Genomic DNA, 267,852 nt, shown 5'->3' with positions numbered 1-267,852 from the left:
GTCGAGTCTTAGAGAGCTCTTTCAGCCGCACTTTCAGTGACACAGAGAGGGAGCAGGGGCACACAGGGAATGCCCACCGAAAATAACAAACCGAGTGCAAATGACCAGGTTTCTGATCTCAGCACCTGCCAAGCTCAGAACTGGACGGGCTTTTAATGCAGGCAGAGCAAGCTTTGCTCATTACGCCTAGCAGGGGCATCGTGGGCTCCTCCTGAGCTCTCAGGGGGACAGCCCAGCACTGGCAGCCCTTGTAATCTAGGTTGCCCTTGCTGGAGACAAACGTGTTGTATTGAAACGGGCAGCCCTCATGGCCCTTCAGGTCTTTCTGGTGAGAGAGAGAGAGAGAGAGGTGTGGCCAGAGGAGGATGCTGCTGCTGTGCTGCCGTTTCCGAGGGGCTTTGCAAGGGTCGCTCACGCTCTCCCGCTGGGAGGCGGGGCTCCGTCTCCAGCCCGGTGGCTTCCCCGTTCCCCATGGCCCGTGCTGCCATGCAGTGGGCACAGCTGTAGCACTGGGGCTGGCTCAGGTCCTCGAGGGGGCTGCCCAAGGGAGCCTTTTGGGGGCAGATCCCCAAGGGCTCCCTGCTGCCTGCCCCTGGGCTGGGCTGGACACTCCCCACGGGAAACACCGACTCAGTCCAAACCACAGCGTGTCCACCTGACAGCCAGCTCTCAAAACTCAGGTCCTGCACTCAGAAGCCACAACGTGAATCGGCTCTCAAACTCCATCAACTCGGCTTGGTTATCAGGTGGGTCATTGCTCCTCCACCGTTTTTCTTCTCACTTCACATGAGGAATGGGGAAGCAGGAAGAAACATGTGAATTAAGTGGGTTCCAGCAAGGCACTGTCTGTAAAGCGGTTTTAGTATAGTACAGTTGTGATCGTGAAATTAGCCTCAGTGACCAAAGAGGCTCTGCGTAAGAAGCAGCTATTTGGCCATAGACAGAGCAGAAGCCAAGCAGCCCTGCCCGTACCATGCTTTTAGGATTCCTGTTGGGATGACCCAGAGCAGAGTTTCTGTCTCTCCACCGTCCTTCGCAGCACGTTTGTGCAGCAGCAGTCTTGCCCTGAAATTGCCACTGCTCGGAGCAGAGGCAAAGTGGAGGAAAACTCCAGAAATAGTAATAAGAAACAGTAATAATAATAACAATAACTGTTGTTCAACCACACAGCTGTGTTTGAACAGGGGAAGCAAGTACCCACAAGCAGAGGGTGCTGGAAAGCTGCGCCCTGTGCCCTGGTCTAGGAGTCAAACACAGGGAAGGCAGATGTGAACACAGTCTGTTTATTTTAAGCGGGGGGATGGGGAGTGAGGTGGAGGAGGGTGGGAATTGCATCTTGACAGTAAAGAAATATTAAAATGATAGTAAATTTAGGGTAAAAACACTGGTTTGCTATTGTTCTAAAAACCAAAACAAGAGTATAACAACAACAATTCTACAAGAAAACAACAAAACAACTACAGTGTGAGACCAAAACAACTACAGGATAACAAGAATGTTAAAACAAGTGCAGAACAAACATAGGACAATAAAAATCCTCAACAGCTATCGTAGCCGCTGATGTTTTGCCACTGGTGGTGCAAGAGGCCACTTGGCCTCAACGTCCCTGGAAGCAAGGCAGTACAACATTCGCACCCAAGTGCCTTCCCAAGAAGTGTTCACAGTCACATCCTCCTTCCTGTCTTTAAACAAACTGGGATTTAGCCCTGGCCAGTGTTCCCAAGTGTCTTTCCACAGCCGTGTGCACCTCAGCTCTTAGATGAATTGCATGTCTCTAGGAGGCACGGTGACCCGGTGCCCTGGACAAGCTGAGCCCTGTAAAGAAACAGCGGTACCCACATTCCCAGGGCTCCAGGGACAAAGGCCGTGGCAGTCAGACCCAGCGAGGACCAGACAAAACTCCAGCTGAAAGGCAAAGAAGGAAACGAGAGATATTAGACATAACAGGGTGTGAGGAACAGCGACAGCCTACCTCATTTAGAATTCTTATCATCAAAATGCACTCCCTTGAAGATACGAACTTTGATGAGGCTTTATCTATGAACAGAGAAATCCTAATTAGAGTGAAGAAGAGTGTGACCCACTGATTTCATGTTAAATCCCAGTGCTGGTCGCCTGCAGATTTCATTGCCGACTTTTGCTAAAGGAATTGCTGGGAAATTTCGGGTAGTAGAACTGCAACAGCTGAGAGCCGGCAAGAACGTTCAGTAGCTGAATTCAAGTGTTACTTTTAAGCTGCAGTCTGCCCTCAGCTTTGGCTGCCTGCTTTAATAAAGAGTATGTGTCCAAGGCACAGGAAACCCCTTCTCCTCTTCATCAGACACTGTCAATTTAACGGAAAAGGGGAGAGGGGAAGTTACTGAGGGAGGATTTCATGGGGGGCTCTTAACAATTTGTCAAGTCAACAAATATCTGAAAGCTTTTCTATTCCAAAAGCCAGAAATAAGTGACCTACCCCCAGGCACACTTTTCTTTCAGAGTTGATTCAATAGTTTATTCAAAGCCCACAGGTTCTCAGAGCTCAGATTCTTTCGAAAACATGGGGGGGAGGGGGGAGGGGTGGTGGTAAAAAAGCTGATTTTTCTGCAAGGTAAACACAGAAATAAGCCTAACCAGCTGTATTGCAACATGCTAAGCAAGGGACAAATCCTTTTGCAAGAGCCAATGCAGATATACATCAAAACAGATCTAAGCAAGGCTCAGGGCATATTGAATGCCTAGTGTGGTCAGACAGAATTTCCAAAGGCAGGTCAGTTCGTAACAAGAAAACCAACCTTGGCTGTTTGAGTGGGCTGCTCCCGGGTTGGAGCATTTAGAACTGTAGAGCTGGGGATGGAGAGATTGCAGCTATTTTCATGTGAGATGATGTGATCCCCGAGTTCAGACTCATCCCTTTCTAAGCCACAGAGAGTGTTGTACTCCATGGTTTCTGTCCCCTTCAGCGTTACTTTCTTTGCATATTTCAGTGGGGTACTTGTTTTGAGGACAGTTCCCTGAGGTACGTGAAGGATGCCAGCAGAGCAGCCAGAGTGTTGGTGATACGGTATGTTTTTATTTAATATCCCACTGTATTAGAATCATGTCTGTTTTCACAAAAATACGTTTTCCTTAAAAAAGCAAAAGATGCAGTGATGCTTATTGAGGGGGGAGCGACAAAGAGGGAAAAATGATAGCAGTCACCTGCACCTTGAGGATGCTCCACAGCACTTCATTTTCCTGTGCTCCTGGGGGGAGCTGCCTTTTCTGGGAGTCCCAGAAGTTGGCTCTTGTTTCCCCAGTGAGGCCAAAGCCCCTGTGAGTGTGCCCGTGCCAGGCGGCTGGGGGTCCCTGCTGCTGTGGAGCCATCCCCAGCACCTATGGGCAGCTGGCAGCATGCTGCAGGCAGCAGCGGAGACCGGGAGGAGCCTGGCTGGGAAGGGAGAGGGGCTGCGGCCCCCTCAGGAGCAGCAAGGGCCAAATCCTTTTGCAAGAACCAATGCAGATATACATCCGCTGGCAGTGTTCAAGCAAGGCTGGGCAGGTCTAATGCCTAGTGTGGTGGGAACAGAATTTCCAAAAGCAGACATATATAAATATTCTGAAATAAATATTATATAAATAATATATTTATATAATATAAATAATATTATATAAATATTCTTATTCTTCTTCACACCTTCCAAGGGAAGGCCCTGTGTTGAAGCAGCCTCAGGAAGGATGAAGTGTGTGTGAAGGGGGGGGCTGTAGGGTAGGATGTTTACATCCCACCTTCTCAGACCTATTTCTCCTCCTATTTCTGCTCACCCAGAGCGCTTCCCTCTTCCAGCCAGGTGCTCTCGGAAATGACAGAGCCTTTGCCATGCTCTGCCCCCAGTTTGGCACAGGGCTAGCCCACAGGACACACGCACCCCTCTTTGGTGTAAACAGCAGCTGCCCCAGGCTCAGTGCTCACAAGAAGGTGAAGGTCATGGCTCTCACGGGCCTGGAGATGTCTTTTTTTCCCCGGACTTAGTGCCTGGGCTCTCCTTCAGAGATAGGGTCATGTTAGCACCGAGCTGAGCACACGGAGAGGCTGGGAGTGCAGCAGTTAGCACAGAAAGTGCCAGCGAGGGAAAGCCAGGCTGATGGCACGCTGCTCTGCCTGCAGGGCCCTCGCCTCCCTGCTAAGTCTAGGAGCCAGGCCCAGGGTACTTGGGACACCAGCTCTGAGCTCCTGTGCTTGCCCTGTCCTCACTGCAGCTCCCTGGAGCTGAGCCCAGCTTGCCCTAGGTTGCAGCTGAGCAGGTGCTCAAGGCACAGAGGCAGGGCTGTGCCCTTGGCCACTCCTGGATCTTTCCTTTGGGACGAGCAGCAACTTTGTCTGACAATTCCCAAAGATCCTTTTTCTCTCTCCCAGCCTCCTGCTGGGCTCGCTCAGCTGATGGGGAGCCCATGGGCCTGGAGCCAGAGGGTTGGGTGCCCCACGGGGGTGCAGGGGTCTCTGGGAGTGCCAAGACACCTCGATGCCTCCTCCTCAGTGTCCCCTCGCAGCCGATGTGAGCTGTGCTTCCAAATGTGCTGCAGGTAGGGAGCAGCAGCAGGAGTCCTGCAAGGGAGGAGCAGTGCTTGGTGGGGTCTGAGGAGCAGTCATGTCCCAGGCAGAAGAGGTGCACGTCGAAAACGGGTGAGGGAAATGCCTGTGAAAAGCTGAGGCTGGGTGACCAAGGATGGTGAGGCCACGATGTTCTCCAGGGGTAGTGTATGGGCTCCTGAAGTTTCAGGCAGGTCCCAGTGCATAAAGGAAGAGTTTCCATGGGACTTGACTGAGTTCCCACTCCTCAGACACCTGCAGCAGCTGATGGAGGTGGATTACAAACTGCTCGTCCCAGTACATGCGCAATTTTGGGTTATTGTTAGCATTAGGGTTAGGGGTTAAGTTTAGGGTTAGTGTTAGAGTTAAGGTTAGGGGGTTTAGAGTTAGGTTTAGGCTTAGGGTTTGGGTTAGGGGGTAGGGCTACGGTTCGGGGTAGCTTTAGCGTTAGGGGTAATGTTTAGAGTTCGGGTTAAGGGCAGGGATTGGGTTAGTGTTAGGTTTAGGCTTAGGGGTGTCCTGGGTTTAGCAGTAGCAGTCATTTTTCTCCTTCTTGGTAGCTGGTGCAGTGCTGCGTTTTGACTCTCAGCCTGGGAACAGAGCTGATAAAAATGATGTTTTGGTTTGGCCAAGGACTTTGTGAGCCTCATGCTGTGCCAGGGAGGAGGGGAAGCCGGTAGGAAGCAGAGACAGGACACCTGACCCAAACTGACCAAAGAGGTATTCCATAGCACAGCACGTCATGCCCAGGAGGTAACTGGGAGCTACCTGGAAGGGCTGGGACTGCAGGGTTGGAGGAGGTATCGGTGGCTGCTTGGTCGGGCTGGGGGGATGAGTTACCGGTTGGCTGGTGCTGAGGTGTTGTATTCTCTTCCCTTGTTGCTTCCTTTGTCATTACTATTATTGGTGGTAGCAGCAGTGATTTGTGTTGTACCTTAGTTACTAAACTGTTCCTATCTCAACCCGGGGGAGTCGCATTCTTTTGCATTCTCCTCTTCGTCCCTCCGGGAGTACGGGGAGATAAGAAGGGGGGAGTGAGTGAGCAAGCTGTCTGGCTGGGTTAAACCACGAGTTAGGGTTATGTTTAGTGTTCTGGTTAGGATGCACAGTTTAGGAGTTAGGGGCAGCTTTAGGGTTTTGGGTTAAGGTTAGACTTAGGGATTAGGTTTTCGTTTAGGCTGAGTTTTAGGGTTAGGGGTAAAGTTAGTTTTAGGATTACAGTTTTGGGTTAGGTTTAGTGGTGAGGTTTAAAAGTTTGTCTCTCCATCATACCCAGTTTTCACCCCCATGGTGGCACGTGGTTCTGGCAGGTTCAAGCCATTCCCCTTGGCCTGTCCCTACAGGCCCTTGTCCCAAGCCCTTCTCCAGGTTCCCTGCAGCCCCTTTAGGCACTGGAGCTGCTCTAAGGTCTCCCCTTCAGGGGCCTTCTCTTCTCCAGGTTGAGCAAGACCAATAATCATACATAAAGTTATGTCTGCTCTGTTTTAATTGCTGGTGCTTAATGGGTTTTGTAACTGGAATAAAATAGTGCATCCAAAGAGTGAAGGTGGTAAAACCTCCTGGAGAGGTACAGAGTAGGTGGACTTTTATCTAGAAGACAAGCTCTTTCTTGTCAGTTTGCTCTTTCGGGTACTGGTGGGTTTGTGACCTTTGTTCTGATAGCACAGGTTGAATTAGTTGAACAAGCCTTCAGTGGATTTTATCTGGAGAGAAAGAAATTAGCAGAAATACATCTCAGCAAGCCACATACCACTGAACTAATTTGTGAGAATTTTACTAACTGAATTAAAGATGAAGCAAGGCTGTAGTGAACTTGAGGTCATGCCTAAGACCAAATCAGTACTTCAGGAGGTTGAAGTATTCAAATCTCCAAATCAAGAGCAGCTGATCTCAGAATGATGGGCTGAAGTTGAGAGGAGTGCGGTGTAGGAGAACTTGAGGGGTTGCATCCACTGACCAGGGATCACTGCAGGGCATGGAGGTGGTTGATGCTACTGACCAAGAAGACCTCAGCTTCTCTTGCAAGTAAATGACTGAAATCATCACTGCTCACCTCTTGGCTTCATGTACAGCATGGCAGGAACACTTTTCCTGCTCCAACTGGCTCTCCTTTGGTCCATTTGCTGTATCAGTTGCTTGGGAAGGGGCCTGAAGCAAAAACCCAGTATCTCTGCTGACTTAATGCAGTTCAGTCTGAGATGAAAGTGTCTTTTGAGAAATGCCACTACTAAATAGTGACTAGTTCTGAGTGTGCTTCCAGGAAGCCATCAGAAAAGCTGTTTCCCTGAAGCCTCATGTTCCTGCCTGTTCATACTAGTGATCCGCAGATCTTGGCTGACCAGTGTGCGATGGGAAGCTTCTCCCTGTGCTTTATCCAAGGGATGCTTGTGGTGCTCATCCAATCCACCTGTGTGTGCTGGGTACTTCTCACCCCATGGACTAGCTGTCTTTAGGTACGGATAGAACATGCCAGCTCTGCCAACCCAGGGGAAATGATGAGCACTGGGGGCTTTGGGGCACATTGAGCAATGGTGCCTTTCATTGGGTGTCCACAATCAGTGCAAATCAATCATATAACAAACCCTCTCAATGTTCCCTGTGGTCGTTGGTGATTCCTGCAGCTATCAGTGTTTCACAGGCTCTTTGTGGAGTGGTGGGGTTGTAGAAATTCCTCAGCTGTTCTGGTGGCCTTTGACCAAAACGACCCAAGATGCTTTTTAATGTCAGTTCTATTCAGCACTAAAGAATAAGAGATTCTCTAGAGCACCATCCTATGCCTGGATTTCCAGCCTCCCTGTGCGTGTCCAGGAGGTGCAGGCACCCATGGACTTTTTTTCCAAGCAGTTCTCAGTATTGATGGAATTAATTTAAGCAAAAGATGGTAAGACTGAAGTGAGCTGGAGGGAGTTTTTCAAAGTGCCTTTTTGGGTGTTTGCTCATATACTCAGCCCTGAAAAATAATCTGTGTGTTTACTGACTGTGTTTGCACTGTCTCTACTGTGCCAGTATTTTCTTTGTACCTGGGCCATGGCCCTCGATAGCCAGGGGTGTTATTGAGCAGTTTGGATGAGTGCCCCCAGTCTCTATTTATTTGTGTTTTAACAAGGGTCTGCAATGCTGAACTCTGAGCAGTCACCGTAGCATCACCTTATGTGAGACCTGGGGCAGGGAGCAGAGAGGAGCACGCTCAATATCATCCTTAAAATGTTGCTACCCCCACGCAGGCATTTGGTGAGCAGCCTGCAGACCCCCATGTGAACAGAGCTGCTGATGCCAAGGCAGAGAATTAAAGACTACTCTTGGAGACTTTGCCCCGTTCCTGCCAGTGCTCAGGGGTCCAACCTGGCCTTGAACACTGCCAGGGATGGGGCAGCCACAGCTTCTCTGGGCACCCTGTGCCAGTGCCTCACCACCCTCATAGTGAAGATGCATCATAGTGACTTGTTGCATTGGTTGTTCATGAGACTTTCTTCCAGGCATCTCATGTTTTAAAATCAAGGGATCTTCTTGAAGATCCTTTGGTAGCTCAGGAGCACGAGCATCCTCCGTTTGAATACATTCCAATGCATTATCCTGCTTTTGCAGGATAAAGACTGACCTGTGTTTTGCTGCTGGGGAAGACTGGGCACACATGGTTTGGTGATGTGTCACTCAGGGGGAGACCAAGTTTTGATGCCATCTCCAAATTTCTACCTTTCCATAGATACAGAGTGAAGGGGGGACAAGCCAGGTTGTCCTCAGGGTTTGTTGCTGCTGATGTGGCTGCACTGCCCTGAGCTTGTGAAAGGTCAAGCTGATGACGACGGTGTCCATGTTTCTTCTCAGGGTGTGACTTACTGCGGTAAAAGCTCGGCCAGCAATCTCACCATGGCCAATGTCCCCTGGCACGAGGAGGTGGTGCACTTCGTCCAGGAGCTCGCCAACCTTATCCCCGACTATGAAATTGCCTGTGAGCATGAGCACTCGAACTGTCTCCTCATCGCTCACAAAAAGGTGAGGCTGTGCCAGGGTGTGATGCCAGGCACCGTGCATCTCCTTGGAAATGCTGGACAAGTGCCTTGTTCTAACACACTTATCTCTAGAGTTAGCTTGGTGCTATTCTGGGGGGGGAAGCATACTGCATATATTTCAGAAAAAGCTGAAGATGCACCATGTTGCTGCTGGTCATAACAGCTCAGTGCTACCACAGCAATGCAGGCAGGAGGCATGTAACAGGTCCAGGAGAAGCTCAGTACAGTATAGAATCACAGAATGGTGTGGGTTGGAAGGAACCTTAAAGCTCATCTAGTTCCAACCCCCTGGCATGGACAGGGACAGCTTCCACTGGAGCAGCTTGCTCCAAGCCCCTGTGTCCAACCTGCCCTTGAGCACTGGCAGGGATGGGGCAGCCCCAGCTTCTCTGGGCACCCTGTGCCAGCGCCTCAGCGCCCTCCCAGGGAAGAGCTTCTGCCTAAGAGCTCAGCTCAGTCTCCCCTCTGGCAGGTTCAAGCCATTCCCCCTTGGCCTGTCCCTGCAGGCCCTTGTCCCAAGCCCCTCTCCAGGTTTCCTGCAGCCCCTTTAGGCACTGGAGCTGCTCTAAGGTCTCCCCTTCAGGAGCCTTCTCTTCTCCAGGCTGGCCCAGCCGAGCTCTCTCAGCCTGGCTCCAGAGCAGAGCTGCTCCAGCCCTCGCAGCATTATCGTTGGTGCCATGCTCTCTGAGCAGGGGCTTCAGTTGACTTGAAAGGGTTGCTTCATCCAGGGGTACCTGGGCATCATCTCAAGCTTACACATTTCCTTCAGGGCTCTTCCCCAGACCAGAGTCTTTCAGGTATAAGTGACAGCTGGCAAGGGCAGAGAGACTTGGGAAGGCTTTGTGATGCACTGTGAAAGTGGGGCTGTAGTGGTGGGACTGTGAAGGGTTCAGGAAAGCACCCAACAGTCAGCCCTTCATGGACATTATCTGCTGGTAGACAGTACTAAATGACTAAAGCTGTAAGAAAAACAGCCCCCCTGTATCTGTGTGTTTTCAAACCCTGTGGATGAATGTAGCTGAGAAACAGTAAGTTCTGGGTGGTTTTCACCTGAATTTTTGTTTTTTTCCCATCAAAGCAGTTACCCTGCAGTAGCTTCTGGATGGCTTCACTCTGGGCATGGTGGTGGCTTAAAAATTAAAAACTACTACATCTGGTAAACCAGTTTAACATTCACCCAGCTTGTCTTAGCACACGTGTGGTGTTTGGTATGTCTCATTGCTCCCTGGCTCAGGACTGTGCTTCTTTTCCTTCCAGTTCAAGATCAATGGCGAGTGGTGCACATGGATCGACTACGACCGCTTCCAGGAGCTGGTGCGAGCACAGGAGCAAAGTGGCGGCTCCCAGACTTTCACAGCAGCTGATTATGCAGCCAGAACTCCTCACTGGGCACTCTTTGGGTCCAGAGAGAGGGGATTCGATCCCTTGGATGTGAGATACCACATGCCACTGCGGTCCCTTCCATTCTTCTCTAGGCATGCTCAGGATCCCTCTGTTCCTTTCTGTGGTCTCTCAGTTACTCTCTGTTCCCTTGTGAGTGCTCTTTACCGGAGGGCATTTTGTCTTTGGCCTTCCTTTTCTGGCTGACATTACCTGTGAAAAGCCCTTATTATTCTTCTGCCCCTCTCCCACTGAACGGCCCCAGGGGAAACAGCACCGCAGCTCCTGGGAGCTGGTAAACCCCAAACGGGTGGGGATGGGCCACAGATGGAAAACAATTGGGATCTGGGGAGGATCCCCATCCTCTCTGGACTCCCCAGCTGGCTCCAGAGCACCCAAACATGGGGAGGGGCACCAGCAGAGAGGGGAAGAGAAGGGAGCAGAGGGACTGCCAGGGCTGGAGCAAAGGTTTGCACCTTAGGAAACACGGCAAAATAAAGCCAGGGAGGAAAGGCTGCAGAGCTGCAGAGACGTTCATCCAGCCTTGGTGGGGAAATCTTCCAGTAGGAAGAGCTTGGTTCACCCCACGCCACCCTGGGAGCTGCCACCCAGCACGGTTTCTTGCTGGCAGTAGAGAATGGGCCTGGCCCCATCTCTCCTGTCCCATCTCAGGGCTGCTCTGGACCAGAGCCCCACAGGTGGGGGGCCAGCAGCACTGGCCATTACTTATTATGGGAATGATGGATCCGTGCCTTTAGCCGCTTGTGAGTTCCCTGGCTCCTGGATCTTGTCTGCGTTGAAGAGGCAGGGGTGGATGAACCTGGAAGCACAAAGTTTAGCTCAGGTCTCTGCAGCCGCACTCCGAGCTGGCACCGGGGCTACCACAATCCCTACCCCCGGGGGAATGGAAGGTTTTACATCCCCAGAGCCCAGCAGCCACCACCCGAGCCGGCTCCTACAGCACAGCCTGGCCCTTCCGCCATCCCCCAGCCCAAGGGGACAACACTTGTCCAAGGGGACATCAGCTCCTCGAGGCTGAAGCACCAACTCCCTCACTACCAGGGGAAGCGATGCCTTCTCCAAGGCCTGAGGGGCGCTGGCCAAAGAAAGGTGCAGGAGTTCCTGGAAGGCAACACACCACTGTGAGCCGGGGTCAGCAAAGGAGGAAGAGCCTGGCTTTAGGGAGCTGGCAGCACCCGCAGGAGCCGATGCATCCGGTGCATCCAGAGGGGCAAGGAGCGACATTTCGGATTCCCCTCCAACCCCCAGGCCTAGGGCTGGGGCTGGGGCAGTGAGTGAGGGAAGCACCTTCCCTTCGCATGGCAAGGCTCTGCACAGCCCCAGTCCCAGCCCCAGTCCCTCAGGGCTGCCCAGCCAGGTCAGGCAGGAAAGCTGCTGCCTAAATCTAACCCTGCCCTTCAGCCCCGCAGAAGCCCCGTCCACCCCAACTCACCTGGCAACACGGGCGCGCTGCCGCTTCTGGGCTGGCTGGTGTCAGTAAGGCCGGCGGTGGTGGAAACGTCTTGCCCAGAAGCGACCGATGCTGTGGTCCTCTTTGCTGCCTGTGTGCGGCTGGTGCCTGAGCAGCGCTGGGGGATGGCTGACGGGAGGGAGCAAGAAATCAGGACCCGCAACTTGCCGCATGGGACTAGCCCTTAGCATCGCCTCCCAGCGTGAGCAGCTCACAGCTCCAGCGCTGGGCAACCTCGCCCACCAGCCCGGGGACTGCAGGACACGAGTCTTCACAAGTCTCTGAGAGCATCGGAGCCGATGCAGCACTGGCCCAGGAGCTTCCTCAGCCTGTGCTACACAGGCGCCCACTGCCCTGCCAGCCCGGGCCATGGCTTTCTCCCCCTTGCCGTGCCCTTGGCATTCCCCCTCTGCCCTTACCAGCCTTAGCTCCCAAGAGCCGTCGAGAGCGCTGCCATGCTGCCTCCCCCTCCTCCTCCAGGATCATGTCGGCGGTGGGGTACTCTGGGTTAAGCTCAGGGAACTGCCAAGAGAGAGCAGTAGCTTAGTTCCTTCTCAGGGCAGCCAGCAGAGCCGCTCTCAAGGAGGTGTGGAAGCAGGCCTGTGCCAGACCCATAAAACCGTGGCTCTGCCACAGCCACCGCAGAGCTCTGGACCCCATTCATTTTGGCACTGGCTTGGGGCTGAGGCCACGGCAGCCTTGCCCAGGCCGGTACCTGCTCCAGCAGCGGGCAGCAGTCAAGCACAGCTAGCACACACTGGGGCAGGGGAGAGCCTCACTTCCCACCCAGCCAAGGATGAGAGCTCCTGCCCCAAGGCAGGCAGCTCAGCCTGCCCCCAGCCCTGCAGGGACTGCACTGAGCACATTCTATCCCCAGAGGAGGGCAAAAGAGGCTGTGAGACAGCAACGTACCAGCACCAGTGGGTGGATGTCGCCAGGCACCAGCAGGCAGATGCTCCTCCTGCGTGGCCTTCCTTTCCCCAGCGATGGTGGTGGGCTCGGGGACTGCCGCCGCTCCTCCTCAGGCCTCTCGACAGCTACAGGAGGAGACAAGTCAGGAGCAGCTCCCAGCAGGGGCGCTTGGCCTCTACCGAGGGGGTTGTCCCTTCTCACTCCTCTCTGGATGCCCGTCTTGGAGGGCAGAGCCAGGGGCACGGCCTTAAGCCGCGGACAAGGCTGCGATGCCCTGGGGCAGCAGCTGGCCACAAGAGATCCAGGGGGAAGCTCTCACAAGAGCCCGCTGGGGCTCCATGGGCCAGCGGCCCCTTCCCACCTCCACAGACGCTCCTTGCACGCTGCCCACCCGAACCACAAAGCACACAAGCTGCCACACGTGGTGGCCACATCTCGCACTGTGCCACGGGACCCTCTCCGCGATGGGCACACGGGGTTTCCTCTCTCTTTCAGCTGAGGAACTGTTGGAATGAGCTGCGCCTGGCATTGGAGCACACCTGCACCAGTGGCCCATCCGAGCCCGGCACAGAGCTGGGCCCCACCTACACTCACCTTCCTCGGTCTGCACAGCCTTGCTCGCTCTTCCCGGAGTGCTGTCTTCCCGTGGCAGCGATTCCCATGCTCTGTGCAAGTGGGAGAGAGCCAGTTAGGGTCAGCGCCAGGCTGGGACAGGACATGCCAGCGCCACACGGCAAAGTCACCGCTACAGCCGTCTGAGCCCTTCAAGCTCCAACCCAGCCTGGGCACAGGGCAGGGATGGTGCCGGTCAGCGCTGCCGCCAGCACCGCTGTGGAACAAGGCAGCGGGGATGCTGACGGACCCAACAAGGGGGCTTCCCCACCACTGGCTGACCCAGCAGCCATGTCTCGCGGGCCTGGAATATCCCAGCTCCGGTGGAGAGCAGGCCTTGGGCACCAGGTGAGCTGGGAAGGCGGCTGCTTTCTTCCTGTCTGGCACTGACAAGCAGGCACTGGCTGGATGAGCAGTACGTTACCTTCCCATCCAACGTGGCACTTGGCAGCAGGATCCTTTGCCGGACTGCGGGCACTCCCTCACGCACATCCTCTTCTATCGGAATGTGGAAAGAGACCAGGAGTAACTAATTTGGCTCAGGGGAGCACAGCCTCCCTTTCTCCTGCTCACCACAGAGTAAATCCCATCCCCCAGGTGCTGGCTGCCGAGCCCAGAGCCTCTCTTACTTCAACGCTGCTCAGCTCCCCCTTGCAATGTCCATGGAAGGCAAAGTCTGAGCATCCTAAACTGAATCCACGCTGGGAGCAAGCAGCCTCCAGGCTCTTTACCGGCCTAGGCGACGGGGAGGGAGGATGCTGCTGGCCCAGCCAGAGCAAATCCTTCCTTACTGATCCGCCCCCGGTGAAACCTTTCCCTGCACAGCTGCAGAGCTCCATCAGCCAGGACTACATGCCACTCTCCCGTCTGCAAGCCCGGCCCAGGATGTGAGCAGTGGTTTATTACAGCTCAGCAGGTGCTGAGTGGGAACACAGGGCTCCCACACGTGCTGCTGCCTCCAGCTGAAAAGGCGGCAGCACAGCAAAGAGATTTTGTCCTTTCCTTTCCCCTGGATGTGTCCCCCCCTGCAGACTGGCCAGGGCAGAGTGGCGACAGGAAAAGAGCTCTGTGCTGGGCTGTGGGCTGCGGAGCTGTGCTGGCTGTTGGGCCCCTGGGGCGCCCCGGGCATCTGACTGTCCCAGCGTACCGGGGCAAAGATGTCCTCAGGGCTCCGGTCCTGTGGCAGCGGGTGCCGGTGACGCATGGTCTGCGGTGGAGCTCTGCTGGGGCACAATGGTCACAGCACTGTTAGTGGCAGGAAGAGCCGATCCCATCCTCCTCCCAAGCTCACCAGAGGCAGTAGCAGCAGGACGGGTTCTCTCAGCACGGCTGAATTCCTGCGGTTGGGCCACTGTAGAGGCCATTTTGCCGTGCGGGCCACACAAAGACAGGAGCGATGTGGGCTGGCAGGGTCGCATCGCACACTAGGACCCCGTGCTCCCAGCAGCGATCCCTGCAGCACCACGCAGGGCAGCACCAAGGGCAGCAGTATGGGCCCGGCACTGCCATGGCTAGGCCACCCGAGTCCTTATCTCACCCGTGCCCTGTGCCACCTGCAGCCCTCACAACCTATGTCCCTGTGCCACCTGCCTCTGTATCCCACCCGTGTCCCTCTGCCACCTTCATCCCTGACAACCAGGGTCCCTGTGCCCCCCGTGCCCCTGACAAGGAGTGTCCTACTGCCACCCGTGTCCTTATCCCACCCGCATCCTACTCCCTCGCTCACCCAAGGCAGTTGCCGCGGGTCGAGGCGCTCACCCCTCGCCCGATCACAGTGGCCGATCTGCTGTTACTGGCCATTTTCCTCTTCAGGTGCCACAGCTGCACCTCCCAAGGGGTTGGAAAGTGGGCTATCAGGCTGTGGCTGGGCCTGTACGGGGGCGGCCGCAGTAGGGGATAGTGCCTGGGGGGCAGGCACCGTGGTGGAGAGCGCAGGGGCCGAAGGCGCTTGGCGGACCTGCGGGACCGCAGCACCCACCAGGTGCTGGCAGCCCCCGCGCCCAGCGCCGCTCCCAGCAGCGGTCCCTGCAGCAGGCAGGTGCCCGTCACCAACAGCGCCACTGCCAGCGCCGACGCCCAGCGCCAAGGGCAGCGCCAGGGGCCCGGCAGCGCCATCGCTCTCCCTCTCTTCTGCAAACCGGCCCGGAACGCACTGCGGGAGCCGCGCCCCGGCACCTCGATAGTCGCCGCGTTCTGGAGCTCGTGGCCCTGTTCCACCGGCCCCGCCCATCCACCCGCCTTCTATTGACAGCCCTGGGCCACCCGCGTCCCTGGCAACCACTGTCCCTGGGCCACCCCTGTCCTGAGCCCACCCTCGCCTCTGTGCCTGCAGCTCCCAGAGCCCTGCTGTGTCCTGCCGGGCAGGCACCACGGCACGGACCATGCCAGGGACCGCACAGAACACGGTTCCCCTGAGCATCTCCCGTGCCGTGGCCCTGCCGTGCGGAGCCTGCAGCCCAGCTGAGGAGGGCAGGGCTGTCTGCATGGCCTCACCTCGCCAGAGAGGGAGAGGGCGGCTGGGGCAGCCAAAGCCCGCCCTGCTCCTCAGGACTGAGCAGGGGCCACGTCCTGGTCGCCCCCACAACACTCAGCAGCGCTGGTGTGCAGGGTGGCCCCTTGCACCCAGCGCTGCGGTAAAGAATGCCCGCTTGCTAAAACTCCCCGTCGAGTCTTAGAGAGCTCTTTCAGCCGCACTTTCAGTGACACAGAGAGGGAGCAGGGGCACACAGGGAATGCCCACCGAAAATAACAAACCGAGTGCAAATGACCAGGTTTCTGATCTCAGCACCTGCCAAGCTCAGAACTGGACGGGCTTTTAATGCAGGCAGAGCAAGCTTTGCTCATTACGCCTAGCAGGGGCATCGTGGGCTCCTCCTGAGCTCTCAGGGGGACAGCCCAGCACTGGCAGCCCTTGTAATCTAGGTCGCCCTTGCTGGAGACAAACGTGTTGTATTGAAACGGGCAGCCCTCATGGCCCTTCAGGTCTTTCTGGTGAGAGAGAGAGAGAGAGGTGTGGCCAGAGAAGTGTTGCTGCTGTGCTGCAGTTTCCGAGGGGCTTTGCAAGGGTCGCTCGCTCTCCCGCTGGGAGGCGGGGCTCCGTCTCCACCCGGGTGGCTTCCCCGTTCCCCCATGGCCCGTGCTGCCATGCAGTGGGCACAGCTGTAGGCGCTGAGACCACAGGGTCCTGGGGGCTGCCCAAGGGAGCCTTTTTGGGGGGCACTCCCCAAGGGCTCCCTGCTGCCTGCCCCTGGGCTGGGCTGGACACTCCCCACGGGAAACACCGACTCAGTCCAAACCACAGCGTGTCCACCTGACAGCCAGCTCTCAAAACTGAGGTCCTGCACTCAGAAGCCACAACGTGAATCGGCTCTCAAACTCCATCAACTCGGCTTGGTTATCAGGTGGGTCATTGCTCCTCCACCGTTTTTCTTCTCACTTCACATGAGGAATGGGGAAGCAGGAAGAAACATGTGAATTAAGTGGGTTCCAGCAAGGCACTGTCTGTAAAGCGGTTTTAGTATAGTACAGTTGTGATCGTGAAATTAGCCTCAGTGACCAAAGAGGCTCTGCGTAAGAAGCAGCTATTTGGCCATAGACAGAGCAGAAGCCAAGCAGCCCTGCCCGTACCATGCTTTTAGGATTCCTGTTGGGATGACCCAGAGCAGAGTTTCTGTCTCTCCACCGTCCTTCGCAGCACGTTTGTGCAGCAGCAGTCTTGCCCTGAAATTGCCACTGCTCGGAGCAGAGGCAAAGTGGAGGAAAACTCCAGAAATAGTAATAAGAAACAGTAATAATAATAACAATAACTGTTGTTCAACCACACAGCTGTGTTTGAACAGGGGAAGCAAGTACCCACAAGCAGAGGGTGCTGGAAAGCTGCGCCCTGTGCCCTGGTCTAGGAGTCAAACACAGGGAAGGCAGATGTGAACACAGTCTGTTTATTTTAAGCGGGGGGATGGGGAGTGAGGTGGAGGAGGGTGGGAATTGCATCTTGACAGTAAAGAAATATTAAAATGATAGTAAATTTAGGGTAAAAACACTGGTTTGCTATTGTTCTAAAAACCAAAACAAGAGTATAACAACAACAATTCTACAAGAAAACAACAAAACAACTACAGTGTGAGACCAAAACAACTACAGGATAACAAGATTAAAACAGAACTGCCAACAAAACATAGGAGGCAAATAAAAATCCTCAACGGCTCTGCGTAGCCGCTGATGTCACTGGTGGTGCAGAGGCCACTTGGCCTCAACGTCCCTGGAAGCAAGGCAGTACAACATTCGCACCCAAGTGCCTTCCCAAGAAGTGTTCACAGTCACATCCTCCTTCCTGTCTTTAAACAAACTGGGATTTAGCCCTGGCCAGTGTTCCCAAGTGTCTTTCCACAGCCGTGTGCACCTCAGCTCTTAGATGAATTGCATGTCTCTAGGAGGCACGGTGAGCCGGTGCCCTGGACAAGCTGAGCCCTGTAAAGAAACAGCGGTACCCACATTCCCAGGGCTCCAGGGACAAAGGCCGTGGCAGTCAGACCCAGCGAGGACCAGACAAAACTCCAGCTGAAAGGCAAAGAAGGAAACGAGAGATATTAGACATAACAGGGTGTGAGGAACAGCGACAGCCTACCTCGTTTAGAATTCTTATCATCAAAATGCACTCCCTTGAAGATACGAACTTTGATGAGGCTTTATCTATGAACAGAGAAATCCTAATTAGAGTGAAGAAGAGTGTGACCCACTGATTTCATGTTAAATCCCAGTGCTGGTCGCCTGCAGATTTCATTGCCGACTTTTGCTAAAGGAATTGCTGGGAAATTTCGGGTAGTAGAACTGCAACAGCTGAGAGCCGGCAAGAACGTTCAGTAGCTGAATTCAAGTGTTACTTTTAAGCTGCAGTCTGCCCTCAGCTTTGGCTGCCTGCTTTAATAAAGAGTATGTGTCCAAGGCACAGGAAACCCCTTCTCCTCTTCATCAGACACTGTCAATTTAACAGAAAGGGGAGAGGGAAGGGCCAGTTCTTCCTCGGGAGGATTTCATGGGGGGCTCTTGACAAATTTGTCAAGTCAACAAATATCTGAAAGCTTTTCTATTCCAAAAGCCAGAAATAAGTGACCTACCCCCAGGCACACTTTTCTTTCAGAGTTGATTCAATAGTTTATTCAAAGCCCACAGGTTCTCAGAGCTCAGATTCTTTCTAAGAAATGGGGGGGAGGGGGGAGGGGTGGTGGTAAAAAAGCTGATTTTTCTGCAAGGTAAACACAGAAATAAGCCTAACCAGCTGTATTGCAACATGCTAAGCAAGGGACAAATCCTTTTGCAAGAGCCAATGCAGATATACATCAAAACAGATCTAAGCAAGGCTCAGGGCATATTGAATGCCTAGTGTGGTCAGACAGAATTTCCAAAAGCAGACATATATAAATATTCTGAAATAAATATTATATAAATAATATATTTATATAATATAAATAATATTATATAAATATTCTTCTTCACACCTTCCAAGGGAAGGCCCTGTGTTGAAGCAGCCTCAGGAAGGATGAAGTGTGTGTGAAGGGGGGGGCTGTAGGGTAGGATGTTTACATCCCACCTTCTCAGACCTATTTCTCCTCCTATTTCTGCTGACCAGAGCGCTTCCCTCTTCCCAACCAGGTGCTCTCGGAAATAGCAGAGCCTTTGCCATGCTCTGCCCCCAGTTTGGCACAGGGCTAGCCCACAGGACACACGCACCCCCTCTTTGGTGTAAACAGCAGCTGCCCCAGGCTCAGTGCTCACAAGAAGGTGAAGGTGGTAGAAGGCTCTCACGGGCCTGGAGATGTCTTTTTTTCCCCCGGACTTAGTGCCTGGGCTCTCCTTCAGAGATGGGTCATGTTAGCACCGAGCTGAGCACACAGGAGAGGCTGGGAGTGCAGCAGTTAGCACAGAAAGTGCCAGCGAGGGAAAGCCAGGCTGATGGCACGCTGCTCTGCCTGCAGGGCCCTCGCTCCTGCTGGTCACAGGCCCAGGGTACTTTTGGGACACAGCTCTGAGCTCCTGTGCTTGCCCTGTCCTCACTGCAGCTCCCTGGAGCTGAGCCCAGCTTGCCCTAGGTTGCAGCTGAGCAGGTGCTCAAGGCACAGAGGCAGGGCTGTGCCCTTGGCCACTCCTGGATCTTTCCTTTGGGACGAGCAGCAACTTTGTCTGACGATTCCCAAAGATCCTTTTTCTCTCTCCCAGCCTCCTGCTGGGCTCGCTCAGCTGATGGGGAGCCCATGGGCCTGGAGCCAGAGGGTTGGGTGCCCCACGGGGGTGCAGGGGTCTCTGGGAGTGCCAAGACACCTCGATGCCTCCTCCTCAGTGTCCCCTCGCAGCCGATGTGAGCTGTGCTTCCAAATGTGCTGCAGGTAGGGAGCAGCAGCAGGAGTCCTGCAAGGGAGGAGCAGTGCTTGGTGGGGTCTGAGGAGCAGTCATGTCCCAGGCAGAAGAGGTGCACGTCGAAAACGGGTGAGGGAAATGCCTGTGAAAAGCTGAGGCTGGGTGACCAAGGATGGTGAGGCCACGATGTTCTCCAGGGGTAGTGTATGGGCTCCTGACGTTTCACAGGGCCCTGGTCGGACCCACCCTGTCCTGCTGTTCCACAGCACCGCAGGGGAGCAAGGCTGCAGGGACGCTGATCAGCACAACACCAGGGCTTCCCCACAGCTGGGTGACCCAGCAGCCAGGTCTCAGGGGCCTGGAGCATCCCGGTGCCGGTGGAGAGCAGCTCTTGGGTACTGGGATGGCTGGGAAGGGGAACGCTTTCTTCCCGGCTGGCACTGACAAGCGGGCGCTCGCCAGATGAGCAGTACATTACCTTCCTGTCTGCTCTGGCACTGCACAGCAGACTCCTCTGCAGCACTTTGGGGACACCCCCACACATATCCACTTCTCCTGGAAGGCAGGAAGAGACCAGCAGTAGCTAACTTGGTGCTGGGGAGCACAGCCTCCCGTTCTCCTCATCGCTGTAGAGTAAATCCCATCTCCCAGGCACTGGCTACCAAGACCAGAGCCTCTCTTGCTTCAGTGCTGCTCAGCTCCCCTCCAGAACGTCCATGGAGGGCAAAGCCGGAGCACCCCAAACTGGATCCACTCTGGGAGCAAGCAGCCTCCGGGCTGTTTCTAAGCAAGGCGATGGGGAGGGAGGATGCTGCTGGCCCAGACACTGCAAACCCCCCCCTGCTGGCCCACCCTGGAGAAAACCCTTCCCTGCACAGCTGCAGACTACATCCCCCTCTCACATCTGCGAGCCCAGCCCAGGATGCGAGCAGGGTTTTATTACAGCTCAGCAGGCGCTGGGGAGACCCGTGTCAAAGTGGGCACACAGGGCTCCCAGGCGTGCTGCTGCCTCCGGCTGAAAAGCTTTCAGCACAGCAAAGAGATTTTGTCTTCCCCTTCTCCCTGGATGTGTCCCCCCTGCAGAGTGGTCAGGGCAGAGTGGGGAGAAGCCAAGAGCTGCACGGAGTGGGGCTGGGCGTCGGGCCCATGGCGAGCCCCTGGGCATCTGGCTGTCCCAGCGTACCGGCGGGAAAACAGTCCTAGGGCTCCAGTGTGGCGGCAGCGGGAACCGGCGGCGCACGGTCGGTGCTGGGGCTCTGTGGGGACACAACACATGCAGCCCCACAGGCAGAGCTATGGGCCCAGCACCGCCACAGCTGTGCCACCCATGTCCTTATCCTGCCCGTATCCCTGTGCCACCTGCCTCCCTGACAGCCCGTGTCCCTGTGCCACCTGCAGCCCTGATAACCAGTGTCTCTGTGCCATGTGTATCTCTGTGCCACCTGCGTCTCTGTGCCACCTGCAGCCGACTACCAGTGCTCCTGTGCCACCAGTATCCCAGACAAGGAGAGTCCCTCTGCCACCTGCATCCATATCCCACCCTTGTCCCTGTGCCACCCATGTCCCTGTGCCACTTGCAGCCCTGACAACCAGTGCCCCTGTGCCACCCGTATCCTTGTGTCACCAGTGTTCCTGTTCCACCTGCATTCCTGACAACCTGTGCCCCTGTGCCACTCATGTCCCAGACAGCCAGTATCCCTGTGCCACCCGTGTTCTTATCCCACCTGTGTCCCTCTGCCACCCACGCCCCTCTGCAAGCTGCATTCCTGACAACCAGTGTCCCTGTGCCACCTGTATCCCTGTGCCAAAGATGTCCATGTTCTACCTGCATTGCGAGCAGTGTCCCTGTTCCACCCGTGTCCTTATCCCACCTGTGTCCCTGTTCCACCCGTGCCCTTATCCCACCCACATCCTACCCCGCGCTCACCCCAGGCAGTTGCCGTGGGTCAGGGCGCTGTCCCTGCGGCCGACTCCTGTGGCGGGGCGGCCGATCCCGGCCCTGCTGAAGGTCGGGCGCCGGTAGGCCTGGGCCCATGGAGGTGGGAAGCGGGCAATGAGGCTCGGCCTGTAGGGGGGAAGGAGAAGTCGGGGAGGGCGCTGGGGGGGCACGAACCGTGCGGGAGGGCGCCTGGCGGGCGTGCGGGACCGCAGCGCAAACCAGGCCCCCCCGCGCCCAGCGCCGCTCCCAGCAGCGATCCCTGCGCCAGGCAGGTCAGCATCACTGCCAGCGCCAGGGGCAGCGCCAAAGGCCAGCGCCAGGGGCAGCGCCACCGACTCGGCAGCGCCATCGCTTCCGACCGCAGCAGCAACGGCCACCGGCCCGGAACGCGCTGCGGGAGCCGCGCGGCCGCACCTCGGCAACCGCCGCCTTCTACAGCTCGTGGCCCTGTTCCACCGGCACCCCCGTTCCACCCGCCTGCTACTGACAGCCCTGGGCCAGCCGCGCCCCTCACAGCCACTGTCCCTGGGCCACCCCTGCCCTTAGCCCACCCTCGCCTCTGTGCCTGCAGCTTCCACAGCCCTGCTGTGCCCCACCAGGCAGGCACCACGGCAGGGACGATGACACGGACCACACACAACACGATTCCCCTGAGCATCTCCCTGGCCATGACCCCCACGGGCCAGCTCAGGGGCACCCGACTTCCCGGGAGGGAGCGGGGCACACGGGGAATCCCCATGGAAAACAACAAACCCGAGGCAAATGACCGGGGTTCCGATCTCACCAGCTGCCAAGCGCCACGGTTGGGATTCAGGGGAAAGCTGTGCTTAAACTGGGCTGGGTTTTAATGCAGCCACAGCAAGCTTTGGTCTTTACAGCTAATGAGGGCTTTGCAGGCTCCTCCTGAGCTCTCAGGGGACAGCCCAGCACTGGCATGCGCTGTAACCTAGGGTATCCGTGCTGGGGACAAATGTGGTCTATTGAGACGTGCAGCCCTCATGCTCCTTCAGGTCTTTCTGCTCAGAGCTGGGCACAGAGGAGGGTGCTGCTGCTGTGCTGCCATTTCAAAGGGGCCTTGCAAGGAATGCTCACACTCTGCCCACGGGAGGCAGGGCTCCATCTCCAGCCCTCTGGTTTCCCCTGTTCCCATGCCCAGTGCTCCCATGCAGTGGGCACAGCTGTAGCACTGGGGCTGGCTCAGGTCCTCGGGGGGCTGCACAAGGGAGCCTTTTGGTGGCAGATGCCAGGGGAGCTGTAGGTGACCAAAAGGAAATGGTGATGCAAGGGCAGGAGCTCTTGCATGTGCAGCCTGTGGCTGCCCCATCCTGCTTGAGCCTTGCCCCCACCTTCCCTGCCTGCCCTCTCCCAGCCATACAGAGGATGCTGCGGCTGTTTGTCCATTGGCCGGGGCCCCAGCGCTGTTTGTCCATTGGCCGGGGCCCCAGCGCTGTGCTGTCATTGGCTGAATCCGCCCGGCCGTGGCTCCTCTGTGGCCGTCCCTACGCTTTCCCCGCCTCCCTGCCGCTCTGCAAGCTGCCTCCGGAGGGAAGGAGTTCCAAATCGATGTCAGACTCGTCTGTCGCGTAACATGGGCGAGTTTCCTGAGGACGAGAGTTGGGGCCCCTTGGTGTGGGTGCAGGGGGGGCCGGAGGGGTCTCCCTTTCCCCCACCTGTGAGGGTTTCTGCAGAACTTTATCAGTTTCCTTGGCCACTTCTTCAGGTGTGTCCTTAATAGGGATATTAACACCCTTGGCTGTATCAGCCAATAGACGGTCAAAAACAAGTGTATCAGGCGGGGGGGGGGGGCCCTTCTGATCCCAACAGCTTAGTAGCTGCCATAGCCATCCTCTTCTCTGCCACCATCTGCTGCAGCTCATTTATGACCTCCCTCCAGGTGACCCCCAGGTCTTTAGCAGACTTATTCCCCTCTATGGTAGCATCCCACAAAGAGTCCCCAGTTTCCCTCCATTCAGCAATGATGAACATTAGCTGTGGGTCCTTAAGGTGCCCTTTCTCCTTTGCCCACCGACATAGCTCTCTGAGCTTTTTCATGCTCACACCAGCCTCTTGCTTAGCAAGTAATTGTTCTAACAGTGTGAGTGCCGCCTCTCGATCCATGGTGGATTTGAGAGCGCGGTCTTACCCGTGCAGGTGTGGCTGCGCAGGCCACATCAGCTGTCCCTCCTAGCCGAGCTTCACTGCTTTTGCCAGTAGCCGAGCTGCGCCGCTTTTGCGAGTAGACGCTTCCTGCACCGCCGGCTCCTCGCTTCCCCCGTCTGTGCCTTTGCTGCAACGGCCGGGCACAGTTTGGAGAAGTCCGAGTCCAACCTCGAGTCCCCGTTCGGGCGCCAAATGTCGGAGGAGCGACCCGAATCAAGAAGAGAATCCCAATATGAGTTACGCTTCTTGTTCCATTTATTGCACAGGCTCACCTAATTTATACCATTGGTGATAGTTTACGTGACAGCTGTACATCTTTCATTGGCTACATAAACCTGTCCACACGCCTGTCTATACATTGCTATTGGCTAAGCTAAGTCTTACACACATATCTCTGCAGCAGCAGGGTGCGTGCCTTGCGATAAGCGGTGCATTCCTTGTGGCCAGCAAGCTCCTGTTGCAGCGTTCTGCTTACATTTCTTCGACTCCAGGCCTCCCCAGCTCAGCTGAGTCAGAGAGAGTTCAAGGCTGTCTCACTCGGCTCTAACCCTGGGTTGTGCAGGCCCTCCTGAGAATAACCATTGCTCCACATCCAAGATAATCCAGATTTTTAGGCCTCTGTGTTTCTGGGTTTAGACTGTTCCAGTTTGCACACGCCAGCCCAGTGCAAGGAGAGCAAGTGCAGACTTTGGTCCTCAGGGGGGTATCCGTGTGCCAAGCTCCCCTAGGGTGACTCCAGATATACAGAAGCCCCTGGGGGACCCTGTTGTCCAGGTCTGTGGGATGCCTGGTGGTCACTGGCTTTGGGGGGGCTCCAGCATCGATGGGCACACCTGGAAAGCGGAAGGAAGAATGGAGAAAGGAGGGGGGAGAATATTCCCATCGGGGGGGGGGGGAGAGTATCAGGGAGCATCTGGGGGGGGCCCAAGGGGAAAGTGGGGGGTCCTGGGAGTGAAGGGTGATGGTATGGGTCACCCCAGTTGGGTCAACTGCCTGTAACTGGGGCCCCCAAAGGGACATTGGAGGTTATAGGGAAAATGGGGGAAAGTGGCAGGGTCTGAAGGGCAAGTGGGGAATCAGGGGGAAACAAGGCAGCCCGGTGCTGAGTGCAAAGGAGCGGTCCTGGAATGGGCCAGAAGACAATGGGAGTCCTGGGGGAAACGGGGCCCTGTGAGTTTAGGAGTCCTGGCAGGCTATGGTCCCCCCTGTGTGTCGTGTCCCATCCCGTGTCTTCCCCCCCCCAGTATCTATTTGTAGGGAATTGCAAGGGACCGAGGGTCCAACAGGGTTTGGCATTCCCATGGTGGTCTGTGGACAGCCTCAAAAGCAGGGGTATTTGCAGAGTGAGGTTTACCAGGTCAGGACTTGCAGCAGCAGCAGCACAAGCACCATGGAACCAAGCGCCAGCCCCAGTGTCAGGAATACCATGTGGATCCCAGAGGTCCTGCCATGGGGCCAGTGCAGCACAGCCCTGAACTGAGCCTGGAGTCCTTGCTCTGCCTCCACGCTTCCCTCTGATACTGCAGGGACCACGTACCTTGGGTCATGGGGCACTGCCCCCCAGGGCCCACGTGTCCCCACAGCCACAGACCTCAGTGCCCCACAGACCCAGGCATCAGGGGTATCCGCTCCAGCCCACATGTCCCACTGCCCCAGAGGAGCCGGGCATCAGGGAACACCCACTCCACCGTGGATCCACCCTGCTCATGCTCCCCACGCACTCCCCCCCATGGGATCCGGCTCTGCAGGGCCCCACTCCACCCCACACCGCTCCCTGTGCCCAGGGCACTCAGGTGTCTGGGCGCACCGTTGAGGTAGAAGTACTTGCGGGCCAAGGGCTCAGAAGGGACTCCCAGGTGACAGGCGACGGTTCCTGGAGCGGGGTCCTGCACGGTCAGGTTGAAAAGTCCCTCCACAGCCACCTGCAGCTCCTCAAACAGTGCCAGGTCCTGTGTGTGCGCCTGAGGCATGGGGGAACACGTCAGCACAGCCTGCTCCAGCAGGTACATGAAACGGCAGAAACGTGCATGCAAAGGCACTCATGTCCCGCTTGTCATGTCCCCTTCGCACTTGCGGTACTCTTGGCTTGTGAGTGTGCATGCAACTCCTGTTCCGCATGTGCCTGCCGTGCCCTGTGTGTCTTCACACACGGATGCACAGGCAGAGCACGTCAGCACACGGAAGCCAGTGGTCACATTGCTGAGAAGCCCCCCATGTCCTTGCCACGCGCACTTGAGCCCAGAACCCACCTATCTCCTGTTTAGCAATACCTGTAGCTATTGCTACTCCTCACACCAAAGAGAACAAGGGTGTGCATGCCCAGTCCCCTCATGAATGTCTGTGTACGTGCACGGGCAACTCACATCCTTGGCAAACATCCAGGTAACGGACAGGTTGGGGGGGGTGGCAAAGGGTACATCGCAGAGCAGCGTGATGGCTTCATCTGTGTGCACCTGCACGTCCTGCACTGGAAGGAAGCATTGACAGGCACGTGAGGCACATCTGCTCATGCACATACAGAAGGTGCTGCTCTGCAACTGCACATGCTTGAGTGCTTGCAGCAGGGCTAGGCAGGCAAGCAGCTTGGCACGCTCCTGTGCAGTCATGGGCCCAAGCAGGCACGGCCACATGTCAGAAAGGAGGCACCCAGATGTGTGCGGGGGGCTCTGCCTGGGTGCCTGGGTCCTCTGCCCCATACCTGGGCAGTCCAGGGGGAGCTGGCACTCCTTGAGGCGGCAGGTAGCACACTGGAAGACGTGGGCATCAGGCTGATATCCTGGGACAGAGACTTGGTGGTCGCGGAGGGAAGGGAGATGTACTTGGAAGAGGGGGTGGCAAGACAGAGGGACGCACACTCACCACAGGGGGGGATGCAGGCTGGAGCTGGTGGGGAGGAAGCAGCATTAGACTGGGGCTCACTGGGGATCCACATCCCTGTGATGAGCTGTCAGGGCTCAGCCCTTGTCCAGCCCTGATGGGATCCCTGGGGGTTTCTCCACCAGTGTGGGTCCAGGACAGTCCCTTTCCTGGGGTCCCGAGGGCTCCCCCGGTGCAATTCTCAGGGGGGTGTCCCCACTGGCCCCATACCTTCCTCCAGCTGGCTCAGCTTCACCCAGATTGTGTTGACGGCTTCCTGCAGAGACACCTCAAAAGACTCTGGGATATGTCCCAGATAACCAGGTCAGACACTTGCCCGCCACCACTTTTGATGCCCACAAACCTTCTCCAGCCCTCAGCACATCCCCTGTACAGCTCAAGTCAAGTCTGTACATCCATCCCAGAGACCCATATATCCCCAGGTACTCCTCTCAGAAACCCACAGAAGCTGTATACCTGGAAGCCCGTACACTCTCAGGGTTCCCTGAATATCCCCTTACAGCCCACAGACCTCCATGTACACTGGATTTCACCACAGCCCCCCTTCAAGGCCTCCATGTTCCATCCCCCATGCCCCAGCCCTAACCCCTCACCCATCCCATGCCCCAAGCTCACTCTTGCCCTTCTCCTTCTCCAGAAAATGCAGGGCATCCATTACGATCTCCTGAAGTGCCTTGCGCTGCCCCGACCCTGGGACCAGTACAGGGGTGTTGGGACCAGTAGAGGGACACTGGCACCAGCACATGATTGGGGTTGCAAGTTCAGGGATGGCAGGGTCCAGTAAGGGCTGGGGGTTCCTGGGCCTTGTGGAGTCCTGATCAGGGTTTAGGGATAGTGACCTTATTAGTGTATATAAATATATAAAGGGGGAGTGTCACGAGGATGGAGCCAGGCTCTTCTCAGTGGCGAACAATGAAAGGACAAGGGGTAATGGGTACAAATTGGAGCACAAGAGGTTCCACTTAAACCTGAGAAGAAACTTCTTCTCAGTGAGGGTGACGGAACACTGGAACAGGCTGCCCAGGGAGGCTGTGGAATCTCCTTCTTTGGAGACATTCAAGACCCGCCTGGACACGTTCCTGTGTAACCTTATCTAGGTGTTCCTGCTCCGGCAGGGGGATTGGACTAGATGATCTTTTGAGGTCCCTTCCAATCTCTAACCTACTGTGAAGATAGTGGCGAGGGTCAGATACCCTCAGGGTAGGGCCAGGAGTCCCCACTGTGTTCCCGATTCTCAGGGTCTCAGGCAGGGTTGGGGTTCCCAGGGGTCCCTGGGGTCCAGATCAGGACTGGGGAGACATTGGCATGGCTGGGAGTTCCGAGGGTGCTCGTCTGGGGAGGGTCCCTCGGGGTCCTGTTTAGGAAAGAGGTCCCCAGGTGCCCTGGGTCCTGGCGGTGTCAGTGGGAATGCCTTGGCTGAGGCAGGGAAAGCCAGAGGGCTCTGGGCTCCTGGCCAGGGTGGGGGTCCCTGGCAGGACGGAGGTGGCAGTCAGGAGGGGGGGGTGTCCTTGGGGTCTTGTCACGCACCCACAGTGACGGAGGCGAGCGACGCAGCAGCCTGGTCAATATCCTCAAGGCAGTGGCGGTGCCGGGGATCCCTCACAGGGGCCCCAGTAATGTCCTGGCAGAGGCGTACCTGCCGAACGTTGGGCCAGAAGCAGAGCAGACAGGGGTGCACCCCGGGGAGCCAGAACACCAGGGCCACCCACTGCCACAAGCCAGGTCCCCTTGCCTGCGTGCCTGGGCTTCCAGGGAGCCAGGGGGCCATCACCAGCATCAGGGGCAGCTGCCACCACCCCATGGCTCCAGAGCATAGCACCCAGATGCCTGGGTCCCCAGGGAACAGCAGGGTTCCAAGGCAGAACCTGGGTGCCTAGGTCCCCATGTAACAATAGGGTTGCTAGGTGGAACCTGGGTGCCTAGGTCCCCATGTAACAATAGGGTTGCTAGGTGGAACCTGGGTGCCTAGGTCCCCATGTAACAATAGGGTTGCTAGGTGGAACCTGGGTGCCTAGGTCCCCATGTAACAATAGGGTTGCTAGGCAGGTCCAGACACCTCGGTGCCCTTTTGAGAGTAGTGGGGATACAGGGGTTCCTTTGAGTGTGTGCGCTGGGGAAGGAGCTCCAGTCCTTGCGTTTGGTTCCCCCAAATCTTCATTACTTGGTGTCCCCAGCCTGGAGAAGCGCCCTCCTGTTCAGGAGGCAGTGAGGTGGGGGCAGCTCCCTGCAGACCCTGCTCACTGCAGAGCCTCCCCTGGCAGGGTCTGTGTGCATCCCCTCTGTGAAACAGGCTGGGGGTACAGTGGGCAGCCCCACACCGCAGAGGTGACCAGCCCGTACCTGCACTGTGACGAGCATCTGCCACACAAAGCCTGGTGAGGGCGCGGGCCTCCTGCTGAGGGCTGCGCTTGAGAACGCTCTGCCCCAGAGGAGCTGCGCTGCAGTGGGCAGAAGACAAGAAGAGGGAGCAACACAGCAGTGGGAGCCGTGAAAGGCAGAAGAGGAGGAAGAGAAGGAAAAGGAGGGGAAGAACAGAGAGGAGGAGGCTTTTTGCAGGAGGAAAGCAAGCTGCTGGCCAGCCTACTGATGCAGCTGTCGACCTGGAACAAGGGCGCAACTCCAATGGCAGAAGAGCTCTTGCCGCCTCACTTGTCTCCAACAATTGAGAAGCTCAGGAGCTCTGGTGGGCCTTCAGTGCCAATTCCATGAGTGTGTCGGGTCAAGGCCATCTCTGAAAAGAGGCATGGCAACCCTGAGGGCTTTGCGGTGGCTGCTCAGGACTGGTGACTGCAAGGAGGAACCTGCTTGACCATCCCTTAGGGCTGAGGGGCTGATTTGGTAGCCAGGACTCCGGGTTCTCTTCCTGACATGGCCCCTGCCTCCTGGCGCACCCCAGGCAGAAGCCCCTGGCCCCAGAGGGCTGCTCCTTGCCTGCTGGTGGCCATTGCCCACCCTGAGCTCATGTCTGAGGGGAAGAGCTGAAGGTGCTCGTGGGCCGTGCAGCGCGTGTGCATTCAGAGATGCAACCCAGGGAAACTGGGCCTGCTGGGAGACACCAGGGCTCAGCCTGAGCCTCTGAGGCTTCCATGGAGCACAGCATTGTGCCCGCTCTGGCGGGGCCATCAACTGCCGGTTTCCTGTGGGGCTGCGTCAGGCTGAGGTGTCCTTTGGCTCCTCATGGGCTTTAGTGAGACCACCCGGAAAATGTGTGTTAGAAACGCGTGGGTCCTCGGGCAGGGGAGGGCTGAAGGGCTCTGTGCGCTGCCCCGAGGATGACATGTCTTCCCCTTCTTTTCCCAGAGTTCAGTAGGATCTGGGCCAGTGCATCAAGTTACCTCAGCCAACGGCTGGCTCTGCACCAGGTGGGACAGACCTCCTTCTCCTCCTGCCCTCACTTCCTGAGGAAGGTTGATGAAGTTCTTTGCTATGGAGCACGATTGTTCTCCCCTTGCTTTGAAAGCAGGAATGCCCCAGCTCGACGCTGCAAGGCACAGATGTGTGCAGACTACCTCCTGTGTCCATTCAGGTCTACAGTAAGGTCCAGGAGTAGCGTTAGAAAAAGGGCTGGGCTTTTTCTGGGACTTCTGGAGTCCGCACAGGCAGAGGTGCATGACAAAGCTTGGAAGACTGAGGCACGTTAGGCTTTATTCCAAGTGTGGGACAACCAAAGGATGGTTTCAGCTTGTCAACACTTCCTCTCGGTTTCTTCATGGATGAAGGGGAGCGAGAGGGAAAAGCACAGGCCCTGTTTCTCTTCTCCCAGGGTTTCCAAAGAGCCACTCTTGCTGCTTTGTACCACAGGCCTGGGCAGGACCCTAAGTACCATCACCATTCCCTTAAGAGTCTTCCCTCCATCCCTCAAAGTCGTCTTCTGATCGACCATCTCCTCTGTTTCAGGATGTTTACATTCCTGGCCTTGGGACGTTTGCGGTTGTCAGACAGCAAGTAGTTAGCAAGAAGAACCTGGTGTCAGTGGTGAGACCTGTGTTTCGTCTTGCAAAGGCTATTGTGCAAGACCATGGCCTCCGATACAGCCACACCGACATTCCTGGTAAGCAGACAGACTGGGAGCAGTGCTCGTCCTTGGGCAGAGTGGGGAGGTGTGCTCTGATGTCCAGAGCAGAGCGCCAGCCTCCTGCTGCAGTCTGAAAACAGCTCCAGCTCCACAAAACCAGCCTGCTAAGGAAAGGAGCCTGCCTACTGGTATGGCTTAAACAGTCACCAGAAGACAACACAGCATAACAGCACGTGCTCTTTGGCCTGCTTCCTCCAGTGGTTTCCTTCCCGTTCTATTGGTGCCGTGTCTTCTTGCCACGTGGTGTTTCAACCCTTGCTCCCCCTTTCTGCTTTACTAGGCCTCAAACAGGCAAATGCCAGGGCTCTTCCTCACGGCCCGAAAGCCAGGGGGGAAAGATGATTCATTCCAAATCCCAGTGACCACAGTGCCTGTTGCTATCTGGTTGCTGCAGCCATTGCAGCAGGGCCCTGTTAGCACCAAGAGCTTGGATCTGTGTTTGGGCTGGGTTTCTCTCTAATGACAAAGGGAGCAGAGAGTCTGGGCAGGGCTCTGATGGCCTGGCCGCCTGCAGCTTGCTGTGGCACCTGGGGCCTTTCTCCCCTCCTTGTCCTGCAGTCGTGGTGCTCCTTCCTACCAAGCACCAAAGACTCTTTGCCTTTCTGTATCAGACAGCCATAGGTGTCCCCTGTGCACCTCACTTCCCACTTCTGACAGAGAGGGACAGCCCAAGCTTCTCCTGGACAACTCGGTAGCAGTCTATTGCCTGAAGGCCTGGAAGCTGCAGACCTTGGACTGCAACCTGGTCAGCCGCTCTCCAAGTTTGTGGGTTCCCCTTCTCTTGCTTTGCAGGTCATCGACATGTCGAGCAACTGCCGTGTGCTCAGATAGCCTCAGACAATGCCGTCTCTGAAAGCACAGTGCGGCATTACATCGAAAGGACCATACGTCAGTTCCAAGTCTGCCTGGAGAACAAGCAGAACGTTACCCTCGTTTGGAGGGATGTGGCCATGGTGATCATCCAGGGCAAAGACGTGCACACGAAGTTTCACATGGGCTTCTTGCAACGGCTGAACGGCACTGCCAAGGTGCTGGAAGCTCTCCTGGAGGTACGATGCTCATTTCCACAGCACCACTCCTGCTGCTTCTGAAATGCGTTCTGGGGCTGGGGGGCTGCTTCCTCCTGGCCTGCCATGTCCTCTGCAGCCACTTGGGCTCCTCATGGTCCACAGAACAGCAGCTCTCTGCAGAGCGTTTCACTTGTCGGCAGTGCTCTGGCTTTGGAAGAGGTAACCCCAGAGGGGCCTCACGTTGTGACAAAAAGCTGGCATTGGTGGTGGGGAGCACTGCTTGCCCCGCTCTCAGGGCAGGGAGCAGAGGAACAGGCAGAGCAAGGCTTGCTGAGGCCAGAGCCTTTTGGCTGCTCTGGCTTTTGGCTTGTGTTGGTGTCAGGTGGACTGAGCAGCCAGCCTTTCCCAGTGTCCCCATGCCCCATCATCTGTCTCCATCCTCATTGCAGATGCCAGAGATGAGGGACTCGGTCACCTTGTGCCGTGACGCTGCTGCCTCCCAGCTCTCTTTGGGACATGTTATTGTTCTACCACGGTATGTTTGCAGCTGCAGCACTTGGCTGAGGCAGTGAGCAGCTTCTCAGCTCCTGCTGGGAGGACTGCTTTGCCAGGGGCCGAGAACTGCACTCGTGATGGTATTGAGGACGGAGCGTTTCAGAGCGTTGGCAAGGACTTCCCTGCTTGCTCTTGTTCAGGTTGACTTTGCTTGGAGGAACAGGGGACAGTGACAATACTTTATGCATCTGTCCTACTACGGACCTAGAGAGGCATTTAGGCAATATTTTCCATCAGGTTTCTCCTGCTCTTTTTCCTTCCTGTGCATGAGACTGCCGTCTGCTTGGGGGCAAGGGGTAGAGGGGTGATTTCTGGTCCAAAGAGGAGCTTGCACCTGGTGCAGTTCTGCAGAGCTCTGCCTTGCGGCCACATCACTGGGCAGTGCCATCGACAGCTGAGGGGAAGGAGGTGACTCCTTGCTGCTCATAAAGGCATTAATCTGAGAGGCTCTACAAGCAACTCTGGAGGACAAGATCAGAACTCGGAAGGGTGTTGGATAATCAGAGCACTAGGGATTAGACTCCTCTCCATGTGCCCTCTGCACTGTGAGGAAGAGAGGAATCACTTTCCCCAGAAGCAGCAAGGGGGGTTTGTGGGAGGATGCCTGTTCTCACAGAAAGGATGGAAAACCACTGGCACAGGGAGGCGGGGCCTTGCCTGCCGCTGCGGACACTGCAGTCCCTACTGTGATCCTCTGGGATGGGCTGCCCTGGGCAACAATAGAGCAAGTTTCTTCAGCCTGGTGCCTTCTTCCTTTGTCCAGGTACAAGCTTGAGACCGTGCCTAAAATGCCAAGAGGGAAAGCTGGCCTGAGAGGACATGTGAATGCCACCCCAGAAGGCAGGGGAAAAGGTTACAGTAGTGGAAAAAAAGGTGAGAGACCAGAGGGTTGCTAGCAGGGGGCTGTAGGGTTTCCTTCCTCCACATCTGGAGGAGATTAGAGCTGAGGTAACCCCAGGATGCCTGGAAGAGGGAGAGGCACCTCCTTTGGCTCTCTGCACCCATCGTGGGAAAGCTCCAGTGACACATTGCGCAACAAGGGCTGAAGACAGCCCTGCCCCACGAATAGCCACTGGGGCTGCTGAAGGGCATCTTCCCAGTGGCTTCCACTCCCCAGCCTGTGCTGCAAACAGTGTAAAGTTCTTACCCTGCTTCTTTCCATCGTATTCTCAGATGTTTTGGCAGTAATGCCTTTTGTGTGAACCTGCACCAGCAGCAAACCTGTGTGCATGGGACCAATCCAGAAATCCAAGAGCTGGCAGCTCTTGTGCTAAATGATTCCCCTCTCCAGAATGACTCCTGGAGACCACCAGCATCTCCCAGGGAGACCCCCCACCTCAGCACATGGATGAGAGAAAGCCATCAAAATAGGGTTTCCCCAGGGAATAATGGTGCACTGTAGGCAGGAGGAGCTGGATGGAAAGACAATGTTGGAAGGGGCCTAAGACCTCCTAGGAAACAGGACTTTCATCCAACGGGATGGAAAGGAGCACCTTCATCAGTGTTACCAGGGGCTTGGTAAACCTGCATGTCACCCGTGTTGGAACTGGGACATAACAGGCACGCCGGTCCCAGAACAGCACCAAGAGAACTGTCTCCTTTCCTGTTTTCTAGAGGACCTTGCCGAGAAGCACCTCCTCCATCGAGCAAAGCTTGCTCCAGATCGGTTACCTGCAATAACTGCAAAGCCAGAGCAGGCTCAGAAAGCTGAGGGGAGTGAGCCCCCTGCCAGGTGAGGCACTTGCATCCATGGCTGAGGGGACCCTGTGCTGGGAGTGAGGTGTTTCTCCTGGACACAGAGGTTAAAGAAACTCAAGAGTGGGGTTTATGCCACGTCCCACTAACTAATGCTTTCTTGGTCTATGGCAAGTGCCTTGTAGCTTCTTGGGACACTGCTGGCAACATGATGTCTTTCTTTGCTTCTGCTGTGCAGATGTGCTGAGTAACTGGCTGCAAATGCCCATTCCAGGAGCAGAAGGTCTTTCTGTCTTTCCCTTCAGAGTGGAAGGACCCTGACTTTTCTGTTTCCTGACAACACTGTTCTGTAGTGAGTTACTGCAGAGAATTCCTCTGATTAACCAGAAGCCTGTTCTATGCTAATGCCTGCCTTATGGCTGGCAAAAGAGAAGGTCCAAAGAGAGCTCAATGGCAGGATGGCTTTTCTCATGGGGTCTTGTCCTCTGTCTTTTGAGACTGTGTCTCCAGTGCCCAATCTGCCCCCACAGCCTGTGAGCACTCTGTAGTTCAGAGCACTGAGCAGACTCCAGCGCGCTGACCTGAGGGTATCTCTGGACATAGGACCCTGTTCCTCATTGCTCTGGCATGAAAAGGCCTAGACCTTGGCATCCTGAGATTTAGTGGGGCTGTTGGGCACATTGGAGCCTGAGAGCTTGGGGTCTTCTCTGTCCCTGAGGACTTGATCCCAAGAAGGCAAGTAGAGTGCATTCCGCTGCAGAAGCACAAGATGCCAGAACCAGCTCCTCCTGCACCCCTGCCTGTACACCCTGTTGTATCTTTGCAGGCAGCTGCCGGAAACCCAGGGAACCGTCTTGAAGGAAGAGAAGGAGAAAGTGTTTCCTGAGGGCCCAGTCAGAACAGTGCACTTCATTCCCAGAGCTAGGGAGAAGAGAGAACAGGTACGTGACACGGGCTGCTGCAGTGGCTGTGCTGTACCGGGCTGTAGAGAAGCATCGCTCTGGGCATATCAACTCTCACAAGATGCCTCACAGCGTGTTCTCAACTGACTAGTTGCTTTGAGGCTTGCATGAAGAGAGGCGGGTTACTGTGTCATTTGAGAATATCCTTTTCATTTTTTCACTTCCGTTAGCCTCACGAAGCATCCCAAAGACCTTCCTTGTGGATGTTTCTGTTGGCAGTGTTGCAAGGCTTGGCTGGGATAGCCAGCTGCCAGGTGGTTTCTAGCCTGCTGGTCACTTAGCTCCCTGGTCATTACAGACGGGGTCTTAGGTGGAGCCTGCAGGAACCTGGGAGAAAACCAGTGTGGACAGAAAGACAGAAGAGAAGGGGCAGAGTGGGTAGGAATGAAACCAGCTCAGATCTCTAGAGGGCAGACTAATGCTGCCCGCTGTTGCATTTTGGTCACCCTTCAGGATCAACAGTTAAAGAGGAAGCAGGAGCGTTTAAAACACATCCAGAAATACTTGTCTGAGAAGGAAAAGGGGAAAAAAGAGACGATGGAAGAGACAAACAGGAAATATCTAACCGTGCCAGCAACCGAAGGGAAGCCTGAAGGAGAAAAGGAGACACTGAAAAGCAAGGTACTTTGAATTCCTGCAGAAAAAGAGCATGTTCTCCTTCAGGGAGACTGAGATTGCACTGTACCTCTAGCACCCAAGCCATCACAGTAGCGATGCTGCAGCAGAGCTGAGCAGGTGACTGCTGCCTTTCTTGAGCAAGAGGGGTGACAGTAGTCAGTGAAACCCTGGTGACCTTCAGGCGTCACCCCAAGGGTGTGCTGAGGTTGTTCTCCTGGTGTTTCCTGTCCCACTAGTGACCTGAAGTGATCTGGGGGTCTGCATGATGGGAAGCGATACCCTGGGGCTGTGGGGCTGTTGTATGAGCGTCTTTTCCTGTGCAGGAGTTCAGTACCCCTGAGCAGTACTCAGAGAGAGTACTCCCATCAATCTCTCTGACTGCCTGGGAGATGGCGGAGTCGAGCACCGACTTCAAAGAGAAGATTATGAAGATTTGGGAAGATGCCAGGGAAGAGCCACCCACAGTCCCTGAGGAAGACCCTGTTCCTCCTAAGCGGAAGTGTACCAGGTCCAGCCGAGGCCTGGGGCAGTGGGGTGGTTGTGTGCCATAGGTGGCTGGTCAAGGAAGCCAAGCGCTGGGGCATGGGGCCGCATGGAGGGCCTGGGAATTTCTCCAGCCATGGGAATGAGCTGGGTTAAAGCCTGACGGCAGGGGCCAAAGCAGGTGCCTACGAGTCCTCGTGCCTCAAATGGGACTGTGTATGTGCGGGGCTGGGTGAAGGAAGAGGCAGGAGGCTCAGTGCTGAACGACCAGAGTGACTTTGTCCTTGCTGCTGCAGAAGCCTTTCCCCACGGACACAGCGGGCCCTGCAGGAGGTGGCAACGTGCATTCTGAGGCACGTGGCCCGCAAGCGCAGGGGGCAGAGGGATGAGCAGGCAGATCTGCAGGACAAGCTCAAATGGTAAATCTCTCCAGGCACGGGCAGTGCTTCCTCTCCTGCAGTGCCCGTCCTCCCCGTGCCCGCAGCAGCGGGGGACAGGGCACTGCTCTGGGCCTCTTGGCAGAGCCGCCTTCTGCAGCTGCGGCAGGCGCCAGCCTGGGAGCCCCGGCTGGAGCGCAGCTCCGTGTGATCACACCTCCTCCTGCCCTCCCATCCACAGCGAGCTGGCGGTGCTGCAGTGGGAGCGTTTGGGGAGAGAGGCACACAGCAGCAAACTGGGGGAAGATGGACCCCGACCTGCACCCCCTGCTTGGCCAGGGAAGAGGAGGGCAGGACCGGTACGTGCCATGGGCTTGCGCAGGGACTCTGGCGTATGCATCTCGTGTCTAACAAGGGCACTCACCATATGCTTAGCTGAAAGCTGAAGCAGTCCTCCTCACAAGTTTTCAGGTTGTTCTGCCCGTTCAGAAGACAGCCTTCACTCTTGCCACCTCCAGAAACACCCAAAGACTTGATCTGGAGGTGTCGTAACGGCAGTGGCCCTGCCAGGCTTGGCCAGGATAGCAAGCAGCTACGTTGCTTTCAGCCCCATGGTCACTTGCCTCGGGGATCATTGCAGAAAGGCTGCACTCAGGCCTCTGTGGACTAGACCTATTAGACAGCAGTGCTGCTGCTGAGAGGGACCTGGGAGTATTGGTGGATGACAAGTTGACCGTGAGCCACAGTGTGCCCTTGCAGCCAGAAGGGCCAATAGTATCCTGGGGTCTACTGGGAGCAATGTGGCCAGCAGATCGAGGGAGGAGATTGCGGGAGCTGGGCCTGTTTAGTCTGGGGAAAAGAAGGCTGAGGGTGGATCTCGTTAATTCATATCAATAGCTCAAAGGCGGATGTGCCAAGAGGATGGTGCCAGGCTCTTTTCAGTGGTGCCCAGCAACAGGACAAGGAGTGATGGCCATAAACTAAAACACAACAAGTTTCACCTCAACGCGAGGAAGAACTTCTTTCATTTGAGGGTGGCAGAGCCCTGGAACAGGCTCCCCAGGAGGGGCTGGAGTCTCCCTCTCCCGAGACATTCAAACCCCACCTGGATCTGTTCCTGTGTGACCTGCTCTGGGTGGCCCTGCCCTGGCAGGGGGGTAGGACCGGATGATCTCCAGAGCTCCCTTCCTACTCTGATGATTCTGTGCTTTTGTGACTGCAAGCAAACCAGGGCTGATGGAGAGGCTGGAAAGAAGGGGTGGGAGGGAGGGGGAGAGCTACAGTTGCCCCAGCCCTCTGCAGGGGAGACTGACAGTGCCCACTGCTGCATTACCATGGCCCTGCAGGTGCTGGTCTCCGGGTGTCGGAGACTTTATGTCGCCGCGATGCGGAGGGAACACAGCACAATCAATATGATTGATAAAGTGATCCGTTTATTCATCTGAGGTCCAGGGTATATATAGTGTTAAACTGCTATATACACACATTTGTGGAAGATTAGAAGCGAGCGGGAAAATTCTGCTTTCTGTTCCATTTGCTACTTTTAGCGTGCTTCTTGCAACTTCACTTATCCTGCTCCTACATCCTGCTAACCTTGAGCGACTTACCAAGTCTCTTTGCTTTACAACTTACTAAGACTCTTTGTTCTACTGCACGTAGCTGACCCTTAATAACCTAAGGTTAGGCCTTGCAGCCTGGGTAACTCCCGTACAAGCCTCAGAGTTCGGCTAAGACCAAACAGCTGAGATTGCTTCTTATGTCCATCGTTACAGAACTGGTCCCTTAGTCAAGGGAACATGGCCTTTGCTAACCATGCTTCCGCATCCGGGTGCGTGGAGGAGGAGGAGGAAAAACGCAAGCTCTGGGACTCGCTGCGCAGGAAGTACCGGCAGAAGGCAAGGGCGAAAGTGGCACCCCCGAAGGCTTAGGATGAAAAGCAAGAGCAATGGGAGCTCCAGATACTGCCACAGTGAAAAACAATTAGGAAAAGAGCATTCCTGTGCTCCAGGAAGCCAAGGTGGGAAGGTCCGTTACCAGCAGTGCTTCCATCTGGTCAGTAAAGACCTCTGTGCAAAGCACGGTGTCTGACACTGTGGGTCTTTCCTTGGTGGCTGTGAAATACACACTCAGCAGGGGAAGAGCTTTGGTGGGGCAGGGCAAGAACACTGCAGGACAGAGGAGTTTCGGTCCTACTGAAGGGCAGCCCTCTCCCAGGGCTTTGCTAGAGCAGCTCGGCTGCAGCCCTGCTCTTGGTGGTCCCTGCACCTTCTGGTCTCTAGCAGTGTGCCCTGCCATGGCTGCACAGCTCTGCTGGGGAGGGTGGAGAGGAGAGGATGGAACTGTCTCTGCCTGACTCAAGCCGAGCCTGACCTGCTCTCACACGGGTCCCAGCATATTCCTTTCCAAGTGCAGGTCACTCCTTGACCCTCTGGGGATCCTGCCAGCACTGCAGCTCTGCGCCTCCTTAGCCACCTGTAGGCTCTTTCAGTCCACCAGATCCCAATTCCATAACTGAAAATGTCCAGGGGCTGCTCCCACACGCATGGTGCAGGACAGAAATGGGATGCTGGCTCTCTCCTTCCCTTGGAAGACCTCTCACGGCCCCACTGACACTGGGGACCTGCACTCCCTTTCATGCTTTAAGCCCATGATGTTCTAAGGTATGGGATATCTCTTTGGCTAGTTCAGGTCAGCTGTCCTGGCTATATTCCCTGCCACCTTTTTGTGCACCTCGTTGTTGGAAGGGCTTTGAATCTGCAACGATCTTGATTTACAACAAGCACTCCTTAAACCCAGCTGCAACATGGGTGTGTTTATCAACATCATTCTCATCACAGATCCAGAAAACAGAACTGTACCATTTACTAAGAAGAAAATTAACTCTCTTGAGGCAAAACCCAGGACAGCCCAGCAACAGCTTTCAGTCCTGGCACCTTCTGTGTGGGAGCAGTCACTGGATATCTTGCATATGGGAGCTGGGCTCTGGGAAGAGTGAACAAGCTTAAAGGACCATAAATTAGCTGAGCAAGCACAGATTCCAGTGTTGCTGGGGCTGTTCCAGTGCTTGCCAAGGGAAGGTGAAGTCCAGCAACAGCTTTCTGGCACCTTCTGTGTGGAAGCAGATGGAGCCTCTATTTGGTGTGCTGGCTCCTGCATGCTTGGAGCTAAGCACTGACACTGCTCTGAAAGCCCATGAGGACCTCAGTTGGCTGCTTTGGCCAACCCACCAGTCTTTAGACACGTCCAAGTGTGCACCTGGGAAGCAGAGAAACCATGTTTGACGGCCTTGAGGGCTACTGAAAGGGCTCAGTGCTCTCTGAGTGAAGCTTTCTGTAATCTCCCCTGACAGTGTGGCTTCACATGCTGCACTCTAAACTGAGGAATGCCAACCCAAGCACAGAAAGTCTGCAGTGTGTCACTGCTTGGCAGTGTTCTGGGGGCCCAGCTCAATCATTACCAGTCAGAAAAGAACAGTTTAACATGACTAGGTCTGCTTTTCTTCAGCCTCCACCAATGCCACCACTTTGCCAGTGCTCTTTACCGGAGGGCATTTTGTCTTTGGCCTTCCTTTTCAGGCTGAGATTACCTGGAAAAGCCCATATTAATCTTTACATCCATTGCCAAGTTCAGCTTCACTGTGCCTTGGCCTTCCTATCCTCATTCCCACGCAACCAGAATGTGTTTCTGTACTCTTCCAGGATACCTGTCCCTGCTTCCACTGCCAGTACCTTTCCTTCTTGCCCTTTAGTTTGACCTGACAGGGGAACACCAAGTAATGAGGATTTGGGGGAACCAAATTCAAGGACTGGAGCTCCTTCTCCAGCCCATGCACTCAAGCGAACCCCTGTATCCCCACTACTCTCAAAAGGGCACCGAGGTGTCTGGACCTGCCTAGCAACCCTGCTGTTCCGTGGGGACCTAGGCACCCAGGTTCCGCCTTGGAACCCTGCTGTTCCCTGGGGACCCAGGCATCTGGGTGCTATGCTCTGGAGCCATGGGGTGGTGGCAGCTGCCCCTGATGCTGGTGATGGCCCCCTGGCTCCCTGGAAGCCCAGGCACGCAGGCAAGGGGACCTGGCTTGTGGCAGTGGGTGGCCCTGGTGTTCTGGCTCCCCGGGGTGCACCCCTGTCTGCTCTGCTTCTGGCCCAACGTTCGGCAGGTACGCCTCTGCCAGGACATTACTGGGGCCCCTGTGAGGGATCCCCGGCACCGCCACTGCCTTGAGGATATTGACCAGGCTGCTGCGTCGCTCGCCTCCGTCACTGTGGGTGCGTGACAAGACCCCAAGGACACCCCCCCCTCCTGACTGCCACCTCCGTCCTGCCAGGGACCCCCACCCTGGCCAGGAGCCCAGAGCCCTCTGGCTTTCCCTGCCTCAGCCAAGGCATTCCCACTGACACCGCCAGGACCCAGGGCACCTGGGGACCTCTTTCCTAAACAGGACCCCGAGGGACCCTCCCCAGACGAGCACCCTCGGAACTCCCAGCCATGCCAATGTCTCCCCAGTCCTGATCTGGACCCCAGGGACCCCTGGGAACCCCAACCCTGCCTGAGACCCTGAGAATCGGGAACACAGTGGGGACTCCTGGCCCTACCCTGAGGGTATCTGACCCTCGCCACTATCCCTAAACCCTGATCAGGACTCCAGAAGGCCCAGGAACCCCCAGCCCTTACTGGACCCTGCCATCCCTGAACTTGCAACCCCAATCATGTGCTGGTGCCAGTGTCCCTCTACTGGTCCCAACACCCCTGTACTGGTCCCAGGGTCGGGGCAGCGCAAGGCACTTCAGGAGATCGTAATGGATGCCCTGCATTTTCTGGAGAAGGAGAAGGGCAAGAGTGAGCTTGGGGCATGGGATGGGTGAGGGGTTAGGGCTGGGGCATGGGGGATGGAACATGGAGGCCTTGAAGGGGGGCTGTGGTGAAATCCAGTGTACATGGAGGTCTGTGGGCTGTAAGGGGATATTCAGGGAACCCTGAGAGTGTACGGGCTTCCAGGTATACAGCTTCTGTGGGTTTCTGAGAGGAGTACCTGGGGATATATGGGTCTCTGGGATGGATGTACAGACTTGACTTGAGCTGTACAGGGGATGTGCTGAGGGCTGGAGAAGGTTTGTGGGCATCAAAAGTGGTGGCGGGCAAGTGTCTGACCTGGTTATCTGGGACATATCCCAGAGTCTTTTGAGGTGTCTCTGCAGGAAGCCGTCAACACAATCTGGGTGAAGCTGAGCCAGCTGGAGGAAGGTATGGGGCCAGTGGGGACACCCCCCTGAGAACTGCACCGGGGGAGCCCTCGGGACCCCAGGAAAGGGACTGTCCTGGACCCACGCTGGTGGAGAAACCCCCAGGGATCCCATCAGGGCTGGACAAGGGCTGAGCCCTGACAGCTCATCACAGGGATGTGGATCCCCAGTGAGCCCCAGTCTAATGCTGCTTCCTCCCCACCAGCTCCAGCCTGCATCCCCCCCTGTGGTGAGTGTGCGTCCCTCTGTCTTGCCACCCCCTCTTCCAAGTACATCTCCCTTCCCTCCGCGACCACCAAGTCTCTGTCCCAGGATATCAGCCTGATGCCCACGTCTTCCAGTGTGCTACCTGCCGCCTCAAGGAGTGCCAGCTCCCCCTGGACTGCCCAGGTATGGGGCAGAGGACCCAGGCACCCAGGCAGAGCCCCCCGCACACATCTGGGTGCCTCCTTTCTGACATGTGGCCGTGCCTGCTTGGGCCCATGACTGCACAGGAGCGTGCCAAGCTGCTTGCCTGCCTAGCCCTGCTGCAAGCACTCAAGCATGTGCAGCTGCAGAGCAGCACCTTCTGTATGTGCATGAGCAGATGTGCCTCACGTGCCTGTCAATGCTTCCTTCCAGTGCAGGACGTGCAGGTGCACACAGATGAAGCCATCACGCTGCTCTGCGATGTACCCTTTGCCACCCCCCCCAACCTGTCCGTTACCTGGATGTTTGCCAAGGATGTGAGTTGCCCGTGCACGTACACAGACATTCATGAGGGGACTGGGCATGCACACCCTTGTTCTCTTTGGTGTGAGGAGTAGCAATAGCTACAGGTATTGCTAAACAGGAGATAGGTGGGTTCTGGGCTCAAGTGCGCGTGGCAAGGACATGGGGGGCTTCTCAGCAATGTGACCACTGGCTTCCATGTGCTGACGTGCTCTGCCTGTGCATCCGTGTGTGAAGACACACAGGGCACGGCAGGCACATGCAGAACAGGAGTTGCATGCACACTCACAAGCCAAGAGTACCGCAAGTGCGAAGGGGACATGACAAGCGGGACATGAGTGCCTTTGCATGCACGTTTCTGCCGTTTCATGTACCTGCTGGAGCAGGCTGTGCTGACGTGTTCCCCCATGCCTCAGGCGCACACACAGGAGCTGGCACTGTTTGAGGAGCTGCAGGTGGCTGTGGAGGGACTTTTCAACCTGACCGTGCAGGACCCCACTCCAGGAACCGTCGCCTGTCACCTGGGAGTCCCTTCTGAGCCCTTGGCCCGCAAGTACTTCTACCTCAACGGTGCGCCCAGACACCTGAGTGCCCTGGGCACAGGGAGCGGTGTGGGGTGGAGTGGGGCCCTGCAGAGCCGGATCCCATGGGGGGGAGTGCGTGGGGAGCATGAGCAGGGTGGATCCACGGTGGAGTGGGTGTTACCTGATGCCCGGCTGCTCTGGGGCAGTGGGACACGTGGGCTGGAGCGGACACCCCTGATGCCTGGGTCTGTGGGGCACTGAGGTCTGTGGCTGTGGGGACACGTGGGCCCTGGGGGGCAGTGCCCCATGACCCAAGGTACGTGGTCCCTGCAGTATCAGAGGGAAGCGTGGAGGCAGAGCAAGGACTCCAGGCTCAGTTCAGGGCTGTGCTGCACTGGCCCCATGGCAGGACCTCTGGGATCCACATGGTATTCCTGACACTGGGGCTGGCGCTTGGTTCCATGGTGCTTGTGCTGCTGCTGCTGCAAGTCCTGACCTGGTAAACCTCACTCTGCAAATACCCCTGCTTTTGAGTCTGTCCACAGACCACCATGGGACTGCCAAACCCTGTTGGACCCTCGGTCCCTTGCAATTCCCTACAAATTGATACTGGGGGGGGGGAAGACACGGGATGGGACACGACACACAGGGGGACCATAGCCTGCCAGGACTCCTAAACTCACAGGGCCCCGTTTCCCCCAGGACTCCCATTGTCTTCTGGCCCATTCCAGGACCGCTCCTTTGCACTCAGCACCGGGCTGCCTTGTTTCCCCCTGATTCCCCGCTTGCCCTTCAGACCCTGCCACTTTCCCCCATTTTCCCTATAACCTCCAATGTCCCTTTGGGGGCCCCAGTTACAGTCAGTTGACCCAGTTGCCTGACCCCATACCATCACCCTTCACTCCCAGGACCCCCCATTTCCCCTTGGGCCCCCCCCAGATGCTCCCTGATACTAACCCCCCCCCCCCCCGATGGGAATATTCTCCCCCCTCCTTTCTCCATTCTTCCTTCTGCTTTCCAGGTGTGCCCATCGATGCTGGAGCCCCCCCAAAGCCAGTGACCACCGGGCATCCCACAGACCTGGACAACAGGGTCCCCCAGGGGCTTCTGTATATCTGGAGTCACCCTAGGGGAGCTTGGCACACGGATACCCCCCTGAGGACCAAAGTCTGCACTTGCTCTCCTTGCACTGGGCTGGCGTGTGCAAACTGGAACAGTCTAAACCCAGAAACACAGAGGCCTAAAAATCTGGATTATCTTGGATGTGGAGCAATGGTTATTCTCAGGAGGGCCTGCACAACCCAGGGTTAGAGCCGAGTGAGACAGCCTTGAACTCTCTCTGACTCAGCTGAGCCGGGGAGGCCTGGAGTCGAAGAAATGTAAGCAGAACGCTGCAACAGGAGCTTGCTGGCCACAAGGAATGCACCGCTTATCGCAAGGCACGCACCCTGCTGCTGCAGAGATATGTGTGTAAGACTTAGCTTAGCCAATAGCAGTGTACAGACAGGCGTGTGGACAGGTTTATGTAGCCAATGAAAGATGCACAGCTGTCACGTGAACTATCACCAATGGTATAAATTAGGTGAGCCTGTGCAATAAATGGAACAAGAAGCGTAACTCACATTGGGATTCTCTTCTTGATTCGGGTCGCTCCTCCGACATTTGGAGATAAGGATCTGGGCTTCCTGGCCTTGCAAACAGGTGTCTGTGGGCTTGCAGACAGAAAACTGGGTGCTAATTATACTAATGTATAATATGTACTAATGTTCTAATTATACTGATATATAATATACTTTAATATGTCATGAGCACTACAAATGTCAAGCTACTTTCTTCTCTGATTCTTTGCCTAAAAGCATTTTATCACACATTTCTATGGATGTTTTTGCCATTATGTCTGTAATGAAATGGCTGGGCAGCAGAGAAAGAATTCTGTACTGCTCCTTGAAGAACAGATTTAAAAGAAACCCTAAACACACAAACCCATCTTGACTATGACCACTGTATCATCTCCAGTGCTCTCTGTTGCCTTTAAATGTACCTAGATTTAACTAGAATCATTCACAGAATAGTTAGGGTTGAAAAAACCAACTATATGTATGAAAAACCAGGCTGCAAACGCACAGGACACACACATCAGTGCAGCCAGTCCCAAGCAATTGGTCCACTTCTGTCCCCTGGGTTGACATTCCAGCTGTGTTTAAATCTGCAGTGCTGCCAGTGCTGGTTAGGGCTGAGGAACCTGAGCTGCAGCCTCTGGGCTGAAGCCCCAGCCTGTCCCCCCCTATCCCACAAAGCCCAGGCCTGACCGGACCTGCAGTCACCTTAGCACAGCAGAGCCACCGCGGGCTCCTGCTGGAGACAACAGCTCCCGTTTCTCATCCCAGTACTAAGAACATTTCCCATTAGGAACACACTGTGGGTTTGGGAGCTCTGCCTGCTTCTTCTGCTGCGAACGGGTGCACTGGTGGGTGCTAGGGTGGGAATCCCAGTCCTAGCAGCACAGGCTCGGCAGACGTCTATGTGAAATGAAGAGTGCCCGGGAAGGCAGTGGGGGGCTTGGGGAACACATGAGGGCTCTTGGGGGGCTCTGGCGTGAAAATGAAAGCAAATGTAAGACACTGGGATCAACTGCAAACAAAAAGGGGGGCTCTGGTTGGCACAGAGACTGTCCTCTGACCCTTCCGTTCCCCTCCATGTACTCTCTGTTCCCCCACATGCCACTGCGGTCCCTTCCATTCTTCTCTAGGCATGCTCAGGATCCCTCTGTTCCTTTCTGTGGTCTCTCAGTTACTCTCTGTTCCCTTGTGAGTGCTCTTTACCGGAGGGCATTTTGTCTTTGGCCTTCCTTTTCTGGCTGACATTACCTGTGAAAAGCCCTTATTACTCTTCACACCTTCCAAGGGAAGGCCCTGTGTTGAAGCAGCCTCAGGAAGGATGAAGTGTGTGTGAAGGGGGGGCTGTAGGGTAGGATGTTTACATCCCACCTTCTCAAACCTATTTCTCCTCCTATTTCTGCTGACCAGAGCGCTTCCCTCTTCCCAACCAGGTGCTCTCGGTAATAGCAGAGCCTTTGCCATGCTCTGCCCCCAGTTTGGCACAGGGCTAGCCCACAGGACACACGCACCCCCTCTTTGGTGTAAACAGCAGCTGCCCCAGGCTCAGTGCTCACAAGAAGGTGAAGGTGGTAGAAGGCTCTCACGGGCCTGGAGATGTCTTTTTTTCCCCAGGACTTAGTGCCTGGGCTCTCCTTCAGAGATGGGTCATGTTAGCACCGAGCTGAGCACACAGGAGAGGCTGGGAGTGCAGCAGTTAGCACAAACCTGGCCCTTGCTGTTCACTGTCTCTGATCTCAGAGGTGCCCCCAGAGCACCCCCAGGGGCTCCCTGCTGCCTGGCCCTGGGCTGGGCTGGGCTGGAGACTCCCCACGGCAAACAGTGACTCAATACAAACCCCAGTGTGCCCAAGTGACAGCCACCGGAAGGGCTCCGGCTCTCAAACTCAGGTCCTGCACTTGGAAGCCAAACTATGAATCAGGTCTCCAACTCCATCAGCTCAGCTTGGTTATCAGATGGGTCATTGCTCCTCCTTGAGCTTTGGCTCTGAAAGGAAGCTTCCTGACACCTAGGAAGCATGGTACAGCTGGTGGAAACACCAAGCAGTGCAGCACACCCACTCACGGCTTGGTCTCATTGAAGTAACCCAGCCCTGGCAGTGGGATCTAAGAGTAAAATGATAGTGAAATTACGGTTACGGTAAAAACTTTAGTTTAATTGTTACAACAACAGCGGCAGAACAAAGGTATAACAAAACCCAATAAATATAAATAACAATAAAACAACAAAACAAGTGCAGTTTAACAACAGTAGAACAAGAATATTAGAACACGCGAAGAACAAACATAGAACAATAAAATCTTCAAGGGATCTTCACAGCCGCTGACGTTTTGCTGCTGATGGCCCAAAAGGCCACTTGGCCTCGGAGCCGTCCTCCTCCTTGGGGAAGAACAAAACCCAAACAGGACAGGGTTAGTCACATCCACGTGCATCACCATTTAGAAGCAAGGAGCTGCGGTAACAGCGCAGCTATAAAACCAAAGTGTTCTTCCATTGAAGAACATTGAAATGTTTGTGGGGTTTCTGTAATTTAGACTCCCCAACACACACACTCCCACGGCTCAGAGAGTAAAGGAGCCGGCAGCAAAGCCCTCCTGAGGGTGGTGGGGACCCTGCGAGCAGGGGGGGCAGCTGCTGGGTGAGCCCTGGCTCTGGCAGCCTCTGCCCCTCTCCCACTGAACGGCCCCAGGGGAAACAGCACCGCAGCTCCTGGGAGCTGGTAAACCCCAAACAGGTGGGGATGGGCCACAGATGGAAAACAATTGGGATCTGGGGAGGATCCCCATCCTCTCTGGACTCCCCAGCTGGCTCCAGAGCACCCAAACATGGGGAGGGGCACCAGCAGAGAGGGGAAGAGAAGGGAGCAGAGGGACTGCCAGGGCTGGAGCAAAGGTTTGCACCTTAGGAAACACGGCAAAATAAAGCCAGGGAGGAAAGGCTGCAGAGCTGCAGAGACGTTCATCCAGCCTTGGTGGGGAAATCTTCCAGTAGGAAGAGCTTGGTTCACCCCACGCCACCCTGGGAGCTGCCACCCAGCACGGTTTCTTGCTGGCAGTAGAGAATGGGCCTGGCCCCATCTCTCCTGTCCCATCTCAGGGCTGCTCTGGACCAGAGCCCCACAGGTGGGGGGCCAGCAGCACTGGCCATTACTTATTATGGGAATGATGGATCCGTGCCTTTAGCCGCTTGTGAGTTCCCTGGCTCCTGGATCTTGTCTGCGTTGAAGAGGCAGGGGTGGATGAACCTGGAAGCACAAAGTTTAGCTCAGGTCTCTGCAGCCGCACTCCGAGCTGGCACCGGGGCTACCACAATCCCTATCCCCGGGGGAATGGAAGGTTTTACATCCCCAGAGCCCAGCAGCCACCACCCGAGCCGGCTCCTACAGCACAGCCTGGCCCTTCCGCCATCCCCCAGCCCAAGGGGACAACACTTGTCCAAGGGGACATCAGCTCCTCGAGGCTGAAGCACCAACTCCCTCACTACCAGGGGAAGCGATGCCTTCTCCAAGCTACAGGAGGAGACAAGTCAGGAGCAGCTCCCAGCAGGGGCGCTTGGCCTCTACCGAGGGGGTTGTCCCTTCTCACTCCTCTCTGGATGCCCGTCTTGGAGGGCAGAGCCAGGGGCACGGCCTTAAGCCGCGGACAAGGCTGCGATGCCCTGGGGCAGCAGCTGGCCACAAGAGATCCAGGGGGAAGCTCTCACAAGAGCCCGCTGGGGCTCCATGGGCCAGCGGCCCCTTCCCACCTCCACAGACGCTCCTTGCACGCTGCCCACCCAAACCACAAAGCACAATTACTCTCCGTTCCCTTGTGAGTGCTTGTAGATCCACTCTGCTCCCCTACCTGTGCCTTGGAACCCCACAGTTCCCATGTATGCATGCTCATATCTCTTCCACCCCCTTTGTGCACCCCCCAGTCCCTGCCATCCTTTCCGAGTGCCTTACATCCAAACTATGTCCCTGCTACATCTTTCAAATTCCCTTCTGGGTGCTTCTAGATGAAGTTGAACTCATTCTGTTCACTTCAACGCACTCTCAGATGCTCTCCAGTCCTATCCAGCTGCTTTCATATCCTCTCTGTTCCCCTTGTTGTTCTCTCTTGGAACTCCTCTGTTGTGCTCCCTGCACAGATAGATCCCCTCAGTTCCCGCTTACATGTTCAAGTGTCCTCTGTTTCCCTCCGTATGCACCCAGACCTCTGTTCCCTCCTCAAATACTCAGATGCCCTCTGTTCCCTTCAGTGTCTACATAGGGATGTCTTCTCCCCTATGTGCGTACTTACGTCACTCTTTTCCATTACAAGCACCACTCAGCTCCCCACCAATACCCAGATCCCTCCCATCCCTTCTGTGGGTGCTCAGTTCCTATGGGCTCCACTGTCAGATCCCTTCTGCTCCCTCTGTGCACCCTCAGTTCCCCTCCACCAGCTGCTCCAAACACAACAGTCAGTCCCTCTGGGAGCCTCGGGGCTGCTCTGACTTACCCACCAGGAGCTAGGCTGAGATTGTCAAGCACATTAAACAAGAACCAATTGACCTGGCAGCACCCATTTGTTCTCCACGCTGGTTGGTAACTGGCACTCGAGTGTTTATTGACTAAGCTGCGCTCTTCAAAGCTCCCAGATACGCTGTTCCCAGGGGAAATTCCATTCAAGGAGCTAAGCACTCACAGGAGAGACCATTCCAAGGACTCTTGCTGGCAAGGGGCTTATTTTCTTCACAGCTCAGGAAGCTGTGCACCTAGAACCACAGGTACCTTCGACTGTGCTCGTGTTTTATAAGGGCACAAAGGAAACCCAGCCTGATTTCCTCCTTCAGGACAAAGGAAGCCAGGAGTGGCCTTAGGACCCATTCACCCCACCCACCGCAGAGAGCACTACAAATGCCTCTGTGAGCCCTGCCATTCCACAGCTCTGTGCTCCAGACGGCATTCCCGCGTGGACACCATGGGTGAGTACAGGGCTGGGAAGTGGGGTGCTCCCTGCTAGCAACGGGAGGGGCACAGTTTGGGCAGCTCAGCAAGAGGGACTCCCACACGGATGGGGAGCAATGGCATTGGTGCCCTCTGAGGGCATCCTGACCTGCCACCCCTTCAAACACTAGCAGCTTGTGCCCTGCCTTCTAGCACACCCCAGGCAGTCCCATGCCTTAGGGGTCAGGAATGAAACCCGGCTCTGCCAGTTGTTGGGTTCCTTGCTCCACCCCAAACTATCTCACACTGGACCTTCTGGAAGCTGGTCAAGGGGAAGAGGCAAGGTTGTCTACTCTTTGAGCTAAAGAGTAGAGGCCTTTAAGCAAGCTTTCCAGCTTGCACAGACCAGGCCGATGCTGCCTGCCGTGCTTGGTACACTTGGTCCTGTTACATGGTGTGGTGCTGAACCATGGGATTTCCTGCCTCTCTAGAGGGAGGGTCACATCTCATCTTGTCTCTATCTTTTCCCTTTCTAGCAGTCCCGTGCCTTCTACTCCTTGCTGGCGTGCTGGTCTTGGCTGCCCCAGCCCACTCCATGCTTGCACAAACCCTGAACGTCTTCAAGAAGTCTCCCTCCAACACTTCAGCCAGTGCTCTGAAGAAAACCAGTATGTAGCGTTCTGTAGGCATAGCGATGCTCTCACCAGCCCCTTTCAGTGCCTTGGTCTGAGTCAGCCCTGGCTGGTGAAAAGCCCCAGTGCATGCTTCGGGCCAGTGGAGGCTTGATAAAGTGGAACTCCTATCTGGGAAAGGGTGTGCTATGATGCCTCAGATCCAAAAATCACCTCCATAATGTATACAAGCAGGAAGGCTGGAGAGATGTGGCATCAACCCCAGGCTTTGCTCAGCTGGAAAGAGGAGCTCTGCCTATCTGGCAGGATGATCTTAACTGCAGGGGGAGGTCCTGCAGTCAGCGAGCTGAAGGCATGGGGACACCACACCTGCAAGTACATGGGGGAACCCAGTGTTGTGTGCTCATATACAGCCAGGTCCAGGTGGGGAAGGGGCATACATCATCCCCAGCCCTGGCCCTGCTCTGGGATGGTGGATATGAGGAGGTGTACCCAATGCAGGCTGCACTGCTGTGTATGTGTGTGTGTGCACTTTGCAGACTGGTTAAGGGTGTCTGTGCTTGAGGGATGTCTCCTGTTCCCTTGATCACAGGCAGGGGCAAGGTCCTCTTCACCTTCCCCACAACATGACCCTGTTTTAGTGGCACAACCCCATTTTCAGGGGACCCAAAGCAGCCCACTAGTGTCCTGGCCTGACAGCAGCATAGCCCTGTGCATCTGGGGTCTTTCACTGGGGCTGCCTCCTGTTAGGTGTCCCAGATGGAAGAGGAACAGAGCTTAACCTCCAGTTAAGCACATTGACCTCTCTAGGCTGGGACAGCTGATTATCCGTCAGGTACACTGGCCAGATGCCCCCACATCCTGCCAGAGGGTGAAACATGGTCTTGTTTTGTTGCACAGGGTCTTCTTGTTAAATCACCCTCTCTCCTGCCCCAGGTTGGCCCAAAGACTGCAGTGAGATTCCCGCTGGGAGCCCCAGTAGTGTCTACATCATCCAGCCCACAGGACTGGACCCCATGGTAGTGTACTGTGAAATGAATGTGACACATGGGGGCTGGACGGTCATCCAGAGGAACCGGCAGAGCACGGAGATCACCTGGGCCGAGTCCTGGAGCACCTACAAGTATGGCTTTGGGGATGTGCACACCGAGTACTGGCTGGGCACTGAGTACATCCATCAGATCGCCAAGCAGAAGGTCTACCAGGTCAGGTTTGTCATCTGGGATGCCACAGACAACATCCATTTCGCAGACTACAACCTCTTCAGTGTAGAAGATGAGTCCCACGGCTACCGGCTGAGGCTGGGCTCCTATGCAGGGACAGCAGGGGATGCCATGGACTCAGATAATCCCAGAAAGGTGCACAACAACATGAAGTTCTCTACTAAAGATCGGGATCAGGACACTTACAGAGGGAACTGTGCCTCCCGCTATGGGGGTGGGTGGTGGTATTCAGCCTGTTATTCTGTACAGCTGAATGTCAAGGGGGGCATAACGTGGGGCAGCCTGTGCAAAGGGAACTGCAAAGCTTCTGCCATCCTCATCAAACCAGCTCTCTACTATTAGTACCCTTTCCCCCTCCTCTCTGCACTGGGCAGGCATGGGGGGCCATTTTGCTGGCTTGGGGTGAAAAGGCTTTTTCCTGTATATAAAAAGCTGTTTTCTTTTCCCCTTCTGTTGGAAAGTACCAAAGTTCCATGTTTTGTCTCTGGCCTGTGGTGGGTTTGTAGGGATCACTGTTAGGACAACTCTTTATAAATGCTGTGGTTTCCAAGCATGTTCCTTCTGGGGAGAAAGCTGTGCTCTGAAACCTAAAACCCTCCTGATCCAGCCAGGTTTTATCCTCTTTTTGCTTTGTGGGTACAGATAACTTCAGCAGAAAACTGTCAGTCATCACTAGCTAACCTGCTGTAGGTTGCTGTGAGCCCACGCAGGCCATGTACACACCATACCCCTGCCGTAGTCTCTGTTCATCCTGCAGAATAAAACCGCTTTCAGACCCGCACAGACGTAACAAGTGTCCTCCTCTGTTTGGCAGCTTCTCACAGGTGCTGCCAGTTCCGTGCCAGGAGCAGACCTGAGGCTCCTGCTACAATAAGACTTCCAAAGGGATATTTTTCCTGAGGCTCATGCCGCTCCCACGTGCCCTTCCCAGCACAGTCCCACCTCAGCAGGCTTGCACCATGGCCACGGTCGTGCGAACGTGGGTCCAGCTAACGGGGAAAGAGGGGCCATCCCCAAGCCCACGTGCTCCCTGGCCTCTGGCCAAAACACAGGCATGGATCACCCATGGCCAGCCAGGCCTTGGTGGGTCCTGGCTGCCCAACATCACCAGCTCCAGGGTGGGAAAGCTCTGGCCATGCAGCAATCAATGTGCGGCTGCCCCCAGGAGCCCCACAGCCCCTTGCCCCCCACTGCAGGAAGCCCAGACTGAGCTCCATCGGGCTGCCCCGAGACCCTCTCTCCCCACCCTGTGGGGTCTCAAAGCATCACATCCACCCCATGGCAGGAACCCCCCTCCTGGTGACTTGAAACCCCTCAGGGGCATCCCTGACCCCCCCACCCCCTTGCTCCAGGATGGAGCTGGGACTCCAGCTCCCCCAGCCACGGCACAGAGCAGTGCAAGGAGACAGTGAGTCTCAGAGAGGGGATGCAGCAAATAGCGTCCCCCTACCATGAACACGATGCCCCCTCAGCATCCTCCATTGCCCCAGGACCTTGACTGCTCCTGTGTGTGTGCAGTGACACTGTGGCAGGTAGGCACAAGGCAGCCAAGTCTGGCTCCAGGGTTTATTGCAGCTGACTTCTCCCATTATGGGTAGCAGAGCTGTGGGGTGTAGGAGGCCCAGGGAGGGAGCAGGGCCTGAGCAAAGCAGGGATACACTGATTGCATAGGGGAGGGAACTTGCACTGTTTCCCTCTGCCCAGGATAGGAGCGGGTGCACCCACCCCAAACCAATGCCTGCACCCCAGCACAGGCCAACACCACAGCACTGAGCGAAGCTGCTCCAGGTAATTGCTCTTGAGCCCCAGAGCCGCTTTGTTTCATCCAGTGCTGGTGCAGAGGCTATGGGAAGAGCAGGACACACACCGGGGCTGGCACAGAGCTGCTGGCAGGCACAGGAAGGGGGTGCTGAGCTGGGGACGGTGGCACTCTCCCAGACTCCCGGGAGGCTGGGCACTGCGGCACGGTCAGCACACATCTGTGGGTTTGACCAGGATGAGGGAGGATGCGCAGTCGCCTTTATCGCAGAATCCTGGCCAAAGGATGCGGTTTTTGGCATTGAGCAGGACATTCTGGCATCTGTCGTACCACCAGCCCCCATAGCTGCTGGCGCAGTTCCCACTGTACTGGTCCTGGTCCTTGTCAGTCGTGCTGAACTTCATGTTGTCATGGATGCCCCCCTTCTTGGGGTGGTAGAGGGTCAGATAGTCATCCCCTTCACCAGAATGCCGGCCCAGCCTCAGTGGGTACCCACTGGCCTCACTTTCCACCCTGAAGATGTCGTACTCAGCAAAGTGGGTGACGTTGGCTTTATTCCGCACGATGAAGCGGACCTTGTAGGTGCCCTGCTGTGTCAGCAGGTGCAGGTACTCGGTGCCCATCCAGTGATCACCCTGTACATTCCCGAAGCCGTACTTGTAGGTAGTCCAGGATTGCTTCCATGTGAGCTCAGTGTCGTGAGAGTTTCTCTGGACAACAGTCCAGCCCTTGCCTTCTGTGTCCATGTCACACCACACCACGCGTGGTGGGGACCGTGCTGGCTGGATGACGTACACCCCACTGGGGCTGCTCTTGCGGAGATGGCTGCAGTCTGCGGGGAACCCTGCGGTGGCAGCAGTAGCAAACACAGGTTGGGGTGGGAGAGAGAAGGGGCATATGAGTCTTTCAGTGTAACAAGAAGCTCCTGCAGTGAATGGGGACTCAGGACAAAAAGGGCTGGTTTATCTGTGGTCTGTTCCACAGCATAGAGTGGGCGTTGCCACTGGGCAACCAGTGGCGTTTCCATAGGGCAACCAAAGGTCTCTAAGACAACAGCCCTGGTAAGAGACCTAGGATCTATTTATCATGACTTTCTATTTCATTTGGAGCCTTCTGATGCATCTGGCCAAGAAAAAGGGAAAAACATCTTCCTGATGCCAGTGGTGTCCTCCAAGTATACCTAGCCCTCACACAAGGCCCTTGATATATTGAGCTGCAGTTCTTGCAAGGTACCATAAGTGCCCCAAAATGCTCCACTGGATGAGGATATGTAATTAAAATTGATGTTTTCTCTAGAATCATGGCATTGCAAAAGAAGGACAAGCTTCTCCTTCATAGGGACCTCTTCCATCACCTTGTTGCAGTTTATCTGCTGGCAGGGCTGATCTGGCATGACTTACTTGCCAAACTAATTTGCTGTCTAATTTGATTTTCTTTGTATCTGATGAGGGACAATTTGCTGTGGGCAGTTGCAATTCAGCCCAAGGAATCTCTGTTTCCCTTGGGCACACGGGTCTTGCAGGGAGTGTCACCCCCCCTTGCGGGGAGGAAGGGAATACTCCTAATCCCACTAAAATAAAAGATGCTGGGAGGATCTCTCCTAGAGCTGAAGTATAAAATGACACAACCATCACAGAGCAATCCTGCCAAGTTATGGTGTTTGAACGAAACCCCTTGGTTTCAGCATGAAGCCACCAAGGAGGTGAGGATGGTGTCACACTGCTTACCTTACAAACCATGGCCCAGGTGTGCATCAGCCTGGGTGCATGATGGCCTTCCTAGCACTTAGCAGACCTGAGAGTCAGTGCTGAGCTGAGGAGACACTGTCCTGCTCTACACTTTGGTGCCCAGCCAGTGTTCCCCACACACGCTCCATACTCACCACTCCGGGAGCTGGCAGTGGGTGTTGCTGGGCCACCACTTGCACCAAGGAGAAGCATCGCCACCACTGTGGGTAGGAGGAAAAGGCCCCCATGGAGCACACTTGTTCTAGCCTGGAGCCCTGGGGAGGGAAGGAAAGGGCCCAGCACCGTTAGGATCCCTGAGCAGTCCCCTCCGCCCCTGCCAACAGCCCCTGCGGAGCTGGGATGAGGGAAGGCAGAGGCATGGGGCACAGGCAGGAGCAGGGAGCTCCCAAGGGTGATGGGAGCTGCAGCTTCAGTGCAGGCTCTGCCCCTGCAGGGCTGAAGCAAGGTGAGAAATGGCTTTGTCACTTTTCCAGTCAATCCCTTCCCTGCACCATACAGTAACCTGCAGATCTGTTCTTGAAACCTACAGCCCAAGAGTACCTAAGAGGACAGTGACACAGCTGGATCTGGGGACAGTAGTTTGCTGGGAAGTAGGATTGCAAGGAAAAGTTCTGTCTGGAGTAATCATGCTTAAGCCTGTTATACAAACCACTCCAGCCCCATGACAGCCAACAGACGGGTCCTGTTGCACAGATACCAGCTCCCAAGCAGACAGGAGGAAGTCTTACAGTGACACAAGCCCAAACCCTCTGCGCTGGCCACCAGCACACTGCTACAGCTTGCACTAGCTCAGTTACTGGGGCAGATGCCATCACACCTGGGGAAGGAGCCCTGTGCAACCGCAGGTGCCACATGCATTGGTCAGAAAGGAAAAGGACCATGTGGAAATCTAGATCTCCACATTAAGCTCCCTTGACAGGGCATGAGAATACAGGGCATAGGTAGCATGGGGAAAGCATAGGCTAGCACCAAGCGTGTGTGTCATTTGGTGCTTTCGCCTTGTGTCCCTTCTGCTACCGTGGTGCCTCACAGCATGCATCACCCAGGCAAGATCATGGCTGCTGTCCTGCTTGCCACCTTGTGCCTCTGTATACTCACCCCAGTCATGCCTTGTTTGAGCCCAGCACCACACATGAATTAAGTGTGCTGTTGGGAAGATAACTCACCCATCACAACAGCCCAGCTGAGCGGAGAGCAGGAACCCAGTGGTGCACCCTCCCATGCTGAGCTATCCACAGTGGCTTTATAGGCACTGCACACACCCACTTGTGTTCACACTTGTTATTCGTAAGGGCACAAGGAGGCACTTGCAGGCTGTGCCTGGACCAGTTTGCAGATCTCATGACAGCAGCACAGCTAAACCCCTTGAGTACAGAAAGGCATGCCCTTCCAGCCGGAGTACAAAGTAATACCCTCCCTGATGAGGGGTTTCAATTATTGACTGTCCCAGTTACACAAACACTACATGTGAATTGCTCACTTGGAGCAAATTTTGGAGAGCCATGGCCACACTGAAGTGGTGAGACCCAGCTTTTTTAAGGACATACACACAGGAATTAGCAAAGAAGGAAAGACTGGGTTTCCTATGTGCTCAGTCCCAAAGGTGACCTTGGAAAGATGAGGACAGCTCCTCAAGAGACATGCCTGCTCGCTAACTGGTGCCAACTAACCACTGGCAGGTTTCAGTATCAGTAAGTTAAGTCATTGGGTTGGAACCAGGGTGCAGCAGCCAGAAGTCAGTGTCCCCTGGTACCCCAATCTGCATGCTTTGAGTAGAGGGCAAAGGCTCCAGGTAACAAGCAGGTGACTGTAGGTCCCTTCACCACTCTCCTTTCCAATCTCTGCCTTTGGCCTGGTGAGACCCTGCAGATCCCCAGACATGTTGACCAGGGGTTGCTCCCTTTGCAGGAACAAAATGCTCTCAGGATTGATTGGCTGGGAGGATTGTACAGACAGCTCCAGCACTTTGTCAAACCAGTGTCAAGAGGATAAAGATGTTTGGATAAAGATGTTTGTTCAAGAGGACAAAGATGTACTTTCTTCTCAAGTTTGGTTTCAGTAGCTTGCTGATCGGATGTCTTCTTTACGGCAAGCCAGTCTCCAGATGAGGCTCCCACCAAACCTCTGTACTGCAGGAGCCCACATCAAGCAATGCAACTTGCAGGTCTGGATGGGCAGCAGCACCCAGGCCTCTCCAAGGTAAGGGATCTGTGGATCAACTTACATCTGAATGCTTACATGACACCCCTGCCTGCTGGGTTAGAGGTTGGAGCCCTTGTCTGCAACTTCATTTATTTCTCATATTCCAGTGGATGGTCTTCAAAATTGACACAGGTTTTCTGATTCAGGCTAACACCGGACCTCTTTCTAAGAAGGCAGCTGCAAAAGGACCTCTGAGAAGATACAGGCTGGAAGCAGAGCTAAGCCCAATTACCAGTGGTTGCACTCCAGAGAGCCAGAGCAAAGGGCACCATCGGCTCAAGGGAGGAGGATGAAGGTACAAGCAAGCTCTCTGGCAGCAGCAAAGGCTGGCTGCTTCCAACAGGCACGCAAGTCAGAAGCCAAAGATGGACCCCATGGAGGCAATGCCTGCATTGGCAGAGCTCCATCCTAATGGGTCTGAGAAGAGCAAGCAGAGCTGAGTGTTGGCAACAGCTCCAGGCAAGGCAAGCGGCCAACTGGGTCTGAGATCCTGGACAAAAGGACACAATGCAAAAGGCAGAGCCGGAGATAAATCTACACCATGAATCTACCCATCCAGGAAACAAGCTATCTACAGTGTATGTCTAAGATCCATCCAGGAAACAAGGCCAGAGAGGGAACTGGAGACCAGTACTGACAGCCCAGTGCTGAGCAGGCACCAATGGGCTTAGGTGAAGGTCCAATTTGGTCTGGTCACGGGCAGTTCAGTCCTGCAGGTGCACACAGGTGATGACAGTAGCAGTTAATCATGAAAGAGCAAATCCCACCAGCCTGGCTGGCTGATCTCGTGCCCCATGGGCCCTCTGGCTTTTGCTGTAGCTCTCTGGGCTTATCAAGTGGCTTCCTAAAGCACGTTCTGGTGCAGGCAGCTCTGCGTCTAGCATAAGGCCCGGTGTCATGGCTTTGCTCCTGCAGATATACAGAGGCATAAGGGCTGGGGAGGGAGCTTGTCAAAGAAGCAGAGAAGCACAGAGACCAGGAGGATGGCCGAATGCCTCTGAGCTGATCTCAAGGCCAAAGCGGTGCCAACTTAGGGTCACGTCTGGCTCAGGAGTGAAACTGTCAAGGAATGGAGTTCCCACAACTTCTCTCTCTCCCCGCACACCCCAGTCTTTGAACACCCTTGGGCTGACTTTTTTCTGTTCTCTGATTTCCCTTCATGTCCATTGCCTCCCGTCCCATCCCTGTGCACCTCCAAGGAGAACCATGGAATCACAGGAATCACAGAGTGAGAGAATAATTTAAGCTGGGAGAAATCTCTGAGAGTTCAATCCCTGCTCAGAGGAGATCTAAAAATATAGATCCTTGTCCAGCCAACTCTTGAATACCTCTAAGGGTAAAACACCCACAGCCTCTCTCTGGGACCGCGTTCCACTATTTGCCCAACTTCATGTTAAAAAAGAAGTCCCTCATTCTAACTGGAATTTCCATGTTCCAGTTTAGACGCATTGCTTCTCATCCCATCACCATGCACATCCTTGGACAGTTTGGCTCCATGCTGCCTGCATGCTCCCATGAGGGAGAGGCAGTAAGCAGTAAGAACCTCCCTGTTGCCTGCTCTTCTTTGGGTTGAGCAAGCCCAGCTCTCCCACATTATCCTGACACATCCTGAGCTCCAAGCCCCTGACCAGTCTGGTGGCCTCCACTGGATGTGCTCCAGTATGTCAGCATGTTTCTTGAAATGAGGGGTCTAAAATGAGACACAGCGCTCTGAGAAGCTTCACTCTGCCCGCTCCCAAGGAACAAGGGATGGGACAAGAGGAACCGGCCTCAAGCTGCACCAGGGCAGGTTTAGATGGAGCTGAGGGTGCTCAGGCATTGGAACAGGCTGCCCAGGGCAGGGCTGCAGGCACCGTCCCTGCAAGTGTTCACACACTGTGGAGACGAGGCCTCAGTGCCATGGGTTAGGGGTGGCCTTGGCAGGGCTGGGAACGGTTAGACTGGATGAGTTTAAACGCCTTTTCCAGCCAAAGTGGTTCTCTGATTCTAAAGCCATGCTGCAAGCCGTCCTATAGCAGAGAAGGACTTGAAGTGAGACCATTTTACATCAGTGTCATGTCACAGTTTCCAAAACTCTCTTGTGACTGCTGCAAGGGCCATGTGCTGGGGGAGACCACACTGGGCATTGCGCAAGAGGCAGCATGGTGGTGGTCAGCCAGGCACGTCAGCAGGCACATGGAGTGGCTCTTTCTGAAGCTAGGTGCACGGTTTCCCAGGAACACCAGAGTACCTCTTCTCTGAAGGGTCTAATGGGGTCCCCGGTGGCCCCATGCCTGCTCTGGAGAGTGATCTACGCCTGATGTTTGATTTCCACCCAGGAGGGGGAATGTCATTTGGGTACTTACTCATGAGTTGAAATGTGCAGCGGGGCCTAGAGGATGCCATTCCCTGGGGAAACCTTGCCAGTGGAGGGGGCAGCCAGGCACTGTAAATCACAGGTTTGGTTTAAGGCATTTGCTTATGAGCACCAAATTATTTGCTTTGCCTCTGAAGAAAGCTCTTCACCTCTGTGAGACACAGCCTCCGTTCTCTGAGGACATACCACTTCATGATGCAGAGCAAATAAGCCTTTAAACCATCCGTTCTGTTGCCGACCAGAGGACAAGTGGTTTGCGTCTTGTGCCTCCACCCCCTCACCTGCTGAGCCCTATAACTTTCAGGCTGGACACCCGTCCAGCCAGGCCAAAGCCACTCTGCTTCCCGCTCCGCAGGGTCCGTGCAGTGACGGCATGGGTGAGTGTGGGATGGGATGGGAGGGGCAGCACTTCTGCATGTAGCATCCCTGCACTTTGTCTTCTGCAGGGCTCCCTTCCCTCCACCCCTGGCCACCCCAGCACTGAGTCCATTGCATTGTCTGGGCTCACTGTGCCCCAGTCTGGGAACTGGAGCCGGAGTCTGCATGTTCTGATGCTTTCAGGCTGTATCAGTGTATCTACATTGTCAGCCCATTTTAAAAGACTCATATTTATCAAACAGTCTTCATAATTTTCAGTTCTCCAAGGAAAGTACTGAATACTCTAGAATAGAAAACTAAGGTTTTAGATATTCTCGCTTAAGAAGCAATATTGAACAGCTATCAAGATCTGGAGGTTAGATGGTTGAAAGCATACTATTCCCAGAAGAACAACCAGGAGAGGGTGATACTCTTCCCTGCATCTTCCTGCTGCTCAGACCTTTCATGACCATTCGTGAGGGAATGGGCCAGCAGTGGAGTGTCCATTGCTTCTCTAGGGCTTAAAGAAGAGATGCTGTTAAACATGCCTCTGAACACAGGTGTATGAAGGCACTAAATGTTATGTAGAAATTGAGAAGCAAATCACTGCCAAACCTACTGCACTGCAATAGGTTTGCCTCTGGTGCTTTCTGAGCAGTGGAGAGATTTACATTGATAATCTGCCAGGGTTCTACATCTCTTATACTGTGAACAGATTTTCCCATGGGCAGCAGCTCTCTGTGGGTCAGTATAAACTTTCTGTTATCTTGCTTAGACGCAATACTTTAGAAAGCATGCTCATGTCCCTCTGAACTAGAACAAACCAGAGCATCTGGCTACATGTGGAAATTCTGAAGCAGCCTTATAACCGTATAAAAGACATGATTTGCACCAGCCAGGCAGAAATTCATGAAAGTTCGTGCTGCTCCTCTCACACAGAGCAGGGGAACGCACACAGCCCTTCCTGGGGCTTGTTGCCACCCACACATCAGGGCTCTTACTGCCCGCAAACCTGGCCTGGAGGCAGGCACGGTCCCAGCTAACACCATGTGAGTGTGTTATGAGTGCGTGATGGGAGCTGGGAGGAAAGGGGATTCCTCCCTCCGTGCTCACCGTGCTTGTTATCTCCAGCCCCAAGACTTGGGTTTATAGGGATTTCTGATTACAGTCACCTTGAGTGTGGACAAGGTTTTCACCCTTCTGTCTCAAAACTCACCAGTGGCAGATGCCATCGCTGATGACTCCTGTCAATGAGCGTGTGTTAGCTCACCTAAATAGCAAATTGGGGCTTAGAGCTCCAAGAGGGAGCTCGACACATAAAGAAGTTGATTTTCCTATTTTATTCTGCAATCAGGGAGTCAAATGGGATTCATGGCTTTCCAATGGAAAGGTTATGATCACTTTCTGACTCTTCCAATCTCTTCCCATTTCAGCTTCCCAGCACCTTTGTCCCCTGATTTTCACCTGCCTGCTGGCCCTGGCAGCATGTCTGCCTGCCTTGGACATCAGAAACTTGCATCTCCTCAATGGCACACTGGATGAAATCATGAATGTTCCCCCAGAGCCCTCCCAGTTCGGTAAGTGTACCACTTAGAAGGGAGGGGCAAACAAGGTCACATTCAGTCAGATCCTACACAGACCTCCTCACCACCCTAAGCAGACCCCTGTAACATGGAGGAAGGACTAAATACTATGTGTGTGCAATGCCAGTGTAATATAGACAGTCTTACTGGAGCAAGAGACACCTCAGAGTCCTCCTCTGCTTTCTGCTTGTCTCTTCTCCTGTCTGGTATGAAGTTCTTCTGTCCATAAGTGAGTCCAACAGCCCAAAGCCTAGAGTTCTCAGGATCCCAGGAGAAGGGACAGGTTTGGTCTCATCGGCAACAATGCCAAGCCGAGGGTGTTGTGGGCATGGGCTCTTCCTTGGAGAAGCGGTACTGAAGGTGTTAAGGCAAATAATCACTGTGTGTTTTGAGGACATGAAGAACAGTAGCTGCCTCTGGAAAACACAAGGCCAGTAGAGGACTGAATTCAAGAGAGAGTGAACACAAAGAGGAACTAAATGAATTTAATACAAAGAGTCTAAGCAGTGACACTGACACAGAGCAAGCAGCCAGACGATGGCACAAAGTAACCTACAAATACCAGGTCATACGGGGGCAATGAGGAAGCCTCCATGAAATGGTTATGCAATAAAACTGAGGGCTGTGGGTGGGACATGGCCCAACAGAAATGGCCAGTTCCTTTCCAAGAGAGGAGGAAGAATTCTTCCAGAAGAGCTCAATGTCCACGTGTTTGATGCTGGTTTCACGTCAGCCTTCGTTGCAAAGGTCAGCTGTCATGGGAATGGCCAATACAGGGAGTAGCCATGGCTGTGACAAGAGCTTGGGCTTCACCAAGAGCACCAAGTCTGAGTAGGGAAAGGGGGTGTGCTGTGGGCTCCACACTCTTCTCTCACTCAGACCGCTCCGAAAATGTGAGCAGCATAAATTCAAGATGGGTAAGGAGGGAGGCATGCAAGAGAAGACAGGCTTGACTTGGGGAGGAGCACTTCCAAATGGATGGGAAGTGAAGGCAGAAAGGAGCAGGGGCAGGCTGTCACTTACAAAACGAACAGGAGTGATTACCTTCATATAATTGTGAGTCAAAGTAAATACCACGTTACATGGGTGTTTCTTCTGCACTTTAGCAACATCTTCTCAGTTTTTTCCAGATCCCTTAAGTCTTTCCCAAACAAAGTGTGTCCAAGTCCTTCTCACCAAGGAAGCATCTGCCCCATTCGAACACATAAATCCTGCTAACTACCAACTGGCTGATATCAGAAGTGGTAAAGTCCCTATGGAATTAGGAGCAACAACAGCAAAACAGGAATATCATCTGGAGAATAACATGCTCTCCCAGCAGGTTTGAGATATGTACTCTCAGCACTCACTCCTGTCTCCTCTGCTCTTGTTAACTCAGATAACGATACCCTACATGCTCGACAGGTCAGAGACGTCGCCCCCCGCCCACCAGCAGGTCATGGTAAGTCTCTTCTCAAAGAGTACATCTGCTCAACAGGTTTCACCATTGCTGGGCTCATGAGGAGCTCTCAGCCACCTTAGTCCATGTCCTACATGCACACCGGCTTCTCCCAGGAAAAATGTGGCTTTACTGATAGACTGCAGAAGTGCCACAGCTCATCACCTTGGGGGGGACCTTAGTAGAATCACAGAATAGTTAGGGTTGGAAAGGACCTTAAGATCATCCAGTTCCAACCCCCCTGCCATGGGCAGGGACACCTCACACTAAACCAAGTCACCCAAGGCCTTGTCCAGCCTGGCCTTGAACACTGCCAGGGATGGAGCATTCACAACCTCCCTGGGCACCCATTCCAGTGCCTCACTACCCTAACAGGAAAGAATTTCCTCCTTATATCCTTATATAGTACTAACCATGTCCTGGACTCAGTAGCTGTGAGGATCTTTAGCAGGGGGAATTTGCCACCTGAAGATCCAAAATGTAAAGTGATGATTCATTACTGGCCTCTGGGAAGCTGTGATTGCTTATTTTTCTGTTTTCACTAAACAGTCGATAGAAGACTGGGTAAGACAGGGACTGACTGGGTTACTGAACTGACTGAGTCAACAGTAGCCCATAGGACCACAAGATAGGTCCTCTCTGGATAGGAATAACAGCAGTCTCCCAGTATTCCCCTGGGTACTGGGAGCAGAGCAGGTCTCTTCCCAGAAGTGTGTAGGTGCATTCAGCTGTTTGCTGCATAAGGTACTGACGCTCTGGAGCATTGAAAGGCCATAATAGAATCAAAAGTCAGGAAGTCCCTAAAGAGCTAATCAGGTAAGCCCCCAGAAAACTGATGGATTTTCCCTAATGACATCACAAGGGCTGATTGAATCATTAGCAATATGGTTGTATTGATCACACTCCAGGGTTTCTGAGACTACTATAAAGTAATATAAAGCTCTAAAGCCTTCATGCTCTAACAGCAGATGGCTTTATAATCCAGGCTTGCACTTGTCTGTGCAGTGATACATCACCTGCATGCTACAGACAAATCCCCACAGCACTGTAAGACTGAATCCAACCTGGCCTAAGTGCATTGTGTGCTGTGTGAAGGCAACATCTGCCTTGGTGTCACCAGGCCAAGATATTTTGGCAGGGTGTTCCCATCAGTTTGAATTCTGTCTTGGGGAGATATGAAGCCCAAGTCTTTTGAGGATCATTTCAAGATTTCAATTTACTCCTGCAAGCACATGGCAGGAATATAGCCAAAGAATGCGTGTGTGAAAGGACATAGGAACAAAAGAAATACCACATGCTTTCAGTGTCTCGTCGTGTGGGATTTAATAACCATCTCTGCTTCCTGCCCCAGGCTGGCCCAAAGACTGCAGTGAGGTTCCCGCTGGCAGCCGCAGCGGTGTCTACATCATCCAGCCGAAAGGGCTCCACCACATCGTGGTGTACTGCGAAATGAATGTGACACATGGGGGCTGGACGGTCATCCAGAGGAACCAGAAAGACACACCAGTCACCTGGGCCGAGTCCTGGAGCACCTACAAGTACGGCTTTGGGAACGTGCGCACCGAGTACTGGCTGGGCACTGAGTACATCCATCAGATCGCCAAGCAGAAGGTCTACCAGGTCAGGTTTGTCATCCAGGACTCCTCAGACAACATCCATTTCGCAGACTACAACCTCTTCAGTGTAGAAGATGAGTCCCACGGCTACCGGCTGAGGCTGGGCTCCTATGCAGGGACAGCAGGGGATGCCATGACCTCAGACAATCCCAAGACCATGCACGACAACATGAAGTTCTCCACAAAGGATCGAGATCAGGACACTTACAGTAAGAACTGTGCCTACAGCTATGAGGGTGGGTGGTGGTTCTCAGCCTGTTATTCTGTACGGCTGAATTTCAAGGGTGGCATGACATGGGGTAGCCTGTGCAAAGGGAACTGCAAATCCTCCCTTATCCTCCTCAAACCAGCCTCATACTGTTAGTGCTTCTTCCCCCACCTGTCCATACTGGACACTCTGCAAAGGCTCTGCATGGCCAAAGAGTTCAAGCCTTTCTGGAGTGGAGAGAGGAGCCCAGGGGTAGTAGGGTTGTAGCGAAATGTCACTTTTCAATTGCCCTCTTTGAGTGCAGGCTCCCCCTCTGCTCAGCTATTTTCCCCTACGCTTGTCAATGATTCCTTGTTCGTATGTTCATAATCAAGAATAAACAATTACTTGTGAAATGTGTGGATTCCACACGTACCTCCCCTGTGGGACGAAGACACTCAGCCCCAGAGTGACTTTTCATCAGAGTTTCTTAGCTGCCTCCATAACTCACAGCAAGCAAAACAAGCTACATGCCACAGTTTTCCATATGCTCTGTGCCTCTCTGCATTGTCTGGTAAAGCATCCCAATAAATGTGCTTCCTTGAGCTCATTCACCATTAATGAACATCTGTCCTGTACCTCTGATGTGCTCCCACTGAGACCCAAGGGTGCTAGGACCCAAGCCGGGTGCTAGGACTGAAGTCTTGGAGCTTGTGGATGGGAAAAAAGCCTTGAGTGGTTCTCACAAGAATGGATGTAAGAAAGTTAAATCTAGTCACCCTGATCTAAATCACCTGTGACCTGCACAGCACAATTATTCAGAATGAACATGGCATGGCAGAGAACTCTTCCCACATCATTACCACAGTCACAGTCCAGGGGCAAGAGCTGTGCCATTGTCCCGGTACCAAGGTTCCACTCCTGCCATGAGGCTGCATCTGTCAGGATCTGTTCCTTGCTGCCTGTTTGCATAGTCATGCCTTGATCCTGCAGAAACATGACTTCAAAGTCATCAGTAGATGTCTGCTGTGACCAAGAAGCAGTGAACTTAAATAAAAGCGAAAGAGAAGTAGGTTAGGTATTAGGAGGCACTAGAGAGGGAAGAGATCACTACAAGAATAGGTTCACCATACCCAAGTTTCCGAGACCAATTTAGATGGCCAAAGATACAAGGTGAGTTCCCAGCAGAGATGTACTGTAACGGAGCTGAGCCTTCAGGCAAGTTTCTGCTCCTTGAGTGTATCTTTTAAGGTCTCTGAATCCCTACAAACATTCAGGAACCTCAGTATTCTGCTGCAAGCAACTCCCCATCAGGAGTGGGGCAGCATATCCTGACATTACCCATCCCCCAGGGGATGAAGGTGAGCTGGCATCTCATGGCTCCTGAGCAGTTGGGCATAGCAGTGTCAGGATGTCCACAGGATGCTCGACTGCAGTGTAAGAGGTGACAGCACTGAAGTGACAAGTGGGATGCACACAGTGTGGTGCAGCACAGGGCACACACAGTGCAGTGCAGGATACTTGCATTGTGCAGCAGGGGATGCACACAGTGTGGTGCAATGCAGGATGCACACAGCAGCATGCAGGCAGAGGATGCGCAGAGCTGGGTGAAGTGCAGGATTCTTCCATTCTACTCTGCTCTGGGGAGACCCCCCCCGCAGTCCTGATCCAGCTCTGGGGCAGCAGCACAAGAGAGACCTGGAGCTGTTGGAGCGAGTGCAGAGGAGGCCACGGATCTGCTGCGAGGGCTGGAGCAGCTCTGCTCTGGAGCCAGGCTGAGAGAGCTGGGCTGGGGCAGCCTGGAGAAGAGAAGGCTCCTGAAGGGGAGACCTTAGAGCAGCTCCAGTGCCTAAAGGGGCTGCAGGAAACCTGGAGAGGGGCTTGGGACAAGGGCCTGTAGGGACAGGCCAAGGGGAATGGCTTGAACCTGCCAGAGGGGAGACTGAGCTGAGCTCTTAGGCAGAAGCTCTTCCCTGTGAGGGTGCTGAGGCGCTGGCACAGGGTGCCCAGAGAAGCTGTGGCTGCCCCATCCCTGGCAGTGCTCAAGGCCAGGTTGGACACAGGGGCTTGGAGCAAGCTGCTCCAGTGGAAGGGGTCCCTGCCCGTGGCAGGGGTTGGGGCTGGGTGAGCTTTAAGGTCCCGTCCAACCCAAACCAGTCTGGGTCTGTACTCTTCTGCGATGACTCTATTGACAATTCTATGCACACACGGGGGTGCGGTGCCAGTTTCCTCACTCCCCAGCCGGGGGCGGTGCGGTGCAGAACCGCAACACCTTCTCAGCTACGGCTCCTTTAAGACCGGCGGCGCGCGGCGAACGCGGGGCGCACCCGGCTCCCGGTGACGGGGGGGGGTCCCCGGCCCATGTCCCGGCCCATGTCCCGGCCCCCGGTGCCGCCCGGTTCCCCGCGCCGCCTCGGCGCGCTCAGCACCGCGCAGCTCCGCGCCCTGCTGCAGGACGAGCCCCGGCTGCAGCGCGCCGCCCGCCTCAGCAGGAAGGTAACGGGTGGAGGAGGCCGGGGCAAGCGCAGCGCGAGTGGGAGGGGGGCACACAGGACCCCGGCCGGGGGAGCCGTACCCTGCTGCCGGGGGGCGCTCCCGGTGCGCGGGAGGGAGCCGGCCGCAGCTCGGGCACCGGGCGCTGCGGATCCGGGCAGCCCCCGCCGCGCCCTGCGGGTCGCTGGTCCTGCCTCGATCCCTGGAACCGGCCCGGGGCTCTGGAGCGGAGCCCATCGGCTGCGCGTCCCGGGCGGCGGCTGCCTCGGGGTGGGGGGGTTCGGCGGCCATGGCCGGGCGGGCAGGCTCGGGCCGGCAGAACCGCTGCCCAGACGCCGGGCAGGCCCTGGCCCCTCGCTGTGCCCTCCCCGCCCGAGTACTCCTCGGGGCCCGCAGCCCCCCGCGGGAGCAGGGTCAGGGCTCTCGGGACCCCCCTCAGCCCCGTTCCAGCAGCTTTCCCTGGGCAAAAGCAAAGGGAATAAAATAGAAAATCCTGGCAAAGCGCAGCCCAGCTCCGCTCCTGCCCTTGCCCAAGATGAAGGTGTGTGCAGAGCCGAGGAGGTGCGCGGCCCTCTCCTAACGTCCTTGGTAGCCACCCATGGGGTTTGCCCCATTCATGGCAAGCTGCCCGGTGCCGTGCATCCCCCCAGACACAGGCTGCGGCTCTCACTGGTTCTGCCCGTTTCTCCCGATGCTGACACACAGCCCCTGCTCCCCTCCCCGCAGTTCCAGAGCCTGCAGTTGGAGCGGGAGATGTGTTTGGCTTCAAACTGCACCCAGGCCAAAGTGAACCTGTCCCTGCGCCCGCAGCTGGAAGACGGGAAGGCTGCCCTAGCCATCAAGTACCAGGAGCTGCAGGAGATACGAGAGGCATGTCGGGACAAGCAGCAGCGCCTGGGTGAGTGGAGCGCAGTTGATGGGATGAGGCAGAGCATCCCGCCCAGGTGGGCTCAGCATCCTCAAACCTGCTCCAGGGAAACAGCCCACTTGGGAGCAGCAGGGGGCGATGCTGCTTGCAATGGTACGGATGCTATGGTGGGATGCAGGTGGCTCCAGGGATGTGTTTGGGGGTGTTTCAGTTCGGGGAAGGAGGGAGCTGACACTTGGGGATGGGAAAGGCCTCAGCTCCAGAAATAGGGATGTCCTGGTGAAGGTTTATTGGCAGCCCCATCCCTTCCTGACACAGAGGCATACCTGGAGAACTGGAGCCCACAGAGTGCCTTGGGCAAGCTCCAAGCCAAGCTCGATGCCTCCGAGGCAGAGTCAGAGGTGAGTCAGGCAAGACCCCTGTGCTGCTGCCTCTTCCTCGTCTGGGCCCTGCTTACTCTTTGTGCCCTCCCACATGCCAGGCTCTGAAGAAGAGCCCAGAGCCTGGGGGTGCTCAGTCATCTGGGCTCCTTCTGTGGTCCCACAGCTCTCTTGGCTTGGTGTCCCACAGGCACAGGTAGAGCAGTTCCTGGCCCAGGACCTGCCCCTTGATTCTTTCCTGGAGTCCTTCTGCCAGAGTCGCACACGCTCCCATATCTGCCGGACGCAGCTGGAGAAACTGCAGGAGCTGCTGCAGAAGGACAGGGTGGGCAGGGATCCTGCGGGCCCCACGGGGTGCCGAGGGGCCCTACCTAGCCTAGCACCAGCCCGCCTAGCCCCATTGCAGAATGGAGTAGTCCCCAAAGCCTTCAACCTCTCCTGCGGCTTTGTGCCCACCTTTCTCATCCCCTCGGAGGCTGTCGTACCCTTTGCCGTGCCAACTGCACCTCCCAGACACCATCTCCCAGCCCTGGGACACCAGCCAGCATCTCCCTGCTCCAAAATCCCCAGCCTCGGTTCGCCCCTGCACCTCGTCGGACACATCCCCCTGCTCAGCCCTCGGCCCTCCTGCAGACAGCAAGAGCAGAAGCAGGAGCTTCCGCACCGGTAGCGGGGCAGGGATGGGGGATGTCCCTGTCAGTTCTGGGGGGCTGCAGAGCCTGTTGGGCAGGCACAGGGTGGGTGCTCACAGAAGGATGGAAGTGCTTGGCAGGGGTGGGATGGGGCGGGTGCTGTGGCTGGGCAGTGGGTTCTGCACTTGGGAAGCTGCCTGGGGGAGGTCTCTGCATCCACAAGAGGAGCAGGGACAGGAGGCGGGGGCTGGTGGCTTGTGGGGGTGTCAGTGGGCTCAGTCAGGTGGGAGGTAGCAGGGAGGAGGACCCAGGAGCACTGGGCACCATGTGCTTTCTAAATAAAGGCTCTTTTCCATGCTCTGTGTTACTCTGGCTCTGGCTAGGAACAGAGGGATGGGACAGGCAGGGGGAAGTGGTTCCAGGGGGACACTTGCCAGGCTTGCAGGGGACTGAAAACCTAGCAGGATCCTCCAGCCTGGGGAGCCCCCAGGTGCTGGACCTGCACTTGGCTCAGCCCATCAATGCCCTGCAGTGTCCCTTATGCTGTTTCTAGCTTCTGAATTCGTTTCATGTCCTTCTCATGCTTTCAGCCCATCTGGTTGTAGCATTTTTTTCCTATTTCCCACATGCCTGCCCACCCTGCAGCTTGGCATTGATATGTAGATTGCTTAGAAAACAGTTTCTCCAACCCTGGTGTTGGTCCTTATCCAGTTTGGAGCATGTACTGCCCCAGAGCAGTCGTCCTGGCAGTGAGTGTAGGTGCAGCATTAGTGCACCCAGTGCCTCTGGGGAGCCTGGCAGCATTGGGCATCTGCCTCTTCATCCCTAGTGTGCAGTCAGCACCTCACATATGGCAGCAACAGTCCCTTCAGCAGGGCCTGGGCTGTGGCCGAAGCTCTGCAAGTCGCAGACAGAAGCAGTGGATAACAGGCAGGAGCTGGAGGCAGCACAAGATGACCCCTGTGCCCCTCCTTCCTTGTACAGTGGCTCTCCCTGCCTGCACCAAGTGCTGCCTGTCCCGCAGGGCCACCTCAAGAGGAGTCAATGTGCCCCCACTCACCTCGGCGAGGAGGAGGAAGTGTTGCCTTCAAGCGTGTACCTGCATTCATTTCTGCAGGGCCCTGGCAGCAGCCTGGGGGCAGCTCAGCCCCAGTGCACAGCTAAGGCCGGGCAGGGCAAGCAGGGACCTGGCTCCCCAGCCCCTTGCTGGGCCTGGCAGCAGCCTCCAGCGCAGGAGGACCAGGCCTCCTGGGGGAGAACGGGTGTCCCAGCACGGCCAGCCTCAGGAGACCCTTTGAGCCACAGCCCCAGGGCTGTAAACCCCCGGGCTGGGCCCCCGCTGTGGCAGCACCCACAGTTAACAGAGAAAACTCTATTAACCATTAACTCCATTAACAGAAGTCCCTGCAGGGGATGCTTTCGAAAGGAGAGGGAGCTGCCTTCCCCCCCGCCCAGTGCTGCTCAGGACCCTGCTCACACAGCCTGCAGCTCACTATCCACCTGGCACCCAAAGAAACCAGGCAGGAGCCCAGCTTAACCCCTTCCTTTCCAAAGGGCAGCCCAGCTTCTCCAGATGGAGGGAAAAGAATCAAGAGAATCCCAGGTTGGAAGGGACCTCAAGGATCATCTGTCCAACCTTTCTAGGGAACGCATGGCCTAGACTAGACATCCCAGCACCCCACCCAGCCCAATCTTAAGTAAGCGTCCAACTCTGGGGAGTCACCACTTCCATGAGGAGATTATGCCAACAGCTGATTGTTTTCATTGTGAAAAATCATCCTCTTGTGTCCAGTCAGAATCTTCCCAGGGGTAACCTGTGGCTATCACCCCTCATCTTTTCATTTAGCTTGTAAAAGGGGAGGGGTCTCCATCTTCTTTGTAGCCACCCTTTAAATACTGGATGATGATGACAAGGTCTTCCCTGACCTTCCCTCTTCCAAGGCTGAACAAATCCCATTCTCTCAGGCTTTCCTCACACATGCTCGGCCCTTGGATCATTTCTGTGGCCCTTCTCTGGATCCTCTCCAGAGGGTACATCACACGTACACAGCAAGTACTGTGTCAGAGGCAGCACAGAACAGGGCTACAGCAGGCAGGATTGAAGCCCCCAGTGGCTTAGGGAGGCCATCCTACCCATTCCCCACTGACTGCAGACAGCATTCCCACCCCTCCCAGCATGACCGCAGGGAAACAGGACCCCCTCTCCCTACCCTCTTCCTCTGCCTGCTGCAGACACCATGTGGAACACCAGCTTGAACAATACCCTCCAATTTTCCAGCAAGTACAAGGAATATTTACCACCCAAGCCCACAAAAAGAAAGATGTGTCACTTTGTCACCAGTTTATGGCTGGGTATCTTTAATGCTCAAGAGAACTTACGGAGAAATGAAGAACCAGTAATAGGAACTGCTCAAAGTCACGTGGATGAGCTCACTCATGGTGCCTTGGTACTTCACCTCCCAACTTCAGACCCAAGCATCAGACACAGAGCAGCTGGCTTACTGGAGCAGCTCTTCTCTGTCCCAGTGCTATGGGGCAGAACGATTCAGGCAGTACACCACCTTGCCTGCTCCTCCTGCTCCACACTGTACCATACCAGAGCCTCTCTCTGCAAGGAAGCTGGTTCAGACTCTGCCTGTGGGAACAGCCTGAGGCTTCAGAACTACACAGATTCAGGGAAGATCAATCCAGCCTGGAAAAGAACGTTTCCTGCCAAACTTAGCCAGAGAAGCTGCCTCTGCTCCTTCAAGTGACTTGGTTTATACCATGAAAATGCACCAGCATGTGACACAGAGCCACAACACCGGAGACCTTCACTCTGTAACCAATGCTCTGACAACCAGAGAGGATCCTGGGAACCTCTCTCTGTTGCTGGGCTGAATTTGCTCCAAACACACAGCAGGCTCCACAGTCTGCAGCTGGAAGTGGTACAGTGCTTTCCAGAGAAGGCAGAAAGCTCTCCTGTACAGCACACACCCTGTACCATCAGACATTACAGTCCCTGTGAAGCTGCTGCTGCAGGCTCAGTTCCGCACCACAGAACTCCACAACTGGAGAACACAGGGCATTTGCTTTTAACATTTTGTGTTGGGAGAGCCCATAACCCAGGAGCACTGTGGTGAGGGCTTGGCTCCTGCAGACTGCTGCCAGCCAGGTCCAGCAAGTCCAGTGCAAAGTAATGCAGATGATGTCTTTGGACACTGGGAGTTCAATACCATGCAGCTTCACTAATTTCATGTAGTACCAGCATAGCACAGGTGAAGCTTTCACCTGAGGAAAGGCAGCAGCTCCGAGAGACAAAACCTTTAGTTCTTACAACACTCCAGTACTTAAAACAGGCAAATACTCTTATGTGCAAATGATGCTTAGATACATGTAAAACACAAGCAGTGCCACTCAGTGCTCAGAAGTGTACCACTCCCAACCACAAAGGCCCATGTGGGATGGGCTTGTGCAAAGTTCCTGGCAAGCCCTAGACAGGACAGGTTCTTCTGAACACAGAAGTGTTTTGAGCAGCACCTCCAGGTGATGTCACACACTGATCAGGAACATAAGCTGCCACGAGCCTGGATTTCTTTCTTCCAGGCTGCCAATGCCAAGACTTCCTTTCAGGGCAAGCCCTGAAGAGGGCCAAACAAGGGCAATGATGCAGTGTGGAAACCAACACTCCTAAAATTCTCCAAAGATATCGGTGTGACAGCACAGAGAGTTAATCTCTCCATTAACAGCAAACCACAGCGAGCCATAAATCAGCACCAGTGAGAGCACCCCCATGAACACACACCACACGCAAACACCACCAACAGCCATTTAATCTGTGCTGTGGTTTAGGAAAGGCATGTGGCTCCCAGCAAGGTCAGACAGTAGTGTCAGTGGAGGGGACACGTCACAGTTCGCAAAGCGGAGTCCAGGAACCTCATTCACTTGTCAGGCACTGTGTGTAGGCCATATCAGCAGAGGAGGCACACTGCAGCCTGTTGGTTCCCTACACCCCATCTGCAGGATCATGCTACCAGCAGAGGTACACTGCAGCCTGTGGAGCAGAGCCCCCAGATGATATCCAGTGGTCACATGCCATTGACAGGTCACGCTTGCAGAGGTCACACTCTGTGTGTACCGTGCCTGCCAGTTGCCTGCTGTGTCTGAAGGTTAGGCTGACAGAGGGGTCTGGTCACAGAGCATGGAGTAGGGCCTGCACATGGAGCCTGCTGGTCATGTACTCGGTCTGAAGGTTGTACCAGCAGAGGTGACGTGTCACAGCCTGGGCAGCAGCACGATGCCTGCCTACTGTGAGAACGCAGGCGATGCCCCCAGCTACCCTGTGTCACCTGGCAGCCCTCCAGCCCGGCGTGGCCCTGCTGTCACTTGAGGCCGTAGAGGAGAGCAATACCCAGCAGTAAGAAGAGCCCGACTGAGAGGTCAGAGAGGAGCCGAAAGCGTCCTTGGGCAGCGAAGTCCTCCCGGCGGAGGCGCAGCTGCTCCCGCCGCGCCCGCAGCACCCGCTCCCGCTCCAGCTGCTCCCCGTAGTGCGCCCGGTAGAAGGCGTCGAAGTCGAACGGCGGCGGAATGGGCCCGCGGCGGGAGGGGGCGCGGGGCGGCGGTGGGGCTGCGGCGGTCGCCGGGCGGCCCGAGGGCTGCGGGGCGCCGCGCAGGTCCTCGGCGCTGAGGAGCCCGCAGTCGTACTTGCGGCGCAGGGTGGCGCTCCCCAGCACCCGGTAGGCCTCGCTGACGGCGGCAAACCGAGCGGCGGCGGCGGCGCTACCGGCGTTGCGGTCAGGGTGATAGCGGAACGACTGCTCGTAATACGCCGTCTTGATCTGAGCCGCCGTCGCTGTGGCCGGGACTCCCAGCACCTCGTACAGGTCATGGCGCGCCCGCGGAGATCCACCGGCACCCGCCTGCGCGCCGCGGGACGGCGCCAGGGCGCGGCCGAGCCGCGGCACTCCCGGACCGGCGGGCAGGAGCCGCCACAGGCGCCCGAGCACTGCCGGCTCCATCCCGCCGAGCTGCCTCAGCGGCCTCCAGGCGCCATCTTGGGCGGAGCGGCGCCCTCCGCGCCCGGCGCGGGGCAGTGACGTCAAGAGGCAGCGACGTCACGCGGCAGCATGGCGGGCAGCGGCCGCCGGCCCGAGCACCGGGGGCCGCCTGAGCTGGTGAGCGGAGAGGGGAGAGGAGACCCGGCTGCGGGGGGAGCCGGGGCGGGTCTGGTCTCATTTCATCGGTTCCGTCTCTTTCTCCTTGCAGTTCTACGATGAGGCCGAGGCGCGGAAGTACACGCAGAAGTACGACGGGGTGATGGTTGCGGAGGCTGTGGCGGGGAGCGTGCGGGAGTGTCTTGCTCTGGGGCAGTGGGGGGACCCGCCGGGGTGGGGGGGTCCTGCCGGGAGACCCGGCTGGGGAGCGAAGCCCTGCGGGGAGGCGGCGGCTGCCCCCGGCTGCCCGCGCCCCGGCCGTGCCTTACAGCTCCCGGGTGGTGGAGATCCAGGCGCAGATGTCGGAGCGGGCCGTGGAGCTGCTGGGACTGCCGCAGGACCGGCCGTGCCTCCTCCTGGACGTCGGGTGAGCGCGGTGGCATGTGGGGCGGCTGGGACAGCGCTGGGCCTGGACACGGGGGGGGGCACCCCGGCCCGAGGGCATCGGCGTCTGTCTGTGGTGGGATGGAGAGAACCGGGCGGCCGCAGCGGTGTGGCTGCCAGCATCGCCCGCAGAGCAGGCCCATAACCGCCCTGCTGTCCCTCTGCCTCCCTTCAGCTGCGGCTCTGGGCTGAGCGGGGATTACATCTCTGAGGAGGGCCACTACTGGATTGGCATGGACATCAGTCCTGCCATGCTCGGTGAGCCGGTTCTCCCCCCCTGCCACCCTTGCCTTGCCTCAGGGCGGTCCCAAAGGTGTGAGGTGGTTGCCTGAGCTGTGCTCTGCCCTGTGCAGATGTGGCCGTGGAGAGGGAGGTGAAAGGAGACCTTCTCCTTGCAGACATGGGTGATGGCATTCCGTTCAGGCCTGGCATGTTTGACGGCTGTATCAGGTCAGTTTGTGTACTTGAGTGAATTATTTGAATACCTGGCCTAAAGGGGATGCTTGGCAATTCTTCTGTGCGTGAATAACTACGGCACCTTGCTGAGTTTTGGCATAGTGAGTCTCCAGAGGGATTTGTATAACTGCAAAACAGAAGGCAAAGCTACATGGAGAGAATTAGTGCTGGAGGTACTAATGGAGGTGATAGGCTCTGCAAAAGAATCAATGGCTGAGTGTCCCAGGAGTCTTGTTTTCTTTCCCAGTATTTCTGCAGTGCAGTGGCTTTGTAATGCTGATAAGAAATCACACAGCCCTCCAAAACGCCTTTACCAATTCTTCTCAACTCTTTATACTGCCTTGGTAAGTGTGCTGCTTTCCCAGTCAGACCTCTGCCTACTTTTACATCCTCACTGGTGCATTTTAGCAAGATATTTTAAGTCAGGGATTGTAAGTAAATGCTGCTCTGAAGTGGAGGACTGGCAGGAGCACCCATTTCCTATCTCCTTGCCTGCCTGTATGGTCTCTTGTGCTTCTCTGATCCCTGCTGTTAAGCCTGTGCCTTGTGCTGTGGAGGAACAGGCTCTGCAGTCTGAACAGCTCTCCTGGGAGACTTCTCCAGGAGGCTTTGGGGAGGAGGGTGCTCATGTCTAGGCTGGGAATGGAGTGACCAGAGGGGTTGCCTGCACTGACTCACTGACACTATTTCCTGTAGGCGCGAGGATCCCGAGCTGTCCTGCAGCTGTACCCTGAGAACTCAGAACAGGTACAGGACATCACCCAGTGGGGAAGAGGGGCAGGCAGAGCAGGGCAATGAAGCTGTGTGCTCTTTGGGGCTCTGAATTTCTCCACGTGAGAACTGTTTCTCTGTCCTTCCCACCCTTTGTAAAGCTCTTCAAGAGCCCTAAAAAGAAACCTATAAGGAGAATGCTGTTTCTGTGGCTTCACAGGTTGTTTTGAGGTGAGCCTTAAAATTAAAGAAATTGGCAGGACAGAATCTGAATCTGCTGTCCTGGATTTTCTGCTCTGTGACTGGGATTGAAGCCCGGCCTGCAGTCATCAGCACTGTCCTGTAACTCCCTAGAGCTGGGAAATCCAGCCCAATATCCTTCTCCTAGTAAGTGTGCTGTGCCAATTAACTCAGGTTAGACTGAGCAGCAGGGAGAACCAAATGAAGGCAGTGGAACTGGTGTCCTGATGGTACTGCACAGCTGGGAGTGTGGTGCAGAGTTGAACAGGAGCAGGAACAACCCATCTTCGGCACACAAAGTTAGCTGTGGCTGAGCCAAGAGGTGTCTTGGGCATTGCTGGTGGATGACTACTAAATAACTCTTGCATGTGCTTCTTTTTCCAGCTGGAGCTCATTACTGCCCAGGCCATGAGAGCTGGCTTTACTGGGGGAATGGTGGTAGATTACCCAAACAGCACCAAAGCCAAGAAGTGAGTCTTGTGCGTCTGTGTATGTGGGTGTTTGGGGGTGAGGCCTGGGTTTGGCAGTGATTTTCTTTTCCCCAGGTTATTCATAGAATCATAGAACAGTTGGGAGTTAGAAGACACCTTAAAGCTCATCCAGTTCCAAGCCTCTGCCACAGCAGGGTTGCTCAAAGTCTTGTCCAACCTGGCCTTAAACACTTCCAGTGATAGTCCAGGAGAGAGGTTACAGATTAGAGCCAACTCTGTTACAAACAAAAATCCCAGTCTTGCTTGGGGACTGGGAATTACATGCTGAATCCCAGCTTCATGCTCCTTATTCTTGTTCTTTTAGGTTCTTCCTTTGTCTCTTTGTTGGGGTATCTGGCACGTTACCAAAGGTGAGCAGCTCCACAGCACAGCAGAATTGCCTTCCTGGCTGCTGGTAATGTGGGCAAGAATGGGAGCGAGGCAGCTCTGCACATGCAGTGTGGTTTCATTTATACATTTGCTGTCAGTCTCACCAACCCCTGCTCTCCCTGACATACGGTTTCTTTGCCACAATTTCTGGAAGACCAGTTTGTTCCTGCTCTGGTCCTTTCTCTTAGAGAGCCCTGGTTTCCCCTTAATTTAGGTGACATGACTGTTAGCTCTGTTTGTTCCAGAGGAGAGCAAAACTTCTCAAATTTGCTTTTCAGGGCCTTGGTACTGAGTGTGCTGATGGAGAAGAGATGCACCAGGCAAAGTTCACCAATGAGAGGTATCGTGTAGGAGGTGTAGTATCGTGTAGTTCTCCCCAAGTACGGGGGGGCTTATAAGGGCAGAGTTTTCTAAGGGGTGGGGTGGCTTATGAGGACTGGGTTTTGCTGACTGAGGGCCACAGTGCTGCCATGTGAGAAGTGACTGAAGAGAGGGAAGACCCTTGGCAACCCACATGGGCACTACTTTTATCTTTTTGAAGGGGCCCAGACACAAGGAACAGAACAGGTTAGCTTGGAGGGCTTTGCTGTGGTTGATGCTTAGCCTAGAACTTTCTGTCCAGCTCCTGGCTCTGTAGCTCAGTGCTGTAGTGTAGGCCAGTGGTGATGTGAGGGGGGCTATTTACAGCGCTGCTGACAGCAAGCATAGAGGTTTCTGTTGGGGAGGCAGCCTGCTGTGCCTAAAGCCTGGTGTTGCCTTTCTTTTGCTGTCAAATTGTTTGCTTAACTCTGCTTAGCTGTGGCCTGGTGGGTTTCTCCTGCTGTCCAGGTCTCCTCCCATGGTAGTGGTGCAGGGAGAAGCCCCTCCTGCAGCCAGTGGGAGAGACAGAACAGAAAACAGAGGAAAGTCGTCATGGCTGCCAGGAGCCTGTGGCTGGCTTGTTTTCCTGCCTCTTACACTCCACTTCTATGCTCGCTTAGTCCACAGGGTACCTCGTGGTGGAAGGTAATAGCAGAACTGGCAGTTTGCTGGGAAGCCAGAGCTTAGTCTGCTTTCTTTGGAGTAGAGCAGACAAGGGGAAGGTGCTTGTGCTTAAGTCTGTACTCCGTCAAGGTCCCACTGCCCAGCATGTTGCTGATGTGTCAGAAATGGCACAGGGGAGTGCTGGCCTGCTGCAGCCCATGGAGGGTGGGTATCCCTCGGTTCAGAGCCAGGGCTGGAAGCAGCCTCTTCCTGAGTGCGGCTGGAGCTGGACTGTTTGACCACCTACCCCTCTTCACCCCAAGGGTCATAGGAGAGGTACTCCCTGGTTTTGTGAAGCAGAGGGCATGCCCAGTTCTGGGTGGCAACCCTCCAGGGCAGAGAACTGTGCCCCCGCATGTCAGTTCCTCTCCAGCTGCTATCTGCTTTCTCTGCAGGACACGGTTCCGAAATGCCAAGGGCAAGTCTGTGAAGAAAAGCCGGGACTGGATCCTTGAGAAGAAGGAACGTAGACGACGACAGGGCAAGTACGTTCAGCTGCTTCAGCTGAGGCTGACTCTGCTGGTCTGGCCTGCTGTCACCTGCTCGAACTCCTGCCATAAACCTGCTTTCCTTCCCCTCCCAGAACAACTGGGCTTAGTTGTTCTCATTTTCTCCACAGGGAAGTGCGACCAGACACAAAATACACGGGTCGAAAGCGCCGCCCTTGCTTCTGAATTCCTTTGGACACTGCTGACGCGGAATATAGCGTGCTGATGTCTCCAGCAAGCCTCTCATGGATGGCATAAGCGGACACTTCAGGCCTGGGACTTGCTGGGACAGATCTTTGTGCCTCTTGAAGGTGTAAACTGGCTCCAGTGCTGTCCAACAGCCAACTGTGAAGCTTCCAGCCATTTTTCCTGGTGAAGGCAGGCAGAGCTCAGGCCCCTTGGTGTCTGCAATGCCACTGTTTATGTTCCTTGAGAGTGCACTGAACCATCTGAAGCTCCAGGTGAGGCAGGACATTATGTTCACCCTCCACTAAACAGTCAATGAGGCAGAACTATCGCTGGTCTCCTGTATCTTGTGCTCATTGCAGGGGAGTACTGAGGTAGGAACATAGCACATAGTTCCTTTCCAGCTTCCCAGGCACCATAAACGTGTGTTCCACGAGGGCAAGTCTGCCTCCTGGCGGAAGTTTTATTCCTATGGCAATCAGTCCTGTGAGCGCTTTGCATCAGGCCCAGCTTGTATGCTTTAGTTCTCCCAGGGCTGTCTGCACTCCAGCCCTTGTTCCCCATCATCTCCTCCCTTCCCCTGAAACAGAGGTGCCAGCCAGAGCTTTACAGTTACAAATGTTTATTCTACATAAAAATTCCACAAAATGGGAAGCTGTTTTGCACCCAAAGCTTTGGGAGAAGGGGAGGCTAGCAGGAAGGGAAAGGGTGAAGGAGAAGAGAGGCAACATACAGTGTCATCCAGCCCAGTGAGACAGAGCAAGCCAGGGTCAAGATCCACATAGAAAACAAGGACACTTAGCTCACAGTACAGCAACAGTACAACTCCACGGGGAGAGGGGACTTGGAAAGCTTTCAAGTACATATAATTACTAAAAAAACCCCAAAATAATCCCCAGTTCGAGTGCAAGCTGTGCGTGCCCCACACTGTTTGTGGAATACTGCATCGACACGCTCCCGGTGCTGGGAGGGCAGGTGGCACTTGGAACAGAGGTGGGGTAACCCAAAGGACAAGCGGTCTGAGGTCAGGGGCTGGAAAGAAAAAGTGAAATGTCTCCCCAAAGCACAACCACACTGTTGGTGATTTGGTCTGTACATGCAACAACAGGTAGGTAAAAAGGAACTGGGCGGGGCTTCCCATAGTGCAGGGGTAATTATTGCACCAAAACACCCTCCCCTCACAGCGAGGACAGTGTGAACCTGCCTGTGGGGCAGCAGTGGCAGCCTGCTCCTCTGCCTCCCATGTTCTGGAGCCTGGCACCACCACTGCCTGCAGGATCCCAGCAAAGTGCCAGCGGCGGAGCTGCCGACTGTGGCCCCGTCCAGCTCCTGCTGCTGGCGGGCTGCTGGTGGTGGTGGTGGTGGTACCAACAATGAAGAAGCAAGTGCCAGAGCCCCCTCGTGCTGTTCTTAGCCTTGTGCCTTGATGGGGGTGGGCCAAAGCCCTGATGTCATGTGTTGTGCCACAAAAGCCGCTGCTTGGAAGATAAAAAGATCACCTTGCGCTAGCAGTGGGCATCGCTGCAGGGCGAGAGCCTGAGAGGAGCTGTTCTGCCTGCCCACCCAGGAGCAGCCCTGTCAGCAGTGTTATTGCTTCCCAGAGGAGGGGGCCCAGCGTTCTTGTGGCTCAACATAGCAGAGTATGATGACAGGGAACTGTACTGGGGCAGGAGCAGTAGGTACTTGTACATCACTTCCAGCTCCCTCCCCTTAGGTCAAGGACCCTGCCCATGCCTGCCTCCTGCCCTGGAGGGGCTCCAGAGCTGGCCTGCTCCCTCTTGCGGGGCTCCCCATGCCCCAAGCCCTTTTGTGCACACAGGCTGCAGCGCTGTAGCTCACATCTCTTGTTGTGGGGATGCGAAAGAAGGGGGCTCCAGAGGTGGCTGTTCCCATGGTCGCACCCCTGTGCTGGGCAGGGGACTGGGCTGGACATGCTTCCCAAGGGCAGCTGAATGCAACCAGGGGTTGTACAGTGGGACCTGGGGTAACAGTGGCAGGGAATGAGCCATGTCTGGGTTGCTGCTGGGCAGGGCTGTGTCTCAGGAAGGTAGTGTTGTGTCTTGGCTACAGCCCACTTCCTTGCCCCCCAGCCATGGGCACCATGCATAGGGCCAGCTCCTGTGCTACAGCACCCAGCCAGGGTGGAGGAGCACAGGGACCCTGGTCGGAACAGAGAGGTGAAACACAGCTGCAGCTGGAGTGCTCACTGACATCAGCTGCCCTTTTTCTGCTACAGCATCTGGGCTTACATCCAGACCCTGTCCCAGTGTGTGGCTCCAAGTGCCTGCCCTGCTCTGGGTTCCTCAGTGGTGCTTTGGCATGTGCATGGGCCAGCTGCAGCCCTGGAATCTACAGAGGAATGTAAGGGCAGAGCCCTGCTCCCAGCCTGAAGAAAACAGACAGTGGCATCACAGGGTTCTTCGGAGCTGCCAGTAGGCTCAGGCCACCACAGAGGCTGTGTCCACACAGTGGGTGCAGCAGAGGGTACCCAGGTGCCTCCACAACATCCTGCCATGTGTGGGTCCTCTCTGGATGGCCTGGGGGATGAACAGGCACAAGGGTGGTGTGCCAAGACTGGAAGGAGCAGGCAGGTGCCAAGAGGTGGCAGGGAGATGGAAGGGGGAGTCAGGCACTGCCCTGCTCAGGAACTGGTAGGACCAAGGGGGAGGAAGTCTGCTCCTTAGCTAGCAGGGGTGTGGATGCAACAAGGGCTGCTCCAGGGACCACAACAGGAGAAAGCTTGGCTGCCTTCAGCCCCAGCCATAGGTGCCTATGTGGAGAAGTGAGGCTGGATGAAGCCCTGATCCCAGGCAAGTGCTGCCAGGGACTGTGGGCATCAGAGCCAGCCCCAAATCCCAGCCCTTGGGCAGAAGGAGCCAGGGCCACTGTGTGCCAGGGCTGACAGAATAATGAAGCTTTGGTGCAGGCAGAGCAGCCAGCAAAGTGTGCTGCCCTTGAAGTACCTACCAGGCCAGCACCAGCATGCAGCATGTCCCCATGTGGCCTGTCCCCATCCCCAGGCAACTGATAGCCCAGAGCAGCAGCCTGTTCTACACTGCTCCATCAGGCACCCACTGTCAGCAGCAGAACATCCATCCCCTGGTACCCACACTGGGAGGAGGGCTTGCCTTGGAGGGGCAGGAGGGATAGAGCCCTGCAGCCAGGCACAGGGACAGGAACAGGCAGCGCCTGTCTGAGCACACCCCTGGGGAAGGGTCCCGTGGGAGAAGCAGCCCAAGGAAAGGTGTTTGTAAGCACAGACACAGCTGACATGAGAGCTCTGGCTGGAGGTAATGGGGAAGTTGGGGGAGGTTGACTGGGCACTGTGCTCCTGGGGGGCCCTGACACCCTGCATCCTTGGTTGTCACTAATGCAGACTGCCCAGCACAGGAGGAGCAGCAGTGCCCAAGGGCACCCCTGTCCCCAGCCAGCCATGCAGGCTGGAGCAGTGATGAGAACTCGGGTTCCCTCCCAGGGTCCCCCTCCTGCCCATCACCATCCCCTGCACCCTGCCTACGCCCCGGGGCTGGCGCTCCCTCCATACAGACGCACCGCACCGCACACACAGCGTCACAAACAACCATGCATTAGAAACTGAAATGCTGCTGGGAGGCTCCGGGGCTGCGTGGTTTGCTCCGGTGCGGCTGCGGCCCCGCGGCACACGCAGCTCCGTCCATCGCACACAAACAGTCCCGCGGGGTGAGGCTAGCCGAAAATGCCACCGAAGGTGGAGGCGATGACGATGCCCAGGATCACGCAGCAGATAATGATCATGATCTTCTTCTGCTCAGGTGTCCCAGCACCGGCAGGGAGAGAGGGGAGAGGGGACTGTGAGTTTGGGGGTCTGCAAACTGAGCGCTCAGGGCTGCGCTCTGCCCCATTCCTGTTTCCTCGTGGCAGGCTATGAGCAGCACCCTGGGAGCCAGAGGGGCAGAGATGGGCACCCCAGCTCTCCCTTCAGCCCTGGGCTGGCAAAGCTGAACTGGTGGCTCCTAGGTCCCTGAGCTGACACAGGACCAGGCAGCTGCCTCTGCACTCAGGGTCAGAGCTGGACCGTGCCTGTTTACGGTATTGTAAAGGGATGTGGCTCTCACAGCAGGCCTGGCCCACAGTATCCATTCACCCTGTCCCCTTTTCTCCCCCCCAAGCAGCACCTCTCATGGCTCATCGCCATTGTTCACACAGCTTGTGCCAGGGAGCTCTGCCTCAGTTGGTGACACCCGTGGGACCTGTGCTGCACGCAGTGGTGTCGGGTTAAGCAGAGTCCAGGCACCTGTGAGGCTGTGCCATGCTGCCCGATCCTTGGGGCAGGCAGTGGGGCAGGCAGAGGAGTCAGCCAGTGCCATGACTCACCCGTCTGGCTTTGCTCTGGTACTTCACTGCTTTTTTGGTGTCGGACACAGCTCGCTCCACGTAGTCCACTGAGTGCTCCACGTTGTACTCGATGCGGTCAATCATCTCGCCCTGCAGAACGGCGACAGAGCCCACGTGCCCGCATGCACGCAGACGTGAGCTCCTTCCTGCTCTGCTCCCCAGCACCGTGTGGACGTTGCCCTGCCCAGCAGCCCTGTGAGTTAGAGAGGAACCCTCAGCTGAAGCAGGCAGTGGGTGCCCCACGGTGCCCTGGACTGGGGGCTCTGTCCCAGAAGGGCTGGGACCTCTGTGCACATCCCAGCAGGGAGGCAAGAAAGGGTGAGGGTCAAGGGGTCTCCGGCCCTATCCAGTATCTCAGGTGACATCAAAGCCACAACAGGATCTACACTGACACCACGCTGCTGAACCAGAGGCATGGCAGGGGAGCAGGGACCGCATCAGCTGTGCCACGTGGGATGCTCACAAAACCATGCACATGCAGGGACAACCAACTGCTCTCATCTGCACCAGCACCCTGCTGAGAGTGCAGGGCCCCACAGTGAGGCTGCCAAGGACTGCAGGGCCCTGCCAGAGCTCCTGCCCTGCTCTGCCCGGCCAGCCAGCTGGCTGCAGGGCTGGGCAGGGAATGCGGACTGCTGTGGACATGGGGACACAGGCTGGTGTGAGCTCCCCATCCTGAACACACAGGGAAGCAGCCAGGTGCTGTGGCAGCTGGAGACAGCCTGACAGTTCATGTCACTGACAGGGTTGACAGCGGGTGGGTGGCTTGAAGCCCAGTGCCCTCCTGCATGGCACAAAGGGGCTGCAGAGCCGGCAGGTCCTGGCCAGCAGCTCTGCAATGCTCGTTTCTTGGCCTAATGCAGGAGAGCATTGGGTGTTACCCGCAAGGCACTGACCCCGCCAGGCTTCTGCTCCTCCCTGCCTCGCCTAAAACTGCTCCTTCTCCTTCCCACCTGTGCCATGCCTGGGGCAGAGCAGGGAGCTGCCAGCCCCGCTGCCAGCCCAGCACCCTTCTGCTCCTGGTGCCAGCCTCCCACCCCACCGGGCAGCGCAGGGTGCTGGCACAGTGTACCCCTTAGAGCGGGCCGGGGAACTGCAAACCCCCCACATCTGTCCCCCAGGGCAGACAGGACAGGCACCAACGCCACCTCACCACAACCACCCTGCCTGCCAACCACAGGCAGGCACTAGCAGCACACGAGAGCCGCAGGCATGCAGGGCATGGCCATGCACAGCAGAGCATGCAGCACCGGCAGGGGCTCAGCGCGGCTTTACCTGCCACTGATGTCTCCTCGGGCCATGGCAGCGTGGCGGGCAAGAAGTGGGGTGAGCAGAGACACCGAATATGTGCCCAGCTCAGGGGCTGAGCACTGCGGGCCAGGGCAGGGGCAGCCTGGCAGGACCACCACGTCTGGCGGCACCCCAAGCTCACCCAGCAGGGCCCAGTGCTCCAGAGGAGATGGAGACTCTCCATCTGCATGGCAGTCACCCGCTACCCTCCTCCTGAGCCCATCACAGAACCTCTCGCCCTGGGCATGCCGCAGCCCCTGACTGGGTGGTTCAGCCCTGAGGAGCCCAGCTCAGCCCCAGTGGTACCCACACCAGTCCCGGATGCAGTTTTTCCTCTCAGCACCCACCCAGGCAGCCCCATCATCCTTCAACTTCTCCAGGCGAGCCAGCCACAGGGCCGCAGTGTTTCCCTACCTGGCTCTCCACCAGCATGGCCATGTCCATGAACATGTCGTGCAGCTCTCGGATGCTGTTCTCCAGTTTGATGATTTCGCTGTGCCGTGTCTCAATCTCATTCAGTGCCTGCTTGGTAATGTTTGAATCCATGATGATCTGCAAGAAGACAGAGCCACTGAGCAGTGTGCTCAGCCCCTCAGATGCTGGGCATCAAGAGAGAGGCACCCCACTCCACCCTCTGGCCCCTGCTCAGGCAGCATCCTCAGGCAAGACCCAAGAACCCTGCTGCATAGGCTGTGCTCAACTCCACTGTGGCAGCACATCCACCCAGCCCCTCCCCAGGACGAGCCAGTGCTTACCCCAGAGGAGAAGATGGCTGGGTTGCCGCTCTCCAGCATGTCCTCCAGCTCCTCACTGGTGGTGGTCCTCCCAGCTGCAAGTGACACAACACAGGTCAGCCATGAGCCTGCTACAGCCACAAGTCCTGCAGCCTTACTGCAGGGTGCTCCTGTCTCCATGGCATCTCCCTACTGCAGCAAAGCTTCCAGCCTGGAGAGTGCACCAGGTGGTTCAGTGAGCTGCCATCCCATAGCCTGGCTCTGTACCAGCCCTGCGACCCTCTTTTTAGGGGGTCAAGCAATCAGCTTAGCCCAGCTCACCCAGAAAGCCCATCTGCCACTACCTGTTCCTGCAGGGCAGGGATCGGTGCCAAAGGATCAGCAGCCACCAGGACCCAGCTCGTGGGCTGGGAAGGAGGAGGGAGGGAGAGCAGGGATGTTGCAGATCCTGGCCTAGCTGAAGGTGAAGAGGACACCAGGCTCAGCAGGGCTTGCTGGCTGGGCAGGTACTGCTGCAGTCACTGGGCTGCCTGAGTTTTAGCACTGCAGCTGCCTACCAGAAAGCAGGCTCTGCCCTTCCCCTTGCAACACAGCCCTGCTCCTTTGGGAGCAATTCACCCATTGTACATGGTTGCCTTCCCTTCCTCATGGACACACTCCACACTCCTACAGAGCACAGGGAGATTACTCGCTCTGTGGTCACACTGATCCTCCAGCATGAATTTCAGCATGTCCTTCAGGCTAACAGCCAGGTGGGACCTGGGAAATTACAGTGCTCTGCAGAGATGGCAGCGCTGGGCAGGCTTCTGCTGGGGCTGCCCAGGGGAGTGGGAAGGGTGAGCAGAAAGGGCAGGAGACATCCCACTGGTGTGACGAGGAGCAGATGGGGGAAGACGGGCAGGAGCAGGTCCCCTGCAACACACTGCCTGCAGGCTCTGTCAGCGGTGCCATCCTGCAGGATGAGGTCAGGGCACCTCTGAAAGGGGGATGGAGGAGATGTGGCAGAGTGCAGGGACAGCCCACAGGATGGTGCTCCTGCTTCCAGTGCTACTGCACCAGGGACTCGGGGAGATGCCAGAAACCTTGACCCTGGTCCAAGCCTTCACCACAAATGCGGCAGTGCCCAGGGAGCACAGTGGAGGGACCTGCCTGCCCGGCTGTGCCTGGCCACCACCCCACAGGCATGGCACACACTGCCACCTTGCATGGGGAGCTCCTTAAACAAGGACACCTTCACACTTCACTACATGTCTCTTTCTATGCAACGTCCTGCACCTGAGGCAGGGCAATCTCCAGTACCAGCACAGACTGGGGGAGAGAAAGAGGAAGGGAGGGAGGAAGGCAAGGAGAAAGGGAGAAAGGGATGGACGGATGGATGGATGGATGGATGGATGGATGGATGGATGGATGGACGGAGAGCAGCCCTGTGAAGAAGGACTCAGGGATACTGGTGGGTGACAACCAGGACATGGCCCAGCAGTGTGTGCTTGCAGCCCAGAAAGCCAAGTGTCTCCTGGGCTGATCACCAGCAGCGTGACCAGCAGGTCGAGGCAGGGGATGCTCTGCCTCTGCTCTGCTCTCCTGAGACCCCCTGGAGCTCTGCGTCCAGCTCAGGGGTCCCCAGCACAAGACAATGGTTTTAAACTGATTAAGGGTAGGGTGAGGTTGGACATAGGGAAGAAATGTGGTATCATGAGGGTGCTGAGGCGCTGGCACAGGGTGCCCAGAGAAGCTGTGGCTGCCCCATCCCTGGCAGTGCTCAAGGCCAGGTTGGACACAGGGGCTTGGAGCAAGATGCTCCAGTGGAAGGGGTCCCTGCCCATGGCAGGGGTTGGAACTGGATGAGCTTTAAGGTCCCTTCCAACCCAAACCAATCTGTGAGTCCATGATCCTATGACATGAGTACAACAAAGATCTGAAGTCTCAGTAGAAAGGGCTGGAAACAAGTTATCTTGAACGCAGACCTGAGTCTACCTCGGGAACAAGGCCAGAGTCAGGGCTGAAGACATACCTCTGCAGCATGGCTCAGATATGGGCTGGGTGGCCGAGGCCTAATCATGTCCATGACCCATGGACAGAGGTGAATGTCCTGTGTGATGCTGGTCTAAGCAGTGAAGACCTGTTAGTGCCCCCAAAGCTGTAAGAAGATGCAGCTCTACACGCATGGGTGGCCGGGGCAGTGTTACCCAGTGCAGCTGGGACAGGTTGACACTGCCTACAGGGCGGGTGGGATGAGCTGACTGTCTGTAACAGCCCAGCCTGTCAAACTGCCACCAGCCTCCCTGTCTCTTCGGACCCTCCTGCTCAGTTGGCTGCAGGGGCCAGCTCCAGTGCTGTGCTGGCACTTCCATCCAGCGACACACTTCCAGCTCAGACAAACACTGCTCATTCCTGACATGGAAGTGTCACAGGAATCCTAATTCGCCCATCTCAGCACCATGAGCTGCCAGGGCCAGAGCAGCCCCCAGACCTTCCTGGCTGACGGGCAGCCTGGGATACAGGCACAGCTTGCCTCTCTGCACATCAGTCAGCCTGGTCTTGCAGAGGGAGGCAGAGGCTGATTAATTCTCACAGGGCCTTTGGAGACAGCAGATGCCTTATTTTTGGCTCCTTGGTCTCGCATTTACTACTGTTTGTAAAAACAAGTAGTGTCTGGGCAGCACCCCCAAGCCCACCAGAGAAAGCTCCTCTAAGCTTCAAATCCAATTTCCCCGGAACAAAACCTCATCGGATTTGTCATAATGGACAAAACAGCAAGGGAAAAAGCAAAGCAGCAACACTTCCCACCAGAGGCTTGTGCACAGCTCCCAGCAGCAGAGACCGCAGTGGGGACACCGCTGAGGGAGGCACGGTCCAGGCAGAGGACAGGCATCACCAACCCTGTGACACAGCACATCCTGGGATCCCCCCATGGCATCGTCAGGGCAGAGGCTGGGAGGGCTGGGGGGTGCCCCACAGGGTGGCTATGGCCTGGGGCAGTGACTCTACACCGCCACTTCTTCTGTGACTGTCCTACTTCTGTCCAGTTCTGGGCCCCTCAGTTTAAAAAGGACAGGGACCTGCTGGAGAGAGTCCAGCGCAGGGCAACTAAGATGATTAAGGGAGTGGAGCATCTCCCTTATGAGGAAAGAGTGAGGGAGCTGGGTCTCTATAGTTTGGAGAAGAGGAGATTGAGGGGTGACCTTATTAGTGTATATAAATATATAAAGGGGGAGTGTCACGAGGATGGAGCCATGCTCTTCTCAGTGGCAAACAATGATAGGACAAGGGGCAATGGGTACAAACTGGAACACAAGAGGTTCCACTTAAACCTGAGAAGAAACTTCTTCTCAGTGAGGCTGACGGAACACTGGAACAGGCTGCCCAGGGAGGTTGTGGAATCTCCTTCTTTGGAGACATTCAAAACCCGCCTGGACATGTTCCTGTGTGACCTTATCTAGGTGTTCCTGCTCTGGCAGGGGGATTGGACTAGATGATCTTTTGAGGTCCCTTCCAATCTCTAACATACTGTGATACTGTGATACTTCCAGAGCAAGCAGATCCCTGCAGGCTGGAGAAGCTCACCAGGTGTGGGGAAGCCTCCCCAGGGCAGCTGAGAAGTCCCTGCTCTCACACTTTCAAAGCCTGAGTGATTCGCTGGCTTCAGTGTCAGAGCTCCTGGCTCTTTCTACCTTTGGATTCATCAGCTGAAAAGAGAGCTGAGGATTTCACAGAGCTTCCTGCAGTCACCACATTCCAGCTGAGCTCCATTCCAAGTAACATGTCCAAAAGCCCCCAGAGCAGCAGGGACTGAAGGTCCCCACAGGGACACACCAGGACAAACAGAGCCCTCTGCCCAGGAAGCACTCCTGATAAAACCTCAATAATCTTGTGGCTTTTGAGGAGCCTTTTTGTCCGAAGGGATTTCTCAGTGTCCTGACAGAGGAACCCAGCTCTTGCAAAGGACTGTGCACAGGACTGGGTACCTTCCCTGCACCATCCTGCCTCTGCCTCTGCTCCACACCTCCCCGCAAAGGGGAAGCTGGTCCCTCATCATCACTAACTAGGACACCCCCCCTGCACCCAGCCACTGCACCACAGTGTGTCCTGAGCAGCCTTTTCCTTGCACCTCCTCAGACTCTGCCAGGCACTGACAGCCCCACAGGATAAACAGAGCAAAGAAAGGGATCATTTAATATAGCTCCATAAGTTAAGCAAAGCATTAGAGTCCTTCCAAAATCCAGGAGCAGAAAAACAAGAGAAAGGCTTTTTGAGGTCTGCAGGCAATAAGGACCTAAGTAAGCCCTTTCAAACTTTCTCTCTTAGAAGGGAGGTACAGGGATACCTCAATTCCTGTTTCCATTCCAAGCCATCCCTCTCGCTGGAGGGATGACAGCCTGGCATTAGCTGACGAGTGAGCCGGTCAGCTGGAGCAGTGACACACTCATCATCCTGCTTTACATGAAGGCATTGCTGAGCTTCACGTCAGCCAATCTTTCCATTCAGCCAGTGTGAATCATTTCTCTTATTATTATAGTTCATAAAGACTAATCTTAACAGGCTTGCACAGCCAAGTCTCCTTCTAGCCCTTCAAAGAAACTACCATGAGCACGCAGATTCCTGGGCATCTGCAGCTCCTGAAGGACATTCCCACAGGTGACTACCAAGAGCACCATTCTGACACAAAAATCTCCTACCTTATTATTCCCTGTGAGTTGTGAAAGGGAAGAAAACCACACATCTGCTTGTGAGAAAAAAACCAACCCTGGACTAGGATTCAGACCCTTCCATTTGAGCCCCCAAAACCATGAACACATCTGAAAATGAGATTATTTGCAAGAATCTCTTTTAATCTCCCTTGCTTGCTCGCTTATTCCCCTAATTACAGCGGTGGTGTGGTTCTTCTTTGCTGGGAGATGATTAAAACTAAACTCAGTGTCACTGATGGCCACGGAGAACCACCAGGACAGCAGGTTTTGTGGGCAGGCACAGGACCAGGCTCCTCCTGGTCTCAGTGCATGCTGGTGACATCCTTGGAGGTGTCACCTGGCATCCACCTTTAGACACAGGAAGACACCACTGCTGCTGCCAGGAGCCACCAGCGCCCTTGAGATGCCTCGAACAGGCGCTGAGGCTTGTGCTCCTTGTCCAGCAAGGGAAGCTGCTGGGAGCACTGAGTGCCCCCTTTTCGAGAGCTCTGTCCTCTGGTTTTATGTTTAGTTCAGTTCCCTGGCAATGACAATCACCCAGAGGAAAGGCAAGGCAAGACATGGGAGTCAGGAGTCCCCGCCAGCTTCTCTGGGTTCAAAATTAGCTGTAACCAAGGAAGAAATTATCCTCCCTGTGCTCTTTGCGCTCTTTACCCAGCAGTTAGGAAAACCTGAGGGGAGGTTTTTTGTGCTTTGCTGGATGCAGTCTGACACTGAAATGCAAATACCACCACATGAAGTCCCTGCTCATTGCAGGGGCATTGAAATAGATGACCTTTGAAGGTCCCTTCCAACCCAAGCCATTCTATGATTCTGTGACTATCTCCCAGCAGGAGCTGTGTCCTGGTTCCCCCATGGGTGAGAACACAGCCCCTGTGCACTGTGGGTTTCCAAGGGGGAGCTCTGCACAGCGGCAGGAGCTGCTTGGATCTGTGGGAGCCCGGGTAGGACACGAGCCCAGGGCTCGGCTGCGTTCCCCCTCCAGGTTTACTCACTGATCTCCAGCTGCCTCTGGATCCTGCCCTTGCAGCGCTCCCGGTAGTCAGTCTGCGTGGCGTTGTACTCGGACATCACCTCCACAAACTTGCGGGACAGCGTTGAGTGCTGCAGAGAGGAGAGGAAGGGAGAGTGGGGCAAGGGTCCTGCAGGAGTAGAGTCCTGCCACCCCCGAGCTGGGGCAGGCTCAGCCCTGAGCACCCCCCGCACCTCTAGCAGCCCAAAAAGCATTCTGAGCCCAAAAGCTGGTCCACGGAGTGTGATGATGTGCAAGGGGGCAGCCGGTGATGTGGCCCCAGGGGCACAGACCAGACACACTCCTCACCCAAGCCCAACCCAAGCATAACCTTCAGCCCCCAGAAGACAACCCGTGGTGGTGGCAGACCTGAGAGTCATGGCTGGTGCCACCCTCCTCGCCCATACCACAGCCTGGGGCCAAGCAGCCCGGAGCGGAGGCCACAGCGGTGCCCTGGGTCCATCCCTGCCAGCCTTGCCACACTGCCAGGATGGGCTGGACCCGGCACAGGCACAGGATGGGCACGCAGCAGTCACTCTGTGGTGCTGGGGTTGGGCAGGGAGGTCCCTGGGGGAGCCCTGTGCCCTGAGCATCAAAACCCCGACCTGTGTGCACACGGTTGGTGGGGGAAGGCCAGGGCTGGGGCACACAGGCTTGGCCAGGGCTCGTCTGGGGCAGCTGTCCTCACTCCAGAAGTGTGGTCCCACTTTTCCATCCCACACTGGAGGGCTCCCCCAGGCACCAGCCCCTCAGGGACACAGGGGATGCCCGCCTGCCCCAGGCTGAGTGAGCTGCCAGCCCTGCACCCAGGGCACACTCACCTTGTGAGGCTGCTTTCCTTCTCCAGGAGATGCACCAGAAAACCTTAGAATTACACTTGACCAGGGTGCTGCTGAGCACTGACCCCCCCCCCCCCCCGAGCTGGCTGCTGCATCTGGGGAGCACCCACACTGGGGCCCACCCTGCTGTCTGACCCAGCAGTCAGGATCAGCTCCACAGACAGCCGTGCAGATGGTCAGGAAGGGCAGGACAGCACATCACATGCATCCGCCATCCAAACACATCTCTTGAATTAGCCAGAAATCGAGTTTCACAGTACCATGGACTCAGAACAGCTGAGGTTGGAAGGGATCTTCAAAGATTCAGTCCAACGTTCCCTCTCCCCCCCAAGTAAGCAGGGGTATCTTCCACTAGATCAGCTTGTGGGAACATTAAAGCCTTTGGACTGCTCTTCAGGGCTGTGGAAGGCTTTGTTTGAAGGTAGTTTTCCTTGCAGTTAAAAAAGGGATGCATTTCTTGTTCTTGATAGTGGTTGGGCTGTTTATAAAGATGCAGAAAAACCCATCCCACCACTGGGGGCTTCATTCTGACCAATGACACTTGCACAACACGAAGACCCACCAGCAGCAGGACATGGGGCTCAGCCATGCAGCTCTGCTGGTGCTGGCTGCCCTCACATCATGCCAAGCTCCTTGCCCCCCATGGCTGCTGGCAGCAGCATTCCAAGCAGCACACTCCTGTGCCCTCAGCTGTCCCAGCAGGAGGGGCTGGCAAGGGGGTGTCACAAGTCACCCTTGGTGACAGTGATGTTCTGTCACCCTAAAACATGTAAGGGTGGCTGGAAACGGGCTGTGCACCCTTCCCACTGCTGGGGGAGAGTGGAGAGGGTGATGACCCAAGGGGATGCTGGCACTGTGCAGCTCATTAGAGCTGTGAGTGCACAGATGGCAGAGCTCAGCCCTCACCGGCAGCTGTGAGCTCACACAGGGCACAGACAGGGCTCAGGCTGTTCTCCTGCTGCAAAGCAGCAGCTCCTCAGGGCATGAGGGGTGTTCATGACAGGATCATGGACTCACAGAATCATCTGGATCGGAAGGGACCTTCAGAGATGATCCAGCTCCAACCCCTGCCACAGGCAGGGACCCCTTCCACTGGAGCAGCTTGCTCCAAGCCCCTGTGTCCAACCTGGCCTTGAGCACTGCCAGGGATGGGGCAGCCACAGCTTCTCTGGGGACCCTGTGCCAGCGCCTCAGCACCCTCATGGTACCACGTTTCTCCCCTATGTCCAACCTCATCCCACCCTCGTCCAGTTTAAACCCATCGCCCCATGTCCTGTCCCTGCAGGCCCTGGTCAAAAGTCTCCATCTTTGCTCTAAGCCCCCTTGAAGTCCTGAGCAGCCACAGGAAGGTCTCCCTGGAGCCATCTCTTCTCTGGGCTGCACAGCCCCAACTCCCTCCCCTTTCTCCACAGCAGAGCTGTCCCAGCCCTTGGACCATCTTGGAGGCTCCTCTGGATCAGGGATACCAGTGCAATGCAGCATCTCTGTAGTGCCAGACACGTCCAGGGCACACGAGCATTCCAGTGTCAGTACACCCAGAGCAGCCCCTTCTCCATGAGACAGCACTGGAGACTTCTTGAGGATACACTTGTGTTTGCTTTGCAGTTACTCCGAGCAAGCAGCAGCTTGGTTTTTACGGCAGAGACTCAGAGTCAGCTCATCGTATTCCTCCCGTGCTGGCAAACCTCACACAAAAGCCCCCAGCAGCTCCAGCTTCCACAGGCAGCCTCTGCTCTTCTCCTGCCTTCTCCACATCATCTTCCTAAAACCCAGTTCATTCTTATGAAGCTAAAGAGAATCAACATATTGTTTATCTGCAGCCAAATACAGCCTGGGTGTTACATGACAGCCCTTCCTGCTGAGCAGTATACCCCACCATGCCTCTTTTACTTAAGAAGTTATTTAATTTAGGGTTTCTTGTCAGATTGCTATTTCATGTTCCCACAGGCACCCCACATGTCTGAAAAATGGATTTGATTTTTGAAGGAACACTGAGTTTCATGCAAAATGGGCTGGAAAAAGCATTTTAAATGGCTTTCAGTCATTAAATAAAACTACCTGAATATCCAGGGTAAATAAAAAGCATATCAAAACATACCTTGCATTTGAAATAAACTCCCTAAACAGAAAATCTTAACTGAAGTTAGGAAATGGGGTTGTTGCAGCTGAGTCCAGCAACTCTTCACTTCCCAAGCATGGGAAAAGCAGCCCAACTGCTGGATATCCAAAGAGCTCACACAGCTCTGGATACCCTCACAGGGCTTTGACACCCCCATGAAGCATCCAATGAAACCTGGAACCTTGGCCTTCAAGGTTTCTAATGAAAAGAAAGCCATTTCTAAAGTGCCCATCCCATGGGGTGCCGGGGGACGCCAGCCTCCCTCCTGAGCCCACTGTGGGTCACAGCGGCAGCAGAGATCCTACCCCTGAGCTCCCACACTTGAGTCTGTTTCAGGGTTCGGCCCCACACCAGTCAGATAAACCAGGCACAAAAGCAGCTAGAGCAAAAGCTGTCCTGAGTAACAAGGACCCAAACTACTGCTGTTTGCTCTGTTACAAACTCAGGATTTGAGAACTATAGAAACATGGTAAATACTGTTGCGATGCCTGGGAACCTGCGTCACTGGCAACGCTTCTGGGCTGGGGATGCCCTTGAGAGCTGTGTCCCCAACACCCCTGCCTCCTCCCCCCCCCCCTTTCTGCTGCTGGTGAGCTGAACAAGACAGGGTGCTGTATTCAAACTGCTGCTGTGAAATGGGGACAAACAGAGCAGTTTAAATGTAATGAATTAAGAACATAATAAGAACCGGCCCTTGCTGTGCCCTGGCAGAAACTGGACAGCAAGTTCTATCTACCTGTTTGGGTGTACTGTGGGGAATGATGGACAAGTTCCACTGCCTAAAAGTAGTTAGGACCTCTGGCAATTCACTACCATATACTCCACACTGTTGCCCCCATGACAGCTACAGCCAGTGCATGGGTGCAGTCAGCCCCTCTAACCCACACTGCATGGTGACAGGCAAAGCCAGCACCAGAACCCTGAGACAACACGGCTCTTGTGCCCAGCGCAGCATCAGCCTCCATCCCATCCTGGGCACATGAGTGTGCAAACCAGGCACACAAACCGCTGGTCATGGGGTCCCAGCAAGGGGTCAGCACTCCTGAGAGAATGAGCAGCTGCAGGAGCCCAGAGCCAAACCACCCAGGCTGGAAGCCAAAGCCCCAAAGCAGAGCAGTGTGCTACATCACCCACCTCAGCCTCCCAGTACAGTGGCTCCCACCGCTGTGCAGAGGAGCTCCTCTCCCTCATTACCTGCAGAGCCTAAAGAAATGCTCAGAAATGGCCAAATTCCAAGAAAACCTCCCACTTCTTTGACTGAACAGTGCATGGCTTGGGTTGTTCAGCTGTCAGAAGAGACAGCTCTGGGGGACCTCACTGCAGCTGTTCAATATATAAGGGCAGCTTATAGGAAAGATGAAGAAAGACTTTTGACCAGGGCCTACAGGGACAGGACAAGGGGTGATGGTTTTAAACTGAATGAGGGTTGACTGAGATTGGACAGAGGGAAGAAATGTGGTACCACGAGGGTGCTGAGGCACTGGCACAGGGTGCCCAGAGAAGCTGTGGCTGCCCCATCCCTGGCAGTGCTCAAGGCCAGGTTGGACACAGGGGCTTGGAGCAAGCTGCTCTAGTGGAAGGGGTCCCTGCGTATGGCAGGGGCTGGAAATGGATCATCTCTGAAGGTCCCTTCCGACCCAAACCACTCTGGGACTCTGTGGTGGAGCAGAGCCCTGAATCCCGCTCTCCTACGTGCCAGGATGATGTCCCAACTGCAGCGTTTCAACATGGAGCAAGTATAAACCCTGCTCAAGTTCACAGCCCTAGGCTACACAGCACCAGTCTGTGGCCACCCCTACTTTCCTCAGACACTGCAGAAGTCATACCTTTCCCTGGGAAACATGGGCACACCATGGGACAGCCACCATCCACTGCCACCTCCCTGCTCTCTCCTCCTTGCCACTGCCATTCAACACCTTCATTTGAGATGGCAAACAGCTCCTGAAGGGCACAGTGGAGAACTCGGCAGAGCAGAAAGCCCAGTGGGGGTTTCACAGCACTGCTGTCAGCACACCGCAGCGTCTCCAGGGTGGTAGATGCAGAGATGCTGCTTCGCTGCGTGCTGCTGCACCATCCTTTGGTTTGCTTTTGCTGTGCCCCAGCAATTCCCCTTCCCACTTGTTTTCGAGACAAGCCTTTCTCTCACGCCCCAGTTGCAGAGGACTGGTTCTCCACAGACTTAGGCTCAGCTGTGACAGCCTCTGGTGCAGGGCCAGGAGGATGCTAGGCTCCAAGCTGGAAGCTGCCTCTGCAGAGGTGAGCGTTTACCATCACCGTGGTAATGATCCAGCACCTACTGCAGCCCAGGGCAGGTAATACAAGTGGCTTCCTGCACTCAAAAGGAGATAAACGGGAAATGCCAAAACTCCTCTGACTTCACTGCAGAGAGCCTGAAGAAAATAGGATTGTTACTGAGCTGTATTTGTGCACAAACCCTCTGCAAGAGCAGCAGCTCCATGCCCAGATCATCACCCCTGGGTGCTGAAGAGCTACACTGGCAGCTCCTGTCACCTTTAGCAGTTTAATGGTTTGCTAAAACACCATCTTTGCTGCAGAACAATGCCTTGCTGCTCTGCTCTGAGACACCTTGCTTTCATCCACATCCTCCAGTAGAACCATCAAGGACAAGACACTGTAGCCCTCCCTGCAGTGATGCAGAGCCAGATTCCACTGATGGAGCAATTGCCAGGTCTCTCTTGTCTTGCCGGGTGCTCTCTCACCAAGGGATCACCAGAAGGTTGGCCAACCCACAGTAAAAACTACACACATCAACCCTCCATGGTGAGGCACAAGACAAAACTTGAGCCCAGCAGGCCTGCACAGTGCTCTCTGAAAGGCCACCCCTCTTCTAAGGCTGGAGTGAAATTCTAGGTGAGTTACCCAGCTGCACCAGTGAGCTCTGGGCTCATTTAAGAGCTGCTCAAGCATCCTTCCAGAAACACACAAAGACTTTGGGTTTCTGAACACACTGAGGACAAACATTCTCCCCCCAAAGCTGGAACTTCAGAGGGTATATGTGCTTCAGTCAAAACCACCTTCAGTGAGATGCTTAATGTGGATGTGAAGAAGTCCACCCGTGTGTTCACCCATGCAGACATCCAGACTTGCACACAAGGACAAAGCACACTGCTCTCGCCTCCACAGCTGCCTTTCTGCATACTTGTGTCACAAGTCCCTCGGGCTGGCTTTTGCACTCACCTATTTGGCAACATGCTGCCTTCCTTTGCCCAGTATTTGCACACTATAACTTGACTGCTCTAAAGCCAAGCCCTCCTCTCCCCTCACCTCTGGGATCACAGAATCCCAGAACTGTTAGGGTTGGAAGGGACCTCTAGTGATCACCCAGTCCAACCATCCTGCCACCCAGAGCAGGTCACACAGGAACAGATCCAGGTGGGTTTGAATGTCTGGAGAGGGAGACCCCAGCCCCTCCTGGGGAGCCTGTTCCAGGGCTCTGCCACCCTCAAATGAAAGAAGTTTTTTACATTGAAGACCCCTCAAGTACTTCCAGCCGCTTCCTGTCCTCCCCATCTCAGTGCCACAGGGCAGAGACTGACCTGAGTTTTCCTTATCCGCAAGTCAGCAGATGACCTGTTCAGTCCTTCCTCTTGTTCAATGCTCTGCTCAATACCTGGTCAGGGTAGAAGGGCACAGGTTATTTCATGCCGTTTGGAGAAGGAACATGAATTGTTTGGGAAAGGGACTGTAAAAGATTGATGTGTGTGAACCGAGGAGCAGCTGGCACTGAGCAGTTCCCAGCTCCTGACCCTAGCCACCAATTTAGCCTGGACTGGCAGCAAAGCCCTGTTCCATCACTGCAAAGCACTCAGTGCCTGGCCACCAGCTGAGGCTTGGTGCTGTGGAGGGCAGCACCTTCATCCCCCAGGCTGGTAAGTGAGGATTTAAATGCAAAACTGACGGAATGCTTGGGTCTGATCTCCATACTTCACAATATACAAACAACTGGGGGGACCTGATCGCTCCCTACAACTGCCTGACAGGAGGATGGAGCCAGGAGGCGCTGGGCTCTGCTCCTAGAGTAGCAAGTGACAGGACAAGAGCAAACAGTCTCAAGCTGCACCCGGGCAGGTTTAGACTGGAGATTAGGACAACTTTCCTCCCCAGAGGGTGCTCAGGCATTGGAACAGGCTGCCCAGGGCAGGGCTGCAGTCACCATCCCTGCAAGTGTTCACACGCCATGGAGATGAGGTACTCAGGGACACAGGTTAGTGGTGGCCTTGGCAGTGCTGGGGTAAAGGTTGGATTGATGGGCAAAGGTCTTTTCCAAGCTGGCTCATTCCATGATTCTATGGACTGCTGGTCTCCCCCTGCTAGGCAGGAGGAGGAATCACAGCTAAAATGTCTCTGCAAAATACCAAAGCTCAAGACTTCTCCAGGGACCCTAAAAAGATGTCCCAGCTGCCCATTCCTGCACAGACAGGACCTAGCAGGAGGGTGAGAACGTGCTTCACCTTGCTGCGCAGTCCTCTGCAGCAAAGCATAGCTTTGCCCTTTTAATTATGCCTGGTAATGCAACTGAGATGAATTCTTCTCTTGTCCAAAACCCATAAATGACAGCAGGCAGCAGCACTGCCCTGCTCCACATCCCATCATGGTTTGGGCAGGGAGAGGGCAGGGAGAGGCAGGGCAGGAGGTCCAGCACAGAGCAAGGCAGTGCAAATCCGCTCCTTGAGGCCAGCTTGGGACACACTGATTCCAAAACTGAAATTCAGGGACTTCAAAAGCCTGTCAGCAAGCTCCCATCAGCAGGCTGGCCCAGCATGCAGAGATGCATGGCGCCATGTAGACCACCAGGTGTGAGCTGGTGGTGTCCCTTGAGTTTGGCTGATGACACCTTCCCAACACAGATGTCCCACAGCCCTCTGTCCCCAGCACCTTCCACCCTGGAGCAGGTCCCATGAGCGCAGTATGGGGCAGGTTTCACCTGAAGCAGGGACTCCTCATTCACTGGAGCTGCCCAGTATCTCCCCATCACCACCCAGAGTGGCAAGGTAGAGCTTCAGACATCACCACACGGTGGGCATCTGTTTCTGCTGTGTGTCGGTTAGGATGGGTGGCCCCACAGCAGCACCCTGTGGAGAGCAGCAGCACTGTGAGGAGGACTGTGGGCCTGGAGAACCCTTTGTGGTGCTGGAAGAGGGTGTCCAGCAGCACAGCTTGCTCTGGGGAAGGGCTGGAGAACATCAGCACAAATTCTGCACTCCCTCCTATTGTCTCTTGGAACTAGCATCTGACCTACAGCTTATGTGAGAGGCCCTGTCTCACACAGCCTGATGGCCACAGAACTGCTCTGTGCATGCTCCTGCCTGGGAGCACACTGCCTGCTGCCTGCCCAACATATTCTGTCAGCAACTGGTCTCCCTCCACGCTCGTCACAAACTGTTCCCAAGGAACAGTATTGGCAAACATTGTGCATTTATGAACATTAATAAATTCTCATTTTCCCAAGAAGCTGGTAATTAGAGTGAGCCACTGCATGAGCAACGCCTGTCCTAAAGAAGTTCATTTGTTGTCAGCAGATGGTGGTTTTGATCAGTCCTGACTGTTTTCTTTCATCAACCATGCTGGCCATAATCTGGGACAAAGCACAAGGACTAGTATCTGTTGCTCCAGGTAAAAATGGTACCAGTGAGTCTTTTCTGGAAGAAGGATAACAGGAATTGGAGCCTGTCCTGCAATCCTTCAGGCTCCCAAAGCACCCTAAAAAACACAGAACAAACACCTATGGGATGACACCTATGGAAAAGGATTTTTCTCTTGCATGGGATAAACCCTGTCTCCATCTGGACACCAGGGAGTGATCCCAGTATAGTTGGTGGAGCTCTGGGCCATGGGAAGGGGTTCCCTAGTCTACGAAATGGGTAAGCTGACCCTCAGCTCTCCTTCCTGAGTCTATGTGAGAACATGTGTCAGGAGGACAGAGGGTAGCAAGGGGACAATGGAGGTACAAGTCACCTTCTGCCATATATATGGGACATGGCCAAGCCAGTGGTGACAAACATAGCAAACAGATCTAGCTATATGTAAGTCCTTCATGATTGCAGGGCTCCCATGAAACCCTGGGATCAGGGAGAATGTTGCTGCCATGGGGGAAGCACCAGCTCCTCTCTGATCCTTCAGACACAGCCAGGTCTCCTACAACAGTCCAACCAAATCCCACGCTGATGTCCAAGGCAAGTCTGAGCTGTGCTGGGATGACCTGCCTCCTACGTGAAGATGCTGCCATTCTCACTGACCACCTGCATTCCCTGGGATCTAATCTTGAGGTTTTGGGCTCGGCCTAGTGCTGCAGCACAGCCCCAGCCACCAGCAGCCTGACAGTCATGTTGTTCTCACTGTCCACTTGTCAAAGACATTGATTGACTCCTCAATGGTGGAAACCAGCAGCCCCACTGGCCACGCTCTTTCCCTGTGCTGCCTAAGTGGAGGCATGCCAAGACAATGGGACATGCTGATGAGACAGGATAACCTTCAGCAACCCCAATGGCCTGTTTCTTCCCCACCACCTGCCCCACAGAGCCTGTGTCTGGGGCAGCAGTGCCTCCTGCCCATCCTGGCTACGCTGCGGACATACCTGGGATGAATAGGAGGCACTGCTGCCTTGGGCAGAGTCACCAACGGTGCAGCCTGCGCTGGGGACTGAAAAGCAAGACCAGCCTGGAGGAAGCAGGGTGGGGGCAGCGAGAATCCCAGGCATCAGGAGAGCATGCCCCATGCCAGCACACTGGCCAGAGCTGCACAGGGAAGGGGGACCATGGCTCTCTGCATGGGACCCCTTGGTGCTGCACCTGCCTAGGCTGCCTGTGCCAACATGGCTCACCAGGGAAGGGCCAGCTCTTCTTGGAGGCTTGCACATTCCCCAGCAGCACCTCTTCAACAACTCAGCCCTGGCAAACCAACCTTTGGCCATGCTGGGGGTTTGCTCACTGCAAGAGTCCAGTGCCTGCCAGTGCTCACAGCCCCACTCCCTCACCTCCATCTTGAGAATGGGGCACAAAGGGGCAAAATCACAAAGGGCAAATAAAAGCAGCTGGAGGATGCTAGTGGGACAGAAAGTGACATCCATCCCCAGGAGATCCTGGCAAAGTAATGGCAGATGTCTCTTCCCCACGCTCTGCAAAGGCTCCCAGCGCCAGCTCAAGCTGACACCAGAGAATGCACAGATGGGGCAGGGCTGTGGGTCTGTAACCTGCCCTTTCCCACTCAGAGCAAACCACCACAAAACTGGCTTGACCCGTGTCACAGCCCAGGTGCTTCCAGCACAGCGCTGAGATGACAGCCAGGGCCCCATGGCATTTCTGGTCACGGGGGATGAATGGTGAGTGCTGGGCAGTGGAGGCACAGGGCAGCAGTGCTCCCTGCCTGCTGCACCCCCCGCCCAGTGGAGGGCAGTGGGCAGAGCTCCACAGCAGCATCACAGGCAAATACTCACTCTTTAGCTTGGAGCGTACTTTGTTTGCCGTCTTCTTTATGTCAGACATCAGCTCTTCCAGCTCCTCCTTTGTCTCTGAAGAGAAAAAAGGAAACACAGGTGTTTTGGAGATTGCTAAAATCTGCTGCCCGGCCCCTTAGCATTAGGAAACGAGTACTGCAAGCACTACCAGCTCCACACTGGGAGCACTTCCACCCCAAGCATGCTGTTGGACTCTCCTAACGGTCCTGAGCCTGGAAATAACCAGGCTGGTTGGGCAATGAGAGAGGCAGGAAGCCATCCTGCAGGACAGCCTGTCCACACAGCCCTACCCTGCCCCGTACCCAGTGTTCTGCAGAAAGGGGAACGGAATGGATAGACAATCCACAGTGATGGTTCCTGCAGTGAAATTAAAACCACTGCTGGCCACCAAAAACCTGCTCAGCAAGGCATTCAGCCCTGTGGAGAAGGACTCGGGGATACTGGTGGGTGACAACCGGGACGTGGCCCAGCAGTGTGTGCTTGCAGCCCAGAAAGCCAAGTGTCTCCTGGGCTGATCACCAGCAGCGTGACCAGCAGGTCGAGGCAGGGGATGCTCTGCCTCTGCTCTGCTCTCCTGAGACCCCCTGGAGCTCTGCGTCCAGCTCAGGGGTCCCCAGCACAAGACATGCATGGACCTGGTGGGTCCCGAGGAGCCTCCAAGATGGTCCAAGGGCTGGGACAGCTCTGCTGTGGAGAAAGGGGAGAGAGTTGGGGCTCTGCAGCCCAGAGAAGAGACGGCTCCAGGGAGACCTTCCTGTGGCTGCTCAGGACTTCAAGGGGGCTTAGAGCAAAGATGGAGACTTTTGACCAGGGCCTGCAGGGACAGGACATGGGGCAATGGGTTTAAACTGGACAAGGGTGGGATGAGGTTGGACATAGGGGAGAAACGTGGTACCATGAGGGTGCTGAGGTGCTGGCACAGGGTGCCCAGAGAAGCTGTGGCTGCCCCATCCCTGGCAGTGCTCAAGGCCAGGGTGGACACAGGGGCTTGGCACAACCTCTCTAGTGGAAGGTGGCTCAGCACACTGGTACCCAGCTGTGCCCTGCCTGTGCAGCCCGTGATGCTGTGCACTGCAGAAAGCCTGGGTGATGGCACCAAAGGCCCTGTGCTCACACACGGGCTTGTAGCTAGCTTGCCAGGGATGTAACTGTGTCCCAACCATGGTACCAGCCTTGACACCAGTATGTTGCAATATCTCAAGATCCAGATACAAAAGAACATACAAACCACCTGCCATTCAAATATGATTTCTAGAGAAGCTGCTATCCCAATGTTCCCTCTTGATTTTGATTAGATCAACACTTACTTAATTAAACAGACTTTGTTTAATAGACTCTAGGCACATTATCTGAGTCATTCCAGTGGCTGTGGTAGCTCTGTGCCATACGCTCCCACCTGCCAGTCACAGGCATAATGAGAAAATCATGATGATGAGAACGTGCTGGGTGAAGGTCACATCCTATGGATGGCTATATTCATCTCTGACTCAGAGCTAAGAGCTTTGATGCCATTGTGAAAAGGAAAAAGGGAACACATCTGCCAATACCTTCACCCCAGGCTCCAGGTATTCTGAGCAAGCCAACAGAGCACCTTTCCAGGGAAAGCGGTACAATTACGCATGAGCCAGAGAATAAGCACAACGGCAGGGAAGGAAGAGCTCATCCCCAGCTGGAGTTCTCATTTGACTAATTATTTATTTTTTTCCCCCATTCCTGGAAGAACTTGTGTTTGATGAAGAAATAAACCAGCCCAGGCTGAGTAACTGCCTGCACCCAGACAGGCTGGGGCCAGCTCACAAGGAAGCAAAGACCCAAGAGTGCTGGGGGACAAGAGGCTGCCACGAACACAGGGTCAGGCCAAGAGCCAGGCTTGTTCACCAGCAAAGGGGAGAGCCAAAGGGGCTCCTATTGCAGCCTATGACTACCCAGCAGGAGGATGGAGAGAAGCTGGAGCTTCCTGGAATCCTTGGAGGTGACCTTCAGCTTCTTGCCAAAGCCTGGAGGAGCATAGGGACAGGATAACCAGCAATGGGCCAAGCTGGATAAGGAAAATTCAAATTAGACATTAGGAAAAGAAAATGTCATCATGAACGAGGTCAAATAGTGGACCCAGGGAGTCTGTGAGCTGTATATCCTTAGGGACATCTTAGCATGTGGCTGTGGGTGAAGGCCTGAGGAACCTGACTTACTGGTGGGTACTGGACCAGGGACCACCAGGGTTCCTTCTCACCTATATCCACCACTGATCCTAAGAAACAATTTCACATTACTCACTGCAATGTCATTTCCCTTCTTCCTGTCAATGTGGGCTGAGGGATTTGCTCTCCAGTGATGCCATCACAGAGGATGTACAGGGCAAGCGGTGAGCACAGGTGAGAATCTCCCCAAGCTGGCTGCTCAGGAAGGGGACAGGCCCACGTGGACAGATGGAGGGCACACAGGACAGGGAGCTCGGCTGCCTTTCCTCAAACCATTTCCAACTGAGCAGCAAGGAGAAAACAGTGCTGGCTGGCTTTGAGTCACGGGATGTGTGAGGATTACTTGGCGACCTGGCAGCACAGATTTCCCAGACAATTATTTTCACATCCATAGCGTCTGTTTAAGTGACTCATTCAAATCTATTTAACTGTTCACGGCGAGTAACATTCAGCAACAGGAAGCTCAAGTACCACAACACCACCACAGCTACGGTCACCCCGGCGAGCAGAGCAGCGCTGAAGGGCAAGATGTGATGGTCAAGAGGCCAGACCCCCACATCCCACCAGGGATGTCTGCTCCACTCCTGCTGACATTGAGCACAGCAGAGGAGCAGGGATGTTCCCATGGTCACCAGAACCTGTGGCCATGTCCCAGGGGTTCCCTGGGAGTGGGGAAGAGGCTTTGGTCTGGGACTGAGATCCGGGCCGTGACCTGCCCTGGAGGGAAGCTCAGGAAGCACAGGGGAGGTGGGATGCAGGCAGGGGAACAGGCAGCAGTGGAAGCTCTTTCTCCTCCTCCTGCCAACAGCAAATGGGGCACCGGCAAACGCCCAGCCCAGGCTTGTAACACCTCTCGGCTCCATCGCAGCCTCAGCTACTTGGGAAGGAGGAAAACCCAACTCGCCTGTGTCAGCTTCCCACATCTCTCCAAGTTCCCAAAAGCATCTCTCAGGCAACAGGAAAAGAGGCAAACACAAGGAACTGGCACCCAGAGCTGCCATGCAGGATGCTCCCCAGGGCAGTGAGGAGAATCCTGCCTGCAGCCCAATGCTCATCACTGATGTTCACCATTATCCACAAAGAAGGAAGGAAAAAGCCTCCAAACGGCCCAGCAGAGAGCAGGAGGGCAGCAGCAGCAGGCATCAGACCTTCACCCTTCACAGTTAATGGGAAGCAACTGATACCCCCCTGCCACAGCATGCCTGAGCATCCCGGTGACAGTGATTTTGCACACTCAATACAGTTCTTGGCTGTCAAAGCTTCCTCACTCACTTATTGTTCCCATTAATGAACTTCCACCCATTCGTGACCTGCAATTCTTTACTGCCAACAACCCACTTCCATAATCCAGAGCAGTACAATTTCAACCTCATTCATAACTGCTTTACCTGGCAAAGCTGGAAGAGGGATCTTTTGGCAAACAGTTACCTTGTTGAATTCAAAATCAAAGAAAGCCCTGACCACAGCTCCTCAAAGGAAATATAACAAAAATAAACCTTACAACTTTTCTTCTGTCTCTCCCAGGTTGCCATGGATGTGGCCGTTTACAGAATGTAGGCTATCTTCTGAAGGCGAATGCAAAGAGGAAGCACAGACCTGGCAGCCCCAAGAGCTATCTGGTCTCTGGGAATAAACTGTAAGGAATCCTTCCTAGGAATATACAGTGTGGGTTGAAATATCTTCCATGGTGTTCCATGGCCTTACAGTAATAAAAATCAAACCTGTTCTTAAAACCATCAAGGAAGAGACTGGCTAGAAGGGCTGCTGCATGCCCGGGATAGGGAGCTACTGATCAGGCAGCCTCACCTCCCAGCCTCTCCTCCTGGAAGACACGTTGAAACATACGGATGGGAGGGAGGTGATGGGAGACAGCCAATGTAGCTTCACCAAGCGCAAATCATGCCTTAGCTGGTGCCCTTCTAGAATGGAGTGACTGCAACAGTGGACAAGGGAAGAGCTACAGATGCCATTTACCTGGATTTTTATAAAGCCCTTCATATGGTTCCCCACAATCTTCTTGCCTCTTATTTGGAGATACACAGATTTCATGGGTGGTCTATACATGGATAAGGAATTGGTGGGATGGCTACATCCAAACTGTTGCAGTCAGTGGCTCAATATGCAGGTGAAAACCAGTTACAAGTGGTGTCCGTACTCTGATCAATACTATTTTGCATCTTCATCAACAACACAGACAGCACAATTGAGGGCACCCTCAGCAAATCTGTGGGTGACACTGGAGGGAAGGGTGGCATCAGAGGGACCTGGGCAGGCTGGAGGAGTGGGTCTGTGTAACCCTTGTGAAGTTCAACCAGGCCAAGGGCAAGGTCCTGCACCTGGATCAGGACAATCCCCAGTACCATCACATGGATGGATGGGTGGATGGGTGGATGGATGGATGGATGGATGGATGGATGGATGGATGGATGAATGGACAAAAGGAGAGATGAAGGGAGGGATGGATGGATAGATGGAGGGCAGCCCTGCAGAGGACTTCCCAGCCAAAGTCCCATTTGCCAAGAGATTTGGGATATCAATGACCTCCATGCAGTCCTTCAGCTCCCAAAGGCTGATGACCCTTCCTGGAAATGGAGCTCAGAGTCTGACATTGCAACTTATTTATTCAAGCTCAGTAAAATTGGACAGAGTGGGGGAGCACACAGAGGGGTGGGCAGGAGAGAGCTGAGTGACCATGAGCAGAGCCAGGATTGTCCCTTCCACACAGAAGCAACACAAGGAGCTGCAGCTGCTTGCTGAGCTGCAGAAATAGGACACACTGATGCTGTCCATCTGCCTTTGCCAGAAGAGAGGGCACAGAGGCATCCGGTGCCATCGTGGAATGCTAGCAGCCCTGGGATTTGTAACTTCCAGCACGCCAAGAGGGACAAATCCTGCTGGAGCTGCAGCAAGGAGAGGTACTGCCAGGGATCAATGTCAGTGCAAGACATCCCAAGGTTTTTACACAGGTGCAGAACAAAGATGATGCCTGGAAGGGCCTAAGAAGCTCTTACAGACCCTCTGGGACTAAAAGTGCCCACTAAAATGCATCATCTGCAGCACCCAGGTGCGTTTGGAGGTGATCTGCATCAGACTAAAATTGTACCTCCTGACTTTTCAGGTCACTAAAAAAGGCAGCAGGTGAGTAACTGATTTTTCTGTGACACCTTTTTAGATAATTAAAAGGTGATAACATCAGTTGGACTGCACTTCCAAAACACCGTTCTGTAGTAGCAGTGATGGATCCTGTTTCACACACCCTGCGAACCCAGTGTGTTCCTCACAGCTGCCGGTCCAGCCAGGCAAAGGTGCTGAGCTGCTGTAGTCACCAAGAGACATGGAGAACAAGTCCAGTGGCTGGACACTGAGAGCTCTGCAGCAACGGAGTAGCCGTTTCACAGCCTGTTTCTGAGCTGGGAAGCAGCTGAGCTTCCCCCTCGGGGGTTCTCATCCCAGAGCCGCCATCCTCTGGCTGCTCCTGCTGCTCCAGGCTGGCCCCAGAGCCAGAAACCCCCCTGGGAAACAAACCTCAGGATGAAGGGAGAGCTGTGCTATGCATTAACTGCTTCTCCTGCAGCCATACTTGTTGGCTGCATGTAACCCCATCAGCACAAGTGAGGGGATCAAAGGTTGCTCTTAACAAAGCATTCTGGTGATGAACCTGTGCAAAAGGTGGAGGAGACAGACGGTGCAGCACAGTGCCTCCTCCCGGTTCCTCCCTTTCAGAGCAAGTGTTGGTCATGAAGAGCTAGGGATGAAGGGGAGCCGTGTAACCCTGCCTGGACCCATTCACGTGAGCTCAAATCCAGTTAGTGCAAGCACACAGCTCCCAAGATCTGCTGCCCGTCCTGCTGCAGCAGGCTCACAGAACCACCTGCCACTACAGCCACAGAGGGAACAGTCCCTTGCGGGACCTGCAGCTTGCCTCCAGCATCCCCAGCCATGCTGGTGCTCCAGCTGACAGCAGGAGGTTGCTAAGCTGTCAGGAAACAGCAAGTAGTGATAGCTCAAAGCAGGGGGGGGTAGGATATCTTTTAATTAATTTCTCAGCAATAATGATGTACCCTGACTTACACCAGCTGAAGGGCATAATTCTCTTTACACAGCAATAAGGTCCTACTAAAACACAGCTCAAAGCAAACAATAGGCCTGATGAAGGCACAGTAGCTTCCCACATAACCGACCTGGTGGGTGCTGGGTGGGTGAGGGCAGCAGCTGCAGCCAGCAGCCCTGGGAACTGCCCACAGCCCACCAGTGAGCTGCCTCCACGAGGGGCACCCAACTGAGACCTCAGAATGTATGTGAATGAGCAGCTTTGAGTGGCTGCCCCCACCACCTGCACACGCGCCCATCCGTCAGAGACCTCCAGCCCTGGGTGTCTCACAGCATCTCTCACAGGGCTTCGGGGCGCCCACCTCTCCGAGAGCAATACTTACCTGGCTGATGAGCGAACAGTTTGCTCTCCTCCCTGTCCTCCCCATGGCCCTCCTCAAGCCTCTCCATCCACCCCCGTTAGCTCCAGGGTGACACTCCATGCCCTCAGGACCTTTCCTGCATCAGCACCTTGCCCCTTAACCGGCTGCTCCCACCCCACCTGGGGCCACATGCATCTCCCTGGGGAGCTGCAGGCGGGATGCAGGGTGCAGTGGGATGACAGGGCCAGGGCTCACAGGCAGCAAAGCTGACCTGGCTCTCCTGCAGGCACGCAGCAGGCAGGGGTCCCAAGTAAAGATATTTTTACACCACCAGGCTGCATTAATTGTATTACCCTCCTTTCATTCTCTCAATTGAATTCCACTTCAAATACTCCATTATTTTCCCCAGAAGGAAGGCTGGATTAATCAGTAATTACTCAGCTCATTCCCCATCTCCTCCTTTCAAAATCCAACGTTGTGCTATCTCCCAGGCTCCTGATGCTTATAAAGTACGTGGAGACTTGCTGGAAATGAACACTGAGGCACCATCTCGCTCAGCTCTTGGAAAACTTCCCGATCGATAACTTCAGACTGGACCCAGCAGTGTCTATTTTTGGTACTGACTGTTTAGCAACAACCAGAATTACTGTTGGAATGTAAGAATTTAAACCATCATAAGATACATCATGTGCTTTCCCCTATGTTTCTGTCCTTTCTGCATTATTCTCTCATTCTCCTTCATTTGCAGGCACTTCACAACAATTCAGCCCATACTTTGGGCTGCTGCTTGCTGGGTTTTCCAGCTGCCTGCCACTTCCATCTTCTGTGCCACTGGGAGAAAGGGGGAAAATACTCTTCTCCTTCCCACTATGTATGGGAAAATGGGAGACGAATGTATACCAATGGCAAGTAAAACTCCAAAAGGAGGAGTTACGGAAAAGTTGTAAGAAATGCGTAAGGATGCATTGAGGATATAATGCTTTAAATTTATTGTGTGCACACATGATATAAAGGAGCAAGTCATGATCACCTTGATCATCGTGAACCAAAGGTTCTCACTTTTTGTTTTGTCTTCGGTTTCCCATTATCTGCTGAGACAAAATGGGGATTCTATGGTTCTGTGACATGCACTGCCCATGGCCCATCCCCAGGCTGGCTGCCTGGTTATTCCACTTGTGGGTCTCAGTCCCCCTCACCTCTGACTTTCCCCATTCTCCTCACCCTGGACCCTGAGCAGGGCAGTGGCCATCGGATAGCTCTCAACATCAGATGGAGCTTCCACCAGAAGATCTGGCAGGGCAGCACCCTGACCAGGTCAAGCAGTTGTTGCAACCTGCAGCTATGTCAGGTGTCAGAGCAAATGGCTTTGGGCATAAGGAGGCCAGGAAGGTCCCTAAGAGCTATCCACTGAACAGCAGCTCACTGCATCTCCGTAACCAGCAACTCACAAGCTATAATCATAATGCATTTAATCAACAAAGGGCTTTGGTCATTGGAAGGCTTTAGCAGCAGCCCAGGTCACAGAGCATCACGAGAGGCAGCAGGAGAGGTATGGAAAACGTCAAAAAGGGAAAAACAACACCTCACAGCTACGGGCGCTTGCTCACGTATCCTTTTCATAGAGCCACGACTCGCAGCATGGTTTGGGTCGGAAGGGACCGGTCCTCCTGCCACCACCACCCCGCTCACTCCAGCATCTCCCCATCGAGGGCCCCTGTGAGCCCCTCCTGCCTCCCACTGCTCAGGGCTGGGAGCTGCGCCGTGCCAGGCAGTGCCGACGTGCTCCCCAGCACGCTCACTGCAGCCGCCCGCTCCTCCCAGCACGGCGTCACCCGCCTGTCACCAGCTGCCTTCTCCATGGCTCTCATTAATTCATTGGAGGGGGAACCTCTGATGGAGGAAGGAACAGGGAATCCTAAAAGCAAACCGTGCTTGTTCCCTGCTTCACCGCTCTCGCCTTCCCTCGTTGTCCTTGCTCAGTGCTCCTCAGATTAGGGCAGGTTACCTCTGACTGCTTGAAATAAAGCCAGGGAAACTAGGAACGGTGGTAGGAAGGGAGAAAAACCAACTTAACAAAAAAGATGAAACGACGCAGTTTGAATGAACAAAAAACGACAGAGACCCTACAAAATTACCTCAAAACAGCGCAAGGATGCATTCGGGCTGTTCAGAAAGGAAGGGGGAAATAGAATGGATGCAGGTTTGGGACTGCACAGACCAACTGCCAAGTACCCATTCACCCTCTTCAGGTCTCGCACGGGAAGTAGGGACAGCTCTGTGCACTGTCTGCCCGTGGCCTGCACATTTCCTCCTTGGCTCCCCTGTTCCCTCCCTGCCCCTCATCTCTGCAGCCTCCCCTCACTGCCTTGGCCTCGTCTGTCTCAATTACGGATTCCCTTGCGCGTTCCCTCCCTCCCCACCCTGGATTCCACCCTCCCTTCCCACTTCACTCTCCAGACTCCTTTCTTTGCCAGGATTTGCCTTCAGCATTCGCAGCACTGCCCTTATTAGCTCTTAGCTAATTGCCCAGCAAGACAGCGAGCTCTGCCCTGCCAGCTCACACGCTTTGCCCCAGGCATTTGCTGTTGGCACCTCCCCGGCCAAGCACTGTTACCTGTCAATCGTTTGCATACTTAAACCAAAACCTCTTTAACTCCTGTGCAAGTGAAGGCATCCGCAGGCAGTCCCTGCTGCACCTCCCTGCTGCCCCACCACTGGCAGAAGCAGGACCTCACGCAAGAGCACAGCCCAAAACTTACCCTCCCCGGGACCTCAGCAACCCTGACGTGGCCACAGGAGCCCTTCTCCTCCCCAGCTTGCCCAGGAAAAGACATCCCTCTCCCTGCAGGGTGGTACTTCTGCCTTTTAGACAGCACGTTCTATATCCCCAGCGGGAATCCTCAGGGAAATCACAGACTCACAGACTGGTTTGGGTCAGAAGGGACCTTAAAGCTCCTCCAGCTCCAACCCCTGCCACAGGCAGAGACCCCTTCCACTGGAGCAGCTTGCTCCAAGCCCCTGTGTCCAGCCTGGCCTTGAACACTGCCAGGGATGGGGCAGCCACAGCTTCTCTGGGCACCCTGTGCCAGCGCCTCAGCACCCTCCCAGGGAAGAGCTTCTGCCTAAGAGCTCAGCTCAGTCTCCCCTGTTACAGGGGCACAGGCACCTCATACTGGGGTGTCTTCTAAACGTCTGTGGCCATGGCCAGGGTACGCTGGGTCACAAAACACGGCTGTGCCCCCCACCCTGTACACTACAGTCATGGTGCACCCTCCTCCTCCTCACCAGACCCTAATAAACAGAGGCTTTTCTTCATTAACTGCCTTCTTCCTAAGTTATCCTTTCCTATGTTTCTGGCTCATGGATCTGAACCCAAAGTATTCACATGCAGGGTCTGCTTCACACAAACACATAGCCAGAACCTGCTCTTGCATCAAGACACACATTGCAGTTCCACGCAGCTCTTGCAGGGACAGCAGTGTTTCCCTCCAAGCCCAAGCCCTAACTCTAACTCTCGGTGTACACCAGCTTTACCAAATGCAGGGGAGGCTCAGGAAAGACAGCAGAAAACTCCAGCTGCTGCAGATGTGCAAAGGGCACTGCTGCTGAGCATGCTTCAGAGGGGTGGGTCCAGCACAGCTCAGACCTAAAGCTGGGGTCAAGAGAGGTGAAGGTCTTGACTAAAGCAAAACATGCAATGAAGGAAAAGCAGCAAGGAGGGTATGTTGGCATTGCCTGCAGTATGGCACAGGCAGGGATTAAGCAGGGATGTACAGGTGTATCACACCCATGCCATCAGGCCGGACACAGGGACCAGATGATTAAGGAAGCAGAGTCAGGCTGGGGAAAAAGGATGAGTCCCATGCAGGGGTCACTCATCAATTCAGTAGTTTCAATAAGAGCTTGCAGGCTGGAGGGAATTCCATTCACCAGCTTACAGAGGCAGCACAGAGAACTGTGCTTGCTTCACGTATCTGACTTACAGGCACACTTGATTAGTGACAAAACCAGCCTAAAAAGCAACTACAGAGGTACTGAAAAAGGACAAATCTCAGCTGGTTCCTATGGACAGCATTAACCCAACAGCCCAATACACCTCCAGTTCCTTGTATCCACTTGCACACTTGGGAGGACAGCTAGCAAGTAGGGCAGCAGTTGACAGCCAGACAGTTCATGCAGGGAACAAAGGCATCTTCTTCTTGGGAAGGGCAAACGTGAGCAAGAATCGGGCAGACAACTGCCTCCCTAAGCTCAACACAGCACCGTGCTGAGGACGGGCAGGGCAGACGACAGGGGGCTTTGATTCCATCTCCAAACACTACATTGACCCCGAGTCCCAACAGCACTTCCACATTTCCCAGATGGGGATGTACAAGAGAAAATTAAATGAAGCAGAGGCTCGAAAGCAGGATTTCACCAAAGGACTGGAGCAGCTCTGCTCTGGAGCCAGGCTGAGAGAGCTGGGCTGGGTCAGCCTGGAGAAGAGAAGGCTCCGGAAGGGGAGACCTTAAAGCAGCTCCAGTGCCTAAAGGGGCTGCAGGGAACCTGGAGAGGGGCCTGGGACAAGGGCCTGTAGGGACAGGCCAAGGGGAATGGCTTGAACCTGCCAGAGGGGAGACTGAGATGAGCTCTTAGGCAGAAGCTCTTCCCTGGGAGGGTGCTGAGGCGCTGGCACAGGGTGCCCAGAGAAGCTGTGGCTGCCCCATCCCTGGCAGTGCTCAAGGCCAGGTTGGACACAGGGGCTTGGAGCAAGCTGCTCCAGTGGAAGGGGTCTCTGCCCATGGCAGGGGTTGGAGCTGGAGGAGCTTTAAGGTCCTTCCCAACCCAAACCAGTCTGGGATTCCATGATTCTATGAGTCATTTTACTTGTAATTAAGAGCAAAATTTGGATGGGAGACTGCCTGGGAATCCCAGGTGCTGTAGGCTTTTTTCCAATAATAATAATGATAAGGGAAATAACAAGGGAAGGGAACACAACTGCTCACCACCTACTAACCGATACCCAGCCCGACCAAGCAGTGATCCCACCCTTCTGGGTAACTGCTCCCAGTTTATATACTGGGCATGACGTGCTGTGCTATGGAATACCTCTTCGCCTAGTTTGCGTCAGGTGTCCTGTTTCTGCTTCCTCCCGGCTTCCCCTCCTCCCTGGCAGAGCATGGGACTCAGAAAGTTCTTGGTCAGACTAAACATTACCAAGCAGTAACTAAAAACATCGGTGTTATCAGTGCTGCTCCCAGGCCGAAAGTCAAAAACACAGCACTGCACCAGCTACTAAGAAGGAAAAAAATGACTGCTACTGCTGAACCCAGGACAAAATTACACATCCTTTCACAGCTAATTCTCGAGAGCTGCTGTATTCGATGTGGCTCCACCACTGCAGAAGTGGAACTGCTAAACAGGATATTCTTAAAACTCAGAGGAAAATAAGGTGGGTGATGTTCTGCTTACATTCTTCAAATCACTTTCCCACCAGGCTGCCTTCCTGTAGCACCATAAGCTATTAAAAGCCCTTGCAGTACTGTCAAGGCACAGAATTATCTCCCAGATTGGGAGCTCCAGATTCCTTTTGGTCATGGTGAGATAGATAATCCACACATTACCCACTCTAAGCACCATCTCTGCAAGAATCCAGATGGATGCCAAGAATAAGGCACTTCTTATAGCTGTAGCATTTGCAACAGAAGTTAACATGCCTTGCATAAAAGTGTCCTGATTTTTGACTTGGATTGAACACATATGAGTCACTCAGCTGCATTCTTCTAAAAGCCTTGACCTGTACAGAAAATTCCCAACTTTTCTGTCACACACCCAACCTCCTTAGCAAAAAGGGCATTACAAAGACATAGACATGACAGGTTTTTCTTCATTATTCAAAACCTTTATGCTCTCAACGGACAAAATATTACTACACCCATCATTTCCAAACACTCTGCAAGCTTACGATGCCACACACATAGTGTCATCTCCTACCATCACCACATGCTTTTGCTCAGGAGGGCCTTCACTCCTACAATTTAGGACTCAGCATGAAGTTTGAATTGTCTTTCCTCAAGGAAAACAGTATATGGGGTGAAAGGAACTGACACAGAGACTCCAGGGCTCCCTCCAAGCTGAGGTACAACAGGGGAGATGTTCTCCAGCACACAATGACAGGGCTTTACTGCCTGCATTCCAAGAGCAGATTCAGGGTTGGGGTCTCTCCACTGTCCCTCCTTTAATAAAAGGCTGCCTTCAAAGTCTCACCATTGCCACGTCTTCCCAAAACCTTTCTGCTAGAAAAGAAACTTGCTTCTTCAATGGGAAATACTTAAAGAGAATGGCCACCTGGGAACAGCAGCGCCTGCAGCTGGGAAGAGCAAAGCAGCATCAGAGCTCTTCCAACGAGCCAAAGGCAAAGGGAGCACAGAAAAACACTTCCAGCAAGTCTGCCCCTGCTCTGCTTTTGACCCAGAAACATTTTAGGATAAACTTGTGGTTTCCTATCCCCTGATTAATTGAGGTAACCACAGAAACAGACTGCACTGTCTGCCCAGCTCTGCTGCTCGGCTCTAAACAAGCGCTAATGCGCACTGAGCTGCCGCAGCCACTCTCAGGGCTCCAGAGACTCCAGGGGTCAGCTCCTTCTTGAGCCCAGGTGCTCCTTACCCGAGGTAGAGATCTTTCTGCCGAGCTTTTTCATGATTATGCCTGTTCAGGCAGCACTTACTTAGTTTAAGACATTAAAGAGCAGTCATTTTTTGAAGTGGGAAGTAAGACCTGGAGATAAAACCAGTGAACGTGAAATCCACAACACAACACAACCCATCCAGCGCCGCAGACCAACTGCTCAGCTGCATTCTTAAAAACTCAACCAGCTCTAAACCTTTTCATTCTGCAGTAGAAGCTGAGCAATATTCAAAGCATCAGCCACAGGCATGGAATGAGGGATGTCGTGACACATGGGAAAGGCTGGGAATCACACAGGCTCTGCACGTGGGCATGTCAGCGTTTGATAACTTCCCACTAAAACCTTCCTCAGGAGCTGTTCCTGTTCATGGCTCTGCTTCCAGGGACACAGGAAGAAGTTTCAACACTTGTACCCACCACTTCTGAGCAGACCCAAGAGGAAAAGGCTTCCCACAGGCTCAGACTGGGAGCAAGGAGGTGACAGCTATGAGAATGCCAGCAAAGAAGCCTTGCTGTAGGAAGTGTTGTGCATGCCCTCAGACTCCTGCTCAACAGCTGCTTTGGAGATAGCTTCCATCAAAATAAGACTAAAACAACATCAAGGGCACTGTAATGAACATCTCTGATCTGACCAGTTTCACACGGGATCAGGAAATGGGTAGGGTGCCCACAGGGTGCATCCCCTGTGTGGGGACAGTAGCACAATTGCCAACAACCTCCCAGAACATGGGATCCACCATGGGACAACCTTCTAGCTCTCTGACTCACCAGTACACTTCGTGGCAGGGAGGAGAGACACTACCCAGCTGGGTCTGGGTAGCAACTGCTATAGGGAATTATCAGGTTAATGAGTCTCTCCTAATGGCCTCCAGCTCTAACTGGGGGGCACATGGAGAGAACAGAAGGGCTCTAAGGACAACTGGGTACATACAAAGCCTTCCAGAAGCAGGCTGCCTGAATTAGGGAACACCACGTTTTACCACAGGGACAGAATACCAGTGCTCTTCTCTAAGGCAGAGTGAACCTGGTACAGAGATCCCTCACCACAGAGAAAAAGTGGAATAATGCTAGTTAACAAATGAGCAGAATTCTCACTCATCCCACGCTTCTCCTCGCAGCTTTCACCTTTTCCAGGATATGAGGTTTCACTTTGGCATGGATAAATGGCTTCACCTCATCCTGGGTAAAAGTCTTCTCATCCATAGTGTCACAACATGGCTGTAGTCAGACCCAAGCAACCCTGCTCAGCCCCACTAACAGGAGCATGAGAGAGCTCAAAACGCAAGAGCAGAGATGCTTACTCCCTTTCCAACACAAGGTGCAACATCTCGGTGCCATTTCACATCTCCCCTCTGTGCTGCACAACTTCTCTTGCTGATGACCAAGTGTTCAACCATCAGCACCACACACATCTTGCTCCCATTTCCATAGCCTGCCCCTGGGCACTGCCACCAGTACGGGGACACCAGGAAGGTCTTCATCTCCTCTGTTCCTCAGTGCCAAGCTTGTATGTGGCACATGAGCTGTACTTCCCTTCCATGCAGAGTTATGGTAGATTTCCAGGTCAAAACCACTAGTAGCTAAGTGCCATTACCAGCCACGACAACCTCTGGCAGTTATCTGAGCCAGGAATGATGGATTACTCTTCTCATTAGAACTGTACAAGAAGTGGTTTGCAAAGTGCTGGAGGCAAGTAATAAATATCTACACAAGATGGTCTTCAGTTGCCCAGACCCACACTCTTCAGCTGTGCAGACCTCGGTATTTACAGATCAGAAGCCAAGTTAGATCCTACACCAGTTATTAATTATTTACCTTAAAACTAATTAATCATCCATTAACTCTTTGTGAGCTCTTCTACAAGAAGGTACCCTCATGAAGTGACTCAGTGAATGCTTCTAACAGCTACAACTTCACATGATTAAGAAGAAAAATCATTCATGGGAGAGCCCCAGGCCAGAAAGCAGAGGAGGCCACATCCCAGCTGCATGTTATCTTCTTTCCCTGACAATTATTTGGCCTTGCCTGCCCTTTCATCTTCTGCCACATGGTGCTCACAGCAGAATGCTTCCCATGGTGCTCACAGCAGAATGCTTCCCATGGTGCTCACAGCAGAATGCTTCCCATGGTGCTCACAGCAGAATGCTTCCCATGGTGCTCACAGCAGAATGCTTCCCCAGACACACGTTTTCTTACTTGCAATCAAAGCAGCTCTTTTATTTGCATTTTTTGCTAATAATCTGATAACTCAGTTAGGGAAACACAGTTATGCTCCACCTCTGTGGGGCCTGGGAGCTCAGTAACAGTGCTAAGAGACTGCAAGAAGCTTAAACTTATTAAGCAGGCTCTGATGGCATTCAAAGCAAGCTCAAGGTGTATGCTGCCTGTCATCAGGTGACATTTCTCCCCAGTGGACCCACAGGAACTGAAGCAGGACCAGTGGGCAGGTCAGCAAGGCCATGGGTACAGAACTATCACCACAAGGGAAGCGCCAGGGCTGGGTACTCTCCTCTGAAAGCCTCCAAACCCAGTGCTGCCCAGTTGGAGCCTCTGCAGCTATCCTGCCTGAAACCGCAATAGTTCTCCCCATTCCCCCAGCCAAATGCAAATTGAACACCTCCCAAAACCCAAAGGTCTCAGGTTAGGGTGTTTCTGCTGCAACACCATAGCTCATCACCACTTTGCTTCCCATCAGCATTCATAAGCAATGTGCAGGTTCTCCATTGCTGTTTAACTCCACTGGTACTTGCAGATACTCTGATACTCCTCTTTTGTCAGAGGAGTTCTCATTTATGCTTAATTCGAGGCTGTGCTGGGAGAACCCATGGCCCAACCTCCTAACACTGGGATTTTAAGAAATAAGAGCCAAAAGACATGGGAACATCATCTGGCCATCACCATCCGCCACAGCAGTCCCTTCATGTGCTTGGAGGCTCTGCAGCTGCTTGAAGAGAAGCTTCCAGTCAAGCCCCCAGCCAAGCCCTACGCAGGGTGACCCCTGGACACATGACAGCTTTCCTCACACGGTACAGCCACCTTTCCATCCCAAATGCACCTGCTGTCACCCCCTGCTCTCCTGGAGCACTGCCATCCAGCACCCCTCTCCTGGGGACAAAACCATTGGCAACCAGATCTCACAATGTACCCAAAGTCCTCATTGAATAGCAAGCACCATGAACCCACTCAGGAAGTGGGGCATGAAGCCAATACTTCTAGCATCCCCCCAGATTCTAATGGGGACTCCTGTGAGAACCGTAATTTCAACACCCAGGACCATATAGGGGATGATTTCAACATCAAACTGAAGCCCCTGTTGGTCACACACATCTGGTTCCTGCTCACTGGATCCCCATCACTGGAAGTGTTCAAGGTGACAGAATCATAGAAGAGTTAGGGTTGGAAAGGACCTTAAGATCATGTAGTTCCAACCTTCCTGCCATGGGCAGGGACACGTTGCTCTAAACCAAGTCACCCAAGGCTCTGTCCAACCTGGCCTTGAACACTGCCAGGGATGGAGCATTCACAGCCTCCCTGGGCAACCCATTCCAGTGCCTCACCACCCTAACAGGAAAGAATTTCCTCCTTATATCCAATCTAAACTCCCCCTGTTTCAGTTTTAACCCATTACCCTTTGTCCTGTCACTACAGTCCCTAACGAAGAGTCCATCCCCAGCATCCCTATAGGCCCCCTTCAGATACTGGAAGGCTGCTATGAGGTCTCCACGCAGCCTTCTCTTCTCCAGGCTGAACAGCCCCAACTTTCTCTGCTTGTCTTCATAAAGGAGGTGCTCCAGTCCCCTGATCATCCTCGTGGCCTCCTCTGGACTTGTTCCAACAGCTCCATGTCCTTTTTATGCTGAGGACACCAGAACTGCACACAATGCTCCAGGTGAGGTCTCACAAGAGCAGAGAAAAGGGGCAGGATCACCTCCTTTGACCTGCTGGTCACACTGCTTTTGATGCAGCCCAGGATACGGTTGGCCTTCTGGGCTGCAAGCGCACACTGAAGCCGGCTCATGTTCATTTTCTCATCGACCAGCACCCCCAAGTCCTTCTCCGCAGGCTGCTCTGAATCTCTTCTCTGCCCAGCCTGTAGCTGTGCCTGGGATTGCTCCGACCCAGGTGTAGGACCTTGCACTTGGCATGGTTAAACTTCATGAGGTTGGCATCAGCCCACCTCACAAGCGTGTCAAGGTCCCTCTGGATGGCATTCCTTCCCTCCAGTGGATCAACCGAACCACACAGCTTGGGGTCATCAGCAAACTTGCTGAGGGTGCTCTCAATGACGCTGACAGGAGTGATGTTGGACAGGGGTTTGAGCAACCTGCCCCCATGGCAGGGGGGCTGGACTGGATGAGCTTTGAAGGTCCCTTCCAACCCAAACCACTCCGTGAGTCCATGATTCTGTGGCAAAAGCCAAGCTGTTACAGGGGGGAGGCAAATCAAACACGTGGAGAGCCCGTTTGCGTGAAGCACTACATACATTGAGCAACAGACCCACTGGGGAAATGGAGACCCTTGAATGAGGGTCACTACTCCTAATTTACAAATAAAACCATTAACAGCAGCAGAGACCTTCACATACTGGGAAATAAAGGAGAGAGCTTTGGCACCTTATTAAGCAACTCCATATGAGACTTGTAAGTTTTACAAATGCACAGACTGAATACCCAAGGCATCTGTGTAATTGATACTGGTACTGGAGTATATAACCCATCAGGTTACTTTGGTTTGATAGCCCCAAAGTCCGCTTTAGCCATCAAAGGTATTCAGATACTTGGGGGCATCACTGATTCAGATTATCAAGGAGAGATCAAGGTGATTTTGTTGACTAGTGGAGATCAAGATATCTTCATTCAGCCATGAAACCATGTTGCCCAAATGTCGATTTTGCCTGTGTTGAAAACGCAAGTGATCAAGGGGGAAGCCCCACAGAAAAGTACGGCTCAAGGGAACTGGATTTGGATCCACTGACCAATTGAATAGTGGAGCTAAAGTTTGGGTCCAAACACCCAACAGCCCACCCTAGCTGGCTGAAATTATTGCCACTGGAAAAGACAATGCGGTATTAGTGATTAAATCCAGACAAGAAAAATGGGACTATGTCCCTGCAAATAAATGCTATTTGAGAGAATGCTATTATTATGCTTTAGTTTTGTGTTTTACAGACACTACAGATCCTAGCCATCCTCGTATGTCTTATGCCCACTTTGGGTGATGCCATAACCCCAGGAAGGTATCTGAAAAGGACTGACACCTTGCCTGTGCACTGGAGGTGGAAAAGCAGCACCAGACCTTGCAGACAACATAATTACACCTGAGACACGAATGAACTGCATGAACCTTGCCTCCAACATTTTCCCCAGAAGTACATCTGTGGACAACCAGTTTGTCAGCAAAATGCTACAAACATCAAACAGAATAAGATGTAGTAGCTATAGCCAATGCTAGTATTGCTGCTATCAAATGTAACCCTTTTAGTGTTTATAATCTGTGTGCTAATAGCACTGAGAACATATACAACATGAGCAGTAATAGTGAGAATAAAACTCCAGCATCCCTCAGAGTACATAACAGTTGTTAATAACAATATGGACCTGCTGTCTGTGGTCCAATCATGAGACATCGTGTCTCGTGTGTCTCTGTCATGATCAGGAATCAAAGGACTGAGTGTAACGGATGGGAACCTAGCTGACAGTTGATTCTCTCTCATGACTGAGAGACATAACAAAGTGTATGTTTTTGTCAAAGTGTATTTGGTGAAGTATATATGTTTGCGTTCCTCATGACTGCCAATGGAGCTGATCAGCCCTTGCCAGGCAGGCAGCCAGCTCTGGGCAGGCAGCGTGGCTCTGCCTGCACAGGCTGGAGATGGCAGCTCCCAGGCACTTGCTAGGAGGCAGACCCTGACCACCCTGCTCTTTGCAGGGCTCCCAAGTAAGGGCAAATGGGCAGCAGCACCCCTGCGGGGATCCATCATCTCCCTGGGTGCAGAGGAACCGCTACTGGCATCTAGCTGTTGGCATCATGCAGCTGGTGCTGCGCCCACGCGCCAAGCAGGACATGCAGCGCCAAGGGGCGGGCAGGCGGGCAGCAGCCCCTGGGAGCAAACCAGGGGAGCAGTAGGAGTGTGGTGGGCAGAGACCAGGCAGAGGGGGCTGGCGCGACGTGTCCTGTCAGCAGAGTAGGCAGGAGCTACATGGTGCCGGTGGGCGGTGTTGTGAGGCACAAAACACTGGGATTTGGGGGGGGAGCTTGCAGGGAAACAGGAGATGCTTTCTGTCTGAGTATTTTCTCCTAAAACGAGCGTTGAAAAGTTTTGGAGCAACATTCTATGATTCAAGCACTTGATTACTGCAGCAATTTAAATGTACAGCAGCACGCTGCTAACTGCCTTTCAAAAAGGAACGGGATTCTGTTCCAAACCTTCCCTCAAGAATATTTTTTGCCTTACTGCACTGCAATATAAGGCCTTGCTCCTGTACACTATTTTTGAGTACTGGGTAAGATACCCGTTTGGGTCTCCAAGCCAAGAGTGCAGATTCTCTCTACTTTCAGCATTCTCCTTGATTTGCCACTCTTTGAGCGTGGCGGTTTCTGCCCCTCTCGGTGCAAATACACAAGCCCCACAGACCCACTGCCGTGCACTGGGCCAGCACAACTGGTCTGCACTATCCTACAGTCTGATTCTAGGTGTCTTTATGTGGTCATTATGCAGAAGTAAAAAGTTTGTAGGTATCTCACAAACTTCCAGCCACGCTGTCATAGAATCACAGTATCAACCAGGTTGGAAAAGCCCTTTAAGCTCATCCAGTCCAACTGTTCCCCAGCACTGCCAAGCCTACCACTAACCCATGGCACTGAGGGCACCTGCACAGTTCATTAACACTTCCATGGACAGTGACTCCACTGAAGTTGTCAGGGATGCAACAGGCACCCCATCCCAGCGGTGAGCCACCTACCCTGACATCAAACCCACTCTCCAGCAGGGTGCTGCTGACACCATCAGGGCTTTGCTCCCTGCACCTGCTCTCCCAGCACTGGGTACCCTGCCTGCCAGCCCTTCGGTCGCTCACCCAGATTCTCCTCCACGCCTTCATCAGTTGAGGCACATCATTCTCAAACTGTGGACACCCCAACTGACCGCAGCACTAGCATCAGTTCACTCCAGGACAACAGAGCAGAACCAGGAACTCTGTGTTTCCAGCTATCACAGCCTGGACATGACACAGCCCAATGGATAAGAGCAGCCACTTCTAACAAACTACAGGCTGGTCTAGCATAAAGTCTCCTGTGCTGAAGCCACAGCCTCCACTCCTCAGCCCATGACTGCTTACCAAACAAGCCCAGTCAACAGCACCCATGAAAGGTACCTGCCCTTCCTCCTCCAGCAGACCCAGCTCACCTCACTTCTTGCTGTGCTCCTGTTTCTCCACTGTAAAACCTCTCAGGGTCCTTCAGCACTTGGATTTCCTGCTCCATCCTGCTTGCTCCCACCACTTGCCTAAAATCTGAACTTTAATCAAATCCTTCTCCTCCCCTTCCTTCCACCTGGAACACAGCTGTGCACATCACCCCTGACATCTTCAACTACCAACAAGTTAGCTATAGATCTGGACACTCTTCCACCACCACAGCAGGAGCCCCTTGTTGTAGCAGTGCCCACAGAACGATGCTGGGGACCCAGGAAATGACAGGACCTCTGGCCACTCTCCTCTACCTCCTGCCTGCACCCCTGCCCTTCTCTCCTGGCTGTTCCCCTGCTCTTGGCATGCCTAGAAAGCCTTCCCCATGCCACAGCATGCAGCAGTGCCACAGTAATCCTGCAAAGCACAGTAACAGGATTTATGGCTTGCTCATATCAGCCCTCCTAAACTCATTTCTGCAAATAACAGATTATCCCCCCGCGTCAACACTGAGACAATGGAGATTTAGCAAGAGAAGGCTGAGATCTAGCTGCAAAGCTGGGATTGCATGAGGTCTGCTGGAGAGCATCGTGCTGCACCCCCGGGAGCAGGTCAGAATGCAGAATTCCAGGTTCTGCCGTGTTGTCCTCTGGAGTGAACAGATCCGAGTGCTGCAGCCAGTCTGGGTGCCCACATTTGAGAACGATGTACCCCAACCAATAAAGATGTGGAGGAGAAACTGGAAGAGGGCTCACAGCCAGGGTACCCAGCGCTGCGAGAGAGGTTTTACGGTGACAAGACCAGTTCCAAGATACTCCTCTCCTGCCTGTGCAAGCAGCACCCCCACTCTCTCATGGTGCACCAGTCCCAAGGTGAGGGCACATCTCTCTGCTAGGAATTACAGAAACCACTCTCTAAATAACTCAAACCTTCTCCAGCAGATGGAGAGCCTGAACAAAGTCACCCAGGACCTGGGCCTAAAGCCACCACCTTGAGTCTGCACAGCTTAAAATATGAAACTGGAGGTCAAGTGTACATGGAACTGAGCCCCCCATCCATCCTGGTGCAGAGCCATAATGGGACCGCTTCCAGATCTGGGTCTTCTGAAGCCTGTGGAGATGGGCTCAGTGGACAGGCTGAAAGACACGACTTTGATTTGAAGATTTATATTCCCAGAGGCAATTTATTCAGCAAACAGCATCCATCACGTAACACAGCGACGAGGGCACAGGGAAGATGCAACACAGAGAGGAGGCGAATGGCAGAGAAGTCCTTCCCAACCACCCCAGAAAAACACCCCAACAAAACCATTACTTCATTCCTCTCCAGCTGGCGACTTGCCACTCAAAGCCACCTCCTCTGGGAAGTGCCTCAGACGAAGGACTGAGGATGAACAGCCTGCCGCAAGTGCCAGGAGCAACAACAGACGCAGCAGCTCACCAGGAAGGACTTTAGGAGCAGGTTTACCAAGACTGCAACTCAAATCAGAAGTAGCAGCAGCCAAGGAGGAATACAGCCCCTTGGCCACTCTGAGCCCATCCAAGTCCCGACAGGATGCTGCCCAACTTGGAGCTGCAAGGACAGGCAGGCAGGCAGGGGCTGTCACCTCACCGGCATGATGGCAAAGCCAGCCAGCTGCCCACCCACCAGGCACCAAAATAAGCCTAGGCAACAGTGGCAGCATGGATCCAGGAACAGTCTGTGCAGCCACAATAGGGATCAGCAGGAAGGTAGGGGATGGGAGACGAGGGATGAGCTCTCTGTGCGACGTGGATCCAGCCCAGCACCTTCATCCTGTGTCAGGCAGGTGGGTAGATACAGACACAGACACCTGGACCTCACCTTCTTATGCAAGAACACGTGCAGGAGAGCATCAAGAGCTTACATCTGCCTTAGCACACAGTCATTTAAGAAACAGATTCCAGTAGGATTGTACCTGTGGAGCCTATCAGTGACCCTGAAAAAGCAGCGATGGATTCAGCCAGCAGATGTTGTACATCCTTCTCCCTCCTTCCCTCCCTCCCTCTCTCCACTCAGTGCTCCAAGAGCAACTCCAACCACTGTTCATCTGGTTCCCAAATTACCAGCCCAGCTCTGCCCTGATCTTCTGAAGCCCCACTCCAATGTCCTCCAGCTGTAAGAGGGACTTGCCAGTGGTGCTTAAGGAAAAGCTACAACCTCACACCAAACTGAGCTGCACCACACAGAGCACATCTGCTTCCAGACAAGAATGAGAAGTCTGTGCCTTTCTTTTGATACCCTGGAGGGTGACTAGCCATCATCTTGTAGTGAAGGTTTCACATGATGCTGCAGTGCACAAAGATCGCTAGTAAGTAACTAAGGTGCTGTTCCAGGGGGGAGAAGCAGCACCCCAAATCCTGCACAAGTTTTCCCTCTGCAGAAAGCAACGTCTTGCCTTGACTGTCATCACAGGTCTCATCCACTTAGGGGCTGGGTTCAGCTCTAACAGTTACTTTTCTCCTTCTTAGTAGCTGGTGCAGTGCTGTGTTTTTGCAGTTCCACCAGCGTACCTACCCCTGTGATCACACCCACCTGATCCATCAGACCCAGCACCTCCCGGACACATCACAATAATCCAAAACACTAACCTGTAAACAAGGTGTGGGCTCTTATTTCGCTGCCCAAATGGGTTTTGGCATTATAAACTGAATTTTCTATGATACCAAGGCAAGGTAACACCGTAAAACAAAACCATGAGGACTTCCAACGTCCTGGATGCTTCTGGAAGCCATGCCAATGTCACCGCATCCTGCTCACTGCAGATCTCAGACTTTTAAATAGATTATTATGCTTTTAGGCCACAAATGCCCTTTGCAGCCTGAGCTGGGGCTCAGCCCCGAGCAGTCCCTGTGCCAGTGCATGCCGTATGAGCCCAACAGCCAGAGGCAAAGCAGTAACAGCTCTCCTCTGAAAACACCCAAACAGACACTGCAAAACCTTCCAGTGCGAGTGCAGTCTAACAGAGCCTGAGGGATCACTGTCAGCAGTCTGAGACACGTGAATTTCCTTGAGAAGATCCCTCATTTCCAGGCTTGACCAAGTACATTTTAGCTGAGGAGCAGCTGCCAGGAGAGGGGAGGATGAGACAATTTTGCAAGCACTGAGTTCTTCCAAGCAATTTTCAGTATCTATTGATTTGTCCCAGGGCTGGACACAAGAAAATGTGTGTACAGCAACCTCCTGGGAGCTCCAGAAACAACTCAGTTAGAGACAAGTGCCCTGGAAGGGACAGACTCTGGCCAGCCAGTAACGAAATGTCCTTCAAGACAAGGAAGGTCAGGTCACAAGTGCACTCTCAAAGGTGAACTGCACCATTCCTGGGCCAAGCAGGCGATGCTCAGCCTGTTCCCTAACTGCTGCCTCTTCCCCATCCCCTCCCCAGGCAACCTGGGGCAAGACAATGGCCAACCAGCACACAACCAGCCGTTTGCTCTTTTCATCCTCCACCCTTAGGAATTCCCTCCAGCAGCCTCTCCGGACCCTCACCACCTCTCAACACCACAGTCACCAGCCATCCCTCCAAATCCCCACGCAGGTCCAAGCCCTTCCTCACCCAGCCATTAGCCACCTTGGCAGCTGGTGGCTTTCCAGCTATGGCCACTGAAGACGAGGACTTCTGCCTGATTACATCCACCCCACAAGTGGCCCAGCCCCATGCAGCCACGTGCCCACGGGGACACGGAGCTCGCAGCTCACTCACTCTCATCGGGGTTAGGCGAGGCAAGGATGGCACTGTGCTTCCTCTTCACTTCCTCCACGTTCTCTGAAATCTTATCAATGAACCCTCGAATTTCTTCCACCTGTGGAGATGGGACAACCAGAGAGGTCTCCTGTGAGATACCTGCGCCTCTGGGAAGGGGAGGGATTATTAACCTCTATCCCAAAGCAACCACAACACATCTGAACCACAGCAAACATCCTCCTGGACAAGTATTTTCCAGTTGGACTCTCAAACTGTAGGCCCACTGTGAAAACAGACCTTCCACATCACAGCAGCAGCTCTGCACTCACAACAATGACATAAAGGCTCTGTCCTATATTCTTTGTGATGCAGTGAGAAACATTTGGGGTTTATTTAAATTAGCATCAGAACTATGGATGCCCAGACACTGCTCCTCTGCATGGAGAGCACTACTGAGGCTGCACAAGACAGGCTCAGTCCCCCATGGCTCTCTGCTCCAGGGGTTGATAAGCCCAGCCTGACCCTCATCCCACAGGCCAGGGAGGCCATGACTGCCAGCAAACCCATGCCGGCATCTTCCCTGCACTTCTCAACCAGGAGACATGCCAGTATTGGTGAGAGGGGAACATCTACTTGTGCCCTCTGCCTGCTGGGCTGCCCACCTTCCAGCTCTGTCTTCTCCTTCGACTCACACCACAACTTTGCTCATTTTCCTCCATCTGCATATGAGTTTTTTGTCATTCCCCACTTCATTGCCTGCACAGATACATTTTAACACCCCCTACACACATGCCATGCTAAGGGCGTGCTAAAAATCTGCATGCAGATCTTACAGCCACCCACATGCCAGAAGACAACCTCTTGTTTGGTAACGAGAAGCACAAAATTAAACCAATCCCATGCAGACACTGCTACTCTGCAGAGATGCCTCCAGGAGCAGTCTGGGAGCTGGTCAGCTTTAGCAGCAGGCTGGAGGTTGGGCAGCTCAAGGCCCCCGGGCTCCACAGCACCACTGGTGTCTGGAAGAGCACATGGAGCAGCAAAGCATCCATAGGGCCAGGTAAGCACAAGACAGCCTCAGGTCTGCGTGGAAGCCTGGTTCCTGCTAACTGGCACACTGAGCGCAACCCCCAAGGATCCCCAGCACCAGCTGAGCAGCATCAGGGACCCCTCCCCACCTCTACTGCTGCTCCCTGCTGGCGGTGGGAGCCTGGACCACAGCCCCACAGCCCCCTCCAGTGCTAACAGAAAGGTCTGAGCTCACTTTAGAGCTGCACTGGAGAAAAAACAAACCCTCTCACCTGCTCGAAGAACTCGTCCATGAAGCGGTCCCGGTCCACACTGACGGTGACTTCATCGTCATCATCACTGTCCTTCGCCTGCAACGACACGAAGAGAGGCATCAACAAGTGCTTCCTGCCAAGTTTGCAACTCCACTTCAGGAGCCCCTCAGGGGCATCTTCCCTTTCTCTTCTGCTCACTTGCTGCCAGGAGCTGGGGCAAATGCCAGCCACAGCATGGGACACCCCAGGCACCAGAGCACTTACGGACACCAAGAAAGCAGCAGATGGCCAGCTCCATCAATAAAGGCACAATGCAAAACACCACTGCTAGTGACACCCATGCATTTACAGAGCTGGGTAACGTTATGAGCTATCCTCGGCTGTGCGTGAGCACAAGGCCTCTGCAAACAGCAGTGTTGGGAAACACAAGGAATGCTGCAATGGAAGAATGTGAAGGATGCTGCAAGGAGAAAGCACAAGGGATGCTGCAGAGTGCAGAAGAGGTGGGAGAGAATAGAGAATACAACAGAACTAGTAAAGCCACAGCAAGCAAATGAGGGGTTGTCTGCTGAAGCATGTGTGTCATTGTCACCAGAAATGAAAACACCTCCTGTCCCAGCAAGGCAGAGGACACAAGATCACAGGAGAAGGAAAAATTACAGTCCTCTGTATAAGGTGACATTTAAAAGAGTATTATCCAAAACAGATACATGATGGAGGGAAAGGGAAAATTAATGGGGTGGAAAAGTTTCCCTTTACTCCACCTTCACTAGAGAAGGAACCAGTGGAATGGAGAAGATTTAAGAGAGAACTGTCTCTGCTCATCTCGTAACTGTACCACATTTTGCAGCTGGTTACACGTCACCCTGTGGCCCCTCCGCACGTTGCAGAGAGCTGATCAGTGCGGTCTCCAGAGAGATGCCGCTCACCTTGAGATAAGCCAGATGAAATATCTATCCTTCCCCCGTACATTGTCTTTCAACTTAGGGTGACTGAGCTGGGGAGTCAGCCAGGGGAGACCTCAGCTTTCAGCCTTACACTGCTCATGGCTCCCTTTGGTAACCACTAAGTGAAATGCTTAACCAAAGATACGAAGATTGGAGAGCTACCACGATTCCAGTGCAAACTTCACCCTGACAAGCACTAGCAGGAGCGGTGCTGCCCTCACCCCACTGCTCTGTGAACACAAAGAAACCAGGAGTCCAGAATCTGTCCATTTTGACCACAACCAGGCCCCCACACCAGGGTCAGCAGGCAGGAGCTGCCTGCCCAGTAAGGCAGGGACACGGCAGAAGCCACCAGACTGGAAAAGGGTTGGTGCATTTAGATTTTGATGGACCTCAGCAACATTGAGTGAAAGACAACTTCAACTGAGTGAAGGACACCCACAGTGTCTGTCACTGGGGTTGGAGCAGCTGCAGTGTCTTTCACTGTGGTTGCAGTGACTGCAGTGCCTGTTGTCGGGGTTTGAGTGGCTGTGTTGTCTGTTGCTTTGCCATCAGATCCAGAGACATCTTTCTCCTGCTCCTCACAGAGCAAGGCCAAACCCCAGGACGCTGCAGCGAGTCATCCATCTCCGGCATTGCCAGGATGACAGCACACCTTGTCTGAGTGCTCATTTGAAGGCAGCCGGTCCCTGGGGCACAGCAGCGTGCTGATGCACTGGTGGGGTGATGGCTATGTAGGGCAGGACGTGGCACTGCCCCACAGTGCACAGCACGAGGAGCACAAAAGCCCAGCTGGGAGCCCTGCAAAGAGGAAATGACAGAGATGGAGCCGGCTGCTCGGGAGGGCACCATCTGTCCAACCCACGTCACTGGAAACACCCTCCCTGCCACCGCCGCCTCCAACACACAGCGTGAGGGTGGTCGCAGGGCCCCACCATACCCAGCACCATACCCTGTGCAGGACAGCAGCAGCACTGGCTGAGGGGCTGAGCAGGACTCGAGGGGGAGGAGATGCCACCAGCCTGCAGGCACTGAAGGATGCTCCCAGCATCTCTGTCCATCCGCAGCTCAGCCCAGGCACACTGCCAGCTCTCACAGGCATTCTCACCCTGGCTTGAAGTGTTTTCACATACACTGCTGCCAAAGCAGAAACAAAACCAAAATACTCTTCCTAAGCACACCTAAAATGTCCACTCGGCCGACAGTGTTTTGGCTTCCTGCATCCCAGCTGTGAGCATCCCAGGTTTTCAAAGCCACATGGAAAGCTCCGATCTAGGTCAAAGCTACCCTCTGGTGCTGCTTAATACAAGCAGCAAATAATTCACAGCCTTCAAAAGCCTGGGCTTGCTTGCCAGTGACAGTCAAGCAGCATGCAGTCCCAATGCCACATAAGCACACAGTGCACATCATCCTCCCAGTGCTTCCCGGCTGCCGAAATGGCCATCCTCCATCTCTGCATCCCCCATCTCTGCATCCGCCAGGCACACACACTGCAACCTCAGGCAGCAAATGCTGCATCAAGACTCCTTAAAGGGGGAGAGGAAACAGCCACAGCAAAAAGCAGTAAGTCTAAGCACCTTTCTAGAGCCTGCCTCTAAAACCAGCTTACAGCAGGTAACAAGCCCTGCAGCTCTGGTGGGTCACTGGTGTTCCCCACTTTGATATAGGTACCACATGGCAGTGCTGATCACCCCCACGTCACTGGTATTGGGGACGGGTGCTCTGCCACCAGCATGTCCAGAGCGGAAGAACAAGAGGGGTTTGATCAACAGGGCCTAGAGCAACCCTGCTCTAGTGGAAGGCATGTGAGCCCATGGCAGGGGGTTGGAACTGGATGAGCTTTAAGATGCCTTCCAGCCCAAACTAGGCTGTGATTCTATGAGACCCACTCCTGCTTCGGGCACTCTCAGGCAGCACAGGGGACTCAGGGTCCCTGGGCTTTCACCCCACACACAGTGTAGGTGAGGATAACCCTTCTTTTGCAGGGTTTACTTCTCGAGGCCGCAGGGGCCAGGCAGCACCAGGCAGCACCGGCAGCACACCAGGCTCGGGGAGCCACTGCCTCCCTGGTGCCTCTGGAGCAATGGGGAGGGCAGGTCAGCCAGAGCTCCTCCAGCCTCTGCCAGGGCCCCGCGGGGTTAAAGGTGCTCTTCCATAGGGGCTGAAACCCCAGGAGGAGGCCGAGCAGAAGTGCCGTACCCTCCTCTGCCCACCCTGCAGAACAGGCCAGTGACTGGGAAGATGGTCCAGAGCCATGGGGTTTCCTGTGGGTTTTGCAACAACCACACTGCTGATAAATTACTTATTGAGCAGATTCCATCCCTCTGGTTCAAACCAGCCCTGTTCCCTCTGCAGGCACTTCCAGGAAGACAGCAGAGAGCACAAACCAACTGAACAGACTCAGAGCCTGCTCTCTTCCAAAAAGCAGAAGGCGACAGGCAGGGCGAGCTGCAGCAGGGCGCAGTGAGCTCTCTATTAGCTCAGCAATGGCTGTGCAGGCTTTAGCTCCTGCCCTCTTCTGTTAGCGCTGCAGACGAATGTGACCACGTCCAGATCCATCTGCGGAGCGGGTACCGGCAGCAGAGCTGCACCAGGGCAGAGGAGCAATGGGCTCAGCCACTGAGCAGCAGTTCTGTGGACTTGGCAGTGCTGGATCAGCAGCTGGACTCTATGATCCTAAAGGTCTTTTCCAAAGTGAATAATTCTGATCCTATGATCCTAATAATCACCAAAGCAGCCCATACTTCCCACTAACAGCTTCCTGATGAATAAAAGTTCAAGGCACAAATGACTTCAGCATTTGCTAAAGCCGGCAGGCATTTCCAATTCCCAACACCAGCAGTGCAAGGGAGAGCAAGATTTCCAAGAGTTTTGTCCTTAGGTGTTGGCTTTCACTGCTGCAGAATCACGCTCCTGCCCTCTGGCTCGAAGCCCAGCCCTTTTCTCAGAGCCGTGGTCAACTCCAAAGCTCACTTTCAGAAGCAGGCAGGTAAAATTCCATTAAACTATGAAGAACAAATGACAGAGGTGAAAGACGCCACCAGCCCTGCAGAGGGCAAGGCTGAGCTCACGGACCCCCTCCCATAGCTCTAGAACACGGACTATGATCTACCAGAAAGACACCATTACTTTAGGGTCAACACTTTACAGATCTGCAGTCGTGGCTGAAGGACAATCTGGGGGAACACCAGCACGCAGGCTTTTACCTCACCTGAAACTCACCCTAACACCCTTCCGACGGTGCCAGCATCCTTGTTACGGCTCCTGTGCAGAGCAGAGCTCCACGTGTGCTGCCCAGGCAGTGGCAGCCACAACACTCTCCTCTCCCCTCTGTCACGTATTCACCAGGGTCAGCACTCAAGAGAGGATTCTCCCAGGATCACCACCAAGCTTTTGCATCTACCAAGCACTCTGTAATTGACTGTCAAGCCCTGATGATGCCCAGCGGTGACCATGAGGTCTGTACCATACTTCCCACTAACTGGAAGCTGCTGGCAAAAGGAGAAGGGAAGCCTTGGGCAGAGGAGGCAGCACAGGTGGCACCAGAGATCACACAGCCCTTGTCACCAGGAGAGGATCAACACATGAAAATCAGGGTCGTTCATAAAATGGTTCTCCTTCAAACCAGGCTGCACTGCATACAGACACTTACAGGACGTGTTGGTTTTGAAGGGACATCTTCCACTAGACCAAGTTGCTCAAATGGCTATGTATGCTTCAGTGGGAGTGACATTTCCCTGGTGCTCTTGCCTAGGCCATATAAAGGAACCTCAGCACCAATCCTTCCAGAAGGCACATCTGCTAGAAAAACGAACAGTCCTTTCACACACCACAGATTGAAAGGCTGACAGGACCTGATGGAAAACCCAACAGCAATGGCAGGTAAAAAGGAAGACTGAAAACAAGAAAACCCACAGTAAACATCACAGCAGAAGTACTGCACAATGGGAGACCTTCCTGTGGCCACTCGGGACTTTAAGGGGGGTTAGAGCAAAGATGGAGACTTTTGACCAGGGCCTGCAGGGACAGGACAAGGGGTGATGGGTTTAAACTGGACAAGGGTGGGATGAGGTTGGACATAGGGGAGAAACGTGGTACCATGAGGGTGCTGAGGTGCTGGCACAGGGTGCCCAGAGAAGCTGTGGCTGCCCCATCCCTGGCAGTGTTCAAGGCCAGGTTGAACACAGGGGCCTGGAGCAAGCTGCTCCAGTGGAAGGGGTCCCTGCCAGTGGCAGGGGTTGGAGCTGGTCATCTTTGAAGGTTCCTTCCAACACAAACCATCCTTTGAGCCCCTGACACACCACGTGCCACAGCCTATCCTCTGCTCGCAGCCATCAGTCTGCTCCCCCATTTGGGGGGCAAGGCAGCACCCCTATTTCAGACACCAGCCCTGCCATTAGGCACTGAAGACAGAGGCACAGCACCCTCTGCCCCTGCCTTCTGCTCCTTGTGCTTCCAAAGTTCAAGCTCCCCACGACGGCCCCGCTGGCTCTGTGCCTGCTCTGCTCCTGACACAGCACCGGTTTCCCGCAGCGTCCTCTCCTGCCTGCCTCCCCCTCCATGATCTCCTCCAAGGATAACCCAGCCAGTTTGTCCAGGTCACCCTGCAGCCGCCTGGAGCCAGGGCACTGCTGCACGCTCCATCTTCCCGGATCTTCCACTTGGGCTCGCTCTCCTCCTCTTTGCTAATCCACGTAATTTTCTGGAAGTAGCAATTTATCACAGTACTTAGCCTAATGAGCCTGACTGTACATGCTCTGCCTGTAGTGATCACTTTGCATATTGCCTGAGAAATCTTGTTAACGGGGAGATAAACAGCAAAACAAACATTTGTACAGCTCCCGAGCAGCCTGCACAGACACCTGCCATTAAACCAACGGGGACTGGCCTGAACCCCTTTGGCTCCAGCGCTTTCAGACACCCAGCGCTCAGCCAACACACATGCCTTGTGAACCCAACCTCTCAATTACTCTCTGGTGTCCCCAGCACGGCAGCAGGATTCGGGAGGCAAGGAGTGTTCCTGCATTCAGGCTCACTTCGGTGTGAGCACCAAGCCCCCATCGCACTAGACCTGGAGCTCCCCAGCAGACACCAGGGACCCCACAACTGCTGGGGAGCAGAGAAACATCTCAGACAAAAAGCATCAAAGCAGCTGTTGCAGACTGCACATCACCTCTGTTACCTCCCACCACAGGATCATAGAACAGCCAGGATGGAAAAGACTTCCAAGCTCACCCAGCCCAACCTTTATGCAGCCCTGCCAAGGCCACCCCTAACCCATGGCACTGAGGCCTCGTCTCCACAGTGTGTGAACACTTGCAGGGACGGTGCCTGCAGCCCTGCCCTGGGCAGCCTGTTCCAATGCCTGAGCACCCTCTGGGGCAGGAATTGTTGCTCAGCTCCATCTAAACCTGCCCTGGTGCAGCTTGAGGCCGGTTCCTCTTGTCCCATCCCTTGTTCCTTGGGAGCAGAGCCCAGCCCCTCCTGGCTCCATTCTCCTGTCAGGCAGCTGTAGGCAGCCATCAGGTCCCCCCTGAGCCTTCCTTCTCTTCTCCAGACTGAACCCCCAGGCCCCTCAGCCATGCCCCGCTGACAGGTCCAGCAGACCCCAGGAGCAAGGTCTCACCACACCTCACCCCATCCCGCTATCCACGAGCACGGGGGAGCCAGTGAAGCGGCTCCCCTGTCCCAGACAAACATGCTCATGGCATGGACACGGTCAGGCCAGGCTCGGTTCAGTGGTCAGAGCCTTCCCCAGCAGCTTTGTTCCTTTCAGCCCCCAGAAAATCAGCTTTTCGGCATCATAGTGATGGCAAAGCAGAGCTGGCCCGGGCAGCTGTGCGGGCTGCGGACACAGGACATGGAGCCACCGGCCACCACGCACCAGCTGAACTACTTATGTGACCCCTTTAGCTGAACAGAAGAGCTTGAGAACACACCAGGCAACCAAGAGGGTTAAAAGAGGAAAGAAGACAGCAGCTAAATAAGCAAATGTGTTTGTCTCTGGAGGTCAGCAAGGACTTGTACACCAGAGGGTGGCTCTGGCAAAGCCCCGCTGCCCAGATGGAGATCAAGGAGACTCGACTCCTGCTGCAAACAGCAGCCTTGCTCCACTTCACATCTGTGCCCCCAGGAGAGGAATCGTTAGTGGGGATTACTGACAGCTGGGGCTGGAGCAAGCTCTGGCTGCAAGTCCTCAGTGCTCGCGCTGCAGATCTCAGCTCCTGCAGGAGGGAAGAGCAGGGATCCACAGAGCTGGACCCGGAGCCAAGCTTGCTTCCTGCACCCTCCTGTTTTTAACACACACCTCCCCAGAGCTCCCGTGGGCAGGAGGCAGTGCTTGAACCTGGAATGCGGAGGCAGGAGTGGGGATGGGGCCAGTCACTGGGCAGAACAGCACAGCACACAGACACGGATGCTGCTGGAGAAAGGGCCTTGGAAACGGCCAGCAGGGAGGTGAACGGGTGCGGGAGGAAAGGGGCCCAGGAAATCACTTGGAAGCTGGAGATGTGCAGCAGTGGGTCTGCGTTCGTGCTCATGCCTCTCCTGTTGGCGTGGGCAGGGAACCAGCTCCCTACTCAAAAGCTAGGTATTGATGAGAAACAGAAGGTAGACATGAAATAAAGAGCAACTCTTCAAATCCCAGAGGGATTGTTCTCAGTCAACACTCATTTGAGCAAGGCCCAAATGGAAGGTGACCAGGAATGTGCCCACCACTTGCTACGTTTGCTCTGTGGCAAGCAACTGCTAAGGCTTCAGTCCTACAAATACCCCTGCAGCCACCCAGTCTTAGGCAGACGACCGGTCCCACCACACAAGGTCTGTGCTGGGGATCCAAGGCGGGCCTCCAGGCCAAACTGTCCTTGTTCTCCTGTCACCTCTATGGGGAAGGGCCTTCTCACACTGGGGGAGCTTCTGCCACCACTGAAACCCACCAGGCCTGGGCACTGGCCTTGCCAAACCTCTCCCTACAGCACCCAAACCCACGATGTGGGCAGTGTCCATCTCCAGGAACACTTCCACCATGCAACTGCAAGATAAAACATCAGGTGAGCACTGGCTGGGAGGGCATGGGGAGAGGATCTGCCAACTGATAAATGGTCTTTCCCCAGCCAAGTAGAGCCCAGTGACTGCTGCAGTCAGCAGAACTGGAGAACTACTGATAACCCTGTTCACTGGCTCTGTGAACTGCCGACAGCAGAGTCCATTCTCCCCAAATCACCAGCCACGTGTTTCTAACAACCAGCAACACCAAGTGCGTGGAGCTCCTCGAGCAACAGCAACCCTGACCCAAACCATCCAGGTCCACCCAGCCACCAAGCCGCATAGCTCCTGTGTCCCCTCGAAACCCCCTGTCCTGGCCCAGGCAGACATCTCGCAGCAGCCGGCAGCACTCTGGCATCCTCTCCCTCTCCCCTTGCACTGGGGAGCAAGCACAAGGAATTGAGTGTTGCTGCAAAGAGGGCACTCTGGAAGCAGCAACTGCCAAATGCCACTTCCACAGCCGGCCTGACACCTTCAGCACTGACAGAGCAGGATGAGGGGCTCCCTCAGCACCTTTGCAGCTGACACGGAGCAGTGGTACAGTTGATGGGCTGGAGGGAAGGGTGGCATCAGAGGGACCTGGGCAGGCCGGAGGAGTGGGTCTGTGTGACCCTCATGAAGTTCAACCAGGCCAAGGGCAAGGTTCAGTGCCTGGGTCAGGGCAATCCCCAGTACCAGCACAGACGGGGGATGGAGGGATGGAAGGATGGAAGGATGGAAGGATGGATGGATGGACGGACGGAGAGCAGCCCTGTGGAGAAGGACTCAGGGATACTGGTGGGTGACAACCGGGACATGGCCCAGCAGTGTGTGCTTGCAGCCCAGAAAGCCAAGTGTCTCCTGGGCTGATCACCAGCAGCGTGACCAGCAGGTCGAGGCAGGGGATGCTCTGCCTCTGCTCTGCTCTCCTGAGACCCCCTGGAGCTCTGCGTCCAGCTCAGGGGTCCCCAGCACAAGACATGCATGGACCTGGTGGGTCCAGAGGAGCCTTCAAAATGGTCCAAGGGCTGGGACAGCTCTGCTGTGGAGAAAGGGGAGAGAGTTGGGGCTGTGCAGCCCAGAGAAGAGACGGCTCCAGGGAGACCTTCCTGTGGCTGCTCAGGACTTCAAGGGGGCTTAGAGCAAAGATGGAGACTTTTGACCAGGGCCTGCAGGGACAGGACATGGGGCGATGGGTTTAAACTGGACAAGGGTGGGATGAGGTTGGACATAGGGGAGAAACGTGGTACCATGAGGGTGCTGAGGTGCTGGCACAGGGTGCCTAGAGAAGCTGTGGCTGCCCCATCCCTGGCAGTGCTCAAGGCCAGGTTGGACACAGGGGCTTGGAGCAAGCTGCTCCAGTGGAAGGGGTCCCTGTCTGTGACAGGGGTTGGAGCTGGAGGAGCTTTAAGGTCCCTTCCAACACAAACCACTCTCTCATCCTATGGCACTCGCACACGTCACCTCCTCCCACTCTCCCTCAAAACATAATTCATCGTTATCTCACCAGCTGGACCTGTCTCACACCCTGAAATCCTGACATCTCCCAGACTGTCCTGACACTGCCCAGGCAGGACGGAGCTGTGCAGGCCACTCGCAGCCCTGCAGCACCCAGCTGGGATGCCCGGCGGAGCCCAGGCAGCAGAGCTCTGGATCTTCCCCCATCTGCAGCTGCTGACAGCTTTTTACATGCAGCAGCCTCAGCACCACCCTCCTCAAGCTTCCAAGAACACAACCCAAGCAGAGCCTAAATAAAGACATTTCAGGTGCCCAGAGCACAGGGACAAGCAGCTTAGAGACTGTCCCAAAAGCTAAATGAATTCTTTTATGGGTATTTTTTGCCCCATCCCTGCTGTGTCACCAACACCTGCAGCAGCAGGGCTGCTTTTGCAGGTTTCAGGGAAGGGGACCAGCTCCAGCCCCACTCCAGATGGGCAGAAACCACCACCCATGGCCAAAGCCGTGGCACCTACCCACATGCAGGTGACAGCGAAGCTCTGCTGCTCTCCTTCCTGGCATCCTCCCTGGCCAGGCCTTGCTGTGCTGCCTCCACATCAGGAGCACGGGTTTCAGCCATAAGCTGAATTTCCTGTCCCCAGCTTGGTGCAGGGCTGGGGGCACCACCATAACCCTCCTCCCCGCAGGGCGGGTTTGAACACAACCAGAGCCCCAGGGTTCGGAAAACACACAGGATGCGAGCTCTGAATTTCAAGTACCATTTTAAACATCCCCTTAGCTCTTGCTCTGCACAGCAGCGAGACCCTGCACCCCCTCCTCAGCTCCAGCAATGGCTTTAATCTGCTTCTGATCATTCCTGCCGTGTTTCAGAAGCTGTATTAAAACGGGAAGAAACTGGCCCAGGCTGTGGATAAGGCTGGCTGCTGGCAGCACAAACCAAACCTGCCCCAGCACTCCCCATACTCTGCCCACTGCAGCATCCGGCTCCTCTCAGCTGCCTGCCACCACCAAGGCTGGAAACCCACGTTTCCCACAGGCTTTGCCCCAGCATGGGCACCCACTCAGCTCTGGGGCATCCGGATGCTCCAAACTGGACTCCACCCATTCATCCCCAGGAGCCCCCGGATGCAGCAGGGAGCCCTCAGGAGGATGCTGCACCCTTCAGCATGAGGCTGACGAATACGGATCAGCAGCAGGAGCGAGGCAAGAATGTGTCTTATTTTTCTCAAGATGTATTTAAAGGAATAGAGAGATTTTAAAATACCCCACGGCATCACTTCCCAGCCAGCGCCGGCTGCCAAGAGGACATTCGTGGGGCTCATCTTTACTATTATTATTATTAAAAAGCCTATTTTCCAATCCTATTACACAGCCTGTGCTGTTGGTGGAGAAAGAGCCCCCTGTCTGGATGCTTTCCAGGCTGAGCGGGTAGGGTGCAGTTCTTTATATAGCCCCTTTCTTCTCCAGCCCCGACAGCCATCCCTCAGCACCAACAACCACCCCTCACCCCAACAGCCACCGCTGAGCCCTGTGCTGGCATCATCCCAGCTCCATCCTCCTGGGGTTTTCCAGATGGAGCCAAATTCCCGGCTGAAGCAACTCCCTCATGAGGGTCCCTGTGGGGACCGACCCGGGCACCCATCGGCATCCCCCCACCCGTGGCTCGACACGGACCCCCCCTCACCCCCCCCGGGCGATGACAGACCCTGCTTCCCCCGGGCAGACCCTGAAGTCACTGGAAACAAACCACGGGAAGCAGCAAAGCGAGCGCGGGGCGAGGGCACCGGCCGGGGGGTGCTGGAGCAGCGCCCTGGCCCTGCGAGCTCTGCCTCCCCCCGCGCATCCCCGCTGCCCGCACACGCTGCGGGGCTCGGCCCCGTGCCTCGGGCGGTCCCGAGGGGTGCGAGTGTGTCCCCTCCCGGAGCATTGCGCGGTTACACCGGGACCGGGCGCTCCCCCGGGACGGGCTGCAGCCTTCCAGCGCACCCCGCGGGCACCGCACCGGGAGCCGAGCGGACGCCGGCAGCGGGGGGTGCGGAGGGCGATCCGAGCGAGGCGGGTGCCCCCCCGGGGGCGCCGCGGCCCCGGCTCTGCCCAGCCCGGATGACATCAGCGGAGCCCGGAGAATGAAAAAGCAAACGGGGGCGGCCGGGGCGTGAAGCGGCCCCGGGGGGTAACGGGGGGCCTCCGGCACTGCTCGGCCCCGCTGCCCGCGGGAGCTCCCACCGCAGCCCCGCACCCCCGCACCGGGCGCTGCCCTCCGCCGCCTGCAATAATAAACACGCCGTTCATCGCCCTCAGCCCGCCGGGGCTCGGCCCCGCCAGCAGTCGGTGCCCGCGGGAGATGGGTGCCCCCCCCCCCGGGGCCAGCGCCCGCCGCTCGAACCGCCCGTCCCCGGGGGAGAACCGGAGCGGGGAGACCGGAGCGGGAGGAGCCCGGGGAGCCCCGCTCTGGCCCCGACATCGCCACGAGGCTCGGGGGTGCCAGCCCCGGCCCCCCCCCCCCCGCGGCCCGAGCCCCCCCACTCACGGCGCGCAGCTCCCCGGTCCGGTCCTTCATGCTGCCGCTGCGCCCGGCCGTGCGCCAGGGAGGGGCGGGAGCCGCGCATGCGCGGAGCGGAGCCGCCACCGGGACCGGGGCGGGGGAGCCGGGGCGGCGGCAGCGGTGGGGGGGGGGGGGGGGGAATCCACCTGGGCCTCCCTCGGGGCCGCCGGTGACATCGAGCCCTGGATGGACCCAGCATCAACGGGGCGGCCACTGCTGGGGTGCTCCTGGTGCGGGAGTCGGGCCTCGTCCTCCTCCCAGCGCTCCTGGCACAGGCGCCGGGGGCAGCAGTTGAGGGGGTGGCTTTGCACAGGAGCAGCCCTGGTGTCCTAAACCAGGTGAGAACCAAGCAGAAATGTCGGCGTAGAATCAGAATGGTTTGGGTTGGAAGGGACCTTAAAGCTCCTCCAGCTCCAACCCCTGCCACGGGCAGGGACCCCTTCCACTGGAGCAGCTTGCTCCAAGCCCCTGTGTCCAACATGGCCTTGAACACTGCCAGGGATGTCCCATGAAAACCTTACTCATGCTCCCTGCAAACCGTCCAGCCATCCAAATCCAAGTGTCTTCAGAAAGACCTCTTCCCCTGGTCCTCCAGGTTCATGCTCTGTGCACATAACCCCTGGAACTGGAAGCCTGTATCTCAATGAGAAACGGCCTTAGCAAACCCTAAACTGCTTTAAATGTCTCTGTGGGAAAGGCAAGATGCCTGGGGCCCTGACATCTGAGACAATGAAACCGGCAAGTGACTGCAAGTATGGCAAGAGCTGGCACAACGGGCAGAGCCGCCTCTGATCCTAAGAACTGAGACATGGGCATCTCCAGTGCTGTTTGGGAGAGCAGCCCCGCAAGAGCCCTGGAGATGGAGGGACCAAGCGGAGGAGGCTCAGGCTGCTCTTCCTTCGTGCTGGGACTGCAAAGAAACAAAAGTCAGAGGCACACCTGGCTTGAGCAGCGCCTGTGCCTGCAGCACCTATGTTCTGCAGAGCTTTCAGGTGAGTGAGGCAGCTGACAGCAACGGCAAATGCAGCAGAGCAGCCAGAGTCGCATGTGCTCCGCTTACACAGGAAGGATTACCACGGGATTTTGAGCAGGGGTTGCAGGAAGATGCTGGTGGATGCTGCGGCTGGTCTAAGATCAACCCTGCTGTTCCTGAGGACTTGCCTCCAGCAGGAGACTGGACTGCAACTGCTGCTGGGAGAGCTCAAGCAATGCACAGTGAGGAGATACAGCTTTAACCCTCAGCAGCAATGCAGAGAAAAGCAAGCCCTTGGCCCTGAGCAAGGCTGACAGCATGGACACAACAGAAATCCAGAGCTTGGCCACGCTCCCCATGACACGGGAGGGGAGCAGCAAGACCTGCAGCTTGGCTGCAGCTCAGAAACCACCTGGAGTTGTTAATTCATTCTGCATCCACCACTGCCACTTCAGGGACACTGTTCCCTTTGGAGGCACAGGACAGAGATCCTGAAGCAGCTGTCAGAAGTAGTATGTCGAGGAATAGATTGGAAAGCCAAGACTGGAGGCAATGAGTGCAGCAGTGCTGAGGGAGCCTTCCTCAGTGCCAAGAACACAGGCTAAGTCCTATGCCATGAGAGAGGCAGGATCTTGGAGAAAAGGCAGGGATGAGCTGGTTAAGATGGGCCCCTCTGCCCCAGCTCCCTGTGCAAGAGCCTCAACGCATAACTCATGGTCCATGCTGCCCATGCCCATCAGGAAACGCTGGCAAGGGGAGGACTGTGGCATGTCTGACAGTCACAAGCCCCATGTTCCTTCTCCCCATGCTCAGGGAGCAGAGATGATGCCAACAGCCATAACTCCAAATGCTTCTCTCCATGTCAGCAGTCATTAAAAAGTCACTCTTGAAAAGCCAGTATTGTCTACAATCTCACCTGCCCAAACGGTAAGAGGATGCTTCACCATTGCTTTTCCAAGGACAGGACTCCTGTCTCCACACTGCCCATGTCCAGGAGTCCAGCCGAGCTCCAGAGAAGCAGGAACACCAGTGAGCAAGGACGTAATGTTAGCAGGGAAGGGAAACTGCACTACTAGTGCCTGAGGCAATGCACCCAGAAAGGCATCTGACTGATGCGGGAAAGGGGAAGCACTGTGCCCCGTGCACAGGGGGCCTGTCCGCTGGCTGCAGTTTTGGATGGCCCACACTGGTGTGTCCAACCACTTCCAGCCCATCCTGTCCTGCGCACCTTGTACCATTCTCAGAGTGGTTTTGCTCAGCCCTAGGTTCTGGGAACCCTGGGAAGGTGGTGATGGCACAAGCGGGTGCCACAGCATCACAGCTCAGCTCTGCTGCCATGGGGTGAAGAGCTGCAGAGGCACACAGGGGCTTTGGGTGCTAACAGAGAAGAGTGAGCAGCATAGCAAAAACAGGGCCAAAACTGCATCCAGGATCAAACTACAGAAAGGAACAGACAGATCTATACATATACAGAGGTCTATGTGTGAAAGGACAGGACAAGGGGAATGGCTTTAAACTGACAGAGGGGAGTGTTATATGAGCTCTTAGGCAAAAGTTCTTCCCTTTGAGGGTGCTGAGGCTCTGACACAGGGTGCCCAGAGAAGCTGTGGCTGCCCCATCCCTGGCAGTGTCCAAAGCCAGGTTGGACACAGGGGCTTGGAGCAAGCTGCTCCAGTGAAAGGGGTCCCTGCCCATGCCAGGAGTTGGAACGGGATGAGTTTTAAGGTCCCTTTCCAACCCAAACCACCCTGTGATTCTGTGATTCCATGACATGCACAAAAAGAAGGAAAAAAAATCAAAATGTGACAGGAGAGGGGAAAGGCTGGAAAAGGAGAGGTGACCAAGGGGAAGAAGGAGGGAATCCAGGCCTTGCAAGCACAACTGCAGTGGAAACACTGGACATTGTAGGTGAAGTGTTGAGGAGCAAGCTGGGCTCTGTGTTCCCAGCAGCAAGAGAAGTGGCCGCTCATGTGGGTTACAGTTTGTCTGATCTCTCAGACTGCCAATACCACCTCCAGAGCCGTAAGAGCACCACAGTGCTCACAAGGATACCAGCAGCAGAAAACAAGATATCACAGGCACTGGCAGCGTGGGATGGGAACCCCCCAGAGGAACAATAACCACCTGGCAGGAATCACACACTCCCTCCTCTTCACGCCTCCAGCAGCAGCCCAAGCACAGGCTTTGCTCAGCTCAGGCACAAGCTGCCACTGTCAATTGCTCGGTACAAGAAAATTTGCTATATAAAAAACAAACCAAACCCCATCTGGAAGGGGTGATCTGTAGTCTCCATCTTCATGTAAAGAACAGGTTGAACAAATGGGCTTTAAGTCAAGCTTATGTTGCCTGAAGGAAAGCAGTGGACTAGATCTTGGTATCCAGCTTGACTTTTGAGGTTTTCCAAGGGCAAGTGAAGTTGCAGGAAGGCCACCATTCACTCCTGCCCAAAGGACCAGTCCTCTCCTTGTCAGATCTGGAAAGCTTGAAACAACCTGGAATCACATCTCCAAGACATATTTTTCTCTCACACACTGCAGAAACTGTTTTGAAAGTCAGATTTTCTTTAAGTATAAGAACTTGTGAATAAATTACAGAGAAGTCTGATTCCATCAGTTCTTTCTGATTTTGTGTTACTCTAGAAAACAATCCTGACAGATGAGAAAGGGAATCACCTCCAGTCTACACAGCACTAGGGTTCACTTTCAAAACCTGTGCAAACCAAAGCAGTGAGGAAAATTCAATCAAACTAAAGCAATCATTTCAGTGCAGGAAAAAGGCCCCACAGACACTTTATTCTTTGACTGATTCAATGGAGTGCTCGGGTCAGTTGTACTCTGGCTTGCACTGAAATACTGACATCAGCTTCAGGAACACAGGCTGCACCCTGAGAAGACAGTAAGTGTAATAAAAAGGCAGCTGGGGGTGAAAGGCAAAGCAGCCCAGTCCTTCACTTCACTGCCAGGAGAGCGCCTGCAGGGAGCTCTCCTCTTGACACTCCAACCCGGGGGCTAAGGTTAAAACACACCGAGACAACAAGCAGGCACCAGTAATTGTTTAGTAACAAGCACTGAAAGCGCACACTGCAGATGAAGCACTCCTCTCCCTCCTCACATGCTACACAGCAATGAATCTCTGCAGGACACATGCCTGCTGCAGCTCCTTCTGCCCCAGGGCAGCCCCATAAGGGGAGGATTGCTGTGGCCGGGGCCCTCGCAAGCCCTGGGATGGGACCAAGCCAAAGAAGTGGCTGAGGTTTGCTGGCAAGGCTGCAGTCTGAAGTTATCATAGCCCAGTTCTTCCTTAGCTGAGAGCAAACACCATTCCTTTGGTCTGCCTTCATCAGTGGAAAGCAGCTCCCCAGTCACCTCAACGACTCATTTCTCCATTTCCTACTTGTTACATTTACACTGGAACTTCTAATAGCTGCTGATCTACATTGCACAAGCCCTGCCAACTGCCCACAGCCTTTTCGTCCACCAAGCCACCATTTCTACCAACATTACCCTTTGTTTCCCCAGTTTATTTAATGAGATGCCCAGAAGGTCCCTAGGGACTGAGCTGGCTCCTGCCCCCATGCAGACCACACCATGGGTTAAGGCTGCAGGATCCAGACTCAGTTCACAGCATCCCCCAGCCTGCCAGGCTCCCATCCTATCAACTAGTGCTCTCTTGTCCCAAGCTCTGATGCACCCAAAACTGTCTCTTCCTCTCCCTTCTCCCGTTGAGTTTCACTGCAAAGGCTCTGTACAGGGGAAATTGTCAGGGCTGAAAGTGAGGTCACAGGCCTCTGCTGCCCCCATGGGCCATCTCTTACTTCACCTGTGCATACCTTGTGGATGCACAGCCCCTGCTGCTCCAGGTGGCTGGGCTCCTTGGCAAGCTCAAAGCACAAGCCCTGCGCCAAAAACCAGTTTTGACTTAAAGATCCATATTTCCATACATGTATATGTACCTGCTGTTTATATTTATGAAAAAGCATGTTCAAACAACATTTGCAGAAGGATTTCTCCAAAACATCATTTATGAGCACCCTTTTGTTCTGTCAGGCCAAGGAGGCTGCAAGTACAAAGGTGTAAATCTGCTAACAATGCCTTACTTTGGAAGAATTGCCTGCTTGGTTCAATTTTCCTCTCCTGAGTTCCTGTGAGATTTTACACTCTTAAGCGTAAAATTAACTATTTATCCAGCAAAAGTCCTACCATGATGTAAACCTTACTGCATCTCTGTGTGACCTTAACAGCTAATACACTCAATTCAGCAAATCCTGCCTCATAAAAGCACTGAGCAACAAGCATGTGTCAGGAACGTGACCTTCTAACCAGTAGAGTCTACTCTGTGACAGGCTCTGCCGTTGGCATGATCTCCGTCAGAAAGGTGTTCTGTTACATTATTGATAAAAAGAGTATTCTCTTAACCTTGTAACTCAGTCCTGAGAAGGGTCTCTGAGATGTGCAATTCAGCTATTATAAGCTGAATTATTTTTATAAGCTATATAAGCACAACAGAAATACCCAGAGGGAAATCAAGTATTGCTCAGATAGCCTGCAATAAACACACAGGGCCATGACGTGAATGAGCATCAAAAACCAAGAGATAGCAAGTGCTGCATTCTCCCCGAGTGCTTCACCCCTGGGCACTGAGTGGGTCAAGCTCTGCAAAATGTGACTGTTCAAGACCATCATGAGCACACACCTCAATTCTGCTGCTCCAAACTGGGCATGTGCCTTCACAGCCACCACATCAAAAGTGGAGACCTGACTCATGCGCAAGACACATCATCCAGCTCGAGGCCAAGGACACTGTGCTCTGCTTAACAGGCCATGCTATCTAATACATGCTGGCAGCCTCTGCCATCAAAACAGAGGGGCAGCAGGCAAGGAGGGAGTGCAAAAACCCTGCTGTAATTGAATTTGCCAGACCTCCAAGCTGACAGATGTGGAACTTACAACAAAGGTCGAGGAGGAACAAACGCAGGAGTTTGGTTTTCCCAGTGAAGGCTGGGACAAGATCAAAACAGCAAGAAGGGAGCAAGGAAGACAGGAGATAACGGAGTACCAGGGAAGAGGAGAATGTATTAACAATCACACACAGCTGCAACCACGACCCTCATGTTCCCTGCAAAGGAAGAACATGCAGAGCACAAGGAGGAAGGCCAATTCCTATTCTATATTCTGCCTGTGAATTCTAACTCAACAGAAACATTCAGATCTGTATAGTCTCAGCCTGAGATTTTTCTTTCTATCCTTTTTGCTGGGAGCAGAGAACACAGGGAATTGTGACTTGTGCACAGATCAACACAGCACCATCAGTCTGCAGGTAGCCTTAAGACAGGAACAAAAATGGCAGCAGGGGGAAACCAGCCTGAGAAAAGAAGAAAGTGGGTAGAGACTGGGTACACACGTGCTTCCCAGGAAGCAATACAGCATCCTGAAACCAGAGATGGAACAAGGAACCACAACCCAAATGAACAGCTACAACAGTTCAAAGTTCAGCTGCTGTGCAAATGTTCGAATCTGCCCTTATCTGCAACCTGTCCAACCCAGCCAGAGTTCTACTGGGAACTAATGGGAATGCATGTTTTCAGCTGGATTTCTGAACAGAAAGAATCCTCCTGATCATCACTGCAGAGTCAGAAACATGCACATACAAGGAACCACTGAATGTAAGCCTCTTTGCCAGTTCTCCATCTGCCAAACATAATTCCTTTAGTTTGATTTCATATATTACATGTGGCAGAAAGCTCTCTAGAGGAATGAATCAATCTTAAGGCACAAGTGGACAGATTCATTTTACTGTTGACTGACCTATAGCTACAAATACTGACAACAATTATCAGAACTTCTGAAGTTCTCTACTCATTTCAATAACTCTCAAGCAGCATTTACACCCTGACCTTCAACACCTCCTCTTCTTGAAGAAGAAAAATAAACACACCACATCATGCAGACTTGATTCTCACCATTTACTACTTAACTCCTGAAAAGGCATTCAAGGCTCCACAGGTCCTATGTTATTATTTTAGTCTGCTCAGCAGAAAAGTGAACAATTGGCTGTATCGTTAGAGCCTGGGAACAAAATGCATTGAGAAAATGGAGCTCATTCCATAGCTACCTGTGGAAGTGCAGCTATTCGGGATCTGCTACAGGCTCCTACCCTCACCCAGGGAAAATGACAAAAGAAGGGCTTCAGAAGCTTCCCAACACCAGCACTGTGACTCCTGCTGAACAAATGGAGCTTGTGTGGGAGCGATGTTAAACACTCGCCTGCAGCAGAGGTGGTCGATCAAGGTTCCTGCGACTGGTGCACAGTGGAGGCAGAGGTGCTGATGAGGTCCTGAGAAAGGCTCTCGCGTGCTTCCTGCATCCGGCGTCGTGCTCTCTGGAAAGCCTCTATAACACAGCAGGTAACAGCAAGCCAGAATGCATCAGACAGTCAAAGGGAAGGGGAGGAGTGCCTCTCTCTAGTGAACATCATCTCTCCTGTCCCTGGAGCCTCACTTCCTATTTCTAGGTGCTACCAAAAAGCACCTGGCCCTTGCAGCCCTCTTCACTTATTTCTAGCACTGTCTTTGCTCCGTGCATAATGAAATCGGAGGCAGAGCCTTTGCATCTGTGCCACAAGCTATGCTCAGTGCCCAGCGTAGGCTTTGTCCTCACAGAGTGGTTATCCCTCATGCCTCCTGCAGTTTCCACCTCAGATTTAATTTCTGCTATGGAGTCAGAGAGCTCATGATGCAGGGACCAGTTATCCTCACAGTAACAGATTCTCCTGAAACACCCTGCCCTCTCTGTAAAAAGGGGACAAATGTGAACCAAAGGCTCGCCAGGGAGAATGACACTGAAAGCCCTACCCAAAACACTGTAGACAGAGCTCTGCTGTCTGAAGCCTCCAAGTTGGTCCAGAACACTCTGCATGCGCTGCCTCTTGCCACTGGTTTCCAGAAAGGCCCTGCACAGAGGTACAGGTTAGGTCAGGGCTGGCAAAATACAGCACACAAGATGGAGCTCGTACCCTGCTGCACTCACTTAGACTGCTGCAGGCAGTACAGCCGGAATGTGACGCTCCCGGTTGTCTCTGTGCGAAAACCAAAGCGGCTCAGACGCTCTCCCTGCAAAGGCAGCACAAGTTAAGAGAAACTGCAGCCTGCAAGCTGCTGCAGCAGGCTGAGCCCAGGAGCACTGCCCACCAGCAGCATGCACTCCTGTGGGGACAGTCTCCCCCTTCCCCACTGCACATGGAAAGGGAGGCTAGAAAGAAGGGCTGTGCTGGGGCAGGTCCTAAACACAAGTGTAGTGGAGGAAGGTTTCAACAACTGCACCAGGGTTTGCTCCCACACAAAGCTGCCAAGGCCAGCTTGCTCATTACACCAGCAAGCAGCTTTCTTAAGAACATGAGATCTCTGCCCGCCGTACACCCATCGGTGTCCTGCTTCAGGAAACTCTTCCAGGCACAGTACAGCTCAGACTCCTTACCAAAACACAGGAACAAGTCTATAGCTGGTAACAACTGCTGACCTGACAGACACTTTTCAGAGAGAGCCAGCACAAGCAGGGTAAGTCAAGGCTTTGGACCATGTCCACCCACTTCTCTAAGCTGTACACACCTGAGAAGGCAGAAAGCTCTGCCTCAGCATTTGCCAATTCCTCTGTTCATGGCCACAAGTCTCACAGAGGAGACACTTCTTTACTCAGAAGGACTGGGCCACCACCTCATCCTTGTTCAAACCCAATCTAGGCTGTCTGGACAGCCACAGACATCTGAAGCTGACAGCATAACCCATCATCTCCAAGCCAGAGCAATGCCCTGGCAACTGAGCCCACCTCAAAGGTTGATGGTGTCCTGACGTAGGTTATGTCCTCCAGCTCAGGAGATCCTCCAATGAAAAATCTCCTCAGCTCAGCAACTGTTCCCAGCTCCACAGGGCGCCAGGTAGGGATGGTGAAGTTATGGACACCTGACCCAGGACAACAGGACAGCCTTAGCAGCTATGACCAGCAGCCTACACAGAGTCACTAAGGGCAGCATGGTAGATGGATACCTGCTGACTCAAACCACAGGAGGCTGAAAATGGAAACACTCCACTGTATCTCTAGAACATTTCCCAGTGAGTCAGCCCCATCAGTCACACAGCGTGGAAAGAACCACCTGCCCATGAAGAGCATCTCCTTACTACACATGGGTGTCAGAACAGTTGCAACCTTCAGACTCCGTATGGGACAGAGAGTTCTACTGCTGTGGTAAAGATGGATATGCAGCACCACCCAGGAGCTTTATCACAAAAGGTTTGGTGACAGAACCACCAAAGTAGCAAGAACAGCAACACTGGATGTGTCTCCACAAGGCAGAATGGTGCAGGATGCAACAAATCCTTCTTTGCTGCCCCACAGACAGCTAGCTATACCCTGCAAAGCCTCCCCAGGACCAGCTGAATCCATCCCCAAGAGAACACTCTTCTGCCCTCATTCTGCCAGTCTTCTAGACTCATTCTGCCCAAGTATGTTTTACCTGGAGATGCTGGCAGCACCAAAGAACCATACCCTTCCACACGGTATCTCTGCCAGAAATCCAGGGACAGGACCTCAAAGTAGAGAACAGGCCACTGAGGGAGACTCTCTGCAAGGAAGGGAAGCAGATCACAGCTTTGTGAGGGAAAACTATCATAGAGAAAAAAAGCCAAAGGACTAAATGCCCAACTCCATTAGCAGGACATCCTTCCTTTATTTCTTCTACAACCACTAACTGAGACATGTTGGTCATTATTTTCCCCCAGAAAAGTTGAACCCTCAGGCTTGAGGATGTCCTCCTTTTGGCATTTAAACTACAACAGCAGATGAAAACAGAATTACTGATGTTTGAAATTTGGGAACATCATTTGCTCTGACAGCAAATCCAAGCTGGTTCCTCGGTTATCTTTGAGCAGACAAGACAAAATCTGTAACTGATCTGATGCCAAACAGAGAAAACTTTATCTCTGACCCTTCCCACCGTTATCGGGGGATTAGTATGTTGGATTCTCCTATGGGTCCCCAAGCATTTCTTTTTTCCACAATGAAACAACTCATAGAATAACTAGGCTGAAAATTCATTAGTGCTGCTTGAATACACAAATCCAACACGTGCACTGGATTCAAGTGGCAAGGCATGCCACAAAGCTGCCCCTAGCAATTGCAATCCAAAGAGCAACTGGGGTTGGTGAGGAAGCAGCAGCTGCGCAGTGAAGCAGCAGGAACAGGCAGCAAAGCCCAGCTTAACAGAGCTGGAAGTTTCAGAGTGACATAAACTACACAAAGATTACACAGGTCACTGAGTGTGTCTACAAATGTAAGGCTTAGCACAGAGCTTCAGTCGTGCACAAAAAATCTGCCTGGTTTTTCTGCTGTGGTATCCCAGGGCTCTGTGCAGTACGTGGGGCATGGCAACACTGCCCAGCATGCCGGGTATCCCAAGGCAGAAAAGGGATCCAAGATGTTTTTCAACTGGACATAGCTGACTACAGCCTGGAAGCAGAGCAACATCAATGCATACATACAAATGCTAATGCACTGCTGGGCAGGGCAAATACAGTATGTGTCCAGAGGCTGTGTGGTGACAGGGTAAACAACTGCTGAAAGATCAACAACTCCCTTTATTTAAATCTGTCCTTTCATGTTGGAGAGGGGCCAGCAAAGTGCCAGACAGCACCAGGCCTACACTGCATCCAAAGATTTCAGTTTTACATGTCAGAGCAATGAGGAAATTCGTGTGGAAGTGAGCAAAACCGAAAAACCCACCTTCTGATTCAGCTCCTTCAGTGAAAAACATCTCCAAAGTGAAGGGGTAGCTGAAGTATGCCACGTTCTCCTAGAGAGGGAACAAAACAGATCAAGTGCCTGGACAAGAGAATTCACCACCAGCACTGCAGGGGGCACAGAGAGAAGAGAGAAAAAAAAACTAATGGTATAAAACAGGTAATGGTGCCCAAACAATATTGGTTGTATCACACTAACAAACACCTGACTGCACAGTGCACCTACTGAGTACACTCCTGAGTGCCATGAAGACGGAATGGGCTGTTAAAAAGAATGAAAAAGGGGAAAGAGTAGCACCCACAAATGACAATTCAGCCAACTGTGGGAGTACTACATTGCCACAATCTCTCTATGAGCCAAGCAAAATACTTCAAACAATGTACAACAGAAATGCTGTATGGTAATTATTTTTGTGATATGCAAACTAGCTCACATAAAAGCCATTTACAAGTTGATAAAATTCGAATTTTCTAAGAGAAGAGCTGGAGACAGCAATGGAACCAACTTCCCACACAGGAAGAGGGCTTTATTTTGAGAAATCAGTTTTGACTTTGTGCATTCCTGCCCCAGGCCAGCCAAAACGATGCTTTGTTAACTGAACATTTGAGACACAAAATCAAAACTTTGAATTTGAAACACAAAAATTAAAGCTCCAAAGGCAATCGATCAGCTAGAAGGAAGAAAAAAGTGACATTCCAGAAACTGCTCTGAAGCACTTTCATCTGATCTAGTTTTATTTGGAACCAGTGGCACTATGAAAGATGGCAAATATAACTAGAATGAGGAGAATCCCAAACATGCTTGGCTCTTGAAAGGAGTTCTCAAGCCAAGACCTTTGCTAAATATATTTGTAACTTGTTACACCTGTTCCACTTCAAAGAATGCCTGTTCAAACTGCTCTGCACGTCTGAAAGTGTCCTTACCCAGCCCAATGCCTTGGTGGCACAGGTCTGCGTCACTCCTGATAGCTGCTGAGACGCTGGGCTCGACCACTCTGGGAGGAGAACATGAGCACAGCAGTGAACACTTTGGGTGACAGGGAGGACTCACAAACCAGAGCAGCCCAAAGAATGTCAGTCCCAGATGACTGGGATAACAGATAACATCACCCACACTGAATATCCCCTAGATGTGTCCCACCCTGTCCTGTTCCAGGCAATGGCTGCTCCCCACAACCTCCTGGAACAGCTGATGAAAAGCACCAGCCCTTTCTTAAGAAAGTAGTACAAACTTCTCTAAATGCACTGGGTAGCAAAAGCAGTACCTCTTTGGACAAATGTCAGGGTATCAACAGAGAGGGGAAGCCAGAGCCATAGCTTCAGGGAAATTAAACATGCAGCAGGATGTGCCTGTTAGTGCTGAAGCCTTATTTGTAAGTCAAAATTCTTATTTATCAGTCAATTTTGTGTTAGTGTCAGCACAAAACATGGAACATGACAGCAAGCACTGAAATCAGGAGAGGTCACTGCTGAGGTGGAGAAGATAGCAAGACTGTTCTCTGCAGGACAAGGGATGAACTTTGGGCAGGCTGCTGGACACCATCACCACCGGTTGAGAAGCCAATGGACCTCTGTGTCCCAGCCTAATTTGGAAGAGATGAGAGAGGAAGATGCTATTTTCTCCCAAATATTAATTTAATCCAAACTTTTTAAGTTATGCAATTTTAGCTCTGAAGACCTCTAACTAGATCCCAGGCAAACATTAACTTCTACTGAATTTTAGCAGAGCTGATCTGATGGACCAGCAGAAGCACATTTCATCCCTTAAACTGCTGTGATATGGCTGGAAATGTGAACACTTACGATTTGGCAGCTCCACGAAGAAATAGATGTAGAGGTTGTCATACTCATAGCCTTGAGCTGAAACTGAGCAGAGAGAATGAATGTCAGCTGCTCACTTCCAAACTCCTCCAGAACTCACAGCAGACTTTTGGGAGAGCCAGCACCAATAACCTCAGGTTTTCTCAGTTACTGCTGGAAGCTGGGAAAAGCCAGGGCTTTCAAAGTAACAAAATATGGCCCTCAAAGAAGACTTCTCTACACTAGTCCTGTCCTCATATCAGATTAGGGACATCACACACTTAATTGCTTTCTTTGCTATAATCTCTATTAACATCCCAATTTGCTCTCTTTTTTCAGATGTTTGTCTTCCTAGCACAGCTGCAGTATTTGTAACCTCCAATCTGGAAATGCCACTCAAGGCCTTAGTCTGCAAAACCAGGAGAGGAGAAGTAAAGGATTCTAGGGCGAGAATCACCTTCTCTGGACCAGCCTGTGATCCAAGAACCCTTGGACCCTTCAAAGCCTCAGCTATCCCCGCAGATCCACAGTTAACTGTAGTTACAGTTTAGAATAAGGACTCACCTATTTCTCCATTCACAAACAGCCGCAGTGTACCAGGAAGGGTCTGTAAGAATGAGCAGACAAGCAAGGTAAAATGCTCAGTGACCACTGGTGGAACCTCAAACAATCCCCTCCCAGCAGTCCTCATACAGGTATGTCACAGATGTTTGTACATGAATGATTCAGACTGCTGGCCAGGTAGGAGTCATGGCTTCTCATATCACTTTCCGGAAGCAAAGAGCGCCTCTGGAGAGAGGTTCTCTAGAGAGACCAAATTCCTTGGCTGCAGGAGTTTACTGTTCTGTAAATCAGTCTCTTACAGACTTCAAAACGGATATAAAATGTACTGAGAAGTCACCTGCAGAAATCATAGTCCTGTGTTCTCCTGAGGTGTTCCTGCACTTGCCCCAAGTGGGGGAAGGAGGAGGAAGCACAGGACAAGCTGAGACACTCTACTAAGTATAACAAAGTAGAACTTTCACATTTTGACAAACAAGATTTGAGCAAAAAAAAAAGACTGTAGTCTGGGTAATTCAGTGAGAAGGGAAACTAAAAGAGTTTGGGGGTGGGAAGGGCTGTTCACCTGAACAAAGTGGCACAAGGACACGTTTGACATTCAAGAAGTTAACAGCAATCACTATCCCAAGAGATATAAATCTTCTTGAAGTGGTACAGTCAAAGGCCTTCACACAAAGCATGCGGTCTCACAGAGACTGCAGTGCTCAGCACGTGCTGCTGCTGGCCTGACAGACACAGGAGGGATCTCTGTAGGGCTCACATCCATTGTAACCCATCCCTTTGGACCTTTACTGCAAGGTAAAGGCTGCCAACACCCTAGAATGAAACAGTCTTTGGAGACTGTGGTACAAACAGCAGCCATGCTAACCAGCTCAAGAGTCTGCAAAAGCATCAGGGCTTCAGGTACTCACCATTTCAAACTCTGAACCTACAAGACCACTGAGGTATTCCTTGTACTGGCCATACAGCTGCAACCACAGAACAAACGCATTAGAAAAGTGTCTTTCTGATTATATTTTTACTTATTGCAAAGTTTGTAATGGATGTAACTTAACCCCAATCTAAGCTGTCAACAGGCTTAGTACACAGGGTTTTTAACTGCTATAGCAGAAGTAGGGAAATAGGAATCTACGAGAATAAAGGCGTGCAACTGCTAACACTGCCGAGAACTTCAGCTTCAGAGAACACCTCACCAAAGGCCACTCTAAGGGATAAAGAAGCCACCTGTGTGCTGGGCTGCATCAAAAGCAGCGTGACCAGCAGGTCAAAGGAGGTGATCCTGCCCCTCTACTCTGCTCTCATGAGACCCCACTTGCAGCACTGTGTGCAGTTCTGGAGTCCTCAACCTAAGGACACAGAGCTGTTGGAGCAAGTCCAGAGGAGGTCATGAGGATGATCGGGGGACTGGAGCACCTCCTGTATGAAGACAGAATGAGAAAGTTGGGGCTGTTCAGCCTGGAGAAGAGAAGGCTGCATGGAGACCTCATAGCAGCCTTCCAGTATCTGAAGGGGGCTATAAGGATGCTGGGGAGGGACTCTTCACTGGGGACTGCAGGGATGGGCCAAGGGGTAATGGGTTCAAACTTAAACAGGGGAAGTTCAGGTCGGATGTAAGGAGGAAATTCTTTCCTGTGAGGGTGATGAGGCACTGGAACAGACTGCCCAAGGAAGTTGTGAATGCTCCATCCCTGGCAGTGTTCAAGGACAGGCTGGAAAAAGCCTTGGGTGCCATGGTTTAGTGTGAGGTGTCCCTGCCCATGGCAAGCGGGTTGAAGCAAGATGATCTTAAGGTCTTTTCCAAACCTAACTATTCTATGATGCTAAGTACCTTTATGAACTGCCACATCCAAGAAGGCAATTCAGAAAGATCAGTACATGAGATCCTGGCACATTCCAGATAACAAGAAATCATTCAATAAGTATACAGGAAGAAAGGAGATTGAGGAAATCGTCTGCCAGCTGCTCAAAAGCAAAGGAAAACCATTGGCAGGTGATAGTAGAAAGGCATGAATTTAGGTGGTTTCTTGCACCACTTCTCACTGCATCACTGCAGAGGCCAACACAACTAATATCAGGCAAGGCCTCTACATACAGTGAGAAATAAAGCACTTGGAATATTTGCTGGAGTTTTCAAATAGCTGGGGCTGTCTGTGAGTGATATTCACTTTGTCACCTTTAGGTGTCTAAAGCACAACTATGTCTCTATAAGGGTCACAGCGCAATTACATCTCCCTTTGTCAAATCAAGAGGACTAGTCAGTATGATCAGTGGAGGTTGGTCCTTACGTCTCTGAACACACGCTGCTCACGTTCCTCATCCTCTGGCTGCATTTGGACAGATGCATTCTCAATGGTGTATTTCCACACCTCATGCTTCTCTCCATCCACTTCAATCCTGCAGAGCCCCAAAACACATGGGCAAAATTCCCCCATTAAGCAGAGAACAGGCAGCAACAGCATCAACTGTGCCAGCAGTCCTCCCTCCACCAGGCCCGTGCAGCAACCAAGGGCACTAATGGCCCTCTCCTCATTCCCAAGTGCCTGCTAGCATCAATGACTCAAAAAGGGAGACTTGCCTGTGCCCAGCATATGCATAAACTCCATCCCTAGGGATTGGCACCAAAGCCCCACACATCCCACATGCAGTGACGCCAAGCACAAGTACAGAATAATCTTGTCTCAGAACAAGTTAATAATAAAGTTAAATAACATGGAATAAAGTTAAATAACATGGAATAAAGTTAAAAAACATCCCTCAATTAAAGTGCTGATCTATTGACTGAAGCAGGACCAGGAAACAGCAGTTTCAGACCTATCAGCCCATGGAAGTACCAGCACTGCCCCACTCACTGGTAGGCTCCTTTGGTGCCAGTAAAGTCCGGCTTCACTGTGATCACTCCATTGTCGTCCACCTTGATTGTGCAAAGAATATGTTCACACTCCCTGCGACCAAGCCTAATGGAAGACATCAGGAAACACAGTCTAAAGAGAGACTACTCTTGCTCTGGAACAGCAAGCTGGTAAAGGCCCATAGGGTACAGAAAAAAACAAACACACACATACTTTCCTACATTAGCTTAAAAAGCCTTTTGGAGGGATACACGCAGTTACCTCCCAAATGAGGGAAGAGACAGAAAGAAATAGCAAGTCAGAGTTACCAAACTCTTGGAATTCTCTCCCCTTAACTAATGAAAGAAAAAAGGATTTGAGTAAGGAGGGAAGACAAGTTTTTCTTCTGGGGAATTAAGGTCACTTCAGGATTTTACTTACTTCCCATAAGGTCCCAAGTCCCCCATGATGTACATGGTCTGGACAGGAGTGTTAATCACATGACTACTCCTTATAAATTCATCTGAGGGTTTCCAGGTGATGATTTTTGACTTCAGAGAACCTGCTTCTCTGTCAACAACAGAACAGCACCAGTCACAGCTCACTTCAGCAATCCGGCACAAGCAGCACCAGTCCCCCATAACAAGGAACTGCTGGATTCCAAGTTTGACACAGCTCAACTTCCACAGACCAGGCTTCTCTGTGGATGGGGCACCAGCTCCAGGAAACCTGCATTAGCAAGCTCTGAGCCCATTTGCACTCACATTGGCCTGCAGTCTTGTCTCCTCCTCCTCACATTGGCCATCCTCTCTGCCAGATAAGATGGCACCTCATGTTCTGAGTCAGTTACCTTCTGGAAGTACTGGAGGAGAGAAACAGATGGGCACTAGCTTCATTGTAACAGGACATCCTTCCCACAGCTTCACTTCTGGAGGAGAGAACAGCATGCTCACATGCTGAGACAAACTGCTAGAAGATTTGCTGGTTTTGTAGTAAACTACAGCTAACCTCCACCCAGCAAGTTACCTACAAATCAATGTTACAAAGCCAAGTCCCTCCAGGCTGAGGGACTATCATTCTGAAACAGGAAGATCTCATCCCAGGTCTGAGGCACCAAGTGAAGCTGCTCTGCAGAGACAGTATGCGCTCCTGCATACAGGAAATCTGGCTTGCTGCTGCATGGCCAAGACCTGACACATGTTCCCTCTGTGGCAGGTCCAGTGATTCTGACAGACACTGCTGTATAAACTATGTGTAACTCAGACTGGTACCTCCTCCAGGTTGGTGAACCGGTCGTGATCCGTGTAGGTGAAGATGCGACAGTTTTTCCGGCCTCCAGCCCTCTCCAGTTTGCGGATCTCCTCCCAGTACTGCCGGTCCAGGGGTGTCTGGCAGGCAGACTCATTCTGGTACAGATCCACCTCAAACTGAGAGCACAGCAGGTTGAGCACCAAAGCTGCCTTTCCCCAGCCCAGCCCAACCACACTTTCCAGCCGAGATTCCCAAACCCATCGCACAGAGAGACAAAATCCTTTGGGAATACCAGCAGACAGCCCGAGAACGGGCTCCGGCACCGGCCGGATGCCCGCCTGGGGCGCTCGGGCATCGCGGGTCACCCCGCAGCAGGACTCCGCGGGGCCACCCCAGGAGCACCGCCCGCGTCAGCCGCAGGCCCACCTGGCTGAAGAGCTTCTCCTGCCACCCCACCTCGGCCTCCTCCTCCTCCTCCTCCTCCTCCGGGGGCCGCCGGGCACCTGCGGGACACGGCTCGGTTACGCCCGCCCGCTCCCCCTTGCTCCCCGTCCCCTGCTCGGGCCCCACGTACCGGTCCCGGCGCGGTCGGCCAGGCCCGGGAGCACGGGGCTGGCGAGCGGCGGCGGGGCCTGCGGCAGGAAGGGCCCGGACGAGGTGCCCCGCCAGAGGCGGACCCTGCGGGGAAGGAGGGAGCGTGACGGAGGCGGATGCGGGCCTGAGGCCGGCCTGGGGCCGGGAACGGCCGCTCACCGGAGGCGCAGGTTGCTCACGGGGTCACGGGACCGATACACGGCCCCGCCCGCGCCGCTCAACACCGCCGCCATGGCGCGGGGCCGCCGCCTCGCTATGGAGACGGCACGGCGCGCACAGCGCCTCCTTGCGGTCCGGAGGAATGGCCTCCCGCCGCTCCCGGGAGCGTTTTGGTCCGTTCCCGTTGGAACGCTGCAGGAGGCACACCGGCGGTGAGCGCGCGGTGCCGCGTCACAACCCCTGGGGGTCAGATCTCAGGAGCATTCGCTACGGTGAGCATTCCCTGGGGGGTATCCCGAGGCATCCCCAGGTCCCGAACATCGGCTGCCACTGCCACTGGAGATCCCAAGGACAGGAAAAGCCATTTGGAAAAGCAGGGAGCTGATGCAGCTGTACAAAAGTCACAGAGAAATATCTTCATCTGTATCTCCTGGGCAAGTACAACACCCTAACATCGCTGTTCAGCTCTCTAAAATCTAGTATCAGTAAGTGGTAATGGGACCTATGTTATTAGAGAGATGTGGCACATCTTTGGCACCTGAGACAGAAAGAAAAGGTGTAATTATGCGGCACATTCTCATCAGTTTTTTGCACAATCCGAGCTTGAACAGCCCATACTGCTTATGTCAAATTTGACATGACAGTAAGGATCGGGCTGTCACACACACACTGTATTGCAGCAGTTTGTTGACTTCAATACTTCAATAGTCCCCATTAGAGTGAGAAAATACCACTGGCCCACAGCTTGTGTGGGGTACAAATGGGAGCAGCTACCAACAGAGAGGTGAGAGGCATCAATAAGGGACCTGGACAGGATGGAGAAATGGGCTGCCAGGAACATCAGGAAGTTCCAAAAGGAAAACAGCAAAGTCCTGCCCCTGGGCAGGAACAGCCCCAGGCACCAGTATCTGCTGTGCAGCAACCAAGTGGACACCAAGGTGAACTTGAACTAACCACGTGCCCTTGCAGCAAAGAAGACTACGGACATCCTAGGCTGCATTAAGAGGATCACTGCCAGCAGGTCAAGGGAGGTGATCATTCCTCTGCACTGGTGACCACCAACCAGTTCTGGGCTCCACAGTACAAGACAGACATGGACATACTAAAGAGAGTCCATCAAAGGGCTATGAAGATGAAGGGACTGGAACATCTGCCCTATAAGGAAAGGCTGAGAGGACTGGGATTGCTCAGCATGGAAAAAGCACAGGGGGGCCTGACTGATGTGTGTCAATACCCAAAAGAGGCATGCAAAGAGAATGGAGACAGGCTCCAGCGGTTCCCAGTGCAGGACCAGAGGCAAGGGGCACAACTGAAACACAGGAGGTTCCCTCAGCATGTGGAAGCAGATTCTCCTGTGAGGGTGACTGAGCACTGGCATGGGTTGCCCAAGGAGGTTGTAGGGTCTCCACCCATGGAGATATTCCAAAGCCAAACAGCCATGGTCCTGGGCAGCCTAGGAGGCCCTGCCTGGGCAGGGGTTGGATGAGACGACCTCCAGGCACTCTGAAATCCCACCCTGTCTCTGTCCAGGAAGCACATTCCTGTCACCCCTCATGCCAGACCTAGCACTTGTGCATCGAATGCTCTCAAGAGCAATGATGTTTTCTCCATTACACTAAGACCAACCTCTCCTTGCTTGTCTCTTCAGCCCCAGTTCCAACACCCGGGATGCCTGCTTTGTGCTGCGCAGACATCAGTGCTTTGCTCAATGTAGCTGTTGTACTGCCTGGTCACGTACTCTGCCATTGCAAGTGTTCCTGTATCTTCTTTTATCATGCAGTTATCTGACAAGGAATGGGCACACTCAGCCTGTTTAAACAACTCTTCCAGCACCTCACAGGTGACCTGTGCGATGCTCTCTGAGGATTTTCTCTGTTAGATAGAACATGACATCATCTGTTTGCTCAGCATTACAGACCATGCTGGTCAACACTTCCTGAGGGTTTGGTTCCGAAAACTCGAGACTACAGTCCCTTGGGTGTGAGTGGACTGGAGGAAATGCAGGAAGAGCCAGGACATGCTCCTGTTCTCCTGACTGGCTCCAGGCACGTCGGGGCCAGTTTTGTTCAGGGTGGAAATTCTGAGTTTCCTCAAGCACAGTGTTTCACTTCTGGGAAGCTCCCACTTTAGAAGCAGCACGTGTCACAGACCGGCAGCTCCCATGTCTAAACCAAAGCACCAACCCAAAGCAGCCCCTCCGAAAGCACGTGGGAAGTAAAAAGAAGAGGTGAGCAGACAGATCTGTGTGGCTGCCTTCTGTTTCTCCTCTGTTTCTCTGTTTCTTGCTTGGAGGCCGTTGCTGCTTACTGGCTAAAGCTGCAAGCCCCCCTATCTCAGTGCAGCTGTAGGATTTCCTGGCGGACCCATTGACTCCACTGAGTGGCATTGCTGCGCAGCCCTGGCACCCTTTGGAAGACACTCTAGCTTAGGAGGAGACTGGGACCCATCCTTCTTATTGCAAGGTTCCCAGGGTGTCCTGCCAGCAGGGAAGGGGCTGATCTCCCATGGGGAGGACGGCTTCCCTTTTCTCCCCAGTGAGCAGCACCTCTGCCAGTCCATCTGCCTGCCACAGCCAGGACCTGTTCCGTGGGTACTGCGCCATGCTGTGATTCCCCCATGCAAGGTGCCCTGTCCCTGTGCTGGCTGGCTGACTCCTGCATGCTGACACCAGCAGGAATATGGCAGGAGCAGGGCTGGGGATCTGCTCTGCCTGAAATCCTCTACCCAAAAAATGTTAGCTTCTGTTCTCCTTGTCTTGATGGCCCCAGTCCAAGGTCTGGTTCCCAGCACAGACTGCATCAGGCTCAGTGCACGCAATACTGAGGCAGCAACAGAGAAAGGCCGGTGGGTAGTTTTGGTGTCAGCACCAGCCCTAACAGACTGTTAAACTAAGGCCATTGTCTCTTGAAGGTCTAACACAATCCAGCAGTCACTGACCGTGGGAGTCTCACTGCAGACAGTGAATGCTGGATCTGGTCCCCAGCTCAGCTCAGTGGTACTTCCAATATGAACAACTTTGTTGAGATGATTATTGTGCATTTGTTACATACTTTGCAAACAGATGCAAAATGGGCCGGGCTTGTGCTGTATGTAAAGAGGATGGAACTCTCTGGGAACTGGGTACAAGCTCATTACTTATGTGTTCCTATGACAGGTATGTTGCTGCCACAGTGGGAGACCAATGGTTGGACCAGATGGAGAAGCCCACTTGCAGCGTCTCCTACACCCCTGACTGGTAAAGCACAATGTATATAGCAAGGAAAAAGGCACTTAGGAGCATCATCAGTCTTGTGATGTATAGATGCCTATGTGTGGGATAACATCTCATCCCAAAGCTAAACCTGGTACTGCTCCAAAATAACAAATAACAGCAATTTAAAAAATTAACACAAATCATCTCTCAAATGTGCAGCTTCAGATGACAGCTCTGCCCATGCCCAACACACAGACAAACCCTAGTGCATCTCTTACAGTGACTGTGCCACAGCCTTCCTTTTGAAAACCACATTCTCATCAAACAATTGGATATCCTGCGCCAAACACGATCAGGAAATCCATCACCCGGGGGTGACCCTGAAAACACATGTGAAAAGAGAGCAAAATTAAATAAACAGAAAAATCAGCAATTCCCACAGACACCCATAAGGCAGAACTTGGAAACAAATAATCCATGGGCTGTGTTTAATAAGAAACCATCTGTTTGCTACAGATGGGAGTGGTTCTGGTACTGTACAAGGACCTGGAATTCCATGTCTCTCCCGTGCGTGTCAGAGCTCGACCTACAGCCACAGCCCAGCTCCACAGGAACACTGTAGGATTCCCACTGCCCTTGGCTGCTGCTGTTCCTGTTGTTCAGCAACCATCGTGGCTTTTACAACTCAAGCGGTTCTGAAATAACCAGAGTCTTCCACCTAAACATAACCTCCAGGCCAGGCTCTCCCCTCCTGCACAGCCAGGGCTGAGCTTCCCTTTGCCCCGTGTCCCAGCCTGAAGCTCCCCTGTCATCCTGAGCAGGGTGCAAGCATTAACTTCCTGGGTGAGACCAATGTGCCGGTCAGGTTCTGACACACACATCCTCAGTGTGTAGCCCTGCAGGGACCAACTACGCACTGCCAAGAAAAGAGCCAGGGATGCTGATGACTCGCCGTAACAACCCCCAGCAGGCTGGAGCATCCTGGGTTCAGCGCTTAACTGTGATGTGGAGCCACCAAACAGCAGGACCCTCACTGGTGGGGATTCAAGAAACTGGTATGAAGCTCATCAATTTTCACAGTGGTGTTCACTGTGGGTCTTGTTCTTCACTTATATTAACTAGATCTTCACTAATAATAATTCTTGGTTAGACTACTTAGACTTATTTCAAGGCCAGGTTGGATGGGGCTTGGAGCAACCTGCTCTAGTGGAAGGTGTCCCTGCCCATTGCAGGGAAGTGGGCCTAGGTGAAATTTAAGGTCCCTTTCATCTCAAACCAGTCGTTAATTCTATGGTGACTGATATTCCTTGCAGAGTTCTTAACTTCAGTATGTATTGTCTCTTTGAAATCCAGGACCTTCCCAACCATCAGTTTCTCCCTCTTGAAAAACATGAAAGTACTGTCTTTTGCTGTCCTTCCTGGATCACAACAGATCTTTTCTCCAGATCTCTCTCCTAAAACTATTTTCCCACTATCTACCACCACCTCAGACCAGTTTGTGTCCAAATTAACCCTCACCTGCCCTTCTCACCTGCGCATCAGGATCCTGAAGCAATATGTGATTACAAACACTTCACCATTACACATGGCAGTGTAAGAAAAACCAAAACACCTCGTGCTGAGGCTTCCATGCTGAATTTAACCAACCAGAACATAAAAATCATCTGCAACACACAAGAAATTGGGACTATCACAGACACCCACTAAAGTCATCTTAATTCAGCTGATTTATTTGGCTTTTTTGCATGTTGTTTTCATTTAACAGTTATCATCAGATAACTATTGAAGCCCATCATGCAAAAGGCTGGAGCAGCTCTGCTCTGGAGCCAGACTGAGAGCTGGGCTGGGGCAGCCTGGAGAAAAGAAGGCTCCTGAAGGGGAGACCTTAGAGCAGCTCCAGTGCCTAAAGGGGCTGCAGGAAACCTGGAGAGGGGCTTGGAAAATGGGCCTGCAGGGCAGTGTTCAAGGCCAGGTTGGACACAGGGGCTTGGAGCAAGCTGCTCCAGTGGAAGGGGTCCCTACCCATGGGAGGGGTTGGAACGGGATGAGCTTTAAGGTCCCTTTAACCCAAACCACTCTGTGATTCTGTGATTCCATGACATGCACAAAAAGAAGGAAAAAAATCAAGATGTGACAGGAGAGGGGAAAGGCTGGAAAAGGAGAGGTGACCAAGGGGAAGAAGGAGGGAATCCAGGCCTTGCAAGCACAACTGCAGTGGAAACACTGGACATTGCAGGTGAAGTGTTGAGGAGCAAGCTGGGCTCTGTGTTCCCAGCAGCAAGAGAAGTGGCCGCTCATGTGGGTTACAGTTTGTCTGATCTCTCAGACTGCCAATACCACCTCCAGAGCCGTAAGAGCACCACAGTGCTCACAAGGATACCAGCAGCAGAAAACAAGATATCACAGGCACTGGCAGCGTGGGATGGGAACCCACTCCCCTCTCCCTGGGTCCGTGATGCGATCCTGCCTTCGTGCCTGCTGCCGATTTAAAGACGGGCTCCTGCTGAGACCTGCAGATCCACCTCTGCCCTGTGCAGGGCTCTGGGCCGTGCTCAGTGCTGCCCTCCTGTCCGTCCCCCAGCCGGTCCGCACGGCCCCCCCCCGGGCCCTGCCCCGCCTCCCCCTCCCCCCCCCCGACACCGGGCACTGTTATTTCAAATAGTTTAATTTTAAAAATATTCTATTCAGTGCTAAAATAAGTTTCACTCCGCGCGCAGCCGCGCTTCGGCTTCGCCAGGCTCGGTCACAGACTCGGCGGGACATGCAGTGGCGGCAGAGGACGGGGGGGGGACGGGACGGACAGGAGGTGGCGGGGGCGCGGGGCACCTTGGGCGTCCTTCGTTGCCCAGGACGCGAATACCGGGACCGGGGCTAGTGGCCCCACCGGGGAGCGGTGGTCCCGCGGGGGCAGGGCAGAGTGGCAGCATCCCTGTACCTACCCCATGGCGGGGGGGAGCACCCCCGCCTCCCCTGACACCAATGGCTTAAACGAGCGGGTTATTGCACAGCGTCCCAGCGGGGCCGGCCCCCCAGATCGCTCCGGGCGGGTGGGAGGTGGCTCCCCCGTCCCCGGGGAGGGCGGGCAGGGGGGAGGCACAAGCAGGTAAAGAGCATCCACCGGTGTGGCAGGGCTGCGGGGAGCCCCAGGACAGCCCTGCATGCAGCCACCCGCTGAGGTCCCCCGGCTCCAGGGCAGCTCGGTGCAGGGAGAGGGAGCCAATAAATAGAGGCAAATCTGCGGGTGCTGGCAGGGCCCCGGGAGCGCAGGTGAGGGCAGGGCAGGCGGGGCCGGGCGGCTCTGCGAGGGGCTGGCGAAGGCGCTCTCCCAGCTGGGCAGGCTAGCTCTCCGAGGCCGTGTGGCACACAGAGTTCTGATCAGCACAAAATCTCTTCAGGGGCGGCGCACCGGAATCCTCCTCCTCTTCAGTTACCTGCAAGAGACAGAGGTCACAGGGGCTCAGCTGCCCATCGTGCTGCACCACGCTGCGGGGACACCCCAGACTCATCCGTCAGGAAGCTTTTGGGCACCAGGAGTGTGAACCCACTTCAGCCCTGGAGCCAACTGGAGCCACTGTTTTACCATCCCCACTGCACCCTTTCTTCATGCTTTATCAGCTGACCCAACCTGCTCTACTGGAAGGCGGTTGAAACTGGGTGAGCTTTAAGGTCCTTTCCAAACCAAACCATTCTAGGATTCTAAGACCCCAAGCCAGGAGATGGCTCAGAACACCGGGACATTTGGGGAGCTCCCAGAGGACACTGGACACTGCAGAGCAAATTCACCCATCGAGAGGTTTCTGCTACACGGGACAGGAATTACAGTGAAAGGGCAAAAGTAGGTCTGTGTATTTAGACATGGCTACAATGCCCCTTTTCTTACCTGAGTCTCAAGAGGGACCGGCTCTTCCTTTGTGAGAGTGGGAGGCTCATCTGCAACTTCCGAGGAAGGCAGGGAGGGCTCTGGAGAAAACAGGGGGTTAATGACATTGCCCACGAGCACAGCAGATCCAGCTATGTAATAAGCTAGGAGAGGACACCTCCATTCCCGTTTTCCTGTCCACATCCAGTCACATCTCAGCTGCCCACTGGACAAGCAATGGCTCCTGCAGGATGTTGCCCGGGCCCACTTGCCCTTCTCCCCCTTTCCCAGGCCAGCACCCACCTTCCAGCGTCTCCTGCCCCAGCGTCGGTGGCTGTGAGTCATCCGTGCGGAAGTCGGACGTGTGGGCAGGACTCATGGACTCGCTCTGCTGGGGGCTGGGGCTGGAGTTGGGGCTGCTATCCACCTTGAGCTGGTAGACATCTGACAGCGAGCTCTGGTTGCTGTTCTCATCTGCAGAAACAGCACCTAGTGAAGAAGAGTACCTTGACCCAGGGACACAGGCAGCTGAGGATGGCACTGAGAGCCGGGTCTTGGGGGGAAGGAAGAGCACAGTCAGAGGCAGTTTGAACACAAAGGATTCACTGCAACCCAGCAGTGGAAGGACTGCTTAGCATAGGACTCTCGCCAGGACACAGCTGGCACCAGATACACAACAAGCCAATGGCACAGGGAGTGCCTCTGCCAGGGGCACTGCCCAATCTCACACCTGCTGCTTGTGATGGCCTCAGGCAGCTGATGGCAGGAAACCCTTGCCTGCACACCAGGGCTTTGTACCACTTCTGTTTGCAAGGTGCAAACTAAGGCCAGGAGCAATGCTCAGCGCCCACCTCCTGTTGGGCAGGCAGTCCTGGCACACACCTCTGCCAGGCCAAGTGTTCTCAAACTGCAGACCTCCAGCACCAACTCCCTCAGCCCATGTAATGGAAGTGGCAACACACTCTGCAGTTCTCCTTGGTCACACTAACTGCTGAGGGCAAGGCTAGGCTCAGGTGTATACTTCACTCCAGCAGGGAGTCCATGTGCTGCATGAGCCTTGCTTGGCTCCACCAGAGCACTGCCTGCTCATGCTGGCTGCAGTGCTCCAGGATCAAAAGCAAGGTGACAGAGGTCCTCCACCTTTTCATTCTAAGGTCCTGCTGGAAGCAGCCCACTCAGCTACAGGCAGCTGCCGGCTCCTCTCCAGAACAGACTGCAAAGTGGGAATGGGAATCACCATTCCTCTGGCTCCCCACGAAGCTTCCCACAGGAAGCAGCTGGTTAAAGTTTGCTCTTAAAGCAGAACTTAACAGTTTCTCAGCACGGACTGAAGGGGATCAGCACAACCTCAGCTTCTCCAAGGCCTTAAACTTTGTACCCAGCTGCAGTGGGGCACTGCCACACTCACCTTGGAACTCCAGGAGGAGAGAGGAGTTGGCAGAGGTGTCAGCTGGGAAGCCATTGGGCTCTCGGGCATTGCTGCTACTTGACTTGGATTTCTCTTTCTTGAGAAGAAACAAGAAAAGCAGAAACACAAAGTTAGAGGAGCCCATTGCTGGCAGGAGGATGCAGAGGTGCATAAAATGCACCAAAGAAGCTGCTTCCCCCTCTCTCTCCCAGCACCCTGCAGGGATGTGCCTGTGCAGCCTATTCCATTTTAGACACTTTTGTAACGGAGCGGCAAAACTTCAGCTACAAAGGTTCACAGTCAGGAAAGAAAGAAGCAGCTGACACCAGTACAAGAGTACTGCTGAATGAAAATAAGTCATAGAACCATGGAATGGTTTGGGTTGGAAGGGACCTTAAAGCTCATCCAGTCCCAACCCTCTGCCACAGGCAGAGACCCCTTCCACTGGAGCAGCTTGCTCCAAGCCCCTGTGTCCAACCTGGCCTTGAGCACTGCCAGGGATGGGGCAGCCACAGCTTCTCTGGGCACCCTGTGCCAGCGCCTCAGCACCCTCCCAGGCTCCCCTCGGGCAGGTTCAAGCCATTCCCCTTGGCCTGTCCCTTGCCCAAAGCCCTTCTCCAGGAAGGGCTCGCGGTACCCACCTCCTTGCTGTCCGCCACCGGCACCCACTTGAATATCCGCAGCGAGGTATCTCCCACCGTCACCCACTTCTTCTCCCTGCGGACAAGCCAGCAATGGCAGCGGCTCCCCGCCGCCTGGCGACCAGCCCTCCCTCTCCCTCGCCATCTCAACACACACCCCACCCCCCCAACCCCCTCACTGCTCTCCGATTGGCCCAGGGAAACGCCAATCCAAAGCAGCACTGCCCCCGCCACTCTTTCCCCGAACACGGCTTTGTGATTGGCCCTGCTGCCCGTCCATCACCGGCGCTTCCGGTCCCCCCCCAACTCCCGAGCAAACGGGGCGAACTAATTGGCTGCCGCCTCGCTATCACCGCCCGCTCACCCACGCAGCACGCTGATTGGACACTTGATGCCGGAGCGCCTCTGCCGGCAGCCGTGTGGCGCGGTGATTGGCTGCGCGCCGGGCAGGCCCCACCCCCGCGGCCCCGCCTCTCACCATCTGCGGACGCGCTCGATGGCCGCCATCACTTTCTTGATGTCATCCTTGGCGCGGCTGCGGGTCTCGGCGCGCACCGAGCGGCCCGACATGGCGCCCGCAGCCCCGGCAGCCCCGGCTCCACCGCGCCCGCCGCCGCCAGCCGCGCATGCGCGTGCCCGCCCCGCTCCGTGCGTGCTGCGTCACAACGCTCGCCACGCCCGGAGGACGGGCGGGGAGCGACCGTGGTCACGTAAAGTGCGCATGCGCGGGTCGCTCCGCCCCTTTGTGGGGTGAGCCTCTCCTGCTGTTTCGCGTTACGGTGCACCGACCTTATTCAGAATCTTCTTTAGCATGATGCTCCAAAGGGCTACAGCAGACCTCGACGAACAAGACGGCATTTATATTCGATATCGTACCGGTGGTAGCCTATTCAATCTAAGGCGACTGAAGGCCCACACTAAGACCCTAAACCATCTTGTCTGTGAACTGCTCTTTGCTGATGATGCCGCCCTTGTTGCCCACACAGAAGCAGCTCTGCAGCATTTAACATCTTGCTTTGTGGAGACAGCTGAGGTTTTTGGGCTGGAAGTCAGCTTGAAGAAGACAGTAGTCCTCTACCAACCTGCACCCCAAGAAGATCATCGCCATCCCCATATTACCATCGGCGAGTCAGAGCTTAAGACAGTTCAGCAGTTCAGCCATCTGGGAAGCATCATTTCCTCGGATGCCACGATCCACAGAGAGATAGACAACAGAATAGCAAAGGCATATAGAGCCTTTGGAAAACTCCATAAAAGAGTCTGGTGTAATAAACACCTGAAGAAAAGTACAAAGATCAGTGTCTACAGAGCCATTGTATTGTCTACTCTTTTCTATGGGTCTGAATCATGGGTCATCTACCGTCATCACCTGCGACTCCTGGAACGCTTTCATCAGCGCTGCCTCCGTACAATTCTAAACATCCATTGGACTGACTATGTGTCTAATGTCACTGTCCTCGAACTGGCAGGGGTCACCAGCATCGAGGCCACATTGCTGAAACTGCAGCTGCGCTGGGCAGGGCACATCTCTAGGATGAAGGATCACCGCCTCCCCAAGATTGTGTTTTATGGTGAACTTGCCACCGGTAGCCGCAAGAGAGGTGCCCCAAAGAAGAGATATAAGGACTCCCTGAAACAGTACCTTAGCCTTGGCCATACTGACTACCATCAGTAGTCCACCTTGGCCTCCAATCGGGAGACTTGGAGGCTCACCATACATAATGCCGCTGACTCCTTTGAGTGCTCACGAAGAACTAGTCTCGAGGAGAAAAGACAACGCAGGAAGAATCGTGTCCCACCTGATAGCGGAATAGACTCCACAACTTGGTTAAAGTTGTAAAGTAGGTATGCTTTATTCAGCTGAAGACGCACGGGGGATTGGTCCTCCAAAAGGCATGCGTGCCTCAGTGCTGTTTTCCTTTTACATTTATCCTGTAAAGTCATACATAGGTATTAGGTCGCACAATACGCCTATACATATTCATATTCTATCCCCGCTTCGTATTATAATGAGCTAAAAGGCTCTCCACGCATGCGCAGTGCCTCCTGGTGGTCTTGGGCAGGGGTCTTCAGATGAAGTAAGTAGTCTTCCTCTTGTGGGTAGGGGTCTTCAAGATGAAGTAAACGAGTCTTCCTCAGGCTTGAACTTTTTACCTCTGGTCCTCACGCATGCTCTTTAGGAGCTGGATGGGTCTGGTCCATGTCTAGCTGGTTTAATGGGCTATTCCCTTCGCTAGGAAGCCTTATCTTAGTACTGTCTGATAAGGCAACTGCTGGGCTTGTGAAGCCAGCCATGATTTAAGCAGTACTCCTTGTACAACCCCCATTCTCCTCACTAGGAGGTTTTGTTCTGGTATTTGTCTGATAAGACATCTGCTGAGCTCGTTAAACCAGCTATGACTTAAGCAGTACCCCCCTGTACATTTTGACAACCCCCCCTGTACATTTTGACAACCCCCCTGTACATTTTGTCTAACCCCCCTGTACACAATAGGCCACATCAGTTTCACCACCTGTTCCACCCAAGGAGACCTTCTGCTGTGCTTTTTGTAGCTGGATTTGCCTATCCCACATTGGCCTTCTTAGTCATCAGCGCGCTTGTAGTAAGCGTGGGTAAAAGCCCTTCCCAAATCTTCGTTCGCGAAGTCAAGCCATGATGATGGCGTCCTGCCCAGTGGCAGTGCGGGACCGGTGATAACGGGGTCACAGGGGTCGTGCATCCCATCAACAGGGCTCGGCTGCAGGAGCCCTGCCTGCATGCCGGCAGCAGCAGAAACCCCACTGACAGCATCAACGTTAGAGCTTGGACAGCAAAATAAACCCCAAACCCTCTTTTCTAAGCCCAGAAACCCCTCCCCGGCCACATCTGACCCCTCACTGCGGTGCAGAGGGTGAAAGCCCACCGGGAGAAGCCTGTGGCAGAGGGAGCACACGTGGCACCCCAAGGTCCTCGCCCTCACTCCCCATCCCGTCAGTACAGCAAGGAAGCAGGCGAGGGACAACCCGGCTCTGACCAAGCTCCTTTATTACAGCCTGTTCAGTGTAATCAAAACCCCCAGTCCCGGCAGGTAGCACGCAGTGCCAGATGTCCGTGTGCAGGGTTCAGTGCTTCTTGCCGTAGATGGCAGCCAGAGCCTGTCTGGCACTGGAGATCTGCTGCTCCAGGCGCTCCCGCGTGGCTTTGTTCCCAGTTTTTTTCAGGATTGCCTCCATCTCTTCCACCACTGCTCGGTGCCCAGCCGTGTTGTGAAAGATACAGATGGCCCGGTCCCCGCATGACACCAGGTAGCGGCTGCTGGTGTCAAAAGCCAAGTCTGTGATGCACTGCCTGTGCACACCAATGAAGCGCTCCTCCTCCTCACCTCTCCGCGTGTTATACACCACGATGTCTGCGCCACTGGAGATGGCGACAACATGAGCACTGGGGGAGAGGGCGATGCGGCAGGGCTCTGCCACCTCACACTTCCCTGTCAGCAGCAGGTAGGGATCCTGTTGCTTCTTATATTCCACATCTGTGTCCCAGAACTTCCACGTCCCATCCTTGGAAAGAGTTGCCATCCTGCAGCCGGAAGAGGAGCACAGTGAGCACCAGGAAGTCTGGCAGCATCCCCGCCCCAGCCATGCCTGCCCAGCAGGAATCCTCCGTGGCGAGAGGGCTCTTTTGGGAAGTGGGAGTCTGTGCACACACACAGCTCTTGTCCTCTGTCCAGAGCAGAGAGAGCAGACATGTCCAGGAGAAAATCCACGGGGAAGAGCCAAACAGCACAAGCCCTCTGGGGCTCTGTGCCCAAGGCTTTGATCCCCCTTAACAGGTTGTGGAAGCAGTGAGCTCATGTGTCCCAAGGGCAGAGCGTGCTGTTTCAGGCAGTAGTGACAGGCCCTTACCTCCTCGAGTCATTGGAGAAGGAGAAGGAATGTATGCCAGCAGCATGGCCTTTAAGCTCAAAAGCCCTGGAAACCTCCCGGAAGTCTCCGTTCTTACCAAAACACACTTCCCACACCTTCACGTCAGGGGTAAAGCCACAGGAGGCCACAAACCTGCATGAACAAACAAGTGGAGACACAGGGGATCCATTACCAGGCAAGGCACGCTTGAGGAGTAGGCCCTACATTGAGGTGAGCAGTCAAGGCTCCATGGAGGCAAAACCATTCAGAGCCCACAGATAAACCATGCCTTGAATCAGCTGATAACGCTTACACTTCCTACTGACAGCAGGCTGGGAAAGGGAATGCCCCCAGGAACCAGAGCAACTACAGAATTAGAGACTCTCGGGCCAAACTAAAGAACCTAAATGGTTCTGATCTCCAAATGCACTGAGCTCAGAACACAGGAAGTCTTCCTGCAGCACCAAGTTAGAGGTAGAGTGAAGAACAAGATCTTCCCAGTAAACACATCTCCCAGTAATAAAGATCTTATTTTTGTAATTAACCTTTAAAAGGTTACAAATACAAGTTGGAAATGCTGTTTGCTTTGTGCACGCTGTTTGCATTGTCCCATCTCCACTCTCTGAGGAGAGTGCTGCTCTCCTGGCTCCCCAGGAGATAGTCAACAGGACAGCAGCACCAAGGCACAATGGCAACTGAGCATCTGAGCTAGGCAGGTGAGAGGCAGCACTCCAGCAGGGCTGCTACTGGGGGCTGGAATCCCTTCGAAAAATAGAGAGCCCTCAAGAAATCACACTAAAATAGCAGCCAAGTGCCAATGTGCTGAACATGCATCCTCCTGTTCCCACCCTGGAACACCTCCTGCCCCTCACCTCCCGCAGGGTGACACTGCGGCATAAGCATTGCTCATCTGGTTAGTGTTAATGCTGGCCAGGACTTCACCCTTTGGGCTCCAGATCATGATGGTAGTGTCACTGGAAGCTGTCATGATGAACTTTCCTGGGGGAAGAAAAGGCAAACATCAGGAGAGCTCCCAGCTGTGATGCCACCACAGACTCACCAAAGGCCCAGGACAGACCCCAAGCAGGGTGACCCCTCCCTGCACCCAGTCAAGAAAACCAAAATCAGCACCAAAAGTCAAGGAGGGGCAATCCCCTAGGCCAAGGCAAAGAGCCTCACCTCCCAGTCATGCCTTGGAGTACCTTGGGCATGCAGAGACCCTGCATGCTCCTTGCCCTGCACCCACAGAGCTTGGCACTTCACTGGTTCCACAGCAGGAACGCGCTGCTTGGTCTTCCCCAGGTGGCTAAAATGCAACTTTCAAGCTGTGGGTTGCAGCAGGTAGGTGACTACAATCACACTGCTGAAGTCCAAATTTACTGGTCAGGTCAGCAGTTAGACCTCTGTTTGTCTCCACTTTTCCCTCTCTCCCAGACGGGGAGCTGCTGATTTACCTTTCAGCTATTTCTTTAGGTGCAGTTTTCACTCTCACAGCTGAACAAAGGTCTCAGTTAACCTGTTGTCTGCTCTGCTATTACAGAGGTGAACTCACATCCACCCACTTCCAACTGTCCACTGTCTCATCAAGCCCTCACCATTAACACATACTCCCTCCCACCCCGTTCTAGAAGATCCCAAAAGTTTCACATAGACCATACGAACTCACTAGAGAGCTTTTTGACTGGTTAAAGACAGACTGGTGGGCCAGAGAACAGTGAGACTTTCAACACTGAGACCCAGACCTCTCTGCAACAGTGTGCCTGAAAATGTAAATGAAGAGACTGGGCACACTGGGGTAGTTCTGTGCTTCCAGGAATACAATCTGTCCAAGAAGCACATCTTTCAAGTCAACTGGCAGTAAATAAAGGCTAAAAAGTGACACCTAAGAGGCTACAGAATGAAGTACTGGTGAAGAAATGAGCCTTGAGAATGCCAAAAACTCCAACACTTCCAACCCAACACCTCTTGCTGTACACGAGATATAAAAACTGAGTTGTGGTCAATGGCTCAGTGTCCAGCTTGAGACCAGTAACAAGTGGTGCTCCTCAGGGATTGGTGTTGGGACCGGTCTTGTTCAACATCTTTGTTGCTGACATGGACAGTGGGATTGAGTGCGCCCTCAGCAAGTTTGCTGATGACACCAAGCTGTGTGGTTCAGTTGATCCACTGGAGGGAAGGAATGCCATCCAGAGGGACCTTGACACGCTTGTGAGGTGGGCTGATGCCAACCTCATGGAGTTTAACCATGCCAAGTGCAAGGTCCTACACCTGGGTCAGAGCAATCCCAGGCACAGCTACAGGCTGGGCAGAGAAGAGATTTAGAGCAGCCCTGTGGAGAAGGACTTGGGGGTGCTGGTCGACGAGAAAATGAACATGAGCCAGCTTCAGTGTGCGCTTGCAGCCCAGAAACCAACCATATCCTGGGCTGCATCAAAAGAAACATGACCAGCAGGCTGAAAGAGGTGATCCTGCCCCTCTACTCTGCTCTTGTGAGACCTCACTTGCAGTACTGTGTGCAGTTCTGGTGTCCTCCGTGTAAAAGGGTATGGAATTGTTGGAACAAACCCAGAGGAGGGCCACGAGGGCCACTGGAGCACCTACCCTATAAAGACAGGCTGAGAAAGTTGGGGCTGTTCAGCCTGGAGAAGAGAAGGCTGCGTGGAGACCTCATAGCAGCCTTCCAGTATCTGAAGGGGGCCTATAGGGATGCTGGGGAGGGACTCTTCATTAGGGACTGTAGTGACAGGACATGAGCTAAAGGGTTCAAACTTAAACAGGAGAAGTTTAGATTGGATATAAGGAGGAAATTCTTTCCTGTGAGGGTGCTGAGGCACTGCAATGGGTTGCCCAGGGAGGTTGTGAATGCTCCACCTGGCAGTGTTCAAGGCCGGCTTGGACAGAGCCTTGCGTGATATGGTTTAGAGCGAGGTGTCCCTGCCCATGGCAGGTGGATTGGAACTTGATGATCTTAAGGTCCCTTTCAACCCTAACTATTCTATGATTCTGTATCAAGCCCCCAAAAGTGAGCAGATGTACCTGTCCCTGCAACTCCTATGTTGATGATGGGAGCTTTGTGCTTCTTTGGGAAGTCCTCAGCAGCTGCAGTGAAGGTGAAGTTGCCGTCATCCTTCTTGGTCATTTTATAGACACGAATTGTCTCGCTGCTCGCCAGCCAAACAACAAATGCCCTGTGGAAGGACAGACACTCTGAATCATTTTGAGATGCCTCAGTTCACCCTGGCTTCAGCAAGGAAACTACCAGATAACTCACTAGCACCTGAGGAAAAGGATGCACTGGCAGATAAAAGGCTGTGTGCTCACAAGGGCACCAAGTTCCCTCTCTGTGTGAGCAAAACTACAACACTAAATGGAAAAGGGCTTGTTACTCCATATCTGGAAATGAGATCTCTTCCGCTAGGAAATGCCACTTGCAAAATGCCAAGGTATGCTTTTCCCACTGGTCTCCCCAGCCCGAGTGAGGATCAGCAGCCTAGCCCAGCTGCAGGATGCTGGAAAGGACCTTGACAAGCCCCTTCCATGGATGCAGCAAGCTGGGCACTTTTTGCCTGGACACTTTTTTGGACACTATTTGCCTGGAGAACCACATTAAAGTGACAGCTGCTTTCATGAGAGGGCCACGAATCAGCAGTATCATTGAGTCCTTGTGAGGGAGGTTACCTCCATGCAGCCCAGAGGACACATCACTGATGGCAAGCAAGGCCTGTGCTGTCTGACAGGCACCTCCATCCACAGGACATGGAGACACAGGATGTGGCCACAGCCCTAGGGAGACCTTAAGAACGTCTTACCAGTACCAAAAGAGGCCAACAAGAAAGCTGGAGAGGAGCTTTTGACAAGGGCCTGTAAGGACAAGACAAGGGGGAATGACATTAACCTGCCAGAGGGGAGACTGAGATGAGCTCTTAGACAGAAGCTCTTCCCTGTGAGGGTGCTGAGGCACTGGCACAGGGTGCCCAGAGAAGCTGTGGCTGCCCCATCCCTGGCAGTGTTCAAGGCCAGGTTGGACACAGGGGCTTGGAGCAAGCTGCTCCAGTGGAAGGGGACCCTGCCCGTGGCAGGGACTGGAACTGGATGAGGCTTAAGGTCCCTTCCAACCCAAACCAGTCTGTGGCTATGCCGTGATTCCATAACGTCCTGGTGCTGCTATGCCCCAGGAGGTTGTGGTGCCAGGGCTGGATAAGGTGTGGCCGTACCGTGAGTCGGGGCTGAAGCGGATGAGCTCGGCGTGGTCCAGCCCCGTGCTGGCACGCAGGCAGCGGTGCTCACGCGCCGCAAAGTCGCGGGTGCTCCACAGTCGGACCGTGCGGTCATCGGCGCACGACGCCAGGTACTTCCCGTTGCTGCTGAAGTCCAGGCAGGAAACATTGCCACTGTGGCCCTACAGAGAAGGCTCAGTGACCACAGGGCAGAGGCCCTACGGGGCAGGAGGCGCCGGGCCTGGTGGGGCACCGGCACCGGGCACACACGGTACCTTGAGGGCGGCGACCAGCAGCCGGTGGGTGAAACTGTGCTGCTGCGCTTTGTCCCTCCGGGCCCGCGCCGCCGGTTTCGCCTTCTTGTGCTTCCCGGTCCGGGAAGCGGCGGCGCCGTTCGCTCGGGAATCTGCGGGGCGCGGAGGGTCCGGTGGGGCTCGGGTCAGCGCCGCCCCGCCCGGCCCGGCCCGGCCAGCCCAGCCCCGCTTCCCCCGCCGTCCCTGCGGTACTCACCGAGGGGGGACGCGGCGGGCATCCCCCGCGGGCCGGCACCGCGCAGCACGGCCGCGAGCAGCAGGAGAATGAGGACGAGGAGCACAGCGATAGCACCGGGCAGCCCCAACCCTCCGAGAGCACCCACCTCCATCTTCCCTCCACCGCCACCTCAGCGGGAGCGGGACACTGCGCGCATGCGCACGGCGCCACTCTCGCCCTGCGAGAGACCCCTGGCGGCGGGTGCGGGGTACGGCCCCTGCCGTGCCTCTGCCCGTGCCTCTCCCCGGCCCCGGCCGTGCCCTGCCCGTGCTCCTGCCCCTGCTCAACCGCTGCTCTCACCCTGCCCGGCGGCAGATCAGACCCGACGCAGGAAGAACCACGCTGGGGCCTGTAGGCAGAGCGAGCTCTTTATCGGTCACAACAGCCGGGCACCGCTGCCCCGGCTCCCTGCCCCGGGCACGCAGGACCCCGCTGCGCCGCTCTGGCGTCTGCCCGGCCCCGCTGCAGCCTCTGCCCCGCGCAGGCGGGGACTCCAACGGGGGGGACCCGGCTGCTGCCAGCCATGCTCCTTCCGAGCAGCCCGGCCCTGGTGGCGCTGCCGGCGGCTCGTTGCTGAGTGCTCGTCCTTCCTCACCGAAGGTCTCGGCAAGGCCGCGAAAGCCGGGCCGGGAGCAGCTAGGAGGAGCCCCCGCGGCCCATCCCTGCCACTGCCCGCGTCGCCTGCTCGGGGATGCAGGCTGGGTCGCTCAGGATGGAGGTGGAAACGCTCAGCTGCCGGAGGGAGCTCAGGACGGCTGCGGGGAGACGTGGGACATGTGAGCTCCCCTATGCCCTGAGGGCTGAAAGGGTGAACCCGTCCTGGGGGAGCTGGCTCTCCCTGACACAGCCCACAGCAGGGAAGTTGAAGGGAGCCCCCTGCTCCCAGCCCTGCCCAGCCGGGACACAGGCCCTCCGCAGGCTGGAGCACGGGTGTGAAAGGAACACGGAAAAGCACGGAGCACACAGCCCCAGAGCATCCAGCGGGCGCTTCCCTCCCGTGCAGCATCAGCGTGGTGCAGCACCAGCCCACTGCCCTCGGGACACCCCTGGCCTTTTCCCCTCTGCTTTCTCATCAGTCCATGATGGGGCCAGCCCGGCGCCTTCAGGGTGCTGCAGACAGGCACAGGAACACCTACTTGGCCGAAGCGCTGGGAGGGAGCAGTGCTGATCCAGCCAGGCCAGAGATGTCTGCGTGAGGCTCTCCATGCTGGCCGTGGAGACCATGCCATTGAACGACTCAAAGAGGGGCCGGATGATGATACTGAACTGATGGGAGCAGAGGAGTTAAGGGCCAGCCTTGCCAAGAGCATGGATTCCACCTGTAAGGTCTAGGCAGCACTCTCCTACGGGCAGCAGGACAAACCTCCCTGCCCAGACCTGGGCAGACCTGCTGTGTCCCTTTCTCAGCACAGCACCATGCTGAGCACCAGCCCATACTGCTGGGGCGATGGGGAACTGAGCGTCACCCAGGAGGCAGTGGGAGAGCTGTGTCACCCCCATCACAGCTGAAGCTGCCAGATATGGTTGATTAGACACAACTCTTGAAGGAGACTGCCAGCACAGTGTCCTCTGGAGTGACCAGGAGCAGGGCATGACACCAGTGTGTTCAGTGTGCTTCTCTCCTGGGACCACCACTGAGGACTAGTGATTTTGTGCACTGCTTTGACCTCCCATTCCCTGGCCCTTGGCCTCCTCCATTCTTCCAACCACATGGAGCCCAGACTTGGGTCCTGGACACACCTGGGTCTCCAGTGTGTGCCACGTGGCCACCAAGACCAAGCCATCATGTCACCAACTTTGTGTCTGGACCTTTCCTAATCTCTAGTTGATGGCTGCTGTATCCCAGAGCCAGTTCCCACATTGCCAGGAGCTGTTGCCTGCACGAGCTCAGCTCTGCCAGTGCCTCCTCCCCAAGGACTGACCGTTTACACCTACAGGGTTTGCTCCCTTGTAACAGAAGCTGCCTCCTAATCTCAGCATCTCAGCGTGTTCCACCATGTGCCCTTGGCTGGGAAACATCTCCCCATGGCCTCCAGAGCCTCTTGAGCTGAAGGGACCCCACAGGCCCAGGAGCAGCGGGTGGAGCAGAGGAGCTGGTGTCTGGTGGAGGGCTCTGAGCAAGCTGCAGGCGCTGGCCCCAAAGGATACGATCCAGAACTTCCAGTTCTGCAGCGTGGAGGAGCGCACGTACTCGTCAAACATGCTGCGCATCTGGTCAAAGCGCTGGCGTGTGATGGGCACCCCTGTGGCTGGCAGCTGCTCCTGGCAGAGGCTGTGGGGCACCAACACTGCTATGGGTCCATGTTCAGGAGACGGGGAGCCACAGGGGCTGCCCTGTGGGGAGAGGCTCCGGCAGGACCTGAGCTCTCAGCAGGGGTGAGCAGGCAGCATCCTCCTCCCAGGGCAGCTGTGGGGCCTGGCCCCATGTGCTGGTCCCACATGGCACTGCCTCTTGAGCATCATCCCTCCTCCAAACAGGGTTTGAGGTGGGGCAGAGTCAAGTGCAGGTCCTGGGAGGTGCTCAGGAGACCTGCTGTGTCCTGCTGCCTCCCCAGCGCTTGCCCTGCCTGGATACCCCGAGGCAGGCAGTGGCTCCCTCCCGCCTGCCCCAGCCATGCCCCACTTACTTGATGGAGCCATTGAGCTCCTCGATCTGCTCCCGCAGCCGCTGTGCCTCGTCCTGCAGGGCTGCCCGCTCCTGCTGCAGCTTGCAGATGTACTCAGCTGTCTTCTGCAAGGTGGTGGCTTTGCTGACCTGAGGGGCCACAGGGTGAGACAACGCAGGGAGCTGCTGGGAGTGGCGGGGTGGGGGGCACCCCGTGCAGCAGGGCTGGCAGTGCAAGAGGTGCTCTGCTCCAGTGCCCAGACCACCCTGGCACGGCTGCACCATATGGGTCTCTGTGTGCCTGCTGCGGGCTTGCAGCCTCCTGCCCCAAGGGCTGGGGCACAGGACAGGAGCTCCCTACACTGGGGCAGGCTGGAGATGCAGCATCTCAAGGGGACAAACCTTGTCCCTCTATGCTCAGCGCTGGCCGGTCCATGCAGCCCTGGGCACTCACCTTGATGCTGGGCTGGGCGTTCAGCGTGCTCACCAGGCTGTGCAGGGTGTTGAAGCCCAGCTTGATGTTGAAGCGCCTCTTCTGCTCGGCGGAGATGTGTGTGATGCGGCGGCTCTCCACCTGCCGGTGAAGGGCCATCAGGCACCTCCTGATGCAGGGGCAGCCCCGAGCCACCGGCCCCAGCTTGCCCAAAGTTTGTAGTGAGGCTATGGGGGAAGCTTGGAGGGCAGCAGGAAAGGGGGGTGCATATGGAGTTGGTGCCTCCCATAGCTCCTGGTGTACCTTGCTGGGCTCAGGCCTGCCCCGACATGACACGGGATGGTGCAGGGGGATGCCAGTGCCCATCCCTGCAGTGGGTCTCGGGGAAGCCTGGCCAGGCTTGGGACAGTCAACGCCTGGAAAAGGGAAAGTGATGCTCTGGGGAGAGAGGCAGCAGCAGCCCCTCGTGATGGGCTGACACCAGGGTCCCACGCTGGGATGGGGATGGGCAGAGAAGAGCAGCCTGCAGCACTACCCCAACCCCAGGGCATCTGCCCCAGCATCCAACCAAATCTTATCGGTTTCTCTTATCCCAAATCCCACTCATTTTTTACAACAGCTCAGAAATGGGAACATCTGGAATGTGACATTTGAAGTTCCCAGTGTTTCTTGTGGTGGAATTTGCCAGGAGAGCGGACTGAAGGCAGCAAGGCTGTGGTCTGCAGCACCAAACTGAAACAGAGAGTGAGACCAGAGCCTGGTTTCCAGCCGCCGCTCTGGTTTCTGTGGGTGAAAGCAGGGCACTTCCTGCTCAAAACCCAAGCTCCGGGTTTTCAAAACCACAGCCCGACATTTTGGTCCTCTTTGTCTTTTCCTGTTTCTGCTTTTGTCCCTGTAGAAGAAGGCAGGTGAAGGACTGTGCCCTCCCTCCCACACACAAGGAACTCCTCCATGCTCAGCCGGGTAAATGTAAATCTCTGGCATTGAAGTAAAGCTGAAACGTCCCCATTAACGTTTGGGGCAGGCTCCGTGCAGGGGATGCAGCGTCCTGGGGAGCTCCCTTCCGCGCCCCAGACTCACCGCACGCCGACGTGGGGGACAGCCGCTCTGCCTTGGGCACCAGCAGTGGGCCCGGCTGGGTGCCTGCCAGCGGCACCGGCACCACCTGGGCAGGGCTGGAGCCAGGAGCCAGCCCTGGGCTCAGCTGGGCCATTCTGGAGAGGAAGGTGGCGGGGACGTCAGGGACAGCGCTCTGCTGCGGGGAGAAGGCAGAGGGAAGGGGGAGCTTGGGGACCCAGCGCCCCACGTGCGCCAGGGACCAGACCTTCCCTTTGGGTTGGTCGGTGCCCAGGCACTGACATCAGCACATCTGCAGGGGGACAGGGAAAGGGGACGTGCGCTCCTTCCCACCACCTGCATGGCAGCCCCATCGCCCCAGGAGGGGGGTCCTGCAAGGGGGTGCTTCCCACCTCCACTCTGTTTCTTCACAGGTGATTCCTGCCCCACATGCCACCTCCTTCTCCCTGTGCCTGTCCAGCTCCATATTGCACAGGGTAACCCCACAGAGCCCTATCTCCCCCCCTGCCCTAGCTCTACCGCTGCCCAGCAACCAGGAGAAGGCAGTGTCTGACCTGGGGAGGCATTTCCCAACCCGGGGGTCTAGACAGATGCTTACCGGGGAAACAGGGGATGTGGGCACAAGTCCTTCACCTGTCGGGCTTGGGGCATCCAGGACTGGCTCCTGCTTGGCTGCAGAGGGCAGGGAGCAGAGGGAACTGCTGTGTGAGGGTGCTGGGGCCTTGGGGACCTATTCTGCCCCCCAGGACAACCAGCCCCCAGCACAGGCATTGCTGCAGCCCTTCCCTGCCTGTCTGCGTCAGAGAAGGGTAAAGCAGCCCCTAGAGAGAGAGCTGCCTTTGCTCCCTACAGCAGGGAGATCATCAGGAGCCTTGGTGCAGGCAGGGACCCCCAGACACCCACGCCAGCCTCCGTGGGACCTGTCCCATCTCATGTATGGGCAGCAGGTCCCCTTAGCCCCTCTGTGCCAACAGGAGACCAGGCTGAGAACACAGGGGCTTGGCAGTGGTGCCCGTGGCTGGGCCCTGCAGGGAGACCTCCCTGGGCACGGCTTCCCCCTGGCTTTGGGGCTGCCTCGTGGTGGGGACATCCGCATGCCCTGCCCAGCATCCCCACATCCAACCCAGGGAGGTAGCAGGGTCCCACCTCCAATCCCCCCCCCCAGCATCTCCCCCCACCAGTGTCTGCCCCAGGCCCCCTTACCTGCGGTCAGGAGCTGGCTCAGGCAGGGGTTGGGCATGGCCAGGGGTGTCGGTGGGGGGGGTCCCTGCAGCCTCTTCGCTTTGGTGCCATTGGGCTTTGCCTTCAACCGCCCGCTCCTGCCCTGGGGCAGGCCCCTGGGGGGGGCAAACCTGGGGTCGCCCAGCAGGGTGGGAGGCAGGAGCTCAGGGGCAGCCGGGCGGGGGTACCCCGGGGGCACCATGCCTACAGCATAGCCCAGCTCCGGGGAATGCGGGGCGAAGCAGGGCGCTGAGAGCGGGGATGTGGGATGGATGAGGAGCGAGGGGCTGGGGGAGCTGGGGTAGGGGAACTTGCAGCGAGGTGCTGAGATGGGGGAGCACAGGGGGTCCGGGCTCAGCACTGATGTCCCGGGGGACAGGCTGGGAGGGGGGTACTGGGGTCCTGGTGGCTCCAGGCTGGGGGGCCCATACTGCAGCAGGGGCTTGTGTCGGAGCTGGGGGCTGAGGTCGCTGGGCACTGTGGTGGGGGTGTTGGGGGGCAGCAGGGCTGGGGGGAGCTCGGGGCCCAGGAAGGCGCCGTGGAGGCCAAGCTGCGAGGCACCGCTGGGCTGCAGGAGACACGGGATGGTCAGAGGGGTGCCGGGGCACTGTGGCCGCGGGCCGTGGGCTGTGGTCCTGCTCACCTGGAGGAGGGCGCTGGGTGAGAGCGGGGCCTCGGGACTTGCAGGCAGCCCCCGAGCACCCATCAGGCACCCCCCATCACCGAACAGGGGCTCGGCCATGGGCATGAAGCAGGGTGGCTCCTGGTAGCCTGGTTGCATCTGTGATGGCAGTGGCCGGTGGCTGGTGAACATATCTGTGGAGACAGAGCGGTGGGCATCAGCAAACCTTCCCAGAGGGGGGATGTCAAGCCCCAGGGCACACTGGGTCAAGCTGTATCCCGTTACCAGCAGAGGTTTGCACCCGTGGCCAGCCTTGCCTCATCAAGGGGACAGGAACACCCACCCAAGGGAGGGGACCCCATCCTGACACCCAGCCAGGCACGTCATGCTGCAGGGCTGCTCCCAGGGCTAGGTGGCTGTCCAGCCCCTCCTGAACCAGCTCCAGCCTGGGGCAGGCCCTGGGACCCCCAGGCTGTGGGGCAGCCGCAGCTGGCGGGCTGGGAGGCACAGTTCACAGCACCCCCCAGCCACGGGGGACGCTCCCCTGGAGTCACGGCGAGCTCTTACCCCCCCCGGCAGTGCCGTGCCTGCAGCCTGTGGCTAACCACATCCCATGGCCTTCCCGAAGCTGAGCCCCATGACCCTGCCGTGACTCCCTCTCCCTTCCTCTCCCCTTCCCACAACCCTGCTCCTTCCGCAGGCCCAGACACTGTGGTGCAGAGGGCTGGCCTGATGCTTTGGGCCACCCCCTTGGGGAAATGAGCTCCCCGGGCATGGCAGCCCCATGCACGCTTCGGCTTGGTGCTGGCGCTGTGGCTGCCTGGGCCAGTGCTGGCTCCGGCAGTGCCACCAGGACGGTTTTCCCTGGAGAGGATGACTCTGAGCTGGGGCTGGGGCTGCTGGGTGCTTCCCGGTGGGATGGAGCAGGAGCGCTGGCTGTGTTTGCAGACTGGCACAGACTCTGTGCCTGAGCAGCAACCCTGGCATCCCCACTGGGGAGCACCCAGCCATGCTCCCAAGCCCTTGGCTGACATGACCATCACTGCCCCACGCTCCTCTCCCTTCCTGCAGAGCCCGGCTCAGTCCACAGGCTGTCTCTGGTGCCCACATGTGTAGCCATTCCCCAGGACTCTGCTCTGCCTCCAGGGTGCCCTGGCTGGGACCTGCAAAGGTCTGAGACCCTTCTGAACCTCCATCAGAGAAGCAAACACACCAGCAGGGTGGGATGCCATGGAGCTGAGCACGGCGATGACTCCAGCAGTGCCATGTGCTGGCAGCCAAGGGTAACCCCAGTGCGAGACAGTGCAGTGCCACCCCTGAGCTGCCCCACTCAGCCCTCAGCCTGTCCCTTCCCCCTGCCAAGGACACGGTGAATGCCCGGGAGCATGGCAGAGCCATCCCTGCCCTTCCACTACTGTGGGCTCTGGTGCTGCCAGGCAGGGTCTCCATCTCCCGAGGGTGCAGCACCCAGCTCCACGTTGCCCCCCGCTCTTTGTCACGCCCACATGGCACACTGAAGCTCTGCGGGTATTTATAGGCATTTCTGGTGCCCAGCCCTGCAGATTCAATTCCTCTTGTGCCTCTTGCTCTGCTGCAGGGATGGAAGGTGGCTGGCAGCCCCCAGGAGCCCCGTCCCCCCTTTTCTTACCTCTTCCCCACCCCACAGCTCTTGCCCACACTCCTCTCCACCACTGCGTCACGCTGACTTCTCCCCAGCAGTACGGTGTGGCCAGGGCACATCACTGCTCACAGGAGAAGGCCCATGTGGATGGCACACCACACCTTTAGCATCCCGTTCAAACCCAGGGCTGGGACTGGGGCTACAGAACCCACTCCTAAACCGAGAACACTCCAGCATTGGCCCCAGGCCCCGAGTGAGCATGGTGGGGTGATGCCACCCCAGGGGATGCCAGCGCTGCCCCCTGCACCCCAGTGCCCTCTATGGGTCCTACCTGGAGCACAGTGCCAGCAGGGCCCGGGGCCCGGCTGCTCCCTTGCATCTGCCATCAGGACTTCTCCATCTGCCCCACACCGTGCTCTGGCACCCGCCGCCAACGCACGGAGCTTCCTCCTTTGGGGATTGGTTTGCCTGTGCTGACTGACAGGCGCTGAGCTCTGCCACCACCGCCAGGCACAGCGGCAGCCCCGTGACCCTGCGAGCCCTGTGCTGCCCGCTGCAGCACCCACCCTGCACGGGTGCCAACTGGTGCTCTGTGCAAGGCTCCCTGCTACACACCCTGATGGAAAAGTGCCCTTCGGGCCACGACCAGGTTGGCTCCGGCAGCCTGCACCCAGCATTCGGCCCCCATCTCCTCTCCCCAGTCATCCCTGTGGGTTCATGACCTGGCACTGCCGCTCACATGGGCTGTGAGCACCTCTGCTCCGACATCCCTGCCCCACACACCCCCTCTGCCCAGCGCACACCCACCTCCCTCATCGCTGTCACAGCACTGCGAGCAGGGCTGCTCTGCACAGCATCCCAGGAAATGCCATGTCTGGGACAAGACTCCCACTCACGGGAGCACAAAAGCCCTGGGGCACACCAGCCATACCTGGGATGCTGTCTCTGACCCCAGCTGGACTTGAGACCATGCCCACCCCCAGCAGTGCCCACATGTGGATCTCCAGGGTTTGGGCAAAACGTGAATTAGAGTCCTGTGATGGTTTGGGTTAAAGGGACCTTAAAGCTCCTCCACTTCCAACCCTTGCCATGGGCAGGGACATCTTCCAATAGAGCAGATTGCTCCCAGCCCCATTGAGCCTGGCCTTAAACATTCCTTGGAAGAGATGCTCTCCTGCAGTGAAGTGGCTTGCAGTAAGACCTGCTCCATTCCCACGCAGCACCCTGGAGCAAAACGCTGCCCTTTTCCCCAGGAAACAAAAGACAACTTGGCTGCTAATAGAAATGTATTGGTTCAGATGGGCACCCCCCTGCCCCTTGCCATCTCCTGCTGAGCATGAGGCTGTGCAGGTTCTGGGCCTGCTACTGTGCCACTGCTGTGGTGAGGGGCTGCTTGAGAGGGGTCAGTGCAGACTACCAGCACCGTGCAGGGTCTCTCAGGGCAAGGGACACTTGTCAGGTGTCACTGTGACCCATTTGGAGCTGTCGCACCTACCAATGACTGGCACCTACTTGGGGCACCTGGGGACAGGAGGCAAAGGGCCAGCAGTGGGAACAGACCCTCTTCCCAGAAAGGGTCTCACCCTGATGGGATCTCTGGAAGGAAGGAGCCAAGAAGATGCTGGCAAGAGCCTTCCCATCACATCCCTCCCTGGGGCATCCCCCCGCCTGTCCCAGCACATCAGAGTGTCCCAGCCTAGTCCCTGACAGCATCTTATCTTGTACCACGCCATGGCCATGTGGTGCAAGCACCGCTGTTGCCTCCTGCCAAAGGAAGTGGAGGTGGCTGCGGAGCTCACAGGGTGCTGATGGATGCACAGAGGGGTCCAGAGATGCTGGTGCTGCCCAAGGCCACCAGCTACCTGGGAAGGCTGCAATAACCAGCCCACGCCAGGGGGCTGAGGAGGGGGACACAGCAGCACAGAGGCTGCTCTCCAGGGGTTCCCCCTCTCTTGTCCTTGGCTGCAGCCAAAGGGAGGTGGTTCGGCACCCGGGGAACCACCAGATTTCTCTTTGTAGAAACCCAGAGCCACTGAGGTTCTGCCCCGGGTGCAGGCAGGCAGTGGAACCCCTGCCCCACAGCCTGCCGCAGCATCCTGCCCCACAGCCTGCTGCAGCATCCTGCCCCACAGCCTGCTGCAGCATCCTGCCCCACAGCCTGCCGCAGCACCCTGCCCCACAGCCTGCTGCAGTGCCCTGCCCCACAGCCTGCCGCAGCCCCCTGCCCGTGCACGCTGCTTTTTCCATGCCAGGGCATGTCTGGTGCTTTCAGGCCAGCCCTGCAGCTCCTGCTGCTGCCTGGCCAGTTTTGGGCTGCAGTGGGGTGCAGACCATGCTGGGTTGTGTGGGATGCGGCTGGCTCTTACCTGAGATCTCCATCTCATCCAGGCTGGGCTGCAGGGGCGCCAAGTCCGGCTGTATCATGTCAGCATTCCCAACATAGGCTGGAAGAGGGCAGAGCTGCAATGCTGGGGCCCAGGCACAGCACCCTCAATACCCCCTTCAGGGTTCCTCCCACCCCTGCCCTCATACCTGCCTGGCTGCAACCCCTCGTGGCACCCCACAGTCACCCTGTGTTGCTGCTCCTTGCACTGGCAGGCAGGTGGGTGCCCACTCTGTGGAGACCCAGGACCATCCCATCCCCACCATCCTGCCCACCAGTGCCCCTGGGACCTCCTCCAGTGCCCAAGTACTCCAGGGAAAAGATGATCCTTGGCACAGGACCCACCTGGTGCTGCAGGAGCGCCCGGGACCTGCCCCGGCGGGGACAGCAGAGGGTGGCCGTGGAAGGCAGGACCTGTCTGCTCCTCACCCAGGGCTGGCAGCACTGCCCTGGAGGCTGGTGCAAGGTCCCTCATGGGTCTAGTGCTGCCTGGGCAGCTCAGCACATCCCGCCTGAGGCAGTCTGTGGGGAGCCACCCAAGGAGGGGATGCTCCCACCCTTCCCAAATGGAGCTCTCACTTTGTAGCATCCCCCCCTCCTGCCCCAGCAGGAAGGATGCCGGGGGATCCTCTCTGCTCAAAAGACACAGGCAGCAGCTCCCAGGGTCAAGGCCAAGAAGCAGCACGGTGCTACTGTGTGTGCTGCCCACCTGGACCTCCTCCTCCACATCCTGCTAGAGCATGGTCTGGAACACCTACCATCCTCGGGGAGTGCCTGATGGGCACTGGGCGTCTGTGTCATGGTGAAGAGGGTGTCAGAGATGTCCGAGAGGAAGGTGTCCAAGTCAAAGTGCTGCCTACCCCCTGGCTCCTCTTCCTCATCCCCAAGCAGCATGGGCACCACGTTGCAGAAGAGCTGGTTGCACCATTTCTCCATTGGCCTCCAGAGATCTTCATCCTGCATGAGATGAGCAAAGGAGCTGAGTGGGAAGGGCCCATGCCTGGCTCCCCAGCTGCTCTCCCTCACAGCTCCCATGCTCCCTACAGCATTTATCACTCCAAAGCTTCCCACCCGGCACATTGGTGCTTCCAGAAGTGTGAGTGCGGCATCCCAAGGGCTTGGCATCCCATCCCATAAGGCTTAGCATGCCCTGGTGCTTCTGCCAAGCTGCCCAGTGCAGGGGTTTGCATTGTGCCCCCCTAATGCCCGCTCCCCACCCTTCCCCAGCAGACTCACCTGCTTTGGACTGGAGACCTCCTCCTCCCGAGTGGTCTTTCGGAGCTGGAAGGCGAAGATAGCCCATGTCACCCCCCAGCCGAGGCAGGCACAGTGTGGGGCAGGGCCAGGGGCAGGGCAGAGAGGAGCAGTACTCAGGACGGAGGTCCCTGGAGGGCTCAGGGTGCCTGCCATGAGCTCACATCTGCCTTTACTCCACAGGGTTTGGGCTGAGCGGCGGCGGCAGTGGTGGGACCGGTGCTGTGTGTGACTGCCAGCACCCTGCCTGCCCGTGTCACCCCAGCCTTTATGGGTCCCCAGCTGGACCACGCTCCACCCCGCGTGGCAGGAGGCCAAGGCTGTGGTGCCAGCCTGAGCAGAGCAGGCAACCAGAGCAGCACGGAGCCACCCAGCCTGCCTGGCAGCACGTGCTGGCAGGGTGAGATGTGGCTGCCAGCAGCATGCCTGTGAATCCCAGCCTAGCCCCAGTGCCGGCCCTGCCCGACCCACCCCAACACGTGAGCTGTGGGTGTGCTGCCAAACCCAGCCCCAGAGGGTGCAAAAGGCAGGGGACAGGCAGGCAGAGCACACCCAGCACTGCAGACAGCATGGGATGGGGTCCCCACTGAACTCCACCCCATCAGCACCATCTGAGCAGCCAGCATCCCCTCCCATGCTGGCAAGAGCCGTCCACATCCTGCTCCCAGTCAGCCATGGCTCCGTGCTGGGTATGCTGATGTCCTGCCCCACCACGGGCACCACCACGGGACAGGCAGCACCATGGGCAGAGCCACTCACCCGCTTCTTGTAGTAGATCCTCCACTTGTGGTACTCCCTCATCACCACCTCGATGCGGCGTTTCCAGTAGTTGCCCTCCAGCACAACAGCCTGGTGGGGCGGGACAGGGGGTGAGGGCTGACCCCCACAGCCCGCAGCCCCCCACAGCCCCCCGCAGCCAGGGCTGGTTTCCTTGTGCCACATCAGAAGCACCTTTCCAGCAGATCTGTGACACACAGCCAGGTCTGCCCCTGTGTCCCCAGCTCCCCCTGTGCTGCGCAGACCTGCTCCTGCAGGGGACCGTGCCCTACCTCTGGTTTTCGGTGCTCATCAGCTTCAGAGCCCTCAAGCGGGGTGATGAAGCCGCACACGGGATTCTTCCTCCGCTCCACATCTGCACAGGGGAGCACACAGCTGGCTTTACCCATGGGTCCATCCCTGGGCAGCCCCATCCTGCCTGGCATCTCCTGCACTCAGCAGGCTCTGTACTCACACTGGATGTACCACGCTCTCCAGATAGCGTTGTTGAGACGAATTTTGTCCCGGCAAAGCAGCCTCAGCCCCTTGAAATTCTTCCACTTTGGAGACACCAGCTTCCCACTAAAACACCAAGCAAAGGAGAGGCTGAGGGGGACCATCCCCCAGCCTGCCCAGTTCAGGGTCTCACAAGAGGGAGGTGTCTCGAGAGGGGACCAGGCCACCAGCCTGGTGGCACATCTGGAGCAGGACCAGCCACGTGGCTGTGCTGCAGGCACCCTGAGCTCACCTTCACCTTGGGAGCAGCACAGACCTAAACCATGAGCTTCACAGACCCACATGAGGTTTCTCCAGCCCCCAGGACTAAAGCAGATTGAGGCTCAAACTCGGCATCAAGGAGGGACCCCACTGCCCCCCACCAGCGCGTCTCCATCCTGGCCCCAGGGGATGCAAAGAAAGTTTCCAGCCCAGGAAAGATGCCTGGGGAGATGTGGTGCTGTGGCTCTTGCCTCGCTGCAGCATCTCCCCCTCTGCTCTGGGGAGACCCCCCCTGCAGTCCTGATCCAGCTCTGGGGCAGCAGCACAAGAGGGACCTGGAGCTGTTGGAGCGAGGCCAGAGGAGGCCATGGAGATGCTGCGAGGGCTGGAGCAGCTCTGCTCTGGAGCCAGGCTGAGAGAGCTGGGCTGGGGCAGCCTGGAGAAGAGAAGGCTCCTGAAGGGGAGACCTTAGAGCAGCTCCAGTGCCTAAAGGGGCTGCAGGAAACCTGGAGAGGGGCTTGGGACAAGGGCCTGTAGGGACAGGCCAAGGGGAATGGCTTGAACCTGCCAGAGGGGAGACTGAGCTGAGCTCTTAGGCAGAAGCTCTTCCCTGGGAGGGTGCTGAGGCGCTGGCACAGGGTGCCCAGAGAAGCTGTGGCTGCCCCATCCCTGGCAGTGCTCAAGGCCAGGTTGGACACAGGGGCTTGGAGCAAGCTGCTCCAGTGGAAGGGGTCCCTGCCCGTGGCAGGGGTTGGAGCTGGATGAGCTTTAAGGTCCCTTCCAATACAAGTCAGGCTGGGGTTCTACGGTTCTATTTCTGACCCTCCTTTTAATGCCAGGCAAGGCTTGGAAAAGCTCCCTTCAGCTGGGGCAGGGGCAGGTAGAAGGGCAGGCATCTGCATGGGTCTGGGAAGAAAGAGAGCAAACTGGAGTATGTTATAGACCTTAAGGGACACTCACTTGTGCCCCAAGACAGGCACAGAGCGGGACCAGCTCTGCCCTCAGCCCAGCACTGCCCTGAGCTCTTCTCCACACCCATGCCCTACAAACCTGTGCCCCCATCGCAGCCCCCAGCCCTCCCTCCTTCCTGTTTCCCAGCTCCCAGCAGCAGCTGTGTTTGTTCTGCTGCTCTCTGTGGTGCGGTGATGTCCCTAATGGGGCCCGCAGTGCAGGCAGCCTCATTTCACTGATTGTCTTGTTTCCTTCCAGCTGAGTGGAGGTGACCTGGTGTGCACTGACCAGGGACATCCATGGGGTCCTGCTGCCCCAGGAGCTCCATGGGGATGCTGGGGTCTCTCTGCTTTACTTTGGGGTCCTTTTCCCCTCTGCCTGTGAGTTCAGCAGCTGCCCTGGCCATGGGCTCGCAGCAATGTCGGCTGCACAGAAAGGGCAGGCTGGAGGCTGCACAGCATCCCTCCCCAGGAAGTCCATGCTGAGAGTTTGTCCCTTAAAGAGCTCGGTGCTATTTTGGGTCCCACTTATGCTGGGCACATGCATGGAGGAGGAGGGGTAGATGCTGGGCTGGGTTTAGGGATGCTGTATTCCCTCGCTGCCAGCATCTCTTGGGTCCCTCAAGATGCTGTCAGTCCATGCTCCCAGGGAGGTGCTAGGGACAAGAGCAGTACCTGGGTAATGCTTTAAGTAGCAGCACACTTGTTCACTCAAGCTTGTGAAACCTCAGAGCACCCTTGAACAAAGACTGGCCTGTTCTGCATTAACCTGCCCTTTTGAAATCTGGCACGGGCCAGCAAGTGGGGCTCCCTCCCTCTGCAGCGGTACCAGCAAGGAGCTGGATTGCAACCAGGCTGCTGCCCCCGAGGTTAGAGCCTGAACAGGCAGCAGTGCAGGCAGAGAGAGCCCTGTCCTGCTCCGGCTGGAGGAAGCATGCCAGGGTGGAGGGGAGAGGAGAGTGATGCTGCCCCATCTCACTGCAGGGAACAAGGACGGGGACCTCTTCGGCTCCAGAGCCTGATGCAGGGATGTGTCTGGGATCAGGTGCTCCCACCCCTGGGGCGGATGGGGATGGTCTCCTCACAGAGACCCCCAGGGGCTGGGGAAGGATCTGTGTCCCTGTGGCTCCAGCCTGCAGAGAGTTAAGGACGCGGCTGTGCGCTGGCCACCCTGCTATCACCAGGAGTTTGAACTTTCCCCCTTGGCACAAGGCAAACAGCGCGGTGGTGCCAAGCAGAGGAGCCAATGGAAGGGACGGGTTTCCCGGGCACGTGGCCATATCGCCCCGGTCAAGGCTACCCGGCCACCCTCACCGGTGCCGCCCACCGACAGCCAGGGCACGGGAGGCAGCACGAGCGCAGGACCACAGCCCATGGATGTGCACCTCGGCCACGCTTGGGGCTGGTGGGGTTGTGGCCATGGAGCTGCTGCGGGTCCTGGGAGCTGCCTTTGGGCTTTGCCATAACAGCCTTTTTTGCCTATTAAGAATCCTTTCAGGTTTGGGGCTTATCAGGCTGATCTTTGCTCCCTGGTTTGCCTTGGAAATGGCCCCACCCTTCCCAGGGAGGTGAATGCAAACCCCAGGCTGAGACAGGAGAAAGGTTTGGGATGTCCCAGGCTGCTGCATGCTGCAGAGGAATGGGGACGCAGGGGCCACCATCATCTACGGGGGCATGGGGTGAGGTGGGAACAGGGTTCAGCCTGGGACCAAACCTGGTGTGGGTCAGCACTGCCTCTGTTTTGTTCAGTAGGTCCTGGATTTGCTCCATGATTCATTCAGCCTGTCCAGAGGTTTAAGGTGTTGCAGCCCCTGCCTTCATGGCAAAGCGAGTGATCTGCTCTGCATCAACAGCAAGAGGAGAGGGGAGGAACGATCTGGTGTAGGTGCAGGGCTGTTGGGATGCGGCGTGTCCCAGGGTGGCTGGAAGAGGACAGCATTCCCTGCAAGTCCTGACTGCTCATGTTCCATTTCTCACAGCTTTTGCTCCTAAAACAATGGTTTTTTCCTTGAATTTTTATGCTTTAAGATGCAGAGTCTGACAAAGGAAAGTTAAAAATCCAACCACAGTTTTCCTGAATAGTGCCTCCAAGTAAAAAACCGAATGTGTTCAAATCCAGCTTCAAATCTCTGCCGTCTAAAGGAGCTTTTTTAATTCACCGCACTGTGCTGATGGAGAGGCTGCTGCTCCAGCTTGGCCGCTCATCGTGCTGCCTGAGTTAACTCGAGGGCAGTGTTGTAACAAAGGTGTTAATAGGGTGTACTGTGGATTAGATAGGGACCTGCTCTGTGTATTTACTCCCAGATTGGAGTGCTCCTACACTCACAGCTCTGCCTTTTGAGCAGCCATCATCCTTCCTGCAGAGCAAGCATGGAGTGCCCCAGATGAGAAGGAAAGTCCTTTCAGTTGAACCTGCTTAGCCGAGTCCAGAGGAGGCCATGGAGATGCTGCGAGGGCTGGAGCAGCTCTGCTCTGGAGCCAGGCTGAGAGCTGGGCTGGGGCAGCCTGGAGAAGAGAAGGCTCCTGAAGGGGAGACCTTAGAGCAGCTCCAGTGCCTAAAGGGGCTGCAGGAAACCTGGAGAGGGGCCTGGGACAAGGGCCTGTAGGGACAGGCCAAGGGGAATGGCTTGAACCTGCCAGAGGGGAGACTGAGCTGAGCTCTTAGGCAGAAGCTCTTCCCTGTGAGGGTGCTGAGGCGCTGGCACAGGGTGCCCAGAGAAGCTGTGGCTGCCCCATCCCTGGCAGTGCTCAAGGCCAGGTTGGACACAGGGGCTTGGAGCAAGCTGCTCCAGTGGAAGGGGTCCCTGCCTGTGGCAGGGGTTGGAACTGGATGAGCTTTAAGGTCCCTTTAACCCAAACCAGGCTGGGATTCTGTGATCTAAGTCCTCTTGCAAATAGCTGTCCAGGAAGCTGGATAGCTGCAAACCCAGGTGGGTATCTTGGCGATCCCTGGAGATATGACTCCCATGTGCATTAGAGTGGGAGCAGACCTGCATACCAGCCAGCTCCTCTGCACACTGCTTGCACAGGATCAGCCCCAAATCCTTGGACAGTGACAGAGAAAAGGCGCCCAGCTCCCTGCCATTAGCGACATCACACCATGCTGAGCATGGATGGCTTCAGCCCAAGCCCTTCCTTTCCCCTGACCCACTATTGCCCTTCGTGTGGATAACCCACGGCAGACACTGCCCGACCCACCGCAAAGCCCCAGAGGGTTCCACTGCCATCGGCACCGAGCTCTGCCCCGCTCAGCTCCCACCGCAGCCCAGCCAGGGCGCAGGCAGCACCCGGGGGGTCTGAGGTCTGGGTGAGACCAAAGCCTCCTTAGATGGTGGGGATGGAGCCAGCAATGCCAGGGTGTGGGTACAGCAGGGCAAGGCGCTTCCAGCCGGTCTGAGCTGATGCACAGGGCTGCGGGTGAGTGCTGGTGAGCTGTGGGAGGCTGAGGTGGGGGGGGCAAAGGGAAGTTCAGGATAGTAAAGGAAACGGGGAGAGGGCAGCTCAGTGCGTGCATCACCGTGATCACCGCCTGCGTGCTTTCTGCCCTGGTGCATGAGTGTTCAAGGCACTGTGAAGTAGAGAATCAATGAGAGAGTATGGCAAAGCTATATGAGCAATTCCACTGCTAGGAAAGCCTCAGAGCCTGCTATCAGCTCGCCAGGAGGATGGATTCACAGGGAGTGTAATTGAAGCCTGCCTCTTTTTAAATCACAAAAGGGGCAGAGATGATACTCCAGGTGGCCTAACAGCCTGATGGGCCTGCCTGCTGAATCTCTCCTCTCAGTATCTGCAGGGGAGCAGAGGTTAAACCTGCATCCCATCCTAAGAGCAGCTACAGAAGGCTTCTGAAGCATAAGACAGGCATGTCCAAGGTAACACGGCGAGTGGCTGCAGTTTGCAGTTCCCATCGGCACCCAGTTTTTCTCCCTTCAGGAGGACGGTTCCCCAGGCCAGGCATCCAGTGACTCCCTGCAGGGGGTCACAGGAAGGGGAGTGAACAAAGGAGACCCACTCTGCCAGGCAGGACACTGGGAGTCCCACTGCAGACATGGGGAGAAAGAGCTTGCTTGGGTCGGGGGACCATGCTAAGGCCAAAGTGGGAAGAGATCCTGAAGGAGCTCAGCTCCACATGCTCTGCTTTTGGGGGGAATGAAGGCAAGTGAGCTGCAGGGAGGTGAAGCCATGGAGAAACAACAGCCTAAGGAAGGCATTCAGAAGGCATCCAGAAATGCAGCACATTGCAGGAGAAGGAGCGGAAGACATTCATGAAGTCTTTGGCAGGAGAGCTGCTGGAAGTGTCCTGGAAAATGGGTACTGGGAAAAAGGGCCTGGGAAGTGCTTCATCCCAGCACCAGGAGGAAGACCTGGGGAGGAGGAGGGGGGTTCCCTCTCTTGGAGAGATCTGAAGAAACAAGTTACTGCCAGAAGCCAGGCTTGGTGTGGAGAGAGGGCTCCTTCCCCAGCAAGGGGATGATGCTGAGCCCAGCCCCTGAAGGGGTAATACATGAGATCCTCAGGGTGATTGCTCAAGCTGAGACACAGCTGCCAAAACGTCTGTGAAGTGCCATGGAGGAGCGTTGGCGAGGGGAGGAATCACAGCTGCCCACATGAATCTGGAGGGCTGGAAGTGGATAATCCTAAGGTCCTTTCCAACCCAACCTGTTCTGTAATTCTATGATTCTATGAAAGTTGAGCTACAGCCACGAAAATGGTGCTGTCTGGAGAGAGTTTAGTGAATTGCCTTTGAAACTGTGTGAGCCTGGGCAGCAAGGGATGGGCGGCTGCAGCAGTCCCGGCTCAGCCAGCAGCTCAGGAGTGACAGCTCCCTGCACGCAGCGCTGCAAAGGGCAAGTTTGGGTGTTGCGTTCAGAGTGGTGCCCCTGACAAAAGAGGGATGCTCACAAACTGGAGTGATCCTGCAGCAGGGTGCTAAGATGGTTGGCGACTAATGTACACGACAGAAGAGGAGGGTGGCTGCCGTGTGTGTTCAGCCTGAAGAAGAGAGGCTGAAGAGAGCCGGAGGGATGGAGCCTTGCCTGCAACATCATGGCCAGCCAAGGGTGGTGTCCAGCTGCTGTGGTCTGCTCCACTGCCAAGGCAGGTGCACCCTGCCCCTTTCCCCTCTGCCCAGGGAGCACCAGAGCTCAGGGGCATCCAGAGGCTGTGATGCATCTCAGGAGTCAAGAGCTTGAGCACTTGGGGTGGAGCAGTGCCTGCTCCTCCAGCCCCAAGCTGCAAGGGTCAGAACACAGCAAGTGTGCGGCTGGGAGAGTGAAGGAGTGTGGCCAACAGTGCCTGAATGTCCCCTGTGTGTGGCACTCAGGGGTGACTTGCCCCTGACTTGTCCCCCCATGCTGATGCTCACCATGGTCCCACAGAGTGCCAGCTGCACCAGCACCTTGAAGGAGGCTGCGCAACGCTGGCCATGAGCAAACCCTGCAATCTGTGATGTGGCCATGGGCCAGGTGTACACAGCTATGTGGCAACGAGTAGCCTTGGAATGCTGTCCCAATGCCCCATGTCACCAGGGCTGCTCTGCAATATGACCACATATTCCATCATGTTCAGCACTCGAGGTCTTCAAGGCATAGCTGAAAGGTGAGCAACGGAATGAGACCCTGTGTGAAACAAGGCAATAGACAACTCCTGAAGCCTGTTTTGCTGAGGTTTTGCTTTCGCATGGACATTGTCATTCCAGGTTTCCACCTGCACATTTGGGGAAAGTTATGTAAGCAGTTTTGTGCTGACACCAGTAGAGCAAGTGACTCTGATGCTATGCTTGAGAGAACTCAAAACCTCGGGGCCTTGGCAAAAGAGTGTGGACCAAGGCACTAAGAGACATGATGCAGGCTCTGCTGTTGTCACTGAGAGGCTGCGGGATGAGCAGGTCCCTGCCATCCTGGGTTCGGCTGATTTGTGTGGTTGAGGGAATGATGCAGTCACCCATCCCATTTTGCAGGAGAGAAGGAGGGATGCTTTCAAAGGCCCTGGACAAAGCCCTGTGCAGCCATCCAGCCCCAAGTGCTGCTGCATGCCCTAGAATAACCTCGGGACACGTGGGCAGAGCCAAGGACGGGAAGGCAGGACTACTGCTCTGGGCTGGATTGCCAAAGACTGAGTGTTGGCTGCCCACAGGGTTATTGCTGCTCTACAGAGAGTGCAGGATCTGGCCATGAGGGTGCCACAGCTGGGTGCGGTGACTCCAGATCTCATGGGAAGTTGGAGAAGGGTTAAGCTACATGTGAAGAGAGAAGGTACTTCCCATCTGGCTCCACAGCCAAGAACCCAGCCCCAGCTCTTTGTCCCCCAGCCCTCCCAGGCTGGTGGGTTTGGAGCACATTGCACATCGCAGTCCAATGGAGAAGGAGAGCAAGATGCCAGTTTCTGGATGGGCAGTAGGGCTCAGCCAGCCTCACACCTTCAGAGAGCGAGGGGGGTCCTTAGACACATGCCAGCGAAGGGTCCCTGGGACTCACCTGTACTCCAGGCTCATGCACTCGAAGAGCCGGGTGAGGGTCGGGTCGATGCTCCGGGGATCAGCCGCTTCGGGCTCGGTGCGGTGATGGCGCCGCCGGGGCAGCGAGTCGCTGTGCGGGGACGACACCATGAAGTGACCACTGTGGATGACCTGAGAGGGGTTCTGCGCCCTGGCACCAGCTCCTGTGCCACCCACAGCCGTGTCCTCAGAGTCTGAGTCAGAGTCAGACATGGGGCATGGCCCAACCGGGGGCTCCGGGAAGGGTCCCGGCAGCCCCACCTGAGCTCCTGCCATCACCTTCACTGGCCTGCCCCAGTACTGAGGTCCATGTCCTGGAAGTGCCAAAGCCCTGTGGATGCTGTGCTGGCACTGAGCACGTGCCGCTGGGCTCCCCAGCTCAGGACACCCACAGCACACCACACCTCCTGCTCGGCTCCGCTCTCCCTTCCCCGGACCACGCTGCCTCCTCCACACTCCAAGGGTCAGCTTTCGTTTCGCCGAGCAGCTCAGTCACCAGCCCTATTTATAGCGCTGGCAGCTGATCCCGCCCATGGCACCCTGCGCCCGGGCACCGGCCCCCTGCCACGCGAGCTTCAGCTCCGCTCCTGCCCATGTGCCCCATGGCCCCGGCTTTTATCTGCCCTGCAAAGCGGGGCGGGCCGCGGGTGCCTGTCCCCTCCTCTGCAGCGCACCGCAGTCAGCTCTGTTTACCTGGGGTAATCACTGCTCCCGGCGCGCTGGCTCTATTTACCTAGTGCCTCTGCCCTCATGTATCTCCCTGCACTTCCAAGGGAACAAATACAGATTAAGGGACACAAACAGGTGAAATTATAGCAACGGGCACCCAGCTCAGCACAAGGAATGCGGAGTTACTGAGCCATGTGCTGAGAAACAGCCCGGGCAAAAGCCTGCTTCAAGGGGTGACCCGGCAAGAAAGGGGATGCAAAACCTGAATGAATGCAAGAGATAACAACAGTGAGCTCAGGTGTGCTGAGATTTACACACCTTGTAGTCATGCAGTCCTTCAAATGGGTTGTCTTCACCTCTGAGGTGTCCTGAGAGATGCTGACACAGGCAGGGCTGGATGCACCAGCCCCTCCAATGCTCTTCTTTGATGAATACCGGGACCTGTTGCCATAGCATGTGCCATGCCAGTCAGACCTATGTCACAGGCATCTCCTCACTGACCAGAGCCACAGAGAGACACAGTGGATGTAATTTCAGGCTTAAATCACTTCTTTTTCTTTCTAGTTTCTGGCTTATTCTTCCCTAGCTCCAAAACCTGGCACAAGCACACATGCCTAGAGAGCACCCAGGACAGCTTTTGGGTACCTCTGTTGAAAACACGTGGCATAAAACTAACATAGCCTCCAAGCTTTAATCCAGCTTGCAGGTGTAGCACACTGGTGGGGACTTCTGCTGCTCCAGAGGAGGGAGCTCCCCTCCGGGGTCTTTTTCAGAGCTGCCAGAAGCACATGTACAAAGAGCTGGTTTGGGTACTTTCACACTGAGGGGTGCAAACCCCACTTTGAAACTGATTCCTCGCCTTTCAGGCAGACCTGTGCTGCTCTTTCCCTTCTCTGTGATTCAGCACCAGCACGTCAGCCCATCCCGAGCTGCCAGTCAAGGTAATGAAGAGAGAAGTCATTTTAAGCCTACTGTGTGCAGACATTGTGAAGCGATGATCGGCAGGTGGGTGTCCTGGGAAGCTAAGAACTAGACAAGCCAGAAGAGAAACAAAGATGCCAGGGATGCGCCGGGTTTCTGGGAGCGCTCCTACTGCAGAGCCATGCTGTGCAAAAGGGATTTGCCAGGTTTTGTCCCAAGGTTTCCCTTTGTCCCAAGGTTTTGTACCATCTGTTTCCCACCGAAGGCAGACTCTGGTCCTCTGGGACAGCATATGTCTAAGGGAAGCAGAGAAATACATCAGTGAGGCTTTTAGGGACATCAGAACTCCCTCATCCCTGGTCCAGCAGCCCTTGTGCTGCAGAGGAGGGAAATCTCTTGGATGAAAGGCACTCATCCTGGGGAAGCAGTTGATGGTTCCCTCAGAAGGACATTCCCCATCAAACAATGGATCAGAGCAGGGACCCCACAGAGGAATGGGCGGGCTGCAGTGCTGAGGGGTTTTGTAACTGGCTGTTTGGATCCTAATACATGCAATGCCTGGTACAGCCATACGGATGCAACAGAGCCTTGGAGAGCATGGCAAGGGAGTTGTAGACCTGAGTGCAACACAAGGTGGATGTCCCAGAGGTGTCCCAAAATGTGCACTGCCACCCGGGAGGTTGGAGGTCAGAGCCCCCACAGCAACACTTCAAAATGACCCCAACACCACCAGCAGGGAGAAACCGCCTCTGCCTGGGAGGAGAACAGTGTTGGGACAGAGAGGCCCCAGGAGCCCTCACCAAGCTCCACCAGAACATCTCAGATCTGTGACCTGTTACTTGCCTACCAAGGGAATGGAGGTGGCACAGACAGTGTTCACTTTTGGAAGGCTTGGCCACCCATCTAGGGATCTCTGGAGTTAGAGGTCTCATTTCTGTACCAAGTGGTAGGAACTGTAATGAACGTGGAATCTGTGGGACCTTGTGGATAAATACAATAACCTGAGGAAGAGTCCGTATAGGTTTTTAGAGGAAAGCTGTGGCTCAGGAATCTGTTACGGTTGTTGGAAGGAGAGGTGTTGTACGTGGACAACAGTGATCTGGTCAACACCGTGTAATCCAAAAAGCTTTTAAGAATATCCATCATAGAGTCTCAAAGACACCAAGTTGTAACAGATCAATAGCTTATGATGCCAGAAAGCGACAATAAGAGCAATTGGTTAATATTCACAAGGTAGCCTCTTGGATGCTGCAAGTATCTCTGCTGGGGCTGGGTTTTTCAGTGAATAGCACAGTGACAACAGCTTCTGGTGAGGAAAATAATCGAGGGCAGTCATGTGCAGAAGTGTCTGTAGAGAGCTTCAGAAGGTTTCAGGCTGCAGAGGGAGCGGGTGATAAAGTGGCAAAAGAAACTCAATGTTGATGAAGGAAGTGCACCCCTAAGGGTACTGTACACAGTGGGGGGCTTGAAATTAGCAATTGCCATTCAAGAGGCAGATCTGAGGGCAATTGTAGGCGATTGTCTGAAAACATCAGCTGGAGGCTCAGGAACCATTCAAACGTAAAAGGGCTTCAGAAATTGCAAGGGAAGGAGCGGACTTTGAGCACAAAGCATCCCCTGCCCCTGTATAAACTGGAGGGTGCTCGCAGCTGTGTAGTTGTGGTGCTCAGCCCAGAACAGAAATAGAAAAGGTCACTGAAATGAGGAAGCTGAGTGATCAGAGGTGGGAATGGCATCCCTGAAAGAAAAGGCTGAATACATCAGGGCTGCCTGTGTTAGAAGAGAGATGAATGAGGTGGAACACACTAGGGGTGTAGGTACTGATGCAGCAGGAACACAGTTAGAGAATTCAGCACTTTTCACAGCACAAGAACTAGGGGCACCAGGCAAAGCAATGTCTGGCAAGTTCATCTCAAGATGTATTCCTGAACCTCATAATCCCTGCTTGTGCAAGCTCACCACATTTCCTGGAATACAGCTCTGAGGACCACATTTTCTATGAGGAAGCAGATGAAATTCCTGGAGGTAGGCTCCATCCCAGACACCAAATGGTGACCAACAGAGAGAACTGGATTAAAGCTCCAGAACTGGACTGCAGGATGCTGGCAAGTGGATGCAGTCTCACTAGCAGTGCCTGCAGTGGCTCCTGCTTTGCAGGGGTGGGTGAAGGAGGTGGTGCCATGCTTCTGGTCTTGCCAGGTTTCCCATGGGGCACCTGTCTTCAACAAGGCAGTTGAAGAATGGAGGAAGAGATGGAAAACTCTTGCCATGGGCTCACTGTACCCACTTCCCTCAGGAGCTGAGGTCCTTCACAAAGGAACACCCAAGCCCACCCCAGTGCTGCTGTGGGAGGCCACAGTGGTGGCAGGAATGAAATCCTCCAAAAGATGCAGCCCCATCTTGGAGGCTGATGGCCCCTGAGTGATGGCAAGTTCCAGTGTCATGCTAGTCATCATGGCACTGTTCATTTGGGAAGGCTGGATCTCCAGATTGCTGCAGCAGAAACCACTGCACCCCAAATGGCTCAGAACCAGACACAACGTGCCTGCTGTTGCCTGCCGTGGCAGGTGTTGGAGCTGGATGAGCTTTAAGGCCCCTTCCAACACAAACCAGTCTGAGGTTCTGTGATTCTAGGATTTTCTGCAATAAAATGTCAACAACTATCCCAGAAGCCATTATCATCCCAGAGCTCGTTTAGCAGAGACTGGAGGAGGTGGAAGCACTAGGTACTGGTGCAGCTTTGCCACCTACGACTGCAGGCTGTTGGCACGGTGCTGCGTTACAGGGATCAGATTTAAGGCTTTGATCTTATGACGCTTTCCAAAGTAACTGAAAGGTGCAGGTGCCAAGGCAATCTCTCCTTCGGTGTGTACAAGTACCACGTACACGAGAAGGTCACCTCACATGATCTTTGCACGTCATCAGAAAGGACCCTGCGCACTGCCTGGGAGACGCAGGGCTGTAGGGCCCAGATGAAGCACAGCATTCTTGCTAGAAGCAAAGAGCACATGATTATGAGCAGTGAAAGTGAATATAGTCTTAATGAGAACTAGCAGGCAGCCAGTACTAGCAGCTTTCTCAGCACTACTGGTGGCTTTTGCTCTTAAAATGTGATGACACATGACTCATCTTGGGGACATGGCCCTTCTTCCATCTCTACCTGCTGTCGGAAGTGCTCTTTCCTCTGGGAGGGCTGCCACATGTCACAGCTGTGACAGTCCCAACTGCGGCAGTGTTGCCATATCATGCCTACAGCACATCACTTCTCTGCTTCCTCTGTCTGTTAATGGGGCTGGCCTTTGCTTGCCCTGAGTGTGTGGGTGCCCACGGGGCAGGATTTCATAGAATCATCATAGAATGGTTTGTGTTGGAAGGGATCTTAAAGCTCACCCAGCTCCAACCCCTGCCACGGGCAGGGACCCCTTCCACTGGAGCAACTTGCTCCAAGCCCCTGTGTCCAACCTGGCCTTGAGCACTGCCAGGGATGGGGCAGCCACAGCTTCTCTGGGCACCCTGTGCCAGTGTTTATTGATTTATTGACCTGGGCAGGATTTGAGCAGGTTGCTGTGAAATGAAGGACAGAAACAACCCACAAGAGGGAAATTTAGGAACTGGAAACACAGCTCAATGGAGCAGGCACTTCTCAGGAGTCCCTCTCTGCCAGAGCACTATGGCAGACACAGGTGGACTCATAGGACAGAGCATCTGCATCACACCACACTGTGCCTCACTCTGCTCAGAAGGGTGCCAAGAGCCCAACTACACACAGACATCACTTGATGTGGCCTTGGGAGGAACCAGGGCAAGGGTGTGCTGGCAGGGATGGGAAGTGCCAAGTGCAGGGTGGAAGTGGGTCACATCACAAGGTAACAGCTAAGGGACAGCAGCAAAAGCTTTTTGGGGAAGGCAGAATATCAGTTTCTTCTCCAAACAATATGGTGACATCTCAAATAATTTAATCCTTTGGAAAAGGCTGGGAAACCCTAGCTCAGAGAAAGCTGATTCCCTCTGCCTGGAAGGAAATGTTCTGCTCTATATCCATGCAATGAGATTCTTGGTGCTTCCTTCCTCAGATGGCCTTGCTCACATCTCCATGTGTACAGCCCGTGCTGATGGGCTCTCAGCTCTCCTTGAAGCACTAGGACAGAGCAACTAAAGTAAAACAGAATATTGCAGCCTGCAGTTGGGCTCCTCAGGCAATATTTCTGGGCTATCCTTGCCTGCAAAGACTGGCTTCACACTGGGGTGAGAGCACCCTCTGGGGACCAAGAGAAAGGTAAGCAATGAGACTTTACACTTCTCACACCACTTCTTTTCACACTGAATTTGCTTTTAAGTGTGTTTCGTGACTGCAGTGGGCGTGAGCTTGCACAGAGGAGGACCCTGTTGGAGAGGGCGAGCTTGCCACACTGCTTCTGGTGCTACCAGCCAAGGTGTCTGAGCCTCCCTGGAGAAAGCAGAAGAGACCTCAGGATGCACAGAGTTTGCCCTGGATTCCCACAGCAGGGCCACGGACATAGAATCATAGAATAGTTAGGGTCGGAAAGGACCTTAAGATCGTCAAGTTCCAAACCCCCTGCCATGGGCAGGGACACCTCGCACTAAACCAAGTCACCCAAGGCTCTGTCCAACCTGACTTTGAACACTGCCAGGGATGGAGCATTCACAACCTCCCTGGGCAACCCATTCCAGTGCCTCACCACCCTAACAGGAAAGAATTTTCTCCTTCTATCCAACCTAAACTTCCCCTGTTAAGTTTTAACCCATTACCCCTTGTCCTGTCACTACAGTCCCTAATGAAGAGTCCCTCCCCAGCATCCCTATAGGCCCCCTTCAGATACTGGAAGGCTGCTATGAGGTCTCCATGCAGCCTTCTCTTCTCCAGGCTGAACAGCCCCAACTTTCTCAGCCGATCTTCATAGGGGAGGTGCTCCCGTCCCCTGTCCCCTGGTCATCCATCTAAGACTGACATCAGAGTCTTAGAAAAATCATTTTGGAACAGAGTGGTACAGGAATAGGAGCAACTGGAGCTGGTGCCTCCAGGGAGGGATCCAGGACAAAGAAATGGTGAATGGTGCAATAGTGAAGTTTGGTCTAGGGTCTCCTGGTCTGTCACTGGGTGCGTCCATGGCCTGGAGGTGGGCTGTAGATTCCTTTTTCTTTCTCCAGTAGTTGCTCCTTGCTAAGGACACATCTCCTTTATTTTCCAATTTGCATTGGCCTTTCATTTGCATAACAGCACAGGCTGTTGTGGCCTGAGGCTCCAGCAGCTGCAGGTACCCATGCTAACCGATAACTCATGCTAAGCAAGACCACTCAGTCAAAAGAACTCAGTTAAAGGGATTCGGCTGACTGAACTTCCTTCACAACAATAGAAAAAAAGCAAGTTATCACTCGATGAAAGTCACACTCTTTAGGGATAACAAGGGAAGGAACTTGCCCAGGGAGGTTGTGAATGCTCCATCCCTGGTGGTGTTCAAGGCCAGGTTGGGCAGAGCCTTGGGTGCCATGGTTTAGTGTGCGGTGTCCCTGCCCATGGCAGAGGGGTTGGAACTGGATGATCTTAAGGTCCTTTCTAAGCCTACCTATCCTATAATTCTATGATTTTAATGAGAGTACTTGCTATGAAAGAGATTTTTCAGCATCTAGCTAAGGAGACATCCTCAAGGTTGGGATACCTGGCAGTACCAAGGAGGACAGTACCTGACACTATTGTCCTTCCAGTTGTGGAAGGGGAAGGTGCTGATGGGAGCACAGTGGCGTCACAAGCATGGGGTCCTGGCCGGGAGGGCAGTAGCTGAGACACCCATCTCGAGGCCAGAGGAAAAAAGTCAAATCTAAATGCACCAAGAAATTCTGCAGTTTGACAGCTGAGAAGATTTTATTTAGGTCATTATCTCCTACACTGAGCAGAGGCTTCGTTCCGGGCTGGCAGCTGCTCCTCTTGCCTGTCATGCACCTCATGACTCACAGCAAAGGGAGCCTGAACAGGAGGTGCTAGGAGCTGGGGAGAGAAACCACTTGGAAAGGCAGCCATGCAGACCCAGGAAAACCAGAGTGTAAAAAAATCCCCCACAAACATACTGAGAGAATAAAAGATCTGTTTTCACCAGGTTTTGTTTGCTAGCCCATGTTTATTTATGAGGAAGACAGCTCTCATCGCACTGAGCCAAAGACACTCTGGAATTCACATGCCATTGTAGGCATTTCTAGCACATTAATACCACAGCGGCTGGAAGCTGAAATGGATGGCATCTGCTGAGGTGCTTCTTCCCTCAAAGAAGAGAGCATATTGATCCTTTCAGATCATGAAAACCATGATTTTTGTGGGAAATGATGCTTTGCCTTGGTGGGTTGATGGTCTAAATGACGGCTCTATAGTGTCCATAGGCTTGACCCTGGCAGAAATCATCATGTCCTTGGATCAGGAGACTCCACACTGTGAGTTGCGTAGACTACAAAACCTAAACCTCACTGCTGCTGAGAGAAGTGAAAAGGCTTTGACATTTCCTGTGCTTAGACAGAACTGCAAATGGGAAGTCTGCACGGAGCGTTTCAAGTTTCCTTTTCACGCTGCTTTTGCCCTGCAATCCCCAAGGCCTGTCCTAGAGGAAAGCTGAGCTTCAGTGGTGGAAATCTTCTCCCACACGAACCTCTGCAAGCACTCCAAAGGTTTGAAATAGACTTTTACACCTCAGGCGGGTTTTGGATACAGGTGCATTTGAATATTTAACAACTATTAAGCCTGAAATGTAGACGGTGGGGATTTGAGTGTGCACCTGAATATCTTGAGCAAGACCTTGAGCAAGTGAAAATGACATAGCTTGCCTGAAGTTAAGGATGCAAATTAACGTCCAAAGCTATACAGGTCCACCGGTTTGGTCATTTCACATTTCATATGAAGCACACTACAGATCTGGAAACTCCTGATTTTGCAAGAGACGGTAGTGATTATTAATATAACTAAAATGATCAGACTCTGAACAAAAGGATAAAGGTATGTCTGAGGAGTAGAGGGATTCTATAGGAAGAAGAGGAAGGGGAAAATCCCGTATTTACTTCAGTAGCTAGGATATGACCAACCTCAGTAAAGACCCCCTAGGACACTAGGCTTGGCTGTGACGTGGTTTTGCCTTTTGCCATCTCTTTGCAGAGCCAGAATTAGCCTAAGGATGGACAGAAAGGAAATCAAAATGAGATCAGCAGCAGCAAGCTGGTTTGGTGAGGGTGGCAGAAGCTTTGCAGTTCCCATGGCACAGGCTGTTAAGCCCCCTTGATGTTCAGCCACACTGGGCACCCTGTGCCAGCACCTCACCACCCTCACCTGTGAGCTCGTCTCAGTCTCCAGTAGCGCAGCTGGATTAACTCCAGGCTGACCCAGAAAAGCAGGGGTGGCACAGGCACATCTGAGGGGTGCCTTGCCACCAGCAGCAGAGGGAAAAAGCATCCATGGGATCTGCATCTACCCCCTGTGCTAGGGGCTGGGCAGCACTCACTGCCACATGGGTAGAGGGTTGGTGACACTGGTGTAGTGTGGGGACATCCCCAGCAGCACTTTGTGCTCCTTGGCATGTGATGGGGCCGGGCTTTTCCCACAGTTGCTGTGGGAACACCCAGTGGTGTTCTCTTTGCAGGTGCTCTTGCAGCACCACATCACTAACACCAACGCTGTGACTGTCTTTGCAGGAGAACAATAATGGGTGGAAGAATATGGAAGCTGCAGCCCAGGACAGGCACCTGGGAGGTGAGGCACAGCAGCCTAAGGAGGTGGCACTGGTGCTGGGCAGGACAAGGGTGACCTGGGGATGCTGGTGAAGGCAGGGGAGGATAGGAACAGAGGCGAAGGACGGCAGCAGCTGAGGGATGTAAGTGAGGAGCAGGAGGACAGATGGGGGTCCTGCTGGGGTTGGGTTCCCATCACACACTCCCTGCTTGAATGCTTAAGGCACCAGCCACCACTCCACTTTGGAAGAGGCAGATGACGGTCAGGCACCATTATAGTGAGCTTGATCCTTTCATCTGGTTGTCATTAAAGCCTTCAAACCTGGGGGACCTGAAGCTGCATGGACCTTGCATCCCCAGATCATCCATGGTGATAAATCCTTGAGTGACACTGTCCCATTGCTGAGGGTGCACTGGGGACACTTGCCTGCTGAGCACAGACTGTCCTCACTGCTGATGGCTCAGCACCCCTGAACAGGAACAGGACAGGCCCTGCAGACGTACCCTTCTTCCCCAGCAGAGCCGAACACAGCTCCACTTGGGTTTTCCTGCAAGCACAACCCGCTCTTCAGGAAACCTCTGGTGCTGTGCTGTGGGGGGACCGGGGCACGCACTGTGGAAACGCAGGACTGCCATCTCCTGGGAAGCCTGGGGTGAACAGCCCCACAACACCGCCCTCCAACAGCTCAGGCCACTTGCCCTCTGCCACTGCGGTGGCGGGTGCTGGCCATGAAGAGAAACCCAACCGCTGGGTACTTCAAAAGCAGTGGCAGTAGGAGCTCCCTTGTTTAATGAAGTCCAACTAACCTAGTGTTTAACTAAGCAGAGCACGATTCTCCACACCCTTCCCCAACCTGAAAACCACATAGGTGAAACCAGACCTTCACCAGATGCTCCTGCACCAATGCCAGAGCCTTGGAGCCCAACAGTTCGCTATGGAGGAACATGCCCATGGCACCGTGCTGGGCACAGGGGGGACAGGCAGCTCACCCTCCTGTCCCTGTGCCTCTCCTAGCCCCCTGCCCTGCCCCTGGGGCTATTCCCTGCCCAAGCACCCCCTAAGACTGAGCCCCCCCATGTAGCCACAGTGCCTGAGCCTGCAGCGGGGCTCTGCTCACCCACCCCTGCCTTTCAGCAAAGCACCTTATCCTCAAGTCTGCACCTACCCCGAAATCCCAAATCCTTCCTCTTTTCATTACTCCAGCTCTCCCTCTCCTCCCCACCTTCCCCAGCAGCCCAGACAGGCAGCCACAAGCCATGGGGAATTTCAGCTTAGGCAGTTTAAGGTCTGACAAAATGAGGTTTAATGAAGACAAGCTTTATGGGAAGCACCACGCAAGCCTTCTTTGCTGTGAGCTGCTGTGCTTTCCATGTAACTCCTCCAGCTGCTTACAGAAGCAATAGGAATCTTCCACAGCCGTTCTTAAACTCGCCACTCAACTTACGCCATTAAATCTCTGTTATGTTAGCAGCAGTTAGCAATAAGAAATGAGCCCATAATAAAGCTTTAGATACCTCAGCATTAATGTTATGGTCTATGGATGTGTGTAGAGGTTAGTGGAATAGAAACATTTGGAATAGAAAAAACTGTGGAGGTGTCAGCAGCGCTCCCAGGGGATCATTTCAGACACCCAGGTGCTCTCCACATCCCTGTTTACTTGGTGTGGTAGGATGGCAGCAGGGAGCTGGGTCGCCAGTGGGTCCTGCCCCTGCCCACATTCCAGGCAGGATGGGCATGGGTGGTTTTGGCAGCACCATGGCAGGACACAGGAGCTACTTGAGAAACAAGGGTCAAAGAAAGGCATTTGCTGGGATAAAGCCAAACAGGGGGTGCATGTGGGAGGCTTGCATTGTGTGGATGAACTTGGAGGTGACTGAGCTTAGAGCCAAGCACAGCAGGACACCAGTGTGCCTTTTCATGTAAGAAGGACAAGCCCAACTTTAGTTCATCCAGCATGCAGTTGATTTCTGTCTTCTTCTCTCTCCAAGCATACTGCTGGATCCACACATTGCACCTGCAGACAGAGGGATGCATTTGTAGCTGCATCCATCGGTAGTGACTTTTATTCTGTCAATTAACTTTCTTCCTGTGTTACAGTATTTACCACTATCTCTTGCCTGTTAAACAACCATTTAAAATGCTGTGGAAAACACCATTGATTTTTGCATGCCCCCAGACAGCATGCTCTGTGCCTTAACCGGTTTGTTACAGGAACGCTCAAAGCACAAACCTCTCTGTTCCAAGATTACAAACATCTCAAACAAATGAATGCCCTAAGAAATGCAATGGTTTTATTGCTCCACCAGCAGAAATGATGTGGTCCTTCCTTCCTCTAATAAAGTAACCCGGTAAATACACAATAATAAACTGGTAAAGTCTCAGTGCGAGATGCAGATACCGCACTCATGCCAATCCCTCTGGGGCAAACAGCAGCCAGTGTGAGTGAGGATCATGAGTGTACGTGTACTTAGCAGACAGCAAGGAGCAGGAGAAGCAGGGGAACAGGGGCTGGAGGTGTGACATGGACAAGAAGCGGACTTCAGGGTGGACAGCAGCTCCCAGGGCTAGAGATGGGACAGACACCCAAGCTGTGCCTTGGCACGGCTCTTGCGAGCTGTTCCAACTCATACTGCAGTAAATGATAGTTCTTAATAAGCTTCTACCCCATTTGGGGACAGCTTTAGGATTTAAACAGTACATAATTTATACATGAAAGGGTTCACTGAGGACCAAAAGTGACTGGGAAAGGCAGGAAAATACCAGAATCAGACGAGTGCTGCTCCTGTTGCCCAGCAGAGATATTTTTCCGCGGACACATGAAGACTTGTTAAAACACAAAAGCTGCGTATTTATAGTTAAGAAGTGATAAAGTTTTACATATTATACATATTTGTAGGAACATAAAATTGACATGTGGTATCTTCTATGACAGCTGAGGCCAGGGGACACAGCATGAGAAAAGAGACAGGAAAACTCAATGAGTACCTGCAGCAGTTGAAAACACTAATATATCTGATCAACCATCTTCTGCATTACCCCAGGGATGTTCGTGGTTAGCTACATACACTCTAGGGTCCTTTCAGACCATTAAAGAGATCGGAAAACACCCCCATGTTCCCGAGAACCAGGCTCTAAGCGAGCACCACTGAGCAGAGCACCACTAACCCTAACCCTAACCCCTCCACTCCAGGTCGTGCCACGGCTGTGCCTAATTTCACAGATCCTTTGCGGAGCTACATTCACTCCGCACAGTTTTAACCAGCTAACCTAACAGCTTGCCAGTTCCAACCTAACCAGTTCTAACCTAACAGCTTGCCAGTTCCAACCTAACCAGTTCTAACCTAACAGCTTGCCAGGGCTGCTGCTGCTCATCCGAGCTGCTCCCCGGTGCCACAGAGCAGCAGCAGCCATCCGGGACTGCTACAATTCACTTGGACAGACAGAGCTGCCCTCCTGTCACCGAGAAGGGGATAGAGGGAGCCGCACCAGCCTTGTGCGGCTGCGAGGGCCCGAGCTGCTGCCTACGACCCACAGCCACCACTCGTGGGACACAGGCTCCACGTCCGCCGCTCCCCATTTACACCCGCTCAAAGGGGCTCCTCCGCACACAACCCGCGACAGTTTGTCCTCCCTCCTTCCGCAGGAGCAGCTCGGGCCTCGGACTCCTGCGCCCGCCCCGCGACGGGCACGGAGCACCGGAGCCAGCGCCGGCCCGGCACCGAGCCAGGCAGCAGCGCTCCGAGGAGCCGCGGCCCCCGCTGCCCGCACGCCGCCACCGGACCGGAGCCACGCCGCCACTGCCGCCCCCTCTCCACTGCCCCGCGGGTGGTGGGCCCCGCCGCCGGCCCACAATACCCCGCGCGCCGCTGCCCCTTTAAGAGGCGATGGCAGCACGAGCGAGCCTCGGAGGACAAAGCTGGGCGGGCGGCCTTGCCGCGGTACCCGGATGGGCGGGGAGGCGTGGCTGCGCTCTGATTGGCCGCCGCGGGAAGGAGGGCGGGCGGGTAACGGGGACACAAAATGGCGCCGCGCTCTCTGCCGCTTACATAACGCGACCTCTCACCTCGCGCGCGGTGCAGGCCAGCTTGCTGCGCCGGCGGGAGGAGTGAGCCGCAGCGATTGGCAGGAGGCGCAGCCAATCCAGAGCCGGCAGCGCTGGCGGCCCGCCAATAGGCTCGCGGATCGGCGGTGGCGGGGCGGGCCTTGTGGGGCGGTAGGAGGTTGGGGTGCGCGCAGCTAGGCCCGTCCCGCCGCCCGCCGCGGGGGGAGGGGAATCTCCCGCCATTTTTCAATCCTCCCGCCCGGGCTCCGCCGCTGTCGGGGTCGTCTTGCGAATTCGGCGGCTGCGGCCGGGCTCCGCCATGGCGCCGCTGCTGGGGCGCAAACCCTTCCCGCTGGCCAGGCCGCTGCCGCCGGGGGAGCCCGGGGAGCGGTTCGTCATCCCCCACACACAGGAGGCCTTCCGCACCCGCGAGTATCCGCCCGGCGTGGGGAACGGGAACGGGGACGGGGCGGCCGGCGCGGGGGGTGGAGGTTGCAGGGCGCAGGCTGCGCCGTTGTCATCGGCCGCGGCGGCAGCTCCCGGGCCGAGCGGATCCGCCGGTGCCGGGTGTGAAGCCGGGCTCTGCAGCGCACGCGGTCCTCCCGGGGTTGGGGAGCGATGGGGGATGGCGGAGGGCGGGAGCCTGAGCGGCGGCGGGGCGATTGTTCCGTAGCAAGTTTCTGCCCCGGCTCAGGACGAGGCTCCAGGCGGGGACAGCGGGGCCGGAGCGGTCTGGGGCGGCCGTGGAGAGCGGCGAAGGGGTGACGGCTGCCGGGAAGCGGGGGCTCCGGCGTGTGCCGCGGGCACCAGTTGTGGGGGGGCTCCTTAACGCAGTTAACGCCGGAACCGGTCCCGGGGGATGCACCCGCGTGGTGGGGGTCGGCATCGTACCCCCGTAAGGAGCAGAGGGGACGCAGCAAGGGTTAACCCTGTATCAGGGGCAGCTGGTCTGTGGAGAGCCCAGGGTTACGCTCCGGACGGAGCCTGTCCCTCTTGGCCGCTTTCACATGAAACCCGTCTTCACTTACTGCCTTTCTTGGCGGTTCGAGGCGGGCTGGCGTGTGACAGCGGCAGGGAGCAGCTTTGGGCCTGGCCGGTAGCGGTGCAGGCGCTGAGCACCTGCGAGGCAGGGTCAGTCCAGGTCCCTGCGGAGCAGTGTGTGAGCAGCCTGGTCAGGGGTTGTGTTGGGACCTAAATCTGAAGGACTGGGAGCGGGAGAAATGCATGAACCTAAATAGGGACGTACCTCGGAGGTCTTGGCGGTGCAGAAGACAAAGGGGCTCCAGAACTTACACAGGGCCTTGTGCTGCAGAGTGTGTTCCTTCAGACCAACAACAGCTGGTGGAAGCCCATAAGAAGGTTTAGGGAGCTTTGGAAGAAGAAATGCACCTCTTAACACAGATAAGCATCGCTAGTGCATTCAGCCCAGTAAAGTGCTCTTGGTAACAGGATGAGATACTTGCTTTTCAGCAGTATTTGAAATTAAAGCATTCTGTCTGTAACTCCAAAGCCTGCTACCGTGTGTGCAAAGGGAAAGCAGCTTGGTCATGCATGAGACCAGGAGGAAACCTGTGCTCTGCCCTTCCCTCTCAAGAGTGATCACTGATCAAAGAGACACAGATTAAACCTGATTGCTACATTTGTGAAAGAAAATGTGGCTTTGAGGTTTGTCTGCCTTGTAGGGACAGCACACAGGAGTTGTAGGGCGCTTCCTCAGAGCCCTGGCCCGGTGGTATGGCTCTTGTGGATCCGTGAGTAGGTGGAGAAGGACATGTTTCTGCAGACACTTGCATGGTATTAATATTAAGGGAAGAAAGGGGTGGTTTCTCATCTCGGAGGGGCTGGTATTAGCTGCAGGGTCAGAAGGAAAGAGGGAACCAGTGCAGGCACTGTGGTTCTAGAGAGATACTCTTGGCTTGGAGAAAGTACTTCATAGGGTGCTGTGGGAGGCAGGCAGCCTAGCACGTTCTAGAAAGTTCCTTGTGGTAGGTAGACATGAAGCTAAAAAGAGAAACTAAGCAATGTTGGGTTTCTGTCTTGCTTTGGTGGCTGTATATAATATATGCCAGGCAAAAAGTGGAACAGAAAATTGCAAGGGAGTTGGTTGAAGGGAAATGTTACCTGAAGACGACTTGGAGGTGTTTTTGGTCACTCCTGTCTGTCCTTGATAGCACAGAGGAAGGAATGTTGGTGATGGAAACAGCCTGCAGAGAGGTACATGAGTCCTTACCACACTTGTGCCATTTGTGTAGAGGCCTTGAAAAACAGAGTCTCCTGAATGTTTGATTTTCCACCTTTAAAAGTGGATCAGCTCTTCCCCCAAAAGGATGCACCCATGCTTACCCTGCAGCTACAAATGAGGGATTTAGAAGACATTAAAAGTTTTGAAGACTTTTTTTTTTTATTTTGTTGGGATTTGCAGCTGTAGTTTAGGTTGAATCAAAATTTAAGATTGGGGTATTGCATACGAGGAGACGTCTGCCCCGTGGGCATGTATCAGGAGCATGTCCAGCAGCAGTGAACAGATGGGTATTTTTTCCCTGGGAGGGTGCTGAGGCGCTGGCACAGGGTGCCCAGAGAAGCTGTGGCTGCCCCATCCCTGGCAGTGCTCAAGGCCAGGTTGGACACGGGCTTGGAGCAAGCTGCTCCAGTGGAAGGGGTCCCTGCCTGTGGCAGGGGATTGCAACTGGATGAGTTTTAAGCCCTTCCATCCCAAACCAGCCTGGGATTCTGTGATAACATGGTCATGAGAGCTCAGGTGTTGTTTCAGTTTTGTATTTCTTTGTAGCTTCCTGTGGCTTCCGTTGCCAAATCCCCCGAAAATCTGAGAACCCAGCTTGTGTAGAGCCCACTGTGTCCTGGTGGAGCCTTTGCCCTATCAGGTCAGACTCGGTGTGAGCCCTGTTGGTTGTGTGGCTGAGGACGCATGGGTCACTGGGAGGCTGGAGGTGGACTTGTTCTTGTAGGAGCTCTGTAGGCCTGCTCTGCAGTAGGTGAGGTGTGAGGCAAATGCTTCCTGCAGGGTATGGCCTTGTCAGGTTCACGTCACCTGTGCAGCCTGTCTGGCACGTGTACTGAGCATCTGATGCCTGCCAGACACCGCGTTTGTTCCGTAGGGAACAGCGTGGGGCTGCTGTGGTGTGTGTGTGTTCTGTATTGGATGTGATTTGGAAGACAGTGCTGCCAGCTCAAGGGAGACGCTTGGTTCTGAGAGCAAACCAGCCTGGAGCAGCAAGAAGGGGCTGTTCCAGGCAAAGCTTTCCTTCAGCTGTCAGCATTGTCTGGGGAAGCTGTCCTGCTTTCCTCCTCAGATAAAAACTTGCTGTCTGCCTTTAGTGTTGTGTGTGATAAGCAACACAGAGAACATAAGGAATTTGACTGCTTGTGGCCTATAGGTTCAAGGCTGTTGTACCTCTGGCTGAAAGATGACAGCACCAAAGCTCTGCGCTTCTAGAGGAGCTTTGCCACCCCCCCGTGGAGTGGTGTCGTAGAACAGAGCTGGCCTTCTGGGTAGGTTTGCTGCTTTAGGTAGTAAGGTGGAAACAACTGAGATGCTCTAAAGCTGTTTTGGAGTTGACAGTCATTTCTGGGAGAGGATCAGTTACCAGGAAGAAGTAAACTTCAAATCTGCTTCATAGCTGCTTGTGTGTGGTTGGCTTGTTTACTTTGAAACATGACTTTTTTTCCCTAAAAGGGTCCCTTGTTTTTATTCTTTGTTTTCTGCCTTTCAGCATTAAGTGATCTTCAGTGTGATGCAAACAGATGTGATGTGTTAACGGTTATGCAGTGGGTAGTCAGCTCTTTAACACATGTGTTACTGACGGCTTTTGGGGGAACATTCACAAGCTGGTGTCCAGGGTTTGTTATTTATTACTGTGTTGGGACTCTGTGGCAATGGCAGCTCCGAATGTGTGTGGAGATGGGTTGGTTGTGGCACACCAGCCGTAGTTCTGAGTCAGACCTGCTGAACAGTCTGAACATTCTGGGGTTTGTTTTCAGTCCAAGTGGAAAGGACAAGCAGCACATGTGGAGTGGAAAGTTTGAGCAGGAATAAACTTTGCAAAAGCATCCTCCTGCCTTTTGGCTTTGTGCTTCCCCAAGGTTTCGGAGCAGAACCTGGTGTAGGGAGCTCATGGCAGAGCCCAGAGCAGGGTGGGCACAGTAGGCGTGACTCTGGAGCTTGGGCAAGGAATGTGTGCAGGGTCAGTGTCGGACCAGCTGACTAGCTGTAGGTGGAATTGAATTGCATGTGAGAGGGAGAGCTGAGCTGGCAAGGGAAGTTGCTGTATCTGAGGCTTTTGAGTTTGGTGTTGATCTGAAAACTGTGGGCCCTGGTATAGTGCGGTTGAGCTTGTTCTCAGAGGTGTGCACAAGGAGGGGAAACTTCTGTCAGTTTGGGAAGTGATGTTAGGAAGTTCCTTTCCAGCTGGAGATCAGCATTTATTGGCTCTCTTTGCTGGAAGGAAAGGGATTTCCTCACAGGCCTAGAGAGAAGAAAGTTGATAAACTGGTAAAAGAGAAGTAGACGCTAATTTGTTTCCCAGCCATATCTCAAATGTTTGTTTGTAGTTAAGACTACTGCAAGTCTGTGAAGGCAGCAGCATCCTGAGGAAGTGTCTTTCCCCCAGCACTCTGTTGCAGCAGCTGTGAGCCCTCCAGATTGGTGGTGTCCCCAGACATGCAGAAGGGAAGCCTGGGGGTGAGGTGGGGCTAAAGGCTGAAGATCACAGTTTCTGTGTGTTTAGGCTCCTGTTTGCTGTGAGGATTGAATTTGCTTTTAACTCTTATTTTTGTGAGCAAGTCATAGGAAGGAGCAGCATTGTGGTTGGAGTTTAGTCATTATGAAAGTGGTTAATTGCTGTAATTAAGGGGGAGACTCCTGGGGTGGTTTTTTTGTTGGATTCTTATTTATTTATTTTGCCTCCTCGTTCAGTCTTGTTACAGAGACTGGTTAGAAACACACCTCTGGTCTGGTCAGTGGCGCTGTGCGGACGGGTTCCTCTCTGAGCTGTGGCTACTGCTTGCCATCACCCCACCACCATGATGTGCTTCCTGCCCTGCAGCACCTCTAGGGGGTTTCAAGGGAGACTTTAAGCATCTTTGAAAGCTCTGGAAGGGGTAAGGATTGGCCTGAGAGCTCAAGGCTTTGTGGCAGATGACTTGTCAGGTTGCTGATGAGCAGGACACTCCACAAGCAGAGTAAGCTGGGGAACTGCAGGGTTTCTCCTTGGTTTTAAGACCAGTTCCAGGATGAGGGAGTGCGCCATCAGTACAGCCTCCTCTGGAGGTGGGTCTGCTCCTGGCTCATGGTCTTGTGTAGCATTAGTTGCTGTGAAGATACCTGTATATCATGATCCACAATATAGCTTCTGCACCTTACTGTGCTTTCCTGTGGGGCTGTGAAGAAATATCAAGGAAAATTGGCTTTGTTGGAGTTGTGATTTCCAAATAGGAATCTTAGTGCAACTAATTTTGGTGGGATTTTTTTAATTTCTTGAAAGACATAAGTGATCCTGGCCCTCTACTCTGCAATCCTGTGACCCCACTTGCAGCACTGTGTGCAGTTCTGGTGTCCTCAACCTAAGAAGGACATGGAACTGTTGGAACAAGTCCAGAGGAAACCATAAGGATGATCAGGGACTGGAACAGGTCCCCTGTGAAGAAAGGTTGAGAAAGTTGGGGCTGTTCAGCCTGGAGTAGCTGCGTGGAAACCTCCGGGCAGCTTCCAGTATCTGAAGGGGGCCTATAGGGATGCTGGGGAGGGACTCTTCATTAGGGACTGTAGCAATAGGACAAGGGGTAATGGGTTAAAACTTAAACAGGGGAAGTTCAGGTTAGATATAAGGAAGAAGTTCTTTCCTGTGATGGTGGTGAGGCACTGGAATGGGGTGCCCAGATAAGTGGTAAATGCTCCATCCCTGGCAGTGTTCAAGGCCAGGTTGGACAGAGCCTTGGGTGACATGGTTTAGTGTGAGGTGTTCCTTGCCCATGGCAGGGGAGTTGGAACTGGATGATCCTAAGGTCCTTTACAACCCAAGCCATTCTATGGTTCTGTGTGTGAGACACAGTGAGCCGTTCGCTGTGGCTCTGCTTTCACAGGAGCACGGAGCAATCTGCTCATTTGCACAGACTCATAATTAGCACTTGTGCTGTGCCAGGCTGAGCTGCTGCTCTGTTACAAGCATGCTTTGTGCACTGTGCCTGTTTCTCTGCTGGTGAGTGCACTGCAGGAGAGGGGAAGGATGCTGCTCTTACTTCTCCCATGATCTCTTCACTTAAATTACTCTTGGTAAGCATATGGCGACTCGAGTAGACTGCTGCTGGGTAAATTGGGGTGGATTTATACTGTGCTGGTTTTTCTGATAACTGTGCCTGTACATGTGCTATCCATAGAAAGTATGAAGTGCCTTCTGTCTGTTTATACTCCCAGTTAATTACTGCTTTGGTGAAATGGGCAGAGCATAGCTCCAGACACTTACAGCGCATTAGCTACTGCTTTCATTCACAGTGCTGCCTGCATTAATGGGTATTAATCTGAATAGCCAGAGTAACTCAACCTTGAGACTGCTGTGATATGGGCAGCAGGTCATGTAGCTGGTGAGAAAGGTCCTCCTGTTGTGCTGGTGCAGGAGGCTGCTCTTGTTGGAAGCCAAAGGAAAGGTGAACTTCCATGTGATTTCAGTTACAAAGTCCTTGGGTTTCTTCTTGAAAGGATTTCGTGTGCTGGGTGGAGTGGTAGCTTGCATCTAGTGTTTGTAACACTGCCCTCAGGCATTAGTAGTAGTAGTAGTTTCCTTTTATTGTCAGGCATTTAGCAGCAGTGGGTGCCATGACTCCCGCGTGCGTCTGGTACTGTTGGTGCTGTTTTCGATCAGTCAGCCTGGAAAACTGAGAAGTAACTTAGCAGTGCCACAGGACATTCAGCCGTATCTATTCCTCTTCTGCAGTTCAGCTGAACTGGTGACGGTGTGTTACCTTCTGTATGCTTGGTGAGCAGGATGGGCATTTCAGTGCTGAGAGCTTTAGGGCATCCTGGTCTGAAGACCTGTCTGATGTGAGCAGCTTCTCCGTGGTAGGCATGGAGTCAAACTGTATGACAGCAGTCCTCAGCCTTGGTGTAGTCCAGTGTTAAGGGTTTAATGGAATTTGGTTTTCCTGTGTTGTTGTGATCGTGCTTTCCACTGCAAAGTCCTGTTTTCCTGAGCTGCCACTTCTACAGAGAGTACGAAGCACGTTTGGAGAGGTACAGTGAACGCATATGGACGTGCAAGAGCACAGGAAGCAGCCAGCTGACGCACAAAGAGGCTTGGGAGGAGGAGCAGGAAGTTGCTGAGCTGTAAGTACCAAAGAATAAATTGGTATATGTCTATCTTCAGGCACTGGGGCAGAATCGTGGGCTTGGGAATGATACGTGGTTGCTGGCTTAGGAGGTGAGGTAAGTAGCTTTTTACTAGCAGTAACTAGATTCTGGAGGTGAAAGCAAGTTAAGTCCAAATTTGAGGCCATCACTAATGCAGTTGAGTAATGTACTTATTTAGTGCTGTATTGTGGTATTACTAAACCAGAATAGTTCAGCATGTGGTGCTTGGCATATTTTAAAGTCCCTTGAGTAATGGGAATTTTTCGGGGGGGGGAGTAAATCTTGAAGGAGCTAAAGTAAAAATGCAGTAGAAAAAGGCTGTTAAAGTATTCCATTAGTCAGGGCCACAGCTATAATTTGGGTTTCCAGATCTGTGTTGGAATCAATTGTTGTACTAAATAAAAACAAATATTTTGGAGTGCTCTTTTGGGGATCTGCTCTACTTGAAATCATAAAGAACAAAGGAAAACCAGTGGAAATCATTGCTCTGTTCAGCCCACCAGTGTTCCAGTGGCTACCATGGCCCTGACCTTCCCTTCTAGCACACAGCACCGGCCCCGAAGCCCTGGTTGTCATTCAGGCCATAGAAGTGAATTTTCTGTAAAGGTGCAAGGCCTTGGCTCAAATAAGGTCTGTAAGTCGCTGTGTGATCACCAAGTTGTAGGAGTGATGCCAAACAAATGATGAAGTGGTGGTTTGGCCTTCTGTAGCTGCTTTTCTCTGGGTTTAAACTGGGGAGATGGTCAGTGGTAGTGCCTAAGGATGAAATGTTCTAGTGCCTCTTTGAAGAATCTACTCATTAGCCTTAGCCTAAGGAGAAATTTCCCATCATTCGAGGTTAATTGCATCTTTAAAGGCAATAAATAAGAAACCTGCTTGCTGGTAGTCCTAATTCCCATGAGGGTTGAAGTACTACTGTCATCAGTCTTTGCTCCATAACGTTTTTCTTTAAGAGGAGAGTGCAAAGCTAGCTCTGTTAGTTTAAAATCCTGAGACCAAGCCTACTGGTCTGGTATCACTTAGTTTTGGTTAACAGTGGTGGGTTGGTTGGCTACTTCTGAAAGCACAGAGAAATGTAAATGAAGGATAATGGCAGATTCTCAATAGCAAACTTAGCTATAGCGTCTCTAAATATGGAGGGGGGGGAAAAAGCTGTGGAATGAGTTTTTTAGCTTTGTCCCTTTGAAATGGGATGAAAAGCTTCCAGGCAGTTTGCTGGCTGCTGAATACCTGATACTAGTCTGAATAAGAAAAGTTCATTTAGCAGTTTGCTAAAGGGATAAATTTGCTAGTGGCAGTTGTAGAACAGCAGGTAGAGCTGAGGATTGTCAGCCCTGCATCCCGGAGCCTGGAAAGCTAAAAGGGCTGTGGAAAAATAGAGTATTTTGTTCCTCCTTAAAGTAACTTGAAATGGACGTTTTAGCCAGAAAGCTTTATGCAATGGATTTCATAGTCTTCTGTCAGCAGAGACCTGATCTTCTAGAAAGAAAATCAGTCAGGTCAGTTTGTAACAGTCATTTCTTTTCTCTATGTGAAAATATTTGAAGATGACGATGTGGTGAAACATATAAAATATCCTTCTCTGGAAGGATAATTGGATTGTGTTAACCTGCCTCTATCTTGTTCCCAGAGTTAGCAGTCTGTTCGGAAAGAAAGAAATGCCAGATCTTCATTAGCGTCAGGGTGGTGTTGGTTGGAAGCAAAAATCTTAAAGTAACAAGCCCCAGAAACACTACATGATCTTGGTGTATATTTAACACATGGCAGAGAGGCAGTTAGTGACCAGCAGGAAGGAGTTCACCATCAGCACTGCTTTTCCAGAGCACTTTCTGGTGTTCCTTCTGGGAGGAAGAGTGCAATTCATATTGTTATGCCAGTTAACACTGTGGGGAGGTGCTGGGGAAGGGCAGCAAAAGCCCAAAGATGTTTGCATGCTAATGCAGCATCTGCCTCCAACATTGTCCTGGCTGTTAGTGTTCTCGGATTGCGAAATGGGAGGTGGCTCTGCCGTTTGGCTTTTATTGCTGGAATAACGAAAACTTCTGTGCTTGCCCAGCTTGAAGGAGGAGTTCCCCATCTGGTATGAGAAACTGGTACTGGAAATAGTCCACCACAACACTATATCTTTGGAGAAGTTGGTGGATGCTGCTTGGCTGGAGATCATGACCAAATTTGCAGTGGGAGAAGAGTGTGACTTTGAGGTAAGGATCTGTTTTCTATTTTATCCCATGCTTTTCGCACAGAGCTCGTTTTGGATATCTAAAGGCAGGAGATGGGAAGGATGTGTTAGTCACATCGTCAGAAAGATGGTGAGAGTTTCTTTTCTGTAGAATCCCCGTGACAGCACCTGCTTTGAATGCAGAATGGTTCTATAAGCAGAAGCAAGTGGATGACCTATACTGATGGCAAGATGAAAATGACTGATCCGTGTGTGTAGCGAAATAGAGATATGTTTATTATACTGCTTAAATGTGTGGTGGTCTTTGTATGTATTTAAAAATATATAAATACATAATTAGAAGAAGTTAAAAATTATCACCTGGCATAATCCACTCTAATGTGTTCCCAGGAGGAGTAATAGTCCTAAAGTAATGTAGCTTGAAGTCAACTGCTTGCAAGTCTCTATGCCCAAACAATTGGAGAATTCCCTCTGGAACTGGGAATGGTGGAGAAGACTCAAACCTGTTAAAAATAAGGGAAAGGTATAAAGTGCTGGCAATCTGTCTGGGACATACTCTCAGCTGGGGCTGTTGAGAGAGCAAGCTTGCACCACGGACATACTCCTTCCTCAGGCTGAGAAAGTAGTGTCATTAAACACTGGAAGAACTTGAGGGTTGGCAGTTCTCCCTTTCTTAACAATTTGTACAGAACTTCCAGGTAGGAGTAGTAGAAAGAAACCCTGTAATTGCTTCATGAGAGGGATCATGCTTCCTCAGGAAGGATGGCAGTTAAGTGTTTTGCCAAATTATGGCTTGTAGGTAGTCCTGGCTGCATATTTTCTTCCTTGGAGGGTTTAAAGCTCATTAGTTCATGTGTTTTGCTCAGGTTCAGTTTTCATCACTATTGCCTTGCAGGTTGGTAAGGAGAAAATGTTGCCTGTGAAAGTTGTGAAAATACATCCCCTGGAGAAGGCTGATGAAGAGGCCTCAGAAAAGAAATCTGATGGAGCCTGTGATTCGCCATCCAGTGACAAGGAGAATTCCAGCCAGGCAGCACAGGACAACCAGAAGGAAGCTATCTTGAAGGAGGATGACAACAGGAGGGAAAGTATGAGTAAGTAGTAAGATAGCATGCCAGTAGATAGCACCTGGAAGTGAGTATTTGAGCTTATGTACGTCCTGGGTCTGGGCTGTCAACGTTGTCTGGGATGTTTAAGCAGTGGTATGTGTTGAAAAATTCTGTGATTGTCACTAATAATGGTGCAGCTTTGGTGGCATCAGTGCTGTTGGTTCTCAGCTGTTCTCGCCTGGTTTAAAGCAGAAAATGTGCGTAATTCTAGGGTGTAATACTGAAATCTATGTGAGGGTGGTGATTAAGGGGGGAACTAGGTGGTCTTTAGAATCGTGTAACAGAATAGTCAGGGTTGGAAAGGACCTTAGGATCATGTAGTTCCAACCCACCTGCCATGGGCAGGGACACCTCGCACTAAACCATGTCACCCAAGGCTCTGTCCAGCCTGGCCTTGAACGCTGCCAGGGATGGAGCATTCACAACCTCCCTGGGCAACCCATTCCAGTGCCTCACCACCCTAACAGGAAAGAATTTCCTCCTTATATCCAATCTAAACTTCCTCTGTTTAAGTTTTAACCCATTACCCCTTGTCCTATCACTACAGTCCCTAATGAAGAGTCCCTCCCCAGCATCCCTATAGGCCCCCTTCAGATACTGGAAGCTGCTCTGAGGTCTCCACGCAGCCTTCTCTTCTCCAGGCTGAACAGCCCCAACTTTCTCAGCCTGTCTTCATATGGGAAGTGCTCCAGTCCCTGATCATCCTCGTGGCCTCCTCTGGACTTGTTCCAACAGTTCCATGTCCTTTTTATGTTGAGGACACCAGAACTGTACACAATACTCCAGGTGAGGTCTCACAAGAGCAGAGAAAAGGGGCAGGATCACCTCCTTCGACCTGCTGGTCACGCTCCTTTTGATGCAGCCCAGGATACGGTTGCTTTCTGGGCTGCAAGTGCACGCTGAAGCCGGCTCATGTTCATTTTCTCATCGACCAGCACCCTCAAGTCCTTCTCTGCAGGGCTTCTCTAAATCTCTTCTCTGCCCAACCTGTAGCTGTGCCTGGGATTGCTCTGACCCAGGTGTAGGACCTTGCACTTGACTTTAAGGTGCCTTCCAACTCAAACCAGTCTGTGATTCTATGATGATCATTCTCGGAACACCCTCCAGTTCAGAAGCCTGTTGCTCTGCAGAGACAAGCTCTAGTTCCCTTTCATGTCCCCAGCTGACCAAAAGTGTTTTTTCTTTTGTTTTATCCCCTTTCCAATTTTCAGCTACTGAGACAAAAAAAAAAATCTGCATTTTTCTACATGAATTTTTTTTTGAGGGGTCAAAATAAAGCATGTTTTGAAACATTGTCCCCCTCTTTCGTATCTGTTCCTCCTTGCAGCAAAAGCACTTGGTGTCCAAGCACAGAATATCCAGGGCTTTTCATAACTCTAAGAAGGTACTGTTGAGAGGAGAGGAAAAAAGCTTCATGTCCTGTGTAACTTTTCAAAGATGGAATAATAAGATTCTGTAGAAGACATTTCAAAAACTGCTTTCAAACAGGTTGCAGTCCTTTTAATGCATTTATTACTTGTGTAATAAACCATTTACATTTGTCAGTGGCCATTTCTGCATCTGGGGAAGGTGCACATAACCTTCTCTGATGTTCAGAAGAGGAAACTCAGAAATAGCCCAGCAAGCTCATAGCAAAGTCAGGAGTGGAAGACAAGTTCTGCCAAGCTTAATAATTGTCAGCTGTTGCTGATGGGTGCTGGAAGAAGTTCTGAGCTGTTCTGATTTCACTGCAGTCCTCTCTATAACCAGGAAGGGGAAAAACAGATGTTGCAGAAGCAATCTGGTTTTATCCTTTGAAATAGCTGTAGGGCTTGTGGGTGGGGGGGCTAATCTGAGCTCGTGTACTACCTCATTAAAGGCCTGGGAAGTACCTTTTACTTTAAAAACGATTGTTGACCAAATTTATAACAGCATTTGGGGGCTTGGAGTTAACTCTACCATAATATTTTGTCTGTTGGTGTGCCTGTTGTGAGGAGCTGTGTTCAGCTGGGTTCTTGTTGGCAGTGCCATTGGAGTGATTGGAGATGGGAAGAATCCCACAGGACTGGGGATTCCTGTGTTGTTTGCAGTTTCTGGCTCAGCTGATGATCTGACCTGTGTGTTTAGTCATGTCTCTAAACTCGGACTGTCCTGCCCTTGCCATAAAGGATGAACCTCAATGTTTTCAGATCAGGGGTGCCAGAAAGGTCATAACATGGTCAGTAAAAGCAGTGACCACCGGTCATACGGGTTGAGGTCATCACACACGAGTTTGCTGCACAGGCTGTATAGGAGCTGTGTTCCCCTGTGCACACACAAGGGGGCAGGGCTGCTCTGAGCATTTCTGCTAAGCTGGTGTCAAATCGGCTGGTTTTGTGGGAGGAGAAAAAAGCAGCAGAGCGAGCTTCAGCTCTTCATTCTGGTTAGGAGTCTGCTGTGCTTCAGAAGCCCAAAATAAGGCTTTATACCAGCTTCATTGCATCATATGTGCAGTCTGAAGTGGCTTTGTATTTTCAGCTGCTTAGGGAGTGAACTCTGGGAAATGGGCAGAAATGAACTACTGAAGGCAGGTTCTGCTGTAGTTGGAGCTAATACTGCCTTGGAAAAATCCTGAAAAAGTGGAAAATAGGAGACTCCAGCAGATGGATGCTCTCTGAGGTTCCTGTAGTGTAGTGACTGTAAGTTTTATTGCCCTGGAATTCAATAGCAAATGAAGTACAGTACACATTTTGTGAGATAACTGCAGAAAGAAGCATGCAGTGGTTTCTTCTTCCCCATCTCTGAGTGTCCAGGCGCTGTTTGGTGGGATTTGATGTCACCCCTATTTCTAGAATCTAGAAAGTAAAATGCAGGAGAGGTCATGCACAGGCCTGTGACAGGAACTTGATTATGTGTGGCACTTGCATCCAGTGAAGATCAGGTTCAGCCACTTAGAAGATGTGGAGGCAGATCTCTGAAAGCAGGACTTTGACAGAGCATCAAGTATCCTTTAGGCAACCTCTGTTGTGCCGTTGAGCAGAAAAACATCCTTCGGTGATTGTGAATTTACCAGGATTTTTTAATACAAATGGGGAACCAAAGCAGGCAAAAGTTACTCCTCAGCCTGACTTGCGATGAGAGAATTCATCTCCTTTCATGTGTACTGTCACTGTGAGAAAATCCAGGGGGGGTATCTTAAAGAAAGACTAATATAATGAGTAGGAAGACTTCCAAAATGAGTGATGCTTGGAGCAGAGAGTTCCACTTTGCATTATCTGAAATGCAACACTAATGGGGAAAGTACCTGCACATTTATGTAACATCTGTAATCTGCTGCTTAACTGAGGTGACTGATTTTGGAAGGCAGGGGGCAGAACTTTGGTTTTATACCGTGAAAGCTGTAACACTGTTGTAGCTGAAGTGCTGTCAGGCCTAGAATGTGACAATTATTTTTTATTTATTTTAAAGCCTGAATTTGGTGTCTACCATCTACTTATATTCTGCATGTACTTAGTAGATAATTGTTCTCATCTCTCATGCTTGCTTTAGTGTTCTCTTTGTGTCATAGCCACAGAGAAACATTTGGGGGTTGCTTCCTTCAGTAAGCTTGGATTTTTGTCTGAAATGATTAACGTTTGCAACCTGAATATAGAAATAATAGACTGAACACCAGCTGGTGAGGTGATGTCCTTCAGTTACATCTCTCTTGAGAATAAAGAGATTGGTTGTATTAGTGTGCTTAAAATTTCAAGCTAAGTGAGCCTGTACACATGAGGCTCAGAACAGGAAAACTTTTCATGGCCACCAAAGTTAAATGCTTTTAAAAGTTGCTTTAATTTAGAGCCAGTAATTCCTGTAGTACGGTTATTTCCACTATGGCATGGCAGAGGCAGGTAGGACTCAGCAGCAGCATCCTGGACAGGTTTGTGGTTGGTTATGAAACCTCTCTCCCCTTAATGAGTTGTATAGACATTTTCTCCCTTTCTTCCATTTTCTTCCTAGGTACTTGCAGCTTACCAGCCTTAAAGACATGGGTTTAAGTACCCCAAGTGGTCCTTTGTACTCCTTAAAGATAGGTTTTACCTCTTCCTTTGGAGATGTTTAGGGACTCTGCAGTCTGCATCTTTAGGAAACTTTTACAACCTCAAATTTACAAAATCTGAGGGGAGACTGAGCTGAGCTCTTAGGCAGAAGCTCTTCCCTGTGAGGGTGCTGAGGCGCTGGCACAGGGTGCCCAGAGAAGCTGTGGCTGCCCCATCCCTGGCAGTGCTCAAGGCCAGGTTGGACACAGGGGCTTGTGGCAAGCTGCTCCAGTGGAAGGGGTCCCTGCCCATGGCAGGGGATTGGAACTGGATGTGCCTTAAAGTCCCTTCCAACCCAAACGGGTCTGGGATTCTAAAACCTGATTTAGGACTTTTTCATGGCATTCTAGTTTAACCAAACACGGGGTGTGGAGGGGGGTGAGGTGCCCCCCTGGTGATGCTCTGGATTCTTTGATTTATTTATTATTTTTTTTCCCCCTCCAATACTAAGACACTGAATCTCTTCCCTTGCTTTACCAGATGACCGAGCGCGTAGGTCTCCTCGGAAGCTTCCCACTTCTTTGAAGAAGGAAGAGCGGAAGTGGGTTCCACCTAAATTCCTTCCACACAAATATGATGTCAAACTGAAAAATGAAGATAAGGTGAGTTCTTTGTTTGTATTGTTTCTAATTATGAATATGGAAGTTTGATTAACCACTGTCGTTGTGTCTGTACAGTAACAGACTGTCGGCTATTTCTACATGTAATTGGGTTTTGTGCATGATAACACCTGACGATTTCCTAGTACCACACACTGAGCCGTGGTGGTGCCAATAGCCTTGGAGGGATTGCTTTTAACTGGTCAGGCAGTTAATGAAGTTTGATCAGTTGCTGCTCTTGTTTTAACTGAGCACCTCTGAGAGTTGTAGGTAACTGTGCTTTGGGAAGCTCCATGTAGCTGCAGCACTGCTGGGTACTTCCTGTCATCTGCTTGCTAGTTTAGCAAGGAAGGCAGAGCTGACCTGAATTTAGTGAGCATCCCTCACAGAGTACAGCACCACTTGCACCTCTGGTCTCAGGAAAATAAAGTCAAAACAAAATGAACGTTAGCATGTAAAATCTTTTAAGTTAGAAGCAAGCACAGCCAGAGGAAGGTCAGAGGTGACGCTTTGGCAAGAAATTTGCAACATAAACAGATATTTGTTACTTTTTTGGCTAACAGTCTCCTGCCAGTCTGTTGTGCATGTCAGTTCTGCAAGTCCTCTTTGGTTTGAGCCTTCACAAGAGCTTTAAGGAGTGAGAATTTTGTGAGCATGAAGCACTACAATAGTCCTGCCTCCTTTTAGCCCCGTGATATGTATTTATAATGTGGTTAGAAGTTAACAGTCTGTCTGTTATCTCCAAGATCATCAGCAACGTACCAGCAGATAGTTTAGTCCGCACGGAGCGTCCTCCCAACAAGGAGATCCTAAGGTACTTCATCCGACATAACGCCCTCCGGGCTGGCACGTGTGAGAATGCTCCATGGGTTGTGGAAGATGAGTTAGTGAAGAAATACGCTCTCCCCAGTAAATTTAGTGACTTCTTGCTTGACCCACATAAGGTAAGAGCTCCTAAAAGTACTTCCTTCACTTTCTCACCCTTTCCCCACTGTTAGACAGTCTTGGCAGAGACTTCATGTGACACTTGGGTAAGCTCCAAAGCTTCCATCAGCTTAGTGAGCTGCAGGGCAGGAAGGTCCGCTCTTGCAGGCTGACCCTTTGAGAGGTGACACAGCTGAAGATGGAACTTTCTTTTCTTGACTCCCCCTCTGGTATAAGTTTTAGGTCTAATATTTCTAAATTTGTCATTATGATTCATATTGATGCTGGATGCTTTTGGCTGAGGTAATTGTCTTTAGCAAAGAATTCAAAACAATTTTTGCAGAATGAAGTTAATGCAGACACCGGATTTGATGATTGTGCGGTCTTCAGTAAAAACTTCTCTGTGGCTAATGAGGGCTCTTAAACAAAGCCTTCAAAAGTGACCATCCCTGAGTCAGGAAATCTTGAGTGTTCCTATGGCAGTCCTAACTTGATCGTGTTTCTGTATGTCTATTCTGAAATAATTGTTGCTTAGATGCTTGAGCCTTTTGCTGTGCTTATTACAGTGGAGGTGTTTTATTGCTAAGGAATCTCAGATTTTTAGCCCATAAAGGTTATGTCCATGTATTTTGGTTTTTGCCTCTTGAAGTATGTTAGTATTCTGGGTGCGTTCTGAATCTGAAATTGAGATGCTGAGAGAGTTCTGAAATCGGTCTCTTTGGCTCTGGGTTAAACTGCTCTGTGCTAAAAGTGCCCTGTCAGGTAGGTGATTTCAGCAGCTTAAAACCAGTCACTGTTCAGTTGCATTGCTTCAGAACAGAATCCTTCCTCAGAACCAAATCCTGCCCTCCCCTTCATTCTGGGTGCTTTCAGGCAGTTCAGAAACCAGCCTCTGAACCCCTGTCTCCCATAGCTACTCCTTTGGTTTTCCTCTGGGCAGTGAGCAGGGTGGGATCCAGGGCTGAACCCATCGTGATTCAGGGAGAACTCTCTCATCAGAGGACTTGTTTCTGCAATGAATGTCAGCATTTTCCAGGCAAACCCCTCCCCACAACTTGTTCAGGTTTTCTGTACGTGGTTGGGAATGTTTAAAAATTCTTTGTAGTGTTTCAGTTTCTAAAGTTAAAAGTGAACTTTCCAGAGTGAGCTGATGACTCCTGAACCAACATAGTGACTGTAGTGCAGAATGTTGAAAGCTATTGCAGAAGCCTGTTACCCTTCATGTGCTCAGTACCCCCTGTTCATTGGAAAAGTACATCAAAAGTGAAAATAGGCAAAAGTAGTTGACAGGAAAGGATACTTCTAGTTACCTTTAAATGTTAATATAAATGAATTTTTTCTTTAATTTTAGTATATGACTCTCAACCCCTCAACCAAGAGGAAGAGCTCTCGATCACCTGACAGAAAGCCTTCTAAGAAGTCCAAAGCTGATGGAGCATCCCTGGGCCAGCCACTGAGTCCTACTTTGTGGTGCCACGTGCATTTGGAGAAATCTATTATTTGCTCTCCACTGAAGGTGAAAAACTCTAAGAATTCAAAATCTCCTAAAGAAGAGCTGGAAGAAGTTATGAAAATTGTGTCACCAGCTAAACTTGGTTCTAACTTTCACATTCCAAAGAGGAGCCGACTGGGAAAGGGCAGCAACAAATCCTTGGACAAAAAGCAAAGAGGCAAAAGGGTTCTGAATGGGCAGAAGTCATCAGGGAAGTCAAAGTCTCCAAGGAAAGGCTTGAAGACGCCTAAGATGAAAATGAAACAAATGACACTACTGGACATGGCTAAAGGTACCACTAAGGTATCCAGGGCTCCCAGGAATTCAGGAGGCACCCCTAGATCTTCCAGCAAACCACAGAAACATCTGCCTCCTGCAGCACTCCATCTCATTGCCTATTACAAAGAAAACAAAGACCGGGAAGACAAAAAAAGTGCTCTTTCTTGCATCATCTCCAAAACAGCTCGGTTACTCTCCAATGAGGATCGTGCCCGTCTGCCAGAGGATTTGCGAGGCTTAGTACAGAAACGCTATGAGCTTCTAGAGCACAGGAAGAAATGGGCCACCATGACAGAGGAGCAGCGAAAGGAGTACATGAAGAAGAAAAGGGAAAAGCTGAAAGAGAAACTGAAGGAGAGAGCAAAGGAGAGAAAGGAGAAGGAGATGAAGGAAAAACTGGAAAAACAGAAGAGATATGAGGACCAAGATCTGAAAGGGAAGAGCTTGCCTACTTTTAAACTGGTTGATACTCCAGAAGGACTTCCTAATACGCTCTTTGGGGACGTTGCCATGGTAGTGGAGTTCCTGAGCTGTTACTCAGGGTTATTGATGCCGGATGCTCAATATCCCATCACAGCGGTTTCCCTGATGGAAGCACTTTGCGCAGAAAAGGGAGGCTTCCTCTATCTGAACCGAGTACTGGTCATTCTCCTGCAGACCCTACTGCAGGATGAAATTGCTGAAGATTATGCTGAGTTGGGAATGAAACTTTCTGAAATACCACTGACTTTGCACTCTGCTTCGGAGTTGGTTCGCCTATGCTTGCGCAAGTCAGATGTGCAAGAGGAAAGTGAGGTCTCGGATAACATAGATGAAAGCAAGGATTCAGCAGCTTTTGAAGATAATGAAGTACAGGATGAGTTTCTGGAGAAACTGGAGACATCTGAGTTCTTTGAGTTGACTCCTGAAGAGAAATTGCAGATACTTGGAGCCCTGTGCCACCGGATCCTAATGACATACTCGGTACAGGACCACGTGGAGGCCAAGCAGCAGACGTCGGCTGAGCTGTGGAAGGAGCGCCTTGCTATCCTGAAGGAGGAAAATGACAAGAAGAGGGCAGAAAAACAGAAGCGAAAAGAAATGGTGGCCAAGAACAAGGAGAATGGGAAAGATGAGAACATGATGGGAAGAAACGAAAAGAAAAAAAATGAGATGATGAAAATAGAGCACAGGGTTGAAATAGAAGCTGATGATATGATCAGTGCTGTGAAGAGCAGGCGCCTTCTTGCCATCCAAGCCAAGAAAGAGAGGGAGCAACAAGAAATACAAATGAGAGGTAAGAAAAATACCAGGAGATTAGAGCACTTGTGTGTTGTGGTGTAGACGTAAATAAGTTAATGACAAAATCACCAGCCTGTTCTCAGAAGTGCTACCTGCTTTTAAGGTATTTCTTCACTGGAGAATTGTGATTCAGCTCCTGTGGTTCCTATTGCAGTTCAAAATCTGGAGTGTTCACAAAAAGCAGTAACTGCTTCTAGAGCAGTGTTCAGTAGCTTTCTAATTCTGTCAGGCCCAGGAGGATTGAAGAACAGAAAACAACAATAAGTATTGGTCTGCATCCAAATATCTTCTGACTTTTATGTACAGAGGGGATACTTCCTGTCTAAAACCTACGTCCTGCAGCTGCTGCTGGTCTTGCTGCCATGCACATTGTCAAGCTGATGCCAGCAGCCCACCTCCCAGATAAGGACTTGGGCAACACAGTTTACAGTTTCTCATTTTAAGTAGTTATGGAGTTGTATAAGCTGTCTGCTCAGACCTCTGTAAAACACAAGCTTCAGTGCCAGACTCCATATGCCTCTGGGGAAATAGTGCCTTTTGCTACAGTGAAGTATGAAGAGCGGAATACTCTGGAATTACATGTCAGGGATTTTTTTGGCTGCAGACGTGAGTACTGGACAGCCTAGCTCATCTGGGTTGTTAGTTCCCTTCTGAAACAGTCTCACATGGAGCATGATTTCTGTGCCTTGGCTGGGATCTGGGAGTGTCTGTTCTAGAGACCAGAAATAGGTGATCAGCATGTAATACCCTGAGGCTTCTAAGGAAGGGCACTGGCCTCACACTGGCAGTAAATAGATTTTTCACACCTTCTTTTAAGAGCTGTGAGTCTCAGAAGTGCCAATAAACCACTGAAGATCTGGGGTGCTGTCCTTCTCCAGAGAAACAAAATGCCAAAGAGCTACAGCCTATAGCTGAAGGGCTGCAGCCCCAGGTTTTGTAGGGTTCCAGTTGCTTGACCACAAGTTCAAATTCATGATAAGATTTTACTGCAAAATTTGATACACTTTGGACATTGCTCCTTTGGTTGTTTCTTGTAGCTCTCACTTAATGCTTTGTGCTAGTTATATGTGAGGAAAAGCAAGATTACATTGATGGAGATAAGAATAATTTGGCTTGCATGCTGAGGAAGTTTAATCCATTCTTCATTCATTTAATTCATTCATTCACTCCACAAGGAAAGCTATGCCCCTCTGGCAGGGAAGGAAGGATTAAGGCTTTCATTACGGTTCGAATTCATCTTGCTTCCTTTCCACAAAGCAAACCCCAACATTTTCAGGCATCCAGGGCTGCTTTTACCCAGTAAGTAGTTGCTTTGGGCCCAGAGGTAGCCTTTTGGAGTAACCATTGTGGTTAGTGTTGGTAGGCACCAGTTAGGGCTGCCGGGTTAGCAGCTCAGGGGTAGCCTGCTCAGGACTTCAGGCCTGGGGGCTGGTGTGGCTTCAGGATCTGAAAAATACTTGTAACCACAGTGGGAGCTGCGTGAGGGTGTTCCTGCTGCTGCCCAGGCTCTCTGCAGGCTCTTTCATTGTACTGGCTTTCACAGCACTTAGTTGCATTTGGTTTTAATAATGTTAGTGTCTCTGGGGGAAGTAAAAGGAGTTGCTGAGAAAACACCTATTGCGCAGTGGTTCTATATTCGTATACATATATATGGACCAATGCACAATAGGTCTTTTGTCATCAGCTGCTTTTTACATATCTAGAGATATGTATCTCACAGTCAGAGGTTTCTTTCCACTGCTCTGGTAGCATCTGTAACATGGGGAGCACCAACCCCTTTCTAGTTAAAACCTATCACGGTTGAGGCCAGTGCTGTCTCTCTAGTCTCAGCTCAAAAAAGAGCCCAGTGTAAGAAAGCATAAATGGACCTTTTTTGTTCTTTCTTGACTTCAAAAGAATTCAGTATAGAACTTCCTGTTGAAATAACATGATCAATATCTGTATTTTCTTGATAGTGAAAGTCAAGTTGCTTTCATTTGTGCTGCTGCAGCACTAATTGTTCTTTGCCGTATCACTTCATGAAGCAACAGCTCCTGTACAGTCTGTTGGAGGAGAGCAAAGCTGGAAGCCTATGCAGCTAATGAAGCCTGCTAGAGGAAAGTCCCAGCTGAGAGTAGCTTGCCATCATAACTGAAAGTGAGGTGCAGGGAGGAACCCACTGGTTTGGTGTCTAATTTGGTGTTTGGTGTCTAGGTGGTGTCGTTTTGATTGAATAGTTTTGGCATATAAATAAATCTGAGTTTCTGTTCTTTCCTTGTCTCTTCTTTATTCTGGCAGTTGATGATGCATGCTGCAGCTGGGTTAGATAGAAAAAAATAACCTGTCTCATAGTGCCCAGGGTATCCCAGGTTGTAAGCATTGAGGAGTTTGCAGGCAGCATGGCTGGTTTTGGTTATAGTCTTGGCTCTTGAGGGGAGGGTTCTGAGGAGGAGGGAGGTGTCCCTTGTGCTAGCATCAGGCGCAGCAGCAAGTCTTGAGAAGGTGTCCAGGGGAGAAATTCTTGGAGAAATCCTATTGCTTCCATCTCCTTCTAGTGGAAGGTGAGGATGATACTTCCTGTAGTATGGGTCTCGTGATGTGGTTTGTGAGACTCAGATTTTAGCTGACAGAAAACATTAGGTACCGTGAGAGTGACTGTTGTGCCTTATTCTGATTCCAGGACTTCAACATAGAGAAGCAGTCATAAGGTTTAGGGAGGAGTTGATGTTTACAGACATTCTAGGAGGGTGGTGAGGCACTGGCTCAGGTTGGATGGGGCTTGGAGCAGCCTGCACCAGTCAAGGTGTCCCTGCCCATGGCAGGGGTTGGAACTGAATGAACTTTAATGTCCCTTCCAACCCAGACTATTCTAGGATTCTGTGATGTGGGTTGTGCAGCTGCTTGTGTCTGGTAGGCGTAGATTCACAGGATGGTTTTGCCATGCTGCAGTTAGCATAAATTGGTATATTGTTGGTATGTTGTTATATAAAAGCTGATAGAGCGAGTTGGTGTAACAAATGCAAGGGTATGTTTCTCAGCATGTCTCCTCTTATCAGTCAGAACTGATGACAGTGGCAGGACTTCAGAGACTTACTGGGTATTGTTGATCAACTGTTACCAAACCTGTCTGGATACAGAATATGTTTGTGAGAGAGTAGGTAGTAGCCCTGGGAGAAGTCCTAGCAAGAAGCTGGCTTTCTCCCTGGGCCAGCAGCCAGTGTACAACCTCCATACACTTGCTTTGACCTCTGAAGTCTTCATTTCATCATTCCTTTTGGGTTTTTTACTTTGCATTTTCTCAGAACACAGGAATGTTGCCCACAGCCTTTTGCACAAGTTATGAAGGGGTGAGGTCTTTGTCAGGCTGAAATCAGGCTCTGGAGAGCCAGTGTGACTCAGTTGGATGTTTTGTTCCTTTTTGTCCTGGTGAAAGTACATCTATTCTTCAGACAGGCAGAAGTGGAGAGAGACTCTTGAACCATCACAAGAGGTGTAAATCCTGTTGACTTTAATGTTCTGTCTCTTGGTAGAAGCTTGCTCCTTACCTAAAGATGTGAAAGCACATGTTTTGTTCTGTAAGACCCTGTGACCAGGCTCAGGACCCCTGGGATGCCAGAATTTAGGCCACTTCATATTTTTCTTCCCCCTCTTTTTTGTCGGCAGGTGTGGATATTGACAGCTACTGAAATCCCAATATTGTCATGAGTTGGAAACCTAAGGTTTCTATTTTCACATTCTTCAAATTATAGACTATGTGAGAAAGCATAAGGTGTGAGGGGGTGTAATATGGTTGCTATTGCGAGACAGCACCAGGTCTGGTGTTCCAGTAGGTGAGGTTGTGGGGGCACCGGTCCTTGTAGCTGTGGCTATGGAAGTCCAGGCATCCATGAGCCAAGCTGGCCTCCGGTGTGACAGCTGCACCACTGCCAATGCTTGGACTCCTTGGGCAGCCCTGGTTGTACTTTGTGCTGTAGGTAAAGATCATTGGCCCAGTTGTTACATGGGATTGCACAGCAGTGGATGCCACTGTTGATATAGAATGAGGAATGATAGTGAGCATGTTTTATCCAGACTTAGCACTTTTCTCAGCCCAGTTAATCCTTATACCTTGACTTATTAATAAATCTTGATTCTTTTTCTAGAGTGGTGGGTGGAAAGCAAGATGATGGGTGAGTGCCTATGCTGAAAGAATATTAACCAAAGTCACCAGTAATTTATTGGGTTTATGGTGTGGTCAAATAGAAGAGAATATTGATGTCTGGATAGAAGAAAGTTACTACTTCTCTGTACTAATTCCAACAGTGAGGATGGAGAGAGAAGCAGAGGAAGAAAGAATCCGGAAGCATAAAGCTGCAGCTGAGAAAACGTTCCAGGATGGGATTGCCAAAGCGAAGCTGGTGATGCGCAGGACCCCGGTGGGCACTGATCGCAATCATAACAGGTGGGAAAGGAGCAGATCCCCAGCTGCCAGCTCTGCCCTCTGTGAGGAGCTTAATCAGACAGGACCCCCCAAGAAGTGGTTGATAAGGGCGTTGAGAACTCCCTGTGTATTGAACCATGCAGGAGAGCAGAAAGGACAGCTTTGTGTATATAGGGTGTAACAACCTTCACTGGATTGCACTGGCAGCTTGTTGAGGGCTTCCTGTGGGGGTCAGGGTCCACCTGGTGGAGCTCTGGCTTGCTTGCATTAAAAGGGGTGTGACAAGCAGGATTCCGCCCCTCTGCTTCACTCTGGTGAGACCCACCTGCAGTCCTGATAGAGCTCAAGAGAGCATGTGTGGGGCAACAGCACAAGAGGGACGTGGAGCTGTTGGAACGAGGCCAGAGGAGGCCACGGAGATGCTGTGAGGGCTGGAGCAGCTCTGCTCTGGAGCCAGGCTGAGAGAGCTGGGCTGGGGCAGCCTGGAGAAGAGAAGGCTCCTGAAGGGGAGACCTTAGAGCAGCTCCAGTGCCTAAAGGGGCTGCAGGAAACCTGGAGAGGGGCTTGGGACAAGGGCCTGTAGGGACAGGCCAAGGAGAATGGCTTGAACCTGCCTGAGGGGAGACTGAGATGAGCTCTTAGGCAGAAGCTCTTCCCTGTGAGGGTGCTGAGGCGCTGGCACAGGGTGCCCAGAGAAGCTGTGGCTGCCCCATCCCTGGCAGTGCTCAAGGCCAGGTTGGACACAGGGGCTTGGAGCAAGCTGCTCCAGTGGAAGGGGTCCCTGCTCATGGCAGGGGTTGGAGCTGGATGAGCTTTAAGGTCCCTTCCAATCTGAACTATCCTATGATTCTGTGATTGCTGAATAACCAAATTACTATCTTCTTGTTTTTCATGTTTGTTGTGCAAGAATGCTCTTAGAGTGGATTCTAATGAAAGTGATCCATGCTTCTCAGCTGCGCTAATATGAAGATATAAATGCATCCAGTCTTTGACTCAAGCACGTAGATGCTTTTCTATGCCAATAAAAGCAGATGTATGTACCTAGCCAGGAGAGGAGACAGGACATGTTAACATGTGTGTTTCCTACAGGTATTGGCTGTTTTCAGATGAGGTTCCTGGCTTGTTCATTGAGAAGGGCTGGGTGCATGACAGTATAGACTACAGATTCATCCTTCCCCATCAGAAAAAAGAAGATTTTAAAAAGGACTACAGCCCAGGAGGTATGATCAGCTTGCCTCTCTGTAGGTGCTTCCTTTGTTGCTGTCGGGCTGTCTGAATGGATTTGTGGATGTGAAAGAACTGTCTAGTCTGAGTGTTTTCATGGGGATGCTCTGATTTAAGCCTTCTTTAAACCCTAGAAGCCTATACACAAGAGAGTCTGCTCATGATGCTCTGTCCTGCTGCTGCAAGTCTGGGACTGCCCACAATGTACCACATGAGGGCCACAGGATACAACCAGCCTCTCTTAAAAGCAGTGAGGTTGATGCAAGAGCCCCAGATTAACCTGTGAAATAGTACTGAGCTGTAGGTATCTCATACATAGCGATAGCTTTGCTGATGGAGACCATTTGGGCGAACAGTCCTCTTGCACATGTTCTCTAGCCTGCTGTTCCCCTTGTACTGAATGTGCAGGTGAGGTGCAGCAGGTGGCTGAAGTTCTGGTGCTCCTTCTGTAGTTGTGCCTGGAGCCTGTGAGGTGGAGCCTTGCAGGCAGAGCTTGGGCATGCACAAAAATCAACCTGTGGGGAGGGGAGCAACGCTTTCCTGTGGAAATAGTTCTTGGTACGGAAGAGCATGCTGTAATCTGATGCAGTTTCAGTCCTTTCGGTCCTGCTCGCTTCTTGCTTTTGAAGCAGCAGAAGCTGGCACTGAGTCCACCTGCAATGACACTGCATGTGATGGGTGCATTGGGTTATATCAGAGCTCCAGCAGTAGTGCTTTGGGCATTAGCAGAGTAGGCATGTACAGAAGAATGGGTCAGGACAAACCTAGCTGTCTGTAGCTTGTCAAGTTGGAGGTGGTACCACTCAGTGGTCCCAGATGGGTGGAATTTCTTATGTGAACTCTTTCAACTCTAGCCCAACACTGCCTCTGTACACCAGCCTGCTTCCATTTCTTACCTGCTGCTTGAGTATTTCCGCATATTCCTTTTAAAGCTTAACAAGCAAAGGATAAAATTCATGTCAGGTTGTTATCTAAGATGCTCTGAAATATGAATACATGTTGTTTATAACTCGGTTCCAAACGTATTTTGTAAGCGTATAGCTAAAAAGCAAAACCAGTTTTATGTGTTTAAAATAGCAGGAATGCTTTTCTGAATTTCATGTGTGTGCTTTCAGATGCAGTATTTTCTTTGAGATTCTGTTACAGTTTTCTGTTAGTGTCTATAAATGCATATACCATGAGGTAATACTGGATTAGTTTTCCCTCCCAGACACGTAGATGCTGGGTATAAACCCTGCCCCGGAGGTAGGTTAGTTTGTGCAGAACACACATGGTTGCTGGGGGGGAAGGAGAAGAAGCCACTCAAGTTTGTGTTTTTTCTCTTGCAGACAAGCGGAAGAGCACAGCTGCTGATGGCAGAGTGAGCAAAGTACACAGGCCTGTGCACACTGCAGACCTGCCCGCGGAGACCACTGTGCCCAAGCAGGGACAGAACTTATGGTAACACAGCTTTGGTAGCTGCCAGGGACTCACAGGGCAGAGATGAGGAAACAAGACCCATTTCTTTTGATAGACCCTACTCTATACCACCACTCTTCCAATACTCAACAGCTGGATCACTTCAGCAGCTCCCCAGGCTGTTACTGGTATTAGCACTAGTAGTGAGTGGCTAATAGGGCAGCCAGTCCCAAGAGCCAGTGGAACTGTTATAAGCAATCTCATCCATCAGAGCCAGTATGAATTAAGCTGGTAAAATACTGTTTAGATATATTGCTTTTAAAATACTTCCTATTCAGGAGAAGTATTAATTTAACAGAATTGTTGTGTACTTCTTTCGGTATTAGGAAGTGAACAAAACCAAAACACCCAGAACAGAGGAGGGAAGCAGTGGCCTAGCAAAGTGTATCTGGGTTTTCTTTCATGGTTCATCTCAGCAGACCTGAATTGTGGCACATGGGGTCTTTAAGCACATGAAATTAAAGTCTTCATTGAGATCTTTGGAGACAGGCCTGTATCCTGCATGTTCTTGTACGATGTGAGGCATGCAGAGCCATCCCCCAGCTCCTTGTCAGTGTCTTCACAGCAGACTCTAGTGGTGTCCGTTTGTTCTCCTGTAGCACCATATCAACTTGATTTTTGTTCCTAGTGAGAATTATAGCTTGGCAAAATCATCCTGCCACGTTGATAGCCTGTTACCCTTCAGTGCTTCCCAGTGCCAAGCAATAGCCACCTGTGTCTTCCAAGTGAGTCAGATCTAAACCTCTCACTTTGAGCATGTGTGACTGTGACTTGTTCCAGTAATTTGCCCTACCAATGTCTTGTATCTTTAAAGAAAATCTCCAGTGTTAACTGTTGCTCTGTGTACTGAGGACTGATAAGTGGTGTCTCCAGGCCAGGAAATAATGACTACACCTTCATCTACTAAACTGCTTGTGAAGGACTCTTCATTTTTCTAGATAACAGTGGCTTTTCCCCAGTTTTCTACCTTTGACCCACAAAGTGGACTTGCTTAATCTTTGATAAGTACCACCAGCTCCAAAGCATAGTTTCAATGCCGTGAGTCAGAACTACTTTACTAGTGATGTTCCTGTCCCCCCCAGAAACTGTCAAAGAGACTGAGATGGGTAGATGCTTTCATTCATCTAAACAATCAGTACTGAGTACTCGTTCTCTGTAGTTTTCTGCCCCTTCTCTTTCACTGCTGGCAGGCTGTAGGAGAGAGTGGTGTTTCCTGTGCACACTTTCACTCTGTCAATATTGCCATGACAAATCTGTCCTTCCTTTCTCAGTCTAGCCATCACAGAATCACAGAATAGTTTGGGTTGGAAGGGACCTTAAAGCTCATCCTTTTCCAGCCCCTGCCACGGGCAGGAGCACCTTCCACTGGAGCATCTTGCTACAAGCCCCTGTGTCCAACCTGGCCTTGAACACTGCCAGGGGTGGGGCAGCCACAGCTTCTCTGGGCACCCTGTGCCAGCGCCTCAGCACCCTCCCAGGGAAGAGCTTCTGCCTAAGAGCTCAGCTCAGTCTCCCCTCGGGCAGGTTCAAGCCATTCCCCTTGGCCTGTCCCTACAGGCCCTTGTCAGAAGTCCCTCTCCAGATTTCTTGTAGGCCCCCTTAAGGTACTGAAAGGCCACAGTAAGGTCTCCTGGGAGCTTTGCAGTCTCCAGGCTGAACGACCCTGTGTACATCTTGTCACGACAGCATATCTCAAGTAGTTGGGCTTTCCTAGGGTGCTAAATGGGAAATCATAGAGAACTGTATGGACCACAGGGAAGTCCTCTCTGCTCTGCGAACTGCCTCTTGTAATACGTGATCTTCATTTAGCAGCAACATGCATTTACTGTGTTCCAGTAGGATGAGTTATATAAGGAAAACAGTAGCTTAAATTAATAGTGCATGTTGCTATGAACTGAAGTCAAGATACAGCTAAACTGGATGAGTTAAGCGACACAGAATCCCTGTAACTTGTAATTCCAGGCTGACCTTGAGAAAACATTGTGTTTTACATGACAGTGCTGACTTGCTCAGTTAGGTTGGCAATTGTCAGTGACACACTGGGGGAGATAAGAGTGGTTACAGAGGTTGGGAGTGCTTTACAGAACAACCAGGCATCCATTCCAGGATCAGGAGCTCCTGGAACAGGTCCTGTGTGCTCTCAGGACAGAGTTATTCTGTTACAAAAAGCTGCTTTGGATGAAGTGACCATAATATGTGGGTTCTCCTTTTTTTCTCTCTTTTTTTTTTTTAAGGCAACAAAAAGAACTGTTTAGAATTAAATAAAAAATAAAAAGCTCAATATGGCAACCAAAAGCCTTAAGTGCTTTCAGAGAGATTTACATGGGTCTACATTAAGGAAATAAAAAGGATGATACAGTACAGACTAAGAGTGAAACAGTTCATTTTGTTCTTTTCCTTGGGGAACAGTCTTGCTTCCCAATATCTGTTGTTCCTGGGCCTGTTTTAGGATAAGGGGGAAGCTCTTCTCATGAGTCAGTAATTGCCTAAATACTCTAATTTTTATGTTCAGCAGAGGTGGGGAGTGCTACAGGAGGAGAACATGGAAGTCTCCTAAAGAAAGAGGATTCCCTTTTGATACAGAACAAAGTGATCAGGAAATTAAACTAGCAAATGGCAGGTTTGAAATAGAGAAGGAAGTACCACTTCAGATCTTGCAGCTGTTACCAGCTGCTGGGGATCTCCAAGTCCGTCCCTGTTCAAAGCACCTATTGGACAAATTGCTGCAAGAGGAGCTTACTGGGGAGTGTTAAGCACAAAGGTTCTTGTCTTGGCACCTAAGGAGGTCCTCAAACCTACAGATGCTGAAATCTGTGGGGGCATATCAAAGAAATGTCACTGCATCCCTGCTCTGCCCATTCTTCACTCAGAAATAAGATGCTGAGCTGGTGGATGGGTTGTTTTTTTTTGTCCTAGTGTCTTTGATTTCTGTCCTTTTTGGTACCTGCTGGGAAGACCTTTTAACAGCCCCAGCATGTGCTGGCTCTTCACTGAGAGGATCATGCCTGTGTGTGGTGTTATGCCAGGCAGGTTGGCAGTGTCAGGATGTCGATGGGTAGAGCGGTGCAGTTGGAAGATGCAGGCCTTCACCCCTTCAAGTGAGTGGGGGGCACAGTGGCAGCTTTTCAAAGGAAACATAACCAGTTCTAGCATTCTTCTGTGCTGTCTGCATGGCTTTCTCTTAAATGACAGGGCAACCTAAAGCCATTTTAGCTTCCTCAGCTGAAAGACTTACTTAAAGCTTTGGAACTGCAAAGAGCTGTTAGTTAGGTTTGCTAAGAACCTGTCTGACAGCTGTCGCCATTTACAGGTCAGCTTGTACAAAAATACAAGTGCCAACCTAAGAGCTGTTATTTCAGGGATAGACAGTAAGTACAACTCCCCTCTGAGGAAATCCAGATTCCCATTACTTCATTTTATCCTTGGCCATTGATCTCTCCAATCTCAAGGACTCCCATGAGCACAGATGGGTATGGAAGAGTCTCCTCCTTGGCTGCTCTTTGCACATTGTCCTTGTGCACCCTGGGAATCCTTGAGACTGCTAAGGTCCTTGGATACCTCCGTTCCCTATGGTTTAGGTACAAGGACTTGCTGAGCTGTAACTCGTGATGTTAGCATGTGCTGCATAAGTCTCCTTTCTTGTGTCCTGCTTTACCTCCTGCCGTGTGTCTCTTTCCTAGTCATACATCTAACATGGGATTGAGAGTAGCCTCACAGTGCACGTAGAGCATCTTTAGCTTTACCCTTTTAAGCTCTAGAGTGATGAGACTTTAAAGTTAACACCAAATTAACACTGTGAATGGTTGGATTTCACATAAACTGCTCCTTTGCTCCTTGAGAATGGGAGGTGGTAGGTTATTGATAAAGGGAGAAATAATTTCCATACTTCTGCCAAGAGTTACAGAAACAGTATCTCATGCAAGTGGTTTCTGCTTTCAGTAATTTGTCCCCCAAAAGAAGAGGGCCTGGTGTTCTGTCCTAAAAGTGCAGAGGCTGAACCATTGTTCTCATTCAGAATCATAAAAGCTTGGTTACTTCTGCCCTCTCCAGACAGATGCACCAGTCCCATTTCTTACAATGTTAGCCACTTCCACTGATGTTGATGCTTATTAAAAAAATCTTTCCGTTTGAAACTTCTGGGCATGTGGTCCCTGGAAATGTCTCTTTCTGTCCTGTGGTACTAGGGGAGCTCTGTATGTACTGGGCTTCCCTGCAAAAGCCACAGATTGATCACCGTGTATCAGTGTGCAGGAGACTTCTTGCTCATCCTGATCAGAATGCAGTTGAATTTTGGCAGCAGTGGCATCTCTGCAGAGTAACTCCCATTGTTCTTCATCTATCAGGAATACACCACGATATGGGGGGTCCCCTCCGCAGACAGTGAGTTAACCATGAGTGGGTGCTAACAGACTCCATTCTCACACCTATATTCTACAGATGGAGTTTCCCTGTTTCTACCGACCCTCCAGAGCAGGTACAGATTCTGGGCTCCTCTAGGTGTTGTCCTCTTGATTTCTTCATTCCCTAGTCTTCAGTCCAGGTTTTAGACCTTTCTCTGTCCCTTGTAGCCTGAGAACAGGCAGGACTGTTCAACCTAATGTGCGTACTGATCAGTCTGAAGACCTCTGTGTGGTCTTGACTCCCAAAGGCATCTTTCCCATCACTCTAGGTTGTATTAGTAAATTCTGTGTCAGACCACATGAAAGGCACCAGTTGGCTTCCCCTCCTTATCAAGAGCCACAAGCGCATAGTCCTGTTGCCTCTCATGTTCAAAATGCAAGCTCTGCCCTACTCTATCCATGTGCCTGGCCTTCTGTTGGCTGAGCCCTAGCTGGAGGTGCAGGTGGTTTCTTTAGGTAGGATGGAGAGCATGGAGCTGAGTTGAGAGCCAGGAGCTGTGGCTGCACAGAGCAGCAAGGTGTCACCTCTCAAACCAGCACAGGTGCCTCTTTGATATGTTTGTATTTTGCACATTGGAGTTCAAGCTGCTATAGAACAGGTCTGTCTTCCAGAAATTCCAGTTCCAGCTCTCAGGGCAAATTGGGAAGGCTCAAGTACCTGTTGCAGATGTTCTACTTCCTGCCCTGTTTTCAGCAGGAGCAAAGTTGTGCTAAGTCTTAGCTCTACCATGAGAGGACGATAGCTCCTTTCTCACACTGGTGGCAGCCTGTGCTGTCTTTCCCCAAGCCACATAACCCTGGAGAATCCAAGTGCCGTGTGCTGACTGCTTCCAGGGCCCTTTCATTTTTACAGTAAGACTGAAGAGTGCAGGGGATTCCCACCTTAGAGTTGCAGCTGTGGGAGGAAGCTGAGAAGGCTCAGACGTGGTCATTTTGGATATTTTTCCAGCCGGATCCAGTGGTGTATTGCCATCATGACCTAGGCAACCTTCTCAGCATGCCCAAGGAATAGTCCTTTGCTGGGTATCTGCAGGGCAACTCTTTTGAAGCTTGGTTCATGCTATTCCTGTATCATGACAGATTCTTCATACTGAAATAGGGCTTAGGACCAATCCCAAGGTGTGCCTCAGGTGAATGGAAGCAATTTCATAGAATGGTTTGGGTTGGTTTGATAGCAAATATTCTAGGAAATTTCTCTTTTATTTAGCAGAAGTCCAGTAGACTTAGAAACACAAGTCATTGCAGTGGTCGGTCGGAAGACCTTCCAGTGAATCTGGGAATTGCATGTCAGATCCCATGGCTGCAACATTTGAAGTGCCTGTGGTAGGCTCTCGTGGGTGAGAGACCTAGAGCCGTTCTGTCCTGTTTTCTCACAGGGAGGGTACGTGGAGGGTAGTGGTGGCCAGCAGATTTGATCCCAGTGTGCAAAGTGAGGATGGAGTGTATTGAAGCATGTGACTGGCAAGAAACTCTTTTTTCTCCATTTTTAAACAATGAATCCTATGTTTGATTACAGTAATCAGTTTTCTAACTGAGTGCAGATTGTGAAGCCATTCCCCTAGTAGGAGTCCATGAAAACTCTGAAATATATTCTTTTCAGGTATGATACTTAGTAAGTATTTCTGCCAGAAAAATAAGCATTGTGAACACTGTTATTCCAGGAGGAGCCAGAACAACTTTCTCTAGTTGTTGCTTGGCTCATCTGAGTTTGTGCCTAAGAAGAAGATTTAGATCTGGAGTCCTCTTTGCGTCTGGTGAGGATCGCATAGTGGTCATTGCAGTTGTTTCCATAAGAGGTTGATGTTGCTGCTCCCTCACTTCCCTCCTCTAAGGAGCAGTTCTCTTCTGGGAGATGTGGTCAGTCTCATTTGCTGTAAATGAGCTCTACAGCTCAGACAGGCTTTGTTCTCCACCAGGTGAGGAGGCTCTGTGGCATCCTAGGGTGGAGTTGGGGGGGGAAGAAAAGAGGAAAAGAGCAGAAATTCAGGCTGTCTGAAAGTTAGCTTAAATCTACAGCCCAGCATTAAGAATTGGTTGTGCTCTGGAACTGCAGAGAGGATGCCTCATGTAGATAGCTGCAAGAGCTTTCCTTTTTTAGATCCAGCTAACTGCTGGGTTACTGCTGCTGGCCTCAAGGACCTCCTTAGCAGAGAGGTCTAAAGCCAATGAGAAAACCAATGAGTGGGTTTCATTTACTGCATTTGAGGTTTCAAGTTAAGGCAAGCTTTTTAGCAAGAAGGACTTCTGTACTTGTAGAGAGCATGGACTTCACAGTCACAAATCCTCATCATGTACTGGCATGATAATGAGTCAGGACATACCCTGTGGTAATATGGGGACTTCTTGTGTGAACAGAAGTTAAAGGGTCTGCATAAAGAGCAATTGAATTGCTGCGCTGTGCAGTGTATGGCATGTTCATCTTCCCTGGTACTTCTCAAATGATGTTTCAGATTACTTAAACAGACTGCAACTTAGTAGATCTAATCCCTGGGGTAGATGACTGAATTCAAGTGCCAGTGTTCAATACATTTTACAAGGAAAAATCTAGAAAATCAGTTCTGTGTTTATTTTGATTTTCTTACCCTGGATTTCACTACGTTTGGGGACCTGGAAATGAGGCCTGTCTGAGTCAGGAAACTTCTATGCCAGCATTACTGGAAGCATTTCACCTTGCTCCATGGGTTGGGATATAGGTTACTTGTCATCCCTGCCCTCTAATACTTGTGCACCATTTGGGAGGAGGAGTTGTCTTGACAAAGAAACACACTGACTGATGCTGGTACGTGTTCTGTCTTTCAGGTTTCTCTGTGACAATCAGAAGGATTTGGATGAGCTGCTGGATTGCCTGCACCCACAAGGAGTAAGAGAGAGCCAGCTCAAGGAGCGTTTGGAGAAAAGGTGAGCCTGCTCCTTTTTTATCCTCCATGTGCCTCCAAGTCAAAGCGTATCCTTCTCATAGCAATCATTTCCATTCCTGCAGTAGCGTTCTGCACTTTGTCTTGATTGTGCCTGTGCTGAAGAGGGGAGGATACTGAGGATGAGAAATTGCTGGTTTTCTTGAGCAGTAACTGCAGGTTGTTGATAACCAATGCTCTCAGCTCTGAAGAGGTTCTGTCAGTCTTGAAACTCCTCCTTGGAGCTGGAAACAAAGGCAGAGCTTTTTCATGCAGAGCCAGAACTGCCACGTGCTTTCCAGTATCTTTCAAAGAACGTTATGCACTGGTGGAGCCTGGCGATCACAGGGGATACCGTTCTTGCTCCAGTACCCCCACAGCTCATGGAGCAGGAGCCTGTGTGTATTCAAAGGTTGGTCTTGATTTTCCAGGTATCAGGACATCACACATTCTATCCATTTGGCTCGGAAACAGAACTTGGGCCTCAAATCCTGTGATGGCAACCAGGAACTGCTGAACTACCTCCGAAGTGATCTAATTGAGGTTGCAACTCGGCTGCAGAAAGGAGGCCTGGGATATGTTGACGTGACACCAGAATATGAAGCAAGAGTGAGTGAACAGGCAAAAGTAGTACTGAGCAAGACAAGCATGAGCACTTTGTGTAGAACGTCTTGACTCTTGCTGTCCTCAGACAAGAAGATCAGGACAATCAGTTTTCTCGTGCCCTTTCTTTTTAAACTCTTTATTTCAAGATTACACAGCTGCTGGCTTGAGGCCTGTTTGGTGTAGGTGGGAGCTAGGTGTCCTGCACAGCTGTTAACTTGTCCTATCTCCTTCATCTAGTAGTGAACTTCTTTATGGAGCATTAGCAGACCTCTTTGTATTTCATTTTTTAGCTTCTGCATCAAAGCCAGTGTATCTTGGTGAGAGCAGTTTTCCAGTTTGGAGGTTTTGGGGTTTTTTGTAAACTTAGACCACTTTAGCCTTGGGATGATGGTTATGTCCCAGTTCCAGGACCTAAAGGATGTTCTTTTCATGGGTATATCAGCATGAGAAAGCTACTGTGTAGTTAACTGAGGTATGAAATCTTGGTGGGCTGGCTAGTACAGCCAGACTTGTGTGAGAATTACTGGTGCACTGAGTGTCTGTAGGAGGGGGTAGATCTGCCTGGTGTGGGTAGAATACACACTCCCATGATTAGCGTGTGCTCCTCCTGCCAAATGATGTTGGCTTGAAATAGTTAAAGCTGTGGTGAGGCTACATCCTGAGTCACTGTAGAGAATTCCACTTGCAGATGAAACTGTAAGTGTTAAAAGGAGGGGAATAGTTAAGTCACTAAAGGAGTGGAAGAATGGCTTAGTCATTTTAGTCATGGATTTGAGTTTTGGGGGAATTCTGGTGTGTTTGGTTTTTTGTTTGTTCATTTGTTTTTTCAAGGCATGATGCTTTTTTCTGATCAGTATTATGCACGATCAGCTGTATCTGAACTGTACCAGAAGCAGCAGCAATACGCTGATTCCACAACCCAAGTATGGTAGATAACGACATTGCATTAAGAATCCTATGTATCCATTTGCAGGAGAGACCTACCTAAAACAAAAGGGAGAGTAACATCAGCTGTTACATGACCATATCCTCCTCCTAACAGGTATACTCACTAGAGAGCCTGAAGGATTTTGGAGAGTGTGTGATTGCACTCCAAGCTGGTGTTGTTAAGAAGTTTCTGCAAGGTTTCATGGCCCCCAAGCAGAAGAGAAGGAAGCATCAAGGAGAGGACTATGTTGCCAAGGCTGAGGAGGTTGATGAAGACAAGAAAATGGCAGAAGAAGCAAAGGTATTGTTCACTTCAGGGCTTTGTTTTTTTCTTGTGATGTACCTCTTTGAGCAGGGACAGTACATCTTATTGGGTACTAAATCCAGAGTGTCTTTTCTCCACTTCACGTTTGGAGTGTAGGTGATGGGGTCAGGTGTTCCCTGTTTATTTTGAAGAGTAAAGGCATTGGCAAAATTAATATACTGAGGAATTATAGTTAATTTCCTCTCTGTGAACAGGAATTTTGTGAAGTCAAATATCCAAGTTCCTTTGTGAAGTTCCTCACACAAGTTGGGTACTTTAATAAAAGCATATTTTGGAGCATTTATAGAGAAAGTAACAGGAGTTGTATCCATCAGGGAGGACTCATGGTCCATAAAGAGAAGTAGAGACATGCTGAGGTTTTGGGGACTTCAAGGGCATTAGGTTAGAGTAAATCTCAGCATTATGCAGGAAGCAACACAAGTCATCATGTGCATGGAGACACCCACACAAGATGCCAAACTGAAGGTTGCACACAGCATGTCTGCACACCTGGGCACACAAGCTGTATGTGGCTGCAGTAGAGAAGAGGTATTGTGGGGGTAAATACCCAGCCTTCCGAACTGAAGCTTGGGTGGGATGGAAGATTGCTGTGGAGGGTTTGGTTGGTTCCACAGGCAGTCGAGCTGTACTAGTGTTTCATCTGAAGAGGGATGGATGCTAGTGCTTGGGAGTAGCTTCTATGAACTAAGGTGAATAGGATGTTAGTGCCCTATAACAGGACTTTACCCACTGCCCCCTTCAATGTGCTTTGCTCGAGTTGATCACTGACTTCAGCAGAAGTAGCAAGATCAGAATTGGATCAACAGAAGCATTTAAAATTCCCACCTTACAATACTGTTTGTCTGCTGGGGTGTGGGGGTTTTGGTTTGGGTATTTTGGTTGGTTGGTTTTTTAAAGCTCTTATCAGTGTATGCTGGACCCTTGCTGAAACATCAAGTCTTTGCTATGCTGTGGCATTTCCATGTTAGCAGGGTATTCAGATAGGCGCTAGAAATTTTCACACTATTCAGTTGTCCTGAAATATTTAAACTTTGCTAATTTTGCATCTTTCAGTTTTCAGTGCAGGAGGAGTGAAAGCCTGCCTCATCCTAAAAACTGTCAGCAGAATGCAAAGCTGTAGAAATCAGTCATGTCTGAGACAGAAAGGACCTGGACCATCACATTTCCTGTATCTGCAGCAACCTTACTCTTAGGTGGCTTACAGCTATAAAGGCTACGGTTATAGCTGTCTAGCACACTTTAGGAGTAACATCAGATTTACTACAATATCTAAATTGATAGTAATTCAGCAGTATGGTGTTTGTATCTGAACCCTGGTCACATCCCTACTATTGGTAAAGTTGTACCAGATTTCAAACCCAAACTTTTATTTGCCTGAAAATGGAGCCATATTGACCATGAATGTTTGGGTAGTTTCTGTGTTCTGCCTTAGAGCATGGCCTTCTGACTTCGCGACACAGTTACAGAGCCTTGTTGGTCACAGGAAGGCCAGGCTTCTGTAGCATACTTGGTTCTAGCAAGTGCAGAACTTCCAGCTGCAGCAGCCTAGTTAGGTAAAGTGCTCTGTGTGATGGAAACATCCTGATTTCTACTTCCTCCTCTGTGAACCAGCTGGATAACAGGATTTCTGAATATTGCTGGGCTTGCAATCATAAGTTACTTTGCATTTTTTTCTGGTATCACCCAGTTTCTGTGGTGACTGCATGCTCAGCTCTGCAGCCCCTCTTACAGCTATATGGGCACAGATGGAAGTGTTGCCAGTCCAAGCGTGCAATTGTCCCAGAGCACCGATTTTTGTCTTGTGCTGGTGGTGCTGGAGCATTTATTTAGGCAATGCTCTCTTTGTCAAGCTCAGAATTTTCTAGACACTTGTGATGGTACAAGCAATGTTCATCTTACTTTGTTGAATTTTGGGGCTGGTTTGTTGGTTTGCTTGGGTTTTAGTTGGGATTTTTGTTTTGTTTTCCTTCCATTTATCTGGATTGAGCTTTCTTTTTTTGCCAAAGCAGAAAACCTTTATAGATGACTTGAAAGAGCAGCTTAGATCTTGGATACAGTTTTCCAATGAAAAAACCTGACTGTTAGGCTTTTAAAGACAAACCTCCTGCATAGGTCAGGAACTGCAAAGTCTTTTAGAGCCAGACCTGAGCCGCGAGTCCATAGCAGGTAAAATAAAGCATAGTTGTACTGAAGAAGCACACTTAATAGACACAGACCATAGGAGTGAAATTGCAGCCCTGTGGTGTGGTTATTTTCTCATTTTCCATGTGAGAAATAAGTCATGGCTCAATAGGCCCCTGTTTGCTGACATGTCTGTACCAAGGGTTCCTGCTGGCTGAGCTCGAGGTCTCGGCACAGCCTGGGCTTGTGGCTGTTCCTGGTGCCACTGTGCCTGTGAAAACATTCCTGCTTTAGTGGCAGCAGCACCCTGGGCTGTCCCAGAGCAGGACAGATGTGACCTCTTTGAAGCATGACATTGCAGCATAACTGCATGGACATGGGCAGCTGCTCCTGGCTTTTAATGGCCTTTTCGATGGCAAAGGGAAAGCCTAGAGGGGGTCAGTCCTCACCTGCACACCTCAAAGAGCAGCTTCACATCTGCCTAGGATACTGCTGGAGGTTTGTCCACCTTTACTCAAGGAGGATTCTGTCACTGAAGTTGAAATGTGACTGAGGACTTCTTTGGGATTTTTGTTTTCCCTGCTATATTGCTCCTCTCCAGTCAGGAGGGTATTTAAGTAACTCAGTCTCCTGTTTGCCTAGTTGGCAGTCTGAACTCCCTTGATAATGGTACTGCTAAAATGCCACAGTCTCGTGATGCTTGGGAAGCAAGACTAAAAATCTGCTAAATTCCACAGGCTTGGGGAGAAAAAACTAAGCAAAACTTGCCAACAGCTTGTGCAGATTTATCTTGGCCCAGCAGTTACCCAGTATATTAACAGCAAAACCCAGGAACAGTTACTTGGAAAATCAATTGCACAGTATGTGAAGCACCTCAACAATGTTCTGCAAATAGTTCAGGGCTGTGTGATCTGCTGCAGGAGGCTGCGCAGGTTTCCGTTTGTCTTGAGTGTCTCAGGCTCCAGGTTCCACACTAGCAATGGCAGCAAGGATGTTGGCATTTTATAACAGTTTGTGTGTTTTTCCAAGCATCTAATATATGCTGTGCTTCCTCAAATTCAGTCAGAGGAGAATGTGCAACTCTGCAAAAACCCTGGGTTTTGTTTGGCTCCCAAACTGCTGTCAGCTGCAGAGTGTAGATTTTCCCATCTGACACTTCACTGTTTGGTTTTTTCACTCTCCTGGGGTAGAAGAACATTAACTTGAGTCCTATTATGTCCCTGTCATGTCTAGGCCATCACCTCATTGTTGTAAAGCAAAGGATTAAAGTTGGAGTGAAGCATGCAGTGGCTCTGGATCTCTGTTCTGGTGCATTTCTGATTTACCACAGTGTTGTTTCTAAACTTCAGAGTTGAGTGTGAGAAGCCACATGTGACTTGAGATATGCAGGCTCCAAGAATTGCCTTGGTACCAAGCTCAGGTTTAATGCTTTCATCCCATCTTGCAGCTAATTCTGGAGTTTCACATGCTCCAAACTCATCTTGTCTCAGGAGAGTGGCTGATTTCCTGTCTTGAGCTCCACATGTTCTGCTTGACAAACCTGATGCCCAGCGTGCAGGACCAGGCCTGTGGTGGGTCTTGCTGCTGGTCTGGATTACCTCTGCAGTACCCACGGGAGGGCAGCACAGGCTGCTCCACTCCACCATGCTGAGCTGTGCTGCCAGCTGTCTCCTAACTTCCATCCAGCATTTTACAGTGCTAGATTTCTGCCTCTTATTTTCTTAGCCTAATGATTATTTGGGTTAGACTTTCAAAGCAAGAATTCATTGGAGTTCACGTAGGTTGTTTCAGCCTGGCTGTGAAATGCGAAAAAACTCTACTGTTATGAACAAGCTGTCCCATCCAGTGAGGCTGGTTATGAATAAACCACAAGTAGGACTGCTGAGGCTGTATAGAAGGAAAGAAACAGAGAGTTGTGCTTTGGTTATTAAGGGCCCCAGCTAAAGGATATAAAAATGCCTTCAGACTGTAGCGAGCTATGTCTGTGTGCTTTGTTGTAAGTTGTTAGGTCTGTCTGCAGGTTGCTTCAGCCATGGAGAAGTGGAAGACAGCAATCCGTGAGGCCCAGACCTTCTCCCGTATGCACGTGCTGCTCGGGATGCTGGATGCCTGTATCAAGTGGGATATGTCAGCAGAGAATGCCAGATGCAAAGTGTGTCGCAAGAAAGGTAATGCATTCCTGCCCCACGCCTGTGTAACAGTTGGACGCTGTCACCTCTCCATGCCCTGCTTAGGCAACATGCCTTTGTAGTCTGTCAGTGTCTTTGGCTGTATGTTGAGTTTTGAACATCAGGATTTACAGTCAGAAGCATTCATCTTACAGAAGCATTTGACCCTGAGCCCAGTAAACTGTTCTTATGAAACCAGTACACAGTCTTGCAGAACACTGCAGAGCTGCTGTCCCATGGGTACTTGGGGTACTTGAGCACAAGTCATCAGCAATCCTCCTGGAAGCACTTGTCCCACTGTCAATTTCCTGGCTTCATTTTTGAGTTGGAGTGGTCTTTGGGTCTCTGAGCCTTTTCAGTTAATCCCATCTCTTACAGAATGAATGAGTAAGGAGAGGTTGGGAAGGATGTTATCCTTTGGGAGAGAGTGAGGTGGGATGATGTTACTTTGAGGCCAGGGTGGGAGCAGAATTGCTGGTGGGCTGGAAGCCTTATCAGCTGGGGAAGTAACCAAGAAAGTGACAAGGGTTTGCCTTCTCTGCACACACTATAGTGTGGAGGGCTGCAGAGTCTTGGAGGTGGAGGGGAGAGTAGAAGGGCTGTCACCAGCAAGAGTGCTAGTATTTGTTCTGCCATAACCTCTCCTTTTGGATGGAAGCCTGGAGAAAAGAACTTGGTAGTACATTCTGCCTCATCATGTGCTTTTTGTCTCACTTTCTATTTGCTGAAACACTAATGGGAAATGAGGGCAGGCAGGAATGCTGGACTCCTTGTGCTTACCAAAAGGCTGTACCATCCACCTCCTCAAAGAAATAATGGCTGTATCAGTGCAACATCCTTCACCTTGGAGCCTCAGGGATGTTCCAAACCAATGCAAAAACTGTACAATCTGCTGTTGAGAGGGGATTTTGGGCAGATGTAAGGAGGGGGCTTACCTGAGTCTAACAGATCCTGGTTTCACAGAACTTAAGAACTGGGGTGTTAGAGAAAAGAGAGGTGCTGGCATGCTCTCTGTACTTTCTTTTTTCCCTTCTTCAGTAAATGAAATAGCTGGCTCAGTACTGTTTTCCTGCATTACTGAGAAGCACAGAGAGGCTAGTTCTGCTGCATACTGATTTTCTTTGTAGGTTTGCTGCCTTAATTTGAAAGAAGGTGCTGTGCAGATTAACCAGATTGAGGGTATAATAAGAATACCTGCAATTATAACTTCTTGCTGGGCTCTTGGGCACATCAGCAGCAAATTTCTCTTTCCCTGTGTTTGGTTTGAGATCTAGCCTGGGTGGAACCTATTTGGCAGGTTTCTACCTCTGCCTCAGCTGAAAGCTTTGCAGGGCAAGGGACTCTGCATTGTTTTGATTTTCAGTGCTGCTGGTTTCCACTGCAGTGGTGGAACCAAGAAGGAAGGGGCCCTGCCATCAATGGGTACTCTGCATCTTTATCCTGCTTTGTCCTAACCTCCAGCATTGTGGCAGCTTCTCTTCTTCAGGCTGAGCAAGGCTGCCATACTAGATACAAGTGTGTTGCACTCCTAGGTGAGGATGACAAGCTGATCCTTTGTGATGAGTGTAACAAAGCCTTCCACCTGTTCTGCCTGAGACCAGCACTCTATGAGATCCCAGATGGTGAGTGGCAGTGCCCAGCGTGCCAGCCTTCCACTGCCCGGCGCAGCTTGCGGGGCCGGTGAGTACCTCCCTCTTCACTTTGCCTTCCCACCCATGCACAGTTCTGGCCATGCTTCCACAGCAAGACCAGACCAGCGTGAAGCAGAGCCCCTTTAACAGGTTCTTGATGGCCTGGTTAACTCCCTGGCACTGGAACATTACGAAAGCCATTTTTCCAGGCTGTAAGTTCAGCACACCTGTGTTATACTGACCCGTGACAACTCAGGAGTTTTAATAAATAACTTACATTTGGCAGGGCCTTGCACTAATCATCGACCGAGATCAGGTGTGCTGAGGGCTGTTTCTTCAGTTGAACAACTAGCTGGGTGGCTTTTTCATGGAGGGCAGTTGGTAGTGCTGCAGCAGTGTGGTCCAATGGGCTGAGTTCTGTTGTGTTCTTGTCAAGTCAGAGCACACATTACTCCAGGCTACTGCTCAGCCCCTACTGTGCTATTGAAAGTCAGTCTACATGGTTTTCTGGACATGGTAAAGCTTAACAAGTCAGGAAATTTGTAGGGCTACAGAGAGAACATGATTTGAGGAGGAATCAAACTTGTTCTATTTAGCAGAAATTAGTAGTTTCTTCTTGAGAGCAAGGTGGTAAGTAAGTTTTTGAATTGTATGCTGGAAATTCAGTGTATGCAAGATGTATTTTTCTGTTCACAATATATGTCCTCTGCTGACTGTGACTGTGCTGCACCTACCTGCTTGTCAGGCTATCAAATGGCACCTGAAACAGAAGCAGCCAACAGATCTCCCTCCCAGAGTGGCAGGACAATAAGAGGTTTACTGCCTTGGAGCATACAGGTGGTGTATGACCTTACAAGTATTACTTACTCCCTGGGCACAATTTAAGGGTTCATCAGGCTTGGACAAAAATGACAGGGCTGCAGTGCAGCTGTTCTAGTCTGAGATCATCATCACTTTGATGTGGCAGTCACCTGCAAGCTGTCTCCTGGACAAGAGCCATCAGGAGGGGTATCACCTGCCTGGTTACCTGCTTGCTGCTATTGTCTTCCTACCTGAGGCAGGAAAAGAATGTTGTCCTGGGAGTGCTTTTGCCCCCTGTACTATGGGAAGTATTCTTACTCCTTTTACTGCTCAAGCTCCTCTTTCTCCAGAGGATTGAGACTCCCACAACAGCTTTGCCTTTGTCCCCTTTTGCTTAAGCGTGCTGGTTTATTTGTTTTCCTGTTTTTTGTAATGTCTTGAATGCTTTAACAGACATCTGTGAGAACTCAGAACTGTCTTGGGCAGGGAGACTCTCTGGTTTCTGAAACCAGCACACAAGAAGCCTGACACTCTGCTCACTGATAAATACAAGCTTGGCTGTGAATATTACTGAACAAGGGCACATGCAATTGCCATGACAGGGGAAGGAATAAAACGGAAAATACTGTAGCAGAAACCAAAAAGCCCTGCTCTTGAAACTCCTTAGGCCAGGCCTGCAGACCTGGGCAGGACATCCTCTCAGGGAGGAGTAATTGCACAGGAATTGCAGTCTTAAAATCTATTACTAAGGTGCCTAAACCAGCAAAAATTATCGAGGTTCTGCTGTTGGGGATTTTCAGCCCAGATGTTCAGACAACAGCGTGGGAAGTGCCCTTTTAGCTGTAGCTGCAACTTGCTACTTTCTGAAATAGCTGCTTCATTGTGGGGCTGGTGGTTATTTGCTGTCAGGGTGGTCAGCAAGTCTCTGCCTGTGAGCACACAGTAGGGAGGGCCCAAAGCCTGTGGTGCCCACACTGTGGTACAACAAATATGTTTATCTGCCTTACTGTAGGAACTATGCAGAGGATTCTGCTGAAGATGAAGGTGAGGAGGGTGAGGACGTATCAGAGGAAGCTGAGGATGCTGAGGAGGAAGAGGAGGAGGAAGAAGATTATGAAGTTGCTGGTCTGAAATGTAAGGCTTTGTGCAGAAAAGAAACAGAAAATATTAAGACTCTGCCTTCAGTATCAAAAGTATTAATCCTATTTGGAACTTGTGCTTTTCCTCACAGTGAACAGGGTCTTGCTTGTAAGTGGTGGGAGATGTCACGGGGGGAGACTGTGGTGATGCTGTGCATTACCTGAGGAGCTGGAGGGAACTCTTGGCCCTTATAAGGGTCAGTGTTAGCAGAAATGGAAGCTGTGTTGAGCTCTCACTCACCACCCTGGGTACACTGCCCAGACCATGAGGAGCGCTGCAAGGGTAGTGGAGGCTGCAGCATCATCAGTTACTGGCGTTGACAGCCTCTGCACCTACAGAGTTGGTTGGTAAACTGGATGCTGTCAATAGGTGCACCTACAGAGTTGGTTGGTAAACTGGATGCTGTCAATAGGTGCTTATAGAGCTTTAACCACAACCCTTCCTCCTTGCATTTTCCCCTCTCACCAGCTCATAACCTCTTAAGTGCAGGGTTCCTAGTGATTTGGCAAGGAGGCATTTTCAAATAGCAGGACTAGCGCTTCCTCTGCCTGTTCCTGTGGGAAGGCACAGTACTTGAGATGTGGTGTGGCCTGAAGCATCAGCACCCTTTGACTGCACACAGACAGCAGTCAGGGTGCACAACTAGCACATTCCTGGGCAGCTGAGTGGAATAGAAGAGGATTTTCTAGACTCCTCACTGACTGCTTCTCCAGTTCACCACTTTTTAGTAAGTGTAGCCACTTTGACTTGGTCTTATTTGGGCAACGTGATGCGGTGAAAAGATCAGTCTTGGAATGGCACGCTGCCAGCCTCTGCTTTGTCAAAATGCCCTTGACTGACATAAAATTTATTTCAGATTGATTTAACCAGGGCAGGTAGTAGAACCTGCAGACTGGGACCCAAAAGATTATCCCCATGTTCTTCTGGGGGTTTTCCATTCAGATCTATCAGTCTTGATTTGATTGCTTTATTCTGGTTTCAGGGATGTTCACTGATTCCCTGGCTGCGTTCACTGCTGCTTGTTCTGTGGTATATCCATGTCCACACTTGGAGCGTATTCAGCCTGTGCTGCAAGGCCAAGTCAGGAGCTGAGCCAAGGTTTCCAAACAATAGCAAAGAGGGTTGCAGTCACTAAAAATAAAGTGCTAAATGCAAAGTTTTAAAGAGCATTAACATGGAAAGGTCACGGTGGAAAACTTTTGTTTTAATAGAGAAGTCCCATTAATCCCCGTGGCGTTTATCCTGAGCAATAGAACCTAGAATGCCGGATTGCCAGACATTTAACACGTGCTGCACGCTTGACACACAAGCAGAGTGACAACAGGCAGACGTCCCACAGCCCCGACACGCTGCTCGTGCAGGGGGCCCGGCAAGATGATTTATGGGGCAGGGCTGGATTAGGGGCTGCACATCAAGTGCTGCAGCGTGCTGGATACAGCTTGCTTAGGCCATAGGGACCAGGTGGAAGGAGCTTAGCTGGGGAAGCTGACCAACACATTCCCCTGCTACAAAGGGGTCATGGGGGAAACTTAAGACAAGGGAGTGCAGTAGCACGCTTGCATTTCCATCAATGTGAAGCTCTGACAGGCCAACTAATAAATGGGCAAGTGCTCTTCTGTGGGATATAATGCAGCAGTTTCAGGGTATAAAGCCCCACTGTGGCCTGCTTGCAGTGCGGAGCAGCTCCTTGCTGCAGTAACTCAACAGTCCTCCTGTGTGCAGTTCAGTTTTCATGGCAGCTCAGCAACTGGCTTGTCCCACTGTGTGGGCCACTTGTAAATGCTTGGAAAAGCACCCATCCCTGAAACAGTGAGGAGCAGGGGGACAGCAGGAAACCAGAGAAAACCCCAGGTTTCTGCTCCCAGTGCTTTCAGAAGGGATGTTGCAGTTTTATGTGGGACAACTGCCTCTCCTCCATTCCTTGCTCTGTCTCACTCAGCACTTGTTCCATGGACAGAGGGGCTGTTGCAGCCCAGGGCCTTGCCTCTGGCAGAGATGCTGGAAGCTCCCTGGTCTCGCTTGGGGCTGGAGGATCTGGCCAGTTGGCTGGTGTGCATGACCACCCTTGAGCAGGATGCTGATGCCAGATTAGCAGTGGCCTCTTTTTGGACTGGAGGTGATTACCCATGTATCTCATCTGGAGAGGGTATCGAGCACAGCTGACAGCAGCATGTGCCATGTGAGGACTGGAGCCGAGTCCAGTGCAGCCATCCAGGGGTTCACCAGCTTCCCTGCCCTGGGAGCAGGGCTCTGCCTGGCACGTGGCTGGGCAAAGGGCTTGTGGTCTCTGCTTCCAGGTTAGCCTGTTCCTCTAAGGCTATGGCTTGTATGTTTCAGTGAGACCCAGAAGGGCAGCCCGGGGCAAGCAGAGTGCAGCCATGTACTCCTCGAGGCAGGGAAGGCACCAAAGGAAGAAGCAGTCTCTGCACCCTGCCAGGGGACCCCGGCAGCAGGCGGCACCTGTCAACGGCGCAGACATTGATGAACTGGTAAGAGCCACACTGCTCCCCGGAGGCTGCTCCCATCACGAGTTACAAACAAAGCAGGTGTCATGCTTCCTCCCTTCCCAAAGAAATGAATCCTACCGTGACGGGGGGAGGGCTGACAAAGGACGCACATCCCTAAGGGCCCGGTGCAAACACAGCGCAGCTATGCCAGGCATCCCTCCCCAGCCGTTTTCATACATTGTCCCCTTGAGTAGCAGGCAGCCTGCAGCTTGTTAAAGGGTTTTAAATAGCATCCAAATGCCTCTGCAGAGAGGTGGGGGTCCTGGCTAGGCAGAGAATGCCAGCAATGCTGGACCCTTGCTCCCCAGCCTTGGCCATTTTCTTACAGTTGTTGTCTGTATGGTCACTCCCTGACCTCCAGGACATAATTTGGCTGGTTTAGGTTTCACTTGACAGTTAAAGAATAAAACTGTCTGCTCCTGAACAGAGCAGTGCTCTGTGTGTGCACTGGGTGGGGTGGAGCTGCAGTGTGCTGTGCTGGTTGTCCAAGGGAGGGACACACTGCAGGGCATACGTGAGGATATGCAAGCCCCACAGGCCATGTCATGAGCCTCTGTTAGGTCTGCCATCTGTTCACTAACCAGAACTAGTAGCGCTGGTGTGTCCTGACACTCTTCTGGAGTGGTTTTGATGGTCTTTGGTCTCAGTGCTTCATGCTGTGCATGGGTGGCCTGGCTGCTGGATCTGCAGTGTCATTTTAGCCGCTCTGTGCTACAGATCTGAGGGCAACCAAATGGGCAAGCCCAGCATGGGCTGCCGCAGCCAGCTTAGAGGGATGTTCAAGTGGGGAAAATCTTACTTGTTCAGCTGACAAAACACTTAACTTGGGGAAGAGGACTCTGTTGGAGCTCTTGCACTTAACAGTTTGTCCTGGGAAGAGACTGAAGTTGGGTCAGGAATAGTGCCCTGTGTGTGGAGCCTTCCCATCATCTGACATGCCCTAAGCAGCAGTGCCTGGCAACCTGTGTGCCTGGAGCCAGGGGGATGTCCCTGTGCTGGTGGCTGACTCAGGCAAATGACCTTGTGTTCAGCCTGTGCCAGTGTTGGAGGCATCAGCTGCTCTTTGGTATTTAAAGCGCATGGTTAGCTCTGCAGTGTCAGTACAGCAGCACAAGTGCTTTTCTTCTGCATCTCGCGCTGTCCCCAAGGGGCTTGGAGGAGGCGGGGGGGAATTCACGCTCTCCATTTGCTGTCATTTATTCTTTGGCTGGTTGTTTTGACCATGTTGTCTTTGAACCTATCTTGAAAACGCTTTGCTGCCCCCGGAGAAAGACAGGCTGCTGGTGAGTTATTCCCACCAGAGTTTCTGGATGGGGCTCCCATTCTGTAACCCAAGTTGCCACTGCGTGTCTTGGCTGTTGCCATCAGAGGTCCTGCAGCAAAGCGTTTTGCTTCTTGATTATTGTGCAAGATGGCTCTGTTTTGAAGACTTGAACTCTGCTTCTGCAGCAGTACTACATGTCCCCAACCCTTGAAACACTAGCTCCTAAGTGAGGGGATTGAAAAGAAAACTGCTAAAAACCAGCTCAAAACTGCTGAACACTAAAGCCCGCAGCAGTTCCCTTCTTTTAACAGCATCCTTTGTGTGGGCAGGTCCTTCAAACAAGGAAGACGACACGTCGCCAGAGCCTCGAGTTGCAGAAGTGTGAGGAAATCCTCAGCAAGCTGATCAAGTACCGCTTTAGCTGGCCCTTCAGGTGCGGGCGGGTGGACCCTGCATGGGGACAGGGCTGCTGCAGGCAAGGGAGGTTTCTGACAGAGCCTGACAGTTCTGACAGGTCCTCACAGAGCCTCTTGCAGGCTGCAAGACTGGGGTTTCAGAAACAAGTTATGGGTGGGGGAAAAAAGGGAGTGAAGCTGCTGCAGAAGAAGCCCCTTTGCTCTCTCAGTCCTGTGCTGGACTGAAGACGTGAAGCGCTTCTGAGGTGGTGTAGCAGAGGGTGGTTCACTGTGGGCCAAAGAGGGGAGGCTGTCTGCAGCCCCTGGGGTGTGTGCAGGGCACACTGCAGGCAGTGCAACAGAGAAGGTGGCCATACCTGCGACATGCCAGTCCCTGTGCCCAGACCAGCTCCCTGGGCAGCAGGACATGCTGCTCTCCTTCCTGTCATCACACCGTATGACTGACATGTCGAGCGCTGTTGAGGTGCTGCATGGGCTTGTTAGGGCATGGCAGGGCTGCTGCCCAAATGAAGGGGATGGGGTGGTTGTGGTTCTCCTCAACAGCCTGCACTGCTTGTGGTTGGGGCTGTCATTGTCCTCCTATCATTGTGGCTCTTCATTCGGCAGGGAGCCAGTGACCACGGAGGAAGCTGAAGATTACTTTGAGGTCATCAGCAACCCTATGGACTTCCAAACTATACAGAGCAAGTGCTCTTGTGGCAATTACCGCTCGGTGCAGGAGTTCCTCTCTGACATCAAGCAGGTGTTCTCCAATGCCGAGTGCTACAACAAGAACGGGAGTCACGTACTGTCCTGCGTGGAGAAGACGGAACAGTGTTTGATTGACATGGTGCACAAGCACTTGCCTGGCCACACGTATGCACGCAGGAAACGCAGGAAGCTCTCTGCCAAGTGCCAGGGACTGGAGGAGCAGGAAGGGGACAGTGAGTCAGAGCCCCTTGAACATTCCCGGGGGCGGAAAAGGAAGAAATGAGGGATGGGGAGACATGGGGGAGAGCCAGAGCTGGAGCAGGCCTCCTGCTGGTGCCGGGCAGCAGGATGGGTTGTCTGGAGGGAGCTGGGAAGCAGCAGGCACTTCTCTATGAATCCAGCCTTCCGTTTGGCCTGTTCTAGTTTTAATTTTTCTGCAGTTTCCTCACGTATTCAGTCATCCGCTGAGTGAGCAGAGGTGACCATCCTGCTTCCTGCAAAGTCCACAATGCTCTTGGCAAGCCTGTCCTGCGAGGAGGGGAAGGTGGGAGAGCAAAGGAAGGGTCTGGCCAAAGCCTGGCTGGGCAGAGGAGCATGAAGCCTTCTCCAGCTCAGGTGCTACTGGTGCTGCTGGCTTCCCTGGGATGAGCTGCTTCCTGCCCTCCACAAGCAGCCGGTGCTGGAGCGTGGTGGGACCTTCTGCCTCTGCTGCCTGTGATGTGAAACCAGCCTGGGGCTGGTGCAGGGGGGGATCGTGTTGCTTCATGGAAGGACTGGGTGCCATCAGGCCAATGGGCTGCTAGTTCTTGTATGTATATATTTATATGGTGTTAATTCTGAGCTCCTAGTGAAGGGCTGCACAGGGCAAGCAAGCGCTTACATATATGGAGATCCGGCTTTCACCAGCATCCTAACACCACTGGCTTTGAGGTGCTCCTGCTTCTCCCCTCTCTCTTCCCAGGGAGTAATCTCTGGAGGTTGAGCACCACGGAGGGCGGTTCTGAGCTCAGCTCACACACATGAAGAGGAGGCAGCTGGCTCCCCCTGAGCAGCACGCAGCCCTGGGGCGAACGAGTGCCAGAAGCATACCCAAGAGCATGGTTTTCTGCCCCCCCCGCGGGGAGCTCCAGGGCAAGGGGCAGCGGAAACATGTTCTGTGTAACTTTCAGAATCCATTTTCTAATTAAAAGGGGCTTGTTTCTAGCTGTGATCTTGTACAAAGAACACCTGTAAGATACCGTTGTCTTGCTTTGGCACATGTACAGTTTATATGAAATTGTGTTTGCTTTATATTTGCCCCCCACTCTTTAAAACTCATTTTCCTACCAGTAGCTGGAGTTACATCAGGGCACTTGTTGGGGGGGTTCTCCCAGTCCCTCCGTAGCCACACTCTCACCATGTTTTGTAGTGCCACCTTCCCTCACTGGCCTTCCTCCCCATGCGCAGCGGGACCAGCCCGGTGCTGCCCGAGGCTGCTCCATCGGTGCCTGTCCTGCGCCCAGCACTGCCTCCAGCTGTGGAGATCAGGCAGGTTTCCAGCCCCTTCCCTCTCCCCAGCCTCAGCTCCCTGCCCCTCAGACTAGCACTGACATTTGTATCTCGCACATGTCCTCCAGAGGCTTGGTTTTGTCCTGTTCATAGAGAACGTTTTCTGCAGGTTCTACATGTTGAAACCTTTGGAAATGTACGTTTTTTAAACATAAATGTTAGGGGGGAGGGGGTTTCTGCCAAGGGCTGTACTTGTAATAAATTGGGAAGTTCAAAATAAACCTTATGTACTTGTGTTTGTAAGGCCAGTGTGCGGCCAGTCCTTTGTGGGTGCCTTGTGTTTGTGTGGGGGTGTCAGGGGTGTCTCCCCTCTGCCTTTCCCAGAGCCCCCACCACAGGTGATGTCTCTTGCCTTCTGGAGGGAAAGTGGAGCCACAGAACAAGGAGCGGAGGGCCCAGCAAGGCTGCGCCAGGTCAGCTCAGAGCCCTGCAGCACCATCTGCCAGTGCCCCTGCTCCGCTTTGGTTACAGCAGCCCCTGCGTATTGCAGCCAGGTTAGGTCATGTCCCCTGTGCAGGGCTGTGACACTGAGCTGTGCCAGGCAGAGCTAATGTGCTCTGTGCTCCAAGCTGACCCCCTTTGTCCTCCTCCTCAGAGAAGAGGGATGGGGCTGTGCCCTTCCTGCCACTGCACCAGGATGTGGGAGCTGGCACCCCCCTTTGGTCCCTTGCCTCCTGCAGGCTGCCAGTGGCACCTGTCCTGTCACAGCACACAGGGTGGCACTGGGCTGCTGTTCTGAAGGGAGTACACGCAGGTGATGGGGCAGCTGAAGAGTGGCACTGCCAGAGGGATGTGAGGGGGATGCTTCCCCTCTTCTGTTCACATGTTCTGCAACTGCAGCACTGGGAGCTCGGAACTGGGCTGTGGCCAAAGGGACGGCTCCAGCTGCTGCCCAGTCTCCTGGAGTGAGCTTCCAAGGCAGCATGGCCAGGGAGGCAACGAACCCAAGCTGATGTAGCCCCATGAGCTGTGACACCAGTGCTCTACCTGAAGGGAGTGATGGGTTCCTGGGTGTCTTAAGGGAGCGCTGCAGCCAGGACAGAGGAAATCCCTGCCCTGGGAGTGGGTTGGAGCATGGAAGGCTCTCAGTGATGCACGGGCTTGAGAAGCCTCATCCACCCTGCACAAGGCGTTCTGCTTTGCTGGGCATGCAACAAGACAGGGGCGAACCGGTGTGACTCCAGCTGGGACATTTCCAGGCCTTGGCATGGAGACCTCTCACCAGCATCTGCTCTGAGACCTTTTCAGACACTTGCTTTTTATAGCAGCCCCTGCATGGCACGAGTGTCCTGTGCGGGGGCCATAAATAGCTGTGCCCATCCCGGCAGCCGTGGCCCTGCGGCCAGGGGGACACTTGCCAGCCCTGTTCCCCCCCGCCTCACTGGGGCTGGCCTGTGCCAAACCCTGGGGTCGCTGTGTTCCCAGGGAGGAGGCCATGGGGTGCAGTGGGTGAGGAGCCTGGAGCCTGGCTTCCTCATGGCTTCACCAGGGATATCAACCAGTTGAGACTGCGTATCTCGAGGTGTTTAGCATGTTCCCAGAGCACAGCAACGTCCCTTCTGATACTCCAAACCCCAAGGGAACATCCTGCCTTGCTAGGGATAATGGCCACAGCTCAGCAAGTGCTGTGGGGCACCCAGCGTGACTGTTCCATGCTGCTCTTCCCTGTGAGGGTGCTGAGGCACTGGCACAGGGTGCCCAGAGAAGCTGTGGCTGCCCCATCCCTGGCAGTGCTCAAGGCCAGGTTGGACACAGGGGCTTGGAGCAAGCTGCTCCAGTGGAAGGGGTCCCTGCCCGTGGCAGGGGTTGGAGCTGGAGGAGCTTTAAGGTCCCTTCAACCTAAACCATTCTGCAAGTCCATGACCCTATGCTTGGCTGCACCAGGCCCTTGGAGTGTCCTGTGCCTGCTCTCACCCAGCAGCAGCCGCAGGTCAGCCCCTCCTGCCTGCCCTGGGGCTGGCAGCCATGGCAGCAGTGCCTGCTCCAGGGGTGCTGAGCCCTGCTGCAGCAGCCCCCATCCTGCCAGCACTGGGTGTTTGGCTGCCTTTGGGTCTTCTCCAGGTAGGATAAAGAGGGGATGCAGGGATGATGGTGGGGAAGGCTGAACCTTCCCAGGACAGGGCTGAAAGCAGCTGTGACAAGGGGGCAGCTGCTGTCCCAACACTGAGCCCTTCCAAGGGGCAGCCCTGATTTGGGGCAGCCCCGTGGGACAGCTCTGTCTCCCCAGCGGGGCTGGCCATGCCCAGCACCTTGGTGGCTGCATCCAGAGCTGGCTGGGCTGCGGGGCTGCTAGTGGGTGGTGATTGGGCACCAGCAGCCCCCACTGCTGCTGCTAACGGGGGCTGTTACTGGGGTGGGCGCTCGGAGGCAGCCGGTTACTTGGCAAGTGCCAGGGCAAGAGCAGCCTGTCCCTGCCAGGACACCCGCACACCCCGGGGCCATCGCTGGGCCAAAGGTGCCACGAGCTGGCTCAGGGCTCAGCGCTGTGGGGCTGCCTGCACACAGCCTGGGGCAGCGGGTCCAGCGCACAGGATGCAAGGGACAAGGCCCTGCAAGCCCTCCCCAGGCTCCCCGCACCCCGCGCCGTGCCCCGCTGCCCACGCTGGACTTCGGAGCCTGTCCTGCAGCCAGTATTGACTCTCCTGCCCCAGGTCATGGCCCTTGTCACTGCCCAAACCAACCCCCCTGCGCGCAGCAGGGGCAGCCCATGAGGCTGCAGCCCCCAGCAGCATGGGTCCCTGTCCTACCTGAAGGAGGTTGGGTGCCCCCAGCCCACCCAAGGGCACGTCTGCCCCCGGCACCCCAAATTGGGTGTGAGCCCCTTGGCGCGTCCTCAGCACCGCACAGGCAGCGGGAGCTCCTGGGGGAGGCGAAGGCTTTTCTCACATCAGTTGCTCAACGTCTCCCACTGTCCGGGCACCCCGGGTCGGGAGCAGATGAAAGGCGCTTCACTGCATCAGTCACATCAGAGCAAAGCCCTGGTGCAGCACGGCAGCAGGAGAGGGGCCGCAAACCCATCCCCTGCTCAGGGAGGGGGGGGTCTCTTGCACGTCTCCCTTGGCTGCAGCCCTCACATGGGGCTCTGAGCTACACGGGCTCTGCCTGGGGCAAGCACCGGGGGCTGTTGGTGCTAAGCTGGGTGCTGGACAGGGGCTCCCTTGCTGGCTTGTTGCACCCTGGGCAACATCCAGGGGCCCCATAGACCCTTGTCAGGGCCCAGTGCTGCTGCCGCCTGCACACTGGCTAATTAACAGGCAATGTGATGATGGCCAAGTCTGAGCATCACCAGGGCTGCCTGTGTCCCTGCTACAGCTCCCTGCCTGCCACAGGTCCCACGCTGCCCATGTCCCTGCCCACAGCCCCTTACTCGCCATGGGGCCAGAGCAGAGCTCATCTCTACCCCTTGGCACTGGGGCAGACCAGCTGCCAAGCCCACCTCTCAGCCCGGCTGCCCCGGCAACGCCAGCTGAGGCTTGAATTTCCCTCTGGACAATGGGGAAGGCAAGCGGGGATTGTAACCAGAGCAGGGGATAAATAAAGCTGCCCGTAAGTTTCCATTACCCGCACCTTGGGCTTCTGTGTGGGACATCAAAGCTGAGCCCTCTCCACGCCAAGGTCCTGCCCCCCAGCCCATCACCCAGCTCCTGGTCTGCCATGCCCGGCATGCTGAGCCCCTTTGCCTGGCACCAAGGGCCCGGCAGCCGATGGCACTGACACAAATCACCTACAGAGCGCAGTGTGGAAAAGATGATTCATGAGCCTGACAGCACAGGAAACCCTCCTCCTCCTCCTCCTCCTCGCTGGGAGGCAGGCAGCGGGCGGGGGGGGGATGGAGGCAGGTTGCCTCCAGCACCACGTTCCCGCTGGCACAGCACACACCTCCTGCCGCTGGCACGAGAGCTCCCTGCCCCACACGCACCCACAGGGGGTCCCGCTGGACTGGGGCATCCCATGGGGCTGCTCCGGGCCCCCTCGAATTCCTGCAGACAGCACCAGGCTCAGTTGAAATAACACATCCAGGGTTTATTGTTTTTTCCATTCCTTGCAGCTAATGATTAAAAAAAAAAAATTCTAAAATAAATTACAGAATTAAATAAACACAGGCTGGATTATTGCCCTCCCTGCCCCGTCCCCACTGCGCCCCCAAAGAAAGCGTTAGAAGAGTCACCAGATTTGGCAACAGCAACACCAACAAAACAATCTCTAGGAAAAAGCAGCTCCTTGTCAGGTCAAGGGGTGCCGGGGGTCCCGCGGGCCTTGCAACCCCAAACCAGTCCCCCGTGCCACCAGCCCACCTCAGCATCCCCCTGCCCCTTACCCGCGAGGCCGCTCTCCCCGGCGCGCAGCAGCCCCTGCTCTAGACATGCGTCGGGTTGTCCAGGTACGGGTCCGTCTTGGTCATGTGCAGCATGACCGTGGGGGCTTTGTAGTGGCAGTGCCCCCCCCCGCAGCTCACCCCGCTGCAGGGCTTGCCCCGCGTCCTCACGCCCAGCTTCCTGTTGCACAGGCTCTGCCAGGTCTGCAGCGTCTTGGAGCTCCACACCCACACCCCGCTGGTGATGCCCACCACCAGCGACATGAAAATCTTTAGCATAAAGACGGCTACGGTGGGCACTGAGGCCTCCAAGGAGCAGTTGGCGGCACGGCGGCCAGGGAGGTGCAGGCAGCCGCGCTCCAGGGCCCTGAGGTTCCAGTAATCCATGTTCAGCCGTTCATAGAAGTAGCAGACGATGACGCAGGTGGCCGGGACGGTGTAGAGAATGGAGAAGACCCCGATTTTCACCATCAGCTTCTCCAGCTTCTCCGTGTTGGTGCCGCCCGTCTTCATGATCTTCCTGATGTGGAAGAGGGCGACGAAGCCTGTGAGGATGAAGGAGGTGCCGATGACCAGGTAGCAGGAAAGGGGGATGAGGACAAAGCCGGTCAGGGCGCTGACGTCCATGCTCCCCACATAGCACAGCCCCGTGAGCTCATCCCCTGCCACCTTCCGCATGGTGAGGATGATGATGGTCTTCATGGCTGGGATGCCCCAGGCAGCCATGTGGAAGTAGCTGCTGTGGGCCTCTATGGCCTCATGTCCCCACTTCTTCCCAGCAGCCAGGAACCAGGTGAGGGTGAGGATGACCCACCAGAGCGAGCTGGCCATACCGAAGTAGTAGAGGATGAGGAAGACGATAGTGCAGCCCGTGCTCTCCAGCCCCTCCTGGATGATATAGAGCTCACCATTCTCCCGGTCACAGGCAATGTTCTCAGCCCCTGCCACTGAGCGGATGATGAAGGCCACGGAGTAGACGTTGTAGCACATGGAGAGGAAGATGATGGGCCTCTCGGGGTACTGGAAACGGTGGGGGTCGAGCAAGAAGGTGAGGACGGTGAAGGCAGTGGAGACGAAGCAGAGTGTGGACCAGATGGCCATCCAGATGAAGGCAAAGTCCTTGTCCTCCCGAGACCAGTAGACATCCACCCCAGGGGAGCACCGGGGCGCGCAGGACAGGCTCTTCTCCACATACTGGAACTTCTCAGGGTTGTCACAGGCCCCCAGACCGTTGGGGCCCCGTCCCTCAGCAGTGCCTGGTGGCCACGGCCGGGGTGCCACGGGCAGCATGCCCTGGCCCTTGTGGGGCTCGGCAGCCGAGGCATTCTCGGGGGCCTCCATGCAGAGGGCATTGGGGTCGTTCTTGGTAGGCAGCTTCCCGCAGTCGAGTGACTCGGGCCAGCCGAAATTGAACTGCTCCATGATGGGGACGCACTTGTGCCGGGCCTGCTCGCACATGGGGCGGCAGGCGGGGATGCTGGCGCTCACCTGGTCCGTGCACATGGGCGCGTAGAGCGAGCAGAGGAAGAAGCGCAGATGGACGTGGCAGCCGTACTCCACCAGCGGCGCGAACTCGTGCAGCTTCAGGGCGGCCTCGCGCTGGCTGTCGTGGCCCAGCAGGTTGGGCATGCGGGTCAGGTTGTACCCGATGCCGCGGCACATGGGGATGTCCACGGGCTGGCACCGCGCCGCCCGGCCCCGCGGCCCCTCCAGCCCCGGCAGCTCCAGCCCGCGCCCGGCCGCCGCCAGCTGCCACAGCACGGACAGGGCCAGCCGCAGCCGCAGAGCCGCCATCGCCCGGCCCCGGCCCCGGCCCCGGCTACAGCACCTCCATCGCCCGGCCCCACCAGCCCCGCCGCCCCGGGACGGCCGCTCGCTGCTGCCGCTGCTCCGGCTCCGGTTCCGGCTCCTGCTGCTGCGGCGGCGGCGGCGCCAGGCCGGGGCGGCCCCCCCCGACCGCGACCGCGGCCCCGGCCCCGGCCCCGCGCGCCATGCGGCGGCCCCGCCGAGCGCCCCGCGAGCCCCGGCAGCGCCCGCGGGCAGGGACCGGCCCGCCCCGCCCCTCCGCGGGGACGCGCCCCCGGGGCGGGGACAGGGACGGGGACGGGGACGGACCCGCCCCTACGGGGAGGGACGGGGCGGGAACCGGGGCCCGCGTCAGAGCCCGGCCCAGGACCAGCACCGGGACCGGGACCGGAGCCCGCGTAAGGGCCCACAGCAGGAGTGGGAGCGGGGCCGGGGCCTGCCCAGCAGCGCGCACCGGGACCCACAGCCACAGCGTCACCCGCACCCGTGCAGGGGCTGTACCCCCGGCCGCGGGGCATCCGCGGGTGAACATCCCAGCACAGCCCTCTCGGGGTCACCCCCCCCCACCTGCATCTTCTCCCCTTCCCGGCTGCTGGCAAGAGCACAGCTCCTCCAGCCCGCATCACACGCACACATGGGTGGGTGCCCGTGCCCGTGCCCATGCGGCTGGGGACAGCAATGCCGCCGGCACCGGTGTGGGCCAGGCTGGGGACACAAGTCAGCGTGGCTCAGCTGGGGCTGCCGGCCCCCAGAATCCAGTGTCCCACCCGGTCCCGCCGGGAGCAAGGGGAGGTTGGTAGGAGCCATGGGCGCTTGGGCCAGCGCTAAAGCCATGGGTGTGACACCATCACAGGGTGCCACCAGCTGCCTCCCATGTCCAGAAGCTGATGACCACCCATTTGTTTTGTGTACCAGTGCAGGGTGCTCCGTGCCAGCCCAGCACCCGCTGGTGAGGACGGGCAGCTCGGGTGCGGTGCCGGGCGCTGGCTGGGCTGGCGGTGGTGTGGACACAGGCTGGCGCCGGGGGGTCCGGGTGCCCCGCCGTTCCCAGGCATTCCCCGCAGCCCTGCAGTTCCTTCAGTAACAACATAACAACCTGTCAACGCGGCTCCTAATCGCCAGCCACACGCTGACACCCGGCCGTGCGTTATTCAAACATCCCTGATCCAGTGCTATAAGGAAATTCCATGGGAGCCACTTATCGGTTATTCTAACAGTATGGGAGATAAGCTGTCGCCACAGAATTTCCCTCTCGCACGGGGCCACTGCTCACCCTGGCTCTGGGGCCCTGGGAAAAGGGGTTATTTGGGGGCATTTAGGATGCTGGATGGGGCTTTGTCCCCTTGGCCACTAGTTCCAGGGGGGCTCCGGGAAGCACCATCCCATGTGCCCAGGTGATGAAGCAGCAGCCAGCATCAAGGGACTTTACGCCACAGCTGAGGCCATGTTCCTCCTCTCATGCTCTCGGCAACGGGGAGGTTTGGGGTATTTTGTGCTGCAGTCCATCTTTGGGGGCAAACTGTCAATCACAGAGGAGCTGGCAGCACCCCCGCAGGGTCCCTCATCCCACCCACCTCCAGTCCAGGATTCACATCCTGTGTGGGGTAAGGGATCCAACAGTGTCACTGCCACTGCTCCAGGGCACCCTAGAGCCCAGCTCCTGCCACTGAGGATTCCCTTTAGGAAGCCGTTTGCTACGGAAACTTGGACTCACCACCTGGAGACACCCAAAGGTCTCAGGACCCAGCTCGGGCAGCAGCCGGATGGTGCCAGTCCCACCATCCCCATTCACCCTCAAGGGTGCCGTTGTACCTCCTGGCCCTGCCGCCTGGGTGGCAAAGGGTTAATGGGGGAAGGGGGGCCAAAGGCACAAACAAATGTCTTTTAATTGAATTTTGCTTTAATATGTAAAACTGTTGCTCTTGGCAGGAGGTGCCGCAGCCCAGCCAAGAGCAATACGTGGGGGTTTAGAGTCAAGGGGCTCTTTGCACACAGAAGAGCGGATGCCCTCACCCCAGGGGCACTCCTCCCTCTCCCCAGCACCCTCCTTGGGTGCTCCATGGGATGCCCAAGCCTCAGGGCCCGGCATGGGGACAGCAAAGGATGCTTCCCAGGGCCTCACCCCACACGTGGTGATGCGCAGGGGTCGCAGGGGCTGCCACCAGCGTTGGCTGAATTCCTCCTTTCCTCGCACAGGGGTATTTGCCTGCCCACACACCAGGGGCGCAGCAGGCACAGCCCCACAGCGCCGGGCTGGGAGGGACGCAGCCATGCACAGAAGCAGGTCTGGAAGCCTCGCAGTGAAAACAAGAGCACCAGGTAGAGCAACACAGCAGATTTACGGCCTTGGAAGCGGCCCTGGGCTGGGAATCCAATATCAATAGCTGGAAGAAAGGGCTCACAGAGGCTGCACAGAAACCCTGCCCGGGAAGCAGCCAGGCCGGCGGAGTGGGGCCGTATCGCAGGAGCCCGGGAGCCTGTGGTTCCTGGCAGCAGCTTTGCCCCATTTCCTTTCTTCCCATCAACAGCCCTTGCAAACCTCAGCAAGAGCCTCAGTGAGGGGAGCAGGAGAGAGAGCAGGAAGGGACACGGGTGGAGAAAAATCCCCCACTGCCAACCCGGGGTCCAAAGAGTCTGCAGCAGTGCCCGTCCTGCCCATCCATGGAGGGGTGTTCCCGGGGTTTGGGAGATCCCCCTCAGCACCAGCAATGGGCACAGCACTCGTGTGAGCTGGGCAGGGGGTATCAGAGCTGGGCAGGGGTGATGGAGGTGGGGAGAGGGTGGTAGAGGCTGGGAGGGAGCAGTGAGATAGAGGAGGAGGTGATGGAGCTGTGGAGGAGGTGATGGAGCCAGGGAGTGGGAAGTGGAGCTGGGGAGGAGGTGCTGGAGGTGGGGAGAGAGCGCTAGAGGTGGAGAGAGGGCAGGAGGGCAGGGGATAGGGTGATGGATTTGGGGAGAGGGTGATGGAGCTGTGGAGTGGATGATGGAACTATGGAGGGAGCCTTGGGTGCTGCCTGCTGCACCTTGTCTGGGGCAGGCAGGACCTGCTGTGGGGTGCTGAGGGCCCCACTGTCCTACCCTCACCTCGTCCCCCTGCTGGTCCCAGATTGCCCCCTGAGCAGGTCTGCAGGCAGGGGCTACCCAAAGAGTGAGGGCAGGCCATGGGCCATGCACCGGGACCAGCTTGGGCTGCAGTGCAGCCCGTGCTCTCCCTGCCAGCCCACAAGGAGCCACGCAGCGATCCAGGGGGATGGTTTTCCCTTCCTGAAGAATTTCACAGGAATAGCTGGTGCGAAAGGCCAGCGGCTTCCATTTCAAAGGGATGCCACTGCTGGGGCCGGATGGGCTGGGGAGCAGGTGGAGGGGTCTGTCCTGGGACCACCCCATGCCGGGCACCTGGGGGGCTGCAGGCTGGCAGTGCCCTGCCTGTGGGGGCAGCTGCCCTGGGGACACCCCCCTGTGTCACTGCAGGAGCCATCCTCCAGCCTGAACTCTTCCTACCCCCAGGCACAGTCCTATGTGACGCAGACGCACACACGTGTGCCAGCCCCATGAACAGCATGGGGCAAGGGGTGATTTGTGCCCCACAGCCCCTGTGAGTGACCTGCCAGAGTCCCTGCCATAGGCAGGAGGCAGTGGGTGGGAAGATAAGGATTCTGGGGGACAGACCCTATACAAATGGGTGGGAGGAGATGGGTGAACATGGGGCAGGAATCCTGCTCAACCCCAGCCGGTGCCAACAGAAGGGAAAAACCTCATCCTTTCCCTAATGCTGGCATTAATTACATCAGTGAGACCCCAGTGTGGGGAAATGCCCAACCAGCCCCATTCACTGTACATCCAACTACAGCGACTGCGGTGGCTTCACAGAACCGCGCAGCTTGTGCCACCAGCCAGGCAACCCACTCCTGGAAGGGCACCGTGGGCACGGGCACTGGTAGTGCAAAGCACCCAACACCCAGCACCCCCGCCCCATGTCCTGGGAGGCTCCACTGGCTCCCAGCTGGGTGCTGATACCCTGGCACTTGCTGCTGAGGCACTCGGACACTGGCACGCACCTCCTGCAGGACAGGACTGCCCTGTCCTTTCCTCACACCACTGCTCCTGCTGTCCCATTGGAACACTCCCAGGTCATGCCAAAGGCTCTGCAGGGTTCCTCCTATCCAGGCTGGGGCCGATCCAGTCCACCCATCCTGGGGAAGGAAAACTCTTCCCCTCGTTACCACTGCTGTGACCTGGCTGTGCTGGCACAGCCTGCCCTGGCACCAGCGCCTGGCCCTGCCCACACCAAGGGGCCTGCAGGGACATTCCCTGGAGCCGGGAGGTTTTCACCCCTATCTCTGTGCATGCTGCGTTGGTGCCCGCAGGAGCCATGGGATCCATGGCCTGCTCCCAGCCTTCCCTGCCTGAAGGGGCAGCTGGGCAGCTGCGGGCAGTGGGAGCCACAGGGGGGATGCGCTGTGCTCAGCACCCACCCCCTCCATGCCCCATTGGCACCCAGCCACCCCAGAGCAGGGGCAGGCAGCAGGCAGGGCCCCCAGGCCC

The 267,852-nt window shown here is 53.8% G+C and overlaps 18 protein-coding genes and 1 long non-coding RNA gene across 33 annotated transcripts; 9 read left to right on the top strand and 10 right to left on the bottom strand.

The window, feature by feature from the left end:
• Positions 1-7,301: 7,301 nt before the first annotated feature.
• Positions 7,302-11,598, top strand: LOC133224332 (S-adenosyl-L-methionine-dependent tRNA 4-demethylwyosine synthase TYW1-like). The gene is made up of 3 exons (XM_061375763.1): positions 7,302-8,542; positions 9,817-10,013; positions 11,370-11,598. The coding sequence occupies exons 1-3, from the start codon at positions 8,306-8,308 to the stop codon at positions 11,596-11,598; spliced, it is 663 nt and encodes a 220-aa protein (XP_061231747.1). The 5' UTR covers positions 7,302-8,305.
• Positions 11,599-11,680: 82 nt separating this feature from the next.
• LOC133224298 (uncharacterized) lies at positions 11,681-14,736 on the bottom strand. Of its 2 annotated transcripts, XR_009728829.1 has the most exons (4): positions 14,082-14,725; positions 12,917-13,432; positions 12,323-12,447; positions 11,681-11,932 (listed from the first exon to the last, which is right to left on the bottom strand). It is a non-coding gene; the product is annotated as an uncharacterized LOC133224298 (long non-coding RNA). The 2 variants fall into 2 exon arrangements; XR_009728828.1 differs by having other exon boundaries at positions 12,323-13,432; positions 14,082-14,736.
• Positions 14,737-24,644: 9,908 nt separating this feature from the next.
• Positions 24,645-28,070, bottom strand: LOC133224296 (sperm acrosome membrane-associated protein 6-like). The gene is made up of 8 exons (XM_061375708.1): positions 27,789-28,070; positions 26,877-26,951; positions 26,472-26,540; positions 26,244-26,267; positions 26,083-26,160; positions 25,748-25,851; positions 25,192-25,345; positions 24,645-24,904 (listed from the first exon to the last, which is right to left on the bottom strand). The coding sequence occupies exons 1-8, from the start codon at positions 28,060-28,062 to the stop codon at positions 24,735-24,737; spliced, it is 948 nt and encodes a 315-aa protein (XP_061231692.1). The 5' UTR covers positions 28,063-28,070; the 3' UTR covers positions 24,645-24,734.
• A 1,463-nt stretch (positions 28,071-29,533) lies between these two features.
• LOC133224331 (coiled-coil domain-containing protein 81-like) lies at positions 29,534-31,737 on the top strand. Its single transcript, XM_061375762.1, has 4 exons — positions 29,534-29,623; positions 30,159-30,312; positions 31,129-31,385; positions 31,729-31,737. The coding sequence occupies exons 1-4, from the start codon at positions 29,534-29,536 to the stop codon at positions 31,735-31,737; spliced, it is 510 nt and encodes a 169-aa protein (XP_061231746.1).
• Positions 31,738-33,650: 1,913 nt separating this feature from the next.
• On the top strand, positions 33,651-36,482 carry LOC133224330 (uncharacterized). Its single transcript, XM_061375761.1, has 6 exons — positions 33,651-33,676; positions 34,423-34,537; positions 35,012-35,179; positions 35,500-35,675; positions 35,959-36,078; positions 36,278-36,482. The coding sequence occupies exons 1-6, from the start codon at positions 33,651-33,653 to the stop codon at positions 36,480-36,482; spliced, it is 810 nt and encodes a 269-aa protein (XP_061231745.1).
• Positions 36,483-41,435: 4,953 nt separating this feature from the next.
• Positions 41,436-43,107, top strand: LOC133224329 (sperm acrosome membrane-associated protein 6-like). The gene is made up of 5 exons (XM_061375760.1): positions 41,436-41,508; positions 41,550-41,669; positions 41,901-42,004; positions 42,407-42,560; positions 42,848-43,107. The coding sequence occupies exons 1-5, from the start codon at positions 41,436-41,438 to the stop codon at positions 43,015-43,017; spliced, it is 621 nt and encodes a 206-aa protein (XP_061231744.1). The 3' UTR covers positions 43,018-43,107.
• A 5,678-nt stretch (positions 43,108-48,785) lies between these two features.
• On the top strand, positions 48,786-51,669 carry LOC133224297 (fibrinogen-like protein 1-like protein). 2 transcript variants are annotated; one of them, XM_061375709.1, is made up of 3 exons: positions 48,789-49,077; positions 49,576-49,707; positions 50,608-51,669. In XM_061375709.1, exons 1-3 carry the CDS (start codon positions 49,074-49,076, stop codon positions 51,234-51,236), a joined length of 765 nt encoding a protein of 254 aa, XP_061231693.1. In that variant the 5' UTR covers positions 48,789-49,073; the 3' UTR covers positions 51,237-51,669. The 2 variants fall into 2 exon arrangements, with proteins under 2 accessions (XP_061231694.1, XP_061231693.1); XM_061375710.1 differs by lacking the exon at positions 49,576-49,707 and having other exon boundaries at positions 48,786-49,077.
• A 1,058-nt stretch (positions 51,670-52,727) lies between these two features.
• On the bottom strand, positions 52,728-55,722 carry LOC133224338 (fibrinogen-like protein 1-like protein). Its single transcript, XM_061375775.1, has 3 exons — positions 55,568-55,722; positions 54,536-54,655; positions 52,728-53,497 (listed from the first exon to the last, which is right to left on the bottom strand). The coding sequence occupies exons 1-3, from the start codon at positions 55,569-55,571 to the stop codon at positions 52,863-52,865; spliced, it is 759 nt and encodes a 252-aa protein (XP_061231759.1). The 5' UTR covers positions 55,572-55,722; the 3' UTR covers positions 52,728-52,862.
• A 3,457-nt stretch (positions 55,723-59,179) lies between these two features.
• Positions 59,180-64,554, top strand: LOC133224315 (fibrinogen-like protein 1-like protein). The gene is made up of 4 exons (XM_061375744.1): positions 59,180-59,336; positions 60,750-60,893; positions 62,278-62,340; positions 63,689-64,554. Exons 1-4 carry the CDS (start codon positions 59,333-59,335, stop codon positions 64,315-64,317), a joined length of 840 nt encoding a protein of 279 aa, XP_061231728.1. The 5' UTR covers positions 59,180-59,332; the 3' UTR covers positions 64,318-64,554.
• Positions 64,555-66,478: 1,924 nt separating this feature from the next.
• On the top strand, positions 66,479-68,870 carry VPS37D (VPS37D subunit of ESCRT-I). 4 transcript variants are annotated; one of them, XM_061375754.1, is made up of 5 exons: positions 66,508-66,636; positions 67,030-67,174; positions 67,360-67,531; positions 67,787-67,902; positions 68,072-68,870. In XM_061375754.1, exons 2-5 carry the CDS (start codon positions 67,169-67,171, stop codon positions 68,549-68,551), a joined length of 774 nt encoding a protein of 257 aa, XP_061231738.1. In that variant the 5' UTR covers positions 66,508-66,636; positions 67,030-67,168; the 3' UTR covers positions 68,552-68,870. The 4 variants fall into 4 exon arrangements, with proteins under 4 accessions (XP_061231737.1, XP_061231736.1, XP_061231735.1 ...); XM_061375753.1 differs by lacking the exon at positions 67,030-67,174 and having other exon boundaries at positions 66,479-66,636; positions 67,820-67,902; XM_061375752.1 differs by lacking the exon at positions 67,030-67,174 and having other exon boundaries at positions 66,479-66,636; positions 67,799-67,902.
• Positions 68,871-72,307: 3,437 nt separating this feature from the next.
• Positions 72,308-73,542, bottom strand: DNAJC30 (DnaJ heat shock protein family (Hsp40) member C30). The gene has a single exon (XM_061375776.1). It carries the CDS (start codon positions 73,508-73,510, stop codon positions 72,875-72,877), a length of 636 nt encoding a protein of 211 aa, XP_061231760.1. The 5' UTR covers positions 73,511-73,542; the 3' UTR covers positions 72,308-72,874.
• A 38-nt stretch (positions 73,543-73,580) lies between these two features.
• BUD23 (BUD23 rRNA methyltransferase and ribosome maturation factor) lies at positions 73,581-78,379 on the top strand. Of its 2 annotated transcripts, XM_061375773.1 has the most exons (12): positions 73,581-73,666; positions 73,758-73,795; positions 73,977-74,072; positions 74,265-74,347; positions 74,443-74,539; positions 74,793-74,889; positions 75,242-75,292; positions 75,881-75,966; positions 76,292-76,337; positions 76,635-76,696; positions 77,775-77,864; positions 77,999-78,379. In XM_061375773.1, exons 1-12 carry the CDS (start codon positions 73,619-73,621, stop codon positions 78,051-78,053), a joined length of 849 nt encoding a protein of 282 aa, XP_061231757.1. In that variant the 5' UTR covers positions 73,581-73,618; the 3' UTR covers positions 78,054-78,379. The 2 variants fall into 2 exon arrangements, 1 of the variants encoding a protein (XP_061231757.1); XR_009728835.1 differs by lacking the exon at positions 76,292-76,337.
• A 279-nt stretch (positions 78,380-78,658) lies between these two features.
• STX1A (syntaxin 1A) lies at positions 78,659-138,318 on the bottom strand. 2 transcript variants are annotated; one of them, XR_009728834.1, is made up of 10 exons: positions 138,213-138,318; positions 126,273-126,350; positions 124,990-125,089; positions 100,563-100,637; positions 96,667-96,740; positions 90,135-90,243; positions 84,473-84,546; positions 84,132-84,269; positions 82,407-82,620; positions 78,659-81,836 (listed from the first exon to the last, which is right to left on the bottom strand). XR_009728834.1 is itself a non-coding variant. In XM_061375772.1 (10 exons), exons 1-10 carry the CDS (start codon positions 138,240-138,242, stop codon positions 81,759-81,761), a joined length of 867 nt encoding a protein of 288 aa, XP_061231756.1. In that variant the 5' UTR covers positions 138,243-138,314; the 3' UTR covers positions 78,659-81,758. The 2 variants fall into 2 exon arrangements, 1 of the variants encoding a protein (XP_061231756.1); XM_061375772.1 differs by having other exon boundaries at positions 82,407-82,517; positions 138,213-138,314.
• A 6,657-nt stretch (positions 138,319-144,975) lies between these two features.
• Positions 144,976-156,305, bottom strand: MKS1 (MKS transition zone complex subunit 1). Of its 2 annotated transcripts, XM_061375750.1 has the most exons (18): positions 156,181-156,303; positions 156,002-156,105; positions 155,854-155,930; positions 155,448-155,603; positions 154,941-155,038; positions 154,618-154,746; positions 154,198-154,302; positions 153,634-153,742; positions 152,260-152,316; positions 151,352-151,394; positions 150,791-150,853; positions 149,912-149,982; positions 148,971-149,040; positions 147,706-147,813; positions 147,021-147,154; positions 146,226-146,308; positions 146,051-146,148; positions 144,976-145,589 (listed from the first exon to the last, which is right to left on the bottom strand). In XM_061375750.1, the coding sequence occupies exons 1-18, from the start codon at positions 156,252-156,254 to the stop codon at positions 145,483-145,485; spliced, it is 1,686 nt and encodes a 561-aa protein (XP_061231734.1). In that variant the 5' UTR covers positions 156,255-156,303; the 3' UTR covers positions 144,976-145,482. The 2 variants fall into 2 exon arrangements, 1 of the variants encoding a protein (XP_061231734.1); XR_009728833.1 differs by lacking the exons at positions 144,976-145,589; positions 146,051-146,148 and having other exon boundaries at positions 147,706-147,854; positions 156,181-156,305.
• Positions 156,306-162,239: 5,934 nt separating this feature from the next.
• Positions 162,240-165,916, bottom strand: BCL7B (BAF chromatin remodeling complex subunit BCL7B). 3 transcript variants are annotated; one of them, XM_061375777.1, is made up of 6 exons: positions 165,760-165,916; positions 165,282-165,357; positions 164,641-164,737; positions 163,536-163,721; positions 163,254-163,333; positions 162,240-162,804 (listed from the first exon to the last, which is right to left on the bottom strand). In XM_061375777.1, the coding sequence occupies exons 1-6, from the start codon at positions 165,849-165,851 to the stop codon at positions 162,712-162,714; spliced, it is 624 nt and encodes a 207-aa protein (XP_061231761.1). In that variant the 5' UTR covers positions 165,852-165,916; the 3' UTR covers positions 162,240-162,711. The 3 variants fall into 3 exon arrangements, with proteins under 3 accessions (XP_061231761.1, XP_061231762.1, XP_061231763.1); XM_061375778.1 differs by having other exon boundaries at positions 163,536-163,706; XM_061375779.1 differs by having other exon boundaries at positions 163,536-163,785; positions 165,760-165,817.
• A 2,373-nt stretch (positions 165,917-168,289) lies between these two features.
• On the bottom strand, positions 168,290-174,046 carry TBL2 (transducin beta like 2). Of its 2 annotated transcripts, none has more exons than XM_061375770.1 (7): positions 173,894-174,046; positions 173,659-173,789; positions 173,381-173,565; positions 172,203-172,354; positions 170,039-170,165; positions 169,167-169,319; positions 168,290-168,840 (listed from the first exon to the last, which is right to left on the bottom strand). In XM_061375770.1, exons 1-7 carry the CDS (start codon positions 174,024-174,026, stop codon positions 168,384-168,386), a joined length of 1,338 nt encoding a protein of 445 aa, XP_061231754.1. In that variant the 5' UTR covers positions 174,027-174,046; the 3' UTR covers positions 168,290-168,383. The 2 variants fall into 2 exon arrangements, with proteins under 2 accessions (XP_061231754.1, XP_061231755.1); XM_061375771.1 differs by having other exon boundaries at positions 173,381-173,527; positions 173,894-173,983.
• A 442-nt stretch (positions 174,047-174,488) lies between these two features.
• Positions 174,489-194,566, bottom strand: MLXIPL (MLX interacting protein like). 4 transcript variants are annotated; one of them, XM_061375769.1, is made up of 17 exons: positions 194,030-194,563; positions 186,362-186,468; positions 186,180-186,262; positions 185,890-185,979; positions 185,113-185,157; positions 184,635-184,833; positions 183,860-183,937; positions 179,894-180,066; positions 179,233-179,818; positions 178,628-178,701; positions 178,033-178,207; positions 177,256-177,368; positions 176,974-177,093; positions 176,542-176,669; positions 176,063-176,186; positions 175,051-175,180; positions 174,489-174,669 (listed from the first exon to the last, which is right to left on the bottom strand). In XM_061375769.1, the coding sequence occupies exons 1-17, from the start codon at positions 194,323-194,325 to the stop codon at positions 174,551-174,553; spliced, it is 2,640 nt and encodes an 879-aa protein (XP_061231753.1). In that variant the 5' UTR covers positions 194,326-194,563; the 3' UTR covers positions 174,489-174,550. The 4 variants fall into 4 exon arrangements, with proteins under 4 accessions (XP_061231753.1, XP_061231752.1, XP_061231749.1 ...); XM_061375768.1 differs by having other exon boundaries at positions 176,542-176,645; positions 179,233-180,066; positions 194,030-194,566; XM_061375765.1 differs by having other exon boundaries at positions 179,233-180,066; positions 194,030-194,565.
• Positions 194,567-207,599: 13,033 nt separating this feature from the next.
• BAZ1B (bromodomain adjacent to zinc finger domain 1B) lies at positions 207,600-257,153 on the top strand. Its single transcript, XM_061375764.1, has 19 exons — positions 207,600-207,836; positions 214,624-214,740; positions 216,821-216,965; positions 217,839-218,037; positions 222,573-222,694; positions 223,438-223,635; positions 224,967-226,662; positions 230,949-231,087; positions 232,156-232,286; positions 233,619-233,730; positions 240,948-241,046; positions 241,474-241,651; positions 242,691-242,876; positions 247,042-247,189; positions 248,722-248,869; positions 250,634-250,755; positions 253,099-253,250; positions 254,862-254,965; positions 255,555-257,153. The coding sequence occupies exons 1-19, from the start codon at positions 207,724-207,726 to the stop codon at positions 255,919-255,921; spliced, it is 4,476 nt and encodes a 1,491-aa protein (XP_061231748.1). The 5' UTR covers positions 207,600-207,723; the 3' UTR covers positions 255,922-257,153.
• Positions 257,154-261,188: 4,035 nt separating this feature from the next.
• Positions 261,189-263,389, bottom strand: FZD9 (frizzled class receptor 9). Its single transcript, XM_061375702.1, has one exon. It carries the CDS (start codon positions 263,293-263,295, stop codon positions 261,544-261,546), a length of 1,752 nt encoding a protein of 583 aa, XP_061231686.1. The 5' UTR covers positions 263,296-263,389; the 3' UTR covers positions 261,189-261,543.
• Positions 263,390-267,852: the final 4,463 nt, after the last annotated feature.

The sequence above is a fragment of the Neopsephotus bourkii genome, unplaced genomic scaffold (genome assembly GCF_033783945.1).
Source record: "Neopsephotus bourkii isolate Nb327-2 ecotype Australia unplaced genomic scaffold, CSIRO-AGI_Nbou_v1 NB_1675, whole genome shotgun sequence".
In the NCBI taxonomy this organism is placed as follows: Eukaryota; Metazoa; Chordata; class Aves; order Psittaciformes; family Psittacidae; genus Neopsephotus; species Neopsephotus bourkii.
Note: the sequence above shows the minus strand (reverse complement) of the source record. Positions and strands in the feature narration are given on the sequence as shown.

What these genes read in the sequence shown, in the direction of transcription:
- LOC133224329 (XM_061375760.1), top strand. Translation starts at nt 41,436, where the DNA reads ATGTGGATCCCCAGTGAGCCCCAGTCTAATGCTGCTTCCTCCCCACCA. An exon ending in GCTCCCCCTGGACTGCCCAG is followed by an intron (nt 41,670 to 41,900) that starts GTATGGGGCAGA and finishes GCTTCCTTCCAG; the next exon opens with TGCAGGACGTGCAGGTGCAC. An exon ending in CCTGGATGTTTGCCAAGGAT is followed by an intron (nt 42,005 to 42,406) that starts GTGAGTTGCCCG and finishes CCCATGCCTCAG; the next exon opens with GCGCACACACAGGAGCTGGC.
- DNAJC30 (XM_061375776.1), bottom strand. Translation starts at nt 73,510, where the DNA reads ATGGAGCCGGCAGTGCTCGGGCGCCTGTGGCGGCTCCTGCCCGCCGGT.
- MLXIPL (XM_061375765.1), bottom strand. Translation starts at nt 194,325, where the DNA reads ATGGCAGGAGCTCAGGTGGGGCTGCCGGGACCCTTCCCGGAGCCCCCG. An exon ending in GAGAGCGTGGTACATCCAGT is followed by an intron (nt 186,263 to 186,361) that starts GTGAGTACAGAG and finishes TCCCCTGTGCAG; the next exon opens with ATGTGGAGCGGAGGAAGAAT. An exon ending in GGATGAGATGGAGATCTCAG is followed by an intron (nt 180,067 to 183,859) that starts GTAAGAGCCAGC and finishes CTGTCTCCACAG; the next exon opens with ATATGTTCACCAGCCACCGG.
- BCL7B (XM_061375777.1), bottom strand. Translation starts at nt 165,851, where the DNA reads ATGTCGGGCCGCTCGGTGCGCGCCGAGACCCGCAGCCGCGCCAAGGAT. An exon ending in ATCGAGCGCGTCCGCAGATG is followed by an intron (nt 165,358 to 165,759) that starts GTGAGAGGCGGG and finishes GCTTGTCCGCAG; the next exon opens with GGAGAAGAAGTGGGTGACGG. An exon ending in CGGTGGCGGACAGCAAGGAG is followed by an intron (nt 164,738 to 165,281) that starts GTGGGTACCGCG and finishes TTTCTTCTCAAG; the next exon opens with AAAGAGAAATCCAAGTCAAG.
- LOC133224330 (XM_061375761.1), top strand. Translation starts at nt 33,651, where the DNA reads ATGGCTGAGGGGACCCTGTGCTGGGA. An exon ending in AGGAGACACTGAAAAGCAAG is followed by an intron (nt 35,180 to 35,499) that starts GTACTTTGAATT and finishes TTTCCTGTGCAG; the next exon opens with GAGTTCAGTACCCCTGAGCA. An exon ending in CTGCAGGACAAGCTCAAATG is followed by an intron (nt 36,079 to 36,277) that starts GTAAATCTCTCC and finishes TCCCATCCACAG; the next exon opens with CGAGCTGGCGGTGCTGCAGT.
- TBL2 (XM_061375770.1), bottom strand. Translation starts at nt 174,026, where the DNA reads ATGGAGGTGGGTGCTCTCGGAGGGTTGGGGCTGCCCGGTGCTATCGCT. An exon ending in CATAGGAGTTGCAGGGACAG is followed by an intron (nt 170,166 to 172,202) that starts GTACATCTGCTC and finishes TTCTTCCCCCAG; the next exon opens with GAAAGTTCATCATGACAGCT. An exon ending in GCAGTGTCACCCTGCGGGAG is followed by an intron (nt 169,320 to 170,038) that starts GTGAGGGGCAGG and finishes TTGTTCATGCAG; the next exon opens with GTTTGTGGCCTCCTGTGGCT.
- LOC133224315 (XM_061375744.1), top strand. An exon ending in CCCAGAGCCCTCCCAGTTCG is followed by an intron (nt 60,894 to 62,277) that starts GTAAGTGTACCA and finishes TTGTTAACTCAG; the next exon opens with ATAACGATACCCTACATGCT. An exon ending in CCGCCCACCAGCAGGTCATG is followed by an intron (nt 62,341 to 63,688) that starts GTAAGTCTCTTC and finishes TTCCTGCCCCAG; the next exon opens with GCTGGCCCAAAGACTGCAGT.
- LOC133224297 (XM_061375709.1), top strand. An exon ending in CAGTGCTCTGAAGAAAACCA is followed by an intron (nt 49,708 to 50,607) that starts GTATGTAGCGTT and finishes CTCCTGCCCCAG; the next exon opens with GTTGGCCCAAAGACTGCAGT.
- VPS37D (XM_061375751.1), top strand. Translation starts at nt 66,502, where the DNA reads ATGTCCCGGCCCATGTCCCGGCCCCCGGTGCCGCCCGGTTCCCCGCGC. An exon ending in CCGCCCGCCTCAGCAGGAAG is followed by an intron (nt 66,637 to 67,359) that starts GTAACGGGTGGA and finishes CCCTCCCCGCAG; the next exon opens with TTCCAGAGCCTGCAGTTGGA. An exon ending in CCTCCGAGGCAGAGTCAGAG is followed by an intron (nt 67,903 to 68,071) that starts GTGAGTCAGGCA and finishes GGTGTCCCACAG; the next exon opens with GCACAGGTAGAGCAGTTCCT.
- LOC133224331 (XM_061375762.1), top strand. Translation starts at nt 29,534, where the DNA reads ATGACATGTCTTCCCCTTCTTTTCCCAGAGTTCAGTAGGATCTGGGCC. An exon ending in AACGGCTGGCTCTGCACCAG is followed by an intron (nt 29,624 to 30,158) that starts GTGGGACAGACC and finishes CCTCTGTTTCAG; the next exon opens with GATGTTTACATTCCTGGCCT. An exon ending in CAGCCACACCGACATTCCTG is followed by an intron (nt 30,313 to 31,128) that starts GTAAGCAGACAG and finishes CTTGCTTTGCAG; the next exon opens with GTCATCGACATGTCGAGCAA.
- LOC133224332 (XM_061375763.1), top strand. Translation starts at nt 8,306, where the DNA reads ATGTGGCTGCACTGCCCTGAGCTTGTGAAAGGTCAAGCTGATGACGAC. An exon ending in TCCTCATCGCTCACAAAAAG is followed by an intron (nt 8,543 to 9,816) that starts GTGAGGCTGTGC and finishes TTTTCCTTCCAG; the next exon opens with TTCAAGATCAATGGCGAGTG. An exon ending in AGATACCACATGCCACTGCG is followed by an intron (nt 10,014 to 11,369) that starts GTCCCTTCCATT and finishes TCAGCCCCGCAG; the next exon opens with AAGCCCCGTCCACCCCAACT.
- LOC133224296 (XM_061375708.1), bottom strand. Translation starts at nt 28,062, where the DNA reads ATGGGGTGGTGGCAGCTGCCCCTGATGCTGGTGATGGCCCCCTGGCTC. An exon ending in AGCCTGCATCCCCCCCTGTG is followed by an intron (nt 26,161 to 26,243) that starts GTGAGTGTGCGT and finishes TCTCTGTCCCAG; the next exon opens with GATATCAGCCTGATGCCCAC. An exon ending in GCTCCCCCTGGACTGCCCAG is followed by an intron (nt 25,852 to 26,082) that starts GTATGGGGCAGA and finishes GCTTCCTTCCAG; the next exon opens with TGCAGGACGTGCAGGTGCAC.
- MKS1 (XM_061375750.1), bottom strand. Translation starts at nt 156,254, where the DNA reads ATGGCGGCGGTGTTGAGCGGCGCGGGCGGGGCCGTGTATCGGTCCCGT. An exon ending in TGAAGGAGCTGAATCAGAAG is followed by an intron (nt 147,814 to 148,970) that starts GTGGGTTTTTCG and finishes CCTTCCTTGCAG; the next exon opens with AGAGTCTCCCTCAGTGGCCT. An exon ending in CTCTGTCTACAGTGTTTTGG is followed by an intron (nt 145,590 to 146,050) that starts GTAGGGCTTTCA and finishes GCTGTGTTATAG; the next exon opens with AGGCTTTCCAGAGAGCACGA.
- FZD9 (XM_061375702.1), bottom strand. Translation starts at nt 263,295, where the DNA reads ATGGCGGCTCTGCGGCTGCGGCTGGCCCTGTCCGTGCTGTGGCAGCTG.
- LOC133224338 (XM_061375775.1), bottom strand. An exon ending in CACTGCCAGCTCCCGGAGTG is followed by an intron (nt 53,498 to 54,535) that starts GTGAGTATGGAG and finishes CTGCCACCGCAG; the next exon opens with GGTTCCCCGCAGACTGCAGC.
- BUD23 (XM_061375773.1), top strand. Translation starts at nt 73,619, where the DNA reads ATGGCGGGCAGCGGCCGCCGGCCCGAGCACCGGGGGCCGCCTGAGCTG. An exon ending in ACCGGGGGCCGCCTGAGCTG is followed by an intron (nt 73,667 to 73,757) that starts GTGAGCGGAGAG and finishes TTCTCCTTGCAG; the next exon opens with TTCTACGATGAGGCCGAGGC. An exon ending in CATCAGTCCTGCCATGCTCG is followed by an intron (nt 74,348 to 74,442) that starts GTGAGCCGGTTC and finishes TGCCCTGTGCAG; the next exon opens with ATGTGGCCGTGGAGAGGGAG.
- STX1A (XM_061375772.1), bottom strand. Translation starts at nt 138,242, where the DNA reads ATGAAGGACCGGACCGGGGAGCTGCGCGCC. An exon ending in GGACCGGGGAGCTGCGCGCC is followed by an intron (nt 126,351 to 138,212) that starts GTGAGTGGGGGG and finishes GTGTCGTTGCAG; the next exon opens with GCGAAGGACAGTGATGATGA. An exon ending in AGTACGCTCCAAGCTAAAGA is followed by an intron (nt 96,741 to 100,562) that starts GTGAGTATTTGC and finishes TACCCTGACCAG; the next exon opens with GTATTGAGCAGAGCATTGAA.
- BAZ1B (XM_061375764.1), top strand. Translation starts at nt 207,724, where the DNA reads ATGGCGCCGCTGCTGGGGCGCAAACCCTTCCCGCTGGCCAGGCCGCTG. An exon ending in GAGCAGGAAGTTGCTGAGCT is followed by an intron (nt 214,741 to 216,820) that starts GTAAGTACCAAA and finishes GTGCTTGCCCAG; the next exon opens with CTTGAAGGAGGAGTTCCCCA. An exon ending in GAGAAGAGTGTGACTTTGAG is followed by an intron (nt 216,966 to 217,838) that starts GTAAGGATCTGT and finishes ATTGCCTTGCAG; the next exon opens with GTTGGTAAGGAGAAAATGTT.